This window comes from Leguminivora glycinivorella, chromosome 5 (genome assembly GCF_023078275.1).
Source record: "Leguminivora glycinivorella isolate SPB_JAAS2020 chromosome 5, LegGlyc_1.1, whole genome shotgun sequence".
NCBI lineage: Eukaryota > Metazoa > Arthropoda > Insecta > Lepidoptera > Tortricidae > Leguminivora > Leguminivora glycinivorella.
This window is the reverse complement of record NC_062975.1, coordinates 21,685,419-21,924,833: the sequence shown is the minus strand read 5'-3', so window position 1 is coordinate 21,924,833 and position 239,415 is coordinate 21,685,419. Positions and strand designations below refer to the sequence as shown.

Genomic DNA, 239,415 nt, shown 5'->3' with positions numbered 1-239,415 from the left:
TGATAATGATGATCAAGTATAGTCAAAAGATGATGCCGGGGTTCTGATACACTGGCCACCGTGGTCTATTAATCAATCCCTCATTAACCTAAGAAATTCTTATTAGAAACATCCATATTGTTGTTATTTTTTACACGACTGCCCAAAGAAAAAAAAGAGTGTAGGTATTGTTTAAAGTAGTTATTGGTCAGCATTGTAATGGTGACTGAAAAAATGTGACTGTGAAAATTTAGCAACAAAAATCTAGGTTTATTAAGTAAATATTTTGTGTGGAAAATGATAAAAACGATTTATTCATTGAAATTGGTTTTACTCATCCTTGGCTGAAAAAAGTCAATTAATTTACGACACGAGAATAAAGTTTGTATGAAAATATTAATTAATTTATAAAAATGTATTACTCAGCATTACAGTTAATCTAAGGCACAGTGAACTACAAAACAAATGAGAAATATAAAAAAGTATTAAGTACACACGAAAATACAAAAAAATAACATTTTAGCAAGGAAAAATTATTGTGCGTCTAGCGAAAAAGGGTATACTTAACTCAAATCAACTCGGTGAAAAAGGTCACAGAGGTGGGACTTGTGCCCTTTTTCACCGAGTCAATTTGAGTTTTACCCTTTTTCACTAGACCCACATAGTTCTTGATTGTTAATGTATATGACCTAAGTCTGTAATACCTGAGTCTGTGGTGATTTTAACAATACCAGTTAATCTAGTCAAATCAACGAGTTTTATTTCACATGATTATTATTCTTTATTGATCTTTCGAAAGTGAGTCTCGAACAATAAATGTATGATTTAAAAAAACATAATTGTTACAATAAAGACATTGTATTGACATGAAAATTCATTATTTATTTAATTTTACCCTAGTTATCGAAGTGTTTTTTAACAGCAGCCGAAAAGATAACGGTCCGTCAAGTGTAACTTGTTTTGTACCTACTATACTATGCTTATGACAACGTGACAAGGACATGAGTATATATATCTGACGTATCTGTGACTGTGAGAATATTTTTTTATTGAATGACTTCACGTTAAAAATCTACTTTTGAAATGAAATTAAATTAAAAAGTTTATTTCAGGTGTAATCCAATAAAAGTAACAAAAAACGATTCAATTTCTATGTTCGTTACATTAAATACAAAAATAAATTATATAAAATTTTACGAATATATATAAATTAATTTAAAGTCTTTGATTTATATTACTGTACAGTCCAAGTATTCAGTATACATGTGGACAAAGTGTCAAAAATATGTATCCACAACATTAACGTATAAGCAATATCAAAGTCGTGTAGATACACATATTATATGGCAGTCATAACTGTACTGTTATGGCACTGGGGGCCGATTTTGGAGTCTCATTCTCCCTTCGAATTCAGAAAATTGTCACTGAAAATAATAAGCAAGTCATCGTTTTCAACCGGTATTTTAGTGACAAAATCCCGCATGCGAGATTAAAAAATCGCCCCCTGTTCGTATCTATATCTAATACCTTGACTGTACTCAAGCAAAACTTGCATTTAAAATAAGTATATTTATAGTAATATAAATGGTGTACTTTATATCTCACAAAAAAAACGAATTAGTTTGTAAGAAGTACCTACCTACTAACAAATTATTGAAAAAAATTATACTTTATCCTAAACCTAATGGTTTAGGATAGGTACCTACATGATCATATTATTGCATAAACCGTGTCAGTACTTAAGTCTCTTTTTACACAGTTATCGATATTCAATAGCCTATTTTTTTTTTTCATATTTGTAATTGATTTGGGTGATCAAAATTAAATTAAAATTGTAACTTTCGTGAGCCATTGTAGTCAGCCCAAGATTTTGGCAATCATTTTATCAGCTTGACAGCCCGACCGATATTTTAAATAAACTTCGATAAAATTAGGTATGACGTTTATTTTATATATTTGCCAACTTGTTTTAGTCTGACTGTAATAAAATAGCAATTTTTATTTTTGTTATAATTTTTCAGTACTATTTTGAATAACTTTTTGTAACATAAGAACATAACGTATCAATAAAAAAATACTTAATACGTATAAGAGTACAAATACGACTTTTCAAAAAAAATAGCCCGATTTTACTTGCACAATGGTGGTAACATTAAAAAAAATGGCAATATTTTGAAGTCGTATGAAAAAGAACGGAACGTAACGTCAGTGTGTGATCTACAAAACCATCTATTTAATTAATTATCACCCAAAGCCACCTGGTTGACTTTTGGTAATATGAAGTTAACTGTTTAGTTTGTTTTATTTTTGTTTTAGTTAAATAACATCAGTAGTGAGATACATAAATATCAAACATTGTACTACTATATAATTCTGTAACAACAAAACAAAACTGAAGAATCTACTAGCTGTCTGCCGTCTGCAACCAGGTTTTCCATTTTTTATAATAGAATAGAATACATTTATTCTTTAATACACATACACACACACATATAAAATAAACATGTTATTTTAAGAAGACATAAACAAGAAGGATGTGCTACGAAAGAAAGGAAGAAAAAAGGAAGGTGTTTTTCTTTTCCAAAATACTAGGTCACAAAAAGGAAGAAAACAAAATTAAAGAAGTTTAGAGCTTTCCCGCTCTAAGTAATATGGAAATTATGTATTTCTTAATTAGGAGTTCCCTTTATGTCAACTATTGAAAGCTAATCTAATAAGACACCTTTACGACCTATAATTAGCCCAGTAACTATGCCTTATCACCTTCGTGCAGGCCACGCTCACGCGTTACGTTCCAGCTCCAGGCACGTAACGTGGTCCTAACAATGAGCCGCCGGGCTCTCAGGGGGCGGAGCGCGGGCGGCGAGGCCCCAGTCACGTGCAGACAAGCGTGGCCTGCCGCGGGCGCCGCACCGCACATTCCGTTGCCCGTGCCGTGCCATATTTTGATGCCGCCAGTCATGTGACTAAACCGGCCGGCATTCAGTCAGTCTTGTTCAAACGTTCTGCTGGACCGCTCGCTCGTGCCACTCGTACGTTTCGTACATTATACATGCAGATTAACGGAAAAACCTTACTCTACTACGGCGTTTGGTTACCGAAAATGGATTGCGAGGACCTCACTTAAACAATTTTGTGAAGTGTGTGTTATAAATTCAGGATTTACATGATTGTGCCCGTGTTGACATTGTGATCTTTTCTGTTACGAAGTAAATATGGAAACAAGGCATTATTGGGAGGAGAACGGGCATGCCGTCAAATACGAAAGGTATAGTAATATCTTATCAGAACGCATTTTCTGCAATTTCCAGGTCACCGGACTTACGGAAGAATTAAGGATACTAACAGGAATACCATTTTTATAAAATCTAATTGATTGATGACCTTGATTTAGGATAATATTATTTATGGGACTCATCATATGGGGATACCGCCACAGACCACCCCATGAGATAACGCATAAATAAACACGACACGACAGAGTTGACACATCAACCGCAGACAGCTGCAAATTATTTCCAAATTTTAAGTTTTTGACCATAATAGGTATATAACCTAATCTACCATATATCACCGTGAATATGTATATCTTAACCGGGTTCATCTTTCCGGAATAGATATCTCGTTAGATGCACCATCATTAATATTCATCATCATCATCAAGTCTTGGTGTATGAGATAGGCATCTAACTATCTACATCAGTAGGCCTAGCACATGACGGCCGCGAGAGTATGTCGCCGCGAGATAGATGACACGTCTTCTTCTAACTGCATTAATGACATAAGGACGGGTAGTCTATCTCGCGGCGACATACTCTCGCGGCAATCATGTGCTAACCCTGCAGGGTCTCTGTTTTTTGGGTCAGCAGACGCAGGTACTCGTAATCCATATATTTTTTTCGATATCACTATGTTTTAGGGAAATAAAGTGTAAACGTGAGTCAAGGGAAAATCCAAAGTAAATCTATGCTATTAAAGCAACCATAACATGGCATTAAACCGAAAGTTTTATCATAAGTTCCATGTCTACGGCAAGGTGTATCGTGATATTAAAGTTTATAGACGTGTTCAAGCTGGAAATTTCCACTTACCATACCAATACCACCTGCTCCTGTACCTGCTGTTCATTAATATACAAAACTTTGTTTAGTTTAAAATATGTATAGGTACATGACGTGTAAATAAAGAAAGGTCATTATTTACACTTTGAAGATTATATAACAAACACATGAACTTGAAGACAATCAGATGTTTTATGAGAACAAAAACATGATTTAGGAAAGCACAAACGCATGTGTTGTTGAAAAGAAAAGCAACAATACAATACCTCAATCAATGGTTATCAATAAAAAAAAAACAGAATTACTGAAGTAATTCAAAAGAAATACAAATGTAGGTACCTACAACCGAACGAGGAAGTAAAATAAGAGGTACTAATTACACATTTAAAGGAACGGATTACCAAGTAAGTCTTCCGAAGCATCACGTTTCCATTTTCCGATAAGCGGATCACGTGAACGGATCATTAGAGAAAGTGTAACTCTCTGCCACTTGTGATAGCCTGAAATTGTAAACAAAGTAATAAGAATATTACATAATTAGGTATTATTCGAGGTTTGTGAGAATTTGAAGAAACTAGGAAACAAGAACTAGGCAAATGTTTAGAAATTAAAAACTAGGAAATGTCATTATTATTTGAATTTCTTGTGATTTGGGGGAGTGTCAAATATTTAATTGCTTACAAAACCTATAAGGATTAGATCTGATGAGCTCTACTCCGAATTCCCAATTGTATGTTTATTAACACCTGCAAACAAAATATACGTCAAATACTACATCAATTTACTCGTGTATTATAGTCAGGGACCAAACGACCTCTTTTACAAAAAGTCGTCGACATCTCTTCTTAATACCTAAAACGGGTATGGATGTGTTCCTCGTTATCTCCAGATTACGAATTGACCTGTTTTAGTTTAAGGAGGGGGGACGGGTTGAGAAAAAGGGGGAGAAAGATGGCGGCCGACCATCATAGATATTTATTCACATCTCGAGTCCTATGGCACCAATCTGTTCGTGCAAGGTGTCGTTTGAAAGCTTATTAAACCTACTTTAATTGTTTTTAAATAACTATACTCATAAAAGTAACCGTTTACGAAATATTTGAAAATATGTGTTTTTTTATCGCGCATGAATTGCACAAGTACTAGAAAAAATGCGTCTAACTCAATAAACAATAACTTTACCGCAATTGATGTTATTATAAAATTTTCGCGTCTATTCATGCTCTTTTTAAAAATATAAGTTTCATTGGTATATGATAATATATAACCGTGTAATTACGAATTTGGTTTAGCAGGAGTCACTCTGCCCGGTCGCAGAAATGGGCGCTGACCGTAGTAAAGTATTCAATATTTTTGAGGTCCTATTTTACGGATCCATATGCGAGAGGTATCGTTTTAAAGCTAATTAAACCTACTATATTTTTTTATAAATAACTATAATCATAAAGGTAGCTGTTTAGAAAATATTTGAAAATATGTGTTTTATAGACCATGAGTCGCACAAGTACCTACTGGTAAAAAATGCTTCTTAATCAATAAACAACAACTTTTCCGGAATTGATGTTAGTATAAGATTTACGCGGAATTTCGTGCGCTTTCTAATAACATAAGTTTTATTGGTGTATGATATTATATAACCAAGTAATTACAAATATGGTTAAGTAGGGGCCACAGCGCCCGGCCACGTATGGATGCTGACCGTCGCCAAATTTTCTATATTTTTCAGATCCTATTTTATTTAACAGGAATCTTTTGAAAGCATATTATGTGTACTATTATTAGTTCTCAATAATTTTAGTTGTAACTGTAGTAAATAACAAAATATTTGAAAATATGCATTGGAACCGATGTGAGTAAAACATGCTTCTAGCTCAATGAATTATATTTTTTCCGCAATTGATATAATAACAAAATAAACGGCGAAATGTATGACCTTTTCAAATAATAAGTTTTGTCAGTATTGCATAAACAATTAATGTTAATTTATCCATCATACTCACTGCGCACCGTCATATACAATTATACATGGATGACCATTTTCGTTGCCGTGTTCATAATTTTTAAGATTGTATCTTGGTGCATGACCAATAAACAATAACTTTACCGCAAATAATGTTATGATAAGATTTACAGGACATTTCATATACTTTCTAAAAATATAAGTTTTATTGATGTATGATATTATACAACCAAGTAATTACGAATTTGGTTTAGCAGGTGTCACTGCACCCCCGTGACGTAAATAAGTGCTAACCGTCGCCTAATTTTACGTATTTCTCAGATCCTATTTTAGCGATCAATTTGTGAGAGGTATCATTTGAAAGCATATTATGCGTACTATCGTTGCTTTTTAATAATTTTAGTCGTAATTGTAGAAGTTAACAAAATATTTGACAATATGTGTATTTTTACTGTATATGAATAGCATTCGCACTGATACGAGTGAAACATGCTTCTAGCTCAATAAATTATATTTTTCCGCAATTGATATAATAACGAAATGAACCGCAAAATATATGGCCTTTACAAAAAATGAGTTTTGTTAGTTTTGCCTAAACAATTAATGTTAATTTGTCCACCATACCCACTGCGCACGGTCAATCGTCATATAAACGGATGTCCACCGCCGTTGCCTTAATTTTTTCATCATTTTACAGATTTTATTTTACTGATCAATTAAGTATATAAGTAAATTCGATACGTGATAGATTATATTTATTATGAATATACGATTAGTGAAATAAAATCTGAAAAAGGCAACGACGGTGGACATCCATTTATATGATGGTGCGCAGTAGGTGAGCTGAACAAATTCAAATTAATTGTTTATGCAATACAAACCAAACTTATGTTTTGTGTAAGTCATACATTTTCCGTTTATTTTGTTATTATTTCAATTGCGGAAAACTATAATTTATTGAGCTAGAAGCGTGTCTTATCAATGCCAATGCTATTCATGCACAGTAAAATACACATATTACTAATCAAATATTTTGTAAACTTCTACAGTTTCGACTTGAAATATTAGAAATAAAGATAGTACGCATAATATGCTTTCAAATGATACCTCTCACAAATTTATCAGTAAAATAGGATCTGAGTAACGTAGAAAATTTGGCGACGGTCAGTCAGCACCCAATATCGTGACAGGGCGCAGTGACCCCTGCTAAACCAAATTCGTAATTACTTGGTCATATATTATCATACACCAATAAAACTTATATTTTTAGAAAGCGCATGAAATTTCGCGTAAATTTTATAATAACATTAATTGCGGTAAAGTTATGGTTTATTAAGTTAGAAGCATTTTTTATCTGTATATGTGCAACTCGTGCTCGAAAAAAAAACACATGTTTTCAAATATTTTGTAAACAGCTACCTTTATAACTATAGTTATTCAAAAATAATTATAGCAGGTTTAATTTGCTTTCAAATGATACCTCTTACATATGGATCCGTAAAATAAGAACTTAAAAATATTGAATACTTTACTACGGTCAGCGCTCATTTTTATGCGACCGGCGGAGTGACCACTACGAAACAAAATTCGTAATTTAATGGTTATATTATCACTTACCAATAAAACTTATATTTTTAGAAAGCTCATGAATAGTCGCGTAAATTTTATAATTACATCAATTGCGGTAACGTTATTGTTTATTGACTTAGAAGCATTTTTTACCAGTACTTGTGCGATTCATGCTCGATAAAAAACACATATTTTCAAATATTATGTAAACAGCTACGTTTAATATTATAGTTATGTGTAAACAATTATAGTAGGTTTAATTATCTTTCAAATGATACCTCTCCTATATGGATCCGTAAAATAAGACCTCAAAAATATTGAATACTTTACTACGGTCAGCGCCCGTTTATGCGACCTGGAGGATAACCCCTGCCAAACAAAATTCTTAATTACATGGTTATATATTATCATATACCAATGAAACTTATATTTTTAGAAATAACATGAATGGACGCGAAAATTTTATAATAACATCAATTGCGGTAAAGTTATTGTTTATTGAGTTAGACGCATTTTTTACTAGTACTTGTGCAATTCATGTGCGATAAAAAAACACATATTTTCAAATATTTCCTAAACGGTTACTTTTGTGAGCATAGTTATTTGAAAACAATTAAAGTAGGTTTAATAAGCTTTCAAATGACACCTCGCACGAACAGATTGGTGCCATAGGATTCGAGATGTGAATAAATATCTATGATGGTCGGTCGCCATCTTTCCCCCCCTTTTTCTCGACCCGTCCCCCCCTCCTTAAACTAAAACAGGTCAATTCGTAATCTGGAGAGAACGAGGAACATATACATACCTGTTTTAGGTATTTAGAAGAGATGTCGACGAAAATCGTGAAGGAGACGACTTGTGGCCAAATTGGCTCTAGACTATTAGTCGATGAAATAGCCTATGAAAGAGTTACTCCCTAAAACTAAACTAAGACTTTCTAAATCACAAAATTGATTAAGGGATCCTGTAGAACCAAAGAACGATTCTAGACATCGGATAGTTTGCTCTCTTCTAAGTTTTATACCACGTATCGTCATATATAATCTGAAATATTGTCTGCATCCAGTTTCAATTTCTTCTTTTCATTCTCTTTCTCTCTCTCTCTCTCTCTCTCTCTCTCTCTCTCTCTCTCTCTCTCTCTCTGACTCCATTACTTTTGAGTTCTCTATTGACTCCCTTGGCGTTATCAGCTATCATTGGCATATCTGAGTCCCAAATAGGTTTGCCATCTCTATGTCCCTTCAGTTATATCATCTGCTTTCTTGTTTCCAGTTACTCCCTAATTGCCCAATTAAAATCCGTGTCACCGTGATATTCTTTACATGGCTATCAAGTTCAGCTCTTTACTTCGTATTTATATATACAGTAATAAATGGCAGATACCTTAGTCACCTCAGATTTGCTGATGACATCGTCCTACTCGCCTCTACAAGCAGAAAGCTAGAGAAAATGATAAACTCAATGAAAGCGAGAAAATTGGATTGAATATGAACGAGAGCAAAACAAAAATAATGACAAATAGCTTTAAAGAACCAATTAACCTGGGACTATACGTGGAACGCTACATATACCTCGGAAAAGAAGTTTCCTTTAGCAACGAAGATTCACAAGATGAAATAGAACGACGGATAGCTTTAAGCTGGAGAAAATACTGGTCGCTAAATGAAATACTTAAAGAAGATTACCCACTGCACATGAAAAAAATAGTGATGGATACCAATATTTTGCCGGCGTTAACATATGGATGCCAAACCTGTAGTCATTCGGTAAAAACAAAAGCCAGATTAACCACTACCCAACGAGCGATGGAAAGGAGCATGCTAAAACTAAAGAAAATACAAAAAGTGAGAAGTGAACGCATAAGAAACAAAACAAAAATCACGGATGCACTAAAATATGCACTAAAAATAAAATGGAAATGGGCCGGCCACGTAGCAAGGTACACAGATAAAAGATGGACGAAGGAAGTGACTCTATGGAAAGGCCCTGACGTAAAAAGAAAGGCAGGACGACCAAGAAAACGATGGAGTGACGACATTGCAGCTACCGCCGGCCCAACATGGATGAACAAGGCAAAAGACAGGGACGAATGGAACAAATTGGAGGAGGCCTTTACCCAATAAAATGGGGTTCCTAACAACAACAAAAATATATATATATATATATATATATATATATATATATTAACATAAAAATTAAGTTTAAACTAACAAACAAATATATTATTATTATGTATAAAACAATAGTTACCTTTAAAACTGAAGTAAAAAATATGAAATAAATGTTACTTGTATCATAGTGTAAGTAGTTGTTAAGGAAATAAAGTGGCTTTCTATCTATCTATCTATCTATACAGTAATAGATACAAATAAATAAGTAGTGTTTTTTCTGGTCCCAAACATTCATCAACACAAACTTTCATCATCAAAACGCAACGAATATAGCGACAGCTATTATTAGGATGTGATGACTTGACTACCTACATATAACATGTGCTGTTGTGTGACACCGACACGTGAGCCTGAAATAGCGCACGAGTCTTGAGCACTGTTACATTGTGTTTGCAATTCACTTTTATCATTAACGAGCGCATTATCGCTGCGTGACGCGCTAGTGTTTCAAATACCATTTAAAATGCTAACTAATCTTGAATTATTTCTAGTTTAAGCTTGGATTTAACTCTAAAGAATCAGTTTAATACCCGTTCAATGTCCCGTGATATGCAATTCGTAAAAGCGATTTTACATTACTGACAGCAAAACAGAGCTACGAGTTCAATCGATCTAATGCTCTATCTCGATCTAAAATCTCATGAGATATTGGAAACTTTAGAGAAAACCACAAGATGCTTGTTTTTAAACTTATTCTCTTTTTCACTGGTTCAGTGAAAAAGTATTGTGATTAATGAGGTACTTGTCCTGCATCAAAAGCAAAACCTGTCCCTACACCATGTGAAATTATTTTATAATTCAGCCCTTTCAAAGTGTCTACGTATACTTAGTAGAGGATTTAGCAATAATCTGTGCTAACCTTCGATAGCACGCGCGTCACGAGCTGAGTTCAATGCTATTGATGCAAGTACATCTGGTGCAGTGTGAATAGTGTACTATGAATCATGTGACGTGTACGCCTTAGTGGCCTGAGAAGATAATAATCTAATGGTCGTAGACTAATGAGATGGAAAGGCTACTGGTATATTTGCTACCAAGGTACCAAAAATATCTGAATATGCATTTTATCTCGTACAAAATAAAGGATTTGTGGAGCAATTTGTACACGTGTTGTTCGGATATATCTGGCGAGTGGCGACCAATAAATGGCATATGATATCAATGTCTGTATAAATATGATAATTGATTATTGTACTATTCAAGATGACGTGAAACGTGTGACGACGTGGAGACCGTCATCAACTCATCATACGTTAGCTTGATGAGAGTGGACATATAATACACATAAGATAGGTCCAAAAAATTAACGGCCTAATGCAAAGTGCACGAGCACAACAAAAAGTGCACTTTCTAAAGTAAAATTTCCTGAACTGCTTCTTTTTCTCGCCACGTGTAACCTTGCCAATTTGTACAAAAATATCACCTACACTGAAATAAATGTTTGCATAACAGCATTACAGCAAAAACATAATGTTGTTACATCTGGTAACAAGTCGGCTGTAACAGCAATTCAGTTTTAGAATAGAATAGAAATAAAGTATTCGCAAACACACACACACACACACACACACACACACAAATATACAAGCAAAAAGACACAAAAGCAGAATGTGACCACGAAATGGTCTAATCTCAGGCTATTGTTGGCGGCATCCAGCGCTAATCTTCGATTAGTTTTAGGATAAAAAATATTAAGTTCTAAAATAAATAAATAAATAATTAAATAAATAAATAAAATAAAATAAATATTATAGGACATTCTTACACAGATTGATTGAGGCCCACGGTAAGCTCAAGAAGGCTTGTGTTATGGGTACTCAGACAACGATATATATAATATATAAATACTTAAATAAATAGAAAACATCCATGACTCAGGAACAAATATCTGTGCTCATCACACAAATAAATGCCCTTACCGGGATTCGAACCACGGGACCACGGCGCAGCAGGCAGGTTCAATACTGACTGCGCCAGACCGGTCGTCAAACCGTAAAATTCTCGTAAAATTCTAACGGTCTTATAATTTTATTCCAGTTAATCCAATAACTATCCTCAAAGAAAGTTGTTTCGTAGAACACAATGCATAACAGTACACCTGCACATGTTGTAAACGATTACAAAACTGCGAAAATGTCAGCGTTGGCTTTCGCTGCACGAGGCCCACGAGGCGCGACTCATCACTTTCCTGAACTGTTGTCGGTGTCCTGTGTCTTAAGTCAGGTTTTTATTGGAGTAAGTGGGCTATAGACGGTATTCTGACAAGTATAAATATTTAAAGGATATTTTAATATCTAACTATGTCTTACTAGTAATAAAAAAATACCTGGGCACTATAAAGAAATACCTTTGCACTATTAAGTAATACTTAACGGAATGATGAGTTGGTTATTGAGTTTTCATTGTAAACAATTAAATTTTATATTTACAAATGCATGTCGTTGGGAATTCGCCCTTTATAATTTTGAATTTTAACACATTATTTTATTTACTCCTTGGATTCTTCTCGTTTATATATTATTATTATGGTTTGTAAGCACTAAAATTAGGAGTACCTATCGTTGATTGATTAATTATTTGAAACAATTATGTAATATCATTTGTTGCAATACAAATTAGTTCAGCTAAAAATAAATATAGCAGCTATAATTATCATTGGGTATCGGAAGTCAATAGCGAAAGCGGGCGTGATCGAAAATAGTAAGTACCTACCTACTGCGCAGATTTCGCAAGGACACGTTCACATCTGCCTTCTAGAATATTAGATTACTTACCTTTAGAAATGGTATATTACTAGCTTGTTTAAAAAAGTCTTAAAAAAAGGATATGTAATCGATGCAAATTAAAAGTGATAGTCTTAAAATACAGGGTGTTTGGAAACCGGATGCAAAGCCGAAAGTAGGAGATAGTCTAGGCCATGTAGAACATTTTTAGCCATACTTGTCTTAGACAAATGTTATTAGTTTTTTTTTAATTTAAATTTTAAGATTTGTCGGAGAAAACTGCAAAACTTCAGACTAAATCGATAATTAGTACTTTTTTTACTGCAGGTAGATTTTTTTTTGTTTTATTTCGTATTGTGCAATGTCTATCAAACACTAGAAAAGTGATTTCAAACATCTTTGTCTAAAGAAAACAAGTTGACAGCGATTTAAAATTTTAGTTACATGAAAATGTAAATGATTTAAGTGATTTCAAAGTACGATAAAAAAAAAATTAAAAATAACATTTGTCTAAGACAAGTATGGCTAAAAATGTTCTACATGACCTAGACTATCTCCTACTTTTGGCTTTGCATCCGGTTACCAAACATCCTGTATATTAAGAGCGCTTTCAAAAAATCTGCTTGCTCGCATTTCGACGCCGGCGGCGCTGGCGTGCGCCTGTGTGCAGACGCACACTATAACCAGAAGCATAACGATTGTAGCCTGCGGTACAGACATAGCGTGCGATCCTCTTCGAACAAACCTTACGTGCGGCTAGAGCGAAAGGGATAGCATTCATGGTCGGTACCGCCTCGCCGTCAGTGGCGTTGCGGACTAACCATTATTGATACTTGCGTAAAAACACCACCATATATATTACATATTTGCATACATGATTTCGTGCATAAATACTTGACCTTTTAGTTTAATTATTAAACTTATCACGGTTTTTTTTTATTAAAACGTGTGTAGCCTTGGAAGAAATAAATTAAAAAACTTTTATAATATAATAAATTGTGTATATAATATTGTCTTCTGTCACCGCGATAGTTACTCATGAAATAAATTTATGGAATCAGATTATATCGCGTATAATGAATATAATCCGTTTTCTTAGTTTTATTTTATTTTGTATATGATATGTTTTCTAGGTTCTTTTCGGTGAAGGAAAACATCGTGAGGAAACCGGACTTATTCCAATAAGGTCTAGTTTACCCTTTGGGTTGAAAGGTCAGATGGCAGTCGCTTTCGTAAAAACTAGTGCCTACGCCAAATCTTGGGATTAGTTGTCAAAGTGGACCGCAGGCTCCCATGAGCCGTGGCAAATGCCGGGATAACGCAAGGAAGATGATGATGTTTTCTAGGTACATATACAGAGTGGGGCCTGTAACAAAGGCGAAGAATTGAACTCTAGGCTATTCTCCTTAAGCCGTTTTCACACTATCCGATCCGATATCGGATGTCGGAAGCATTTCAATAGAAAAAATCCAAGATGGCGCCTGTAATGTATGGGATATCGGTCCGACATCCGATATCGGATCGGATAATGTGAAAACGCACTTATACTGATCAACATTTGTTCGGCGACTTTTAAAAATAACTTTTATTTTGATTTTTATCACCCTTGAAAGTTTTTTCTAAGAGGTAATGTATTGCGAATTCTGTTAAGTCTAAAGTGTGACAGACAACGTCAATGACAACAATAATGGCGTACATTGAAGCTAATATTTATTTTGTATGAAAAATTAAAAATTTAAAGACTTCATAATTTTTAAAAGTCACTGAATAAATGTTGATCAGTATAAGGAGAATAGCCTACAGTTCAATTCTTCGCCTTTGTTACAGGCCCCACTCTGTATATAATGGAACTAGATCATCGGTTTTCTTTAATTTTAAGTAGTTTTTTTTTTATATTTAAAATGTAAGAGTTTTGACTTTTGAATGATTCACGGTTATTTTCATTAGACTTATATTCACGGTCTATATCCCGGTCAATATAAGTTTAATATTTAAAATGTGTTTTTAGGGTTTCGTAGTCAACTAGGAACCCTTATAGTTTCGCCATGTCTGTCTGTCTGTCCCTCCGTCCGTCCGTCCGTCCGCGGATAATCTCAGTGACCGTTAGAACTAGAGAGCTGAAATTTGGTACCAATATGTATATCAGTCACGCCGACAAAGTGCAAAAATAAAAAGTGGAAAAAATGTTTTATTAGGGTACCCCCCTACACGTACCTAAAGTAGGGAGTGATTTTTTTTTCATTTCAACCCTAACGTATGATTTATTGTTGGATAGGTATTTAAAAATGAATTACTGAAATCGTTTTTTGATAATATTAATATTTTCGGGAATAATCGCTCCTAAAGAAAAAAAAAGTGTTAAAAATCACAAAAGTAGAACTTTATAAACTTTCTAGGAAAACTGTTTTGAACTTGATAGGTTCTGTAGTTTTTGAAAAATATGGAAAACTACGGAAGAGCCGAGCGGCTATTTACCAACGCGGCTTTAAAAACCGGCCGAGAGCGTGTCGGGCCACGCTCAGTGTAGGCACTGAGCGTGACCCGACATGCTCTCGGCCGGTTTTTAAATATTATGTTGTTTTAATTGCATGGAGCACAGGAAGGTCCACATCTATGTATTGGTTTTTTGTAAGGAAATACAACTCTACGCTACGCCTACCTGCTTTAGTTGACTGTTGACACACTGAGACAGTGGATGCGCCAGAGTATAAAAGAGTGATTACCATCTCTTGGCAAAGATCTTGTTGAGACGAATCAAACGAACCCAAACACGAAGTGGTTTCAAGACCTGGTCGTGGAATACTCTTGACTACCTTCCAGCTTCATCATCAGATCCTGGGTACCATCTCTTGTCAAAGATCTTGTTGAGACGAATCAAACGAGCCCAAACACAGAAGAGTTTCAAGACCTGGTTGTTGAATACTCTTGACTACCTTCCGGCTTCACCATCAGATCCTGGGTACCATCTCTTGTCAAAGATCTTGTTGAGACGAACCAAACGAGCCCAAACACGGAGTGGTTTCAAGACCTGGTTGATGAATTCTCTTGACTACCTTCCAGCTTCATCATCAGATCCTGGGTACCATCTCTTGTCAAAGATCTTGTTGAGACGAACCAAACGAGCCCAAACACGAAATGGTTTCAAGACCTGGTTGATGAGAACTCATGACTACCTTCCGGCTTCATCATCAGATCCTGGGTACCATCACCTCTTGTCAAAGATCTTGTTGAGGCAAATCAAACGAGCCCAAACACGAAATGGTTTCAAGACCTGGTTGATGAGAACTCATGACTACCTTCCGGCTTCATCATCAGATCCTGGGTACCATCACCTCTTGTCAAAGATCTTGTTGAGGCGAATCAAACGAGCCCAAACACGAAATGGTTTCAAGACCTGGTTGATGAGAACTCATGACTACCATCTGACTTCATCATCAGATCCTGGGTACCATCACCTCTTGTCAAAGATCTTGTTGAGGCGAATCAAACGAGCCCAAACACGAAATGGTTTCAAGACCTGGTTGATGAGAACTCATGACTACCATCTGACTTCATCATCAGATCCTGAGTACCATCTATTGTCAAAGATTTTGTTGAGACGAGTCAGTAACCTCAAATGATATTCAATAATAAATAATACTTACTAAAAATATTAGTCAAGTTAATTAGTTAGTTACCAAAGTCGTCAACCCAAGGATCAAAGTTTTCGGTCGCAGTATACATGCAACAGTACAGCCAAACACGCACACAAGTGCGGTTTTGGACACGGCGGGTGCCGCACACAATGACAAAATAACTTCGCGATCGTCGAGCCGCGTGCGGAGCGGACTAACATACGTCCTGCCTCTACAAGCTCTGCCGCGGTACTGACATCGCAAGCGCGCGTAACCGGTAATAAGGAGGCATTTTTAAAAAATCGTCAAAAATATTAAATTGCAATTAATAGAATACTTTTGCATAAAATCTGTTTGAGTAAGCGTTGCAGATTATTTTTATATTAAAACTATTTCAAAAACACGTAAGTTTTCGAAGAAATTGACACTTATTCTGAGGTGATTTCTGAAACAAATTGGATTCATCATATCCTCATTTACTCTATTCTAAAGCCTTATAACAAAGAAGTAGTCTCAGATGATTGTAGTACAGGATATATATAATACAAATTTACCACTTGAAGCATTCAAAACTATCCAAATTTTACAAATTAGACGGACTAAGTCAGCACTTTTCGCGGGTTTTCCTAAACATGCACCAGAAAAAAAATCATAATTAATTAAGTGAGTTAGTTTTTAAAAATCCAGTCTCACATCATGTAAGTTAAGAAGATGTCCTAATCGAATCCTGAACTTAATAAGTCTTTTAGATGACGGAAAGTGTAGCATTTTGCCGACTAAAACTATCAATTTTACATTATTACGACGTTTTCGTTGAATGCCCTCTTAATAAAAACCATCAGAAAAAATGTGTTATACAAAACCATCTAAATAAACAAAAATAACTAATAACTATCTCACTAAATATTAACAAAAAAAACTAAAGCTTTTCCCGCACCCAGCCATTATGCAGACAGACGAGGCGGGGGATGTCGTTTTTTTATAATTTTTATATAGTGTATTGTAGTGATTTTCACACTCGCGTTTGAAAAACGAGCAAGTGAAAGGATTCTATAGTTGAACCACGAGCGAAGCGAGTTCGAGAATAGAATCCTGAACTTGCGAGTTTTTTAACACACGAGAAGTAAAATACATTTGCACCCGAGTGTAACACAAAACTTTTCCCCTCACTATAGCGAGGAAACTAGGTACAACGCAAAAGACGCGTTTATCACTGCTTCCAGTAGTTCCACAGGTGGTAAATCATCTTTATTACTAGATTCACCTACTTTTATCAATTTTAAAGGAGTTAGTTTGACTTTTTTCAAGGTCAAATTACTTTACCCACTAGTAGATAAATGCGTTTTTACCCGCTGGTATTAAAGGACAAAACACGTGTTTCCAAGCTAGTGAGCGGAAATAGTTATTAAAATATCTTAATTTGGTCTGAGGTGACTGTGCACTATTAATATGTGTGGTGCCTGATGTGACTAGTCTTATATCTGAGTTGTGTATGTATTTATACATATTATAAATTAAAACAAGTTTATACGTATATAGGTAAATTATATTACTTGTTTATGCAACTATTTAAAATTTAAAAAAAATTACGGTCATCTAAATAAACGCGCGACGATATAAATAAACTATATGTAGATGGGTAGAATATATTTATTTAAAAATAGGTACTTGAATTGCAGGTACACAAACTATACTATTTGGTAAGCTTATTATATTGTGCCATTTTCTGTTTCCTCTAATTAAATAGTGCGCTATTACCTGCTATATATAACTTTCTGTGTAACTTTCTTTTTGCCGTTTCTATCTATATTTAAATTGTACATCTGCCTGTGATAAATAAAATCCATTCCCTCCCAGAACCATCGGTTTTGCAGGCCTGTCACTAGTCACCACCTAGCTACTAAGTACGCTAAACCGGTCGGCAAAACAAATAAATGTAAATAAAGCATTAATAGCAAATCTATACAAAGATTACACAATCGGCCAATTGAAAACCATCACTCGGTTTTTCACGTGACAACAACAGCATAACAACAAACTTCCAACAATTTTTCAAAGTCACTTTCATCAGATTTTCCGACCCTAAAATAGATCGCGAAGTGTGAACGGACGTTAACTTAACACGAGACCCGGCGCGGGGGGCGGCCTTGCACGCGCTCGGCCGCGCACGCCGCGCGAAACGTGACCGCACGCACACAACAGCGCTCACACACACACTCGCCCGCCTTATCTCTACACTTCTGCCGCTATATTCGTTGCATTTTTTTTTTAGTTTATCGGGTTTTGTTAAATTATTTAATGCTTGTCGTACGACCTAGGTTATCTTAGATAAGTTTCACAACGTTGTAAAAGTGACTTTGATGTTGTTGATGCATTCAGTGAAGCCATTGACCTGACCCCACATATGCGTGAACTGCACTGCAGCAACTTTATCAATACAAAGACTAAGTAAGTATTGATATATGTACTTTATAAGTACATATATCAATACAAAGTACAACATGCAATTCTTTGCTAACATTGTATTATAAGATTTTCCTTTAAATTTGCTGGCCAAGAAATTCAGTATTCGTGAACTTATTTCCTCAATTTTAATTTTTTTCTGCAAAAACCTACTAATTAATGTGGCACAAAACGTGTGTGGCCTTTGCTTTAACACCCGTGGGTTCACTGTTTTACAATCTGCGCCCAAAATTAACAATCATTTAATAATTAACGTGTAAAATAACAATAAACAGTATTATGTAATTTATGTAACACCTTTATGTACCATACTTTTTGCATTGTCGACAATATAAGTTATTGGTAGGTATATTAGAATAAAATATATTGATTTACATAATTCTTATTAATAATCAAAACATTATGACCAATATGTGACGTATACGCTGGTCATTAAATACGAACATCATACTGACCGATCGTTTCGTTTTAGGTTAACCTACCTACATTACGTTACGTTCCTACGTATTCTATTTTCTACACTGATAGTCAGATCTAGAAGTAGTTTTTTTTTATTTGTGCGTATTTTTAATGAGATAACCGCGATATGGCACTGATTTATTTATTTATTTATTTAAACTTTATTGCACAAATTATCAATAAAAAGTACAAATGGCGGACTTAACGCCTTAAGGCATTCTCTACCAGTCAACCATTGGGCAAAACAGAGATAGTTAGTTTGGTGCACAATATTATAAAGCCAGTATGAGATTGTAATGATTAAATACAAGTCGATACCTACTAATCCAATACTCCTAATTAGTTGTTTAAATAAAATTATTTTTTACTTCTTTCTTCTCAACAACTTCTCAAAGAAATAATAACTGTGGTAAAAATAACAAAAAAGGGATATTGGTGGTGTGTGTATAATAATTCTTTTTAATAAATAAATCACAGAAAACTAAATAAAATGAGGAAAACAAAAAAATAGGTATTGTATGTATATTTCGTTTGTATATAATATATGTTAATCATTTACTCGTTATAAATATGAATGCCTTACAGCAGCGGCTGATCCATACAAGCCAATTCCCACAGGCTTGCCTAAAATTGATTACTACTAAAGTACTTAATGTAAAGAAAGGTTTCTTTTTGCTCAGTGTTGCCTAGCAAAAATTTTCACCAGTCGCCACTGATGCCTTATCTATTAATTTGTCAGCTGGTCTCTTATTATCCATGTATCTGTGTTGATAAAAATGTACGTACATGTCTTTTATATTATACAGCTGGTGTCATTATAAAGTAAAAATATATCACTTTATTAATAAAACATTATGTTTCTATAATAAAAATTTAACATGTTCCATGTGTAGATTGCGTAACGTATTCTATCTATACAAATACATATTTAAATAAAATATGTTCTTCGCTGACAATGGAACTTGAACCTCAAATACGTCAAAATAAAGTCAATAAAACAATTTGTATTTACCAAGATGCAATGAACGATTATAATATGATATGAATATTAAAATAGCAACGAAGGAAAGGACAACACACTTCATTCAAACCATTTGGTTTTTAAGGGTATACTTACCTCAAAAAATGGAACCCTTATTATCACTTCGTCCGACAGTCCGTCTGTCGGTAATATTTGAATAGTCTGTAAATTAAAAAAAAGTATATATTTTTATTACACGTAAAGGAAAAAAACTAATCAATAACTTAAAAATAAATACAGAACCCTTGGTGAGCGAGTCATCAGACTTGCTCTAGTCAAGTTTTGTTATTTAAATGTCTACAAAAGAAGGTACATATATTATAATCTGGGTCGCCGTATTGATTTGTTTAATACACATTGAAAGTTTGAATGTTAAAATATACACAAGACGAGCATTTTTACAGAATATCCATCCCTCCACTGAATACCCCAGAGCATAGCTAAATTATTACGCAAGTACCCTAAAAATCGGGTAATTTGATTTCATAGTAGTTATGGCAACCCTATTAAAGAAGGTTTGAATTAACTTGAGTTTTTAGTCGCCTTAGACGCCTTTAACAAACTAAATAAAATCAAAATTTAATTCTTACTATAATTCTTCCAAACGTACTTAATACTCAGTCACTAATTCTTCCCACTTACTGGATTAGCAACTTTTTCTTTTAACTTAATCTTATCTTGCCTTGCTAAGTATCTTTCCTTGTACAATGTACATATCACCGACATGTCGCTGGCAATCTAATCTGATGACGCCAATAAAAAAACTTGAGGTCTCGTAGCCAGGCTATAGCCAGACCATAAAATCCCAAAAAATAAAACTGAATTTATTCCATGGCCATGAAAAAAAAATCCAAATTTATTAACTCTATGGTTATGATTTTTGATATGATATGTTCAGAACGTTCAGAATTGCGTCCGATAGCGGAAACGTCACAGATTATTTTTGAATCACGGAAAATGATTTTGTTATATAATACTTATCGTGATCCATATGTGGAGAAGATGTGGGGGTACTATATGTCATATGTCTATCCTACGTTCAGAAGAAGAAGAAGATATATCTACTTACATAGTAAGTATAACCGTTTTGAGGCTGTTCACTTTCTTCTGTTTCCCGTGTCATTTTCTTTTATATCTTATAATTTTTATATCGGGAACGATTAGAGATCTCGAGTTGAAAATTAAATTAAATTTTTAAATTAAACATTAAAATGATAATATTCAAGTCTACAAACTCTACAGTGCCTGGAAGCCAGTGGAAGCTGGAAAAGAAAATCATGGCTACTACAATATCAGAACATCTCACTGACGAAAGTAATGTTTTGGAGCTTTCATATTCGTATTCATATTCATTTATTTCGTAAATGCACAAATACATTACACGTCAAAAGTTACAGTTCATATATACAAATTTAAAATTTAGAATAATAATTAAATTTTAATTTTTCAAATTAAATTAAGAAATCATACAATTATAAAAATAATAAGAATAACATTTGGAAAGGTCCCACTTTGGGGCCTACCATATTTACCGGCGAGGTTTGCTGTACAAATGACCTGTCAAAACATGATCAAACGGTCTAAAATAGACGGAGATAATAGGAGAAGTTTTCTAAAAAGGGATAAAAATAGCATTAAAAACCTACAAAAACCTGACAACTTCGAAGTAGACTTATTGTTTGTATAACAGGCTATATTTATTTCGAGCGTTGTTTGTTTACAATCAGGTAAGTTGCGAGTTTCGAACAGGTTGCGAAACACCCAGCGTTGGCGTTGGCGTCCACGTGCATTGGCACGGGGCGCGCAACGCGGTGCGATGTGCGATGCGATGACGTAAGAGCACTGAGCTTTTCACAGGCTTTTGCGGAGTCTATTTTGCTGATTCTGGGGTGTTTTTACTTTATTGTTTCTCTCTAGGTTAACCCCCTCCCCTAAATGAATGGCACTAAGCGCTTCAACAAAGGTGGGGTAAGACACCTTGACCTTGAACTTGGGCACTGCTCTGCTCTGCATTTATTTACCGGCAACTTAATTTGCGATTCTAAAGTTTACGGACTGGAGGAATATTTTCAATACTAATACAGTCACGTTTACAGGAATAACGTGTTTGTATATATCTCTACCGTTCATTTACTTCGAAATGGTGAATAAGAGAATATTGTGTTTTTTAACTCAGCAGCAACGCAACACATCTCGTTTCTCGAATGTGAAATCCCTAGAATACCTACATGTTTTTATTGGGTTCAATTAAAGATGATAATATATATCGTTCTTAATAAATACAATCTCAATAGGTGTCTCAAGCGAGGAGTAAACATTAAACAACCACTTTGGGGCCTTTGGGGGCAATCGGGCTTCGAATGTTAAAAAAACTAGTCTAATCTGCGGGCCGATTTTTAAGTCTCACGCGTTCGAATTCAGAAAATTGTCACTGAAAATAATAAGCAAGTCACCGTTTTCAACCGGTATTTTAGTGACAAAATCCCATATACGAGATTCACAAATCGCCCTCCTGCGGGCCGATTTTTGAGTCTCACGCGTTCGAATTCAGAAAATTGTCACTGAAAATAATAGGCAAGTCACTGTTTTCAACCGGTATTTTAGTGACAGTGAGACTCAAAAATCGGCCCCCTGCTCAGAAAATTTCTCATTTACAATTTTATTTCATTGTGTTGTTAGGTAAATTATCTAGCTTAGAGACCATCGTTTGCTTACTTTACCCAAAAAAAGAATATAAAACCCGACATACGACCTAGTCTTCTATCTGTTTTGACCATGAACCAAAAATCCTGAATTGTTTGGGAAAATTCCATCGCATGGCAACCCTGGTCCCTACGCGGTGGCTTGGACCTTGGTCAATAAAAAGATAATAGAATCTACTAAATTCCAAACGATCATTATCAATCGGTTATCAGGGTGCGTAGCCGAATGGCACTAACGCTCACGAAACGCTCACGAAACGAAACGCTAGTAGATATCTATCTCTATCGCTCGTGCGTATTGGCGCGACAGAGCCGGACTAACTGGCGCGGCGTTTCGTTTTCGTTTGGCGTCGGAAAAATGCCATTTTGGCTACGCACGCTGGTTATTTGATTTATCATTATCAATTATTATATTGTAATGACGATGGCGCTGACATTGATTGATTTTGAGGATCTAGGTACTGTAAGACCAAACGGCATTGTTTGTTTTTCAATTTGGAACTCTCAATGAAACTATAATAATAATAATAATAAGCCCGCGGGGGCAGCTTGTGGCGAGCTGACGGTGAGTGGCGACACCGCGGACCCCTATCTCAGAGGGCACTTCCATCTAGCCCTCGCCTCTGCGCTTGCCTTAACCGGCCGGCCAGAGTGGATTCGCAAGAGCGGGACCTATGCTCCAGGTTGGAAGTGTAAAATGTCATAACGCCGGCGGCCTGCTGAATGGAACACCAGGAACCAAGCTACCGCAGACTCACCTCTCGACAACCTTTTAGCCACTCTCAAGTGTTGCTCTGTTGTCGCACCGTGCGTGCGGCCGTTTTGCAGGGCCCACTCAGTGAGTTGGCGAGTCACCGCCTGCCTTTTACAATTGTGAGACTAATTGTCACGGCAGGTGTCCGATAGTCTCCTCCCATAGCCCTTTAACCAGTTCATCCAACTTTCAAAACAATAACCCATGTCCTTAGCTCCCATCGCAGCACAAAAGTGCTGCACTGCAATAGTCTTTGCACCTGGCGGGAACCATCTCCGGTTGTATCATATTGTGCGCTCGGGGATGGAATCCGTCACGTGTATCCCTTGCCTTTAGATTAAAATGTCTAAAAGGGCCTCTGTGCTGTTGGCTTCGGCCCCACGCATGCCTCCCAAAGGTCCGGGACCCCATGGTCCCGAGATATGGAAAAGACAGACAAATAATAATAATAATAATAAAGCCATTTATTCCCACAAAAACATTATAAAACATGCAACAAAAACAAAAAAATAAAAAAATAATAATAACATTAAGAATTTACAATTTAAAGATCGGCAAAATAGAAATTTCTGAAATTATTCATTTTTAAGTAATTTAAAATAAACTAAATTATTTATCAATATTCTCTTAACTTAAAATTTACAACTTTCTCGTATCATGCACAATTTGAAAGTGAATAATAACTTAATTAAAATTTAAGCATATTATTTTTCTTTAAATGAATACAATTATCTAAATTATTAGAATTATATTATACATCGTTTTTGGGGACCCAATTTTGGGTAAAGGCCTCCTCCATACATGACCACGATTTTCTATTCTGAGCGAGTCTAGTCCAGGTACCACCGGCTCAATGAAACTATAGTAGGGTGAAATGAAATGATTTTTTTTATTCGTAACATACAGTTATAAGTCAGGAAATGTTAATTATTTATATTTGTTACAATTTGTATTGAATTTGCTAATTTATATGTCACATTAGCGGTAAATTGAAAAAATCTTAATAATTATAAAAATTATTTTCTTCGAGCCACGACATTAGCCTATTTTTAAAAATTTGGGCGGATGCCGCATTTCTCACTGTGCCTGGCAATCGATTGTACACGGAAGGCCCTACCCTACTTATGTAATATACGGATCTTTCCGTCATCGCAAGTTTGTGCGAGATTGAACTTATTAGCCTATCCTCATACTTATTACTACGTAAGCTGCATTGCTACTTAAGGTGCATTGGGATAATTTCGAAAGTCGTTTAATTTCGAAAGTAACATAAAAATCACCATTATTTCCGTCATATCAAGATTCCCCTTTCGAAATTACCCTTACTACCTATATCAGACAGAAATGTCAAAAATGTGTATACGGCGGCAGGAGGCTATTGTGGTGACCGGTGAAAAACTGTTCTCTTGGCTAGGATAAAATTATTAGAGATAAATGATAATACAACTCGACTCTAGACGTCGTCCCTTTTCTTACGCAAGCCACAGTTTAGATTACCTGCTTGATTTTTGAGAACCTTTAATAACTGACTTGAACAGAATTTACAGAATAAGTAGAGTGATATTAAGACGATACAGGAGGGGTCAATTCTCCATACAAACGCTCTCGACTATTTCCTCCCTGGTTTTTGAAGATAGACCAATTATTTTTTCAACACAGATTATTATTATTTTTATCTGTGTCGGACCGTTTTGATGTTTTTGATATTCTTATGTTTAAAGATTTTTGATGGGCTCTAATCAAAAATTTCCAAAAACGGCCTTTTTCATTATGGCGCAAAAAAAGGTGTGATACTCAAGGTTGGTAACAATTAGCCAAAAAAACTAAACGGTCCGACACAGATTAATTCATTGTTATTCTGATTCTTAAATTTCGTTCCGATTGATTAAGTTTTGAAGGAGAAAACAGTCGAGAGCGGAACCTCGATTTTACAGATTTTTTTGCGATATCTTTTAACTGAGTTGTTCTTAATGGACAATTTTTTTTCGATAAATCTAGTTAATAACACCTCCCATTTAACTAAAATTCCCAAATTGAAAGGCGGGCTCCTTTCCATTTTAGAATTTTCGCTCATGAAGCGTTTTAAATTTAAAACTACGTTTGATTTCATAGAATTACTGACGAAATTGCGACACTCCGTCATTGCAACGGCTAAAGGCTAAAGAACCGACAGGGCCGGAAGTTTCCGTTCACGTGACGTGACGCCTGCAACCTGCACGTGTCGGTGACGTCACGCCCTTTAATACGATCACAGCAGGTATAGTATGAATTTTCTGAGATGAACTTTTCGGTTTTGCCCTAATCTGTTAAACAAAGGCCTTTGTTTCTATTATTCGCCGCGGTTAGGTCCCGTTTCCACAGCACGTGCCAAAGTTTCAGTGTAGTTAAAAAGCAGCTATCATGATAGCAATAAGGTTCAAATTTATTAAACAGTTTGCAGTGTGCAGGTAACTTTTTTTGAAGATGACAAAACGTGTTATCTCCGAAAGGGCTTTTTATGGATTTGAACCTTATTTCTATCATGATAGTTGCTTTTTAACTACACTGAGACTTTGGCACGTGCTGTGGAAACGGGAGCTAACCGCGGCGAATAATAGAAACAAAGGCCTTTGTTTAACAGATTAGGGCAAAAGCGAAAAGTGCATCTCAGAAAATTCATACTATACACCATACAGTCAGTATGAGTACAGTCCATCACATATATATTATCTACTACTACTGCGTGTAATGTCTTACAAGGAAACTCGGACTGCCCGGAATAGGCTACTTGCCTCCTAGTCAAATCAGCTTCTTTTTTAGAACTGTCAAAACGAATTTGAACGACTTCGTAATGAAATATAATTGAGTGACGTCACGGTCAACTCAGTTACTTATATATTTCTACCTGACTTATTAAATAGAAATTGTATTTAAAAATAACTTCTGTCCATGTTTTTCTATTAATTATCTGATGCTTTATTTCGTGCACGGTATAATAGTATTTTATACAATCGTGATATAATACAAAGCTTTTCAGTCGAGTACCATGTTTAGGCCACGAAGCTTGCTATGTATCACTTGCGTTTTCTAAGCATATCGCGAACAGAACCAATCTTTTTTAACCCCCGACGCAAAAACGACGGGGTGTTATAAGTTTGACGTGTCTGTCTGTCTGTCTGTCTGTTTGTCTATCTGTGTGTGTGTGTGTCTGTCTGTGGCATCGTAGCTCCCGAACGGATGAACCGATTTAGATTTAGTTTTTTGTCTGAAAGCTGAGTTAGTCGGGAGTGTTCTTAGCAATGTTTCATGAAAATCTGTCTACTGTGTCGCAGTCGGGGGTTTTTTCAAAATTTTAATTTTGTAGTTAGGTTAGTTGCCAGACTGTTGGCTGCAAACTTGTTGTCTGGCGCCAGAACACTGCCGTAACATTCCCTCTGGCCGTCCGTCCGGCGTAGCCGGTTTCGCCTAGATATTCCGATTCGCCTCACGTGACAGTAGCACGTGCGAGACAGCGAAGTCTTCGACCTACGATATCGCTAGTGTATTAAGGTGTTTACCCAGTTATAGAGTGAAAGGAATGGCACTTTGGTACCAACAGACTCATTATTGCAGACATAACTTTTCCAGCAATTTCGATGCAGAATGGTAGAAATAAAGGAATTCATACATGTGATTTTTAGGAGATTATCAATTTAGACTCTTTTACTGTTTTTAATTCAGGCTTCGGACATAAGTAATGTTTATAAGTTATATATTCCCTTAACGCAACATTGCTGCACTGAAATGACTGAAAAAGTTACAATGTCTGCTAATTTAATAACTTTCAGAATTTAAATAAATCTGTTCGCAGTCATAATTTAATTACTAAGTAGGTATTCAATATAAAAAGACACGGTCATCTTTTTTTGGAACGGTCATAGAGGAATAAGTAAGGGAAGAGTTGTAACTCCATACATCAGTAAATGCAAGTTATTTGAAGTGACATCTAGCGACAATCACACGTCAATCATGCGTCAAATAGCGTAAATTATCAGTACCACTACTCGATAATAGATGCCACCAGCGCTGCGTTGCTAAAAATGTAATATCAAAACAGTTTATAACTTATATTTCAAGCAGAAGGAATTGAAAACAGAGCACTGATTACCCCTTTTGAAGCATTCTTTGATCCGCTACTTTTGATCCTGACTGTATATCAGTTATGTATATCTATGTGCACCAGTTGCGGGCGGCTGGTGAAAATTTCTCCTAGCAACACTGAGGTACTTTACTATTAGTAATCAATTTTAGGCAAGCCTGTGGGAATTGGCTTGTATGGACTATGGATCAGCCGCTGCTGATGTGCACTTATAAGGTAGGTACGATAGGATAGATAGGTTTATCTATTATAAGCAAAGAGGATCGAGTCGTATTATAGAGAGTTACTGTCAAAGTAAAATGTGTAATCACAGTGCCATCTCTCGACACAAGCTTAAAACTTTTGAACCTCAGTTTTGACAATTTGGCCCATATTGTTAGCTTGATATGTGTTAAAATGACAGGTTTTAATATTAGCGCCATCTAGCCGAGCGTTCCCCAAAGGTGTAACGCCATCTAGGCCACCGTACCTTTTTCTCTAGGGCTTTAAGGTAATTTTTTTTCTTAGACTTTATTCGTCTATACGGAGTTATATAAGTCTTTGATTATAAGTAAGTTATCAATTATCATCGAATGTGTGTTGATATTTACGTATTTATAACATGCCTAACTAAGAAAGGTCGCACCAGCTCATGATGTCACCACACGTGCCTCGCTCACGTGAGTTATTTGGGTTGTTAACATAAACACTAGTCGGGAGGATCCTTAGAGATACTTTTATGTAGTTAGTAAGCTATAAGCAGAGATCGGACGGATTTGCGACATTCTTAGTGACTTACGCCATTTTAATGACTTTTAGTATGAGATGACGCACAAAAATCAGATCTCTGGCTATAAGTGAAGTAAGTACACATTTAGCATCGCGGGCTCCCCGGCTATACCCACCCTCTGTAGAGAAAAATATTTAAGTCTACAATACAATACAAATTCACTCAGAAATGTACGGTCGACTACAAAGAGATGTATACACTCTTTCACCTTATTGCATTGTATTAAGGTGAAAAAATGGATACATCTCTTTGTAGTCGACTGTACATAGGAACACACATTACAATATTTTTTTATAAACCTACTATATAGGTACCTACTTAAAGTATTATACTTAAAGTAATAATTGAGCAGTTCTCAAAAAGTTTGTACATAGACGCCACGCCAGCAAATTTTAATTGATCCTATTTTGATAAGTCGACTTTCGTGAGATATATACAGGATAATTTTTATAATTAAGAAAATATAGATACTAGAGAACCTTAATGACGAAATAAAACTTACTAAAATCTCAATTCATCAAAAAAATCTTGGTAACAAAATAGGAATAATAAAAACAAAAAACTTTTTCCTTTATTTTTGTACAAACTTTTGAGAACTGCTGCATTATGATAGAAGTAGACCCAGAGCCCAGGCCCGCCAGACCTTCCTTAAATTCTCAAGGATGAAACTTTGGGACAATGTAGAGTTCATATCGGCGGTTAATGTGTGCATATTTTCTAGTTCGGCCCATCGGCCAATTTTTTGCTATCAAGTGATGAAGGTGAAAAAAAAAGTGCTTACTTTCCTTAAATTCTCAAGGCTGATTTTTATATATGTGTTAGAGCACGTTGTTAGAAATTGGTTATCATCAATGCCAGACCGTTTCCGCCGGCCATAACTTTTACCAGACGCGACAAAGTTGGCAAAAAACGACTCTAACTTACCTCATTTTCTCAAGCCTGATTTTGATATATGATACGCAGGGACCTGTAACTAGACCGTTTGTAAGCAGCCAGACCAATCGGATGGACCCAACCATCCGCCAACCCGACTTAAAGTTTCGATATGAGCATTAGTAGAATTGAAATATTCCGGGTCTCTAAAAGCTAAAAACTTGAATTTTCTACATTAAGCTACGTGTATATTGTATACTTGACGCAATAAGCGACTTTCAAAAATTTTACTTCTAAGGAAATAAAAAAATGAAAGTTTATATGTGGTGCAAGATTAATTTTAAGCTATGAATTTTATTTACACTGCGTAAGTACATGTGTATTTTATTATAAATATAACTTTTACCAGACGCGACAAAGTTGGCAAAAAACGACTCTAACTTACCTCATTTTCTCAAGTCTGATTTTGATACATGATACGCAGGGACCTGTAACTAGACCATTTGTAAGCAGCCAGACCAATCGGATGGACCCAACCATCCGCCAGACCGACTTAAAGTTTCGATATGAGCATTAGTAGAATTGAAATATTCCGGGTCTTTAAAAGCTAAAAACTTGAATTTTTTACATTAAGCTACGTGTATATTACTTGACGTAATAAACGACTTTCAAAAATGTTACTTCTAAGGAAATAAAAAAATGAAAGTTTATATGTGGTCCAAGATTAATTTTAAGCTATGAATTTTATTTACACTGCGTAAGTACATGTGTATTTTATTATAAATATAACTTTTACCAGACGCGACAAAGTTGGCAAAAAACGACTCTAACTTACCTCATTTTCTCAAGCCTGATTTTGATATATGATACGCAGGGACCTGTAACTAGACCATTTGTAAGCAGCCAGACCAATCGGATGGACCCAACCATCCGCCAGACCGACTTAAAGTTTCGATATGAGCATTAGTAGAATTGAAATATTCCGGGTCTATAAAAGCTAAAAACTTGAATTTTCTACATTAAGCTACGTGTATATTGTATATGTATACTTGACGTAATAAGCGACTTTCAAAAATTTTACTTCTAAGGAAATAAAAAAATTAAAGTTTATATGTGGTGCAAGACTAATTTTAAGCTATGAATTTTATTTACACTGCGTAACTACATGTGTATTTTATTATAAATAAAAGAAGAAAAGTAAATTAAACTTTTTTTTCGGTCGTCGAACAAGGTAGTTAATGTAGAAAATTCAAGTTTTTAGCTTTTATAGACCCGGAATATTTCAATTCTACTAATGCTCATTTCGAAACTTTAAGTCGGTCTGGCGGATGGTTGGGTCCATCCGATTGGTCTGGCTGCTTACAAACGGTCTGGTTACAGGTCCCTGCGTATCATATACCAAAATCAGGCTTGAGAAAATGAGGTAAGTTAGAGTTGTTTTTTGCCAACTTTGTCGCGTCTGGTAAAAGTTATATTTATAATAAAATACACATGTACTTACGCAGTGTAAATAAAATTCATAGCTTAAAATTAATCTTGCACCACATATAAACTTTCATTTTTTTATTTCCTTAGAAATAAAATTTTTGAAAGTCGCTTATTACGTCAAGTATACAATATACACGTAGCTTAATGTAGAAAATTAAAGTTTTTAGCTTTTATAGACCCGGAATATTTCAATTCTACTAATGCTCATATCGAAACTTTAAGTCGGTCTGGCGGATGGTTGGGTCCATCCGATTGGTCTGGCTGCTTACAAACGGTCTAGTTACAGGTCCCAGCGTATCATATATCAAAATCAGGCTTGAGAAAATGAGGTAAGTTAGAGTCGTTTTTTGCCAACTTTGTCGCGTCTGGTAAAAGTTATATTTATAATAAAATACACATGTACTTACGCAGTGTAAATAAAATTCATAGCTTAAAATTAATCTTGCACCACATATAAACTTTCATTTTTTTATTTCCTTAGAAATAAAATTTTTGAAAGTCGCTTATTACGTCAAGTATACAATATACACGTAGCTTAATGTAGAAAATTCAAGTTTTTAGCTTTTATAGACCTGGAATATTTCAATTCTACTAATGCTCATATCGAAACTTTAAGTCGGTCTGGCAGATGGTTGGGTCCATCCGATTGGTCTGGCTGCTTACAAACGGTCTAGTTATAGGTCCCTGCGTATCATATATCAAAATCAGGCTTGAGAAAATGAGGTAAGTTAGAGTCGTTGTTTGCCAACTTTGTCGCGTCTGGTAAAAGTTATGGCCGGCGGAAACGGTCTAGCATTGATGATAACCAATTTCTAACAACGTGCTCTAACACATATATAAAAATCAGCCTTGAGAATTTAAGGAAAGTAAGCACTTTTTTTTTTCACCTTCATCACTTGATAGCAAAAAATTGGCCGATGGGCCGAACTAGAAAATATGCACACATTAAACGCCGATGTGAACTCTACATTGTCCCAAAGTTTCATCCTTGAGAATTTGAGGAAGGTCTGGCGGGCCTGGGCTCTTGATCTAACTGGAGATCTGCCGTCCATAATTGGAGAAAAAACACCTAGTTTTAATTTGTTAACTATGAAGAAACCAATAGGAGTATCTATTCTGCAATACGCTTGAAATGTAAAAGAAGGATAGGACATTCAAGATTTAACACGCTTAGCGGTAGAATTTTTACATTTATCAGTGAAATATCAAAAACAGGCGAAATTTTTTCTTAAACTGTCCATGATTGGGTCCGTTACCTTATGTATATTTACAAATTATCTCTATCTCTCTCTATTAATCAATCTAAATTAAATCAGTATCTAATTATTATTTATTTTCCTTAGCGATTTGCGGGTTAAATTTGTAGGCGAGAGGGGATACAGGATACCGGCGTGATTATATGTAGGTATGTAGATTAACCATAGGATTGATAGGATAAATGTGTTAAACACGTGTTAAATCCCCTTTTTACCGCGAAGCCAATATCTTGTTCAAAATTTTCCTGTATGTTTACGGTAGTCGCCCAATCGGAAATCCTTGACTGACTTGTTTTTCTTTATATCACGTAAGTTAAGAGTCACACGAACCTAACAGTCACGTTTTTAACAATTTAAAAATCCGTATTATGTAACCCGTTATAAAAAAAAATGTATGAAACACGATTACAATATTATGGACATAAAAGCGTGTTCTTTTCAGATATTTTTGTGACTTGTTACTGGACCAAACTGACAATATTAGATAAGGTACAGCGGTGCAAATCTCGATTTGGGGGCAATTGTAACTAATCCTTCTTTCCATTATTACACTATAATTTCATTGATTGATTCGTAGCAGGGGCGGGCCGCTAGTGTTACAATAAATGTTCAATGTCATTGTCAACTTCCATGTTGGAGTTTTAAAATGAGATCGTAAATTGCGTAATTTCGTCTGTATGGTAGCTCTGAGTGGGTTTGGTTGACTCTTAAGACACGGTACTTAATTCAAAACAACCCAGCAACCGCCGGAAACGTGATAAAACACGTGACAGATACGTTACCAACGTTCTTTCAATAATCTGACGTGAGGTGATGAATTGATGAGATAGGGATTTGTTTAGCGATGGAATAATGTGTTTCCCAGGAACCCGGTCCCAAATACCATTTTATTTCGTTCGCAATGACGTGAGGTGATGAATTGATGAGATAGGGATTTGTTTAGCGATGGAATAATGTGTTTCCCAGGAACCCGGTCCCAAATACCATTTTATTTCGTTCGCAAAACCGTTATAAATTTCGTTCAGTGGGAACTGTTTCCACAAAGGGACCTATTGATTCGACAGGATCAGGATTTTCCCTGACACGTCAGGATTTTTGATCCCTTGTCAGGATTAGGTACGGGGTCCCGTGGTCGTGTTTTTGTCACTTGTCATATCATGCGTCACTTTCGCACTTACATACTTGTTAGAACGTGACAGACATGGTTTGACAGACATCTTAGCCCTTTTGAAATCTCAACTTATCACTAGAAGAGCAGAAATATTTTTTCATGTTTTTTAAACACATACATACATACAATCACGCCTGTTTCCCAGAGGGGTAGGCAGAGATCACGGATTTCCAGTTACTACGATCCTGACAAATCACTTTCGCTTCACACACTTTCATAACGTTTCTCATACACGCTCATCGGTTTCGAGTACTTCTGGCCTGGGGGCCGATTTTTGAGTCTCACTGTCACTAAAATACCGGTTGAAAACGGTGAATTGCCTATTATTTTCAGTGACAATTTTCTGAATTCGAACGCCGTGAGACTCAAAAATCGGCCCCCTGGCCTTTTTGCAATATTTCCCCGATTTGAACAAGAAAAGTTCGCCTAGGTCTTCCACTTCCAACTGACCCTTCCACTCTTTTGTCATATACTTTCTTCGCTACTCTCCTCTCATCCATCCTTTAAATCCTCCTTTTTTAAACACAAATAGTTTTATATGTGAAAGCATTTAAATCTTGAATGAAACTTGACTTTCACTTGGAGATGATGACCATGGAAACGTACTAGGGTTTTATTTTAAAGAAGTTAAGTATTTTGACTTCGTCAGGTTCACAGAGAAAGGTTGTACCACTTTATGTATTTGTACCTTCTTATGTATTTGTTCATTGACAACCACGTACAACGTTATAACTAGTGCGGAAAAAAGGAAGTTCGAAACGAGTGGCGATAAATTAAAACACGACCGAAGGGACGGTACGCACTTGTATCGTAATATACTACATATTATAACTATTACTTACATACTGTCACTTCGGATAGATATAACTAACACATTACGTGTATGTAGTTGAGAATATAGAATGAAGGCTAGGGCGGCCGTGACGCAGGTTAACACGTGGCACGTGGCGCGTCATTTGACGCTACCACGTGTAGTTCAGCAGTTCTCAAAAAGTTTGTACAAAAATTAAGGAAAAAGTAAAAATTGATTTTATTATTCCTATTTTGCTACCAAGATTTTTTTTGATGAATTGAGATTTTAATAAGTTTTATTTCGTCATTAAGGTTCTCTCGTATCTATATTTTTTAATTATAACAATTATCCTGTATATATCTCACGAAAGTCGACTTACTAAATGTTGGTAACAAAATAGGATCAATTAAAATTTGCTAACGTGGCTATGTACAAACTTTTTGAGAACTGCTTAGTTCGAGTCGCATTCTACAATTTGGTAAAGTTTAGAAGTGGTTTTGATGCGCATTTAATTTTTACTGGATCTTCTCTAACTAATTTTTAACCCCCGACGCAAAAACGACGGGGTGTTATAAGTTTGACATGTCTATCTGTTTGTCTGTGTGTCTGTCTGTTTGAGTGTGTGTATGTCTGTGCGCGTGTCTGTCTGTGTGTGTGTCTGTCTGTGGCATCGTAACTCCCGTGCGGAAAAGCGATTTATGATCCATTGAAATCGTACATTCAGCCTTGCATCAAATGAGGTAGTTCTAATTGGTGTTTCATATTGTTGTATATGCAATAGTTATGCGGCATCTAAGTTTTCCACCTCGAAAGCCAATGGGGTCATTATTAAATACACGAAAAACCTTAAAAAATTTCAGCATTTGTGATTTTTTTCAACAAAGTACCCATGGTACGGCAAAAGTCACTATACACAATTTAAAGTAGACAAAATTTGTAATCAAATTGTTCATAGCCACTTTTGCCGTTCAAAAAGTTTTTGGTGGTAAAATTTAACAAAAGTCAGAAAAAGTCATGAAATTTTACGGATTTTCATGAATTTAATTATGACCCCATGGGCTTTCGAGGTGGAAAACTTGGATTTGACATTACTATTTCATCTCTAATAATATATAATACAAATTAGAACTACCTCATTTGATGCAAGGCGACACCCCTTAATTGATACGATTTCAATGGATCATTAGATTTTTTTTTTTTTTGTTTGAAAGCTGAATTGTCGGGAGGGTTCTTAGCACGTTCTTAGCCATGTTTCATGAAAATCGGTCCACTATGTCGCAATCGGGTTTTTTTCAAAAAAAATTTGCCTCGTTAATCTTTTAACCCCTGAGACATATTTAAAATTACAGGCAAGAATCAACTTCAGTACAAAATTTGACGCAAAAACGAAGGGGTGTTATAAGTTTGACGTGTCTGTCTGTGTGTCTGTTTGTCTGTCTGTCTGTCTGTGTGTGTCTGTCTGTGGCATCGTAGCTCTCGAACGGATGAACCGATTTTGATTTAGTTTTTTTTGTTGCTATTTATCATAGCAATACGTAAGTGTCCTTAGTTCCTTACTCTCATACAAAAGCGACTCGATAGTTGATTATTTTCCTAACTAATAGGCTTTAATAACTAATGACATATTATAATTTTATATAATAATAAATAATAGGTACATAATTGGAGATACAAACCCTGATTGGTGCATGCATTCGAAATAATGTAGGCAAAACCAAACCAATTGCTTTTGTTGGGTAGGGGGACTTTGTATCTATACGAGTATACCTAAGTTATAAGCGCTGATGGCCTGGCGGTAAGTGCGTGCGACTTTCAATCCGGAGGTCGCGGGTTCGAACCCCGACTCGTACCAATGAGTTTTTTGGAACTTATGTGCGAAATGTCATTTAATATTTGCCAGTCGCTTTTCGGTGAAGGAAAACATCGTGAGGAAACCGGACTAATCCCAATAAGGCCTAGTTACCCTTCGGGTTGAATGGTCAGATGGCAGTCGCTTTCGTAAAACTAGTGCCTTCGCCAAATCTTGGGGTTAGTTGTCAAAGCGGACCCCAGGCTCCCATGAGCCGTGGCAAATGCCGGGATAACGCAAGGAGGATGATACCTAAGTTATATTGTAATATAACACATATTCTTTCTAGGTTTTCTGTAGACGCGTGTCTAAAACATGTGACATCTGTGAAACACATGTTTACTACCTACTACTGTACTAGCCATAAACAAACTATTTCAAAATTTACTTTTCTTATTCGTATCTTGTGTTTTCTCTACAACGTGACTCTTATACAAACGTTATACATACAGGGTGGTCCAAACCTTAACGTCAAGAATTTTTTTTAGATTCCTCACATCATTGGGCTATCAGATTATACCCCCATGTATATTAGCCGATTTTTTGTAGTTTTTGAGTTACGAATTTTTGATTTTTTTTCCTAAATAAAAAAGGTTGAGTCTTTTTAGTAGTTTCTTTTTGCATAATTGTCACTACAAACGATGGATTACAGGAAAAAAATAGTAAAAGTTCTAAAACAATTGTAAAACGAATCTCTGAATTTGTAAAAAGATAAATCAAAAGATACAGCCATTAACATGTGCTCACTCAGTTCTCACAAACTACCAACGAAAACAGTGAATATATTCATTTAACATATAATATTTATATACTAACATTTAGTAAAAAATAGGCCAACCTACCTCTATAAATATTAGATCACCTAGTGACGTATTAAATTTTTTACAAATAGTTTCTTATGCTCACTCAATCCACACACTTTTGAAAAGCCGAATTTTGATGAAAAACATAAGATTTAGACCGCTATTATATGTGTATAGTTTAGTAAAAGTGAAATGGGAATTTGTAAAATACAAAACGAACCACTAACGTGTCAGGTTTTTTATAATAAATTTTTGTAAGTGCTCACTCAGTCCACACGTTTTGAGAAAGTTAAAAATGTAAATATCTTACGATTTGTAGCACCTAAGACACTCGAAAGTACTTCAACATTTAGTAAAAATTTTTACTAAATATCCACCATCTAATATTTAATATTAGTTGTCTGGTTTTAAAGATATTCAGACATAACTTTTCTCATACAAATGTATCAAGTAGGGTGACCACACTATGTCGGCTCCTGATTTTCCCCACCTTCCCATTGTCATATTGAGATTGGGGAGTTTCGTTCGTTCAATTTTGATAATATTAAACTAATACCATATTAATTATCCACCTGCAAACTGTTTTTAGATTATGTTCTTGGCCTAGTGATGATGTGTATTGTGTAATTTTTATCGACGTCAGGATAATAACCATATCGACATGCATGCATTAAAAACGACATGAATGATAATTGGTAAGAAACAAAGAATATAATACTTCACTAGTAAGAAACCAGAACCTGGTAATCTAATCGCGCTAACAGATGAGCGTACCGGATTTGTAAGTGGGAGCGAGAAATAGTTATTCTTTTCTCGCTCCCACTTACAAATCCGGTAAACTATTATCAAAATTGAACGAAACTCCCCAATCTCAATATGACAATGGGAAGGTGGGGAAAATCAGGAGCCGACATAGTGTGGTCACCCTGCTTGATACATTTGTATGAGAAAAGTTATGTCTGAATATCTTTAAAACCAGACAACGAATATAAAATATTAGATGGTGGATATTTAGTAAAAATTTTTACTAAATGTTGAAGTACTTTCGAGTGTCTTAGGTGCTACAAATCGTAAGATATTTACATTTTTAACTTTCTCAAAACGTGTGGACTGAGTGAGCACTTACAAAAATTTATTATAAAAAAACCTGACACGTTAGTGGTTCGTTTTGTATTTTACAAATTCCCATTTCACTTTTACTAAACTATACACATATAATAGCGGTCTAAATCTTATGTTTTTCATCAAAATTCGGCTTTTCAAAAGTGTGTGGATTGAGTGAGCATAAGAAACTATTTGTAAAAAATTTAATACGTCACTAGGTGATCTAATATTTATAGAGGTAGGTTGGCCTATTTTTTACTAAATGTTAGTATATAAATATTATATGTTAAATGAATATATTCACTGTTTTCGTTGGTAGTTTGTGAGAACTGAGTGAGCACATGTTAATGGCTGTATCTTTTGATTTATCTTTTTACAAATTCAGAGATTCGTTTTACAATTGTTTTAGAACTTTTACTAAATGATCAGCATATTTTTTTTTATTTTCGGAAGGTGCTCACTCAATCCACACACACACGAAAAAAAATCAGCTTACTCAATTTGATGCAAGTTGGAAAAAATACTAACTTTACAACGCACGTTGTAAAATTACCGAAAATTGTATGTATGTAGTGTGTTTTGAACGCAAAACTTTGAAGTTGGTATTTTTTTTATTCAACTTGTATCAAAGTGATGACGCTGATTTTTTTTTCAGCAAATGCACCGTTTATAGTGATGATTTTACAAAAATAAACTAGTAAAAAACTCAACAGTTTTTTATTAGAAATTAATTTCTTCACTCAAGAATTTCTCAAGAAAGAAAATTTTAAAAATTGGTAACTCGAAAACTACAAACAATCAGCCAATTGTACATGGGGTATATTCTGATAGCCCATGATATGAGGAATCTAAAAAAAAACGTTTTGACGTCAAGGTTTGGACCACCCTGTATAAATGTATCTCAACAAAATAAATACATAACATAAGCGCAGGCAAACATGAACTGCTACGTACAGTACAGTGCACGTGTATCATGTATTATGTTATGACAAGTATAAATGTACACCGGTATATTTTTTCTTCGAGTCACGTGCATCATATTCATATATTTAGGGTTTCGTATAGAAAGGTTAAAAGTTATTTTTCCGTATTACTTCGCAAAGTGGAAAGTTGGAAACTAGTGCATTCTTGCCGTCGAAACTTTCACAGGGCCGAAATTTAAAAATCTACAATACATGGTCGAAGACAAAATTCGGAACTCGTGTCGGTTTAAAACACTCCCTTCGGTCGTGTTTTTATTTATCGCCAGTCTATTTTCCTCTTTCCGCACTTGTATCGTAAATATCGTAATGTACTATTTCAATGTTCACGGTTTAAAATAAAATGTAAAATGTAGATGTTATAAGTTATACTAGTGTTGGGTTGCAAAGAGTGAGGATTTACCCTAACATATCAGGATATTTGGTCCTTTGTCACGATCAGGATTTTTAAAGTACTTATAACTCGACTATTCACTATTTAGGAGAGAAGTATAACTTAGGTAAAGGAATCAAGGGAAATGTATGTACCTAACTAAGTCTGGCTACAGCGTGTTATGGCGAGTACATATGTAGGCATATTAATAAATCGAGCAATTTTAGAAAGAGCAGTTTTTCCCTCTTGTCGGAAAACCTAAAAAAAAAAACTTTTCGATTTTTGCTTGTCGTGAGTCGACGTGACGCTACTGAACAATCACATTTTTGCTCAGAACTTACTCTTGGCCGATTTTCACAAACACGATGAATGACAATCGGATCATTTATTCATCGAATCAATGAAACATTCAAAAGATGTCGTATGTAGGTTTTTGAATTGGTAAGTGGCTACCTGGCGCGTAAAACAAATACAGGTATAGTCCAGATAAAAAGAAAAGAACTACGTGAAAAACTATAGCTAAGATTTTCTAATAACTTAAAAGATATAAATAGCATAATTATTTTAAGGATTTGATAACCCGGGCGAGTGAGCTTTGCCGGTTTATTACTTAAGTGATAATAAAGTACTTAAAAAAAAAAAAAATCCAGCTTTGCGTCCCAAAAGGATTTAGCCTCCTCAGGCCATTGCCCGGTCGGCCACAGGGTAAATACGCCCCTGGGCCCCATTTAATAAACATTACAATTCAACAATTTTGTAAAAAAGTGACATATTTGTAAAGTTTTGCTACAAGTGCTGTTTAATAAAACCTACAAATAAGTAAGAAACCTACAATTAGAAAATGTACAATTGTAACCATTGTAAAAGCCGTTTAATAAACATTTAAATATGTAAAAAACGCCTGTAGTTTACAATGACAACATTGTACTCACAAATTTGTAATGGTAACTTACAATTTACATAAAATGTAAATTTTCAACAAGTTCTCTATCATTTGGGCCCCATTTAATAAACATTACAATTCAACAATTTTGTAAAAAAGTGACATATTTGTAAAGTTTTGCTACAAGTGCTGTTTAATAAAACCTACAAATAAGTAAGAAACCTACAATTAGAAAATGTACAATTGTAACCATTGTAAAAGCCGTTTAATAAACATTTAAATATGTAAAAAACGCCTGTAGTTTACAATGACAACATTGTACTCACAAATTTGTAATGGTAACTTACAATTTACATAAAATGTAAATTTTCAACAAGTTCTCTATCATTTGGTTTACCGTTTAACTGTTTAATATTAAGTATGGAAATCAACAAAAAAATTAAAATTGTATCTCTCATTTACGTAAATAAGGATATTTTGTTTGGTCTGTTTAGTGAAAAATTAATCGCACGAGATTAAAATAAAGAAGTGGATAGAGATTGCCGAGCAACTGAAATCCTTGAATATGTATAAAAAAAGGCTAGAATACTCCATATGCATCTGCTACCACATGATATTGAGAGCCACAGCTCATCCAGTGCAACGCACACAAAATCTGTTCAGTGTGTGAAAGAGCTGCATTTCTATTAGTCTCACTTTGAAGATAACCCCTATTTGGCCTATTGCCCTATTCTTAAAAGTAAATATTCGACGGTAGTTATGCTCACCCGAATTTTTCATTGAACGTAAATCCGTTACATCAAAGTAAAATGTATCCTTTTACGAAAAAATCGTCGATATTCATAATCGTCCCATTACTGTCACTATTAGTTGTTAGAACCATATTTTTTGATTATGCAGATCGTAAAGCACACTTCAAATCGAGTTTTGACACAGATTAATCTCCTGTCACGAATTGTACTACAATTTTCATACTATGTAAACTTGTAATTACAATTATGTGTTCAATAAAGCACATTTCCTTACAAAATTGTGGTACTTAAAAATCACCTGTCAAGTGAAAATGTTTATTGAACTAAATATGTAAAATTGTACTAAACTCCTACAATTATAAATTTTCCACTATGACAAATTTGTAACTTGTAATTTTTTTGAACAGAACCTAGAATTGTAAATTGTCGGTACAATTTAAGAGGCAATTTGTATTATTAAATGGGGCCCTGGGGCCTCCAAAATTTATCGGGGCCCCCTTTTCCATCGCAGTCCATCAGCAGGTTGCCAGGCCTGTGTCCTAAGTGCTTTTAGACCAAAAGGAAAATAGGAAAATCCGGCCCTGGTAAAGTGAACTCAGTCAACTCAACTACTTTTCTTTCCCACCTACTTACATAAACCGCTGATACGAGCATGACGTGACGTAGAGATATGACGACAAGCATGACTAACAACAGAATCGTAATAGCTCCTGTCAACACGTGAGACTAGATATCAGTCGTCATGAGATGGAACGTGACTTGGTGCATGCTTCTGTGGTGGAGTCACGGGGAATTTGAAACGGCAAAATCCTGACTACTTACTTGCATCCTGGCCATACTGGGTCATATTCCTGTAGAGTAAGACATGAAAGACACATTAAATTAAAATATATGGTGACACCATCTTATACAGAATCGACCTGTCATATTTCACTCAAGGTGAAGAATTGAACTGTAGGTTATTCTCACCAACATTTGTTCAGTGACTTTTAAAAATTATGAAGTCTTTAAATTTTTAATTTTTCATACAAAATAAATATTAGCTTCAATGTACGCCATTATTGTTGTCATTGACGTTGTCTGTCACACTTTAGACTTAACAGAATTCGCAATACATTACCTCTTAGAAAAAACTTTTAAGGGTAATAAAAATCAAAATACAAGTTATTTTTAAAAGTCGTCGAACAAATGTTGATCAGTATAAGGAGAATAGCCTACAGTTCAATTCTTCACCTTGGTTACAGGCCCCACTCTGTATAATACCTAATCTAATCGCAGCATTCCTAATTTCCCGGCGTAAACAAATGAAAGAAGGAAGGAAAGAAAATTTTTATATTTCTACTAGCTTTTTCCCGCGGCATCGCCCGCGTACTAAAAGTAATCTTATTCAAACGTTGAAGTTTGGAACCCCATTTCACCCCCTTGGGGGGTGAATTTTGAAAAATCCTTTCTTAGTGCTCCTCTATAGGTACCTTATAAGGAACCTACGTACCAAATTTGGAATATCTAGGACCAGTGGGTTCGGCTGTGCGTTGATATGTCAGTCAGTCAGTCGGTCAGTCAGTTTCTTCTTTTATATATTTAGAAGATTAGGTTTGTGTAGAATATGATAGTGATGGTATTAGGATTCTATTTGTATTTTTGAGTCGAGCAATGGTGAATCTACTTCATCGCAAACATCATACAATTATGACATTTGAATCAGGGTTTCCTGTTTTTGCAGTTAAAGACCACTTTCATTATTTAACATACAATCACGCCTGTATCCCATAATGAGGTAGGCAAAGTACATGAAACTACTAAAGTTTCAGTGCCACTTTTGGCAATTAAAGGGTTGAAAGAAAACGAAAATTGTGACTTGGCACTCTTGGCAGTGACAGGTTGCCAGCCTCTCGCCTACGCCACAATTTAACCCATACCCCATAGTCGACTTCTACGACACCCATGGGAAGAAAGGGGGTGGTGAAATTCTAAATCCGTCACCACACGGGGCTAAGGGTTTTAAAAATATATAAATGGGTTTACTCTTTGCCACAGACTAGACAAAGGCAAAGACGTGGCCTACGATGGAGAAGGCTCGCCCAGAAGATGCGTGTTCACCCTTGATTTGAGGGGCCGTAGACCCCAGTTAGTATTACCCTTATACCCCTACTTAGCTTATGAAATAAGTTATTTCCTAGAAACTTATATTTTTATTCTCTTGCAGCTACAACACAACCGAAGAGTTCCGGAACAGCGAGCACCTGGGCTTCGCAGTGCCGTCAGAGGACGAGGATTACCAGGCCGGCTTCCTGAAGAAGGGGAAGGTCGCCAGGGCAAGTTTATACATGCCCGCTTTTTTACTTGCCTTTACATTTACCCAGTACGGGCCGGTTGCATCAAACCGTCTGTCACCGTTAAAGCGTTCGTTAAATTTGACTGTATGGGAAGTTCCATAGATCTCTGCTGCGTGACGATGATTTGTCTGTCAAATGTGGTTGATGCAACTGGCCTTAAGACTGTGGACTGGGTATTTATGACGTTTGAATTCCACGTTCCGTTTTCCCTGTAGAACTAGCTAAGACGGACTATTATACTCCTACACCCCTAAAAATAGGATAGGATTCCTAGGGTGAAATAAAAAGGACCGTTCAATCTTTGCATGGTGACTTTTGAGGTCATAAATGTCTTAATGCTTGCAACTTTTACCATGGGACCAAAGCTGAAATCGCGAAAAAAATTGGGCTGTTTTTTTTTTATATAATGCTTAAGGTAGGTAAGACTTTTGCTTTGTAAATATAAATATTATAGGACATTCTTACACAGATTGTGTCCCACAAAAAGCTCAAAGAAGGCTACTGGTGCTTTTTACTCAGACAACTGATATATAAATATATAATACTTATATACATAGAAAACATCCATGACCACCTGCACAAATATCTGTGCTCATCACCAAATAAATGCCCTTACCGGGATTCGAACCCGGGACCGCGGCGTGGCAGGCAGGGTCACTACCGACTGCGCCAGACCGGTCGTCGGTGTTTTATAGAAATGAGCGGCATCATGAGATCATGACAGTTGAAATGTATGAAACAGCCAAATTTTTTTTTTTGCGATTTCAGCATAATAAACAAAGGCAAACGAGCAGACAGGTCGCCTGATGGTAAGCGAAATAGTATGCTTTAAGACGCTACAGGAGCGAAAATCTTAAAATGGAAAGGAGCCCCCCTTTCAATTTGGGAATTTTAGTTAAATATACTAGTGTAATTAACTAGATTTATCATAAAAAAAATTATCCATTAAACTTTTGAAAAACTCAGCTAAACACGATATCGCCATTCGTTTCGAACTTGACGAAATTACTTTAGGATACGCTACGATTTAAAGTAAAACATTTTAAAATTAAATTTGATTTTTCCGCGAACGATAGGAATTTACATAACATTTTTAAATAAGTAAACTTAAAAATGGAAAAATCCATTGGTCTCAGTTTTTTTTTTGGCTATATTCACAAATTTGAATCCAAAAGGGTATTTTTTTATGTTCCATAATCTATTAACACTTTTTTGGAAATTTTTGATGGGCTCTAGAGTCTTTAAAAATAAGAATAAGAATATAAAAAAATCAAAACGGTCCTACACAAATAAAAAAAAAATCTATATTGAAAAAATCATTGCTCTTTCTTCAAAAACCAGAGAGGAAATAGTCGAGAGCGTTTGAATGGATAACTCATTAGAAAGAGACCCTATGTCACTCTCCATCCCTTCAACTATTTCCGCTTAAAAAATCACGACAATGCGTCGCTCCGATTTGCCGTGAAGGAAGGACAAACAAACAGACACACACACTTTCCCATTTATAATATTAGTATGATTGACCCCTCCTGGGTACATAGCCGACTGGCACAAACGCTCACGAAACGAAACGCTCGTAGATATCTATCTCTATCGCTCTTACGTATTGGCGCGACAGAGCCAGACTACCTTTCGCGGCGTTTCGTTTTCTTTTCGCGTCCCAGAAATGCCATTCGGCTACGGCACCTGTATCGTCTTAAAAACATGAAAGAATCAAATGTAGTCCGAAACGCAATAGACAACACCAATGACATAAAAACCCGGTTGCAGTGTCAAACACCTCATAACAACATACATAAGTGTCGGATCCAGTCCGTTGCAATTCAGACTTTAGATCGTTCAAATGAGGTGTATTTTCCTAGCGGGTAGAGTAGGAGTTACGTGGCCGAGGCGCGGGCGGGGCTCGCAACGTGGAGGACGCACGTGGCTCGTCACGCGCCGGCCTAATGCCAATAAAATTATGCTGCATCTCGTATTACTGTACCTGGACACGAATTCGACTTGTTGGTGATCTTATCTTATCTTAAATCTGCGGGGGCCCTTACGGATACACTTCGACCCATCGGGATCTTTTGTGCAATTACCCCCTACGATCCTGAGATCCTTCAGCTATTCAGGAGCTTCTCGACCATCTCCACGTATCGGATGATGGGGCTCATGGGTAGCTCTCTGAAGTCGTAGCCTGCTCCAAAGTTCTTCATTCTTTGTCTGGCGATGGCGGCGACTTGTTGGTGATGGTGATATACTCGTAACGATTTTGTAGGTTTAGTTATCTTTTGTGTGACTTATATGATTGTATGTTATGTGCGTATCATCATCCTTCTTGGGTAAGCCCGGCATTCGCCACGGCTCGTGAGAGCCTAGGGTCCGCTTTGACAATAATCCCATATCATACAGGGTGTATTTCAGGGATGTAACGGATGTGGTTTTAACGGAACCGGAAGCGGAAGCGGAAGTTTTGAATTTAGTTTAACGGAAGCAGAAGCGGAACCGGAACCAGAAGCGGAAGTTATAGATGTTAAAACGAAATGAAAAAATACCACATAGGTATAACATAAACCAAAACTAATTAAATTACCTAGAACTTTTAGGTGTTTACTGTTCAGCCTGTAATCAGCAGTTTGTAATCAGCCTTTAGGCCCACGTAGGTTTTAAAAACGAAAAGAAAAGTTACCTGATATTTTATCTTAAGTATATCATTCATTACAATCCAAAAATTTAAATCACCTTGAACTTTAAGATTGTTTGTTGTTTAGGTAATCACTAAAAATCACATAAGAATCCTTTTAAACCTTTATTATGCCGTAAAAGGTTTTAGAAACGAAAAGAAAACTTACTCGTAGGTAGTATAATACAATCCAAAACTAACCAGTAAAAATTATATGTGTAATTGTTAGCACACAATTAAATTTTTAAATTAAATGGAGTGATTGTAAAAGAAGTAAACTGTATTTAATAAACAAATCTAAGGGGAGCTTCTAAGGGGATCGTAGATAAGCCCTGCACCACTGAATAGTTGTTCACTCGCTACTAACTAGGTGGACAGGACAAATATTGGCGCGCAATGGAATGAAGCGATTAATGTTTAGTATCGCAGCACGTGGCAAGCGGAGAGATGAGCGAATGATAGGTATAGACCTGTTGGTCTTTGATGTACGCCGCTCATGTCTCACCGTCGCGCTAGGTTCCGACATCCGTTATAACTTCCGTTTGAAAAATAACAGAACCGGAACAGAAGCGGATGTGTAAAACAAAACGGAAGTTCTGCAGTAACGGAAGCAGAAGCAGAACTCCGTTACATCCCTGGTGTATTTTATAGCGGGTAAATGAGAGTAATAAAAAAAAACAATTGTTTAGGGATTAGTGACGTGAGCAAAAAAATCATCTTAGGGCCACTTGCACTAACGAAAATGGAGGGTTAACCCGAGGCTTCACCCACCATTTTATATGGAATTTGACAGTTGACAGCACACAAACCCTGAGTTAAGTGGTTGGTGCAAGTGGGCCTTAGAAAATGTGTACTAATACCAAATCGCGTATCGGGTCGGGTACGCTTCCAGAGCCAAGCGCGGATCCAGCTTCGTGCCCAGGGGGGTCACGTGGTCTATTTGTATGGCCAACCTGGGCTCCAGGGGGGGGTCATGACCCCCATGACCCCCCCCTGGATCCGCGCATGTCCAGAGCACGCGGTAAATTGGTACGCGCTCTGTTATTAAAGTTATTATTCTCAATAATTGAGTTAAACATACATAATTCATTTCTGTAATTTTTACGCGAAGTGTCACATTTTTTTTTTTGCCTTTGTTTCAGAAAAATGTTAAAAAAACTTTTTTTACATGATTTTGATGTGAAAAATAATCCTTAATTCATGGGCTACCAAGCAAAAAAAAAAACCATCATCGTACTTAATGTACTACCTTTTTTTACAATTTGCATTCATAGGCCGAGAGGTAGAAATTTTTCGAAAACTGAATGACTACCGATCTTCGACCCCCAATTGACTGGGCTAAAAACATTGCAAATAACGTATAGAATAACCCCTTTGAAGGAATCGATCGAATTACCAGTCACCCTGCAGGAAGCATGGTCGCGCGATAGACGATAAAATATCAGGCCGTCCCTATCGCACTTACAAATAGTGCGATAGGGACGGCTGTAAGCGCGACCATTAATGTTTAATACTCGTACATATTTATAACAGCCCGGCGTGGGAGCACCATAACTTATCGTTAATTTTCCTTTTTAACCCCCGACGCAAAAACGACGGGGTGTTATAAGTTTGACGTGTCTGTCTGTCTGTTTGTCTGTCTGTATGTCTGTGGCATCGTAGCTCCAGAACGGATGAACCGATTTCGATTTAGTTTTTTTTGTTTGAAAGCTGAGTTAGTCGGGACTGTTCTTAGCCATGTTTCATGAAAATCGGTCCACTATGTCGCGTTTTAATTTTGTGGTTTGGTTATTCGTGACGGTATCGGTATTTATAAGCAAATACCTACAAAGCTATCTACTTTTTGTGAAATCAGTTAAAGCCGCCGCGTCAGCAATTTGTGCAAAATATGAGTTTTTCCATGAAAATGTCTGGAGCTGCATATTTTTTTTTTTTTTATTTTCTTTATTAAGGAAAACAAACAGCATTATATAATACATTGTAAATCGTACATTTAGGTGGATCATAAGCCAATGAAGTTTTCACTAATAGGTAACACTTATGTGTAAAAGTATGCACAAAGTTATAAATTTAAGCTAGTGTAACATAAGTTACTTTAGTACAAAACGTTACAAAATTATTATTTTTTGATACAAATGCATGCAAAAACTTAATTATAAAGTATTTCTAATCGTGTTTACATAACTAGTATACTTTTGATGAAAGATATCGGTATGGCTATACATAGTATTATGGGTGGAGCAGGCTCTTATAGTAAAACGATTTGTTGAGTAATTATTCCTACATGGCTTTACAGCAAAGGTATTTTTGGAGCGAGTACGCAGACCGGAGCATTTAAGAGATATGTTACTTAATAGATATGGAGAATCAACAATATTATTGATAATTTTATAAAGTAAGATCTGGTCACTGTGTTCTCTACGTTTCTGCAAGGGTACAATATCGTTGAATGTAACATTCTTAAATTTAGTTTTCAGACGATTTATGAATTTCTTTTGAATGCGTTCAATTGAGTTAATATAACAATGATATTGTGGGTTCCACGTCGTAGATACATATTCTAATTGAGACCGTACAAGTGTTTTATATAAAATTTTAAGAGTATTACAGTTTTTAAAATCACTTCCTTGTCTAAATATGAATCCCAACATTTTATAAGCTTTCGCGGTAATTTTCTGAATATGAGATGAGAATAGCAATTCCTGATCTAGTTGTATTCCCAGGTCCCTGATCTCAGTTACCTTTCTAAGTTTAGTGTTTAGTAAATTATAGTTATAAATAATAGGTTTACGTTTTCGAGAATAAGAAATAAAGGAACATTTATCAACATTCAAAACCAGCTTATTGTTAACACAATATTCTCCCAGGCGGTTCAAATCCTGTTGAAGTTCTAAGCAATCTTGTTCGTTCTTAAAGTTCTTTCTGGCCAAGGCTGCATTTTAATGCGCACCGCACGTGCACCTCGTGCCGCTATTCTAACAAGGTTTAAAGAAGTCGTTTAATAATATCATATCACAACTTTATAGTAAAAGGAAAGACTCCATAACTTTTTTTTTATAGCGGTGCTACACTGTATCGATTTTTTCACCACACCAGCAGGTAAAGGCTCTCTTTGCTATTCAAAAACGGATAGCAAAATTGTATTTTATCCACAAGAGTGCAAAGTAATTTCATATATTTTTTTACGTTTAAAATCGTGTTACGTTGCCTAGCAAGTTAAAGAAACTACCTGGTTATTTATTATATCTGAAGAATGAAGCGATGAAATATAATTTTAGCTATTTATGATGATTTTGAATCATAAATATTTAATAAATTGATAAATTTGATTCAGTTTGATGTTTAAATAATAGTCACCCCCTTATTCATAAACGTTCACTAAAGTTATCAAGCCGCTAAAGTTCGTTTGTCCCTTTCCGAGTTTTCCGACGTATTGGTGTGATAGAAAGGGACAAACGAACTTTATCGGCTTGATAACTTCTTATTCGTGTTGGTGTGGTGAAAAATTTTGTGTTTCACTCGGTGTCAAAGTTTGTTTAACCTTCGCTTCGTGCGTTTCCTCACAACGCTCAAGATTCCACTTCTCGGACCACTCGCTTCGCTCGCGGTTCAATATTGGAATTTCCGCTGGCTCGGGTATATCTGGTATAATCTGGGGACGATGTCTGTATGTTCATAGTGAATATTAGGTGTCAAGTTTTTTTATTTTAATTAATCGAGGCGTTTTTATATGAATGCTTAAAGGAATTTGCTTGTTAAAATTACCCGTCTACCCGTGGTGCCGTAGTAGATAGAAATAATTCACTACCCGTTTACACAAGTTCTCACAAGAAATAATTTGTTTAAAATACCTAATAAACTATTTCGGTCTATCTATAGGAGTTTTAATGATATACCCTGACCTAATTCGTCTACGTCCTTTAGTACAATGACCGTGTTCTCACAACGCTCGCACTCAGTTAAAAATTTTGATTATGTGCATTAAATAATTATAATCGCGATCGATATAGTTATTATTGTGTCGTTTTGTTCCTGCCAGACTGTCCCTGACACCTGACCTACCTCAATATTTACGTCGCCCGCCGCCATATAGAAATAGATAACTAGATTAACGAGCAAGGTCATGTGTGGTCGCACACAGCTAATTTGAGTGTTAATATCGTGAATAGTTTTGGTAGCCCTAACCTAGACCTCAGTGAAGGATCTAGACTTTGTTCAAGGGGGGACAAAAACAAAAATATGCCGAATTTGGCGCCCCTTGGATTCGATAAAGTTCAAATTTGGCGCCCCCTGGACTTGACGCCCCATGCCCTGGCTCGTCCCCTTTGCTTGACCTTGAGATCCGGCTTTGCCTGACCTACCTCAAACTGCTCTCGACACGTCTCAACTGTCTCAAGTACTAATTGTCCCATTCGTCACACTTTAGTGACGTGGTGTCACTGCGTAGTAGTTTCATACTCCTACTGTGAAAACTTGTACAATATGAATACCGAATTATTTTAGCTAGCTGCTGAAAAGTGCAGCGGAACGAAATGGTATTGTAAGTCGAGAGTTCTTTTCTTCGGTCAAACTCCAATTTTAGGTTAGGTATTTGACTTATTTGGGGTTCTAAAAAACCCTGACCATCGGCACTATCCCCAGCTCTCCCCGCGTTGCCTCTCGGTAGTATTTGTGAATTCGTAACCAGGCATACTCACTCATTGTTACTCAGATATGAGACAAAGAATCCTGACAATCTTGTCAACGGAAATCTTGACGTATAGCAACGTTGGCAACCTTCTCTACGGCTTGCAGGCGTTTGTTAGCCCTGCCTGCCCATCTGACCTACCTCACTCACACAAACTATTGTCCACGTGATTCTCAAGTATACTAATTGTCTGATTGTCTCATCCGCCACACTCGTCTTTCCACACCTATCGGTTCTTTGACAAAAACGCGAGCTTCGACTCGTATTATCAAGCTATTAAAGTTTAGTTTTGACAAATCTGCCGTCAACGGGAATGGAAATAGGTATCTATATGTGACGAGATGAACTGCGTAGTTTCCAACTCTGAGGCACGTGTTCAGTATGAATATTGAATACCAAAGTAGGTAATTTTAGCGCGCTATTTGCGGCTAAAACTGCAGCCGAGCTTGTTTTAGTGATGAGGTTATTTTTATCTGGATATGTTTTACAGCGAAGGGATTTTAGCAGTACATTTATGATAATGCATATGCACATTAGTCAGGGCCGGTCCGTTTTTCAGACCAATTCTATCCTTTCTCCAAGGATAGCATCACTACATCGTCCACGTACCTTTCGGAGCAGATTTTATTAAATAAGAGTCAATGGATTTGTTTTCATGACCCGCGGGGGTGACAATGAATTTGTTATTGTTACCCACAGAGAATCTCCTATAGAGTGGCAATCTTGTATATTTTGTTCGCGATACGAGTCACCAGTGTTTGGGGTGCGAGGAGCGGGCGGGGAATGTGTTAAGCGCGCTGTGATTGGCCGTTTCAAGGACGGCGGGCAGTCGCGCCAGATGAAAAGGGACAGAAGTATGACTGTCCCTCTACTGACGCGTAAGTGGCCAATGTAAGTTGACCTATGCCGGCTCTGAATAAATTATAAATATGACTTATTTGTGGAATGTAATGCCGTCTGTTTTTAAATTTGAGCTTCTTGTTACCTTTCCACACTACAGGTGGACATCTTTAAGGCATCAAAATACCCTTTTCCAATTTTTTAGTGCGAAAAACACGCGCTGCTTTCGGGTCTGTTACTTGGTCGATACTGATCGGGCACGGCGAGCGCCCGCGCTTATATCAGTGCAAATACTAGGAAGGCTGGCGACCGCGAGTCGTCTTGTAATGGATGTCTATAGGGGTTGGTCTGTGTTGTTACCATACTCGTAAATTGTTTGTTGTCTGATTATTTATGTGTTATATAATATATCTCAAATATGAAAGACTTCCTAATGACTGTATGGTATGCAAAAACGAAGTAATTAACTTTCGTTTTCGTAGCACGACAATGTTATATGCTGTCTAATATTGTTATATGCGAATGTTTTAGGTATATATATTACTAGAATTGAGGAATTACTAGAATTTGAAAATTGAGGAATGCTCTATACAATCTTTAACCCCCCATTTTAGAGAAGCTAGCAAGAGACAAAAAGTACCCCATGTCACTTTCCATCCCTTCAACTATATTTACTTAAAAAATCATGATAATTTGTCGCTCCGTTTTGACGTGAAGGACGGACAAACAAACAGACACACAAACTTTCCCATTTATAATATAAAATATTAGTATGGATAAATAATGAATCACCTCTATTCATTACTTAGTAGGTTCCAGGAGCGTAAGAAAGTCTAATATTCCTATTTTGTCCACAGCAAGATCCAATGTCCCACCGGATAATCGAGAAGCGTCGGCGGGACCGCATGAACAACTGCCTCGCCGACCTCTCCCGTCTCATCCCACCCGAGTATCTCAAGAAAGGCCGCGGCCGCGTCGAGAAGACCGAGATCATCGAGATGGCCATCCGCCACCTCAAGTTCCTGCAGGAGCGAGCCAATGGTTTGTACCATGGCCTTGCCTTGGGCTGCGATACGGTAATGTCCTTACTATGTCGGTGGAGTTGTTAGCCGCACGGGTTGCCAGTTTCGGTTTAAGGTATGAGGTAACTGAGGTGGCGAGCGCCGATGGGTTATTCAGGAGGGTTGTTTCGATTCGACATTTGCCACTTACACTGAGAGAAAATACAACCAGTTTTCATGTTCGTTCAACAAGTTTTTTGGTTAAAATAGCGCCTACGTGCTCTTTGGTTCAAACAACAAGCTACTTGTCATTTGAATCGGCAATATATTTGAATCAACAATACGATTTTATAAAAACAACCTGACACATATTGTTTTAAACATACGTTTGGCTGATTCAAACGGATAAACCGCAACAAGTCAAACTTGTTAAATTCACAATGCAAATTTCTCTCAGTGTAATGATAGTCTCTCTTAATGATAGACTCACTGATAGTCCAATATAAAGAACTAGTAAGTCGACGAGTGGGAAACCTCTGCGTCTCCCTATTAAAATCATTAAAAATATATATATGGCAGGACGGTAGGTATCTTTATGTTTGGGTTGTCATATGTTTCATCATATGTTAGGAACAGAGCATAGATGTTTTACAAGAGGTTCAATCGACAGTAATCGTTCAAATAACCCTTCTCAATAATTAACTTTACACCTATGTACCTAGTTACAGACCGGCGTAGGTCAGATAGGGTTAAATGTAGCCTGGCAATCATGATTTACATTTAATGTTTTACCGCGGATGACAGCTCCTTGCCCCTTATTTTTAAAGAACCCGCGATATCATAAATGTAGCCTTTAGAAGGGCCATGTATTCTGCTTCGATGGACGACAGAGAACATGTATAAACAACGAATTGACACAACACACATACTTCACATGGCATATCAAGGAAGATTAGATGAAATATATATGTATTAGGTAGATATACAGTATGTACAGATAGGTTAACTAGGTTTTTATACACCGACCGATTTAAAAGTTGTCCAGGGCTCACGACCTGCATAAATAAAGAACGTAATAAACGTGTCGTAAAATCGTGAAGTGGCAAAGGTGTTAATCTATATATATAAAAATGAAATGCGTTTGTTAGTTACCTATAAACTCGAGAACGGCTGGACCGATTTACGTAATTTTGGTATTGAAATGTTTGTATTAGACCGCAGAAGGTTTAGGCAGTGTAAAAACACGTAAATATTGTGATGATAATTAGAAAACAGTGATTCTTTTTTCCCATACAAATTGTTCCTACCTGACAACTTGACAATGACGTGACGTTAATGACAGGTGCGTTCCAAACTTACATTAATGACGGATGCGTTCCAAACGCATTGTGATTTTATTAATTTATCTTGGCAAAATAATGTGAAAATTAGTAATGGAATGGCAAAATAATGTGAAAATTAGTAATTATTCCGTTAAAGAAATAAGAAATAATACTAAATCGGAACGCACACGTCTGTTACAGCTATTTTAAGTAGTCTATGAAGTTGTCATTGTCAAATTGCTTGCCAGATTTATAAATTTTCTCTAATAGCTGTAACAGACGGTTAGATTTGGTTCGGGCCGGACCGGTCGGATTTGGTCCGCGTGCTCTACAGACGGCCGGATATGGTTCGGAGCGAATTAAATCCGCTGTCCGACTCGAACCAAATCTGACAGTTTGTTACAACTATTAATTTTATACTTCACAAAAGTAGTGATGAACCGGTACCATCGCAAATAAATAGTTACATTCGCTCCGTGCAAAACTTAGGCGAAGGAAACCGAAACGATCACAATCCTCAAGATCTCTACACACATGGCGATCGCTTGCTCGATTAGAGTGAGATAGAGCGATAGAGTGAGGCAATACATGTTTGTCCTTCTCTACCTATTGCTCCATATCACTCTAATCGTGCAACAAGTAGTTGATTAGGTGGATGTCACACTGGCTCCGATTCGCATCGCACAACCGGAGCCAGTGTATCATCCACCTTAATATGTAGCGGCCAGGTAATGCGGCTAAAAAATATTGCTTGAAATGAAATGAATGAGAATGAGCTGTCATAACAGAAAAAAAATCTGTTAAACTGTTATTGCCGTGATTTGAGTTTTGAGATAAAATAAAAATAGTATATTTTTGTAGTTGGAATAAACTAGCTTAAATGGTGTATTTTAAATGAATGGTAAAAAAACTCCAAATTGATTTCAAAAGTAATTTAAAGTATTACAGTTAGTAACTAAAACAACGCAATGACCACCGGATGATTGCCACAAGAGGAAAAAGGTAAGTCATCTTATCTCTTCAATAGGTATGTGCATAGCTGGGCACCGTTAATCAAATATTTAACTTCGATAATCGTTAATCCGTTACTAAAAAAGTTAACTTCGTTAATCGTTAATGCGATACATTTCAACAAATTTAACGTAAGTTAAAGTTAATCGATAATCCGTTAACGCGTGAAAAAAAAATATTTTTACTGTAGGTATATATTTAGTTGTATCAGTAATCCACTATAATGTATTATATTACTGTAAAAGCCCGAATTACAGCAAGCCTATTGAACTCTAGGCTACATGTGGAAGGCAGTGATTGCCTGAGCTACTGCCAAGAACTGTGTCAGGAGAGCTGCAAGATCACAGCAGGCGGAAGCCGGGTAGAAGCTAGGGAAGAGAATGTGGTCTTAAATTGGGTTCGAATTTGCTGCCCTGTCACTAGAACCACAGTATAATCTAGAACAGTTGCCATGGTAAAACTTAGGATTCATCGAATCAACGTTGGTAAAAGCGAACCCATGTGAACAACAATTCTTTAGGTAATATTTGGGCTTTTGGCGATCAAAATCGGTAAAAGCTGGGATTTACCGGTTAAATCCTAGGATTTTCCGTACTTCGGACTTTTACAGTAGCGTGTTTTTCGCGGCGCTGCCCTACTAAATTAACGATTAACGGACTCGGAGAAATTTAACGGAAGTTAACGAGTCCGTTAACATTTTTTAGAGTTAACAGTTAATCCGTTAATCGAAATGTTAACTTCGTTAATTAACGATTAACGGATTAACGAGTTAATGCCCAGCTATGGGTATGTGTATATTAAATAGGTACGCTATAATGTAATTAATGATGTAGCTACTTAATTGTGTCAAGTAAAAATGGTCACTTCTTTGCCTTGCCCCATGTTTTGCGCCTCCAAGTATAAGGCGATACGAAGTACGCCGGGCAGCTAGTATTATATAAATAAATGCGTATAACAAGCAAAACACGCGTTTGACCGCGTTTTCTAAAGGCCACGGCACTGAATAAATAATAATAGGTACCTTACCGGCTTCGAAGAAACACTAAAAATGCACTGCTATACTTCACTCAACTTTAGTAGGTCCTTTTTACCTGAACGTACATCATAATAATACGATTAAAAGGAGTAGTTATGCTATACATCTGTATCTTGTAGGTACTTTCAATCAATGAAAATGAACAGAGTGTAGGTTCTTAAGTACTAAAAATAATGCCGGGTCGTTCAAATAAGATGGGGAAATATCTCAGTTCCTACGATAATATTTAGGCCATAGCATAGCGAAAGCTTTGATAGTGGAAGAAAAATACGATGCTTAGGCAGGGTGTGTTTAATCCAATGCGTTGGCACCAGCGCATCAGTTCCATTTTGTCGCGGATTCTGTTCTAGCGGCCGAGAGAGCGGCGGGCGAGGAGTTCCGAGCTGGGTTCCAGGAGGCACTTGCTGAAGCAGCCAGGTTCCTGGTGGAGGTTCAAGGACACGGGCCAGCTGATGGGCTATGTGTGAAGCTAGCATCTCACCTGCAGAGACACATGGAGATGATTACTAAAGGTAAGCTCCATTCAGTTCTATATAGTTTAGTGAATCATTCCAGGAAGCTCTTGCTGAAGCAACCAGGTTCCTGGTAGAAGTTCAAGGGCTGCCGAGCTACGGGTCGCCTAATAGACTGTGTGTGCAGATCACCTCACATGTGGAGAGATTACACTTGACATGGAGAATATTAATCACTAAAGGTAAACTCGGTTCAGTTTGACTCCAAAGCGCCTGCGTTTAGAAGCCTTTCTAGGAGGCTCTCACAGAGGCAGCTGGTTTCCTGATGGAAGTTCAACTAATTCAAGGCTACGGACTAGTTGACGAACTGTCAACTGCGTGTGCATCTGTAGCTTGGTTACAGAGGCACGTGGAGCTGGAGATGAGTTCCTCTCTGAATCTGCCCTAACAGATAGTCAGACATCACGGCTAAGGGTTTCAGCACCGCTGCTTTCTGGGCGTCCACTGTTTACAGGAACCCTTAAGCAAGAAGAATGTGCGTCACTTGATGACTTGATTCCACCCTAATAATGTTTTTCCCTCTCCAGGCGAGGCCCCGCGCGAGAAGCGCCACCCCACCTCCTCCTCGGACACGGCCAGTTCTTCCAGCTCCTCGCACAGCCACGTGCCCCGCGAGGGCGTGATCGCGCGCCGCCTGGAGCCCCCCCAGCCCGAGACATATGACCAGCCGCAGCAGTACCCTATGGAGTGCGATAGAGGTATGACCTGGGGTTTAGAGAGCTGGTTTGGCTACTTGCTTCGTGCCGATCGGAAAAGATTATTTTTCGAGCTTCAGCATCAAGCATGGGGCAACTGACGTGCTTGTAGGAGGTAACCAAACCTATGGTCCCTCAAAGGGATAAGTTCGCCTTTGTACTTCACATCTCAATGTATGCTTTTTTTTTATGTGTTTTTGTACAATAAAGAGTTACTACCTATGGTAGTATCAGCGTCAGCCAAATAACATATGTTCTTGTCAATTTCCCACATTTCTTTCTAGACTTTTAGTTTTCCTAGAGTAATTTCATTCTGTTGATGGTGTTTCAGTAGATACTCGCAAATCTCGCAATAACCCAAATTAAATTTGATTCCAAATTGAAGAATCTCGTTTAAACTAAATGTATGTTTGTAGAGTTGGCCCTATCTTGTCACCAAGTCCTTTGATATAAAGTATAAGAGGAATTCCACAGAAGGGCTGATCTCTAAAGCAGTCCGCACACTCCGGGGTGAGACGGTGCCACGGACTATGCCGGATCGCTATCGCACCGGTAATTAGTTATAATACCTGGCTGTATGTTATGCTCTCAGATACACTTGTAAATTTTACTTAATGTACTAAAATAGATATACTAAAGAAGGAGCGCCATTCCACCGGTGTTCGAGCCGGGAATCGAACCTGGGTCTTCAGCTACACGGTTTAAAACTAGACCTACCGACCACAAATATAGCAAGTATACTAGTAGGCACCTTTGACCAACTCTATAGACGAGCAATGTATGCTTGCATCTCTTATAAATACGAATCTTTGCAATTTAACAAGGTTATTTGCTAGAAACATATGAGATTGTCGTCTCTCATTCTGTGGTAGAGTAAAACTTACAAATGTATCTCGGACCTATATGGGGAAGGCCGGTGAAAGAAAATTGTAGATGGCGCTAGAGATAGGGAGAACTTAAGGAAACCATATACAATCAGTAAACAGTTACCTTCCCCATAGCTTTAATCGTGTAAAGGGATCTAAAATTGAATCATATTCGTTAAATGCCTTATCTGAAATCCCGCAACACAAACTATTTAAAACATCATTGGTAATGTGTGTGTATTGTGTAATAAATTGTTTATACAGAATCCATGAATCTCCTAAAGGCTTAATAGATATGTCCTTAAGAACTTATTTGTATGTAGGTTTCAAAGACTTTAAAGAAATTGGAATCATCGATTTCTTATAGTTAAATCGTAGGAAATAATCACAACTTATGTACATGCAATATGGGTACTTGTCTACCAATCTCTATCTCCTTTTTTCCTGCTTTAGAAAACCCTTTTTTAAAGCATTTTTGTACTTGTTATAAAATCATGATGGCTACTGTTAAAAAATTAAATTGACACAATAGCCTTTCGTGTGATTATGTATGAAGCGGAACAGTCGCTCGCATTCTCGCATTGCTTGCAGTGGCTAGCGTGGTCCCCACTCCCGAGGAGCCGCCTCCGGAAGGCGAGCCCATGGCGCTGGATGGCCGACGCAAGAGGGAACCAACGCTGCGGGCCATCAGGAAGCCAGAACATGGGGAGGACTTCTTACATTCGTACAAGTTCAAGAATTCTATTGAGAGAAGGTTTTCGAGGTCACAGGATTGCGAGGTAAGATCCGAATGCTTGCTTATATCTATCATTGTAGCACATAGATCGCCTGTCATTTTACATGACATGACAGGCGCGGCGCGGCAAAATTAAATGGGGGTTGAAATATCACAAACACGAATATTCAATTCGTTAAATAACAGCGGAAAGCCTATTCTTGTCTATTCCCGATCATATAGCAAATTATGTTTTTTGCTTTTTTGGCACTGTGCCTCCACTGATCTAAGTGATCTAACAATGTGATCCTATTTCCAGGCAACAGACATGACGGTACGCGGCGCGCCGCACAAGAACTACGGGCACAAGCGGCGACGAGCCACCAAACCTGCCCCTTCGACAACCTCCACCTCCAACTCAGGGTCCACTGAGGATGCCCAGGACACCTCGCCTCAGGTACCAACTCCACTTGGATTCCTACCATTAATAGGAGCAACAACATCTTGTGTTTCTTAATAGTTATTAAGGCTGGTTTAGAATCACGCGGACCGACCGCGAGGAGCGATCTGCATCAGACTATATGTATTAAGTTCAGGGAGCGTTTTATGCGCGGACGACAACATCGTTCGCGTGACACTGGAACAAGCCTAAAAGCTCCGGACCGTCCAATGGTCAGCCCATAACCATATCAGCGTAGAGTGGCATAGACACATGGACAATTGGGGTTGCCCTTGCGTGCATACGTTATGTTATACACGCTAGATTGAGTTCGAGCCGAACTATCCATCAAGTCATTTTCTATAACGACTTATTGATGGTCACTTCCATAGAACACTGATCCTAGTGTGTGCCATTCTTATTTCATAGCTTGTATCCGTAACCTGTTATAGCAGTTAGTAAATGTAATATTCAGTTTATTCCCCGCAGGACACGTCGAGCGAGTCCCCTCACCACCACTACGAGAAGCCGCTGGCGCCACCAGCGCAGTACGTGCCTGTTTTCGCGCTCAACTCTCTCGGTAAATATTACATTATAACATTTATAACTTTCTTGATTGCAGTAAATAATTAAGGTATAAGCATGGTCTAAGAGATGGTATATTGCGTCAATAAAAATTCTGTAAAATTTGAATAGTTTAAGGGCGGTTTCAGACTAATGTACGTTGATTACCTACGGCCGGTGTGGCATTAGATACGTCCTTAGGTCCTTACATGTTTTTTATGAGCTTACAAGCGCTATAGCATTCCCTAAATAGTAGCCGGTCGCGCGTTTCATGTGTCATGTCATGTCATCAGTTGCTATATCAATCAGGTGACCCATGTGCGCACCTCATGCACAACCACTGCACTAGTTTAAAACTTGCACAAAAATCTTATCGTAGACACGCCGTCCCACGTGTCCACCATTGCCATCACAATTTTAACACCTACCTACATCATACCCATAGTTCAATTTATTTACATTGTAACATTGTATATTCTCCTTCCAGGCAAATACTATGTCCCACTGAGCGTGGACTACTCGTGCTTGTCCCGCCACCTCGGGCCGTACGACGTGCTGGACGCGCGCGCCGCGCACCTGGCCGCGCCGCTGCACCCCGTCACCATCCACGTCAACTTCCAGCCCTGCCTCAACTACCACGTCAAGCGCGAGCCGCACGAGCGCGACTGGCGCCCGGTGTGAACGACGCTTTAGGACTCGTGTGATCGCCCGGTGGCCGGTGTGGACGCGGCTTTAGGAGTGATTCGCCCGGTGGCAGCGTGAAGCCCGACCGGTGTGGACGCGGCTTTAGATGATGGGTTAGCGAAGTCGCATCCGCGCCCTCTGTGTTTTCTAAAGATTAAAAAACGAGGCCACGCCATTTAGAACATAATGTGAGCGGCGTCTGGTGTGAGTTGGACATAAAGCTTTTACTAGTGGATCGTCGGATGTAAAAAATTTATTAAGACGAGATCCTTCGCGGTAACTATTACCGGCTGCATGATCTTCGTTTAACAAAGTGGAAACTAAAATGGTGATTAAGTTATTTCTAAATATTGTTGTCTATATGAGCGAAAATACAACGCTACAAGCGACGACAACGTAGTGACAACAGAGTTACTATAATTCATACCTGACAAATAATCTGGCCTTATAGTCATGGTCAAATCAAATAACGCTATACAATGTTGATCACTCTAACACACATGAGTAAAATAAAATAAAGAAACCCAAAATATCACATATGAAATTAAATGAAACACGCTGGATCCACGGAATTCAACAATTTCAAACTTCATATCTGTGTAACGCTCCCTACGAGATTATTAAAAAGGTATTGTTTACTTAATAAAAAAATGCCTACCAATGTGCAGTGATTGGAAAATAAATGGACACGTAGACTATGTGCCAATCTATCTAGTGCAAAGACGATGTTAAGTTTAATCGGTAAAGGAATTAAGTCATTTAAGAAATATTATCTATTTTTATTCGGTTAGTTACAGTGACTTTGGGGACAAAGAGTTGAGACAAAGGGGATGGGAGTAGAGTGTAAGTATCGATGACAATAATCGATGTTCGGTTGGTGGAATATTAAAGTTTAAGTTTTGATGATTATCAGTGGCCGGTCCATACAGAGCGCGCAGCATCGCGAGGCAAAATATCAGTGTAGACGACAGTAGACGTGCAAAGAAACCGCCTTGGGTTGGTCAGTGTAGAGACGTGCCTCGCGACGTTCGCTGTGAGTGGACCCGCCTGTTGTAACAGAACCCTGTTTCACAAAGCTTGTACCTACCACTTCGCAACCAGTGTAACGTAAAATTTGCCTACTTACGTTGCTACTTACTTGGTATTTTTCCTACAACAGTTTTGACATAAGAAATACCTTGACAAGTCTGTATTAAACCTGTAAAAAAAAAATTGAAATATTTTTTATTCAGAATTTTAAAGCAACCTATAAAAAAAAATAGGCACCTTTTATGGGAGACGGTTGTCCCTGATTATTATCCATTAATATCATGTTAATATTTGTATTAAGAAGTGGTGAAACGGGTTTTAAATTAAATATTCTATTTTAACAGATTATAATAAATGCAAATACTATGTACCTTTTGTAGTAACTATAAAACGGTACGGTATCATTGTTAATCGCAATGTACTTATAAGAGACACTGACTGTACCTTCCAATGTTAAATATTTGGAAAATTTTATACGTAATCTTAGATATCAGATTTTTAAAATAAATATCTAAGTATCAATGTTAATATTTATTGATAATATTAACTCATTCCATAAACAGATATGCTATTTTGTTAACATTTTGGTATTATGTCTTATGTATTACAATTTGAAATATACAATAGTACATTACGATACATTAAATAATTTGAAATTAGAAAAAAAGTTCCGGAAAAAGTGTTAGCCAACGTGGGGGAGGGCAGCACCATCGTCGAAACCAAGCCATCTGGCAGCGGGCTTGAAGCGGTGGCGAGTGCCTCGAATGCACATACTAATGGTATTATGTTATTTAGAAATTGATAACGCCTGAAATTTTCCATTGGCAATATGCTCTGATCGGGGATCGGATACCGGTATTTTCTCAGCACTAAAATACCTGTATTTTTAATACGTTTTTTTGTCTATATTAAAAGAAAAAGAAAGAAAAATACATTCAAAATATTGGGTCATTTCATGTTTTTCTATACCGGTGTCAAGCCCTGCGCCTGCCCAATCTTTAAGTTTGAAAAGCTTTTAAAGGAGAATAAAACTTATTTAAATTGTATGTAAGTACATAAATTAAGAGCTTTCCTTTGTTTGCAAAATAATTGGTTCCATTGAATCGTATAAATGTATCGATCTAAAAGAATCAATTATAACATTGTAAACAAATTTAAATCCTCTATATACAAAAATAACCCTTTCAGGCGAGCGACGTCTACAGACGTCGACATATTTATAAGCATTAACTACACTTTAATTTCTCGCTTGAAATTCTTGAAAGGGATATGTAATTCACCCATAATGTAAATAGAAGTAAAGTTAATCATTCTAGTTCTTAGTTATGGCTGTGAACCAACGGTAGTAGTCAAAGAGCGTTATTTTATATACCAAAATCCTTTGTTGTAATCGGAAGTTAATAAATATTTACCTAATCTAGCTACATAATATACACCGTGGACCCGAAAAATCCGAAAGATTTTAACAGTGTATTCCAGGTGCCGTAGCCGAATGGCATTTCTGCGACGCGAAACGAAAACGAAACGCCGCGAAAGGTAGTCTGGCTCTGTCACGCCAATACGCAAGAGGGATAGAGATAGATATCTACAAGAGTTTCGTTTCGTGAGCGTTTATTCCATTCGGCTCGGAGACTATAATGTCATGTAAACTTTTCTAGATATCGCCTAGTTTCAGAGTTCTTACCAATTGAAAAAAAATCTTATTGTTACTCAGTACAAAAGGCCTTTTTAACGGCGTTGATGCCATTCTGGAGAATAGTCTCACTATCCTCATTGGCAGATGTCAGATGTTAGGTTTTTAGAATACAAACGTTAAAACTCATTTTAAGTGCCTAATAACATTTACTTTTTATGTGAAAATACATTGAATTTTTTTTTACAAAAGTCACAAAAGCCATAATTATGATATTTGTTTTTTGGTTTTACATAAAAATGCGTGGTTAAAATATTCCGGGTTATTCGGGCCCACGCTGTATAGCTTATCTATTACTATGTAATTTATTTTACACGTGCAAAAAGACGTCGGTTGACCTATATTATCTAATAAAGATATCCATGCATTGCATGTCAAAGATTCCAAAATGGAACCGCGAGAGAAGCGAGTAACACAGAACAGAACCATCATTAAATGTGTTTTAACTTTTATTCTCTTTTGTAGAATTGTAAGCAATGTGTTTAATCCGATTGCAACAACGAATTTGTTTTTATCTATATTTTAAGAATATTTCTTTATATGGATATTTTTATAATGTGTATGAGCATACCACAGACAACTACTGAACTAATTTTGGGGCCACCAAAGACATATCTAAAATTGGCTAGGGACTTTTTTTACAGATCGGATTGACTTCAAATTGTCTAAAAACACAGACTGAATTCAGATGTGTCTTTGGTGGCCCATAACCTACTGTTAACGCCATGTTTTTTTTATCTCCGAGAGCGCTCACTAGATGTCGCGGCAATGTTAGGTGGAGGACAAACCGCAGTTTAACTTTATTTGTGGGACATTATCAGTCCTTATTACTTATATGTATTCAGGTCTCTCATCGCAACGCATTGTACAGTCAACCAATTGGAACCCTAGGCCACTCTACAACCATGTCAAAATGACAAACAGTAAGAGATTTCTAATTTCTTACAATCTGATTTATAAAGTCACTGACATAGTTCTACAGTGGCCTAGGGTTCCAATTGGTTGACTGTACGTACAGGCTGGCAAAGAAGAGTAGAAAATAATAGGGTCGCCACCCTATGTAAACCGTTTTGCATGTAGCAACTATTGAGTCACCATAATATATGAAAAATGTAAGTGTTGCTATGATAAAATAAAAAAAAATGTGTTCCTCTTTTATGACAAGCTGTACGCACGCGTCATCTTGAACCTTAAAGGAATGTCTGAAGGTTAATATTGGGCTATAGCCGCGCGACACTTGACGTTTATGACGTCCAAAGGGTTAAACCCATGGAGAATAGAGGCAAGGAGGAAAATCTGTCGAAGTAGAACAGTCGCAAAAATGACCGGCTGAGGCCTTTTAATTGCAGTTACAAATCTCTCCGCTAGGAGCGCATGTCTCTCTCAATGCTCAGCGACGTAACATGACATTAGACGTTCCTTTCTGTAGGCTGATTTTTCTATTCTTCATGATTAAACCGTTTGTCTTTCAACTAAACATGTTCCGCAAGTGTCCGCTCTAAGACTGAGTTAATCGTACCAGATTAAATGTTCTAATTAGGAAATTCGTGTCAAATGTATTTTCGATGTTGAATTAATTGTAATTAGTTATATTTTTGTAAATACAGTTAATTATACGTTGATATTTTACGATAAGATCTGTGTTTTCTTGTGAGCCCAGCACCTTTCTGAACTGTAACAGCTGCTTTTGTACTCCTTCAGGCACTGGTCCCATCGCGAGCTAGTAAGCTATGAGCTATCGGCTATAAAAACGAACAAAAGATAAGCACCCCCGTGCAAATAAAAGAGACAGTGATTTTGATAGCTCACCGCTGGGCGAGTAACTATAAACATCGTGTGTAACAAAAGATGATCACTCCGGTGTAAAAAAAAAAAAAGACACGGCGATGTTTATAGTTACTCGCCCAGCGGTGAGCTATCAATATCGCCGTGTCTCTTATTTGCACGGGAGTGCTTATCTTGTTCGTTTTTATAGCCGATAGCTCATAGCTTACTAGCTCGCGGTGGGACCAGTGTCTCAGTAAGCATTTTTGATAGCGACGTTCCAGAGGTTAAAGCTTGTGGGCTTGATATCCCTCGGCATCTTCCGACACTAATATTTTTAGTCGAAAATTATTATTATTCTCGAAAATCTCGTGGAACCATACTTACCTTTACCTATTTTGCTCTTTGGGACAATCCCTTATTTTTGAATTGCCGTCATATTCTAATGACGCCAAAACTGTACGTTTGCGGAAATTAAGCAGCAGTTAAAGGAAAAAGGAAAGGCGACATTCAAACGAAGATTTTATGTAATTAATTATCATAACATCTTTTATTCTATATTATTATTTTAAATTTTACATGCTTAGTTCAAACATTAAGAAAGAAATAATAATATTTAACATCTGGATAATATACAGCTCTATTTTATGATCACTTAGTGAATAAAAAATTATATTAATATATTGCAAAATATTCCATTGTTAATCGCAACGTTACAGAAATAATACGGGCTGGGAGCATTGCGGTATGGCAAACAAGAGCTTTTCGTTTTACAATAACAAAATATAGCTTTTCACTTACATATTATCCGCTACTATGTACATAAACGCTCTACAGATGTGATTATCACAAACATTGTATCTAAAAACTCTACGTGTCAGTAGCCGTACCGTGAGTTTGACACGGATATTTGATTTCTACGCATCTCGTTAGTTTTATTATGTCAGTGTCAAGCTCGCGATAGGGGTACTGTGAATGCGACGGTCCCTTATAATACAACCTTACCGTCTCGCACAATACTGATTGAATCACTTTACAAGTGACAGTTCACGGTTTGGACGTGTGAAGGTGGTCGAGATTATTTGTTACTTCTGCTATTATAATTTGCAATATGTTTTTAAGTAAGGGTCCAGCCAAGTTGATAATTCTTAATAGAAGTATTTTATTTTTAGATTGATTATGCGTTTCAATGTGGGATTATCACCCATAGAATGCTCCATAGAATGTAGATTTGAATGTTAATTTCAAATAATTTCAACCACGCTGTAAAATAACCATTTTCATTTATATTCCACTAAAAAATTTGTTGGTTATTTGACTTCACAGTCCGTTACAATAAGCTGTAATCTAATAAACAACCAGATCGAAATATTTACAAGCTCATTTTCATCTAAGGACAATTTTACTAGCACTCGCTTATTTTGATTATTGATCTAAAATTGATTGTATCACAAAACATATACAAAAAAGCTATAATTCGTTATACAAAACAAAATATAAAGCATTAAAATCAAATGTTATTTATTAATCCATCATGAGAGCTGCTAAAATATTGTATATTCGGTACCTTTAGGTGAAATATTGCAACATAACGACTTAGATATTAATTATGCATTAAAATAGACTTGCAGTATTATATTAAGTAGCAAGTGAGACACTAGGCGATATGTGAAGGTGGGGTCTAAAATTATAACCCAGTGGGAAAATAAATAATCATAAAATTGAACAATTTCTACTGCATTTTCGTCGCCTACGAGTATTGCATAGGATCATGGCACACTGCATCCGACTCTCACGACGCTCCGAAGTTTGAGACAACGAGTATTATAGCGACATTTTCTGATGCAGTGTGCGATGTGCCTTATATTTGCCTTTATTGGGGGAAATAATGTTTAAAAATTCTTAAAACAGACAGGTGTAACGAGACAGAACAGGAAGATATAATCCATTTATTGGCACTCACCAATTGCAGTCAGGTTTCCAATAAATGAATTTATTTTAAACCCTAGAGTTTTAAGCGAAAATTAAATGTGTTTCTGCGTTCTAGGTTTGTGCACGAAATAGTGCAGTATCTTCAAAATTAATTAATAACCTTAAATTAAAGTTCGCACTGTTGAACTTTACTGATGTCTGCCCGTGCGCTTTCAGAGACACGCAGATCGATGGGATATGATCATGGGATAGTATAAGTACATACATTGCATGTAGCTATAAAACATATTATAAGTAGTTATAATAAACTTTTATTAAATGGACATATGTGATCCAAGTAAATACATAAAACAACGCTGTTATGACATAGTAAAACGTGATGAATAATGTAGTGTTCTAAATATAAACGAAATAACTAATATACCTAAATATAACACTGGAAGCGCACAGACTAGACAGCCATATAAATGCTGCATTTGTGAGAAATCATTGGCTATATATCCCCGCTTTTTTATTCTAAAAAAACTTCATTCAAAGCTTTATCGGCAAATTTCTGACGAATTCGGGACTATAGTTATCAGAACCACCCTGAATAGCACTGGCCGTATAAGAAATCCAATTAAAATTCGTAACTAGTCTGCCTATAAGGAACGCGGGTACTAGTCTAACATTCAGATTAGGAGGATACTAAATTCTTAGTTTATCGAACACGAAAAGCACACGTTTTGTCATTGAGCAACTGTGAGGGATGGAGTCACACAACTGGGCGCTTATACGTAGCTGCTACATTACACTAGGCGGCATGAACAACAACAATGCAATCATTTGCTTATAAAATCAGATGACAAAATTTACTTACGTCATTATAAAATACATTTTTTAAATCATAAAACGACTGAAGAACAATTTTATCTTATTGGAGGGTCATTCTATCAGAATATGTCAGCGATCGTGTGGAATTGCCACTCATTCTTCTTGTAAGAAAAAATTAGACCATGTTAGACAGCAGACATCTCTTTGTAGAAAGACCATGGAATCGACACAGGAAATTCGTACTTATACAGAGTTTAAAGTTGTTGAGTTTTTTTTCTAGATCTCAAAAGGATCTGTCCGCCGGTATAACAGCATATTTATTAAAAAAAACATTAATTAAGATTTAATACATTTGTAGCATGTTGTTCTTACCGCCCGTACCACTACGTAAACTTAACTAATTTGCAACCTCAACCTCGTTGGCTCGTCTATCGTACGTTATTAGGCCACAGGTATTATTCTAACTTCATAATACTATGTTACAATGAACTAAATCAACGGGTTCAGCTATTTATGGCGCGAGTTTTTGCTGGTTCAACTAAAAGAGTCCACAATAGGTGAAGTTACCCTTAAAATGCGTATTTCCCGACGGCAAAAAAAAATCCACGCTATTTTTTTTAAAGATTTAAAATTAGAGTAAGTGTAACTGTGTAATGTAATGATTAAATGCAACGATTTAGCCTATTAACGAATAAAATATTTTGCAAATGTATAAGTAAGTCACTGGGTTGTGTCGCACAACATTTACTCGTTGTCACCGCGATTATTGTATAGTGTTTCTATGAATGAATGCGGAGTCTTGCAGCCATAGTTTAGATTAGATTTTACATTGAAAGATATATATTATAGTATCTGAATAAGGGCCTATTTAGACGGCACGAGAACTCGCATACGAGTTTTACTACATTGCGGTATTTGATGGTTGTGCAAAGTATATTGTATGTATTGTATGTAACCTCAACAGCCCGCAATGTAACTAAAATCGCATGCGAGTTCGCACGCCGTCTAAATCTGGTCTAATAATAGAGTTTCGGTTTGCCAAGAAGCTGATCGTTTTGAGAAATGTTTCATTTGAAAACCTACCTCGTGGCAAATGCATAGAAAAATTTGATACAAGTTACATTGTAATCGAATATTCTCAAGTCTTGGTGACAAAGTAAGAGTTTTGAATGATTCACGGTTATTTTCATTAGACTTATATTGACCGGGATATAGACCGTGATTACCGTGTTTTCCGTGATCATGATGCATGCAACTGCGTCGAAATATCGGGAGCTCGACAAAAATCAAAAAGGTAATCACGGTCTATATCCCGGTCAATATAAGTTTGGTGACAAAGTGTCAAAATGAAACACAATGCAAGGAACAAAAACACAAATATCCGGCCTTTTTAAACGAGGCACATTGAAAATGTTACGATGCTGTTTTAAATGTTACATTTGTGTTTTTTAAAATGTTATGACAAAAACCCTGTAGGCAACAGGATTTCATGATGTTATATTATAGTATTTTCTCAAAAATAATCGTATTTGTCATGCTACTTCAGTCTAACTCAGTACTTTTTGTACTGAGACTGGCTGAAATTGCATAAAAACTACGTGTTTCGTGAAAATAAGATGGTGAAACTGCTCTCTGTGTTCTTAGTCTAAGCTACAGCTGCGTGACTTGTGTGGAATAGAAACATTGGCATAGTTTTGGTTATGTGCCATTCATTTATTTAAAGATATTACATACATTAATATTTTTTTTAATATAGCTTTTGTAGTTATTAGGCAAACTCGAATGGAACACACCAAAACTATGCCTGCTTCCAAATCTTTTTACACAACATGAAGTTTTTACCGATTATTCTATAGACCTACAAAATAATTTTAAAATCACGGCTTATGTTATTAAAATTGTATATCTATAATTGGCTATTTTAACACTCAATTAAATATATACAGAGTTCTCGCGATTGCACGGAGACAAAAACATCATGTTGTATAGACATGGTAATACGGGGGTTGCAGTAGTTTTTAAAAATAGATTGCTGAAATGAATAAAAAAATTGTGCTGTGACTTCACCGTCACTATAAGACGGTATTTTCAGGTTTTTCTCTATTAAAAATTATACAAATATTGCTATTTGATCAGCACGGTATTTTTCTCATTTCAGCACTATTTATTTCTCTTTAATTCGGGCACTATACGATCGCTTCGATGAGACGAATAACTTCTATTTACTAGCTATTGTTAAATCTTATTCACTGCGTGTATGCACCTTGTTTTGTGTACAATAAGGGCTAAATTCACTGATCCATATATGCCATACGATTCTCTGAATATGGCAGAAGTAAGGCGTTGCTTGGTTATAGGAGCAAATTCTTGCAGTACGGCTTATAATCGAGACAAGTGACCCGAAACGAATGTTATATTAATATAAATTTTCTACAAATTTTGTGCTAACTTTGGCAATATTTCTAAAATAAAATTGTAGTCTATATACTTTCTACAAATTAAATTCGTGTACACTCTGACAGACACAATAGAAAAACGTTTGATTACGTTTGACCCTTTCTCCAAGAAGGGTTTTTAAAATAAGTATGCTACGTTCACCCATATTAAGATTACACATGCCAACTATTTATTTCATAAATGGATTTAATAGTAAAATGAGAACGGGGAACGAGATACATAGAGAAAAGTAGTACGTGCGTCTAGAGATAAGTTTAGCCCATAGCATGCCCATAGGCATATAATTATATGCCCATAGGGTCGTTATCGACCCACTGCTGAAAACACGCTACTACTCATTAAAATAAGTAGGAGAATGAGGTTGTCACCACAAAAAATAGCGAATAAAATACATGTGTTGGGCACATATGGGTTAGCTAAGACTAGTCGATAATTTGGATAGCTACGTGATCCCTGCAAATTATTTGCTATCGTAAGCTAGGCCTATTAATTTTATGCCGCTGTAGATACCTACTCATGTCAACTATTTCGCCGTTTGCAACAATTTCCAACGATAACGTGGTGTGGGTCAGACTAGCTGCCTCGACTTTGTGTCGCGGGACCGAATACATACAACCATGCCTATGAGACCGTCACCAAAATATGACATGTCATCTAATTTGCATAAGAACAAAAATGTAAATTCAATTCTTTAGAATTCTACAACTTAATTCGGCCGGTTATTTATTTACTTACTAATATAATACACTAATTAGCCACATAGCCTTTTACCATACTGTAGACAATCATGATTCTTAACAACCGTCTGAATTGTAGTAAAACTATACAGTAAAAGTAAACATAGGGTGGCGCCACTTTAGCAAGGACCTTTAGAAAATCTGTCTCAATCTCAATAAGCCACCAGATGGCGCTACTATGCAATATTTTATCTAGTCGGTGCTTGTACAAATTAGTGTGACATGATCAGTTCAGTTTCAATGATGATCTCATTCTCATGGCTACTAAAGACTCGTCCTCGCACACGACACGAATGACTGCCTGAAAGTGCTACCTCAGCCGCCATACCTACGCAGTAACAAAGCGCTTACTTAAATTATAACACAGATTTAACCTCTAATAATGGCTAACACGAAGTCGGTATCCAAACTAACCGTTACACCGGAAACGCCTACCCTAACGAGACCTACACTTAGGAGGAGCCCGCATAGCTCTATACACGCTAAAAAAGTAAAACAAATAATAAAAACAACTATAATTTACTTAAACATTATGCGTACAAAAATCCTAGCAATCCTTCTATAGACGGTCCTTCTATTAAATAAATATATCCGACATACATAAACGTTATACATACATAAAAAAAATATACCATTATACATATGTACCACTACATCCTATCTTAATTCATCTCGTATGTACAATATTTACAAAGGGAAATAAAACAATTTGTACTTGCAGAAAAACCGTGAAAAAAACACTGAAGTGAAACGGAAATATACAGTTGGTTACAAAAGGTACATTAACTATAACTTAGCTATACAGCGGCGCCCCGCGCCGTGAGATTTACAAAAATATTCTTACGGCTCTACTCTATCTGTCGCAGCGCCGCGCCGGCAGCACTGCCGCGCCCTCTGCAACAACATAACCAACACTTTAATATAGATCAATAATAAATATCAACTATGTTTCGACTGTCTCTGTTGATAGAGCATTAGATTAAAAGTCACGAGTCTCAGAATGGACTACGACGGACAGACGTCCAATTTGGAGCTCATTTAAAAGGCAGTTCTGTTTGAAAATGAAAACATCATTAAGGAAGCTCCACAAGCCGTATAAACTTAAGCCTATCAATATCAAACTGCGTGCAGTTAGACTAAGCAGATGATAGTAGTTCTATGCACTGCCTTGGAGCGGTGTTAGGGTGTTACAACTACTACAGGTTTGCTACAGGTTTGGTACCTGTGGGCCCTCCCGTGTCGTAAATGTCGACTGCGGGACATTGGTCCAATGAGAAGGCACACTGACATTTTATCCCGCCAGGCGGCGCCTGTGTAAGTGCATAGCCATTTCTTTTTCAATGGCCTCTAACATCAATAATATGATGGGTTAAGCAGCATCCATTAGATTGCGGCACTTCCAACAACTTCTAGAGGCATGTATGTCACTGTCATTCTATAATAATAATAAACCCGCGGGGGCAGCTTGTGGCGAGCTGACGGTGAGTGGCGACACCGCGGACCCCTATTCCTGAGGGCACTTCCATCTAGCCCTCGCCTCTGCGCTTGCCTTAACCGGCCGGCCAGAGTGGATTCGCAAGAGCGGGACCTATGCTCCAGGTTGGAAGTGTAAAATGTCATAACGCCGGCGGCCTGCTGAACGGATCACCGGGATCTGGCTACCGCAGTCTCACCTCTCGACAACCTTTCAGCCACTCTTCAAGTGTTGCTCTGTTGTCGCACCGTGCGTGCGGCCGTTTTGCAGGGCCCACTCAATGAGTTGGCGAGTCACCGCCTGTCTTTTACAATCCTGAGACTAGTTGTCATGGCAGGTGTCCGATAGTTTCCCCCCATAGATCATTACCCAGTCCATCCAACTTGCACAACAATAGCCTATGACCTTAGTCCCCATCGCAGCACAAAAGTGCTGCACTGAAATAGTCTTTACACCTGGCGGGGACCATCTCCGGATGTATCATATTGTGCGCTCGTGGATGGTATCCGCCACGTGCACAGACCAACCCCTATAGACATCTATTACAAGACGACTCGCGGTGGCCAGCCTTCCTAGTATTTGCACTGATATAAGCGCGGGCGCTCGCCGTGCCCGATCAGTATCGACCAAGTAACAGACCCGAAAGCAGCGCGTGTTTTTCGCACAAAAAAATTGGAAAAGGGTATTTTGATGCCTTAAAGATGTCCACCTGTAGTGTGAAATGGTGTGGAAAGGTAACAAGAAGCTCAAATTTAAAAACAGACGGCATTACATTCCACAAATAAGTCATATTTATAATTTATTCAGAGCCGGCATAGGTCAACTTACATTGGCCACTTACGCGTCAGTAGAGGGACAGTCATACTTCTGTCCCTTTTCATCTGGCGCGACTGCCCGCCGTCCTTGAAACGGCCAATCACAGCGCGCTTAACACATTCCCCGCCCGCTCCTCGCACCCCAAACACTGGTGACTCGTATCGCGAACCAAATATACAAGACTGCCACTCTATAGGAGGTTCTCTGTGGCCACGTGTATCCCTTGCCTTTAGATTAAGTGTCTAAAAGGGCCTCTGTGCTGTTGGCTTCGGCCCCACACACGCCTCCCAAAAGTCCGGGACCCCATGGTCCCGAGAACTGGAAAGGACATACAAATAATAATAATAATTCTATAGACGGTCCTTTATCATATGCGAGAGAGAAAAACAATATCGTGTAATAGGGTGGTGCAATCTGTCATAACCTTTACAGTGTACATCCTCATTGTGATGCGGGCGATAGGCTAGCAAAGCAACCTGTCACTGCACTATTCTGTTTTTTTTTCAACCCCTTAACTGCGAATAAGAGTGGAACTCAAACTAAGAGCAATTTCATGTAGTCTGTCTGCTCCTTTTGGGATTACAGGCGTGAATTTATGTATGTAACATGTATGTAAGTTACCTGTGACGGGTTCGTGTCGCTCATCCTCAGGTAGGGCGAGGCCGAATTCGCGCCGTAGCCGCGAACTTAGGTTTTCCCGCTGTCGTTCCGACGCTGTGGGCTGTGCGTCGAACACTCCTGCGCATACAAAAATAACTTCTTGTTTTAAATATTCTATGTTAACTACTTATTTCAATCTATAATGTAATGAATGAATTGGAAGTAGTGATGTTCTTTGACAATTTCAAGTGTTTTCACATAATGTTTTTAATGTATGTACTTGAAATGTGTGAATAATTATTTTGGCCAGTAATGTAACAGTTAATATACATGTTTTAGTACTTTTGCTTTATTGTCGATTTCGATTCAACGTGTGTCTCATTAATTAATTCTTTATTGTGCTATTTTGTTTATGATTTACCCTACCCGTAAATAAATCTGCACATTTGTAATACTAGTACAGTTGAAATGTCAAGAACATCCCCACCTCCAGTTTAGATAATGATCGCTACCTGTAAGCGCCCCGCTGTCCGAAGGTGCGACTAGTGAAAAGAAATTCAAGAGTTTAATTATTATGAAGATGAAAGAAAATACGCTTTCCGCATGGATTTTCATACAATGGCCTGCCCCTGTTGCTATCTCTATTACATACGCGTATTATGAGCGTGACAACATCATAATTATGCGTGTACAATAAAGACAGCAAAAGGCGGGTCACTGTACGAAAGTCTTTGATGAATGCGTATTTTCCTCTTAACTTATATTTCAAATACAGCATATTTTTTTCGACCCATAGCCACATTCTGTGAGGTGATGGTTTAGGGATAAAAAAAATAAACTGCATGTTAGACACACACTCAAATCTAACAGTTAGTGGCAGAAAATCCTACTTTGAATTGTGTAGTTTTAGGGCTGGTTTTTCAATCACCAGATAAATAATATCTGTCAGATAAATGTTAGCTGTGACAATAGTCATTTATACGTGTGATGAAAGGGATAGTGATAACTTTATCTGGTAGATATATTTATCTGGCGAAGTAAAAACTGGCCCTTACTGTACTTTTCAATATAAAATTTCTTCTACGTCACATACGTTCGATAATTTTAGATTAAAGATAATATAATTTAATAATCGATTTTTGCCGCGATACATAATGCAGTAAAGCGAAGCAGGCATAGACAAATTTAAAAATATGTTTGTTTAACATACACACGTATTCACAAGAAGGCGATGATCTCACCGCTTACGTGCAAGTGCACTAAGAGTACTAAGACTCTTATTGACCAATCATATATCTTGTGTTCTTATAATAAAGATTGTGTCTCAGTGTACAGTCGCCATCAGGCAGCAGATGTGTTCACCATCTCTATTCTGAAGGCGTTAGTAGAGTGCACGTTCTGGCCCCGTAGCCGAATTACATTTCTACGACACAAAACGAAAACGAAACGTCGCGAAAGGTAGTCTGGCTCTGTCTCGCCAATACGCAAGAGCGATAGGGATAAGATATCTACGAGCGTTTCGTTTCGTGAGCATTTGTGCATTCGGCTACACACGCAGATATCTTTGAGTACCTCGGACGCTCGCTCTTATAAATCTGATTGCGCCTGTACAGTACAGACAATGCGCTTAACCGATAAGTTCTGATGTTAAGTGAATCTCAGGTCATAGCAGGAGGGATTATAGTCGTTCAATTATACAAGGTGCGAGCGAGGAACCTGCATAACTTGAACCACGCGTTTCTGAGGCAAAAAAAAGAAAAAATGTTATATGAATTTTAAAAAAAAAATTTTTTTTTGGACGTATTTTCCAAAAAAAAAATCCATAAAGTTTTTTTTTTGTTATACAAGGACAAAGTATTTTCACATAAAAAAACGAGCAAGTGAAAGGATTTTATCCATAAAGTTGGAATCAATTAAAATGCAGTGTAACCTTTTCCCCTCACTATAGCGAGGAAACTACAACGCAAAAAATTTTATCACTGCTTCCAGTAGTTCCACAGGTGGTAAATCATCTTTAACTAGATTCACCTTTTTATCAATTTTAAAGCAGTTAATTTGACTTTTTCTCAAATTACTTTACCCACTAGTGGATAAAATGCGTTTTTACATTTTGAGCTATGAGGGGAAAAATGAGTTCCTTCATTTATTTTTCTTAAAACCAAATTATTTGGAAGTTTTTCTTGTCACATTTTGACATCTATCAACGACTACTGTGAGACTATGCTCCACAATTGCGCATCAGCGCCGTTAAGAAACCTTTTCTACTGAGTAACAATACGGAAATGTTTTTTTTAAATTGGCAATAACTCTGAAACTAGACGAAATCTAGAAAAGTTTATATGACATTTTAGTCTTAAAATGTGACCAAGAATATGCCGTTAAAGTTATATAGGTTCCTCGCGAGCACCTTGTAAAGTTGGGTTGCATTGCACGACGCACGTGTACAGAATAAAATGAATGCTGCCGTCTACTAAATGCAAATCGTAGGCAATTAAGGTGGCAGCTACCTACCCGCTTTATGTTGTCATACTATGGATTATATTTAGTAGATTCAGTATGGATCACGCTAAACATATTTAGGCGCTCTTTTACTTGTAAACATAACTCGTTTTTATTGTCTAGAAAAATATTAGCTTAAAAGGGGAAGGGGTGTAGTCAAAATTATGTAATCAAAAAGTTTGCTCTATAAAAATGTAAACTCTTTATTTGAGTCTTTTACCATCTACTTATTCGTGGCGAGTTCTAGTCTAGGGTGTTAGAGATCTGCAATTTATGCAGTGTCTATGAACCGCAAAAGGTTAAGAATGGAATGAAGCTGTTGCCTAATATCATTTTCGAACAATATTTGCGTTATTTTGTAAAATGTGTTACTGTTTTTTATGTTTTGTTTTTATAAAGCACTTGTTTATAAATATGAAGGTACCTAATTAAAACGTATATCAGTATAGAAAGGCGTAAATGAGATATTTCATTTGTTGTTTCATAAATGAAACAATAATTCGCGCTTATAATTTTGTATTATTTCGCACAAAGCGTATGCCAAAGTTTTCAACTTTTCGCTTCGCAATAAAGTTCGTAAGTTTGCCCGTGCGAAGATTGAGGCCATCGACTCATCGCAAACAGTGCACCGCGTGAATTGGGTCAGACGTTCGTCAGTCGCATCTGACGGTTCGCTACACAAAATCAATACGAGACGTCGCTACTACATAGTTAGGTCTAGCTTTGAAGGGACGAATGAATACACAATAGGAATGAAACAAAATTACATGTTAAACTATGGAGACCGGAATTATATCCTGCAATAAAGTTATGTGTATTCACTAGTCAGTTGTATGGATGACAAAATACCCTTTGACATTGTATTGAAATGCATTAAAACCAAAAATTTTGTTGTTCTTAAGCACTTAACAGATGTTACACTGTGGTTTGCGCGAAAGTGAAACTTTACATTTATTATAGCTTATCATTGATCAAAAATAATGATTACTAACTTAAAATGTTAATGTTAATAAGTTTCTTTATATTTACTAGCGGTATTCTATAATAATATTCCATTAAAGTACGGCACTTGTCGCGTGTAAATATGTAGATAGTAAAACCGATGTCTCGGGAACAAATAATCTGTGCTCATAACATAAATAAGTGCCCTTACCGGAATTCGAACCCAGGATGGCGGCTTAGGACAAGGTCACTACCCGCTAGGTCAGACCGATTGTAAATCCCCTTTTGATTGACCTAAAGCGGCTATAGCTTTACGTGTACCCATAGAGCTCTACTACGCAACATAATATTGAAATCGCGTTCTCAAGGTCCCAAGGGGCACGGCGAATCGTGTGCGCATATTGTTGTACGGACAATGTAAACTGTATTGTGACGAAGTAAGAGTCATATTAAATAAATAAGAGTTTTGTTGTAGTGGTTTTAGTACCCACACTTTTGCAGTTTTGAGTCTAAATACACTAGTAAGTGACTTCATGATTTGTCGAGTGTTTCTGATAATTAAGTTAACTTAAATCTTAAGTAAGCTTTGAAATATGAACTGGTCGTGAGGTAAAATCTTAGCCCGACTGCGCAATCTGATTTTGCTTGATATAAGGACGATCATCGCTTTTAAGTTCCGGACACTATTTGTTATAATGAATGCAAGTACATAAACACGATATAAGGATCCCAAAACATGCTTTATACCAACTTGTTCTAAAACCAACCAGAAAAACCCAGATTTAAAATTGTTCATATTAAGAAAGGAGCTGAATAGTCCGTTGCTTCTGGAAAGTTATGTATGAAAATGTTGGCATAATTAATGGAAGATTTTTTTTGATTGGGATATGTACATTACAGGCCGAAGATATTTTTCATCAACCCTCCCCATCCCTCCCCCCTCTGCGTCACCCCTCTTCCCCCCCTTAAATAGCCGAAAATGCGGTTTTTCGCGATTTCTGACAAAACCGTTGTAGATACAGAAAAAGCGTGTAGGAAAAAGTAATCCTTGATAAATTTACTACAAATCGTTCATTGACACTTTGGTTCTAGCACTTATAGGTTTCGCGTGATCCATCACGAAAGTTGGTCCTTTACTGCAATTTTCTTTAGTGAATGTTAAGTTTTCTCCCAAATTGCTTACGAAATCTGTTTGATATTACTAAAATATTATAAACTGAAAATGAATTTCAGGGGGAAAAATCACTACCATGGGTGGGACTTGAACTCACGGCTACTGGATTGATACTCCAGGGCTCTACCAACAGCTACCAAAAGCTCATCCCCAGTCATAGATACACTATATAGATCAATGGTACTCCTAGCGACTACTACCGTGAAAATATTACGTCTTAAATAGTTACTGGAATTCCAAGACATATTGGAAATTCCACCCATGGTAGTGATTTTTCCCCCTTAATTTTATTTTAGTCATGAGTTACAATATTTTAGTTATATCAAACAAATTTCGACGATTTCGTATGCATTTTGGGCGAAAACTTAACATTCACTAAAGAAGATTGCAGCAAAGGACCAACTTTCGTGACGGATCACGCGTAAACTATAAGTGCTAGAACCAAAGTGTTAATGAATGATTTGTAGTAAATTTATTAAGGATTACTTCGTTCCTACGCGCTTTTTCTGTATCTTCAACAGTTTTGTCAGAAATCGAGAAAAACCGCATTTTCGGCACTTTAAGGGAGGGTAGAGGGGTGACGCAGAGGAGGGAGGAGTGGGGAGGGTTGATGAAAAATAACTTTGGTCTATAATGTACATATTTCAATTTAAAAAAACCTTCCATTAATTATGCCGTAATTTTAGCTAATTTCCCCCTGCTAGAAGGAAAGTTGGTGTCAATAGGTTGGCAGGAACTGCCCAACCAGAGTGCGATTTTGCTGTGAAGACCACCTGAGTGTAAGATACCGTGTCTTGTTTACCAACCTTAAAATGCAGTTACACGCTGGCAATAATATCATAAAAAAGAAAGCCTTAAATATCTGACACGGTGGCATTTTATAAAATGTGTATTTTTTGGATAGACCAATAGGAAAAATATGGTAAAATACATTTTTTTTTATAATTTGCAATGTCCTATAATAAAATATAATTGATTTATTTTATTGTGTTGTTTTATTTTACTTGTGTGTGTCATGTGTGTCGAGTTACTGTCAAGTTACTATCAAATTCAGTCGGCTATGGCTTTCCATATTCTTCTATGGCCCTCCATACTGTTAAAGCATGATTAACAGCACTATAGTAGATTGTGTTACGAGGGAGCAAAATTGCATATTTATAGCGAGGATATAAATTGAATTGTGAACAAAGTGAAGTATTCTATATGTAATTGAATACTGAGTGTAGTGACTGGGATTCGAAAAGAAAGGGTTATTTTCTTCCCTGCACTGCGAGGAGGGTGCAAAGAGGCACTTTTCCTCTTTGCTATTAGGGACCAAAGTGATACTTTTCCCTTCAAGGACACATTTTTTTTACATGGTTACATAACATACCATTTTTTATGTTCATATAACATATCATTATATATAAATTTCCTAAAAGTTGATGTTAATATGTGTAGCAAATTTAATTCCACCTTGTGTCTTAACACTTGAATCCCTCACTACGCTCAGGATTAAATTTAAGAATACCTTGCTACACTCAAGATATATATCTCATTTTTCTCCCTTGTTGCACAATCTACTATTGCTACCATTTGACACTTTTTTTTTCATATCATATAAGCAAAATACTAAAATATGAATCAGGTCTGTTGTAAAAATATTATGCACTTAATCAACACAATTTTTTTATACATAATATTAAAATATGTTACAACATAAAATGTTCTCATAGCAATATTATATAGGTATTAAGATTTATAAGATTGTAAGTATTAAGATTTTTAGTTATTAAGAACTATATTTGCAGTGCCCTTACAGGGTTCATAGCTGTGCTATACCTACTGAAATGTACCAACTTATGTACCTATGACAGCAATAAAGAATTACTGATTACTGATTATTACTTATGTGCAAACACTTTCCGTGGCGTTAATATTTTATACAGGCCAGACAAAGTTATTGAACAGAAAAGTGTCACTTAATTCCCTCCTAACAGGGCCGAAAAGTACCCTTTCTGAATGGGTGATGTGAAAAGCAGTAGGCGTCACACCGCAAACTCATTTCCTTTTTGAGCACTAACTACTTAAAGCAGACAATAAACCAACAATCTAAAGTTATTTGTTTAGGGCACAGGTCCTTCTCTAGTTCTCATCTGTAGGCAGGTGCGCTTATGAATCACTACTAGGAGTTAGCCTGTTTTCACATTACCCGATCCAATATCGTATGTCGGAAGGATTTCAATGGAAAAAATCCAAGACGACGCCTGTAATGTATGGGATATCGGTCCAACATCTGGTATTAGATCGAATAATGTGAAAACGTACTTATGGGTGCTAAAATGAGTAATAATGTTAATATAGATCAAGACAAATTTATGTTTATTACACTCTAATAACATGTAGTTGCACTTTTCAAAATTAATGGGATACACATTCTCTGTCCAAAATATCTCTGCATCTTTCATCAATTTCTTCTTCACAGGCATTGTGTTTGTCGCTGTTCCACATTTTGGCAAATTGTAATCAGGTCCGGGGTTCAACGCAAAGGCCGTCGGCAGCAAGCAGGGCAAGCACACGTCTTCGTTAATGCAAGTAGAATCAGGTCCAGGGTTTAAAATCAAAGGTCGTCGTTTTAAGCCAGTAAAATCACGGTCCGGGGTTCGAGAGCGAAGGTAGTCGTAGAAGGAGGCAAAATCAGAGGCCAGGGAGAGAAAATGAGTCGAAAACAGTAATAAATAGTTCACCAGATATGGTTATGAATTCTCCGAGAAAAATGTCAAGCTGACAATCAACTGTCAGTGTCTGTGGCCAGCACAGATTCAAAATGGAATTTTTTTAAAGACTAAGACAAATCTCATAACTGCCGAAGTGGGTCGTACGCGCAGTCGAGCAACACGTTTTTATTTTTATAAAATGTATGGTGCCACCAAAAAATCTGTAACTTTTTTCTGTAAATAGAAATGCTTATTCCTATCACCAGAAAAAATATCAGGCGATTTTAAAATTTTCAGACATCCCCCATTGTTTATGATTTAGCCTTTCTAACCGGGACTAAATATTGAGCCTGAAAATACTAATAATGTAGCCTTACGAGTAGATCAAACCGATCAAATTATAGTAATTAATTTTATTGTACTGTCTGATAACTCTTATTCGGGTCTTTTTGAATCTGAATATGTCGCCTTGAAGAAGTCGTCATGTATGGGTTTAATATAAAAATATTAAAAATGATTAATAAAAATAATGTCAAACAAAACAGCTTATATATTGGTATTTTAGGGGACCGATTTTTGAATCTCGAACGCATGAATTCGCCGTTCGAAAGTCGTAGCATTACGTCGTTTTCCACAGACTTCGAACGGCGAATTCATGCGTTCGACATTCATAAATCGGTCCCCAGGCACAGTATAATAAAGAGTACTATCGTACAGTATGGCCACTCCCGCTCCCCGCTGAAAGTGCCGCCCACCCCCTCTCGGTTACCTGACAGTTACCGCCTGTCAAAAACGCGAACAGTCGACCTGTCATATCTCACTCATACAAGCATGGTACGCGTTCACCTACACGAGCTTAGACTGTGTGCTAGGAACGCGCCTCTTTCATATATTTAATGGCCAGTGTCCGAGGTGTGCCCCAGGTCTGTTCTTTAAGTATCCCCTTCTAAGTGAAAAAAGCGCTTATCGACTAGCACCTTATAAAAATCAGTTTAATATAAATCATAATACTGGATGGCAATAAGTCCACATAAATTTCCGTTGCGATAAGAGCCGCCATCGCCAGCGAGTTGCACAATCTCGGTGTTGTTGCTGCTCGCTTCCTCTGCCGTATGCGCGAGTAGAAAAGCGTTTAATAATGGTATTTTATAGAAGGTCAACCAAATGGTGAAAATAATAAAAAAACGCGCGGAATTAAATCTTTCTATGGGAATTAAACACTAGGCCCTAAATTTTCAATTTCCACCAACGTCAAAGTTTTGAAAGGAACTCGCTTCATGAAGAATATTGGTCTTTTTTAGTATTTTGTTGATTCCGATTAGGTTGGCTCGGTGTTCTTTTCCATTGAATGTGTGCTTGTAGAATATTGCATATAGAATCTGTCTTCTGATCCAAATATACGAAATTAAAGTAGATGTGTTCGATTTCTTAAACACAAAACTTCACAAAATATTAATAAAATAATAACGTTTACATAAACACAAGTGTCACGAAACGTGCACATCACATGCGTAAACAACTCGTGATGTCACTTTAACTATGTCAACATTGGCTCATTCATTTCATTCGTTCATTCAGTATGTGACACTTTCCTGCACGCCTGTACATCCTTACAAAAGTGCATTTACAAAGGAAGCTGGTCGATAAAACATGAGGTTACTCACAAAAGGACTGAACTCAGTCATTTAGTTAATAAATTTAACTCTAGGGAGCAAAGATGAATTTAAATTGAAAAGTAGCAATTTAACTTTTCAACGACATTACAGTGACGAAGTCTAAAATGAAAATAAGCACCATTACACAGGAATAGAGTTGAAACTGGTTTATTTTAGTACATTTAAATGCGGCATGCGTTTATCTAATTGAAAGAATTAGTCTCGGAGCGTGAACGCGGTCAATAGGAGCTTAATTGGTACGTTCCGTTGTTTACTGTCAACAACTAGCACTTGCACGAATGAGTGATTCGTGTAATTTTATGTGCAAACAACATGAACAAACGGAGGAACGCTACTGTTCAGCAGGGATAGCATATGATTGGTGCGACAATATAACGCCACGACATATAGACGGTCAACCAACTCTTTTATGAAACGCGTTTTATGAAGGCGATCGGCCGGTGAGCCTAACATTTTTCAAATTTGCCGCCTTAGGTACCGGCCACATCAGAGCGTCGCGTGTCTCGGGGCGCGCAACGGACGTCCGCGCCACGCCACCTGAGTGTAATTCAAAAAGCGTCTCCTCATTACATTTTGTATAGGAAGGACGTAAGGCGCGCCACGCCGCCGCCACGCCACCTGGGGCGCGTCTTACGTCCTTCCTATACAAAATGTACTGAGGAGACGTTTTTTGAATTACACTCAGGTGGCGTGGCGCGGACGTCCGTTGCGCGCCCCGAGACACGCGACGCTCTGGTGTGGCCGGTCACTCTGTATCCATACCAAAAAGGTACAAAAGGAACTTTTATGGTTCGCCAATGGCCAGACGGGAGCCGGAAAACCTTGAGAAACGCATTATGGTTGGCATGGTGGATGGAGGACGGGGGAGTGGCCATCCACCAACCCGCTGGGTGGACAGCGCTCAAGAAGGCCTGCCAGGGATTGACACAGGCGCCCATTATTAGGACTGCAGAAGACCGTGATCAATGGAGAGCTTTGGTGCGCAATATAACGACCTCATGTGGTCGCGACCCTCAGCCATGAGGAACCGAGGAAGAAATGGTTCGACTCTGTCCTGTCTGTCTGTCACATTTTTAATGACAAGATTTGGTTGTTTAATGCTAAGATTTGGTTGACCGTCTATCACACATGTTAAAGACAGGTAGTCTACGTCGCGACCAGATAATCTCGCGTTGTGCTAGGCCTGTTGGACTGCAAAAAACGAGAGACAGCAGAAACTGGTATTTGCAACGTCAGTTAATCTCGCACGGGTAGCGAATTATAATTGAATAGGCACCTTAGAGTTCAAGGTCATTGTTATGACTTTGAAATGTTTACTTGCAGTTTTTTAACGCTGTTAATTTATATTTTATATTGTTAACAATTTATATAAAATTCACGAGTCTTTTTATATAAAATTCTTGTGAAAATCTCTTGTCGCCTAAATTGAAATCACCATAATTGAATTGAATTGGTTATTTTAGTAATGCCTCTTTTGGGTATCGAATCGTACAAGTAAAAGAGCGTCTAATAGCTTTTGATATCAGAATAATTGTTGTATACTTAGGTACTTTATGTATGGACATTTCAGAAAAATCCTACGGATGTGAATACTTCTCAAACAGCCGTACTCAAGCTCACCAAACTTTTCAGGTAGCCCGCATTCAAAAAAGGTTGAGTAAGTAAGTATAGCTGTTCAAGAACCTCAAACATTCTAATGAACACAAGTTAAATTATAATCTATTGAAAATATTTCAACTTGTGCTGTCTTAAAGTAGTCACACTACTATGTATATAAATTAAAACCGAAATGAAGAGGGCGCTACGAGTCCTTGTATAGATTACTCATATGAGAGATAATTTCGACCTCGACAGCTGTGACCTGGGTGGCCGAGCGGATTAAGAGGCAGCTCCCGCGATAGGAGAGTACGCTGGTTCGATTCCAGCCTCAGGCACCAGAGGACTCGGTCACTTTTTCTTTCATATATGTAATTTATTTCGGTTTTAACCTCAAACATTCTTAGGCCGATATTAGACTATCATAGAACTATGATCATAGACAACATGCCGTCCTTTTTCTTCACGTCTAAAGAATATCTTCGATCATAGGTCTGTACGCCTGCCTTTTTCTTCGACGTGAAGAAAAAGGCAGGCATACAGACCTATGATCAAAGATATTGTTTACATAAATGGCACTAACCTTTGGGCAAATGCGTATTAGTGAGTTCCCGATGCAGCCTCTGCTCCAAGTCGTCGACGGCGGCGGCGGCGGCGGCGTCGAGGCGCTGCGGGGACAGCGAGCCGGCGCCCGACGACTCGGACGACCACTCGGGCCCCGCCGGCTCGCCCTCGGCGTGCGCCTCCTCGGGCAGCGGCCCGCGGTGCCGCTTGCGGTATTCGGTGATAGAGAGCTGGGGAGATGAGGACTCTTAGTTTTTACGTTTGGACAGTTGCATTACGTTGACTGGTTTTTAACCCCCGACGCAAAAACGACGGGTTGTTATAAGTTTGACGTGTCTGTCTGTCTGTGGCATCGTAGCTCCCGAACGGATGAACCGATTTAGTTTTTTTTTTGTCTGAAAGCTGAGTTAGTCGGGAGTGTTCTTAGCCATGTTTCATGAAAATCGGTCTACTATGTCGCTGTCGGGAGTATTTCAAAATTTTAATTTTGTGGTTAGGTTATATCGTAACTCTTTAGAAATTCGTGTGAAATTGCGAACTTTTAAGGCGCTGGTGAGATGGGTCAGATAAGAGCAGAAATATTTGAAATATAAGTCCATTTTCACATCCGATCCGATACCGGACGTCGGAAGGATTTCAATGGAAAAAATCCAAGATGGCGCCTGTGTAATGTATGGGATATCGGTCCGACATCCGATATGTGAAAACGCACTAACAGTGAATTAAGACGATAATTTGTATTCTCAAGACAGCTGCTCGACGCCTCGACAGATGCATAAAATTAAAATCTCTTATAAACACAATGTAATGTCAGTTAAATTATATACAGTCAACCGCAATAATATACAAGACCGCAAAAAAACATTTTACACGATCTTTTAGATAGAGCCATAAGTGTCACATTTGTGGCCTCCAAATACGAAAATATTCTTGCAGTCAATAAAACTATTTTCGTCAGAAAAAAAACTAAACTATACGACGGTTGGACTGTTGGTCGTACAGTTGGACTACTTGTATTTTGGAAATCACAGGTTGTTTACAATTTGTTTGGTGATTTTTTTTCTGACACAGATACCAGTGACTTTCCAAAAAGGGCCAAAGAGTTACGACACTGAATTCCGCAAAAGCCTTTCTCTTATTTTCTGTTATTTTATTAAACAAGTAGTACTAAGGCTTCATCCGCATTAAAACTGACCCCACCAACTCACGTGGCTGCCGGCTTCCGCAACGCTCACGGAATAAACATCTGCAGGTCAACGAACCCATTAGAGAAAGTGCTTCGTACGGCACATGTTTATCTATGTCAAGGCAATCGCAACTTAATGAATCATTAATTGTCACAATTTGCGTTAAAAATGGAATAACTGTAAGTACACTTACGAAATGATAAGTAGATATGAGTTGTTGACACGTTTTTATCTGTGACCTTGAACTGAATGTTGAAATGAGATAGACTTAAACGTCTTAATAAAATTGCGTGATAATGAGAATGCAAATGTGATTATATAATGTAATGCAGTTGTAAAAGAATAACAAGTTTTTGCAGGTACGTTTTTAAATTCAAGGACATAACTTGGTACCTGATTGATGATGAATAATGTGACGCAATGGAAAAATTGATAAAAAAGTTTTATGACAATTTGAAATAACTAAAAATACGTCTGCAAAAATTCGTGCCCATGTCAATTCTTGGGATTAGTTGCCAAAGCGGCCTTCAGGCCTTCTTCCTTATTAGTTGTGAGAACACGCTGGTATAACGCAGGGGAGAAGATTTAGTCGTGCGTGACTTACCTTCCTTCTCACAGGTTTGGGTTTGTCCTGCGGCGGCGGGTTGAGGCGCGGGTCGCTGGCGCGCGCGCCGAAGGGCTTGGCCGGGCCCGGCAGCCCGTGCGGCGTCGTCGCGCCCGGCAGCCCGCTCGAGCCCTGCAGCACGCCCGACAGCAACACACTGTTATTCGAGTCCATATTGCTCACGCGCGTCAGGATCTCCTGCACGCTCTTCAGTTCGTCCACACCCGTAATACTATCTTTGTCGAATATACTATTGTCTAAACTTGTAGTCCTATCTATTGCACTTTTTATTATCGACGGCACCGGGTCCGCGGCCGGCGCGTCGTAGGGTTGCGAGAAGTTGCTGAAGATCCCCGAGAACAGGCCGGTCGAGCTGAACCTCGACGAGAAGGGGAGCGGGCTCTCCAGAACTGAGGGTTTGTCTTTCGGCGGTAAAGTCTTTTCTTCCGGTTTGCTCGAGGGGGACGCGGGCACCCGCACCGGCTCCATCGGTTCCTCCGGCAGAGGGATAGCCTCTAGAGAGGGGATGTCGTCCGGCAACGGGATGGACTCCACTTCGGAGTGCACCTCGCCGTTGACTTCGGACGACTTTGAGTCTGTGTCGTTGGATAACGCTTCTTTCTCCTCCTTTTCGATCATCTGCTTGACGCGGGCTTTGAGCGGCCGCCGCGGCTCCTCGGGCAGAGGAATGGTCTCGAGCGGCGGTATCACAGATAGCGGACCCTGGTCCTCAGGCAGGGGGATGTTCTCGGGCGCCGGCAGAGCCATCGAGTCCCCGATCGTGAAGGAATCGTGCATGACTCCGTTGATCACCAGTTTGGAGTTCTTCATGTTCCCCGTAAATTGCTTCTTAATAGGCCGCATAGGCTCCTCCGGTAGCGGTATCGCTTCTAGAGGAGGGATCGGGCCCGGATCGTCGGGCAGGGGTATGTTTTCAGGCGCCGGTAACGCCGAATTGCTGATATCGTCGTGAATATCGCCATTGATTTCTGGCGATTTAGAACTCTCCTTTTCTGTGCGCAATTGAATACTGATTTGGTCATCCACCATGTTGAGATCGAAGTTCAGGTTGACCTTCTTCCGTTTTTCTTTGGGAGGTTTCTTGTTCCTGCTCTTGAGGATGAGAATGTTTTCCGTGTGGAAGGAGTGGATCTTCTTCTGTATGTCGTCCATCTCGTCGCGCTGCGGGGAGGAGTTCCCGCTGGTGTCCGCGGAGCGGGAGCTGTTCTGTTTGTCGTTGAGCAGGTCCACGCCCTTGATATCACAGTTGGCGGGCTCGCCGCTCTCCAGCTTGGGCTGGGGGGTGAGGGTGGTGTCGATGTCCATGGGGACGGCCTTGTCGTAGTGGGGGTCGTCGGGCTCGACGTTGTTGTTGTTGGCGAGGTCGGGCTTGGCGGCGGCCGGCGCGGGCAGCTCGTCCTCGGGCGTGGGCACGCCGATGATGCGGCGGATGTGCTCGGAGGTGGTGTGCGCCATGTTGACGTTGAGCACGTCGTGGTCGGGGTGGCACTGGTCGTCGGAGCCCTGCCCGCTGTCCGAGCGCGTGCGGTCGCGCCCGTACACGCCCTCCATGATGCCGCGCACGTTGTACTGCCGGACCAAACCCCCGTCGTCCTTCACGGGCGAATCCTCTGACGTTAAATTGGGTGACGCCTCATCGTGACACTGCAGAAAAGAATAAAAATAAGAATCTAATCTGAGACGATATAAGGTTTAGATGGAGCGATACTTACAGGCACAATATTATTTGGTTCGCAGGATAGCGATTCTCTCGCTAACCGTCGCTTCTTCAATGGCGTCACTATTTCGTTGGGCGGAGATTCTGCAACAAATGCATCTAAATTTAAACAATAAAGCGACTCTTTACAATCACCTTAAATAATTCAAGAATAATGTCAATATGCACCCGCATTGGGAGAGTCGCTTTCCTCGCTGATGGCCTGTCGCAGCCACCGTTTCTTAGCACTATGCTGGGGTATCACAGTAGGCGTCGTTTCCACGACTTCAGTCGGAGGGGTGCTCCGAGTGATTCTTCTAGCCTTCTTTGGGGGTCGGCTTCGATCCCGGCCGGGGGTCCTCGGTGGGGATGTGGTTTCTCCTCGTGGAAGTCTGGGGCCCCGCTTAAATCGCCTATCATCGTCGAGGCGACTCTGACGAGGCTTTCTAGGGATGTGGCGGACATGAGAGGCGGTCTGTAAGGAGATCTGTAGGGCGACGGTGTTCGCTCGGGCGACCGACCGATCCATTCCGTGGCCATGGTTTTCTTAGTCTTAGGCAGTTTGAAGGCGGATTCTACTGAACCGACGGCGGCTTCTACTAATAAACATGCTGAGCTTAGGCCGAGATCCTGCAACAAAAAAAAACCTTTTTAGAATACATTCATTGTAAGTATGATTTTTAGCAAGGTAGTTATGCCATAGATAAAAAATCAGACGCTTCGTCTTCATCTACAAGTGTATGGTGCGACTTACCTCGTTGATCCCATCGTTGTTCCTGTCAGACTCGTTGTTGTGAGGCGCGCTGTCCCTACGTGTCGCTCGTGGCGGCGTTCGTGGCTCGTCTCCTGACGTCACCATGTCGCTGTCGGCAGAGTTCAGCCGACGACGGTTGGATTGGGAAGTGGTTCGGGCTCGGCCTTTGCGTCTACGAAAAAATATATTCCAGTAAGACAGGTGAAAATCTCAATAATAACCACATTATTATATATAATCTAGACAGAGAACTCAATCCTTTCATTTAGCCCGTGTAAAAACAATATAATATTTAAAAGAATTGAGGGAACGGAATTTAAGATGTTATCATGAACTTTATGTATTTACATTAAAATATTTCGAAGGTGGTACTGATACTACTGATAAACTCCGCAATTGATAAGTTTCTGTCAACAATGCAATTTCGTATGAATTTTTCGTTCTCATTTACTCAGGAAAATTCAAAATAACCTCTTTTCTTAAGACAAACAAAACCGCGTTTGCGTTTGCGAAATTGCGTTTTTTTTTTATCAGAGTTCCTATAGCCATCTTCTGCCTTAACCTTTCGAAACCCATACTTCAAATAGGAACTCTCAATTTTGAATTATGCCAAAAATACATATTTTTAAATTAAAGGAAAAATGGAAAAATTCACACCTCCGGCAGGACTCGAACCTGCGACCTTTGGCCTTGCCGGGGCCATAAATAATATAAATAATAAATATGTCCCTCGACTGTGGGATTTGGGTGAAATTGTGGCGTAGGCGAGAGGCTGGCAACCTGTCACTGCAATGTCACAATTTTTCGTTTTTCGTTTTCTTTCAACCCCTTAATTGCCAAGAGTGGCACTGAGACTTTAGTAGTTTCATGTGCTCTGCCTACCCCTTTATGGGATACAGGCGTGATTGTATGTATGTATGTATGTATGTAATAAATATGTAATATCGCTCGCAGACGTTTCTGCATGATAAAAAAAACAAATTTATTCCAAAAATAGTTAAGGTGTCATTTAAATTTTTTTCTACTCCCGTGTTGTTATTCGTCATTTACCGTGTCGTGCATAGATCGTTAAAATCCTACATGAAAGATGCCCGCCCCCGGCCGGCGCCCCGCGCACCCACACATACGATATAGCTCTTACAGCATTGTTAGGATGCCTTTAAGGGATATAGCGGGCCGCGGGGCGCCGGCCGGGGGCGGGCGGCGGCGCGGGGAGTGCGAGCGACAGGGCCTGTTGCATAAAATACTATTAAGCTGGCTCCCTGGGAAGCCGGCGGGTCTCGAAAGGTTAAATCATCAGATCAGCCACATCACCATAATATTGTGTTGTCAGATTTACAGTGGTGTTTTCATACCTAAGCTCAATCGAAAATTGAGAAATAAGTCAAGATTTGATCGACATTAACTAAGGACAAGGAAGGAACAGGGAAAGTAAAATAAAAGCTTATAAAATAAATCGTAACTTACTTCTTCCTTTTCTTGGAGCTGCACTGGAAGTCATCATCATCATCCTTGTCCACTGCGTTGGGGTGAGGGTCTGACTCTCTTCGCTTTTGCCGCTCTTTCACCTCCTGCTTTCGCTGTTCCGCTTTCTCCATGCGCTCGAACGCTTTCATAATAGCTTCCATTTTACGCTCCTCGCGAGTCTAAAATGAAATAAAGTGTTATTAAGAGAAAACCTAAACTTTAAAAATGACAACTTTAGTAAAGCGTATGAAAATTTGACAGTTGATAAGTTTTAATAGATATTAGAATAATTGATGTGACAGGTAACCAAAATGTTAAGATTTTGATAAATAACTGATTTTGTCAAAAATAACTTACCATTTTCTTCTTATCTTTCTCCTTGTTGGTTGGCAGTTTGTCCTGCGAATCATCAGTTTTATCATCCAAAGAATCCTGGTTTGTGCAAGTGTTTCTACTGGACCTGGACGATCGGTCGTGGCACGCGGACTTGGCAGTATATTCCCGAGTAGCTGGTCTTTCATCGTCAAAAATTAAGCCATCTCGTCTAGTTCTACGCTCCCTTTCTTCCACTTTGGGAGACTCTTTCTTTGGACTCTCTTCTTTAACTTCTTTTGGTTCTTCTTTAATCTCCTCTTTAACTTCTTCCTTCAGCACCTCTGGTTTTGGAACAGGTTTTTCTTCATCAGATTCCGGTTCTACCTTAGTTTCTTCCTTTTTAGGCTTCACTTCCTCTTTGATTGGTTCTGGTTCTATTTTAACAGGTTCCTCTTCAGGTTGAGGCTCCGGTTCAGGGATAACAGGTTCTGCCGGTTTCTCCTCAACCTCCATTTTCACATAATCCGGCTCATCTATTTCTGGTTTCATTTCCTCTTTGGCAGTTAAATCCATTTCAGGTTTTATGTCTTCTGGGGTCTCAGTTTTCACTGGTTGGTCGAAGTTGAGAGCCATTATGGCACTTTTTACTGGAGACATGGGAGAGTATTCGTATTTGACAGGGTGATTTCTTCTCCACCTTGATGGGTGTTACCGGACACGGGTATTCTTTAGCCGGGGAAGCTAGGACAGGTGCCAGCGGCGGTGACGCAGGGGATGATGAGCTGGAACACCGGTTCCTGCTTCTCTTTTCTCTTGGAGGATAATCAATGCTTTTCCTCGAAAGTAGAGAGGAATTTAAACCGTTGACCTTGCAGTGTTTGGGGTTGCCGCAGGCGCATGGCTGTTTGCTGCCGTTAGTGTCGTGTCCGACTGTTATTTCAGTATTCGAGGGTATCGTCCCAATAGTGTATAAGTAGACGTGTAGCGCCCCTTTGATTATGCAGTGCTGGAGTTCGGCGTTGGGTTTGCAAGATCTCCTCACGAACCGGGCCTCGTTGCCATAAGTTCTCGTATCAATACAGATCTGAATGTTATCTTTCGGCAGTCTGTAGAAGAATACGAAAGGCCCAGGTTTCTGGCTGCCCGCCCGCGCAGAGTTCTGCAGCTGCGGCCTGTGCTGATTCGACAGCATATACTTCCCTCTGAGTTCAATAACTGGAGTATTTTCTTTTAAGTCCTTAGTGGCAATAAGGATTTTGCCACCGGCGTGTGGCACAGTAGTACACAAATGCGCCGTGATAGCAGAAGACATGTTTGGCGTATTGCCTAATTTACTGCTATATTTCATTATTTTGGCCCTCAGTTCAGGGCTGTAATGGTTCGTCATCGCCTGCTCGAATGATTCGCCCCAGTGCGATTGGCTGGATACGCTCGAGCCGTACTTGTTTCGGTTCATCATCATCTCTTTCTTGCGCTTCACCCTCTTTTCTGTGAGTTTTCTCTTGGTGCCTTTTCTGACAACTTCGGCCTTCTTGGGGCGCTTGGGGCCGCGTTTGGGCAAAGTGAGGGTCGGCTGCGGCATCGGGGGCAGCGGCGGTAGAGTCGGTACGGTCGGGGTGGCCGAATTATAAGTGGTCACACAAGACCCGCTAGTGTCAGTGTAGGTGGTGACGGTCAGGAGCCGCTTGCGTCGCGCTCCAGGAAGCCTGGTACTCTCCGAAGAGTCGGTATCGGAGGCGCCGAGCGCGCTGAGTTCCTCCCGCTTGCGGAGCTGAATCGCCCTCGCGTGCCGGCGGTCCACGGCGCGAGGCTGGCACAGCTCGCACATGTAGGCGTCGGGGATGTCGTTGCGGTCGATGCCCATGCAGTCGACGTGCTGCCACTCGCCGCAGCGGTCGCAGCAGATCATGTAGCCGTCGTCGTGCGTGAAGTCGCACACGCAGCGAGTCTTGCCCTCCTCCTCGCCCTCGGGGGCGGTCTCGGTGTCGCTGCCGCCGGCGGGCGGGCGGCGCTCGCCGTCCAGGGAGGAGATGACGGAGGCGGCGTCGTCGTCGTGGAGCGGCGGGGGCTTGTACGTCAGAGCGCTCAGCGGCATCGGCGGAGCGACGGGGACGGGCGCCGCGGGTGGCGCCGGCGGCTCGTAGGGCGCGGTGGCCATGATGACGGGCTCGTGCCGCTTGAGCGGGCTCGGGGGCGTGGGCGCCGGCGCCGGCGGCGGCGACACGACCGCAGGCGGCAGCGGGAGCGGGAGCGGCGGCGGCGCGTACAGCGGGACCGGCGCGGGCGCGGGCGGCGGCGCGGGCGCGGGCTGCTTGAGCACGGGCGCGGCGTACGTGTGGTCCAGCATCACGAGCGCCAGCTCGTGGAACGTGTACCGCTGCAGCTCCTCCGATAGGTTCGGCCGCTCCTCGCTGCCGATTATGTCGTCGGCCGTTAGGCGCGTCGACTTGTCGCCGCTGAAACGGAAAATAGACATTAGTTTCAGAACTACGTTTGGGAAACGCACTATACTATTGCTTCTGTCGACCTTGAACTGAAATCCTACAATATAAATTTAAAATAATTGAGATCGGCATGTTCATATCCGCCGATGCGATGCACGTTGCGTAACAGAATGAAATAAATGTATCCTTTTTCTGATTTACGATGTATGATGATTTCAGTCGAGGAAATAAGGAGTGGGCACTTACAACACGATCCTCCTTTGATTTATCAGCTTCGGCTCCATAGGTTCCTCCGCGGGTTGAGGAGGCGGTATCAGCGGTGAACTTGCACTGGGATGCAGCATCAGCTTAGGCTGCGCTAGGGATTGCAGTATCTGTGCGGTCAGCTGCTGGTTGGCGGACACTTGAGACACGGTAGAGAGCTGATTGTCTGTCGGAGTATATGTCTGTACGTATCTCAAGTTGGGCGTGGCACCCGACTGCACGTAATGGGGTCCGCGCGGCATACTCGTGCTTATAGGCGCCGTCGATATAAGCACAGGCCCGCACGGCGATTGGAGAACCAACCTCTCTCCTTTAGAAGGCAGCTTTTGAATCTGATGATGACTTTTATGTGTCGGACTACCCACTTTTTGGATGATCTTGGAAGTGTTTGAGTCCACTACACCATAAATCGGCTGCTGGTTCTTATATGTAGCCACACTGGCGACAGGCCAAGCCTTTGTCTCTGATTTATGTGCGGTGCCTGCCTGCTGTATTATCTTGATTGCTCTCGATTGATTCTTCTGTCCCGAGAGCTGTCCAGAACTTTTCGCCTGTTTCAAAGTATTTACAGATTTTCTGCCCGAGTGAACTGACATCTTGTTAGGGCCCGACACGACCCGCGATAGTATATGGCACTGCGTGTTGCCCGAGGAGGCCGCGACCACGGCGTTTAAATTAGCACCATTGTTCACTTTGCCCAGAGATTTCAAATTCGAGCTTTTGGTAAAAGTGTGACTGTAAGACACGTTTTTGATAGGGCTGCTGATTACTGCAGGTGACAATGTGGAGCAGCCAATTAGAGACTGGCTTTTAGGAGGCTTTGAGCATAGTACTGAATTATTTAAATGCTTTTGTGACATCACATTAGTGCTCAACTTGTAAACATGATTCTGTGTGCCGTACACTGGTGAGGAGAGCTCCTTGCTCTGGGTTATATACTGTGATGAATAACTTGTGTTCTTTGGGATTGATATGTTGCTTAAAATTTGCACTTTTGATGATTTGGGTCGGCTTGCATAGTTAGTTTCTGTTACTATGTTTGTCCGTCTTCCCAATTGAGTTGTATCATTGACATAGCTTTCACTGGTTATAATGATCTGTGATAGTCCAGATTGTGATCTCTCTTCTTCACTTTTGCTGTCGGTAGGTGCAGCGCTAGTGAGAATGGTGGGCAGCCATAGAGTTTGATTGCCCACATCTTGTGATACATTTTGAATAGCTGTAATGTTGCTTACAGTGGCATCTACATTTATAGTGAAGTTCTGTGGCAGTTTTGCGACATTCTGAACAATTGCAGTGTTCAGTGGAGCCTGGATGAGAGTGGCACTTGTGTTTTCATAGTTGCCATCACCAGAGTCATCTCCTTCTTGAATAATAGGGTAAGCGATGCGTCCAACATTATCAAGACCTTCCTCAATCCTTACAAGTCCGGATAGTGCATCCACAGACATCTCAGTGTCCCGTCTCTTGTCAGTAATGTGGTACTCTACTTCTTTATCATTATTACTGCGAGCAGACTGGATAATACTTTCAGGGTGAGTAGAATCAGGTTCAGGGTCACCATCGGTGGGGGAAAGGGGCAGAGCCCTTAAAACTGGAGTTCTAATGCTTGGTACACTCATATTATCTGCTAATTTATGTTCCATAACATGTTCATACACATTTTCACTGGAGGTGGCCGGCCGGTAATCCTGTAACAAAGTTACACCAAATTAAACATGTTGTACATTTGAACACACATTCATATTCTCACATTATAGTTGTAACAATGTCAGCTGTAAAATAACTTAGCATATTTAATGAAGTGAATGCAATTATAGCCACAGTAAAATTTCAGGAACATTTTAGGAGCTGATATTAACAATTATTTACTCAGTGTCAGGGAACTGAGTGAACAAATCAATTTACAGTCAACATAAGTATTACAAAATTTAACAGTGTTCATATTAAATTCTGTTTATTTTAAGGATGTGGTGATAAAAATGTGAGCCTGTTCATTATCATTTAAACCTTATTACTACACTTACCCAATTCATAATACATAACATAAATAACACTAAGACTATCAATCCTAATAGGTTATTAAAAATGCACCTTGGTTTCAAAATCTTTATTAAACACAACACTCAAAGTGAAAAAAAAAAACAGTTGCTGAACTGATAAAATCTTTATTGAAAATAGCTTCACTTGTTTTAGTAAGGTACCTACACATCTTATGTAATTAAAAATTACGTCTGTAAATGGTCTTCATTGCAAGAATGAAACCAGGATGATATTTTGAGCTTGTCTTGATCAAGAAGAGTAAGGAATATCATGCCAATAAGAATATGTGGTTATGTGGTTGAGTAGCATGGTTAGCAGAGGCAGGGCATTGGTGTCGTGAAGAGGGATGTGTAGGGGTTCGGGACTTACTTGCCGGGCAGCAGGATCAAAGTCTGGAGAAGCTGACATGCTGTAAATATTATCATCTTGGGTCAAGCCCGAGATGACGCCGAGGAGACCACTGCGGCCTCCGACCTTATTTCATGTGACTGCAATCGAAAATTGACTCTTTACCCAAAAATCTTCACAGTTCACACGATAACACGCGATGCACATCGTAATTTTCTCGCTCAAATATTTTTAGTCTACAAATAGGATAATGTGACAGTCGAGGTCATTGTCCAAAATGTGATGAAACTCTGTTTATTTCATGCCCTACGAGAATATATAAATAATAAATACAAAATAAAGCATATAAAACGCAAGAATATTGGTAAAAAAGGTTAAAATAAGTAGATAGGTTAATCCACTGCCGCCATTATTGTGGCACGAAAACTGAAATGTCTCACTGATAAACATCAAAAGAAGTAAACACTAACCTAATAACGCTGAATGTGAAAGAAATAAAGTATTGAATTGATCAATTGGGTGGAAATAATGCATAATTAGAAGTCTCAAGTAACTAGTAGAAACAAAGAGCCTACAAATATAAGTACATACGCAAATGAGGTTTGTATATTTATATAAAATGGATATTAATAATATTGACTCAACCAAACATAAAACCTATACTGTAACCCTTTTATGACATAAACACACGGATATTATAGCGTGAAAGTGAGTATCGCATAAGATAGGAACTTAGAAATCCAGATGTAAACACTTGTACAGCAAATACTCAATAAAATCAGTACTAACCTGCGCGTGAACGTAACAATAAGTCCTACAGTGTAGCGAAACAATTTCCGTCAAATAACTGCATAGCACTTATAAAATTTGCCTCAAAGTCCGAAACTACGATCAAAACATTCACGAGAGTCGAAGATGGCGGCCATTGCATTTTCTTGATGCAAAACAACGGGGTTTCACGAAACATGTCGAAGTTCTGAGCACTTCCGGTTCAAATAATACCTTTTTTTATATATGATATTTTAAAATATTATACCGGCAATAAAGACAATAATCAAACAATATTTTTCATTATAGTATTCGTAATTTATAAAATTAATGACTAAAAAATGTATTCAGTAAGAAGAATTCATAAAAAAGTATTCTCATTAAGTACAAAATATTCTGGAATAAGTCTCTAAAGTGTGTTTATGGTTGCTTGTCTCTGGTAACTAGTTGAGTATAGACAACATAATGTTTAACTTTTTTTTTTCGAAGAGCCAAGGATGCGTTCAGAAATAAGCTGTCCTAGCCCATCCAATAACAATAGACAATTCAATACATCCAATTCACTTTATGCCTTATTAGGGCTAGAACGCACAAGCAACTTTGTCTTGCATTGAATTTTGATTGAATTACCCCAAAATTACACGGCAATTTATGTCTCTGTTGCCGTCTCGTAGCCGTGGTTTGAAAGATACGCACGATGCACGAGAGCGACATCAATGCAACTTTTTCTTTAAAATTGTATGCAATCATCACACAGAGAACCTCCTATAGAGTGCCAATATTGTAAATTTTGTGCAAGCTACAAATCACTAGTGCTTGGGGCGCGAGGAGCGGGAGGGAGTGTGTTTAGCGCGCTGCGATTGGTCGTTTCAAGGACGGCAGGCAGTCGCGCCAGATGAAAAGGGAGTCGCGTAAATAGCCAGTGTAAGTTGACCTCGGCGCTCTGAATAAATTTTAAATATGACTTATTTGTGGAATGTAATACCGTCTGTTTTTAAATTTGACCTTCTTGTTACCTTTCCATACCATTTCACACTACAGGTTGACATCTTTAAGCCGAAAAAGGGTATTTTGATGTCTTAAAGATTGAAAAAGGGTATTTTGATAATTTTTTTATTGCGAAAAACACAAGCTGCTTTCGGGTCGGTTACTTGGTCGTTATCGTTACTGATCGGGCACGGCTTATATCATGGCAAATACAACTAAAGCTAGGAACACACTACGCGGACGTCCGTCGTAAATCGACCGCGGACGGGAATCTGGACAATGGAAATACACATAACCGTGCAAACTATCGGTCGACGGACGCGGACGTGGCCTTGAGCGCACGGACGTCCGATCGAAATCTGGCTCTCTGGATGTTTTGTTCCGTGCACACTGATAGGTCGCGGTCGCGGTCGTTTTACGACGGACGTCCGCGTAGTATGTTCCTAGCTTAAGGCTGGTGACCGCGAGTCGTCTTGTAATGGATGTCTATAGGGGTTGGTCTGTGAATCATCAATATGAATTTCAAATTCACAGTTGCAGTCTGTGCTGCTGTTGTCTTTAAAAACCGAAGACGCTACTAAAACAGGAATATCGGTGCATTCATTATAGACTGATAGGCTGATCTGATACTAAAAAAAAATCATATGGCCGCTGTACACATATGGCCAGCGGTTCCACCAACCCCCTTGGCCAAGCGTGTAGAGGGCTACTTGGCCGTAAGTTGGCAGTTGGCGCTTGCGCTTGCCGGCCAACCGATTGGTGTCGGTTTTTTGTCCACACATCAAAGGATCTTGGCGCCAATGGCCAACTGCGTTTACACGTTGGCGCTTCATTCAGTTGGTCGTCAGCCGTCAGAGAGGACAGTAGTGAAATATTTACGAAAATAATAAGTTTATCTATGCCAATAATAGTGTAGATTTTAGGAAATAAAATAACCTTGCAAATGTTTAATGTATTTCCTAAAAAAGATAAATATTCTTATCAGAATATTCAAAAAATTGTTAATATTTCAAATAATTTAATTTTACTACGGGGTTATTATTTTTTAATAAAATTTTTCTGACAACGTCTATGACCTAGAATTTTCTAGACTTTTCCATTCCACGTCCATCTTTCATGAAGAGCCAATGGCAAGTAATTGGTTCGCCAATGTGTAAACAGCGGCTCTTATCTTGGCCAAGGGGTTTCACAAAGGGTTGGTGGAACCGTTGGCCATATGTGTACAGCGGCCATAAGGTTGACTAGTAGAGAATGCCTCAGACAGGGCATTTGGCTTTTGTGCAATTAAGTTTAAATAAATAAATGAAGAGTATTACTAGTGGAGTATTTATTAAGATACACGTGAACTGTTTTCTTTAAATGTTTATAAAGTTAAGTGAAATGTTATTGTGATTTTCATGTGTGTTAAATACAACAACTGCGGCAATATAGAGGTAATATAATATATAAGTAATTCTTGCATTTAAAAATCTCATTGTTTCATCTATACTACTGTAATGTTTGACGTTGTCACGTCAAACTACCGTCCGTAAACCATGAGCGTCAGGACCCCTGGACCACTACAGATATTTGATGTTTAGTACATACTAAAATTTAGTACCTATTTGATACTATTTGGTACCTGAGTACATATATTTGGTACCTCCACTGATATCGAAAAATCGAGCAAATAAAGTGGCCAGACATTCTGACATCAGGATGTCTGGACCATTTTTGGTTTACATAGTTCTAGTCAACACTACTAATTGATATCTTAGTCAATATTTACTACCTATTTGGTACCTGTCAATATATTTTTTTCAAATTTTTTTGGCGTACCAGAAAAAAGTTATGACGGAATTTAAAGTTGTGAGCCCGGCCGTGCCGTTGAAGTATGTAGCGTCAGTCAAAAGAATAGAGGCAAATCCGCCTGCCCTCCTGCGCGTCAACTTAAAAAGGAATTTATTTTTAGGCACTCGCACATCATCTCTACTGACTAGTGGCATTAATATAGTCGAAATATAAAAGTAATTAGTGTAATTACACTAGTTTTCAACTTTAAATTCCATCATAACTTTTTTCTGGTACGCCAAAAAAATTTGAAAAAAATATATTGACAGGTACCAAATAGGTTGTAAATATTGACTAAGATATGAATTAGTAGTGTTGTCTAGAACTATGTAAACCAAAAATGGTCCAGACATCCTGACGTCAGAATGTCTGGCCACTTTATTCGCTCGATTTTTCGATATCAGTGGAGGTACCAAATATATGTACTCAGGTACCAAATAGTATCAAATAGGTACTAAATTTTAGTATGTACTAAACATCAAATATCTGTAGTGGTCCAGGGGTCCTGACGCTCACCGTAAACCGACTTTACAGAAAACCAATTGAAGCTAAAATCGTTTATGGTTAGAAAACAATAGAATATAGAAGAAACAAAAATGGAGTAATTGGAGTAAAATATGTAGCCAATAAAAATATTTTTTCTTTTTTACAATAATTAGAAAATAAACGATACAGTGAAAGTTAAACTTGAGTTTTTCATATGGAAGCTATAGAAATTGTGGTTTCCAACATGAAATGGTCCTTCAAGCCGGATTCCTAATTATAGTTTTTTAAGTTACTTCACTAGGAAGTTTATTACTAATCGTTTTTTTTTTACCCTGACCTACACTCTCGGCGGTCGGCCGACAACTTGCTGACTGGAAATTTATTTTTTCAGTAAAGACGGCGTTTTTTTTCACACTTGTTTCGCATCTCCTTTTCCGCACTGTAATGTAATAGTATGTCGTCTCGGGCTTCGCGCTTTGATTTCATAGTAGCCCAAAGACCCATGGTTTGAGAGACAAAATAGTTGTAGCAACAAATATTGCCCGTGCGTACATACCCTTATGCAACAGGATTTACCACAATGTCGCACAGGATTTACCACAAGGTACTACTAGTTTAGTCCCAAATTCAGTAGAGCAGTAAAAACAATGACTCGAAGAGCATAAGTTTCAATGTCAATGTCAAAAAATCACTACTCATCAAAAAATCCAAAATAAAATAACATAAATAACCAAAATTGTAAATGTGACATGAAATTGTTGATTTCCTCTTTCTCTTTATTTTAAAATTCCCTTTGTAAAATTATATGAAATACTTATTATTTGGTCAAATCTAATGACTTCACTTTCATAATAGCTGCACCTAAAGTCGAGGCAATGGATCAAGATTCCAAAAAACCAATATGTTTGATAATTTTAGGTTAGGAAGTTAGGAAATTGTGCTTTTGTGTTGATGTTTTGTTGAATATTTCGTAATGTTCCTCTGTCCTACTGATGTTTTTAGGTATGGCTGGAGCTGGGAAGACTTCGTTTACCAAACGTGTCGCGGGTCATGTCGTGGATGGCGCCAGACCGTATATAATCAACTTAGATCCTGCGTGCCGTGAAGTGCCGTATCCAGCAAATATTGGTAATAATTATTTATTGATAATACAAATCTTTTTAATTAAACCAGCCTTTGATGTGAAAATGTTTTGTAGTCTTAAAGTGTTAATTAATGCATACTGGGAAACAAAGGGTAACAACTTTCAAAAAATTACATTGCACATTTAAAATTCTTTCATAGACCAGAAGCTAAAATGTGCAGTTATAAAAAAAATCTATGTTGCAGACATAAGAGACACAGTGAACTATAAAGAAGTTATGAAGCAATATGGCCTCGGTCCGAACGGAGGCATTGTTACATCGTTAAATCTGTTCTCCACTAAGTTTGGTCAGGTCGTGGAACTCATTGAAAAGGCCGGACAGAAACATAAGTACTGTGTCATTGACACACCTGGTAAGAAATATTTTGCATAATTACTTTTTGAACAAGAAAGTAGAATAATAATTATGGCTAGTCAATGTTTTTTCTTGTATGATTTCTTTTATTTATGAAGAGTTAGTTTACAAATATATAATGTATCATAGGACTTTTTCAACTTGGTCTAACAAAATATGAGAAAATGTCTAGAAGTGGTAATAATTGTGACGGTGAAGGCTCGTTTTCAAAAAAATTGCCAAAAATATATAATAGAAATTTATAATCACTGAGGCATAAGAGCAATTTAAGTAAACATTGCAGATTATTTTTGTACAAAAATAACTTCGATGTGATGTAGATTTTCAAAGAAATTGTCAGTCAATTTTAGGTAAATTCTGAAAAAAATTGAATACTGTTACCCACTGCTGGGGTGCTCAAATCATATTCCTCCATTGACTCCGGTTGGGCAGCTTTTAGGTAACCTCCTCCCATCTCTCACACGGCTCACACCCTGAGCTCTTTTTAGGGAATGTAAACCGGTTATAATCGGTTATAACCGGTTATTTGACAAATTTTCATAACCGATTATTAGGAAACTGCATGCTTCAGTAATAAACCAGTCATCGGCCCGAACGGTTGTTTTACTAAATACCTCACTGGCGACGATGATGAGTTACGGTTATTATTTTGTGTCTGAAATTCAATAAATTTGATCTTTTAGTGACTAGAAAATACTGCCTTTTTGCCTGTGACTACCATTTTTGTCATTTGTGTACACAACATAACAAAAATATAACATATTTTTTCCCTTAGCTTTATTTGACGTTCATATGCGCATTGTAATATGCCTACTTGAAAAATAAATATTTCATTTTCATTTTCATTTCATTTTCATTTTCATTTTCACTTACTTGTGAATGATTCTGATTGAATATCATATCATGGAAAATGTCTTATTATCACTTTTACTAATTTGTTGGTTTTTGTCTCTAATAAATAAAAATTCATTATCTAATACTTTACCTTAAATTATTGTATTTTTCAATTATTTGATTGAAAATTTACCACTTTTCGTTGAAAATTTACCACTTTTCGTTGAAAATTTACCACTTTTCGTTGAAAATAACCGTAACCGGTTATAACCGGTTACTTTTCGAGCATAACCGAAACCATAACCAGTTATGAAATTTGGTTGGTTATTGCATTCCCTAGCTCTTTCTCGACAGTCCAGTTCTTCATTAGCAGTTTCTAAAAACTATTCCGCTTACAGGTCAAATAGAAGTATTCACATGGTCAGCATCCGGCACCATAATCACAGAGACACTGGCTGCGTCATGTCCTACCGTAGTTGTGTATGTCATGGACACCGTCCGCAGTGTGTCACCGGTCACATTCATGTCCAACATGTTATATGCCTGCTCTATACTCTATAAGGCTAGACTGCCGTTCATTGTGGTCATGAATAAGGTTTGTAATGTTTGTATTAGAAACTATTGTCTTAACTAAGGATAATTTTAATCTTATACCTTTAAACGAGCAATTCTTGTATATTAATTTATTTATATATATATATATATATAAATAAATATAATATATATAATATATATATATATATATATATATATTATATAGTATACCAACGATCTCGGAAACCACTCTAAAGATTTTGCATGTGGCAACACGCCAGAGACAGTCTGAAAAATTCATAATTTGAAAAAAGATTTGTATGCAAACTGTCAGTTCAAACTAAGAGATCTGACAGTTTGAACTGACAGGTTGCATACATGAATACATATGAATTTTTCAGACTGTCTGTGGCGTGCCTAAGGCAAAGATAGATCTGTCAGTTCGGACTGACAGTTTGCATACAAATATTTTTTCAGATTATGAATTTTTCAGACTGTCTCTGGCGTGTTGCCACATGCAAAACGGTTTCTATGAGAACTGTTCAGTGTTGCAATGATAAAAAAAAATCGTTCCGTTTCTACTCTTTTTGCCAAGCTGTACTACGACTTAAGCTAGGAACATATTACGCGGACGTCCGCGGTCGCGCGACCGCGGACGCGGATCTATACAATACACTACACCCTAACCGTGCAAACACTGCAAACTATCGGTCGTCGGTCGTGGACGTGGCCTTGAGCGCACGGACGTCCGATCGAAATCTGGCTCGCTGGATGTTTTGGTCAGTCGAAGCCACGTCCCGCAGACCGTGCACACTCGCGCGACCGCGGACGTCCGCGTAGTATGTTCCTAGCTTTATGCATAAAATGTTTGGAAGATTTTTACAAGGGCAAGTAAAATAAAAGTCTACTCATTTATTACAGACGGATGTAGTAGACAACGCATACGCAGTAGACTGGATGCGAGACTTCGAGTCGTTCCAAGACGCGTTGGACGCGGAGGGAGACACCGAGGGCGGCGCCACGTACGTCGGCAACCTCTCGCGCTCTATGGCGCTCGCCTAGACACCTTCTATAAGGACCTCAAGTGTTGTGGCGTCAGTGCGCATACTGGAGCGGTGAGTAAAAAAAAATGCATGAAGTCCCTCGCGCGAAAGAAGTGAGACTTCGTAATGTATTGTTTTTCAAAATTCGAGTTGGCAACACTGAGCGTTAAACATTTAACGCGTTAAACTTTAATTGATAAAAATCTTTATAATAACTATTTGAGATAACAAACAGGTTATATCATGTGTTTCATGCACACTATGTTCCCAATTTAGCTAGATATTACTTTCATGATTTCATCAAGAACGATTTAATGCTGGACTGACAAAGCCTATATGGATGGGCCTTTTAGGCGTAAAACTAGATGGCGCTATTCGCATCGCAGCCTGGAAGTGGCAAAAATCATATTTGCCCCAAATATGTTTGCGGGTTTTTATTTTTTATAAGAACAAATGACATATTGCTTTATTTTAAAATTATCGTCAATGCACATTAAAAAAAAATAATTGTAGGCATCATCAGTGTAGTTATGATAGTATTTAATAGGTGGCGTTAAAAAATCGAGGTATGATTCTTAGTATGAAGTATGTAAATCCTACATAAATAATTCTTGCTTTCATATACCATTCTCCACATTCACACCACAGGTAAAAAATATTAGTGATAATTTATAACTGAATATTAATTTTTTCAGGGCCTTGAAGAATTTTTCACACTCGTAGACAAAGCAGCAGAAGAATATGAGACGTAAGTAAATTTTATAATACCTAATGGCATGCTCTAGATAAATTTAAACGGGTTACCAGATCTAACTGAGGATGTTAGACGCGTAAGCTGAAGACCTGGGTTCGATTCCCAGCTCGGCTACCAGTGAACTTTGTCAGTTTCTTTGGTTTAGGAATTTTACATACATACACACACCGGTGTCCTTAAAGGGGTAGGCAGAGCACATGGAACTACTCAAGTTTCAATGTCACTCTTGGCAATTAACCCTTAAATGCATGACCTTGATAAAGATTCATTTAAATTTGAATTTTGACATGCTGTCAATAGAGTCAGAAATGCATGATGCATTTATATGTACATCACTATGCATTTAAGGGTTAAGGGCTGAAAAAAACGAAATTTATGTATATATTTTTGGAATTTTATGATATTTATTTTAGTTTATACTTTTTACCTTATTAATCTTTTGAATCTCTTACAGTGAATACAAAGCCGATTGGTTAAAAATGCGAGCTGAGAAACTGGAAGAACAGAAAAAGAAAGAAGAGGAATTATTAAAAGGCCCAAGTATGTGTTTAATATAATGATTTTCGATTTTTTTAAACCCCCGACGCAAAAACGACTGGGTGTTATAAGTTTGACGTGTCTGTCTGTTTGTCTGTCTGTCTGTGTGTGTGTGTCTGTCTGTGGCATCGCTCCCGAACGGATGGACCGATTTAGATTTAGTTTTTTTTTGTCTGAAAGCTGAGTTAGTCGGGAGTGTTTTTAGCCATGTTTCGTGAAGATCGGTCTACTATGTCGCGGGTTTTTTCAAAATTTTAATTTTGTGGTTAGGTTATTGTGTATGATTTTGTACGAAAATGAACACAAGGTATGTGTCGCCGGCACCGAACGCGTTAATTAGTTTAGGGTTAAAGAAAGAATATGTAATGTACTCATGTTACGTACTCAAATGTCAGCGAGTTTAGTAAAACGTCCCATTTTGTCGATTGCTATACGGCCACTGTGTCAGTTTATTCATATAACCAATCGCGTCTTTATGGTTAGCGACAAAGGGACGCTTCATTAAACACTATCACAAATAGGCTACTTGCCTCCTAGTCAAATCAGCTTCTTTTTAAGAACTGTCAAAACGAATTTGAACGACTTGCTAATATGGAATTAGTATGAAATCGAATTGAGCGACGCCACGGTCAATTCAGTTACTTTATATATTTCTACCTGAATTATTAAATAGAAATTGGATTTAAAAATAACTTCTGTCAATGTTTTTCTTATAATTATCTGATACTTTATTCCTGCATAGTATAAAATATTTTATTTTAAGAACAGTCATGTTCCCTATTTCCTTCCGAAACACGTTCTGTACTCGAATTTCCTAATTTCATTATGGAAGCTCGTTGTCAAGCGCCAAATTACCATTACTTGCCATCTTCCATTTGCATAGCTCTTAAATTATGATGGTGTTACATATCATATTTCAGACAGTTCAGACGCCGTGATAGAAAAACGCAGTCTGATCGACGAGGTGCCAATAGGAAGAGAGATGAGCGACATATACCTCTCGCATCCCGGAGACGAGAGCTCCAGCGATGATGAGGGCACGGAGAATCAGCCAGAAATAGGTACAGTCAACCAATTGGAACCCTAGGCCACTCTACAATCATGTCAAAATAACAAGCAGTAAGAGATTTCTTACGATCAATATAACGTCACTATGACCAAATAGGATCGAGTATTATAGAGAGTTACTGTTAAAGTAAAATGTGTAATCACAGTGCATAGACTGCCATCTCTCGAAACAAGCTTAAAACATTTGAACCTTAGTTTTGACAATTTGGCCCATATTGTTAGCTTCATATGTGTTAAAATGTCAAATATTAATATTAGCGCCATCTAGCCGAGCGTACCCCAAAGGTGTAACGCCATCTAGGCCACCGTACCTTTTTCTCTAGAGCTTTGAGGTACGTTTTTTTCTTAGACTTTATCCGTCTATACGGAGTTTCATATGTCTTTGCTATGACCAAAGACCTATGTAACTCCGTATAAACGGATAAAGTCTAAGAAAAAAACGTATCTCAGTACCATACTCAACTTTTTTTTTGGATTAGAAAATTTTTATGTGGTTTCCATTCAGAATCGCGAGCTCTTTCAATCCTAATAGGAGAAAAAAAGTGTCCCAAGTTTTTTTCCCATTCCGTTACCATTGTTTCATACATTTTGTATGGCGATAACGGAATGGAAGGTACGAAAAATGTACGAAAATCGTGGGACATATTTTTCTCCTATCAGGGGGCTGATTTTTGAATCTCACGGCGTTCGAATTCAGAAAATTGTCACTGAAAATAGTAGGCAATTTCGGTGACAATTTTCTGAATTCGAACGCCGTGAGATTCAAAAATCGGCCCCCTGGATCGAAAGACCTCGCGATTCTGAGTATGAATCGCGTAGTTCATTTTAGATACCCCTTGAATTTCATGAGTGTCTAAACGGCCTCTACGTGTTGATTTCGACTCCGCGCACGCCTCCCAAAGGTCCGGACCGGAACACCCATTGGTTTCCCATGATGGGAAAGACATATTAATAATAGATGTTTATTTTTGCAGATGACAAACCAGAGGATGTGGCCATGTTCCAGGAATTCCTAAGAAAACACGTGAAGCCGAACAATACTGAGAATAAATCGTAGTATGTAAGCTAACTTGTGATCTGTACATATATGTCGCTAAGTTAGGTTAAGGTTTTTATATTAAATACAATAAGTGATAAAGTAAGCATCTTTCAGTAAATACCTGAACCTTATTAGGCGAGACGACTAAAAAAAAACTAATTAGTCCGTCAGTTAGATGATCAAAGAACTGTAGACACGTTTTTTTCTTTTTTCTCGTAAACGAAAAATGACGACGGTACAGTGCGTTGAAGTTTCGCGTGACGTCACGCCTAGGTACAATTTTGACTTAGAAGTGACGTCACAAGCCCCCACTCCGGAAGTTTGATGCTCTATATCTTTGTATTTTTTAATTAATTAGAACAAGCGAAATATATGTGTTCAGTATTATTGGATGATCTAACTGACGGACTAAACAGAATGCCATTTTTTTATGTAGTCGTCATCCCTTTTGTGGGGAGATTAACCAAATCCTATACGTTAGGGTCTCCCCAAATCTATCGACGCGGAATCGGCTTTCGCTGACCAAAAATCGCTCGTTAGTATGAGCATGTTGCGTACGGATGCGTTCAGCGACGACGATGCGTAAGCCTTCATACTGTGCGTTTTCACATTATCCGATCCAATATCGGATGTAGGTCCGATATCCCATACCGCCGTCGCCATCTATGATTTTTGCCTTTGAAATCCTTCCGCCGATATTGGATCGGATAATGTGAAAACGCACTAACGAGCGATTTTTGGTCGACGAAGCGCATTGATAGGTTTGGGAAACCCTTAAAGTCCTGGTGTTTGAAAAATACTAAAGGATCTCGGAAACCGGAGAAACGTTGACATCGTTGACCTTCGAAAATAAATAAAAACAAAAAAGCAAAATAAAATAAATTCGTATATTTGAACTAAGAGTATGCTATCATCACATAATATTTTGGTGTTAAATTACTTTGTTAAGCTTGCTCATGCGTTTTAACCTTTTGAACGCTGAAAGTCAAACCAAAAAGGTCACTGAGACGCAAGGTCACAGGCGCAAGCGAGCTAATGTAAACACATAGTAGTTGTCTTAGGGCCACTTGCATCAACGAAAATAGTGGGTTAACCCTCCATTTTCGTTGGTGCAAGTGTCCTTATGGACCTATGGGCACCAAAAAGTTGGGGCGTATTTACACGGTGCGCACCATGTATAAATAGGCCCTTAGATTTCGGTGTTCAAAAGGTTATTCATATGTGAGTGTGTTTAGTAAAACGTCCCGCATTGTCGGTTACCATTAAGGCGAGATTTACTTGTATCATTATATGAATAAACTGACAAAGCGGATTTATAGCCATCGACAAAGCGGGACGTTTTCCTGTGCACACACATACTACATATGTATATGTAGCACTATTTGGTAGACTCGTCACAATTTTTCTACACAATATTATATAACACAACATAATTTAAGTACATTAAAAATAAGTCGACATACATTGCTGGGAAATTTAAATTAAAGCTAATATAAATATGTCACAAAAATAAAACTTACGTACGTGAACCTGACAGAGAATTACAAAATCTTACATCAACACGAGAGCAATGTAAACAAGTATAACAAATATAGGTATGTGTGTTAAATAAATACTGTCGCATAGGAGTCAGGTTACTAAATTCCTATGAAATATGTATAATTATGTGAAAGTACAGCCTAGCCAAAGTGAAAAACATATTTATTTAGATCGTTTACCACGCCGTGTTCTTCTAGGCAAAGTAGCGAATGGCAAAAGAGATGTTGGGAGACCATTGCTTCGCTTCAACGACTGTGCCAAGAGGACATGGCAGCCTTTAAACTCGACTACCAAAACTGGGAGAAGCTTGCGGAGAAGCGGACGGAGTGGCGAAAGTGCGTTGGAGATGGTCGCAAGTTCGTCGAGGAGACCTGGTTTGCGGCACTTGCTGACAAAGGGGAAAGAAGACACCATAGCGGAACGTCGCAATCGGTTGCAAGCTTCCCTTGTCAGCTGTGTGGCAAAATATGTCGCTCTCGCATAGGTCTCTTTAGTCATCGAAAGCGATGTCTCTCTGATAATGCACCATAAATCGTCTGAAATAGCTAAGGCCAGTAGTAGAGGTAGATAGTAATTTTGTGCTATTATAGCATAAATTTGTCAACTTGGGCGGCATCATAAATGACCCGACATACACTTGAAGGTTCAAAACTGGCAATCGTATTGCAAATTGGCTATATTACAAAAAAAAAATAGAATATCAGTAATATAACAAATCAAAATTGTCACAACCTACAACTGTTCTAAAAACTTATGTGTCGTTCTAAAATAAACGTTATTACCACCACATATATCGTAACTACTTTTAAAAAATCTCGTATCTCTCGTTGTTCCTTAAAGTTAAAACGCAGTAAGTCTATATGCATTCCATACATACTTACTACAATTTTCTTTTCATTGACAGACGAAGATACAAGTTTTTTTTAAAGTAGTGACGATATGTTATTCGTATAAATATAGGAACAATTTCCGTCCTTACGGTAAGTGACAACATTATTATAATTATTTATTTTAAGTGACAATATGGTACCTTTTACTTGAGAACTAAGAAAAATTATCAGTTAAGCGTAGTATAAAATTAAATGTATAGAAAATAATGGATAAAAATTAAATTACATAAAACTTTGAAGAGTTGCTGATTGACGGATAGTTTTTCAGATATTCGAATTTCTTTCTATTAGCATAATAATATTGATACTGTCAAAGTAAAATATCAAATTTATTTTCCATACCAAAAAATGGCATGTATAAAAAATATAACACATTTAATACATTTAGTACAATAAACTGCAGGTAATAGTATATCCTGCAAGGTGTTAAAGTATTGCTGACTGTACTTAGGTAGTGTGACTTCTTGAAGAAATATAAAGAAGAATTTTTTTTTGCCTAGTTTAATATTTATTGTACCAAATTTTTATTTAAGTGTTATTAATAAAGGTTATTAAACATAAAAAAAAAGAAATTAATTTGGTTGTAAGGCACTTGTCCCACCAAAGATTGCGAGTAAGCGATGAACTATCGGAGATAGCAAGGAACAGAAGATAGTCGCTCCCGTGTAAATAAAAAAATAGATTAATACACTACACCATACATAGATGGCGCCACAAAAAAATGCCTTGTTGCCATCGATTATTTGTAGATTGGGGTTAAGTGTCACTTTCGAGCCATAAATTTATGTCGAAAGTGACACTTAACGCCATCTACAAAATCGAAAGCTACAAGACATTTTTTTTGTGGCGCCATCTATGTGTGGTGTTGTGTATGCGCGTTTAATGCATGGGATGGCATGATCTTATATTTAATCTATGATAAAAGAGAGCGAGCGATCGCTCGGCGACGAACTACATATAACTCGTTCGTGCTATCATCGTGTCTCTTCTGGTGGCACCAGTGCCTAAATAACGTCAGTCAATCAGAAACTATGCTATAGATGTATTGCGAAAAGTATTTTTCCTTCGTATTTTTCCGGAAACATTCGTATTTGTCATGCTAGTTCAGACAATGTCAGTACATCTTGTACACGTTCGTACGTTTCCGTAACAATACGAAGGCAAATCTTTTCGCATTACATCTGTACTAGTAGAGGTATCTTCATTGTGTATATAGCCTCTTTCGGTACTATAAATAAATAAGCTAAATGAGAGGTACAGACTACGTAGTGGGGGGTAGTAATTTCATCTATACTCCAATTGCTAATTCGAGTCCAAAAAAACTACTACGATGTTGCCACTGCAATAAAATTTTGTAAAATAGTATTTTTTTTATAAAAACACAGAAGATAAATTATTTATTATTTATTTCAAACTTTGATTTATATATTTAATAGCCATTATGTACATAAATACTAGGTCGCTCGATTTTTTTTCTTTTTTTCCGTGATTTTTAGTTGTAAAGTTGGTAAGTTGGTATTGCGCTTGTATCACTTCAGGTATCAATAACATGAAAAGTATTTTGACAGTGACATAAGTGACATTGAAAGCTGTGACATTGACGTATCTGTCGTAGTTTTTTTGGACTCGAATTAGCAATTGGAGTATAGCAGTGCGCGTCGTGGTGTACATGTATTTAGTTGATTCATTATAATTTAACAACAGAAATTTAACAAAATAAAACATCTACAAATTCCACGACTAACTAAAACAATACATAAAACACAGATGCACATTGCTTATAGATTAATTACATACATCTAGGTCATACATATGTCAGTAAATAAATATAAGGTAAGTATTAAAATATCAACACTTGGTTCATCAACATAGCAATCTTTTGATTTTTTCGAGAAAGCTGCCTGATGTGGATCCAAAAACATGAATTTATTATACTATTTAATTTAGATACTAATTAAAATTAGGTCTAATTGTTTTAAACATCATTTTAGAATAATAAAATCTCGGATACTGGTGATCATATATGAAAGAGGCGCGTTCCTAGCACACATTCTAAGCTCGAGTAGGTGAACGCGTACCATGCTTGTATGAGTGAGATATGACAGGTCGACTGTTCGCGTTTTTGGCAGGCGGTAACTGTGAGGTAACCGAGAGGGGGTGGGCGGCACTTTCAGCGGGGAGCGGGAGTGGCCAAACTGTACGATAGTACTCTTTATTATACTGTGATAGTATTATACACGAGGCACATTACCGATAATACCGATACAATCGATTAATTTAAATAAATAATTTAGATCCAGAAAATTTGTTTAAATACAGAACTATTTAATTTTATCGGTTTAATATTTTAATTCTATTGGTTTCAAATCAATTCGTTTGGTCAGATTCGTGAATGGTTTAAATTTCATTGGTTATGATCAGGAATCAACATCAATTTGACGTTTGGTCAAAATTGTTTTATTGTAAATTATTAATCAAGGTCATATTTTAGAACTATTTGAACTGGTGAATTCTCTTTTCTACGGTTGTAATGTGTTAATTACTATTTAAGTAAATTTATTTATAAAAACAAATCAAATAATTTTATTCACGTTTCACATTTCATAGGTATTAATTATGATTAAATGGACTACTCGTTGAAGTAATTTGTACACGATTAAAATGATTGACGACTAATGATTAATAATTTACCTATTTGGGATCACCCTATACGGAGCGTGACGTCAGATTAATGTCATCGGCATGAAAAGTACGCTCCTGGTTATGATTAATTGATTATCCTCGTGGAGTAGTGGACCTATGCACTAGGGTTACGTATATGCAGTACTTGAAGTGCACCAGTGGATGTATTTACGTGTGTCAAGGTCATAACTATATCTTCTCACGTGTTCCGTTGTGTTTGTCTTGCGCGTCGGGTCGAACCCGACCTACACTTGGGTCACGTATATGCTTTCCGGGATGTATATTGTATATTTTGAACATAACTATAGCTTCTCACGAGTCCCGTTGAGTCCGTTGTGCGCGTCGGGTTGAACCCGACCTATACACTTAGGTGACGTATATGCTTTCCAGGATGTATATGTAGTTCTGAACATAACTATAGCTTCTCACGAGTCCCGTTGAGTCCGTTGTGCGCGTCGGGTTGAACCCGACCTATACACTTAGATTACGTATATGCTTTCGGGGATGTATATGTAGTTCTGAACATAAACTATAGCTTCTCACGAGTCCCGTTGAGTCCGTTGTGCGCGTCGGGTTGAACCCGACCTATACACTTAGGTTACGTATATGCTTTCGGGGATGTATATGTAGTAACTACATAACTATAACTTCTCACGAGTCCCGTTGAGTCCGTTGTGCGCGTCGGGTTGAACCCGACCTATACACTTAGGTTACGTATATGCTTTCGGGGATGTATATGTAGTTCTGAACATAACTATAGCTTCTCACGAGTCCCGTTGAGTCCGTTGTGCGCGTCGGGTTGAACCCGACCTATACACTTAGGTTAAGTATATGCTTTCGGGGATATATATGTAGTTCTGAACATAACTATAGCTTCTCACGAGTCCCGTTGAGTCCGTTGTGCGCGTCGGGTTGAACCCGACCTATACACTTAGATGACGTATATGCTTTCCAGGATGTATATGTAGTTCTGAACATAACTATAGCTTGTCACGAGTCCCGTTGAGTCCGTTGTGCGCGTCGGGTTGAACCCGACTTATACACTTAGGTTACGTATATGCTTTCGCGGATGTATATGTAGTTCTGAACATAACTATAGCTTGTCACAAGTCCCGTTGAGTCCGTTGTGCGCGTCGGGTGGGACCCGACCGTCGCGCTCTCGAGCGCCGTCGGAGAGCTGCCAGGCGGGTCGGTAGCCCGAGTCGAGCGCTAGAGCCGGGTTCGGCCACGTGTTCAGCGTGCTGCCTATTGACGTGTATCTGTGAATACAATAGGAATACGTTTAAAATTAGTTGTATGAAGAAACTAATTTAACCCCTTTAATCTTAAAAATCGAACTAAGATGTCATATATTAAAGAAAAAATGACGGACACCACCAGTGGCGAAGGCCGGATTCGAACCGGCGTCTTTAGCAATCCGGGCTAACGCCATGAACCCCTAGGCCACCCCATCACAGCGAAAGCCGTTGAAATTTCTTTTCTATGTGCCATCTTTGTAAGACTAGGCGTCTTTGACCAACTCCAAGGGCAAGCAGTAGATGCTTGCACCTCCTATACGAAACCTTTCCTTTTTCCCTTTAATCTTGTGATTATTATTTCATGTTACCACCACGCTAGTTCTAAGTGTGTGTCTGTTTTAACATACAATCATAACATACAATCACGCCTGTATCCCATAAAGGGGTAGGCAGAGTAGGCACTCTTGGCAAGTAAGGGGTTGAAAGAAAACGAAACTGTGACATTGCAGTGACAGGTTGCCAGCCTCTCGCCTACGCCACAATTTAACCCATATCCCATAGTCGCCTTCTACGACACCCACGGGAAGAAAGGGGGTGGTGAAATTCTTAACCCGTCACCACACAGGTCTGTTTTAAGCCTGTTAATATTAATTTAGGGAATAAATAAATAAAGAAAAATCATACTTAAACGTTTGATACAATTCGCCAGTTTTCATCTGTTTTATATAGTACGCATACTATACATACCCTTGGTCATAGAGACTGCAGTACGGGACCTGTCGCGCCAGGATATAGCTCCAGATCTGATGGTATGACCAGTTCAGAAGCGGCGATACCCGCATTATTTGCGGCCAGTTTGCATCAGTTTTCTGCAACACAGATTATATTTCCTAGCGTCCATGAACCATATCGAAGCGCCCAAGGTAATCAAAAAATCAGAAAACGCGCTTTAAGGTCTGAACAATAGAGATGTTGAAATATGCGTGAGCACCTCTAGCGCTTCGATATATTATCTAATGGACATTGTACGATACGAGTACCATCGTCCATGCATTTAACCAAGACTCGGAACCGGTTTATTTTTTACCGGTTAAAACCGGTTTATTTCGATTTTACTCCAAACTTTGTAAAGAACGCGAACGTTATGAGAAATTTATTTTAAACGATATAAACCGGTTTATTCGACGAGCGGCGAAACGCACCGGCGCCGTTCCCTAATACCTACGTTCATGCAGCGACTTTTTTGTTTGATCAGAACAGTATTACCTATCCATGCTGCGGAATAAACCGGTTTATTTTGTTCTAAACCGGTTAATCGAACGAAACCTTTATGAAAGCGTTCCCCTAAAAACCGGTTTAAAAATAGCGGTTTTTCGAGCGAAAACGAAATTTAAAGGTTTTGCCGCAAGTATATGATAACGGTTTGAAAATTTAACCGGTATCCGAGCCCTGCATTTAACTAAGGATTCGTAGGGAGGCCGGAGGTAAACACTATTAGTACTAATACAGACACATAACTCACATAAGGGCCGGATATGGACAGTTAAAAAGTGGTTGCTGTTTGTACTAAACGTTTCTGTAATATAATATTCGAAAAATGACTCGCAAGAAATCGGATGACGGAGATCGGATTTAGTGCTTAAAGTACCATACAAATAGTTCTATGGCTATGACGGACCTTCTTTTCACGGATTCGGATCAGACGTAGTTCGAAACCGCTCTAGCCTTTAACTGAGAGCAATATGGTGGAGATGCTGGGATCTATTTTTTACCAAATAGAAAATGGTGGAGTTGGTGGGATGAAAATTTCGTCAGTCGTTAATTCCTCTAAAACTCTATTTCCGTCGCTTTTACTTTCTTTGAATTGATTATAAGTGAAAAAGTGGTTAGTAGTCATCAAAAAAACATGTAACTCAGTATAGACAGATAAAGTCTAAGAAAAAAAAAACGTTTTGAGAGCCATAAAGAAAAAGGTACGGTGGCCGTGTTTGACGCTAGATGACACTACAAATAACTCGAATTTACTGATCAAATTGCCCAGTTACCTGCATAAATTGTAAATCGTGGCTGTACGGGTCTGTCCGCCTCGTGCCCATGAGGCAGGCCTTTATCCTACTGTCCTCGTCCACGATCCTTTGCAGGGTGCTCTTCAACTCGCCTTCGGTCACCTCTAGCGAGATCCCGTAGTGGAGCTCCACTTGTTTCACGAACGCTTCTAGCTCTCTGAACGGACTGGAAAAAACAGAAAACAATTCATAAATTCTCGAAAATGTAGTTACGATACAAGTGCGGAAAAGAGGAAATACGGAACGAATTAAACACGACCAAGGAAGTGTTATGTTATGTCTCAACTGGATGAGACTAGCCCAGGGCCGGGAGAAGTGGCGTACTAGAAGCACATCCTCGGACACTAGCGATCAAATATATGAAAGAGGCGCGTTCCTAGCACACATTCGAAGCTCGTGTAGGTGAACGCGTACTATGCTTGTGTGAGTGAGATATGACAGGTCTACTGGTCGCGTTTTTGACTGGCGGTAATGTGAGGTAACCGAGAGGGTGTGGGCGGCACTTTCAGCGGGGAGCGGGAGAGGCCATACTGTACGATAGTACTCTTTATTATACTGTGGTAGAAGAGAGGCCTATACTCAGCAGTGGGCGATAAAGGGCTGATATGATGATGCGTTATGACTCTTTGAACTTTCGAAACAGGCACACCAGTAGGCCTAGCACATGATGGCCGCGAGAGTATGTCGCGGCGAGATAGATCACACGTCTTCTTCTAACTGTATAAATGACATAAGGACGGGTAGTCTATCTCGCGGCGACATACTCCCGCGGCAATCGTGTGCTAACCATGCAGTAATATATAAATGCGCACAAGTGCGGTAAAGTAGTACCAACATCGTACTTGAAATATAATTTGAAGGTATCAAACACCTGCTTTTACATTATTTTACACGCGCAAACGTTTTTATCTATACCGACTTAATCGGGTGTATCTAATTCAATTACACACGCACGTTTTCGGCATTTACTTTTATAAAAATGGCTTACCTACTTAAATTATAATAAACTTGCCGCAAACTATACAATAATGCCGGTTAGTTCTTTACATACATCCATACTTAATATTATAAATGGGAAAGTGTGTGTCTGTTTGTTTGTCCGTCGCTCCGGAGCGACGAATTGACGTGATTTTTTAAGTGGAGATAGTTGAAGGGATGGAGAGTGACATAATCTACCTACTCTTTGTCTCTTTCTAACGCGAGCGAAGCCGCGGACAAATGCACATATAAAAAAAAAGTCATTTATTGTCGCAAATAATTTTAAGGTACAATTACTTAAGTATTTATTTCTATCATGCAACTAAGAGTAAGCTACGCTATGATACAGTACAATCATGTCTATGTTCTGATATTAGCTATGATCACAACTTTGAGGACTAAAATAACTAAGTAACTACCAACAGTTAAATACTAGGTGCGACAATAGGCTCGAGACTCAGCTTGTGCCGCGAGTCTAGTGACTGCACAGCGCTGTTTTTCAGCCCGTACCTATTTCTTTGAGTGTATGAAAAAAGAATTGCTAGCTATCAGGGGTAATGACTTCTAACCCCTCATATAACACCTCAAGGTTCTTTACTATAGTAAATTTATCTAAAAATATGGTATTTATTAAAAAATCCCTTAATTTCCAGGTTTCACCCCCTTCCCCTTTTACAGATGTATAGTGCGAAAAGATTTGCCTTCGTATTGTTACGGAAACGTACGAAAGTGACATTGACTGAACTAGCATGACAAATACGAATGTTTCGGAAAAATACGAAGGAAACCCTTTTCGCAATAACATCTCTACGAGTATCATCGAGCCGTCAACAAGCGTGTCGTCATTGGTGTAGTAGTTTTCTACAAATAATCTCAAAACTAGGGATGTACCGACTAGTCGCCGACTAGTCGGGAAAGCTGACTATCCGGCCACATTTGTAGTCGGCGATTAGTCGGCGACTAGTCGGCAAAAAGGGCCGATTAGTCGGCACTTCATTAGTGATAGAAAAACAGTACAAAATTAAATTATCAGCTGAAAATTATGGTTGTATTATGTAGCTATTAGTAATTCCTTTTTTTCTCAAAACAACAAATATCTGTTATCACCACAGAAATAAATTTCCTACCTAGGATTATCGACTTCATAGGTAGGATCACTACCCACTAAGCCAAGCCGGTTGTTAAAAATTAAAATTTTGAAAAAACCCCCGACCGCGACATAGTGAACCGATTTTCATGAAACATGGCTAAGAACACTCCCGACTAACTCAGCTTTCAAACAAAAAAAACTAAATCGAAATCGGTTCACCCGTTCGGGAGCTACGGTGCCACAGACAGACACACACACAGACAGACAAACAGACAGACAGACAGACAGACAGACAGACAGACAGACAGACAGACACGTCAAACTTATAACACCCCGTCGTTTTTGCGTCGGGGGTTAAAAATGGAAAATGTATATAAATATTGTCATGAACCTTTGCACATCTGTAAAAAATCATGAAAAGCGCGAACGAAGGACCAAAAATGACATTCAAAATGTGAATTTATCGAAAATTATGTTCTGGCTATCTAATCGGCCACCCAAGCGCCGACTAGTCGGTAGTCGGCCTAGTCGGCCAAATCAATAGTCGGTACGTCCCTACTCAAAACCTTATTAGTTACTCAAATTAAAAAAAAAAAAACAGTTTTCTACGAGAAAAAATAAACCCATTTCATAACCGGGTACGCTAAGAAGAAAATATTAATCTTCGTAGAAAACTGCATAAAATAATGGTTTACTACGAGGAAAAAAGACAAGAAATATTATTTTTCCTGATACAAACCAAACACCTGGACAACAAGTCCTCATGCACCTTAAGGTTTTTTTTTTTAAATTATAAACTGGCCTGTGATTGACCTTAGTCGCACCTGATGGAAAGTTCTTTATCACAGATGTGTATTATATATCCTCGTCCTGCCCAATGTGATTTATAAAGGACATATTCCATTTTTAGAAATTATGAATACAATAAGCCTGGATGGGCAAAAAATATCTATTTTTTCTTATGTTTTACCTAAATCGTGGTACACAGGAAAAATTACCCTATTTATTCAATAATTTGGTTTAAATTTAGATGTCTCAAGCTGTATATGGTGAGCAGGACGAGAATACAGTCATTGACGGTTATATTATATCCAACCGTACAGTCTTAGAAATTTTTTGTGAAAGTCTATTCTAAGACTGTACTTAGAAATTTTTTGTAAAAGTCTATTCATACCCTATTTAATAAAATCTGGAGATTCTTGAGGCACGGCACGGCAGTGCCCTCGCCAAGACGAGCCAAGCTAAACATAAGGTAATAATCCTACCTGTTAGTCCTTATGTACAGCACTTTAAGATTCTTTATCACAGATGTGTCTTTGTATATGTCGGTCAAAACATTGATGGCTATGTCCAGTAGTACGGTGCAGTCTTTGCCGCCGTTGAAGGAGAGAAATACTTCGTCGGTTTTGTATTGTTTGAAGCATTTTCGTAGAACCTGCGGAAAAAATATATCAATCAGAGTAAGAGATACAATTAATGCTTTTATGCCCACGAATTATCAGTTTTCATGTCAGTATTTTATTTTTCCTTTATTTATCTTTTTTCTTATGCTAGGTTTTTTACAATATGAGTATAAAAGTAAAATAAAAAAACACTTACAAAACAATATAAAAACATATAAACATATTATAAAAAACCTAACCTAGGGTGCCGCCAGCAGCGGGGCAGGGCCCAAGCTGCCGGTGGTTAGGGCTGCAGAGAGAGGAACCGTCGAACTATCCGCGCTGTGTCCAAGATCACCGCCTTCTGCATCTGGCCCTTGATCCAGCCACCTAGCGAGAGTCTCTTAAGATGTTGGTCGAGACTCTTCGCTATGAGACCGTTCGCTGAAACGACTATCGGAACAATGATCGTTGATTCAACATCCCACATGGCGGTTATCTCGTGAGCCAAGTCTAGGTACTTTCAGTATTTTATGTCTTTCCCATCACGGAACAATGGTATTCCGGACCTTTGGGAGGCGTGCGCGGGGCCGAAGCCAACACGTAGAGGCCCTTTCGACACTTTAATGAAATGTAAGGGGTACACCGAGCGGATGTTGCCCTTGCCCGTATCATGGGACACACGCAGAGGCAACACCCGCCAGAGTGTAAGGACTATTTAAGAGTTAATGGAATCTAAAATGAACTGGTTTATTTTGATGAAAGTGATGGACTAAATACTGGGCTATGAATAAAAAACCGGTCGCCTGCCTAATAAAACGGTATCCAATTTTATTTCCGGCAGACGGTGACTCGTCCCCACAAGATGGGCCCCCACAAAAAGCGACATCCAAGATGGCTCAAGGGCAACACCGGTGTGAGAACTCAAGGGTGTCGAGAGGTGTACACCGCTTTCTGCCCAGCGGCTGTGAAGCCACTGCACCAACTCGCGTCTTATGCAAATTTTCTCAGTATTTTATTATTATTATTAGTTAGTGCATAGCTTAATTCGTTTATCTACATCCATATCATAAGTTCTCTATGATATGCTTAGGAGCGATAAGAAAATTACCTAATATATTAAGCAATTTGTATCTGCTAAACCTGAACCTGTGACTAGATGGGAAGACGAAATAAAAAATATCGCCGTTTAATACTGGATGCAAATAGCCCCTTCACGTGCGAAGACGGGGTTCTTGCTAGATATTATAAACTGACACTGAATAAGAAACAAAAGGCTATTTTATTTTATTTATATGTGTTTTTTTATTATTTATAGTATTTTACAATGTTATGCTGTCCCGATACTAAGCTATCATCATTATTGCGGTTAATGCACATTGCACTGCACAGACACATATTACTCATATTAGAAAAGGCATTAGGTTAGACTTTTCGATCGTATTGTGCAATAATTCTCATATTATATTGTAGGTACAATAATTACGTAAAACTACTATACAGTGGACTTCTGTCTCAAAGATTACCTAATCCTTAGTACTTATGACATCACATCACACTTTGTGATAAATTGATACCCGATTATGTACCTATAAATAAAAATCTTATGATGTGCGTTAGGTTCAATTTGGCTAATTTTGATCTTAAAATATTAGTAGAAGTCTATAAGGTGAGAAAATATAATAATAAGAAATAAATAAATAAAGGCGTAGAGATGTGACGACCCCATCGCCCATTGGTTTTACCAATGCAATCAGTCAACGCAGGGCAGCTTGTGGCGAGCTGTTGGGGAGTAACTCCCCAAGCGACCCCACGTACCCGAGTGCTCCTGGGGAGTTCTGATACCCGTAAGGCGGGTGGGTGGGACAGTACTCTCTACCTCTGGCTTGCCTTGGCTGGCCGTCCAGAGTGGAGTCGTTAGGGCTACATGCCCCAGGGGTGGAAGTGAAAATTTGCATAAGACGCGAGTTGGTGCAGTGGCTTCACAGCCACTGGGCAGAAAGCGGTGTACACCTCTCGACACCCTTGAGTTCTCACACCGGTGTTGCCCTTGAGCTATTTTGGATGTCGCTTTTTGTGGGGGCCCATCTTGTGGGGACGAGTCACCGTCTGCCGGAAATAAAATTGGATACCGTTTTATTAGGTAGGCGTCCGGTTTTTTATCCATAGCCCAGTATTTAGTCCATCACTTTCATCAAAATAGACCAGTTCATTTTAGATTCCATTAACTCTCAAATAGTCCTTACACCCTGGCGGGTGTTGCCTCTGCGTGTGTCCCACGATACGGGCAAGGGCAACATCCGCTCGGTGTACCCCTTACATTTCATTAAAGTGTCGAAAGGGCCTCTACGTGTTGGCTTCGGCCCCGCGCACGCCTCCCAAAGGTCCGGAATACCATTGTTCCGTAATGGGAAAGACATAGAAATAAATAAATACTATAGGACATTCCAAATAAATACATATGAAGTCTATCTAAGTAATTAATTAGCCATTAAAAAAATATAGGGGGCTTTACATACGTGCCGACTGCAACTGATACAGGGCCTAAGCAATATTGAATTTTTGGTGCGTTTTGATACTTAAAATTTTTTTTCGTTTTTTTGTTGATTGATACATACAAACTGGACCGGAAGAAGAATCGATAAGACTACAGTTTGTTACAAATTATTTAAAAAAAAATATGATAGGCTGTATAAGGGACACAGCCGTGATGGTTAACGTGAAACGTTGTGTGGACCACTACTATTGAGGAGGGTGCAGTAACTAACTATATTGCGAAGTGCGAAGGCCGAGCTCCGCGCGGGGTCGAAGGGCCGAAGCGGCCCTGAGAGGCTCCCAAGCACGCAGAACAATAACAAAAGTGTCTAAAAAAGCGACGCGAAGCTTCGAAACCCAGCGAGCTCCGCGTAGGGCCGAAGGCCCAGAACGTCCCTGAAAGGTCCTCGGGGTTACTCGGGTAACGGGTCCCACGGACCGACGGTTTCGACGGCAAAACCAAAAAAGTTGTATGTAATAGGCGTCGAGTCAAGAGGCCTTTTAAGAGGGACAGGGCAGCCTCTGCAGATGCGCTTGAATTTCTATTGTACATTTGTAGTTACATATGACAAACATTAAAAACTACATACCTAATTAGTTGCGAAAGGGATGGAAAAGTAAGCATTTCAAAGTCCTGGCCCCGTAGCCGAATGGCATTTCTGCAACGCGAAACGAAAACGAAACGCCGCAAAAGTTAGTCTGGCTCTGTCGCGCCTATACGCAAGAGCGATAGAGATAGATATCTACTAGCGTTTCGTTTCGTGAGCGTTTGTGCCATTCGGCTACGCACCCTGGCTGGATACACAGACAAGTATCTATTAGTTAAGTAATGCTCAATATTAGGGGATTCCCAGGAACATAACCTGAAGGTTACCTTGCATTCATGTGCGCACCTTTTCTGGCTGTCACATGGCACCAATGAAACTAACTCCCTAAACAAGCCTAAAAAAAGCTTGATCTGCATTTAGGTAATTTGAACAAAATTTTCTTCTCATAATAATTGCAAATACGACGAGTTTAGACGCCATTTTTAGTTAAATAAAATATGAAATAATAATTAAGAAAATCTGATATTTGAAAAGAAGTAGCCCGCCGAGTTTCTTACGGGTCCCATAGTGAATACCCCCCTCTAAATGAGGTGGGAACTGAAATCTTCTAGAGGCTGAGGCGTAGGGTTAGACACCTACATCGCAAGCCTTACTAACCTTCACCGCTTATTTATTTACTAGCTAAACTGTTAATCCCACTTCACAAAACTGCAGCTTTCAGAGGGAGTTTTAAATTTGCCGCCAGTAAGGTCTGGAATGACCTACCACCCCCATTGCGAGAACCGTTACCATTTTTAAAATACAAGCAATTAGTTCGAACACATTTCTTAAATATCCAAAGTAATTTGTAAACTCCAATTCTTTATTTATTTACTTATTTGCCTATTCATTTATTCCTTAGTACCTTTTTCCGGTTTTATTTATCTATTTATATATTTATCTTCTCTATGTAATGTCAAGACACACAATTAAGTACGCTATTACTCACACCTTACACCACATAACTACACGTACAAACCCCACGTACCCTAAAAAGCACAGAAAACGCTACTTTACACACGCTAGCAACGACCGTCCCCACTCCGTCCGGGACCAGTCTGAAAACCAGCGCAGAGCCGTTGGCGCTGCACACGCTGAGACTGGGACCCTTTGCCTCATCATAACATAATATTATAATAGGTTAACCAATAACCATAGTTCTTAGGTTAAGTTAATAAGTTTAAGTTTGTTTTGTTTTGTTTGTTATCCTACTTTGTCTGTTATTCTTACCTTTAAACTGTATAATGTAATGTTGTGTATACTTAGTATTAAGATGTGGCAATAAAGATTTTTTATTATTATTATTTATAAATGGGAAAGTGTGTCTGTTTGTTTGTCCGTCTTTCACGGCAAAACGGAGCGACGAATTGACGTGATTTTTTAAGTGGAGATAGTTGAAGGGATGGAAAGTAACATAGGCTACATTTTGTCTCTTTCTAACGCGAGCGAAGCCGCGGGCAAAAGCTAGTAAATAAATAAGCGGTGAAGGTTAGTAAGGCTTGCGATGTAGGTGTCTAACCCTACGCCTCAGCCTCTAGAAGCAGAAACGTCTGCTAACGATTCTAAACATTTTTATATTAAAGGAAAAAATGGACGTTTCTGCTTGTTAAAAATAAATTTAGGTAAGTAATTGTTATATTGACAATCCATACTAATATTATAAATGGGAAAGTGTGTGAATCTGTTTGTTCGTCTTCATAACGGAGCGTCGAATTGACGTTATTTTTTAGGTGGAGATATATAGTTGAAGGGATGGAGAGTGACATTATAGGCTTCTTTTTGTCTCATTCTAACGCAAGCGAAGCCGCGGGCAAAAGCTCTAATATGTTAACAACCCTCACTATTATATCAGCTCGGGTGTAAAGGGGTAAAACGGGCTATTGCTGTAATATGTTAGACAAATGCTTGTGACGGACCATAGTAGTCCCGTAGGGGAATCCACCTAACTTACCAGTTACGTATGAAATCCCCGCACTATAATGTCGCGTCTTTTCTTACCAGTTCTTATACGTTATTTACTAGAGAGAAATGGCATAATATTTATTTATTATATCTGTTTTATTACTGAGATGATTTTCTTTTATTTTCTATTGACATTGTTCTTCATGGATAATATTGATTAGTTCTATTTATTAATGGGATTATTGCCAGTTCACAAAAGAAGTTGCCTATATAAACGGATTGACGGGTCTACTAAGACCATTTGCTTAGGGTTTATGTTGAGATTTAGTGTTCAGTACTGACTTGTAGTTTTTGTAAAATGAAGCACGAATCCGAACAAAATTTTACTAGCAACAGCTACGAGTATATTGACTACGCACAACGTTTTGAGCGAATTCATCCAAAAGTGTTCATAGCTACAGTTTTAACCAGCATTGTTTGGCTCAGGCGGGAATCGACATTAACGCAAATGATCAAAGGAGTTGCGGTTATCTTTTTTATCAAGACACTTGCAGAAATAATCAATTTCTATACTTTTACATGGATGATGGAATTAATTATGAACTGTGGACCTATCGTCGGGGTTGTCATTTTCCAACCAGAAATACGAAGAATTTTACAATGTTTAGGAAGAAAAATACACTTGAAAAAGCAAAGAGACGTGAACGCGGATGTTCTATTATCTTTGGAAAAAGCACTGCGATATTTGTCAAATCAAGAAATTGGCGCGCTTATAACAATCGAGAGGTTGATGAGTTTACAAGATTATATTGAAACTGGAATACCCTTGGATGCTGATGTGACCGGGGAGCTTCTAATGAATCTTTTTACACCGAACACAGCACTACACGACGGTGCAGTAATTATTCGAAAAGGGAAAATTGCCGCCGCGAGTACCTACCTTCCTGCATCACACAGAACTTTGCCGACCAATTTCGGTACGAGACATAGGGCAGCATTAGGTATAAGTGAAATTAGTGATTCTTTAACGTTAGTTGTGTCCGAAGAAACTGGAGACATTAGTGTGGCTTATTCTAGTAGGCTGATGACCAATTTAACTGTTGAGAATTGTTTGCAAATTTTAGAATGTGAAATGTCGTCGATGTGAAGTTTTAGGGATCGTGCATGGACTGTAGGGGGCAGCACATTAGCCCTCCGTTCATTGGCAGACGAAAAAGTAGGTACAGTCACGGACTTTAATTGTTGATCCACTTCTAGCTCATTTTATACTGGACACTTCTTAGCTTAACTATGAGATTTCCAGTATAAAATGAGCTAGAAGTGGATCAACAATTAAAGTCCGTGACTGTACAATCAACCAATTCGAATCCTATAACTCTAGAACCCTGTCGTATTGACACCGTGTTTTATTTGCTATAGAAGTCAGTTTGACTTTTACTGTGAAAGGGTTCTAGTAGTCTAGGATTCATATTGGTTGACTGTACCTAAATGTTAAATTTATGATTCCAATACTGTGTGATGTATTAAATAATTTTTAAATATTATAAATGGGAAAGTGTGTGTGTCTGTTTGTTTGTCCCTCTTTCACGGCAAAACGGAGCGACGAATTGACGTGATTTTTTTAGTGGAGATAGTTGAAGGGATGGAGAGTGACATAGGCTATTTCTTCTCTCATTCTAACCCCCCTTTTACTAAAAATTAGGGGTGGTCGTTTGTATGGAGCACTCCGCAGTTTTCGAATTTAACGCGAGCGAAGCTGCGGGCAAAAGCTAGTCTAATGATATGATAACAGCACAGCAGATAACCAGATAACACAAATAACAACAAATCCCTGACCTTCGAAACGATTTTTCTGCATGTCAGTGTAGGTAAGGCTATAGGTATCTGCTAATAAATGCCCCTTCTACGCCCATTGGGTCGTTTTTGACCCCCTGATTCCCCTGAATCCTGAATAAGTCGCTCCTACTCTATTGAGAATGAGCCTATATTAGAATCATATTATGGGCTATATGCTATATCAGCTATATGTATGTATATCTTTTTTTTTTTTTGGCCGGCCCAGGTGAAAATATCGGTATACTCATGGGTCGACACGTTCGTTTTTCGTCACGTTCCTAAATTAGTCGGTAACTGACTTAAGACTACGATAAAACACGAAAAACATAAATTTAACAGCGAACATGCCTAAAGAAGATTATGACGAGTAAAGAACGAGACGGATTAAGGTAAAGATGAACAACGAAATTGACCATTTAAGTTGAGAAAGACAATCGACGATCGTGACGAATAAAGAATGGCTGACGAAAGCAGAATCGGACAAATAGGCTAGTTTCCTACTAGTCAAATCAGCTTCTTTTTAAGAACTGTCAAAACGATTTGCTAATATGGAATTAATATGAAATACTGAAGAGTGACATCACGGTCAATTCATTTACTTAATATCTTTCTCTTTGACTTATTAAATAGAAATTATGTTTATACATAACCACTGTCCATATTTTTCTTCTAATGATGTGGTGCTTTATTTCGTGCACTGCATAAAATATTTTAATTTAAGTATAGGAAACTAGCCTATTTAGGAAGGTGAGGAAAAACGAACGTGCCGACCCAAGAGTATACCAAAACTTTGAGTAGACATTATATTTTAGATTTTGTATTATTTGTGAGTGTTTAGTAAACGTCTCAATTTGTGGTTCACTATTATCTTACAGAAACTTTTTTCGCATAATATATACACCGTGTTTCACTTAACACTAAAAACCTGAAAACAGTTTGTTCAGAATCGAGAGTAGAATCGATTGAGCTATATCTTGATGGGGGTAATATTTTTATTTAAATTAGTATTATTAGCTATTTTTTACGTGCCCATTCTATTGTACTCGTAATACAACATTGTGTATATCGCATTGCTAGAGGTTGTTTACCTTTTTCAGTATTTAGGGGTATTAATACTGGCTGGTTACTTGGACGATTATTTTTTCCGCTACTAGTTTGACGTTGTTTGTCAGTAATCTTAATGTTTATCATAAGTCATAACAAATTGAACTCGTACCTAATTATAGTATGAATTTTTTGAAACGAACGTTTCTAAACAAAGGTATTGTTCCTTTTGTGTTGAGCGGGAGCTTCTGTATTTGCACGCGCTAAGACAACAAGAAGCAACTGTATCCTGATAATTGTAAGGTTCAAATCTGTACAGCAGCAAATTTGAGATAGATTATTTTGGAAATGTGAAGCGATAGACCACACCGCTATAGGTGCGAAAATACAGCGCTTCTAATACTTTGATACTTGATGGTGTAAGTATAGTACATATAGTTATAATAATCATCGGTAATATGTCAGTCTGTATAATAAAAATAACACGTTTAAACAGCGAAACTGCCAGATTAAAAGGTTGATAAGCACCTGGCACCTTAAGGTGTCATCGCAAAGGGACAATAAACACTGATAAGGTTTTTCAATCTGACCGCCATTGTTATGTTTTGTTATAAATACGGTTTACGGTTTGTTTAGTTATTTATGTTATTTTATTTATCAAGACTTGTACCTAATATTTATGTAATTACTATTTATATATTGCTATATACAATTGTTGATTGTTAACAAAATCATTAATAAAAAATAACAGTGATAATATACGTGTTTCATTACTTACAGCACCACCACCAAGTATCAAAGTATTAGAAACGCTGTATTTTCGCACCTATAGCGGTGTGGTCTATCGCTTCACATTTCCAAAATAATCTATCTCAAATTTGCTGCTGTACAGATTTGAACCTTACAATTATCAGGATACAGTTGCTTCTTGTTGTCTTAGCGCGTGCAAATACAGAAGCTCCCGCTCAACACAAAAGGAACAATACCTTTGTTTAGAAACGTTCGTTTCATAAAATTCATACTATACAACCTTGTCATTTTGAATATTGGGTTTAAATTTGCTTACTGCGATTACCTGTCCAATTTGAAGTGACCTTAGCTCTTAGCTGTCTATTGGTAAACCTTATGTCGTTGCAGTAACGTACACAAATAAATAGTCTTATGGTTTATGATGGTAGTTAGCAATTATTTTATTGAGTGTAGAGCTAAAAGTCAAGTAGAGCTGTACAGAAAATTAAAAATTCAATTAAAAAAAAAGTAACGATCAGATTAAAAGATGAATTCTCTAGATGAGTTTAAAAAAATAAAAATCAGTTGGGGTGTCTGAGGTTTTGAGTGATACCGGAAACACGTTGTATATATATATATATATATGATTTGCGTAATAGTTCTTGGCAGAAGTCACGTTCGGCAGAAATAAATACCTTACGCAGATTTGGCATAAATCATTTCGCAGATTTTTATAATACCGAATCGTACGTTGGCATAATGTTAATGGGCATTCTAGTCGAATGGTACTTTCGCAGATAATATTTGTGCATAATATTTAGACGGCATAAAGTTGCAATTTGCTTTTTGATAGCGAGTCAGACGTGATGGGCTATGCAAGATACCTAACACTCCTCCTCGCTTCGCTCGTCGTCGTACCTAACGGGGGCTCTAGACAGTATTTCCTTTTCGATAGCTTGTCATAATTCTGCTCCTGTAATAGTATGCCATACGATTGTTATGGTACATAAAATTATGCTAAATCAAAGTCTTCCCAAGTAATGTTCTGTGAAACAATATTCTGCCAAATGTGTCGTATGCTCGGTAGTAATAATGCGAACTAAGTTTTCTGCAAAATTACCATTCAACCGAATGTTTTTCTGCGAAACATGTTATGCGAAGTGTGTTTCTGGTCAAAATTATTATGCCAGATAAGGGTAACCCACTGAAACTATGTTATCTTTCCAGCGTGTCAAAGGATGTCCTGCTTTCCGTGTGCCCTCTGCCTCTGCTCGTCTGGTGAACCAGTGCAAGACACGTTGACTTCATCGGTTGTCGTTTAGTCTTGCGACGCGCCCGGCCCATTTCTTTTTCACTTTCGCAGTCATTTCTAGTGCGTCGATGATTTTTGTTTTAGATCTTATATCGCTGCTTCTGATGCGGTCATTTAGTTTGTAACCTAGCATACTGCGGTCCATAGCTCTTTGAAAACTCCTCACCTTTTTTCGGCAGGATGCTGTTGGGGCCCATGTCTGACAACCAACAGTTGGTAGCTTTTGGGCTGTAAATACACTAAACTCAAAACACACGGGCGGTGATCGTATGAAAATGAGATGTTGATGACTTGTACGGCTTGTACCCCTTGGCCTTGGGTTACCCTCATCTGGCAAAATCATTTTGTCCAGAAACACACTTCGCATAAGGTGTTTCGCAGAAAAACATTCGTACGAATTTAGGTACGACGACGAGCGAAGCGTGGAGGAGTGTTAGGCTATCAATTCAATTCAATTCAATCATTTATTCATAAATAATAATTTACACGTCACATCATCATATTACAATTTGCATTTCTATTATAGTTCATATTGGTAAAAATAATAATAGTAGGTACTTAATAATATTTTACATGCATGTTTTTTTTTTAAGTTAAATTTCGAGTATGAATGTTCTGTCTATTCGTTGTAATAGGTTAGTAGGTTCAGCTATTATTTACTTTTTTACTTGCCCAAGTAATCGTGCAAAGCATAGTACGCTTCGGAGATTAAGAGGGATTTTAATTTTGACACGAACAAGCTGTTACTTTTAGCGGTCTTGATGTCCTCGGGCACTTTATTATATATTTTAGGACCGATAAAGTTGAGGCACTTTTTAGCCTTAGCCAATCGGGTTCGAGGCGCACGGAGCTCCTGGCCGCGTCTGAGGGGATACTTGGGTTCAACAGCGTCCGCCTGGAACTGTTCCAAGTTACATCTTACCTGTTTGGCTACCTCCAGAATATAGAGGGAAGGTAGGGTTAGGATTTTGTAACCTATGAACAGCTCCTTGGCCGGATGATCCCATTTGACCCCGGCTACTACACGGATTGCACGCTTCTGTAACCGAAAGACCCTTTCACGGTCAGCGGCGTCCCCCCATAGATGCACACCGTAAGCTAGTATGGAGTGGAAGTACCCAAAGTAGGCCTTTCTGACGTTGTCGGTGTGCAGGCTTGGTCGCAGTCTAGTGAGCGCGAAGCAGGCAGCAGCAAGGCGGTCACACAGCGCGTCGATGTGCGGTCCCCCCACGTTAGGCCCGAGTCGATAGTGAGCCCTAGATACTTGACTTGGTCCACTTGCGGCACCGGTAGGCCATTGCAGGTGATATTGAGCGTGTGCTCTCTCGTTCCACGCAGGCCGAAGTGGACAATATTGGTTTTCTCAATATTCAGGGCCATGCCGTTCGCTGCGAACCACGCCGCAACCTGGTCCATCACTCTACTTAGTTTGAGTTTAAGCTGGTCGTAGTTGTCTGCTGCGACAATCACACAACCGTCATCAGCAAAAAGAACGAACTCCGCTTCGTTGGATGCCTCTGTGAGGTCATTCATTAAGATGAGAAATAGCATCAAAAAGCAAGTTTGCAACTTTATGCCGTCTAAATATTATCTGCGGAAGTACTATTCGACTATAAGACTATTATGCTCATTAACAGTTGCTGGAAACCACTGGCCCCGCCTGGCTCAAAATAGAAACGACTGGCACGAGATGGAGGAGGCCTTCATCGAGAAATGGATGATCCCCAATTAAAATTAGGTTTAAGTTTACTTATATTTTAAGTTTTGAATAATATATACATTTTTATTTGATAATTTGTAATGTGCATTCTTTTTGGGGACTAAAGGCTATTTTTATTTTATTTATAAGTACCTACGTGCGACTTTCGTTCCGGAGATCGCGGATTCGAACCCAGGCTCGCACCAATGAGTTTTTCGGAATTTACGTGCGAAATGTCATTTGATATTTGCCAGTCGGTTTTCGGCGAAGGAAAACATCGTGAGTCGTGAGGAAACCGAACTAATTCCAATAAGGTCTAGTTTACCCTTCGGGTTGGAAGGTCAGATGGCAGTCGCTTTCGTAAAAACTAGTGCCTACGCCAAACCTTAGGATTAGTTGTAAAAGCGGACTCCAGGGTCCCATGAGCCGTGGCATATTCCGGGATAACGCAAGGAGGATGATGATGATTTAAGGAAATAAACTTGAATACCTTACCACAAAATTAAAATTTTGAAAAAACACCCGTCCGCGACATAGTAGACCGATTTTCATGAAACATGGCTCAGAACACTCCCGACTAACTCGACTTTCAGACAAAAAAAAAACTAAATCTAAATCGGTTCATCCGTTCGGGAGCTAACGATGCCACAGACAGACACACACACACAGACAAGACACGTCAAACTTTTTTGCGTCGGGGGTTATAAAGATACACACCTGTTCGGACTCCTCCAAGACGTCAGCAAAGTCCGGGAGCTCCACACACACGTGTTCGCCTTTCTGCGGCATCTTGGCTACACTGAAAACATGACCATACCGCTCAGTAAAACCATCATTTTATAGTGCGACGTTTTCAATCTAAAGGTACCACACCGTTGGTCGTCGATAAGATTGATTTCATAGTGATGGGAATACTGCCTTATTGACAACCTGTAATACCTTCCTTTTCACTGAAAACGCCACATACTATATGCACAATGCTGCATTCTGCTGTACAACTATGAAGCTTAGGTAGCTAGAAACTTTAAGTATAATGTCCATTGAAGATTATGTCAGAACAGGTACGACTATATTGCTTTGTTTGCATTGTATAGAAAATCGTTAATGGCAATCAATATGATTAATAACAAAATGAGACATTTCCTCTATCTACTTATGGTAAAGCCTGACCAGAGATATGACCATGCGCCACGTTGCGGAATTTCATTAGAACTACTTCATTCTATACTGAACTTTCACCGCATACATCAGAGGGATCTTGACAAGTCATATACATATTTCTGTGAGCCTAGCACATGATTGCCGCGAGATAGATGTGTCTTTTTCTAACTGTATTGAGAGTAGATAGACTACCCGTCCTTATGTCAATAAGGACGGGTAGTCTATCTCGCGGCAATCATGTGCTAGGCCTACAGTACCTACTGATAATGTACGCTATTTGACGCGGTTTTAAGTGGTACTTTTAATTGAAACTGTCACAAAAGAGACGTATGTTTTGTTTTTAATGTTTAACCAGCTGATAAGTATGGTAATTAGAATTGACAGACAACAAAGTATACTTAATGAAAACAAAAACTGAAGGCTCTCTAAAAGAAACAATCACGAAAATAGAATGAAACATAATTGTAAAAATGATATGCTTAGGACTAGCAAGCCACTGAAGCCACCCCATGGGTAGTTTTAAAGATATTAATAGTCGTTTTAAAGACTAATTTATACTACATAGTCTTGTAGTAAAAATATGTATGTTCAGTCTTTATATACAGTTCAGTATAAAATAAAGGGATGTAAAGTCGCCGTCAATAGAATTTGTGAACAATGTAAACAAACCTTGTAGTCAAAACGTTTTTATTTCCATTCAAACTCATCATTTAATCAGTTCATACCTTTAAAATAATAAAATGATGCTAGAGAATATTGATATTTTATATAATGGTTTGTGTACACTGGTTTGTGACAATTTTTGACAGCGATTTTATTCAGAAGCATGTTGTTTTTCTATTTAATTTATGTCTTTATTTTTTGTTATATATACATAGGAAAAAAATGGTTTACTTAAAACCTTGTGTAACATAAGCTCATAAATATTTAGCTTACATTGTTATGGAAATAAACAATAATTGAATAAAACAAATATTGCAATAAAACATTTATTCAAATATTCTTATGTGTTAATAAAACAATAAAATGTTTTTTCTTACAAAACATGATAAACTTAACATCCATTAACACAAGCTTTTTTAATGCACTATTCATTATGCACACAAAGCTTTTTCTTTGGCGGTTCACTGACACAGTCCTTTACATTAAATAAAACTTTCTTGCCGAGTCGAAATGTAACTCTAATCATCTCCTTCTTTGGTGATACATTCCGCACATCATAAATGTCTATTATGTCATCGGTAATGTCACAACCTATGTTCTCAATGACCATAGTCTTTGCTGCAGAAATGGCATCACCTGGGGCAAAACAATATACATAAACAATTATTTCAAAGTCCAATTTTGCAGCAAGACTTTGATCTTCAATTAAACCATTGAAATATTTCAAAAACTCCACAGCAATGGCTGGCAAATTCATTGTTACATGTAACTTTGCTCCCTTTTCTAACTTCTCCTTACCTAAACAGCAATCTGTAATGTATTCTTTGAAATTATTTAAAATAAAATCCTTCCCGTCCATATTAAATGACTTAAAAAGACTCGTGTTAAGTTTATTCAGCTTGGCATTTTGGTTTAACCATTTAAAGGAGTCCGGGTTTAAATCATTAGCAAATACTTTGCACTTCTTCTTTACCCCGGTATGGCAAATGGGCCTACGCCACAAAAAACATCAAACAACACATCTCCCGGCCTTAAAAAACCAAGGATCCTCTCATGTTCTTGTCCAAGACGCGAATTCCAATAAACTTTAGAAAAGTTAAACAGAAAGTTGCACTGGTTTTCTTTAACAGTCACAATGAAATCTTCTTCCCCAGCTATGACTTCCATACTGAAGTTACGGTAGGTGTTGTCAATGATGCTGCTCTTGTTCACCACAGTCCGGCAACTCTTGATCTTGTCCACAAACACCTGACCTATTAGTGAACGGTACTCCAATAGATGATCCTTCAAGTTTAGATGAATGATGTGCCCGACTTGAGTGAAACCGCTGACTATATCTTCGTTTTCTGGCAGCACAGCCTTGAAGATTGTTCCATATGACCAGTTCTCATAAGACAGCTGAACATCTTTCAACTCAAAGTTAGTTTCAGTGATTCCAACTTCTAAAAGTCCCTGGCGATGACTTTCAGATATGTCGGTATACAAATTGATTTTATCAGGGTTAAAGTAGATGCATTTTAGCTTGTTATCACTGTCATTCTGAACAGGTTTAAAGTTCTCTAACTTAAGGAAGTAATCCTTGCAATTTGGTGTGATTTTTGACAACTTCTCTGCTGGAACTTTCAATACGGGCGTTTGGATCTTACGAGTGAATTTTTCACGTTCTAATATTTTCATAGCACGGACGCCAAGCGGCATCAATACAGTTGACGCGGTGGACATTGTTCTATAATAAACTACTAAAAGAGTGTGGGCAAAAGTCATGCCATTCGAAATCAAAACGAAGTCTACTCCATACTAACCTATATTTTCGAGGTCAGAGTGCATTTGTTCCAAACTTCAGGTAAAGGCAGGTGTTTACGTTTTTCTAATACTTTTCAGTTATAAAAATGATTGCTGATTAAATCCACCGTGGAATTTGTAGACTCGTAGAAAGTTTCAATTTTATGATGCAAAATATTGCATGTCAATTTGACTTTGACTTTTGTTTTTTTTTTTATTATTGTACGTTTCGTTCCACGCTTTTCTTAAAGAGCATTGAATCACTATGGGTGTCTGTATAGCGCAAAGCAAGAATCTTATATACATACTGGATGTTGCACGCCGAACATTACTTTGAAGCCAGAAAATTTGACCTTGAATTACGTCACGCCGGTCTTGCATCTCTTTCTTTAGGGTGTCCATGATTAAGCATACATTAGGGATATCCCGCGGAATTTGACGTATTACGTTTATACGACTGATTGATTTTGTAATTTATTAAATTCAAATCCGATCAACCGTTTTATCACGAACGTGAACATCCATCCTCACAAACTCAAGTAAAAGGTAAAAAATTACTAATTTGTCCATAATTTGTCAGTCGTCAATAAGGTCCATTTCTATGCCACTCTGCAGTTACTCGACCTTACTGATGTCCGGCAAAAGGTTACCTTTTCCTAAGAACACTACAAATACGATACAGTTTTTACCAGTGGTAAACTAGGTACTGGTTTTTTCCTCACCTCCAAACCTAGGGGTGGTAACACTGGTAACCACTGGGAAATAGTTATGTTATACAAGGGGGCAAAGTTGTATTTTAACGGCGAGTGTGGAATGGAAATACGAGCTAGCGAATGGATTCTAGGGTTGAACCGTTCAAGAATAGAATCCTGAGCGTGGCGAGTGTTGCAACATGAGGCTTATACAACTTATCGTTTACCAAAGAGGATCGAGTATTATAGAAAATTACTGTCAAAGTAAAATGTGTAATCACAGTGCATAGACTGCCGACATCTCTCGACACAGGCTTAAAACCTTTGAACCTAAACTAATCCCAGTAGCTATCAACCCCCGGTGTGGTAATTAACAATGTGGGGAAAATCCCAGTAGTTAGGACAGGTAAAAACTTGGTGGTAACTAGTGGGAATAGCCACAAAAATATAAGGGAAGTATTTGTCAATGGGGAAATAATGAAATACTAGGACGTTTTAAAACAGTATCTTTATTTTTAAGCGCCGCCCCAAATCTCAAGGGAGGTGGTTCTCAATTCGTACGTATTTCAATTCTCTTCGCATGTATATATGTATCTCAATTTAATGTTTATGCCACGACGACCGGTCTGGCTCAGTCGGTAGTGACCCTGCCTGCTAAGCCGCGGTCCTGGGTTTGAATCCCGGTAAGGGCATTTATTTGTGTGATGAGCACTGATATTCGTTCCTGAGTCATGGATGTTTTCTATGTATATAAGTATGTATTTATCTATTTAAGTATGTATATCGTCGCTTAGCACCCATAGTACAAGCTTTGCTTAGTTTGGGGCTAAGTTGATCTGTGTAAGGTGTCCCCAATATTTATTTATTTATTTATTTATATCTCCGTCGTTACTGGACCGATTTTTAAAATTTCTTTCTGTGTCATAATCTTCAGGCTTAAAGTGCAAATCTGCAAATTGTCGAACGCTCTGAAACATTTCCTTTTATCGGTACAATCGACAGCCAACGCTGCCTCCTTCCTTCATCTTTTGGAACACTGAAAAGTTTGATATTATTCATGTTAATTGTAAAGACATAAACAATAAAGTTGGTATTATTATACTGTGATATGAACTATGAACATAGAAACTGTACCAAGTTGATAGATTTAGCTCCATTCAATAAGAGTAAATACCATGTAAGAAAAAAGATTGGTCACCCTAGTCGTAAAACCACACATAGCATTATTTTTCTTTTAAGGTCATATTTATCGTTCTAAACCTATTCGTGGGAATTTTGATATATTTTGAGACAATGAAAACAATATAATGATAAGAACTAACCAAGATTACAAGCAAAATAGCAGAAAATTTATTGCCAGTGAGGTTTATGAACATTTTGGTAAAATAAGTGCTTACTTGTGAAATTTTACGTCGGATTTCGGTTTCCATTTACTTCCACAATGGTTCACTATGCAATACATAGCGCAGAACTTAAGTAAATCGTCGAAAAACGTTTATTTCGCAAAATAAATCTCTGAATCGGTGTATGAATTTTGACAATTCTGACATATCGGGCATATTTTTTATTATTAGTGTTCCCATAGTACGCAGGAGGTAAATACCGGAGAAATAAGGTTTTTGATTGAGTTTTTTTTTCGTATAATACAAAGAAAAGTAAGTCAATTTGATTGAAGAATGTTTTATACGTTTTTTTTTAATAACTTATCTGGCAATACATCACAGTGTTGGAATGAGATAGAACATAGGAGTAAAGGTGAATGAACCTGGCTTCAACTCATTGGCCGGCACGCACTATCCAGAGATATATATAAAATTCTTGGCGCAAAGTATAGCGTATGATCATCGACCTACAATAGGGACTGAGCTCACACTTTTTTTGCCATACTAAATTGAACCTTATCACCTGCGCATAAAGGCGTTCTTGACAGACTAGCAAAAGTGTGTCCACATGAGAGGGTCAAAGTTGGGGCTGGTGTCCCTCTCGCACGTGTGACCAGTGTTAAAAAATTACTATAGTAGTAGTATTTTTACCTGTATGATAACTAAGTTTATAAACTTCTTAAATTATTTTCGTATTATATAGAGGCAAGGGTATTAATACCTTGTAACGAATTGGTAAGTCATTATTATGAAGCCATAAAACCAAAAAATTGCGCAATTATTAAAAACCTTTAATTGGGTATTAGTAGATTTGGTAGTAACTTTGAATATTGACTGGTATCCCCAAATGATGACAGTGATGACGTCATTCAAATGATTTCGATAGTGGTAATAAGTGCGAGAGGGACACCAGCCCCAACTTTAACCTCTCATGTGGACACACTTTTTGGCCTAACAACTCATTCTGGTTTAATTATAATTCTGTGCGTATGATAGGTACAGTCTGGCAAAAAAGAGTAGAATTTTAACACACTTTCTTAATTTCTACTCTTTTTTTGCCAAGCCTATAGTAACTATATAGTTTCAGTATTCAGTACTCTATATTTTGCATTTCAACAGTCACACAGTCGCATTAATGGCCTTAAATAATATAACTAGCTACTGTCCGCGGCTTCGCTCGCGTTAAATTCGAAAATTGCGGAATGCTCCATACAAATTTCCACCCCCCATCTTATGGAAGGTTAGAAAGAGACAAAAAGTAGACATTATGTCACTCTCCATCCTTTTAACTATCTGCACTTAAAAAAAGTCATTTGTCGCTCTGCTTTACCGTGAAAGACGGACAAACTAGCCTTAGTTAGCCTGTGCCTACAGTTCCCATCGCGAGCTAGTAAGCTATGAGCTATCGGCTATAAAAACGAACAAAAGATAAGCACTCCCGTGCAAATAAAAGAGACACGGCGATTTTGATAGCTCACCGCTGGGCGAGTTACTATAAACATCGCCGTGTCTCTTTTATTTGCACGGGAGCGACTATCTTTTGTTCGTTTTGATAGCCGATAGCTCATAGCAAGGACGATTACAACTCATAGCTTAGTAGCTCGCAGTGGGACCAGTGCCTAACAAACATAACACACTTCCTCCTCATTTGTAGTATGTCTAAAAATGGCGCGAAATTAAAATTTTCAATCGGAATTAAATCTTTTAATCAATTTTGTGTTATGGCTCGAGTCTCGACGACGATTCCGCCCTTTAAGGTTTAGAAAAGCACGCGTTTTATGAAGACAATTGGTCGGTGAGACCTACATTTTTCATTTGCCGCCTTTTTTAGTCCCAATATTTGGTTAACCGTCCATACACCCTGTTTTTATTGAATTCCGTTAACTTTAAAGGAAGGTTCTTTAGATCAAATACAATTAATTTCTCACAGAAACTATAGCGTTTTAACTCTTACGGTTATCGAGTTATTAAAAAAATAAAAATAATTACTTACTGAACAGGTGTGTGACAGCCTTTACCAATTCCTAATGTTATTTGTTTTGACATGTGCCGTCAATCACTTGACACCAACTTGAATGTTATTGTTAAGGGTCTTCACACTAATAAATTCATTTATTATGTATGAAAATGATGGATAGTTTTTTTTTGCGAATTTAACTAAAAGTAATATACAGGGAGGTTACTGATAATTAGAGATGGGCTGAATATGGACTTTGCCGAATACGAATATTCGGCCGAACATTCGGTTCAGCTCTTACCGAACCGAACATTCGGCCGAATATTCGGTTACGCCATATTTTTAAAGTGAATGTTAAGATTAAAACTATGAAATGATTGATAATTGTCATACATATGTGAAGGTTCACCATTATCCTACTCTAAATATTATCTACACAACAAGAGCTACTCGCAGGTACACTTATCTGATTGATCTTTCACGATGTGCTCTCTTCGACCACCTCGACCCAAGTGAATGAGCCGGTCGTGTCTCTCTCCCGTCTTGCCATCGTCCCCACCACTTATTGAACCTACCGCCGTGTTGCCAGTAGTATAATATTATTTTACCAATAACCCGTGTATTTTTAGGGTAACGTAATAATGTTGCCACACTTCAAATGTATTTTACTGCTATCATAAGTTACACTGGTCAAAAAGAGAAATAAAAAAACAAAGTGTGATGTAAAGCTGCATTTTTGGTATGTTATTTGGGGTCCTTGGGGGAATGTAGGACTATATTTTGCAAGCAAAAAAATGGTGTGCTAACTTCGTAATTTAAAAAAAAAAGTAAAAAAATCAGACTTTTTTTGGTTTTTGCCGTTTTATTAAAAAACTATGCATTTTTGGTAAAAAGTTTCTTTGTAATGTTGAAAGCGCATTAAATTACAAACAGTTTGACATCTTTCTTATCAATGTCCGTCAAATAGTTTTTGAGATATGAAGCGTCAAAAAAAGAGCATTTTCCCCTTTCTATGAAAATATTCGTTTTGCTAATATTTTGAGACAGATATTAGCAAAACAACTCAGGCTATTACATACATTGTAAAATAAAAATGTAGAAAATTTCACTAGCTTACATTTAAGACCAGAGTGCCAGTTATTTAAAAAAATAGGATTATATCATAAGTCTAGTATAACTGGATCAGAAATAATCAGTGGATGGTAATGGCCAAATAGGATAGTTTACATATATTTACAGGAGGCGTAGCGGAGAACGAATTATTATTATTTGGGGGCTGTTCAAGTATTACTCAGACACATATTTGCGTATATCAAATCAACATTTATTTCGTAGGTTAAGTTTACGGTAAGAAAGACCTCAGGATCGCCGCTTGGCGGAAAAAAATATTTACGAGTAGAAAACCCTCATTAATTGAATCAGATTGTTCCGCAATTGTTCTTGTACGGACTGGTTTTTAAAGCTTATCACTGAGGGTAAATAACATCGATGCAATCTCACAAGCGTTGTCGTGGACGTGCCCGAATCATAGTATTCTCCGTTTAACGAAATATCAGTACATAGTATGTGTTGTATTGCACGCGCAGGTCTCTCACCGCCGCGCAGGTGTAGTCGGACCATAACTCGACAGTATACACGCTTGTACAAAAACTGAGGAACAGCTGTCTTTTTACGCTGTCACTACATTTGGCGAATCTTCTAGCCAACATGCTTGCCCTTACTGCGGTGGCTTGCCTCTGCCTTTCTATGTCCTCCTGGTCGTTTAAACTGAACAACAAGATGTGGCCAAGATATTTGACTTTGTGTACTCTCCGCAATTGAACTCCATCAAACAAAAGAGGTGGTACATGTGTGGGAATATGTGCTGCCTCCATGAGCATAAATTCAGACTTGTCCGGATTGTATCTCATGTTATGCTGGCTGGCGTATCTCTCGCATTCTGCAAGTAACTTACGCATAGCTCCCACAGATGGTGCTAGTAGGACCATATCGTCTGCGTATGCGATGTGATTTATCATTTGCCCATTGATGGAGCAGCCAACCTCGGTACTGGTCAAAGCCTGCGACAGCCCATCCATGTACACGCTGAAGAGAGCCGGAAACATATTGCCTCCTTGTCTCACGCCACAGTTTAGCCCGCTGGCTGTGGACAGAGTTGACTTCCATCTTACTACGTTCTTCTGCTGGGAATACCACTTTTCCAGTATCTTAATAATTGGCGTGGGCGCTTTCTGTTCCCGTAGTTTATTCCACAGCAATTGGTGGTCAAATACAACTCAAGTGGACTTTCTATCACTACAGGAGTTGTGCCATCAAGATGCAGAACCAGGACCCTCAAAAAGGAAAAAGTAAAATGTAACTAATTCTGTTTTATTTTTCTAATTTACTAAACTTCAAAATTTTACTGTATTTTATTTCTTCATTAGCAATAGTCAAATCGATGCAAAGTTAGCTTAGACAATTTTTTTAGATAAACGGATCAAAGAAAGTAAGATCGAATAGATAGCACTTTCAACCTAAAACTTTTAGCGTAAACTATTTTACCTTAACCAATCTACCAGACTCTTGGCTTCTCTATTTATAGATTTTTTTTTGTTTACCGAAGTAACTATTCGTCTTACTGATCTTTGTTTGCACTAAAACTAAAGCAAAATAAATTTTATACAATGTTATATTGCAATATATATCATATCATGAAGTATTTTGCAGATATTTGTCTAAAAATATTGGCAAAACGCTACATTTTATAAATGCGTCAAAAATTAACCTTTTTTGACGCTTCATATCTCGAAAACTATTTGACGGACATTGATAAAAAAGATGTCAAACTGTTTGAAATTTAATGCGCTTTCAACATTACACAGCAACTTTTGACCAAAAACACATAGTTTTTTAATAAAAAAATAAAAACCAAAAAAAGTCCGATTTTTTTACTTTTTTTTTTAAATTACGAAGTTAGCACACCTTTTTTTTGCTTGCAAAATATAGTCTTACATTCCCCCAAGGACTCCAAATAACATACCAAAAATCCAGCTTTACATCACACTTTGTTTTTTTAGCCGATTTTCATGTAAGATTTGACCGGTGTAAGTGTAATTTTAAATAAATCATGACATTCGGCCATCCAGCTTCGTGCATGACTCCGGCGCACGAACCTAAACAAGAAAAGCTAGATCCGTTTTATATATTTTGACAGTCTTGTTTTTCGTAAGGCCGTTTTGTGGAAGTTGTAACAGAAAATATACAACTGGTACATAAACATTTCCGGAAAACGTCTTAAATAAAATGATGATAATATAATCTACCTCAAAAGACTATCATGACATTCGGTCTGTTGCATGTATATTTCTGTTCATAATAATGACTTGGTATTTATTCTATCTTGTGTCCGATTTCATCATTCTCATCTAGTTATAAATTCAGGTCAGATATTTCACCTACTTGTCAGCATTCTTTTATTTTGTTGCATGCTTACGTAAAACCTATAAGCATTAGTCAGTAAAAAAAATCTTATTCTGTTTAAAATCAAGCGGAAATAATATTCTTATATAATTTATAATTGTAAATTTTTGTTTGTTTTCCTAAAACTCGTTTTAGCATCACTTAAATGTACGTTACATATACCTAATGTCATTGCTAATGTCACAGAGAAAAATCGCTTGCCCTCGACCATTACGTGTCTTTCTCACATTACACCTTTATTAAACATTTAATTATTTTCTGTTTAACCAATTATATTATGTTGAGTAGAATGATTCTAATCCAATCATTTATACTCAACATTCCCGGAACGATAAGTTCTAAAACCTATGACGTTAAACTACGTATGATTCCCTTTCAAGCTTCAACCTAAGTACTGTTTAAATTTTTCACATCTACAATAATTTGCTGTGTATCCATATCGTAAGGTAATTTTTGATATTATACTTATGATTTATATCAGAAAGAAAAAAACGAAACACTTTTTTTTTTACTTGAAGGTACATTTGGCTACTTGTGCTTGTACTCATCTGCTCGTACTACAATATCTCAAGACAATTATAAATAATAAATCATAATAGATTATAAATAATAAATCAATATCAGACCATTTATTACGAAAATTTCGATCTTGAATAATAGTGATTTCTCTGATTTTCACTCAATATTAATACATTTACCAAATATGCATAGCTATACTAACATAATCCACATTAAGAATAATCGAAAAGTCGCTTGTTAAAGACTTTTAATTAAACATGATGATACTTAAGTCAGGTCTACTACTGGGACTTAACTATTAGGAAATTGATTTTAACTTTTATTAATCAATTTTGTTGCAACTTTTTCAAAATGTCAACTAGATATTTTCATTAGAAAATTCTCGTGTAGGTTGTTAATGAAACATTCCCTTTAAGATTTAGGATGTTTTACGCGCATTCTCAACGGTTGACGATCGCTTCATTTGATGTCAAAGTTACACCTCAGTTCTTATTACCAACTCATCAAATGTCATAGAAATTGATCCCATAACTTAGCAAAACATGTACTAAGGACAACATTCACTATTTTGGAAACTTTTTTTTTTTTCGGTGTATGTTTAACAATGGATCATTACGTTCATCATTACGGTTTGTTTTCTTCATATTTTGCATTGATCCATTTTACTAATTACAAAACAACTACTATTATTCGATTCGACCAATATTCATGAATCTTTACAGAAAAAAAAAATGAGACTCATCTCTGGCTTCACACCATGTTCTGTCAAATCTATATCTAATAGGTTTACAAACGCAACTTAAGTCGATCCTCATGTAAGTTGTAAATTAATTAACATTCTTGTCTCAACCAGCTGTAAATTATACTCATACTATCTATATAGTATAACTATCAAATAAAAATAAAGTATTCTGGAAGCTTGTTGCTATAGACAAGATTATGCATTTAATGCCATCTCTTGACACAGGGTTCAAACTTTTAGGACCGCGATTGACAAATTAGCCCTTACCTCTTATTTAACTGTTAGGTGCATATGCAATGTGTTAATCGCCATTAACTCATTAGACTGAATCGCCGTCTACACGAGCTAAATTAGGTAATTTGATTTTCAGAGGTAAGCTGGTTTTATTTATTTTTGACACTATTCATCATCAATTATCAAAAGATTCGCACCATTAGAAGTTACGTTTTGCAATGTATTTTTATTTTTCTGCATTTCAATTAGTTTAGAAATAACGCATTGATATTTCAAAACTATACAAACTTGAACACTTTTACAATACGAGTAATTATTTACACATTTACATTAACAGTTATTTTACGCTTAAATTAATTATCGTATTGTTTCTATTATTATCTCTATATCTATCTTCAACAGCGCGACTCGGCCAATAAAATAATTTCTGATTTCTCTAAAATTGAACATCACGTTGAATATACATCAGTTAATTACGGACATACATAACTTCTAACTTATTCTAAATAAATATCGTACGATTTTTAATAAAGTTCTATTAACAATCATTATTAATCTGTTTCCTTTTTTTATACGCTAATATAGATTACTACTATATATTATTGCGAGCAGTGTCATAATTATCGTTTAAACTTAGGTGATCACTTTTTGTGTTATATTTTTATGCGTTCATTTTCCATCATTAATTAAGCAAACACCAAGTACTTCAATATATCTTTTACCATTGTATGACTCTAGTTACTTGTTTTATTCGCAGGTATAGGAAATAATATTTCTAGAAATGTCATCTGGCTTAGTAATTTTTTTTTTTTTAAACCAGAAACGTTCACTAACGACTCTTCAAGTTTTTATTTTGAAGGGAGAAAAAAAAAACGGAAAAATTACGCTTCCGGCGGGACTCGTACCCGCATCAACTAGTTATGCTTCATACAATCGATCATTATGCTTCATGGTTTCTACACAAACGAATATAATTATGTGCCAATTTACCTATGTACTGAATGTACTTATCGTTTCGCCCTCCGTGTCTTCTTTTTTTGACTCAACAATATACCTTTTCAAAATGAAAACTATGTCTGTAATTTTATTTATATTTAACACGAATCATGACATTATATGGAAATCGTTTTCACAGAATATGTGCCTAATTATCTTGCTTTTTCAATAATGCCAAACTAATTTATTTATGCTCCAATGAAAAAAAAACCATAGCTAACAATTGGATGGGTATTTTTTTTTTTTTTACAGAGGGCTTCATCAGCTACACAAAAGATCTGCGTTAAATATCTAGTTAAAATATGACGTCATATCAACTGTTATCATTTTCATTAGTGTATTTAAATTACTTCAGGATTTACACTTTGTGTACCAGAGCCACATATTAATGTGATGCTACGTTTCTTGATCATGTATCTTCAAGACTTACTCAGTCTTAAATTAACTATATTGTACGAAGACAAATATTATAGTTATTCAACTTTCAGTAACTAAGATTTGTGTAGAATATGCATCCAAAATAGCAATTACTCATTTTTTTTTAAAATCTAGATTCTGATATATAAGGGCTTTACGTTCAGTCTCAATTCAATCACATTTTTGATGCCTATTGAACTATACTATTATGTTTCAAAAAAAAAGTATTCAGTCAAAATAATTTTAATTTTATTTTGACTCCCAGGAAATTACGTAATTTCTTTGAAATCTAACCGGAAAACATACATAATTGGTCCTAACAAATTACATCAAAACGTTAAAAAGTACTTCGTACCGTTAACAATTATTATTCTTTCCATATCTCGGGTCCATGGAATATAATTTTGACTTGCATGACAATAATAATACTTTGTATTTAATTGCATATACATACTGCCCATACTGGGTAACTTCTGATACCTTACTACGTAATATTGTCACTTGGCATATTAAATCAATATTTCTATCATATGTTTCCATTTTAATTAAAACTTGTTACTTATGTCAACTTTAAGCTGCTCTGATGTAGGTACTAATTATCCTTTTTATTTTTTTCAATTAATAACAATAAATCATTAAAATTCCGTTATACGACCGTTCCGATCCCCGTTCCGATCCGATCCGTTCCGTTACGATCTCATATTAAAAGACTTAACAACCTTTCTCTCTTAACATTTGACTTCATTCAGAACTAATACCCAATTTAACTTATCTGCGTAAACATAGCTAACTAACTCAAAAAAAAATATAGAAGTAGAATCATACCATGCAGCTTTAAAATTTGGTCACATTGCGTACCTACTACTATAGATACAATTTATCATGTGCTTGTCGCTAATGTATTTGCTTTTGGACAAGTGCAAGTGCCTATTAAAGGATCATTAGGTAACGTTTCAGGATGATTATATCAAACTTAATCCATGTTTCACTATGAAACGCATTTATATATTAGTTACATTATTCGGTCCAATAAAAATCTAAGTAGTTCGTTATGCTTCTCCAAAGTAGTTCAAAATTTAGGTTTCGAATTGCAACAAGGCATTGCTTAAAAAAAAAAACATCATTTTAACTCCTCTGTCAATCGCAAATTCCTACGGATTAGGAAATATTGGATGTAGGCGTACTCTGCTCCATTCGATTAATATTCTATATCCCTTTGTGCGAATTGCCACACATCTTACATCTACAAAGGTAAAATACAATACAATACACTTTATTGCACACCTCACATAGTTAATCACTTCACTATACTTTCAGTGAGATACTTGATTTGAACATTCATTAGAATTTTACATTCATTAAAGGCAACAAGGCACCTACGAGTCCTACGACCCAGAATCGTTGTCCAACTTTGCTTTCATAGAATTTGGAAGTGATCAAGATTGATTTCTATTTAACTTGTAACTTGAATGTATTCTTACATTTCTTACGTGTTGCGTACTAGTACATTTTTTGAACAACACAGCTACAGGATACATAAATACCAACGAAGTATTATAAAAAGAATAATACTATCTAACTATCTAACAGTGACACACAACAAATACACATCATTTTACTACGATCGTGAACTCCAGCGTCATCAAAAATCTGAGTAACTAAACTTACTTCTCGTTAACTCATAACTGCATCGAAAAAATCGAAAGCTAGGTGGACTAGGTAGTTTCATTGTCTATTAACACATTGACATCTATGTATACGATACGTGACAGTATCATCGCTATACTGGTAAACCCGTATGCTTCTCAACCTTAGTTTGGTACATATGTACGTTCAAATTCAACTTTTGACCGTAAAATTATTTGTCGTTTTCAAATAATTTTGAGCAAAACACCTTTTCAAGAGAACAAATGTTCGCTACAAAGTTACTTTATTCTCATTCTTTACATAGTTACATACGAAGCTCATACTTTGTGATTTCGGTTAATCCTCATCGTTGGAATCTAAAATAAATCCAATTTTGATAGCAAAACTACACAATATCACACACACAGAAAACCAAACACTTTTGGCCATCGTGCTAATTGTTGTGAACTATTACTTTCAATATCAACTAACTTGACTCGTGTATATATATATATATAAATACTCCCGGTGTCTGTTATCACCTGACAGTTCTGGCAACTACTAAAATTCTTCACTTTATTTATCACTCGCATATTCGTACTGAATATCTCTGTTAATCAATGGCGTATAACTTCACTTTGCGCGCACTTTGGCGTAAAACGTCCTTATGCATGTGCAAGTCAATAAAAATATCATTAGAGACGTTTTACTCCCTCGTAATTTCGGTATTTAATTATATATACTTTTACGTTCGATTAAATCATCAAATAAAAAATGTAAGCACTCGTCACTTAATTTTCGTAACATTCTAAACGTTCTCACAGGATCAAATGAGACGTACGCTCATGTCAACAAAATCAGAAAATCAGACGTACACTCACGTCATTTAGTTTTCAATTTTCTTGACGTTTGCTTACGTCACTTAATTCTTAACGTCCATGACGTACGTTTACGTCACTTGCTTTTTAACATCCATGACGTACGCTCACGTCAACAACAAGTTTAGGACGTACGCTCACGTCACTTGATTCTCAACATCCATGACGTACGCTCACGTCAACAATAATCAAGTTTAAGACGTCCGCTCACGTCACTTGATATTCAACATCCACAACGTACGCTCACGTCAACAAAAATCAAGTTTAAGACGTACGCTCACGTCACTTGATTCTCAACATCCACGACGTACGCTCACGTCAACAAAAATCAAGTTTAAGACATACGCTCACGTCACTTGATATTCAACATCCACGACGTACGCTCACGTCAACAATAATCAAGTTTGAAACGTACGCTCACGTCACTTGATATTCAACATCCACGACGTACGCTCGCGTCAACAAAAGTCAAGTTTAAGACGTACGCTCACGTCACTTGATATTCAAAATCCACGACGTACGCTCACGTCAACAATAATCAAGTTTAAGACGTACGCTCACGTCAACAATAATCAAGTATAAGACGTACGCTCACGTCACTTGATATTCAACATCCACGACGTACGCTCACGTCGACAATAATCAAGTTTAAGACGTACGCTCACGTCAACAATAATCAAGTATAAGACGTACGCTCACGTCACTTGATATTCAACATCCACGACGTACGCTCACGTCAACAATAATCAAGTTTAAGACGCACGTCCATGTCACTTGATTCTCAACTTCCTTAACATAACTACTCATATCACACAATTAAATTCAGTGAATAGACAATCAATCAATCAATCAATCGTTTATTGCTAACCATGGTACATTTGCAGATGTTACAATACTAAAGAGGTCACATGGCACCCCGGTAGGGTATGACAAATTGAGATACGTACAAAAATGTAACTACAAAAACATCGTCATCCCCAAAACCAGTCGATGCTAGTTTCCACATTTTCTATTATTTCATGAATCACACTTTAATTTCTACCTTTTTCAATGTAATCAAATCATTTCATTACCAAGATAAAAAAAAACATATTATATTCCCTTGTATTCAATCCAAGAATATGCATATATACATACATACATACAATACATACAATCACGCCTGTATCCCATGAAGGGGTAGGCAGAGCACATGAAACTACTCAAGTTTCAGTGCCACTCTTGGCAAATAAGGGGTCGATAGAAAACGAAAGTGTGACATTGCAGTGACAGGTTGTCAGCCTCTCGCCTACGCCACACTTTAGCCCATATCCCACAGTCGCCTTCTACGACACTCACGGGAAGAAAGGGGGTGGTGAAATTCTTAACCCGTCACCACACGGAATTATGCATATATAAAGTTAAATAAACCTCAGTTTAACGAACAACGCTTTTTTTTTTCATCGCATCATTCACAGCACTCACATTTCTCAACAATATCTAAATATATAAATATGTGGTAGCTACCAAAAATGTGTAATAATAAAATTGTGCAATTTTCTAATACGAGAATGTCAACGAAAACTCACATCTCTGTTCCATGACTAATACACAGAATAAACCCTTTTTTTTTACTTAACATGTACACTTATAGTCTGTCAACCGGATTATGACTAAAGTATGGTATCCCTATGAAACGACCAAAAAGCAACAATTACGTCAAACAGCCGCAGACGCAATAATTATAACCTCAAATTTACACATTGCTGCAACTTTGTTATGCATGCCACGGTATTCATTTTAGTCAAACTTGACTAACAAAGAAACACAACCGTTTGTCTATTTTTCAATAACCAACCAAGATTTTCTATCAAAATCGCAATTACTATTAATTCTTCTAAAAAATATTAATGTCACAAATTTATAAACTATTTATTATCTTTAGCTCATGGTAATAATAAGCCATGATATACAACCGTAATTAAATATTACACAAAATTTTCTATTAACGCAGGCGAATTTACCACAAGAAGTTTGTCGCGCGTCGTCAGTCACATGTTAGGCAACCAATGCAACCTGTGTGCGCTCGCGACTTTTAATGAAATCACAACATGAATACTGCAAAAACCCTTTAAGTTTGCAAAATTCACTGAGAAATTATTTAAATTCTCACTAGAACGTTAACTGGAATAATCATTTAAAACTTTATCTTCATGCTACACTGTCATCCGAGTTTAAATTTTTCATAATCCAAAATGTGTTAATCTACAATTAACCAAACAAAAAAAAATTGTAATGACTTTTACAACCGTTAATCAATTATTCGCTTACTAAAACCAACAGGGACTGCACATTACAATAAAATTAAATCTTAAACACAAAATAATACGACGTACTAGTAAATAACTACATTATTCACTTTGGAGTTTAAAACTACCTGCAAGTTTATCACGCACTTAATTTTTTAAATAGGTACTTATAAATATGGCTTGTAAGTACAATCTCCAGAAAACTTACATCTTGTTATTCACCATAAACTCATTGAATGAAGTACGTTATTGTTAATGTCAAAATAAATCTCAATTTTCTATTGTGGGTAAGTGGTACGTTAACACTTCTGAAATGTGAAGGTTCACCATTATCCTACTCTAAATATTATCTACACAACAAGAGCTACTCGCAGGTACACTTATCTGATTGATCTTTCACGATGTGCTCTCTTCGACCACCTCGACCCAAGTGAATGAGCCGGTCGTGTCTCTCTCCCGTCTTGCCATCGTCCCCACCACTTATTGAACCTACCGCCGTGTTGCCAGTAGTATAATATTATTTTACCAATAACCCGTGTATTTTTAGGGTAACGTAATAATGTTGCCACACTTCAAATGTATTTTACTGCTATCATAAGTGTAATTTTAAATAAATCATGACACATACTACAAGTATGTTCTTATGATTTAGTGGATAACTAAAATTTTGTTAAAACAACTCTGAACTCTTCTCAACTCTTAAACTACGGTTTTTTTTAACTTTTTTACAAAATTGTTTATATTTTGACGCATTTTTAGTAGTTCCTTTGAAAGCTACTAAAATGGGAGCTTATTATGCAATGGAATACTTAAGATCTTCATTAGTTATTTACTTTGTTTATTCGGTAAATATTCGGCAATGTAACCGAACTATTCGGCCGAATACGAACATTGAAAATCTTGCCGAATATGCCGAATACCGAATATTTACCGAATATTCGGCCCATCTCTACTGATAATGAACCTTAGCTACGTGTCGAATTTCACGGAAAACAAAAAAACCGGCCAAGAGCGTGTCGGGCCACCACGCTCAGTGTAGGGTTCCGTAGTTTTCCGTATTTTTCTCAAAAACTACTGAACATATCAAGTTCAAAACAATTTTCCTAGAAAGTCTGTATCAAGTTCTACTTTTGTGATTTTTTAATAATTTTTAAACATATGGTTCAAAAGTTAGAGGGGGGGACGCACTTTTTTTTCCTTTAGGAGCGATTATTTCCGAAAATATTAATATTATCAAAAAACCCCTTATTCATATTTAAATACCTATCCAACAATATATCACACGTTGGGGTTTGAATGAAAAAATATATCAGCCCCCACTTTACATGTAGGGGACCGTACCCTAATAAAATATTTTTTCCATTTTTTATTTTTGCACTTTGTTGGCGTGATTGATATACATATTGGTACCAAATTTCAGCTTTCTAGTTCTAACGGTTACTGAGATTATCCGCGGACGAACGGACGGACGGACGGACGGACGGACGGACAGACAGACAGACAGACATGGCGAAACTATAAGGGTTCCTAGTTGACTACGGAACCCTAAATAACACGGTGTATAATACTAAATAATACCCACTAGAGTCATACTAGAGTAAGGTAGTACAAAACATGTCTTACTCTTACCCATCACGGAACAATGCTGTTCCGGACCTTTGGGAGGCGTGCGCGGGGCCGGAGCCAACGCGTAGAGGCCCTTTTGACACTTTAAGGAAATGTAAGGGGTACATCGAGTACAAAACATTAATATTAATTAGATCAAATACTTACCTATCTTAATACTAGTTCGACTGATCGAAGCACCACCACAAGTTTCACTGCAGGCTACGTTCCTACGTTTGTAGCGTAAATAATGTAATGCCAGCAATTTCCTCGTTGCGCTCCGCCGAATACAGGCAGGTACCTTCAAATTAGGTAAATTGACTGTTGCAATTGCTTATCTACGGCGTTCTACAATACTAAAACGGTAGGAATAAACACCTTAGATATATCGAATGTTTCGTAACCATACTAAATATCCATACTAATATTATAAATGGGAAAGTGTATGTGTCTGTTTGTTTTTCCGTCTTTCACGCCAAAACGTAACGACGAAGTGACGTGATTTTTTAAATAGAAGTAGATGAAGGGATGGAGAGTGACACAGGCTACTTTTTGTCTCTTTCTCACCACCCACTTCCCTTAAATGGGGGGGGGGGGGGGGGGGGGTTTGTATGGAGCATTCCGCAATTTTCACATTTAACGCGAGCGAAGCCGCGGACAGAAGCTAGAATATTATAATCATTTTCTGTTATAACACTCAAGCTGTGCTAACTCATTTGTTCTAGCGCGGGTACTGGCCTGCTAGTAAAATTAAAATCATTGTGATCCAGGGCCCGTAACTTTCATGCCGATGACATTCAATTTGACGTCACGTTGCATATAGGATGATTCAAATAGTTTTATTGTAATCATTATTCATTAATCAATTTAATCATGTACAAATGACTTCAAAAGAAAGCTATTCATGCGTGGAATAATTAATACCTACTTGATATGTGAAACGAAAAGGAAACAATTTGTTTTGTTTAAATAATTTATTGAAATATGGTAACAGAACTATTTAATAAAATGTATGTATGAAAATTAAACAAATAATTTAATTTATTTTTCACGTATCAAGTAAGTATTAATTAATTATTTCACGTATGAATAGATTACTTTTGAAGTCATGATTAAAATTATTGATGAATAATGATTAATTATTAAATAAAACTCTTGAATCATTCTATATGCAACGTGACGTCAAATTTATGTCATCGGCATGAAAGTTACGGGCCCTGGTGATCACAAATCTCAAAGTCAAGCAAAATACGTAAGAATTTAATAACAGCGTAAACCAAAAGAATGAAATATAAAATACAGAGTGCAATTGCAGAAGAACCACTAACGCAGAGGCCTCTGACAGCAAGCTGACACGCAGAACCCAGTAGCCAGGTTAGAGTATATTCTCTCCTAAAAAATATTAATTTTATACATTTTTAAATTAATGGAAAAATGGAAAAATTCACACCTCCGGCAGGACTCGAACCTGCGACCTTTGGCCTTGCCGGGGCCATCACGCTACCAACTGCGCCACGGAGGCCTGTTGGATGTGTGCAAATCTATCCATGCCTTCCCTCAACTCTCAACCGCCCCAGGGTGGCGCCATAGCAAACATCTGCCCGTAAGAATAGATCTTGACAGATCTTGATCTTATCTTATTCCTTTAATTTAAAAATATGTAATTTCGCTCGCAGACGTTTCTGCATGATAAAAACAAATTTATTAATTTTTTCTACTCCCGAACTGTTATTCGTCATTTACAGGGTCGTGCATAGATCTTTAAAACCCTACATAAAAGTCTATTCCCAAAGCCAGCGTCTGCCGGCTTTCGGCGCATGCGCGCAGTATCGAAAAAACTGAAAACGCATTGTTTGGCTCTGTAACCATGGCAACGCATTGTTATAACGATACCGCGTTCGTGTGCGGGAAGGCTTTGGGGCCGCTGAGCTGACAGTGCAAACCTTTGCGTCAAATTAAGGAAACAGTGTGAATTTCACGAAAGTTATTCAAGAAAACAGTAAAAAACTAAGTGCATGGTCGTAGAAAAAGTATTGTATGCAACGGTGTTTAACTGAGTCAAAAAATACTCGTGGCGTCTTAATAACAATTTTCGGCTTCGCCTCAAATTGTTACCCACGCCACTCGTCTTTTTTGACCCCCTTTAAACGCCTGTTGCATAAAATACTATTATAGTTCATCTTTTCTGGCTTTATGCAAGGACGATATAATGCCGAGACAGACAAAGCCCATACAAAAAAGCGTACCCTTGAAATGCATGGGCCTTTTAAGCTTAAAACTAGATGGCGCTGTTCCGCAGCCTGGAAGTGGCCAAAATCGTATTTTCCCCAAATATTTTTGCGCGTTTTTATTTTATATAAGACTAAATGACATAAAAAAATTGTATTTATTTTAATATCATGGTACCACGTCAATACACATTTTGAAAAAAGAAAGTAGGCATCATCAGTGTAGTTATGATAGTATTTAATAGATGGTGCTAAAAAAAGATTGTCAATCCCATATAATATAAATCATCTTTGTCTACGGGGAACAATTTTGTCAAAGTCCCGCAAAGCAACGAACCATTATTTTCACTTTGCAGCTGTGAACTTTGAACTGCCCCTGAGTGCAATACAAATATTTAGGATTAGGGTCCTCGTACTACAGAGGGGGCGTTCATTAATCACGTCATACGTGTATAAGGGGAGGGGAATATGCAAAAGTCACCAACTATCACACAATGGGGGACGTGGGTTGAGGAACATATCACGTGTAGTTTTTTAATAGACGCTCCCAGAGTTGCTTTAAACAATATCAGAGGGTTTATTTTACACCTTAATAAGTTTTATGGAAACGAAAAGAGCACTACCAAGTACAGCCTGGAAAAACCGGCCAAGAGCGTGTCGGGCCACGCTCAGTGTAGGGTTCCGTAGTTTTCCGTATTTTTCTCAAAAACTACTAAACCTATCAAGTTCAAAACAATTTTCCTAGAAATTCTTTATAAAGTTCTACTTTTGTGAATTTTTTCATATTTTTTAAACATATGGTTCAAAAGTTAGAGGGGGGGGGACGCACTTTTTTTCCTTTAGGAGCGATTATTTCCGAAAATATTAATATTATCAAAAAAACGATCTTAGTAAACCCTTATTCATTTTTAAAAACCTATCCAACAATATATCACACGTTGGGGTTGGAATGAAAAAAAATATCAGCCCCCACTTTACATGTAGGGGGGGTACCCTAATAAAACATTTTTTTCCATTTTTTATTTTTGCACTTTGTTGGTGTGATTGATATACATATTGGTACCAAATATCAGCTTTCTAGTGCTAACGGTTACTGAGATTATCCGCGGACGGACGGACGGACGGACGGACAGACAGACATGGCGAAACTATAAGGGTTCCTAGTTGACTACGGAACCCTAAAAAAGAGCAGAATTTGTGAGGAAACGGAACGACACAACGATGTTGCCACTTTTTAATTTCTAATCCCTTTTTTGAGCTTTTTTGACAAGATCACTCTGCATGACTTAAGGCTACCAGGGGTCCTTTAATATCTACAAATCTATGAGGCCACCATATCTATTTTAACTGCTATTTCACATCGTCGTATAGCCTCTCAATAATTTTGATTAATGAAATAGTTACACAAAAATAAACTATTTAACGATAACCCAAAACCCAACATCATCTGTATTCGTAATTTTCGCCTGCGTGTTGACATTTACTATCGGCTGAACATTGAATTGTTTTTAAAAATATATTTTCATGTGCCTGTAAATAATGGACTTTCAGCGAGGAATGGGGTTGCCATATGTGTAAATCAGAAGTCCTGAATTAAGGCCGAATACAGCTCCAGGACTTCCGGTACGGGCGCCATCTTAGCGGTATTGTGTCGTGAATAATTTCTCCTTCTTTTGCTCATTAATGTTGTTTAAAGTGTAATATCGATAGCTTATTATGCAGTAAACTAATGTTATAGTGAGAAGCTGATGAAGAATTAATCTCGAAACGCGTTTTGCCCCTTTTTTGTCGTCAATGGCCGATAGTCCACGTGCCTTTGTAAAATCTAGCTATCAATTTACAAGTGCCAACTACCGAACACTGTCGTACTTACCGTACCAAAATCTTAAAACAATTAGCTTATATCACCTTGACACTGGCAAAATAGTCCCACCAATGGGACTGAGGCCATTTATTTTTAAAAATCTAAGGCCGAATACAAAACGGACAAATAGAAGACTTATATTGACCGGGATATAGACCCTGATTACCTGATTATCTTTTAAATGTTTGTCGAGCTCCTGATATTTCGATGCATGTATCATGATATTCATGATCACGGAAAGTTGAAGATGGCGGGTGGATCTCAAAGTTGTGTTGACAGCGCGCGGTTAGAGATGGGCGGCGGGAAAATACCCGGGGTAGATATCGGGTATTTACCGGGTATTTACCCAATCTACCCGATATTTACCTTTTCTACCCTAATGGGTGGGTATAAATAAATATTGTAATAAAATGGGTCATAAATTGAATTTAATCGTGAAAAAATGTTTTCTTGGTATTGTATAATATATTTATATTTTATTAATATAGTTCTATAAACATTTATCGAAGTATTCGTGTTGAATAAGGAATTTGTTAAATATCATTGACATGCTTGTGTGTTTGTTACCTCCTCCTCCTAAATGGCTGAACCGATGGGGATGAAATTTTGTGTGCTTATTATAGTTCCTCTCAAGTAACAATTTCTGGTCCTATAGTGGTCGAGGACACCAAATTAAATCACACTAAATGGTCCTATAAATAGTCTATATTGGTACTGTAGAGCCGATTTGGCGCAATTATGCAGCCATTTAGTGATATAATAGGCCTATAGCAGTATCATCCGTGACGTTTAAGGTCGTTTATGGTGATGTAATGATGACTATTGTGCTAATTTGTTGACATAGAGGACACAGTAACGCAATAGGCTACTAGACTCGTATCGAATTTAGCACATCAAAGTATTGTTTTCTGTAGTATTTGACTTAAGAAATCAATATTTATAGCTTGCGGGCATTAAAAGTGCGTGATGACTGCGTATTTTTATTTAAAGATGTGTGTATGTTTTTTTTAAATTATGGACTCCGAAAACGGTGTTGGCCAATGGAGTGACGTCACATAATTCAGATCAACTATGGAAATTAGAGGTAGTAATCTGATCTCCGTAGAAGCAACCTCTATTGTATTAAAATTCATAGTCGTTGACGGGTGTGACAGTGTGAAATATTTTTTCTAAATATACTGACATCATGTCATAGATATTCTATAGATTAATATGGCTGATGTAGTTTTTGCCTGATCACGTAAAAGTAAACTTTAAATAATTTTTTTGCGGGTTTTTAAGTCTTAATAAAATATGGTACTATTTTTTTTCGTTTAATTAAACGGTAATTAATAATATAAAACATACTTTGAAAAAGGGTCAAGTAGCCTATTATAGTATCAATTTATGCTATAGTAGCATTTGAGATTCCGTTATACGGGTTATTTTGTTCTATAATAGCAGTTGCCGTCCCTTTTAATGCGAAATTTATAAAATAATTTAATGTGTGTAATATATAACAAAAACTGTTCTAAACGAGGAACTTAATGAAAAGTGGCGTGTGAACTTGTGAAGTTTAGTGTCAATTATCATAATTTGGATTTCGTATACTTCCATCATTACTGCAAAAAGGTATGCGATGGAAATTTTACCGTTAAAAGAATATTAGTTTAATGGAGTATTTTAAATGCGCCCTCGATTTATACATGTTTTGAATAAAATAAATAAATATAATTTAATACAATAAAATTATTGGCACCATAGTTTCTACTATGGATCCAAGAAGTAAAACATACGCTTTTATAGTTCGACTATATCACTTATCATACGCATTCACTGCCATAAGCCCGCCATCGTGGATTCAATTAGGGTTGCATGAGAATTTAACTATAATCCAGTTTAACTTATAAGTTCTTTATATAGAAAACAATACTTGTTTTCAATGTTTTACTATAGAAAGATCTTTTAAACAGTATTAATAAATGTTGTTTTCTTTTTAGTATGACAAATCTAAACTACTATTAGTCGCTATGTGTATTTTTAAAGTTAAAGTTTAAGGTCAAAATTATCATTTAAAAGTAATCGTTTTCTACTCTTATATATATGATTTGGTTTATAAAACATATAGTAAACTCAGCTATAACGCTATTATGTTTTAAAAGAGATACCGAAACCATTATTCAACAGTTCTGTGATATAAAAGAGTCATTGTGGCGTATACGCCATACGGCGATGAGATATAAAAGGCATTAGAAAACGACTATTAACGCTTTTCAAAGCTATATAAACGAATCCTGAAAACTTCATTATACAGCAAAATAGCTCTATAATGGTATTCATATCACTACTACAGTGTTAAATACTATAGCAGTGTTTTCCAAAGCCACTATATCCCAAAATAGTGGTATAGTTAGGTTTTAAATCTGTTAAAACACAACTACTAAAAATACTATAAGCGGCTTGTTGGGAACCTTAATAGCGCAAATTGATAGCATAACAGTGATTCCTAACACTATTATACAATAATATTGTTCTTTAGTAGGTTATTTGATCCTGTTATAGACCAGGCCTATAGCGGCTCTATAAAATGGTGATATAAACGTTTACATCACTTCCTAATAACACCTTTTAGCTGTATAACACAACAACTATAGCGGTTTGTCGGGAACCTTAATAGCGCAAATTGATTGCATAACAGTGATTTCTAACACCATTATACAATAATATTGTTCTATAATGGTCATATTTGATCCTGTTATAGACCAGCACGGGTAGCATGGTCGCGCAATAGACGATAAAATGTCAGGCCGTCCCTATCGCACTATTAGTAAGTGCGATAGGGACGGCCAGATGTTTTATCATTTATCGCGCGACCATAATTGCCTGCCAGGCCTATAACGGCTCTATAAAATGGTGATATAAACGTTTACATCACTTCCTAATAACACCTTTTAGCTGTATAACGTAACAACTATAGCGGCTTATCGGGAACCTTAATAGCGCAAATTGATTGCATAGCAGTGATTCCTAACACTATTATACAATAATATAGACCTATAGTAGTCATATTTGATCCTGTTATAGACCAGGCCTATAGCGGCTCTATAAAATGGTGATATAAACGTTTACATCACTTCCTAATAACACCTTTAGCGGTATAAGCTTATAGAGCTAAAAGGTGTTACTGGAGGCTTTTATACGACAGGCGGGCACGCCGAAAACCTTTATACGACATCTATAGTAGCTTTTAGCGTCGAAAACCAAAATTATAGCACTAAAATGTTACTTGGGAGCTGTTTGTTTGGTAAAGCCTACTATCTAGCCGAAGTCCAGTATCTAGCCGAAGTCACATAGAAGGCATTATTACAGTCCGAATTCAAAGCAAGTGTTAATTAAAATCACACGTGGACGTGGCGCTTGTTTAGCTAAGTACAAACTAAAGTATAAGTATGCCATAAATAAAAATAAAAAAAATTAACTGACCGGTCAAGTGACTAATTGCACCCTTTCAATACGGATGCACCTACCTGGCGTTTTGCAAAGCTGTGACCTCATTGGCTAATGAATTTGCATTTGTCTGTCCACCGTGTTTAAGTTAAGTAAGTTATTTGAATACTTAGTGGGCCTAAAACATCTGGGGAATACAACTTTTTAATTGAATGTGGTAAATTACACATGATATATTGGAATATTTGGAATTTCTGTTAACATTTTAATATTAGTTAGTCAAATATATATATTCATTTTAGTAGGAAAATATATTTCAGTCATGTAAATTAAGAATATTCTTTAATTTCATATATTATTTTTTATACCCGCTCATTTGGGTAGATACGGGTAAATACCGGGTAGATTGGGTAGATATGGGTATTTTCCCGGTATTTACCCGTCAGCGCCCATCTCTACGCGCGGTACACCTACCCTCATTCGCCGGCTGCGTTCGCTTTCAACGTTAGTACCACGGGTTGCATTCACATTCACGCTCTTTGACCTGTCCAAGTTGCAAAAAATTAAATGCCCTCTTCCGTGGAAATGGCCAAACTATACCAATTGCCAAGACCAATTATCAAAACGGAATGATTCCGTAAAATCCTGATACACGGCAACATTAGTTTCGAATGAATTACACGAAATTGCCAAATTGGCGCCCGAATTGCGCTGCGCAAATAGAAGAGGTACAAATATTTGTTTTTATCCATAAATTAGCGGGACAAATTGATTTCTGGCGCTGAAAAACTGGATTATACTGGAAACTGGACAGTTTTCGTTTAGGGACGTTATTTTACTTGTCAGTAACAAGCACAATTGTGTTAACGGGACAAAGTAACGACACCAATTGATATTTTTGGTATCACACTGATGCTTCTATTTTAAAGGTATATTCTTCTTTTATACATATTCTTTGTTTTACACTCAGACTCAAAAAGAGGCGCCATTAAAAAAAAAATCTCTCTGTAGCTATGGTAAAAGTGCACAAAATAAATTTGAGATTTTCGTTAAACTATTTTATAAAAAAATCCTTACCTCTCTTATACACCGTGTTTTTTTTTGTTTTCCGTTAAATTCGACACGTAGCTAGGTTCATTATCAGGAATGACCCTGTATATCACTTTTAGTTGAATTCGCAAAAATAATTTTTTCCTCGTTTTCATACATAATAAATGAATTTATTAGTGTGAGAGACCCTTAAGAATTAATGAAAGATAGTGTCAAGTGATTGACGGCACATGTCAAATAAATAACATTAGGAATTGGTAAAGGCTGTCACACACGTGTTCATCAATTATATAATTTTTTTTTAATAACTCGAAAACCGTAAAAGTTAAGACGCTTGTATCCTTGAGGAATTGATTGTATTTCGTAAACACCATCTGTGGCCCGTTTCTCGAAAGGTACAAGCCTTGTATTACAAGTGTGTTGCCATGACAACCCATACGATTTGACAGTTCGCGCACTTGTAATACAAGGCTTGTACCTTTCGAGAAACGGGCCCCAAGGTGTTATTATTTATCTAAGTCTTTACATTTCTTCACCTTAACTCGTAGCAATAAGGTGAAAAAATGTACACATATTTATGAACTCGACTGTACAATCAACAAAGCAGTTTGCATATAAAGAAGGTTCTTGAAACTTTTTAAGGGTCAACAAACATCAGCAGTAGAAATAAAAATACTGCGTTTACAAATTCAAGCTTCTACGAAAATAAGCAATATCAAAGCTCCTACTCGTCCTTAATAAATATTTCTTCTTACTGTATCGAGTTAGCTACTAAATCACCTTTATTAAATTACGCTTCATTCGAACACTCACACAGTGTAAAGCAAATTAAATTTGGAACGCCCGGACACTGACGAAGGTCGAGGATTTCTTTTAAAAAATATGTTACCCCGGATTCTTGCGTGTTGGCCACTGTGATTGTGACAGACGAATAAATTATAAAGACCGTTCTAGACCATTGCGGTTTCGATTGTGGAAGCTCTTTTATTCCATTACATCTAGTTCGAAATTTGATTTGATTTGTCCTTTTAAAAGCAAGTTAGCAATGTTAGCATAATAATGCCTTATCGCTCAAATTTCTTTTCACATAGTCTGAATCTTTTGGTTTAATTTACATACTTCACATCTATTATCATAGTTTCATAGGTACCGTTTTGATGGATATGCAACTAGATATGTAAATAGGAGCACATTACTTCAGAATACATACATACATACATATAATCACGCCTATATCCAATAAAGGGGTAGGCAGAGCACATGAACTACTATGTTTCAGTGCCACTCTTGGCAAAAAGGGGTTGAAAGAAATCCAAATTGTGACATTGCAGTGACAGGTTGACCCATATCCCACAGTCGACTTCTACGACACCCACGGGAAGAAAGGGGATGGTGAAATTCTTAACCCGTCACCACACGGGGCCAGACTTCACTTACTTTATTTCTTTTTCACTTTACTTACTTCAGAATTAGAATTTATTGGTTTCAGTTGTACGTACATAACATAGTCATAACACCAATCGCTTAGCGGCGAAACAGGTACATTTTATGGTTCGACGCTTTTACACATAAATTACAATGTTAAAAATTCCTCTTCATTTTCTGAAGAAACTATCAAAAGTAGTATTAAAACTTAACTCTGTGTAAACAACTCATCAAAAGTCGGAAGTCTCTATACCACTGAACTTTATGACAAGAATAGCAGTTTTTACGAGTGACTCGTCTTTGTGGTAAAACGGTCACTTCAGAGTTAATGCATTGGAGCAGGAATGTTTCGAGTCAAACCTTCAGGATTTTTTGGGGTTTGGATTATTACTTGGGAAAAAGTATTAGGCACTGGTCCCATCGCAAGCTAGTAAGCTATGAGCTATCGGCTACAAAAACGAACAAAAGAAAAGCACTCCCGTGCAAATAAAAGATACACGGCGATTTTGATAGCTCACCGCTGGGCGAGTAACTATAAACATCGCCGTGTCTCTTTTATTTACACGGGAGTGATTATCTTTTGTTCATTTTTATAGCCGATAGCTCATAGCTTACTAGCTCGCGGTGGGACCAGTGCCTTACACATACAATATGCCTGAGAACAAATTAATATGTGTATTTTCCAAGCAATAAACCATAAACCGCTTATCGATAGCGACATATCTATATGGTAAGCGACAAAGTAGGGCCTTCGACTAACTTAGACCACAGAATATATAATGGTACAAGCTTAGACACATATGCGAGGGCTTAGCGATCAACCAATCAACATGTCAAAACATTTTCTTGTATCGTAATAGTCCACAAGTATTAGCAATTATACTTATGTGACGTTATCTGGGTAAAGGGACTTTATTGTCGATGGCGCTTACGACGTTATGAGCAATGTTCGTATACAAATACGACGCCGCGGGACGTAATTAAGCGCCATGGACAATAAGGTCCCTTTACCCAGATAACGTCACATATAATATTATTATTATTATTCAGAGCCTACTGTGTCCCACTGCTGGGCAGAGGCCTCCCCCCCTCTTTTTCCAATCTTCTCTGTCTAGTGCTATTTCTGGCCAGCCAATATATTACAGTAGCACAAACTATAGTCTGACCAAAGAGTAGGAAATTAAAAACTGGCAACATCGTAGTGTCGTCCCGTTTTCTCACACTTATTTTAAAAAATAAAAAAAATAAAAATAAAATAAAAATTAATTTCTCTCCTTTTTGGTCAGACTGTAAGTAGGTAATTTAGAAAAAATTGATAACATTTAAAATTATAGCTTTGTTTACTAAATTGAATTACCGGAAAAGACATTTGCACGTGGGAAGAAGGAAGAGATTTGACGAAGAAGCTCAAAATAACTGCGTATAGTTCCGGACTTTCGTTCCGGATTCCAGACCCTTGTTCCGGACGGAACTTCATCTCCTGTAAGTACGTGGTTCCTACTACAGTAACATAACTTTAATAGTTTAATTAGTACGTCCACGTGGATAAGTGATAAAGTTGGAAGCATAATACCTACGCCGGCTGAACGGGAAGGGACGACTACTGAATTGATTCATTTTTAAGGTCTTCCAGTGTGGCTGCCAGCTGACATCCAGGGAGCCGATTGATTCTACACCACACGGTTTTCTTTTGTTTTCCGTTAAATTCGTCGTTAGGTTCGTTAACAGGAACCAGCCTGTATATCACTTTTAGTTAAATTCGCAAATAGTATTTTATACAATCGTGATATAATACAAAGCTTTTCAGTCGAGTAGGTACCATGTCTAGGCCACGAAGCTTGCTGAGTGGCCTAATAGTACGGTACGAGAGTGAAAAACTTAATTATATCACTATACAATACTTTTTCTATGAGTCATCATCTTCATCATCAATGGACGAAAAATATCATTATTCAAGTTAATCGTTTACCGTTGTATCGACATCGAATTACTTGGCAACCAATTGTTTGTAATAACCGTCTGTGATTGGTTGGTCGATAACGCGATAGATAAAAAATGTGTTTCAGATGCAGAAAAATTTGCCAGGTATCGCAAATTAGTATAGAACTTCTATTTTTGAACTTTTTTCAGTTAACTAAAGTGAACTACTTATAATGAAATATTATAGTTGACTAAGTGTCAAACTGTCAAAGACTATCCAACACTGAAAAGTCAGCACCACGTCAGCACTTATAGTTTAGTCTGTGGTGTCCTAATTGACAGATTAAAGTCGACAAGTAGAAAAACAATTTTTTTCATCGTTTTCATACATAATAAATGAATTAATTAGTGTGAGTGACCCTTAAGAATAATATTCAAGTTAATGTCAAGTGATTGACGGCACATGTCAAAACAAATAACATTGGGAAGTGGTAAAGGCACACACGTGTTCAGTAATTATTTTTATTTTTTTAATAACTCGATAACCGTAAGAGTTAAGACGCTATTTTTTTAGAGAAATTAATTGTATTTAGTCTAAAGAACCATCCCTTAAAGTTAACGGAATTCAATAAAAACAGAGTGTAGAAACTTGTTCCTGGTTTACATTTTACTCTAATGTTAAAAATAAAATACCGTTTTATATTTAAGAATTCTAAATGGTTCACGGTTACTTTATATTGACGATATTACGTAGACCGTGATTTATCTTTGGATTTATATCGAGCTCCCGATATTTGGACGAGATAGAGAGGGGACGAGTTATCCGTGATCATGATGAGTTTCTTAATTATTCTTTTCATAATTTATTTAAATATTCATTAAACTTCGAGAACCCGTAGTACCACACACCGGCAGTATCACGTATAACATTAAAATGCACATTGTCTTTGGCCCAAACTCGGAGTTGCCTCAAACTCAGCGGCTGTCAAAAACTTTCGGCATATTAATTCTGAACGATAAACTTCCAGCTCGAGTTATTATTAAAGTTATAGCTGTATTATTGCTGCACTTTTTGGACTACGAGAAAGGCGTACGCAAGGGGTCAATATGTAGGTTGGTGAAAATTTCTGCTAGGCAACACTGAGCAAAAAGAAACCTACCTTAAGTAACATTTAGGTACTTTACTAGTAATAAATTTTAGGCAAACCGGCGGGAATCAGCTTGTATGGACCAGCCGCTGCTGATGTCTATGTCTATGTCCATCATGCAAGAGTGTCCAAAACGAGAATTTGTTGGTGAGCCTCTAGATCTTCACTCACCTGATGTGGGTGAAAAACTTAGACATAAGTAGTATTTCCATGGTACTATTGTAATCATAGTATTTCCATGAGCGTATTTGTACATGGCATACGAATAAATTAAACCAGAATATTTATCAACACTTACAATCACTACCCTTGCTACTCAAAACAGAATTTCAACGATTTAAATGATGGCAACTCCCAACACGGTTGAGAGCATTAAAACAAAAAAACAACAGTTTGTAACACCGTCTCCCTTCGAAGCGACAAATCCCCCGCATTTACGTTCAAATGTGTTTACAACAAAACTTGCCCGATAGAGGGCGTATATGTCACAGATGTCATATATACCATAGATCAAGCAAACGTATCTACTTAGCGTGTCAAATGAACTCAGTGAAATCCACTGAGTTGTCCGTTTTTACTCGCAGCTTGCAGCTTTCGGGCGTCAATTTTTGTAAGTTGAAGTCAACCAAAACATAAAAAATGCCTCGTTACGTGATATTCAATTGCAACAACACAAAAATTATGAACAATCAATAGCCTGAGACATATTTAAAATTACAGGCAAGAATCAACTTCAGTACAAAATTTGACACGCTCGGCCCCTATACAAATATATGAATTTGTTTCTTCTATCTAAATTAAGTTCTGTGGTATATGTAATCAATAAGTTTAACCTACTCTTTATTGAATATACAGGGTGTCCCAAAAAGGACACGCCACAGTGACACTGGAGGTAGACCAGCCCAAGAGGGTTCCTACCAGCAGCGGCTGATCCATACAAGCCGATTCCCACCGGCTTTCCTAAAATTGATTACTAGTAAAGTACCTACTGTTAAGGTAGGTTCCTTTTTGCTCAGTGTTGCCTAGCAGAAATTTTCACCAGCCGCCACTGGTTCCTGCCAACTTTACCTGAAAATTTTGTAGAGCCATAATAAGAGGGTGTCACATAGATATGTACAAGTTGTACAACATCATCCATGCGCGCGGAATCCTGAGAGTTTTTTTTTTATCGATCTATAGTCTAGAATCTAGTTGTCAAAGCGGACCCCAGGCTCCCATGAGCCGTGGCAAATGCCGGGATAACGCGAGGAGGATGATGATGAGTCTAGAATCTATAGCTCAAAATTCAAATTTCTGTAGGTACCTACCTAGTTCCTCAAAAATGTCCTCAAGATTGCAATTTTTTATTATAAACAGAAAAGGATCTAGGGGATGTAATCTACATACGAATGTGTTAACAAAAACCGCCTCAGGGAATAATAGGTCGGGTCCGCTTACTTCAGCCCTTATTTACATAAATGTGACGTTCCGCATAAAAAGGACCTGTCTGGGGGCATCCCTTGCGAAAATAGGTCTCTTAATGTTACATGTTAACACACATTTATTTTAACAGTACTCCTAGGTATAGTTATAAAGTTTTCAAATAGATAGATAGATAGATAAATAAAATCTTTATTTGAATGCTGCAATAACACACAATTACAAATGCAACACAGAACAACAAAAAGAGAAGAAAAAAAACATACAATTGACTTAAAGTTACGTACCTACACAACATAAAAAAATGCTTACCAACACTGTGTGCATTGCAGCAAAAACAAAAGGGTTCCGACTCAGCTATACGCTTCACCCTTTCGAGTGAGGCACTGATATTCTGCCGGCACCCAGATCACGTTACAGTTAAATAAATAAAGAAATGTGTATAAATGAAGAAATAGGTTAAGCTAATTTTAAAGTAAGGTGAGAAAACAATTTATGATTATAAATATAATTATATACATTGCTGTGAAATAGGTATTTTAGACATAAAATGGAGTCTTCATATATGTGCGAAAAATAAAAGTGCCAGATGTAGAGTTAAACCCTTTTGCCATCGTATTTTCTCGGGAACGTTCGTATTTTGTGCCAATAAAAAACTCATGGCAGCTATTCGCTACATGCGCGACTGGTGCTGCCCTCATTTTGTCGGTACTTTCTTCCATATTAAATTGTATGGTGTCAAATTAGTTCCAACGGCCGCCGCTAGCATTAATGTTGGACATGCCCACTTGTACTTGGGCATTTTCAGAAATTGGGACCCAAAATTAGTTACAGTACCTAGTTATCAAAAAGTTAACTCGCTGTCAGTTTTGTGACGACAATTAAGCATAAAATGTAGATTATCGCTTATTAAAATTTCATGTTTAATTGTCGTCACAAAACTGACAGCGAGTTAACTCTTTGTTAACAACTGTTACCTACTAATTTTGGGTCCCAATTTTTGAAAATGCCCATTTGAGACAATCAGCGCCATTCTGTCACGCAATAAATAATAATAAATAAATAAAATTCGTTTATTTCAGATCCATCATTGACCCATCGTAAATACAAAAATTAAAATTAAAAGCAATACTCAAAGCCAGGGGACCCCGTTTCGTCCATGTTCACGTCAGTACCGTGATGCAACCTCACTACTTGTCGAAGTCGCTTCTGACTTCTGATTGTCGAGAACGACACCGCAATCGAAAAACTATCTCTCGGGTGGCGCGGTCGACAGGACCACAGATGAGGGAATAAGACAGATATGGCCTAATTTTACGTGTGAATCAGTGGTGCCCGCGGCTGTCGCGAGTTATTAACACTCGTTGACAAAATCCCTCTTACCTCCCTTGTTGCACAATGTACTATTCTTGCCCTAGGGCCCAGTAGTGACTGCAGCTACTTTATATATTGCTGCTCTACGCGGTACGCCCACCTAATACTTGATGGACTCAAATTATCTGTTATAAATTGAAATTACATAGGTATGTCCATTGTCCCATGAAATCAATGTCGCCCATGGGGATCAAATCATCCAAATTATTTAATATGATGGCAATGGCACTTTGGATCATTTGCCTAACCACAGTTGTAAACACGCTTTTCACAGCCTCGCCAGTGCAGTTATTTTAAACGTAACCCTTGCAGAAGCGGGGCTATTAAAATCTTTGCAGACCTATAGTGGCCGGACTCTACATCCGGGTTTTTTTGGATCGAAAAACAAAGGTGTTTCATTAATGAGGACGCACACTGACATTGATGATTATTATGATCATTTTATCCCGCCAGGCGGCGCCTGTGCAAGTGTCTTAGTCATGTCACTGTCATTTATATGTGTGAGAGAGAGAAAAATATCTTATTCTCGCTCTGAAATTCTTTATCTGTGCAGCGGCGTAGCGTCTGTGATTGCCGCCCGGGGCCGATCACCAACTTTGCCGATATGCCGCCCCTCTTATGATCAACATGTCTAGATTATTTGGTCATTATAAGTGCGAGTTGTGCTATCGTTGTAAGGGCTTCGTACACCACAAGAAGGGCTTAAGCGCCTCGTTTTTTGAACTCACTTAAATCATTTTTGAGAATAATCGATATTCTGAACAATTTCTAAAAAAACGAAACGGAAATTAATTTAGGGAGATTTCAAGAGATTTGGTAACTCCTTTTAGCGGCAGACTGAAATTTGAGTTTTTTTCTTTTAAGTCCGACTTACGCTGACTGTATATTTATAATCTTCCTTCCTGCTTTCCTGTGTAATCAGCGCCGGCCCGTAATACATTGGATCAGGGTAGAGCGAGTTTGAGTTTCGGCGCCCTTAGGAAGAAGTTTCACGAAGTAGGAAAATAAATCGCGAGCGAAGCGAGCGCGAATTTTTTTTCATAGTAATGCCGTAATTTGAATATTAACACAATACAGAATATATGGATTTCATCATACTTCAGAGTACGAAAGGGAAAAATGGTTGAACAGGTTGAACTTTCGTAGTCGCACCCTAGTATAGTACAAAATGGAGCACTATGGTGGCCAAGTCAGGAAAGCAGATTCGGAATTTGTCCTAACTAAAAGAGAAGATAATTATAAATGGTAAGCGCGAGCGAAGCGAGCGCGATTTTTTTTCCTATTGACCTGATTTATTAAGACAACTCGCCAGCGGGGAATCCGCAAACTTTCAAGCTTTTATCGTCTGCAGAGCTGCAGTCTTTGACATATTTTGGGGTATTTTGACTTCACAGGGCTCCTATGTTTGGGAACATACTTTTAGGCCTTACATTTCGCCATCACTAAGTGATCTGAGTGCTTTGAAGTTCGCTCACCATCTGCTGTGACTCACAAACCTTGGCTTTATGAGGAACGCTTTGGACTATCGGGTAGACTCATGTTTTTGTATTTGGATAGCGACGTTACTTTGCCGTTCGCCGCACAACAATGTGGTTCGTCAAGGACTAGAATCCTCCTTTTACGGCGCCCTAGCAACCGCGCTTTATGAATGGCAATATTTTTGTATGGATTTTTTCACATTCTCGATTTTGGCGCCCCCTTACCATATGGCGCCTAGAGCCTGTGTGTAATCCATACATTGAAGGCTATCTCGTGTATTTTTTTGTGCATTTTTTACCTAGTTTCTTAAATTACTTACGAAAAATTATTTGAGAAAATATTTTTGAAATACTTATAAAAAACTCTTTCATTTGATATGTAACACAATATAGTTTAAAAAACTTTAATTTTCATTTTTGCCAACAAAAAGTGACCCCTACAATTAAATTTTCTTAATTTAAATTGCTTATCCGTCTTTGGGTCACAGGACATATTGTGCCAAATTTCAAGTTGATCGGTTCAGTAGTTTTGGAGAAAATTGGCTGTGACAGACGGACAGACAGACGCACGAGTGATCCTATAGGGATCCGTTTTTCCTTTTTGAGGTACTTAATCCAAACATTCCAAACCAATAGCTTTTGTCTTTTGTTCCTACTAAAGAAGACGGTCAACCAGATCTTGGTACTAAAAAAAACGGCAAATTTGTAAAATAGAGGGCTCCGCGGCTAGTTAATTTCTTGAAACGCGTGCCTTCCTAACGTCCTTGACGTTGGCGGAATCATCGACGAACTATATCCTGACACTTCAAAAAAATATTGAAAATATAGGGGTGAAGGTTAAATTCCCATAGAAAATTTAAATTTCGCGCCTTTTTAGGGTTCCTTACTAAAAAGGTCCTTTTATTTGTGCCCTTATGGTGCGACTCTGTCTGTCTGTCTGTCTGTCTGTCACATTATTTAAATATCTCGAGAACTACTTATGCTATCGCTTTGAAATGTGCAATACTTATGAACATCGTGCATTCGGCGCCAGCACAAAACAGAGAATTGGCACGTTTCTCAGCTCAAGTTGAAAACTGTTGGTCTCATAATTTAAAATTTTATTTATTAGATGGGTTCCGTAACAAAAAGGTACAAAGGAACACTTATGGTGCGACTCTGTCTCTATGTATGTAAAAAAATTTAATTGCCGATTTTGCCGCCCCCTGTCATGTGCCGCCCGGGGCCATGGCCCCCCCGGCCCCCCCCTCGCTACGCCACTGTATCTGTGCAATGGACTAATGAGGTGGCGCCATCTGTCATAACCTTTGAGTGTGCCTCCTCATTAAACAATTTGTCGTCACTCGTCACTTGATGGAGCGGGGCCGGCAAAGCTATATTGGTTGCAAAGTAATCTAAATACGCCTCTGTTATACCTAGATATATTTCTGGCACGAACGTCAAGTTGTAAGTACTTGACAAAATAAAAACATCGACAGCCCTATCGATAAAATAGCCTTGTAATAGTTGTAATGTAAGGCTATTTTATCGATATAAACTTTTTAACAAAAAATAAAACCGCCTTCAAAAATAAGCGCGTAACAAAACACGGAGAAACTAAAAAGCCAAAAATAATAAACCTTTGAATTCAGATTTCTTATCGTATTGCAATAATCTAAACATCCAAATTATAAACAAATCAATTATTTTTGAAGTCGGTACCAGACCTGTTTGCCCCTCCCAACCATGCGCAGGCTGGCCCCGCCTTCAAAAATAATTGATTTGTTTATGTTATTTTGGATTATTGTTAATTTGGATGTTTAGATTATTGCAATACGATAAGAAATCTGAATTCAAAGGTTTATTATTTTTGGCTTTTTAGTTTCTCCGTGTTTTGTAACGCGCTTATTTTTGAAGGCGGTTTTATTTTTTGTTAAAAAGTTTATTTATTTGTTGATTTTAGTGGTTCCTAGTGATATTATATGTATCAGTCTGAATATATGTACAGTAGTGAAAGAATTATCCTTCAACTCCTAACCATTGAGGAGTTGACCTTCCATCATCAGCTCAGCCACATAAAATTACTACCGTCAGGCGTAAATACTGGTGTACCTTTGAAAAATACACTAAAAACCTTACATGTGCCTATAACATTTGAAGAGTTCCCTCGATTTCTCCAAGATCCCATCATCAGACCCTGACTTGGTCCCAATGGGACTCGGGGTTATACCCGTTCGATCAAAAAAAAAATTTTGAAAATCGATCCACGATTCTCGGAGATATCGAGTAACATACATACAAAAAAAATAAATAAATAAAAAAAAAACATTCAGTCGAATTGAGAACCTCCTCCTTATTTGAAGTCGGTTAAAAAGGGCTGTCGATGTTTTCACATGATCACAAAATGATCACAATTTTCTATTTATTTTTAAACATGTGACATTTGTTTATAATAATTAATGACATATTATAATGTAAGTAAAATATTTTAGTACAATATTATAATTCTACACGACAATATTATTTATTTTAGGTAATCAATACATATAAATATACACAACAAAAAAAAATTGACGCTATAACTAAATAAAAAAATCTCACCTAGAGAACCGAACTCTGGAAGTGAACCCAGGATGCTGGCGGCGTTGCCCCTTTGCACCGCTAGACTTAATTTTTGGGTAAAGAAAGACCCTGCCCTGTAGTCCCCCGAGACACCTATTAGTCTGACCGACACTTCTTTTATTTATAAAACGTTTAGTGTCGGTCGACCACGGGCCCAGCGTCTCGATGGCAAGCGCCGCAAATTCGTATAGCGATTTGTTAAAAACTCATATTTGCGCTGTTTCAACAACTGGGCCTGTTCTGCGGCAGTCCAGGGCTTCCGGGCCGATGCTTCAACGTGGGACGGTGCTAGCGTATCGACGCAGTGTAATAATAATGTAATGTAAGTTATCGATGAACTTAATATCGGAAGGAAGTCACTACCGTCACTTCGTTCGTGTTAGAAAAATATCTAGGTATAGTTATAAAAAAAAACGTTTTCCAAAGTAAAGGTCCGACAAAGCCATTTAATTCCCTTCCACTATGTAATCTAGCACTAGTCCCCATTACTAGTGTCCCGAAGTCGGGGGCTATCGTGCACCAAATTGAAACCTCTGCAGCCTTTATTAGGCCATCGACGGTCCTGCCGACTGGATGCTTGTCGCGTACGAACTAGGGCTGGCTAAATCTAAGCAATATAGATGAAAAAAGTGAAAAAAAAAAATTGTAGATAAATACATCCTATACTCTGTTAGGATTTTTGGGACAGAGTGGGTATGCATTTAAACAAGATGTGTGCATGGAACTCGCCTCTTCTGCACTGCACCGATAGCATGGTCGTCCCTAGCGAACTTACAAATAGTGCGATAGGGACGGCCTGATGTTTTATCATTTGTCGCGCGACCATGCTTGGCTATCTGATAAGAGAAGGGAAAATTGGCCCTACTGTTCCTAGAAACTGTACTCATTCCAGAGTTTCCCTTGGTTCTTAGGACACACTAGGATCTAAAGTGTTCAACCACGACCACTCATCGTCTAACCGTCTTTATGTACCTAGATGTCTACATAAAATACCAGCATGGTTAGCACATGATTCACATGATTGCCGTAGAATATGTCGCCGCGAGATAGATCACACGTCTTCTTCTAATTGTGTTAATGACACAAGGACGGCGGGTAGTCTATTTCGCGGCGACATTTACTTATATTTACTCTCGCGGCAATCATGTGCTAATGCTAACCCTGCTGGGCCTATAGCAGTAAAATACTAGGGGCGATAAATAAGACTATCGCCCCGGCAGGGTTAGCCCATTTTGTACAGTTAAAACGTACTCACTAAAAACGCACACTTCGTACCTATCTAATGGCAATCGGCCGCCCGTACTCCTAGCGAGGGCCGATTGACCCTCACCAAGGACACTCAAAAAAAAGTACTCACTAGCTCACTGCAGCTAGCCCTAGCTCATTGAACCGAAACTCGTTACCAGTGCTGTGACGAGTCTGGACTCTTGAGATCCGCGCCGCCTGACACCTGTCTAATTTAAACCACATGCGACATGTTTGAGGACTATTAAATGAATCTCGAATTAAATAATAATAAACGAGTCACTCCACCTACACCCTGGCAAGAAGTGTAGAGTATAAATAAAACTATTTTTCATCACACCCGCACTTTAAAACTGTGCTGAAAATTCGCGACGCTGGCGGAGCGTACTCGAGTTATAGAAAAAAAAAAACACATCGTTCTCCCGTGTGCGCTGCGACCATTTTGCGACCGTTTGTCGACCGTTTGGTGACCGTTTGGCGACTGTTTTTTATATGGAATATTACCGTCTTAATCCATATTTTAACAACTTTATTGGTTTTCTAGGCATTATTTTTATTATTTGAGTATAGTATATGCACCGGAGCACTAAAACTTCACCAATCAATATACATAACACGCAAACACCGAGTAGTCAATAATTTATTACTGGTTAAACTGAGGTAAATTGATGGCGCGTTGATAAATTTAGACTTATTTTATGAAATCACTCGAGCAATTTAATTGGCCATGGTAATTAGCCCACATTATATTACAAATGCAAACAATATTTATCTGTAACAAATTCTTACGCCATTACATTTTAATGTCAAATGATTTTATTTCTTTTTTACTTTGACGTCTCTGACAGTCGCCATTTGAAAAGAATGAAATGAACGAATGATTTTGGGAAAGTAGTCGCCAAACGGTAACAATGTGTGCACGCGTAGTGCACACTTCTGTCACTTTTGTGACCATTTGTGCCTGTTACCAATCGTCCCCATTTGGGTCGCCGCGACAAACGTCGACCGTACTGCGACTAAGCATTGAGACCCGAAGACCTGTGTGTACACAAAATTTTGCGTAAATTATGGTTATATGGGGCGACATGTTTGAGGACTATTAAATCGACATGTTTGAGGACTATTAAATGAATCTCCAGTCTCCACCTACACCCTGGCAAGAAAGAGTATAAATAAAACTATTTTTCATCACACCCGCACTTTAAATGTGCTATTGCACGCTGGCGGAGCGTGAGTTATAGAAAAATCGTTCTCCCAAGGGAATAATGAAATTTCTTGTACCAACTTTTTTACATCTATTTACATAATTTTTAAATTGCGAGTGTGATGAAAAACATTGTGTGTAACTCGGGGAGTATGAATATTACTAACTCGAGTCTTTAAATCGCTCCGGCAAGCCGTCGCAATTTAACTTACTCTCGTTAGTAATATTCAACTTTCTCCCCTTGTTGCACAATGTACTATTTTACCATAGCAAAACTTACCTACTGTTCTCATACAAAAGTGAATAGTTCCCCCATGCAAAACGGTCTACGCTGGCGCCCCTCTAATCTTTTTTGCCATGTAAGAGGCAGCCCTAGCCCCTTGAACCGAAACTCGTTACCAGTGCTGTGACGAGTCTGAACTCTTGAGATCCGCGCCGCCCGACACCTGTCCAATTTGCGTCATACGCCGAGCATTAGCTGAATATGACGATGCCGGCGAAATCTGATAGCTTTCGGGGGGCTATAGAATCGGGGGCTTATTTTACTATTTTACTTGATATCTGTACATAAATATGTACTTATACAACCTGTTTTTATTGAAGTCCGTTAACTTTAAGGGAAGGTTCTTTAGATCAAATACAAATTAATACCAGATTCCAAATTGGTCATTAATTTTGAAATCAGCACCCCTGAAAACATATTTGATAATGTCTGGGACCATTGCTAAGAAATGTTACTAAACTATTTCACGTACCTAATATCCTATTACCTTTACTTAATAACCAAGTTTCAAAAACAAATATGTAAGTAGTTGGATTTATATGAGCTTGATATGAGCCTGTAATATCGTGACTAAATTGGACCTGAAAAGAAAAGGTTATGAACCCCATCTACGGGACATATCGTCTTGCCTTATAAATGGAAAAATGCTTATATGTTTAAAATTTCAAAGTTATTTTATTAATTGTCTAGCACATTCTGCCCTGTCATTACGTAAAATAACAATGATTATGGTTTTGGAACCTAGTCTCATATGAAATTACGGGACAACAAACACTAGACGGTCTTCCCGTACTCACCGCGGGGGGACGGTCAACCCGCCGAGCCTTAAAAAATGTGATTTTTATCACTTAAAATTACCATATTTCGCCAAAATATTATAAAAGCTTTATAAAATATAATATTTGCTATCCCATAGGACCATGCGCATTACGCCAGACTACATTAATTATCGAGTTTTATCCACTCAAACTTTATTTCAAATAAACTATGCCGGTCTTGCCAGCACTGACATTAGTAAACTAGATAGTTATAGAATTATTTGATGTGGTATAGTGTAAATAGTAGTTAGAAGAATATCTTAATGGTTCTGCTGGGAGGAAGCTCTGTAGCAGAACAGAACCACTTTGAAATTGGCTTTACACAAAAACTAAGCATATAGAATTTTTCCCCTCACTAGCTCGGAAACACATGTTTTGTCCTTTATTACCAGCGGGTAAAAACGCATTTTATCCACTAGTGGGTAAAGTAATTTGACCTTGAATAACGTCAAATTAACTGCTTTAAAATTGATAAAAGTAGGTGAGGAAGCAGTGATAAACGCATTTTTTGCGTTGTAGTTTCCTCGCTGTAAATGGTCCTAGCATTTTATAGATATTTTCTGATATGTAACATGTTTATGGAAGACGATGTGGTATACCTTTTGTAAATTCTACTTGATATGCTGTATAACTATAACTACTCGTACAGTCAAGTTCATAAATATCTTTACACATAGAAATATTACATAAAGAATGATAGTTTCCATACAACTCATCGGACAATGAAGCCAAAACACTATCGATGTGTGCGTGGAACGCTCCTGTTTTACGCTCACTCCACGCACACATGCATATAAAAAATGTTGCCAGCGAAAAACGTTTTCCCTCGAAGTTGGGATTTTTACAAAGTCGTTGTACTTGGTCATAGTAATTAATTACTTATAAGTTTAGTGTGTGTTCCATGGAAATTGCTGTAAGTAAGATTATTTAAGTTTTTTTTCGTGCATTTGTTGAAAATGGTTGAAATGTATAAGCCAATAAATTTAATCAGTCTTTTATTTTAAAAATACCTATACATATTAAGTACTTAAGAAGCACAAAGTCTTTTATATGAGACATTTTTTGCGCCTGCTGTCACTGTATCTTATACATTTAAATAAATTACTCCATTGTTTTCTACACCAAATTTATAAGAGTGTTTTTTAATTATGCATTTAATTAGGAAGTGTTTGTTACAGTCTGTATTGTTTAAAATTTTCTAATTCAGTTTTGGGAAGGTTGCATGTTAAAAAACCTAAAGATTTGAGAGATTTGGAACTATCGGTTCATTTTGAGATTTGGAACTTTGGGTTAGTTTTTTAGCTGTCAATGCTGTCGAACGTATTAGGTTCGTTATTCGTGTATGCATTCGTTCGTGTTAACTAAGTAATCAAATTTAATTATACGAGTACTTATTTTGTTACTTTATTATTGAGATTGTATTTATTGTGTATTTGGTGACGTGCGGTGGACTGTGAGTACTGCAATGGACCAGAAAGAGGTAGATCAAGTGTTTCGCAAAAAATACCGTAACAAACCTCTAAATGTAAATGTAGGTAGATAAACGGCAACGCACATGTGACACCCATTGAGTTACAGGCGTCCATAGGTTACGGTAACCGCTTTCCATCAGGCGGACCGTATGCTTGTTTTGCCACCGACTTAGTATAAAGAAAAATATAGCGCTGGACGGACACAAGTACAGTAAGTGCGTTTTCACATTATCCGATCCGAATCGGATATATGACCGATATCCCATACAATACAGGCGCTAGCTTTTTTCTATTGAAATCCTTCCGACATCCGATATCGGATCTGATAATGTGAAAACGGACTTACCCTGCATATACATTGCAAGTTAAATAAAAGCTTGTAGAAAGGTACTTTAGTAAGGAACGGACCACGGCGTAATTTCCGCAAGCCGTTTTTACTAATGTACTTGTCTTGCTCATTACAATGGAGCGAGCATATATACACGACTATGCTTAGTAGGCTTCCACATAAAATCGTTCTTGTTTTGCCGGATTGTCTCAATCCATTTCGTAGACAGAAGCGGATCAGTCGGAAATCTAAAACGAGCATCATGCTAAAAATTCCTAGCTATAATTTGAACTTTGATAAAACAATAAAATTTCTGACTTTGAGAAAATTAAAAAAAGATAAATTATTCATTTTAAAATGTATTTTTTCTTTAAATATACAAAGAACCTAACATTGTTAATACTTATATTTAAACATCATTTGGCGAAACTACAATTCATTGGGCTGGCAACATTTATAAGAAATGGCGGACGGCGAAAATTTAAATTTTAGTATTTACAATTTCGTAAAAATATCACATTAAACTCTGTACTTACGCGTGGAATGTAATGTCGGGAGGTTTATTATTATTATTTGTTGTGTTAGAACATCCATTCACTGCACAACCTACCATATTTCTAGCGAATTTAATTTTTTTTCAGGAGATGTTTTTAGAACGATTTGAAATTGAGTACACTGCGCGGGCCGTCCGGATACAAATACACAAGTGCGAAAAAAATTCGCACTTGGCATGGCTGCAGTAGGATGTTCTGGGTATTACTGACTGTCACTTTGACACAAAAGTCGTCATGGTTGTCATCAAATAAGTTTTTGGAGGTGCTGATTTCAAAGGAATCTGACATTGCTGACTGTCACTTCGACGCAAAAGTCGTAATAGGTGTCGTCAGTTAGGTTTTCGGGGGTACTGATTCCAAAATTAATGACTAAGTAATTTGAAATCTGACATTGCTGACTGTCACTTTGACACAAAAGTCGTCTGGTGTGTCGTCAAATAAGTTTGCGGGGGTGCTGATTCCTAAATTAATGATCAATTTAGAATTTATTCATATTCATATTCATATTTTTTATTGGTAAAAGTAAATTACATGTCAGTGGTTACATTAAATTTCATTGTGTCAAATACACACAGTTTGACATAGTTAATTGACTGTCACATTGACTTAAAAGTTTTCATGGGTGTCATCAAACAGTTTTTTGGCTGTAATGGCCCGATAACCTGTTTGACCACACCCATGACCACTTTTGTGTCATGTAACTATGACGTAGTCAGCTCAGCGTAGATATATAAACACAAAAGTTATAGTCAATAGACGGTCTTTCCGGGTAGACGGTCTTCACCACACTGACCTTATATCACTCTGTTTATTCTGAATACACGAATGTACGACATGTCTAACTAAATTAGACTGAACAACGCCTCCATGCAAATGCTTGATACATAGTTTTCTTTAAAGTTTGACATGTCGTCACTGTCGTCAGTGGACTCTGGAAGCCGTCAAATATGATGTCGTGTCCCTTTTCCGACCAGGCAGGCAATTATGGTCGCGCGATAAATGATAAAACATCTGGCCGTCCCTATCGCACTTACTAATAGTGCGATAGGGAAGGCTGATATTTTATCGTCTATCGCGCGACCATGCTACCCGTGCAGGTTTACCATATTGTACAGAATATTCGGTAATAACAGACACCTCGCCTCTCCATAAGCAATTACGAGGGCGAACTTACGTACAAATTAAAGCAAGACATGCAAATCTCACGCTAAACCGGTGTATTCGATAGAGTCTAGCATGGTGACTAATATTACTTTAAATACTTACATAAATATTACATACAGAAACTCTAGGTCCATGGGGTCCCAGCGCGAACAAGTTGTTCACAGAAATCGCGAAGCGTCTGGTTGAGGTAACTGGTGGCCGAAGAGTTGGCGATTTCCTCGCACAACGTATCAGCATTGCGGTACAGCGAGGAAATGTCGCCAGTATCCTTGGTACAATGCCTCAAGGGCCTATTTTAGACATTAGCTAGCTTTTAAGTTTAGTCTTAGTTTCTTATATGATTATGTAAATATGTTCATGTAAATAAAGTATCTCAATAAATATTACATTCGGCACCCAAATTTTAATGATAATGTTTTTATGTACCGCTTACTACTGACCCTTCTAAATCTTTAAGAAAATTAATATAACACTAGGCCAAAAGTTATAAATAAAAACTGTAGTATTTCTTGTTAGCTGTGGCTACATTCATGAAATTGCATCTTCATCGTCACCTAATAATGTCCTTCTCTCCTTTGTATGTCTAAGCACTGATCAGTGAATATTAGAAATTTTAATGTATTGTTTTAAATGTCAAGGTCACTTTTTCAATATTATAAATTGACAGGCAGCATACGAAGGGTTAAAGAAAGACGTTTTTTCGATGGAAGTGTGCAGTCTACATTATTATCTGTCTCTGAAGTCGGCCACTTAGTTTACACCATTGCAAGAGATGGCGCTGATGTATTGTTTTAGTATCTATTATAGGATTTTAACCAAATTTTAACATACCTACGCCCAATTGACTGCTATAGTGCTAATTTCGGCTTAGTCTGCCCGCTTCCAGTGGTTTTTGTATTGTCCTTAGTGCGTTTTCACAGTATCCGCTCCGATATCAGATGTCGGAAGCATTTTAATGGAAAAAAATCCAAGACGGCGCCTGTAATGTATGGGATATCGGTCCTACATCCCATATCGGATCGGATAATGTGAAAACGCACTTAGGCTATGAGAATGCCAAGCACTTTTTGACCCCAGGATAAAACTCCATGTTTTTGCTTAAAATTGTCGCTTCCTGATTTTTTAAGCATGCTAGCCCCACTTTCAGTAATCTGCCTTCCAAATATCTATCTCAACCCCCAAAGATATCCACAATCAGGGATCCAACAACAAATCTTGAGTTTTAGCAATTACCATGTAAATTTGAGAAGTTGGCGAAATAATTTAAACCGGATTCAACAAACAATTTATATGTTAATTCTGGAGGTGTGGGCCGGAGTGAATTAGTCGACTTGCGAGATCGCAGGGCAGCCATTCGGGGCTATCATGCTTGAAATTATGTCACTTATCAACGTGGATAAGACACTGTCACTCTCACACTGACATACTTGCCAAAACGTGACGAATGCTTTATCTAGGTAGATAAAAGTGATAAAATTGCAAGCATCATAGGCCTGCAGCTACTTTATACGGGAAGATTTAAGTATATCGAGAACCTTCAGCGGCGGCATATTAAACGTTATTGTATGAGATACGTGACAATTAACTTAGATGTCAAGGGATGATAAGAACTCTTGTAAGTATAGAAAGTAAATACTTTCAAAAAGTAGTAAATTGTAATTGGGTAAATCAACTTTTTCTTGCTTTTTGCAATAATTGCCCTCGTTTATTACTACTTCTAAGGTACTTTTGTGAGTTTTAACTTGCCCATCGTGGATAAAGATCCTTATTTTACATAGCAGATCAGGCAGAAATTAAAAAAATCGAGTTGACCATTTTCAATTTTCTATAGTTAGGCTAATTTATTCTCAGCATTGTAAACAAGTGCGGTCGGACTCGCCCACCGAGGGTTCCGTACAAACTTTCTTTCAAACTACCTAGTAAAAATAATCTCATATTTTCATATAACTCTAATGACTTGACTAGAAGACAAAAGTATAGGCACTGATGAGTATTATTGTGTATAGCGCCATCTCCCGGTCAATTTGCTAACTAATTTGCGCGACCTGGTTTTTCAGGGATAATTCTTTATAATGTTAACCGATTTAAACAGTTTTTACTTTATTGGACAGAAGATGGTTTACGTAACATCTCGTATTAATTTGAAGTACGATATACATCCGCAAGGGTGGGTAAATTGAAAGTAAAAATCTGAAAAGTTTTTTGTGAATTAAAAAAAAAGTATTCAAAATACAAACACGATTATATTTTTCCTGTAATATTTACTATAAAACCAATGTTTACTAAAATTTTCATAATTTTTCGTTGGTAAACTTTGGAGATAAGGGGGGGAACGGTATTTTTTTTTACATTTTCCTTCAAAATTCTTTTTTTTTCCACAACAAAAAAATTATAAAAAATAGCTTATTTACGTTCAATTTGAGCTCTTTCCAACGATACCCCACTTGACCTAGTAACTTGAAATTTACAGTTTGCCCCCCTTTCATTTTGGCCATTTTCTACAATTAAAATTAATATATTTAAAAAAATTATACTTTCTATTTGTAGAGGTTTACAATGTTCATAACTATTCCAAATTTCAAGTTGATAGCATTAGTAGTTCTCGAGATATTTAGGAATGTGACAGACGGACAGAGTCGCACCATAAGGGTTCCTGTTGTACCTTTTTGGTACGGAACCCTAAAAACAATCCATTTTTGGGGTTCCGTACCTCAAAAAGGAAAAACGGAACCCTTATTAATAAAACAAATAATTATGTGACCCAGTGGAAGAGACACTAATTTCATACAAAAGTGAGGGAAAGCTATGTCCACTGGGTCACTGCTTGAAACCAAGTTATAAAATATCAAATCCTGAAAAAAAAAACATGTATTGCATAGCTTGTATATTTGTATTTAAAGTAATAAGTATGATTTAATTACACCAAAGCCAACAGTATACTTAATTAAGAACAAATTCTAGAATTAGGTACCTACTCAACACCTGTCAATCTACATATACAGTCGAGGTCATAAATGTGTGTACATTTCTTCACCATAAATGGTTGCAATAAGATGAAAAAATGTACACATAATTATGAACTCGACTGTACAACTCCCTGTGTGTGTTAGTTAGTTTTTAGCAAAGGACGTGTGTTCAGATAATATATATATCTGCATAATAATATCATTATAAGCACCCTAAGTGCGTTTTCACATTATCCGATCCGATATCGGATGTCGGGAGGATTTCAAAGGAAAAAATCAAAGATGGCGGCTTAAATATATGGGATATCGGTCCTACATCCGATATCGGATCGGATAAAACGCACTAAGTGCCTCAATGTATCGAAGTAAAGCGACTGTATTAGGTGCATCACTTCCTTCGTCAACCAGGAGGTAGGGATGCCCCCCTGGTCCGCAGGACTTCATAAGGATTGAATGAGGAATATTCCAGGGTGATAGTCTGAGTCCTTTATGGTTCTGCCAGTAGCTCTGATTCCCCTCAGCACCCTGCTTAATACACACTTACACAGCTATATCTTAAGCCCGCGCAAATAGTTTGAAAGCGCCGTGCCCCTCAGTGTGTCCTCCGGACCCACTTGCTGTAATCCGGCAGATTTGGATTTGGGCATGCGTGGCGTCTTACGAACGTGACCTTGCTCAGACGTCTGAATGTAGCTAAAACAATATATCTAATAGGGATATTACGGTGTTTGCCGCCAGAGTGCAGCACTATCACACACACTAAAACCATAGCCTTAAATGACATTGCTACAAGCGGTTTGTAAAGTGTAATAAAGTGTATAAAGAGGACTAAGTGCAAATCACGTTTGACGTTTCACTGCTCTATCACACCATAGATTAAATAAATATAAGAAGATCATACGATTAAGATGCGACCGCTTAAGAACGCGCATACACTACACCACACATAGATGGCGCCACAAAAAAAATGTCACTTTTGACATAAATTTATGGCTTGAAAGTGACACTTAACGCCAATCTACAAAATAATCGATAGCAACAAGGCATTTATTTTTTAGGCATGTCACTGTCATTCATATGTGTGAGAGAGAAAAACCATATCATCTTCTCGGTCTCACGTATGGACTAATAGGGTGGCGCCATCTGTCATAACCTTTGATTGTGTCTCCTCATTTCACCATAGCTTACTACAAAATAACAATTACAAAACTTTCACAAGCTCTTCTAAAGCCCGATGTTATATACCTATAAATATGTATAATTATCTATTCTATGTATGAAATCACTCCTAAGCTAGTATAGTAAGGCGGCGGAATTGAAAAAAGTCGTCTAGTTTTGAAGTTGATGTGACTGGAGAGTATACTGCTGACAAGTGGTATCGTTGTGATCGGTAGACTTTACTGAGTACGAAATAATGACTTGTCGCATTCTCAGACTGTGGGGGGGTTAACTATGACGTCACAAAGATCGCGGTCCCGGGTTTCAATTTTTTGCCAATTTGTCTAGAACCCCTTATCCAATTTTGAAAAATGAGGTGTCGATTGAAAGCGTATAACATGCTGATTAAGATTTCTTATATGTGAAAAGTATAGTTTTGTTAGTTATTTTTTAATTAACAATAATGCAAAAAATACTTTTTTTTTTACTCTCTTTTTTGATTTTTGTGACTCAAAAAGGCAATGAAAACGGCCACTTAGCTAAAAAATATGTTATATAAATCATTTAACTATATTATTAAGCTATCTGTTGCTTTTTAAATTTCTACGATCGGATAATAAATAAGCAAACTACAACCACATACCTGTAGGCGGGGAGTACCGCTTGACACGCGTTCCCATACATTCGGCGTCTACCAAATTACACCTCGCGCAAAATTCGTTTCAAGCAGATATACCTCTAATCTTATTCATCGTAACCTATCAATATTGGTATCATTTGAAAGTACAATTAAAGTACTTTAAGAAACAATGTCAATCATTTTCTTAAAATCCATTATCGCCAGTCTGCGGTGGTTACAAAGGAAAAAAGTGGGTAAGCAATTTGACTGGTTTCCTAGGTTTGATACCCTAGATGAGTTTAAAAGGGGAGGTAAAGGTGACATATGGGTTGTTCTCTGGCCTAAAAGCTATTACAGAGGGTCAGGGGAGAAAAAAACTAGGGTTTAAGTTTCGTTTTAAGTTATTTTTTCTTTTATTTGTTGATTTTATTGTGTTTAGTTTTTTTGTAATTTTATCAAGGATACACGTTGATTTCTTTTGCTGAAACTTCCCTTTTTTATGAGAAATGTTATGAATTTTATGGCATTTTCCGATAGAGACTAAAATTAACTTTCAAATAAGGCCACATAGTCATACTGATACTTATATAATATTAAGGGTAATACCAAGTAATACCGTTTGAACTCAAACGACTTAGAGGTGCGGTTTTTTGACCCAGTAGGTATTAAAAAGTAATCGTAAAATCAAAACGATTGGGCTTCGGTCGTTATACATATTAAATCACTAAAATGAAGTTACCTATAATGTTTTAGTAATTATAATCCTCACTTTTAGCCACTTTTCTCAAAACATAATTATTCAACAGAAGTCAAGATAACATTAAGAGCATATTTATTATTAATAATGCGATAGAAATATGAAATAGTTGTTGAGGTACACTTGTTAAGTACATGCAGCTCCTGCAAATACACTCAGTGTCAAAAAAATCACACATCTCAATCGTTTGCGTTGAAGCAGTAGTGACCCACATATTAGAGAGCAGGGCACGCAGGCCGCCTCGTAAGACTATGTGTGGCACTGAGGAACCAGTGAAGTCAGGTCTATGGATTGCTACACTGCTGTCCCGCTTGCACTAGGTACTTCGCCGGGGCTATTACCCTTAATATTATATAAGTAAAAGTATGACTATGTGGCCTTATTTAAAAGTTAATTTTAGTCTCTATCGGAAAATGCCATAAAATTCATAACATTTCTCATAAAAAAGGGAATTTTTAGCAAAAGAAACCAACGTGTATCCTTGATAAAATTCCAAAAAAATTAAACACAATAAAATCAACAAATAAAAGAAAAAATAACTCAAAACTAAACTTTAAGCCTAGTTTTTTCTCCCCTGACCCTCTGTGTAGCTTTTAGGCCAGAGAACAACCCATATGTCACCTTTACCTCCCCTTTTAAACTCGTCTAGGGTATCAAACCTAGGAAACCAGTCAAATTGCATACCTACTTTTTTCCTTTGTAACCACCACAGACTGGCGATTATTGATTTTAAGAAAATGATTGACATTGTTTCTTAAAGTACTTTAATTTTACTTTCAAATGATACCAATATTGATAGGTTACGATGAATAAGATTAGAGGTATATCTGCTTGAAACGAATTTTGCGCGAGGTGTAATTTGGTAGACGCCGAATGTATGGGAACGCGTGTCAAGCGGTACTCCCCGCCTACAGGTATGTGGTTGTAGTTTGCTTATTTATTATCCGATCGTAGAAATTTAAAAAACAACAGATAGCTTAATAATGTAGTTAAATGATTTATATAACATATTTTTTAGCTAAGTGGCCGTTTTCATTGCCTTTTTGAGTCACAAAAATCAAAAAAGAGAGTAAAAAAAAAGTATTTTTTGCATTATTTTTAATTAAAAAATAACTAACAAAACTATACTTTTCACATATAAGAAATCTTAATCAGCATGTTATATGCTTTCAATCGACACCTCATTTTTCAAAAATGGATTAGGGGTTCTAGATAAATTGGCAAAAAATTGAAACCCGGGACCGCGATCTTTGTGACGTCATAGTTAACCCCCCCACAGTCTGAGAATGCGACAAGTCATTATTTCGTACTCAGTAAAGTCTACCGATCACAACGATACCACTTGTCAGCAGTATACTCTCCAGTCACATCAACTTTTTCCGAGACCCTCTCGCCGCTCTACTAGTAAGCTATCTCATCAATCTCAACATAGTGATCAAGCCCCTTCAAGCAAGCTTTCTAAAGGAAGTAGAAAAAGGTGGGTCGTTATTAAAATTACCAAGTAAACAACAGAAGCGAGTCTTTATTGATCAAAATTAATTCTATCAATTCGTCGTTAATAATTTCATTATGAAATCCCTCCTAAACCAGTCTGAGAGACGGCCCCTAAGGTCCGACCTAATTGCATAAATATGTTTTGAATTTTAAATGCCTGTTAAGACTTTTCGGAGGTAAATTTTATTATTCTTTCATTATCAACTTTGGCCATTAGTTTCCTCTGGGGAGGATTGAAGGGACGTCATTATAATAGAGACTTACGTGTCATACTCAATTAGGTCTAATTTTATTGTTAATATATGTAGGCCTAGCACATGATGGCCGCGAGAGTATGTCGCCGCGAGATAGATGTCACCTCTTCTTCTAACTGATGTATTAATGACATAAGGACGGGTACTAGGCCTACTGGGCGACCGAGCTTCGCTCGGGTCTATTTTATTATATCACGTCTTTAGATAAAAAAAGTCTTATTATTACAAAAAAAAAACATTTTTTCTTTGCGGGCTTCGAAACTCTGACACCTGCGATGTGCCTGCGAACTTTAGACGTCTTTCGTCGCGACATCTATTGACAAGAAGCAATGTTTTTTTTTCTATTTTGCATCTACTATTCGTATATTGTATTTTTTGTGATTCTCCAATTATTGACCTAAGTAAGTTATAAGTTTAGGCACAGTTTGAAACCAATTTGCTTACGTATTGTCTATGCCACATATTTTTAATGAAATTTTGAATCACAGTGGACTTACATGCAGAAAACTAATGCTACTGATCTATACGTGACATTTACTATGTGATCAAAGTGGGGAAAGTAAATAATAGCTAGCAATATGCACTATGTTGTTTTATGTGGTTGCATATAATGTACATAGTATAGCTGATATCGGGCGTCTGCTCCTACTTTGTTTCCTTCAGTAGGGTGAAGAAACTGTAGCTGGTTTTTAGGATCTGAAACAACATTATATGTATATTATATTCATGCTTTATAAACTTGCTGCTGTTGCACGGGAAGCATGGTCGCGCGATAGACGATAATAGTTATTTGTTATACAAGGGGGCAAAGTTGTATTTTAACGCCGAGTGTGGAATTGAAAAACGAGCAAGTGAAAGGATTCTATAGTTGAACCACGAGCGAAGCGAGTGGTTCAAGAATAGAATCCTGAACTTGCGAGTTTTTTAACACACGAGAAGTAAAATACATTTGCACCCGAGTGTAACACAAAACTTTTCCCCTCACTACAGCGAGGAAACTACAACGCAAAAAAATGCGTTTATCACTGCTTCCAGTAGTTCCCCAGGTGGTAAATCATCCTTATTACTAGATTCACCTACTTTTATCAATTTTAAAGCAGTTAATTTGACTTTATTCAAGGTCAAATTACTTTACCCACTAGTGGATAAAATGCGTTTTTACCCGCTGGTATTAAAGGACAAAACACGTGTTTCCGAGCTATTGAGGGGAAAAATATCAGGTCGTCCCTATCGCGCTTACAAATCGTGCGATAGGGGTTTTATCATTTATCGCTCGACCATATCTAGGTACTTGCCTGCGGACACATAACATAACCTAACCACAAATTAAAAAAAAAAATTAAAAGTCGTTTTTGCGTCAGGGGTTAGAAATGTCTGTACTACTACTACCTGCAATAGTACATTACGATACGAGTGCGTAAAAAAGGAAGTTCGAACTTCGAAACGAGTGGCGATAAATTAAGACACGACGTTGACGACGAGGACACGAGTTACGAATTTCCTTTTCGCACGTGTATCGTACGACGTTTTTCAGTACAGATGAGCCTCCGAAGTTTCGACCTGGCATATATATAATGAACCACTTCTCGCACTAGTGCGTAAAAAAAACACCATCTGTACTGAAATAGTACATTGTGCAACAAAAGGAGGAAGTTGAATATTACTAACGAGAGTAAGTTAAATCGCGACGGCTTGCCGGAGCGATTTAAAGACTCGAGTTAGTAATATTCATACTCCCCGAGTTACACACAATGTTTTTCATCACATTTGAGAGAAAAATACAGAGGAAACAGTTATAAGGCAAAACCTTCAACCGGCGGCGTTGCGACCAGTAGTGTATCTTGATTTACATCAGATTATTCATATTAAATCCATTGTTTTTGATAACAAACACTTTTTGAACGAAAACAAACTCGAAAATACTGAGTACCTATAAATTAAATGCAATGTTCAAAAAAGCAGATAAATCATATGATTATGAACTAAAATTTCACTTATTTTTCATTCAGTTAAATATTTTTATCTGTTGTACTTTCCGTTGCTAGGCAACGGTGGGTGCCTCGCGTACGCACGCGGTCAAGCGCGAGTAGAGAGCATGTTGTCAGATTTATTTGTTTATTTGTTTGTTTATTTTACAATTAGTACTAACAGTAAAACCTTACGTACTAATCGGTGCTATAGGTACTACTTATGTCTATCATGCATACAGATTATAAATTATAACTATTTATCTCAGTTAAATTTACGAAATAAATGCAAAACACACTGAGATAATTGTAAAACATAAATAAAATGCATTTTTCATACCGTATAATATTTTTTATAGCTTAATAGACAAATTTTGGTTGTGCAATAAAAATCCTTGGCAGATTGAAACATCCTTTGCCTGAAGTATTGTACGGATTGTATTCATTTTTAAAACTAAATCCATTATTCCCTTGGGAATAAAATAGTACATTATGCTTCAGTACACGTAGACGTAATGATACCTTTAAACAGCAAATGTGATGAAAAGGTATTTTCTAGTCATCATCATCCTCCTTGCATTATCCCGGCATTTGCCACGACTCATGGGAGCCTGGGGTCCGCTTTGACAACTAATCCCAAGATTTGGCTTAGGCACTAGTTTTTACGAAAGCGACTGCCATCTGACCTTTTCACGTTTCACGTTTTCCTTCACCGAAAAGCGACTGGCAAATATCAAATGACATTTCGCACATGGTATTTTCTAGAATTTCTAGTACATATTTAAAAAAAACTTACTTGAATAAATGTGTTTAAGGACATTTCATTACAAGGCCCGGCCCTGAAACAAAGTCGCTTGGACATGGTGTGCTGCAGCAGAGCTACTTCCTTTTGTATTTTCGCATCCGCGGTAATCCATTTGCTCTCGAATATACCGGAGCTAACTGTTAAACTCTGTAATTATTAAAGGTTTTATTTAAAAAAAAACCGGCCAAGTGCGAGTCAGACTCGCCCACCTAGGGTTCCGTAATTCCGTATCCTTAAAAACTTTCAATAGTTAAAATAATCTCATGTTTCTCATAATAATTATCTTTAATTTAAAGCAAATTTAAAGCAAAGACATATGTCACTCCGTATAGACAGCTGAAGTCTAAGAAAAAAACGTACCCGAGAACCATAAAGAAAAACGTACGGTGGCCTAGATAGCGTTACACCTTTGGGGTTCGCTCGGCTAGATGGCGCTAATATTAATGTTTGACGTTTTAACACATATCAAGCTAAGAATATGGGCCAAATTGTCAAAACTGAGGTCCAAAAGGTTTAAGCCTGTGTTGAGAGATGGCAGTCTATGCACTGTGATTACACATTTTACTTTGACAGTAACTCTCTATAATACTCGATCCTCTTTGATTTAAAGACTTCACTAGAAGTATAGGTACAGCGCCATCTCTCGGTGAATTCGTTAACTAATTTGAGTGACGTAAAGTAATTATGTTGGTTTTTCAGGGATTTTTTTTATGATGTTACGATTTCGACCATTTTTAATTTATTGAAAGAGATTTTTTTACGTAATACTCGTACCTATCAATTTGAAGTAGGTACCTACAATATACATCTGCAAAATTTATTAAATTGAAAGTTGAAATCTGAAAAGTTTTTTTTTAATAAAAAAAGTTTTCAAATTACAAACACAATTGTATTTTCCTGTAATATTTAGCACAAAAACAATGCTTCGTAAAATTTTCATTATTTTTCGTTGATAAACTCCTGAGATAAGGGGGGCGGGACGGTATTTTTACCGATAGACAGACAGACGGACAGAGCGGCACCATAAGGGATCCTTTTGTACCTTTTTGGTACGGAACCCTAAAAACGATTACAGCTTGGCAAAAAAGAGTTCCTATAAATGGAACTAATTCTTATTATCATAGCAACAAAAGTGACTCAATCATACAATCCAATTTATAAGTTCATTAGAAATACAGTGATAAATCTTTAATAACTTAATCATAACAATAGTGCAGTGTAATCAGTGACTTATTATAAAATTAAAGACTTGGCTTAAAGGTCTCGTAACCAGGCCATATAATGCCAAAAAAAAAGTGACTCAATAGTTCCAAAACAATTGTCATAGACGGTGGCGCCCCCATTATTTTGTACTCTTTTTTGCCAAGCTATTTTGTTCTTCATAAAGAACATTCGGTTATTGACTGTACTGTATTTAATAAATTAATGGGCCATTTTTTTTTTCAAAGTTGTGTGGCCCACTTTTTTTTAGGGTTCCGTAGTCAACTAGGAACCCTTATAGTTTCGCCATGTCTGTCTGTCTGTCCGTCCGTCCGTCCGCCGTCCGTCCGTCCGTCCGTCCGTCCGCGGATAATCTCAGTGACCGTTAGCACTAGAAAGCTGAAATTTGGTACCAATATATATATCAATCACGCCGATAAAGTGCAAAAATAAAAAGTGGGAAAAAATGTTTAATTAGGGTACCCCCCCTACACGTAAAGTGGGGAGTGTTTTTTTTTTCATTGCAATCCTAACGTGTGATACATTGTTGGATAGGTATTTAAAAATGAATAAGGGTTTACTAAAATCGTTTTTTGATAATATTCATATTTTTGGAAATAATCGCTCCTAAACTCCTATAAACGACTTACCATTCAGCATAACAGAAGGGGAAATCATTCTGTTTGCTGATGACACGACAGTAGTCGTAAAGGCACATACATATGAGGAACTAAACCGGAAAGTCAACATAGTATGCGGCCAGCTGCAGACGTGGTTTTCGGCAAACGGTTTGATACTCAACCTTAGCAAATCCAACGTAATGCTGTTCAGTGGTAGGTGCGTCACGGGCGCGAGTATTCAGTGTCCAATACCAATGAACGATAAGTGTAGGTTTTTAGGTTTTACACTTGACCCTAACTTAAATTGGAAACACCACGTGGACTCGCTGTGTGGCAGGCTTGGTAGTGCAGTGTTTGCACTACGTAAGCTCAAGCCGTTGATTTCCCGTGATGCCTTAAGGCAGGTGTACTTCTCACATTTCCACTCGCTTATGGCTTATGGTGTGATTCTGTGGGGAAACTCGACTGATGCTGAGAGAGTGTTAGGCATGCAAAAACGGGCGCTGAGAGCTATGCTTGGCCTCAATCAGAGGCAGTCCTGCAGAACCTTGTTTTCAGAACACCAAATAATGACACACTACTCTCAGTATCTTTATGAGGTAATAATGTATACGCGAAGAAACCTGGGACAGTTTAGGCGAGTGGAAGTGAAGGGAAAGTGCCTTCGAAGCACGGGAAAATTTCGTACAGTGCCGCGTCGCACAGCACTACAAGCAAAAAACGCACGAGTCATAGGGCCCACCTATTATGAGCACCTACCCGCTGACATAAAAAATGAAAAAAATGAGGAAAGGTTCGGACGAAGACTGAAGAACCTTCTGTTGGAAAAGGAACTATACTCAGTAAAAGAATACATGCAAATAATAAAATAAATTATGGACGATTTTTCTTAGACATTAATTATTTTCTATTATAATTTTAATATTGACATTGATATGTACTAATTATAGTACTACAACTTTACTCTTACATTTCTGTAATTTATTTTTTATTATTTCTCATTATTCTATATTGTATTATTGACATTGGTTATTTTTGATTTGTACTATGTAGTACTAAACCTGTATTTATTTTATTTTTACCAATATGACATTTTAATATTTTTTTGTTCACACTACTTTTTTCCATTTTTATTTGTAATTTTAATTTTATTATTTCTTTTGTAACGATCGTTATACGAATAGTAATATAAGCTGAAATGTAAATTTTAATTGTGTGAAATTTGTATAAACGAGATAAATAAACTAAACTAAACTAAACTAAACTAAACTAAAGGAAAAAAAAGTGTGTCCCCCCCTCTAACTCTTTTTTTTTAATTTATTGCTAAGTAAAAACAAAACACTTAAATCTTACAATAACTTCGCCAAACTGCGGAACAGTTTGTTGGCGAATGAAAAAACACCCGGACTTATAGGTATGTACTTACTACTAGCTTAAATCTAACTTAATTGCTATACACAGGCACCATGATAACGGGTCACCTTGCACGAATATTCCTTACAATGTGACCCATCAACACTGCCCCCGAGTGCATAGTTGCATACGAAGTAGGTATATAACTAATGATATGCTTTCAACATTTGATTTTTAATTTTTTGAACCATATGCTTAAAAAATATGAAAAAATCACAAAATTAGAACTTTATAAAGACTTTCTAGGAAAATTGTTTTGACCTTGATAGGTTCAGTAGTTTTTGAGAAAAATACGGAAAACTACGGAACCCTACACTGAGCGTGGCCCGACACGCTCTTGGCCGGTTTTTTGGATTTTGAATTTTTTATCTGATTTCCACTCAGCATCGCGAGCTCTTTCAATCCTAATAGGAGAAAAGAGTGTCCCAAGGTTTTTTCCCATTCCGTTACCATTTTTACATACATTTTTAACCGTCGCCTCATATCTCAAGAAGGACGGTTATCAAGTCGTCTGTATGTTTTTTTTTTTTTTTTTTTTATGTTTGGTCCTCGATATCTCCGTCGTTACTGGACCGATTTTGAAATTTTTTTTTGATTGAATGTATATGCATACAGATTGGTCCCATTTTTCTCAGAACCCAGTTCTGATGATGGGATCCTGGAGAAATCGAGGGAACTCCTCAAATCTGAAAGGCATACATATGGTTATTTTTGTGTTTTTAAAGGAACAGCATGCATTTAGGTACGGAACAGTGACATTTGGTGCAGATGATGATGATGATGGCCAGAACGGAACTCTTCAAATCTGAACGGCACGCTTATAGTGACTTTGGTATTTTTATACGAACAGCATGCACTTTCGTCCAGAACAGTGACATTTGGTGCAGTGGAATTTCTGATGATGGTCAGAACCGAACTCCTCAAATCTGAACGGCACGCTTATAGTGACTTTGGTATTTTTATAAGAACAGCATGCACTTTCATCCAGAACAGTGACATTTGGTGCAGTGGAACTGCTGATGATGGCCAGAACCAAACTCCTCAAATCTGAACGGCACGCTTATAGTGACTTTGCCATTTTTATAAGAACAGCATGCACTTTCGTCCAGAACAGTGACATTTGGTGCAGTGGAATTTCTGATGATGGTCAGAACCGAACTCCTCAAATCTGAACGGCACGCTTATAGTGACTGTGGTATTTTTATAAGAACAGCATGCACTTTCGTCCAGAACAGTGACATTTGGTGCAGTGGAACTGCTGATGATGGCCAGAACCAAACTCCTCAAACCTGAACGGCACACTCATAGTGACTTTGGTATTTTTGTAAGAAAAGCATGCATTTAAGTTCAGAACAGTGACATTTATTTAGTTATGTTTGTTAAGCATAAGTTTTGAAGTCAAAGTTTGTCAAGCTTGATTTCTTATAATATAATAGGATTCATGAGGAATTGAGGAAACTCCTCAAACCTTAACGTTATACGTATATTCATTTGTGTTGCCATCTAATAATTAAAGCATTAAAAGCAGTTTAAAAAAATACTTACACATTTCTACATAATCCAACATTCGCAAGTAGCTTTCACCAGAACCCGAAAGGCGACGGTTTTTTTTTCTTAAAAATTATGTATGGCGGTAACGGAATGGAAGGTCTGAAAAATGTATTGAAATCTTGGGACTTTTTTTTCTCCTATCAGGATCGAAAGACCTCGCGATACTGAGTATGAATCGCGTAAAAAATACCCATGTTACAAAAAAATGGGGTGGACAACTTTGAAAAAAAAATGGCCCTAATACTTCATGAATGACACTAAGGTTGCTAAATATAAAAGCTAGCTCAATCTATTTTATTTATTATTACCTAACCTCCACTGTCACTTGGTTGCTGAACCAATAAAACATCAAAAGTTGTGTTAAAATACCAAGCACGAACACCATGGCTCCCATCATCACAGGTAAATCGCCTGACGCCTGCAATGGCAAAGAATTAAATTATCATTACCTTTCGATTTAAATTAAGAGCGAACAGATTAAAAATGATAAAATACTGACTCATTCAATAGGTAGTACACATTACAAAATCTACCAGGCAGGCAATTATGGTCGCGCGATAAATGATAAAACATCTGGCCGTCCCTATCGCACTTACTAATAGTGCCTGACCTGATATTTTATCGTCTATCGCGTGACCATGCTACCCGTGCAGAGCCACAAAAAATGTGACGTCATCAAACAAGCTCAATGATATATGCAACTGAGGATCTTAGAGCGGGCAGTGATTTAGTTCTGTGGCGGGCAGCTTTCTTGCCTGACGCCTAACGCCGTGTCTTGCGTGGGCGACGGTCGCGCGACCGTTGCCATCGTGTCTCATACTTCCATATCGACACAGATATCGATAAGGTTTGACTTCGTATGCGTCGCATCGCCGTTGCGCGACCGCGCGACCATCGCCCACGCAAGCCACGGCGTTAAAGTAGAAATTAATCCGATCAAAAACTATGCCTTGGTTGTTGACTTCAACGAAAAAATAAGTGAAATCTAAATGGGTGCCAAGTTCAATGGTCCGTCCTGCGGGCCGATTTTTAAGTCTCACGCGTTCGAATTCAGAAAATTGTCACTGAAAAGATTAGGCAAGTCACCGTTTTCAACTGGTATTTAAGGTATTTTAGTGACAGTGAGACTCAAAAGGGGCCAATTTTTGAATCTCGGCCATTCGATCTCGTGAAAATCGTTTAACAATATCTCCACTACTAGCGATTTAAATTCTACTAACAGAAACGAAAACAAGTGGTCATTAGGGTCATTACCACTAGTTTTAAAATTACGAGCCGTCCTTTTTCAAAAATAGCGCTCGTCGTTTTCAACAGACTTTCGAACGGCGAATTCGTGCGTTCAAAATTCAAAAACCGATCGCCAGAAATTTATTTATAACAACATAAAATATCATTTTCACCTTACTAGCTCGCAAAGAACTTTTTTATTCTTTAAATGAAATGAAATATTTATTTTCCAAGTAGGCATAATACAATGCGCTTATGAACGTCAAATAAAGCTACGCCGGCTCTAACCCTACGCCTCAGCCTCGAGAAGATTTCAGTCCCCCTTCAGTTGGAGGGGGGTATCCACTATGGGATCGGCAAGAAACTCGGCGGGCCACTTCTTTTCAAAACATTACATTTTATAATTAACATGCATTAAAAAACAAGATACAATTTAATAAGCAAAAGTATTCATCAAAAAAAAAATATTAACAGACTAGGTAACTACTCTATGGAAATTTAAAAACAGATAGCAAAATCGAATTTTATCCACAAGAGTGCAAAGAATATTTGAAATCCGAACGTGTTATTAGTTACTTTTTAAATATAATTTCTTGTAAAGGCATGTCCCAGACAGGACAATTTTCTCCCTGTGCTTAAATTGTCTTAACAAATCATGTGATGCGAACGTAAAAATAATTTCATATCGAATTGTATCCGACTAAAAACATTAAATTCAAACAATTTTATAACATGATTTCACCATAAGACACTTGAAATCGTGCAAGAAACTGTATTTTTGACTCTTCCATTGTACTTATTCAGAACGCACCTTAAGTAACATTGCAATCTCAAAACGCGTGAAACGGAACGCACCCGCAATGTTCCAGTTGTTTTTATTGCGTGTTTCCTCGCTTTAGTGAGGTGAAAAGTTATGTGTTACACACGGGATGCAAAGTTATTTTAACTCGTGTGTATTGCAACACTCTCGCTACGCTCAGGATTCTATTTTTGAATTACTCGCTTCGCTCATGATTCTATTTTCGAACCATAGAGTCCATTCGCTAGCTCGTAGTTCAACCCTAGAATCTATTCGCTAGTTCGTGTTTGCAATTCCACACTTGGTTAAAATACAACTTTGCTCCCTTGTATACCAATAGTTATTTGTTATACAAGGGGGCAAAGTTGTATTTTAACGCTGAGTGTGGAATTGAAAAACGAGCATGTGAAAGGATTCTATAGTTGAACTACGAGCGAAGCGAGTGGTTCGAGAATAGAATCCTGACCTAGCGAGTTTTTTAACACACGAGAAGTAATAGTTATTTGTTATACAAGGGGGCAAAGTTGTATTTTAACGCCGATCGAGTGTGGAATTGAAAAACGAGCAAGTGAAAGGATTCTATAGTTGAGAATAGAATCCTGAACTTGCGAGTTTTTTAACACACGAGAAGTAAAATACATTTGCACCCGAGTGTAACACAAAACTTTTCCCCTCACTATAGCGAGGAAACTACAACGCAAAAAATGCGTTTATCACTGCTTCCAGTAGTTCCACAGGTGGTAAATCATCTTTATTGCTAGATTCACCTACTTTTATCAATTTTAAAGCAGTTAATTTGACTTTATTCAAGGTCAAACTACTTTACCCACTAGTGGATAAAATGCGTTTTTACCCGCTGGTATTAAAGGACAAAACACGTGTTTCCGAGCTAGTGAGGGGAAAAATACATTTGCACCCGAGTGTAACACAAAACTTTTCCCCTCACAATAGCGAGGAAACTACAACACAAAAAATGCGTTTATCACTGCTTCCAGTAGTTTCACAGGTGGTAAATCATCTTTATTACTAGATTCATCTACTTTTATCAATTTTGAAGCAGTTTATTTGACTTTATTCAAGGTCAATTTACTTTACCCACTAGTGGATAAAATGCGTTTTTACCCGCTGATATTAAAGGACAAAACACGTGTTTCCGACCTAGTGAGGGGAAAATAACTATTCTTCTTATTACTTAGGATGATATATTATATTTTTCCCCTCACTAGCTCGGAAACACGTGTTTTGTCCTTTAATACCAGCGGGTAAAAACGCATTTTATCCACTAGTGGGTAAAGTAATTTGACCTTGAATAAAGTCAAATTAACTGGTTTAAAATTGATAAAAGTAGGTGAATCTAGTAATAAAGATGATTTACCACCTGTGGAACTACTGGAAGCAGTGATAAACGCATTTTTTGCGTTGTTGTTTCCTCGCTGTAGTGAGGGGAAAAGTTTTGTGTTACACTCGGGTGCAAATGTATTTTACTTCTCGTGTGTTAAAAAACTCGCAAGTTCAGGATTCTATTCTCGAACCACTCGCTTCGCTCGTGGTTCAACTATATCCTTTCACTTGCTCGTTTTTCAATTCCACACTCGGCGTTAAAATACAACTTTGCCCCCTTGTATAACAAATAACTATTGTAGCCTAAGGTCTGACTTGGCGAGTTCTCATATACGAATTATTATGTTCGATGGCTAGTTTCTACCAGCAAACCAAACTTGCGAGGGTTTTTATTTTTTATAAGAACAAATGAGATGCTTCTTTATTTTAATATCATGATATTACGTCAATACCTAGACATTTAAAAGAAAAATTGTAGGCATCATCAGTGTAGTTATGATAGTATTTAATAGAAGGCGCTAAAAAATTCAGGCACGATTCTTAGTATGAAGATTGTAAATCTATATAAATCATCCTTGATTATAGTAAAAATATAGGAACTTACATTTGAGATTTGTATGATACAGGATCCTATGTTGATAGATACAACAATAAGGTATATGAACATCACGTGTGATATTAACTTTTGGAATAGTTTCTGGTGCCTGCAAATACGATGGAGAAAAGTTACTGGACTTTGTAACTTTATTTACTAAAGAAAAGCTACTGAAGCAAAGTATTAGGTACTTTCATTTTAGCCTTTAGCACAAAAGGACAGCACATTAAAAGCAAAACGCAAGCAAAAGTAGCTATAGCAATATTTCATTAATATTTTATCCTAGAACAGAAACTATTTATGTAGACTTGCTTAGGCTTTGAAATTCACACAGTATGTATTGTAAAGCCTAGGAATGACCATGCTTAATAAAATGGTATCTTACTCAATTAGAGACGTGTGGAAACGATGACACGCTACAATATTCTCGTGGCTGCGTTCTTTGCTCTCTGGGTCTATAATTCTGGTACAATAGACACGGGAAATCTTGAGCTGACCAGCGAAAAATATAAACGTAGATATTACCAGCGAGTCCCAAGAGATGACGTAAGAACTCATTATATTGCCTATAATTGTCTGAATAAACATGGAATAATAGTATCCTGGTGGAACATCTTGGTTAAAAGGAAGGTAAAAGTGGAAAAGCGGTACGTAAATATCTGTACCATTTTCCACGATTTGATGTTTCTGGTACGGCTCTGTGAACAAACTTATGTTGCAACAGATAGCCATTAACCAAAACGGGTAAAGTACTCTTCTGCTTCTCCTAATGTACTCGTTCATGACGTTGATAACTTCCTCATCTTCATCAGAAAGCTGTTTGAGTTCTGTGCGTGACATATAGTCAATCATTTTCTGCCATAGGTGATGGTACTTTCGAAAAAAGATGCTCTTAGGTGTGCCCATGTGAAAAGGCGCAGTTTGTAGAATGAAGAGGAGATCATCGAGATTTAAACCAATCACACATTTTAAATAATGACTGAAGAACAAGGTCATGACAATGTAAAATACCAACTGTTTGAAACGGGTGAATTTTAATTCCATGTTAGGGTGCCAGTTTCCCGTGAGGTTAATGAAGCGAAGATATGGACCCGCTGACGGGTTTTCAGGATCTTCGAGACACCTCAGCATGTTTTGAAGCGAAAAGCGCGATGGTTTTTGGTTTTTAACTCGTTTATATCCCTCTATGGTCATTTTTTGGATAGTCTCCAAATATAAGTCTTATGCTGTCTGAATCTAACGAATAAATGAACCGTCCGATCGAATGTTTTTAAAATTGGCGTGAGAATTCTAGTGGTGAATTGCAGCAGCCATGAATGTTTGATGGCGAATATTTCAGGCATGTGATTTGTGTTACGTGTAATAACAGTGCTAGACTTCCCTGATTGGATTGATATTTGAATATTTAATTGCTATCATTTTCTTTCCCTCCTACGGAGATTATTAATCTATCCAGTTAAAAACGACGATTATTATTATAACATTGAACAAAATGTGTTATAAATCGTTAGATTTAATTAACTGTCTGTAGGAAAATCATGTCTCAATTATGTATTTGAAAGTATTTACACCAGTAAATTTATCTAGTCATTCGGTATTTAGAAATGAGTGACCGAATTATCTTATGGCCGCTGTACACAATACACATATGGCCAACGGTTCCACCAACCCTTTGTGAAACCCCTTGGCCAAGATAAGAGCCGCTGTTTACACATTGGCGAACCAATCACTTGGCATTGGCTCTTCATGAAAGATGGACGTGGAATGGAAAAGTCTAGGAAATTCTAGGTCATAAACGTTGACAGAAAAATTTGATTAAAAAATAATAACCCCGTAGTAAAATTAAATTATTTGAAATATTAACAATTTTTTGAATATTATGATAAGAACATTTATCTTTTTTTAGGAAATACATTAAAAATTTGCAAGGTTATTTTATTTCCTAAAATCTACACTATTTATTGACATAGATAAACTTATTATTTTCGTAAATATTTCACTACTGTCCTCTCTGACGGCTGACGACCAACTGAATGAAGCGCCAACGTGTAAACGCAGTTGGCCATTGGCGCCAAGATCCTTTGATGTGTGGACAAAAAACCGACACCAATCGGTTGGCCGGCAAGCGCAAGCGCCAACTGCCAACTTACGGCCAAGTAGCCCTCTACACGCTTGGCCAAGGGGGTTGGTGAAACCGTTGGCCATATGTGTACAGGGGCCATAATGCTACGAGGTTTGGTTTATGGCGACTTTCGAACGGCGAATTCATGCGTTCGAGATTCAAAAATCGGTCCCCAGGCGTTAAAATTATAATTTATCTAGTAGGCACGAGTGCAAACTTCCTTTGCCAGAAATAGGTACCTATACTCCTATAGAAAGACCAATAAAACCCTGCCAAAGTTGGGAGGAAGTGCCGTTGAATGCTAAGACTCTTGTTACACCCTGATAAAATCAGTGGCGGAAATTAAGAGGAAATTGTATTTGTTTCTTATTACAGCGACGTTCGCGCAATAAGGAAATTAATTTTGATTTAGTTTGGAGGACAAACGGTTTAGTGCGTTTTATTATTCATTGTGCACTATTTGAGCTTTTAATATCCTTAAAATATAGAAATCTTTAGCGACCACCTTCCATACCTATGTCTAGAGGTAAATAAAATAATTTTAATATAGAATAATTGCTCACACTTTTGTTGTTTCACCTTCAAAATATAAATTGCACATTTTAAAACACCATTCATTTAGGTTTTTTATAAGCTGAAAAACGAGTAAATATATTACTGTGCAATTGTCATAGTAAGTAATTATGAACGAAGACCTTAGGTACTAGTTTGTATAGTTCTAATCAAGAACCATGGTTCTAATGATTTGTTTACCTACTAACAAAATACAACCTTTGATGTTTACAAAAAAAATGTCGATCGTCACGCGATGAACAAGTCATTTATTTGGTACCTACTAGCATTTCGCACTCAAATTCGCATTCACCTGAAGCTAAAGGCCCATTTAGACGGTACGAGAACTCGCATACGAGTTTTATTACATTGCGGTATTTGATGTATGTGCAAAATTGTATGCAACCTCAACAGCCCGCAATGTAACTAAAATCGCATGCGAGTTCGCACGCCGTCTAAATCAGGCCTAAGGCTTTTGATGTCTCGATAAGACCAGTGATACCTACATAAGTATCAATGATACCCCTGAAATGTATGGGCCCTTTAGGGATACAACTAGATGGCGCTGTTTCGCAGCCTGGAAGTGGCAAAAATCATATTTTTCCCAAATATTTTCGCGTGTTATTATTTTTTATAAGAACAAAAATGCCATAATATTTCTTTATTTTCATATTATGATATCACGTCAATACTCACCCATTGTGAAAATAATAAATTTGTAGGCATCATCAGTGTAGTTATGATAGTATTTAATAGGTGGCGCTAAAAAATTAGGTATGATTAGTATGAAGATTGTCAATCTTATGTAGGTAAATCATCCTTGATAAATGTACACTTTTTCATCACAATGACTCGAAAACTGGTACAGTTTACAAAAACAAAAACCGGCTAGTCTAGAGTCGGACTCGCCCACCGAGGGTTCCGTACAAACTTACAATAAGTAGTTGAATCAGCATGTTATTCACTAAATCCCTCAAGACTCAATTTCCCACATAACAAGTAGGTAATATAATAGCAGCGTTTTACCTTACAATAAAACGCATATTAAGCGAAGTACCTTATTTGAAGCCTATTTTATTATATTTGAGAGAGCAATCCTGTTAACAGATGACGTAGCGGTTCAAATATTAGCTGACAGTAGTCGCCATTATCCCCACCACCAGTTTTACCTTTCCAGTTTTATCCCCTCACCACCGGGCGGTAGCGCCTGCGGGCGCCGTTTGCCTCATTGGTTCTCAAATTATAACCAAGACAAAGTTGCAATAAGTGTACAATTTACTAAAAAGGTTGCAATAATTATTTTTATTATGTACATTTTAAATAAAAACAGGGACATACCAGTATACATTGGAGTGTATAGGTGTTGGATTTTGCAACCTGAATGGTGAAGGTGATAAAATACATTAGTGAGTTAAACCTACCCTCCATGGGTGTAATAAAAGTAAAGTGGTTTATTGCAACGGTGTACTTATATTGCCACTGGCGGCCTAAAAACTATAGGCTTCAAATAAGGTACTTCGCTTAATATGCGTTTTATTGTAAGGTAAAACGCTGCTATTAAGCTTCCTACCGTTATTTGAAGCCTATTTTATTATATTTGAGACCTGTCTGTGACCGCCTGGTGGCCAGCATAACGCCAATGTGATTAATTCCTCATCATTAGTGAAACTGGTGGAAACAACTAGTGCACTTAATAATCTGCGTGTGTGGGTGAATCATTTCAATTCAACCAACTAAGTGGAATCTGCAGTGATACATGTTACTATTTTTGTGAATACTGTATTTTTAATAAATCAATGTGAATCAAGCTAAAAGATTAAATCTTATTTCTAAAAGCGAGTTCATATGTTTATTTCATTTCACCCATCAATTCATAATTTTCGGTATTGTCTGTTTCTATTAATTTCAGGATCCTTTATCATTATGCATCGATCTACTTCGCAAAAAGAAAGTGAAATCTTGTTGAGGCATTACAAGCCACAATCCTATTTGTCTTTATCACAGCAAAGCATATATGTTAGATCTAAAGATCTCAGTATAACTAAGGCATAATAATGTTTAGGTTACGTTACAGACACAAAATTATCTTCATGGCTTATTCCTTTGTATTAATATTTATTTGAAAGTTCTTATAGTCTTTATGAGGAATCAAGTGCACTTATACAACATTTTACAAAAACAACGGGAACTCCCTTGAAGATATATAAATCGACTACAATATTTCCTTACTTTGTTGTTAGCATATAATGGCTAAACAATGTCAAGTGTGTACGTACAAATTTGAACAAAGGTGATCATTGCGTGATGTCACAGTATGTACATGCATTGTATTTCCAGGCCGATTTAAGTTGGCATATACGAATAAAGACGAATTTCTTGTGCCCACCTAAAGGTGAATAATAGTAGTATACAGAGCGCAGCTATTTAGTCAATAAATTATCTTTTAATTTATAAGATTTTCGTTTCAGTCCATTTTTAATATGTACCACCCTATAAGTGGTTTCATTTTGTTGTACATTATAAGTATTTGCAATTAGTTAGGTTGATATGGTAAGCAGCAAGCAGCACTACCTTTGCTAATAAGTTGTAGTATAGCTAGAAAAACACTGGTTTTCACTTATCATTGTAATATATATAAGTACCAACTATATCTGCTATGATACACATTATGGTAAGATATATAAATAACTTGGACTGTAGGCCTAACTGAAGTTTTAGTTATATTTGAAAAAAAAGACTAAAAATAGTTCCAAAATAGATTTTAGCATTGATTTGACCCCATAAATTAGTTATGTCACAGGCGCATAGCTCTAATATTAGTACATTTTATGTATTTTAGACGAGTAGCCAAGCAAGACACTAAATAATTCATAACTTATTTTTGTCAAAAACTAGGGAAGAATGTAGGCAGACTCGGCGATCAGTTCTTGTTGAACATTGGTAGTATTCCTGCAGCAATAACCTTCGCGGTTATTTGCCTGAATGAAGCTCCCAGAATAATTAGTGTTTGATACTAAAAATCTTAAAGAGCCGTCTTTTAGCGTTAGGAGCAGATTCAAGCTGATTAAGAGGTACATGTTGTATGTACATTCTTCTAACGTCACATTTAGGATTACGGTGCATCCCTTTTCTCGAAAAGAACTTTGGCCTCCTTCTTACCCAGAGAGCGGGTTTCTGTGGGATGTTAGACAAGTTGTCTAGGAAATCTAGAAGGTTCTTGATTTGGAATCGATATCAATCATTTGATTTAAAAGCTTTGTATGGCATGGCTTATTGTCGTTCGGACAGGTACCGTACAGATAAATTTTATTCATCTCTGATCATATCATACCCTATGTGGGTCATAGGTATTTACATACGGTAAACATCCAAATTGTTCTTATATATATTATACGTGGAAGGTTAAAGAATTCCAACGTTATATTCACATACAGCGGGGTACAACCTTATATATTATTATGTCCACAGAAGGAAGTGAAGTGTCTAACTCATAGGAAATTAATAAAGGGTTAAAGATCTGAGTCTTGGATGACGTAAATTTGATAGTCAACACAAATTGTCAGGTTTTTGCAAGCCAATTACTCAGTTCCAGTATAGATTACCACAATCTTAGATATAGGAACAATTTGGTTATTTACCACTTTTACCAGGCAAGCTGGATTACGAAGAGTACACCCACTAATCCAACCTTTGCTTTAATAAGGAACTAGGCTCATCCCGTTCCACGTGACTTGTATTCAAAATCATTGATTTGGTGCTGGCACAGAATATATAAAAGTGCAAGTGGTGCTGGTTTCAGCGCTAGTGCGAGCTTCACGCTGCTAGCGGAGCCGGCAATACATATGTGGTTGAAAAGAGCCATTGACCGGTAAGTTCGCTTAGCTAGTCGCTGGCGGCTGAATAGGTTAGGTTAGGTTAGATATTTCATGAATATGATGATTTGTATTTGAAATGTATATTTACTTAATAGCATGCGTTTTCGTGGTAGTAGCCCGATACGCAATAATACCTACACAGTATATGACTTGTGGTTGCTTTGCGGAAGCATATATTTATGTTATTGTAATATGGCCAGACGCTTAATTAACCACTTTGCGGGTCTTCCTGCGCAGGGGCTATGCTAATATTCTGTCATTCCAATTTAAGTATATGTACTGCCGAAGCAAATACTACTTGCATAATCAAAGCACTTGTTTAGCGATATGTAACAGGCTAATACATATGTTTTATCATATCTTGCTTACCTACTTAAACCCTGCAAAAACAGTTTAAGAATGCTGTTTACATTAATTTAAGAATATCCGGTTCCTGATAGTTCTAGCAGAGAGCTGAGTTGTAAGTTTAACACGCCCTGCGGAGGCTATAGCCGTGACGGCCAAAATCTCTTCAGAGATTATGTTTTGTTGCTGAATATTCACAATATATTCATAATATTCACATGCCTTACGCAGGCAAATTATGAATATTATGGAATGGCAGATAAAATTTTATAAAAAGGCAAGTTCTATGATCACGCTACATTGCGCAGGCCAGGACGGGCTTGCTATATTATTGGTAATTCATTACACTAGATAGATAGTCTTCTTTTATTTCGTCTGCTAGTGTAGCAGTCAAATAACAAAAAATAACAAACAAAGGCCTTGCGCAGGCTTATTATTTGTTGGGTAAGTAGAAATACTTACACGTCTTGCGCAGACGGAAGTACGAGTAATACATAGGCTTGGCGGAAACTTTCCTATTTACACGGATTTCCCGCTAACATTTGCCCAGCCTCGCAAATCGTCTCAATGGATATCCCAAGCAACAATGTTATTATAATGATGTCTCTTTACGCCTTGCGCAAGCGGAAATTATTAGAGTAGGTATTCGAATAAAAAACAATTTTCGGGTCTTTTCTTTGTAACGCTAAATCTAGGATATGAGCCGATACGACTACTACATAGTCAACACATCTGCTTGCGCAGCAGAATAATAATAAATTTATTGCACAACAACTTGTGTACTTAAATCAGCAGACAGATCACTTACTATTTATTTATATATCCTAATTGGATAGAAGCAAAAGATCAATAGTGACTCTCCTGTATGTGGTAATTTACAACAGAGTAGGTACCTACTTTAAATAATAATGGTTATTCTGGTAAATCTCAGACCTCACACTATAGACATAGGGTGAAATAGCCATTTTTTAGACATAGAAAAGCATGCATATCACATTACAATTTTATATCACATACAGGGGTTTCACTCAAAATCTTTTACTTTAGCTAGAGTAGCAAACTTCCAGTAAGTCTATTATTATTATTATTATTAGTACCGGAAATTTATTCAACGCTTACACTTAGAACGATACTGTGCATCAATAGTAGGCACTCTTTAATTAAGAATGAAGAAAATAACATAATAGTAATAATAAATGCTGGAGTTTGCTTTTGTCCTTTAGGACGGGTACCGGACGACCGGACCCCAATAGGGAATCCAATATGACACTAGGAGACCGGACCCCAATAGGGAATCCAATATGACACTAGAACCTTTACAAGTTGATACAACAAGGTTTTAAACGTGTCCTAGGTTTTATCTACTTAATCGTTAATGAATTGCATCTTAGCTTCTTGCGAGACCATCAAAATTTTGAAAGCAATCACTGTTACACGCCATAGCCTGCATAGTAATAATACTGGGGATATGCACGGAAAATATCAGGTCATAAATATATTCTTAAAAATTTAAGCGTCCCTCACAAAATAGTAATCAAGTATCCTAATAGAATGCACTTTATCCTTGCGCAGGCTTGTGCAAAAAGTTTAATTACTTAGCAACCGCTCAAACAGACATTTCTGCAAAATATGCTCATTCAGGAATGAGACCGCGACCACTTAACAACTTATAAATTATGACGACAAAGATGCGTCTTTCTTTTTATAATTAACGAACAATTTATGAAATCGTGGTCTAATTTAAACTGTCTCAATTCTCAATGACCTGATCCGTGCTTATGGCGAACCGATTCACTGCAAATAAAGTAAAACAAATGCTCGTCGCTTACTTACCGCGACGCCTTCGCTGCGCTCGAAATGTCAGCTTATCTAAAAATATTGCGACGGACAAGGAATGTCCGTCACGTTTTATTATTTATAATCGAACGGTAACGCCGCGTCTTGCGTGAGCGACGAACCCGCGACGGCGACGCGATGCGATGCGATGCGACGAAATCAAACCTTCTATCTCTATGGACTTGTCTTAGGTGGGCGACGGAACGCGACGGCGATGCGACGCGACGAACTAGCGATGAACATGCGAATGTTAAGCGACGCGATGCGACGCGATGCGATCAAACCGCTGTGTTCATATGGGAGCGTCTTGCGTAAGCGACGGCCCGCGACGGCCCGCGACGGCGATGCGACGCGATGCGATGGCGATGGGCGCGCGATCAAGCTATTTGATTTTTAGAAGCAAATTCAATACGTAGAGAGGTCGGACTAGAGAAATAACGATTGATTACTAGTCTCACATTTCATTCTTTATATTTTCTTATAATAAAAATTCAAAATATTCAAATTAACATAAGTTGACCAAAGGAGTAATGTGCCTAAAAAGTAAGGAAATTACAACTTTTGTAACTTGTATTGACAGCCTTTGATTATGTGCACGGTGATACGAGATTGTCTGTGTAAAATATTAAAATTTAACCCTTAATTGGACAGTGTTCGCTGTGGCGAACATACATTTCAAAAAAATCTACTGGTCACATTTTCATCTTTGTTTATATTTCTTTCGACTCAAATTGTAGCTTTGTATTATTTTAATTGGTAGAAAATTAATTCATTGCTGTCACAATATTCGTATGTCAGCAGTGCACGCAAAATCGCGGCAAGACGGCAACCGCGAAGTATCATCAAGTTATTTATGACATTATATTAGATTTTTATGGTGTCAAATTAATAAAAACGACATCTATCGGTTACCAATGAGGTAATTAATCGTACTAAAGAGTTTCTAGTTTAGTGTAAGTCTTAATTTAGTGACAGTGACACTTAAAAAGTCATGTTCGTGGTACCGAACACTGCCATCTTCACAGTGAAATAGTAGGTTTGATGCATGTTCGGTGTGGCGAACACCGCCAGCTACGCAGTGTTTGAATTCCAGGGTTGCATGTTCGGTGTGACGAACATTGCCAAATTATCGGTGGACCTTATACCAAAATATTTATTTCACAAAAGAGCACAAAAGTAAATTAAATTACATTAATATGATGTCTAAATAAAAAAAAATTATAGCTAACTCTAACCTAATTACGCACATCCCGATGCAGAAGTACCTACCACTGTTCTTGCCGCGTTACCGAGTTGAAGCGCGATGGATGTGCATAATGAAGGTCCTACAGCGAGGATTCAGACCCCTTTCGAGTCTTCCCACTTCCCCAAAAATACTTTCTAAGAGTAGATTCATCCATCATCATTGAATTCATCCAAGTAAAAAATTCTCAATACTCTCATCAGAGGTTCGCTTCACTCAAAGTGTAGTTAGGCATGCACTTTTTGCCCTCGTTACCTCAGTTTTAATTCGCGTTTTTTGGCATTCATACTGCTCAGGTAAATGCTCGTCATCCTGAAAGACTGCTTGAGTCCATCCAACCACAAAGAAGGGTGATCGCACAAACCCTACACACTGTCGGCCCATTGAGGCCCAGATGAGAGAACCTCTCTTCTCTCCAAGGCAATGAAGTAAGTGGTTAATAACCAGCTCTTGGCGTACCTAAAGAACACCAGATTATAGTGACCGGCAATACGGCTTTCGCCATGGTCGTGGCGCTGGTGTTCTTTTAGTATACTTATAGTTGGGCCACCGCCATTGAGAACAAGGGAGAGGCACTGGCAGTTAGCCTAGATATCGCTACCTAAGGTTTTTGATAGAGTTTATCATAAGACGCATCTCCCCAAGCTACCCTCGTACGGGCTCCCAGAAAGGCTTTGCACGTGGGTCACGAGCTTTCTACCTGGGCGAAGCATTTCAGTTTTCATCGATGATCAATAATCAGAAATCCGGCCCATTAACGGAGGTGTACCCCAAGGATCTATGCTATCACCGACCATGTTCATCCTTCATATCAATGATAAGCTAGAAACTAGCAATATCTATTGCTATGCGGATGACAGCACAGATAATAGCCAGTACACAGGTCGTGCAAATGCCTATCGTGAGCAGGTTTTGGAAAGCAGAATGCAACTTGTGTCTCAAATCGATGCCTCTCTTGAGCAGGTATCCGAGTGGAGTAAACATAATCTCGTCTAGTTGAACCCCAGTAAGAAGTTTTGCACATTTTCCGCATATAAAACCCCATTTGACATAACATAGCGCCTAAATTCCAGGACATTCCCCTTACCGTCTCCAAGAGTACCGGGATATTCGGTGTCAACATTACGAAGGAGGTCTAGTTTCGGGGTCACAAAGTACAAAAAGGGCACACAAAGTGTAGACAATACTTTTATGTTCATTTTCTACGAAAAATTTGTATGTTTCTTAACATTTATATAGCAAATTATTTCACACTTTTAATTCTTGATTAGCTGGCAGTGTTCGCCACACCGAACATAATTTTCCTGAAAAACTGAAAGATTATGATTTTTTTCATTATTTTTTCGGGGCTCTTTATGACCCATAAAAATAGTATTCAACAAAAAAAAACGGTATTTTTAATGTTTCTATGTCTGCCAAATTAAGGGTTAAGTGTGAACTAAAAATATGAAACACTAGTGCGATGACCTTACGATATATGTACTAGCACTTGACTTTGGTGAATAGGATCACAAAATTAACTAGTTATTACAACGGGCTCGTAGCCTAGCGGTTTCGACGTCTAGACGCCGCGCCAGCGGTGTGAGTTCGAACCTCGGCTGAGGCGTGCTTTTGCAGTTTTATTTTTGTTTCTTTTATTTTTTATTAATTGATTGTTTACTTTTTTCTTTCTGTAAGAATCTTCATTCTTATTTTTATTTTATTTTTAATAACTCCGGCTTTTATACTAACAAGGAAAGGTACCCATACAAAAAAAATATAATTAGACTACTCTTTAAGGGGCGTTCATTGTAATTCCTGCGATTCCTGCATTTATTGAGATATAATCCTAAACCAGAACTTCTTGTTGCCATATTAAAAAAAAATACATATTAGACATACATTTGTGTCGATAGATATTTTTCAGTACAGATGGTGTTTTTTACGCACTAGTGCGAGAAGTGGTTCATTATATGCCAGGACGAAACTTTGGAGGCTCATCTGTACTGAAAAACGTCGTACGATACACGTGCGAAAAGGAAATTCGTAACTCGTGTCGATTTAAAACACTCCCTTCGGTCGTGTTTTAATTTATCGCCACTCGTTTCGAACTTCCTTTTTTACGCACTTGTATCGTAATGTACTATTTTAAAGCACATAAAATTCGAATAAAATACACTGCTGACACGGGCCCGCTCACTGCTCAGGGTGGCTAGCCGAATGGCACAATCGCTCACGAAACGCTCACGAAACGAAGCGCTAGTAGATATCTATCTCTATCGCGCTTGCGGATTGGCGCGACAGAGCCAGCGGCGTATCGCTTTCGTTTGGCGTCGGAGAAATGCCATTCGGCTACGGGGCCAGTTCAGTCTGCGCTGCGCCCAGCGCTCATAGACAGTGGACCTACGTTCGATAGTCCGGCCACAGATCAAATAATACTAGTACAGATACCTAATCCCATACTAAAAATGGGCGCCGTCCTAAGTATTCTAGACCTGTAGGCTAAATTTAATCCACACTCAAAGAGCTAGATGGCGCCAGTAGCCACGCGTGGCCAACAAAACTCTTATCAGTATCCTACGTCGAAATAGTCATCAAACTGCAACATCTTGCGACATCTGTTATAGCTTTCACGCACTAAACCTATAACGTCACATGGACGTTTAAAGTCGAACATTACTAGATGGCGTTGCCGTGCGGCTTGTATGTGTGCTCGCCGCGTACGTATAATATACTCGCTCTGTCCGCAACACATGCAAGCGGAATTGAATGAACGAGATCCGCGGCGCCCCACCCCGCGCCCCACGCCCCGCGCGCCGCGACCACGGCGCCGGCGACCTTGAGTTGAAAGGCCCCAGCCCCCGACCAAAGGATGCATTGATTTGTTAAAATTTAAAGCACTCTAAAGCAGGCGCGTAGTTAATTAGAAATATGGAAATGAATATTATTATGTAAGAAATACATAAGTATAATAGCTAAGAATGTACATGTAGTAAACATAATGAACAAAATGTAAAGTACGTATTTGATAAAACATTTTCGAGAGTAATATTTTTATTCATAAAATTGTGCAAACACTGCAAACTTAATTTAAACTTCGAAACTATTTATTTTCTGAAACATGGTATGAAATGTTGTCATTACGTCCTTTTAAGTTAAAATATGCTTCCCGGTACCACAACATAGTGTAATTTAAAAATACAGATATAAAATTAATACTTCGCAAATAAATTACGACTATAAACACATAAAATTATTAAAACACCAAGACCAGACAATTTAAGCCTGGCGTCCACTAGGCGCGCCGATCGAGCCTTGGTAACCCTTAGGCCGTTTTTACATTATCGTTTTTACATAAAAAAACCGGCCAAGTGCGAGTCGGACTCGCCCACCGAGGGTTCCGTACAAACTTTCTTTCAAACTACCTAGTAAAAATAATCTCATATTTTCATATAACTCTAATGACTTGACTAGAAGACAAAAGTATAGGCACTAATGAGTATTATAGTGTATAGCGCCATCTCCCGGTCAATTTGATAACTAATTTGCGCGACCTGGTTTTTCAGGGATAATTCTTTATAATGTTAAACGATTTAAACAGTTTTTACTTTATTGGACAGAAGATGGTTTACGTAACATCTCGTATTAATTTGAAGTACGATATACATCCGCAAGGGTGGGTAAATTGAAAGTAAAAATTTGAAAAGTTTTTTGTGAATTAAAAAAAAAGTATTCAAAATACAAACACGATTATATTTTTCCTGTAATATATAGCATAAAACCAATGTTTACTAAAATTTTCATAATTTTTCGTTGGTAAACTTCGGAGATAAGGGGGGGGGGACGGTATTTTTTTTACATTTTCCTTCAAAATTCTTTTTTTTTCCACAACAAAAAAATTATAAAAAATAGTTTATTTACGTTCAATTTGAGCTCTTTCCAACGATACCCCACTTGACCTAGTAACTTGAAATTTACAGTTTGCCCCCCTTTCATTTTGGCCATTTTTTACAATTAAAATTAATATATTTAAAAAAATTATACTTTCTATTTGTAGAGGTTTACAATGTTCACAACTATTCCAAATTTCAAGTTGATAGCATTAGTAGTTCTCGAGATATTTAGGAATGTGACAGACGGACAGACAGACGGACAGAGTCGCACCGATTTTAAAATGCTGTTGCGCTTCGCGCGACGCAAGTGCGGCGTCGCGTCGAGGTCTAGGCCCACTCCGCCGCAAATCGGCGACCGAGCGCGCATTCGTGTGCGTTCGGAAATCCTAGCCAGTCGGCAATCGTCGCGTCTCATACTTCCATATCGATAAGGTTTGATTTCGCATGCATCGCATCGGTCGTGCATATAGCAAATGTCGGAAGGATTTCAAAGGCAAAAATCAAAGATGGCGGCTTCAATGTATGGGATATCGGTCCTACATCCGATATCGGATCGGATAATGTGAAAACGCACTAACGGTTAATGCTTAGGCCGTTTTCACATTATCCGATCCGATATCGGGTGTCAGATCGACATCCTACATCCGATAAACGCTTCCGATAGTGTCGGATGTACAGTCAACCAATTGGAACCCTAGGCCACTCTACAACCATGTCAAAATGACAAGCAGTAAGAGGTTTCTTACAATCAGATTTATAACGTTACTATGACATAGTTCTACAGTGGCCTAGGGTTCCAATTGGTTGACTGTAGGTCCGATAAAAAGCATTGTTCCAAATCAATGAAGTATGATTTTGTATCAAAAAGTATTTAAAAAATGTTTTATATTTAATAATTATAAGCACTATATTCCAAATATTATATTGTAAAATTAAAATAACGGCATAAAAAATACTCAAGAGTGTCAGGCAAAATAAATAATTTTACATTCAATTGTATCTACTAAAAGATGATAAAACTAGTATCCACAATTCGGACCGATGCATTACAAACTTTTTTTTTTTTCAATGGAAATTGTTCAACTAATTTGAATTTCGATCATTGGCAGCTGTTTAATAGAAATAGACGACATTTTTGTCACGCACACTACTACAAACGTATACCTACATTATTAACGTACACAAACAAATATTATCGGCTGACAGCTGAATATTCTACGAACACGCGAGCGGGAGCGAGGCTGCGCGATTTTGGTGACGCAATCATAGACTAAAAAGTTAACCGCGCAGATGTGCCATTTTCATTGTTCCTACTAATGTGTTTCACCTCTAATAGATTTGCGAAATATATTTATTTCAATTTGGAAAATTATTAGGTAACTACTTACTACTTTATGAATTATGTTACTATAATATAAAAAAAAAAGTTAATTTGTTTATTGATTGTTAACAGTTATTGAGTAAAATTGTATTTTTAGCACGCTCACTTTTTGCTGTTTTCTTTGGCCTGGTCATGAAAAAAGAGAACAATGGATACCTACGCTTTGTCCAAAAAAACTGACCGCACTATATATATATTATTATATATAAGTATATATTTGTATTTTAAAGAAGAAGATAAATCTTCAAGAAAAGAGCGTACATCCATCTTAAAGGCCGGCAACGCACCTCCAACACCCCTGGTGTTTCGGGTGTCCATGGGCGGCAGTGATCGCTTACTTTGTATTTTTTAAGTTGTAAATAAATAAATAAATAATTTTGACAGGCGGAATATAATAATGTGTCACATCTGATGGTGGACTTACTACTCTACGCGTAAATTACCGCTTCGCGCACTCCGCGCATTTGTCAGCTTGTGCAGAGTTTCCGTCTGGCAACGTCGCCTATAGTACGTAGTACATATATCTCAATGAACGGAACGCACACAATCGCACCGTTTCGTTGGCAGTATACTGTAGATAGTGACAGCTCCATCTAGTGACAATATGCAATAAAATTTAGGTAGCTCGATACTGTCGCGCGCAGGTTGTTCACGTTGTTGCGTCATAGTCAGTAGCAATATATTACGTGATATTATTTCTTTGAAAATTTCTAAAATAATGCATTAAATTTGTGTTGTCATCGATGTTTGTATTTAATTTATAATGTACTTAATTTATGACGCTTCAAATACCTTTAAATCTATTTGATAAAAAAATAATAATCGTCAATCGTGACACTTAGCGCCATTTATGATTTCTATTTGGAAATAATTTTGCACTGTTCCGGATGAGACCCCATGCCGCGGGCAAAAGCTAGTAGAACATAAAAGAAAAAAGTAAATAAAAATGCAAAAAGATTGCGTGAGCCGAGATTCGAACTCACGACACTCATGGCGCAAACGATTCCACCTAGAAGTCAAACCCGCTAGACCATTTGCACATTGTGAAAGACGGCGAATCTTGTGATTCTAATCACCAAAATGCTAGTGCCGAAGTTTCGCGCGATGGATACGCGATGACCTTGAGCCATCGCCGTCGCATCGCGTCGCGTCGCGTCGCGTCGCCCGTCGCTCACGCAAGACGGAGCGTAAAACCGTTAAAATATGAAATATTTTGTAAAATATTACATATTTTTTACTTACAAAAAATTCTAAGAATCTCAGAAATTCTAAGAATTTTTTGTAGTGAACCGTACGCTCCGAAGAACAGAACGCCAATGAGGCAAACGGCGCCCGCAGGCGCTACCGCCCGGTGGTGAGGGGATAAAACTGGAAAGGTAAAACTGGTGGTGGGGATAATGGCGACTACTGTCAGCTAATATTTGAACCGCTACGTCATCTGTTAACAGGATTGCTCTCTCAAATATAATAAAATAGGCTTCAAATAACGGTAGGAAGCTTAATATTACCGATACCGATTACGATAAAACCAGGGAGAATAGAGGTACCTTTAATCTCCATAGATAAAACTATAAACTGACGCAAGTGAAAAGCGCCATCTATCAGTATAGACTCGCGTCAATTTATATTTTGGTCCAATTTTGGTCTATATGCAAGGTGTTTTTTCGTCTGTGGATATAATTGAAAGTACAATAAAGCTAGGAACATACTACGCGGACGTCCGTCGTAAATCTATATAATATAAAGCTACAACCCGACTGACATTTTTCCAAAAATGGGCAGAAGGGGGATTTGAAGGTGGCAGTGTTTGGTGTGGTCGTATAGAGTTTGGTCCTGCGACCCCGGATAGATCAGACGGTCGGTCTACCGGTTCCGGGTAAAAAAATGTTGGACGGCCTGGCCAAACGGCTGGAGTTAGCCAGGGAGTGTTCGACCAAATGTCATAGAGGACCCTGGGCAGTTTTTGACGCCGCCATTTTTTTTTCAAAATGGCCGACTTTTTTTTTTGACGATTTTTCAAGTTTGTCGTGGAGAGCTCAAATTTTGGTCATAGAATCTCCAAGTGGCCTCGATTCGAATGAAATAAAAAAAAATTGAAAAGTGCTACAAGTGTGGGAAAACTGGCCACTTTTATTTTGTATGGCAACTTTTAAACCGTAAGAGATAGCCGGGGGGTGCTCGACCAAATGTCATACAAGTATCCGAGTAGAAAAAAGTTGCATTAAAAAAAATTCAAAATGGCTGACTTTTTTTTTTGAAAAATTTCAAAATGGGCCTAGCGCGCTGAGATTTGGCACACGGGTGGAAGGTCACCCCAAAATTTATATTCAAAAAGAAAATTTTGAAAAATTCAAAATGGCGGCCTTTGAGGGCCAATTGAAATTTGAAATGAGGTTTTTCTTTTAATTACCATAGCTCCGTAACGGTATAAAGAAGTGAAAAGTGCTGAAACAAATGTTATACAGTCACCCGAGGTCCATCGAATGGCATTAAAAAAAAATCAAAATGGCCGACTTTTTTTTTTGAAAAATTTCAAAATGGTCCGAGCGCGCTGAAATTTTGCACACGGGTAGACAGCCACCCCAAGATTAGTATACAAAAAGAAAATTTTGAAAAATTCAAAATGGCGCCCTTTGAAGGCCAATTGAAATTTGTATGGAGGTCTTTTTTTTTAATCCCCATAGCTCCGTAACGGTAGGGAAAAGGTTAAAAGTGCTTGAACTAATGTTGTACAGTTATCTGAGGTCCATCGAATGGCATTTACAAAATTTCAAAATGGCCGACTTTGAAATTTTTTTTTTTATTTTCGGTCCGAGCGCGTTCAAATTTGGCACGGGGTAAGAACGGGGGCCAAAAATAGAAATGAGAAAAAAAAATTTGGAAAAGTCAAAAACGGTGGCGAGAGGGGACAAAGTCAAATTTCCCTACCAGTTTGTATGGAGGTTTTTTTTTTAATCCCCATAGCTCCGTAACGGTAGGAAAAAGGTTAAAAGTGCTTGAACTAATGTTGTACAGTTATCTGAGGTCCATCGAATGGCATTTACAAAATTTCAAAATGGCCGATTTTGAAATTTTTTTTTTTTATTTTCGGTCCGAGCGCGTTCAAATTTGGCACGGGGTAAGAACGGGGGCCAAAAATAGAAATGAGAAAAAAAAATTTTTGGAAAAGTCAAAAACGGCGGCGAGAGGGGACAAAGTCAAATTTCCCTACCAGCCTGAGGGAGCGTTCTACAGCCCGACGGTCATTGCTCCGGTCCAAGTTCCGAGCTGCGTACAGACAGTGCTCCCAAGCAAGAAAATATAAGTAAAAGTGTCAAAAATATAAGTAAAGTGCCGCGGAGGCCCGACGCGGAGCTTCGAAACCAAGCGAAGGCCGAAGGCCGAGCTCCGCGTAGGGCCGAAGGCCCGGAGCGTCCCTGAGAGGGGCGCCATCTTCCCTACAACCCCCGCAGTAACTATGCGGAGGGCCGAAGGCCCGGAGCGTGTCTGAGAGGCTCCCATCAAGCACGCGAAGGCCGCAGGCCGAGCTGCGAGCAGAGAATGCTCCCAAGCAGAACAATAATGAAAGTGTCTAAAAAGCGAAGGAGCTTCGAAACCAAGCGAAGGCCGAAGGCCGAGCTCCGCGTAGGGTCGAAGGCCCGGAGCGTCCCTGGAAGGGGCGCCAACTTCCCTACAATCCCCAGTAACTACGCGGAGGGCCGAAGGCCCGGAGCGTGTCTGAGAGACTCCCAAGCACGCGAAGGCCGCAGGCCGAGCTGCGGGCAGAGTGCTCCCAAGCACGCGAAGGCCGCAGGCCGAGCTGCGTACAGACTGTGCTCCCAAGCAGAACAATAATTAAAAGTGTCATAATAAGCGTAGCGGCGGGCCGAAGGCCCGACGCGGAGCTTCGAAACCCAGCGAAGGCCGAAGGCCGAGCTCCGCGTAGGGCCGAAGGCCCGGAGCGTCCCTGATCGGCTCGCCAGCGGTCCGGGAAGTTGGAGCTTAAACACGACCCAATAGTAAAAGTGTCTTAGAGAAGCGAAACGATGGGCCGGAGGCCGCAGGCCGCAGACCTCTAAACTGAGTACAAGTGCGACAACTCAAAGTTCTGCAGCAAAACCTAACCCTACCAATACCAATAAAAATGAGGAAATACATTTAAAAAAAGACTCCTCTACATTTCGTTCCTAACATACATTTTTTCTTCCAAAACATGCAAAGTTTATGGAACAAGACTCACATATTACAGGCATTTACAGAAGAAAAAGAAAAACAATTTCAAATATTGTGCATCTCGGAAACTTGGTTAAACAAAGAAAAAGAAGAACTTTTGGAAATAGCCGGCTACACCATCAGCTCATCATACTCTCGCTCCCAATATGTAGGTGGAGGCGTGCTAATAGCCTCAAAAAATGGACTTGAATGCCGTGATCGCCCTGATATAACATCAATGTCTTTAGAAAAAATCATAGAAATAAGTGCGGTTGAGCTCCCGCAAATAAACTTTTTAGTGTTAAATATATATTTGCCAAATAGTAAGAGAGAACCGGAAATATATTTTTCATGCCTCACAAATATTTTACAATTAATTAATCTTAAAGATAGCAATAAAAACATTATACTAGGAGGAGACTTTAATATAGACTTTCTCACAGAAAATAGCGAAAAAAATAGACTGTCAAATTTAATGTTATCTTTCAACCTCCATCAAAGAGTAAGAGAGCCAACTCGTGTCACACAAACTTGTTCAAAATGCATTGATTTAATATTTACCAACTTTAACGTCAAAGATTCTACAATAGGAGTCCATGATTTCGGTTTTTCAGACCACAGAGCTATCTTGCTCACAATACCAATTACAACCCCAAATATGCAAAACTTAACTGTTTTTAAAAGACTATAATCAAAATAACATAGGGAAGTTCAGAAATGAAATTGAAGCGGTAAACTGGAATGAATTACTTTCATACACTCGCGATGTGAATCAAAATTATAATACATTTCAAACCACTTTAGAATCAGCTCTTAATAAATGTATTCCCAAAAAGAATGTCAAAATTAAACCAAAACTTAAAAAGACCCATTTAACTCCGGGGCTGAAAACTTCATGCCATAATAAAAGATTGTTAAAACTCCTTGTATCCCAAACTAAAAGTAAGGTACTGCGATCTTACTATAGGCAATATTGTAAAATATTAAAAAAAGCAATTAAAACGTCAAATAGGCTAAACAATAAACATAAACTAAATAAGTCAAGTAACAAATCTAGAACAATGTGGCAAATAATTAACACTGAACTTAACAAAAACCGCGCGAAAAATAAAAATAATTTTCAGATCAAAAGTTCAGATAAAAGTATTATACAAGATCCTATACAAATAGCCGATACCTTTAATAATTATTTTACTGACATTGGAAATTCTCACTTACCAACCAGTAGTACGATGCCCTTAACCAATCCAATCAATAAATCGTTCTTCCTTAGTCCAGTAGAGCCCAAAGAAATAAACTCAATATTAAAAAATCTTAAAAATAAAACGTCATTTGGAGTAGATGAGATTCCCCAAACTTTGATTAAAACTTGTGCCGATATATTAACTTACCCCTAACTTGGCTAATAAATCAATCCTTCTCCGAAGGAACTTTTCCAGAAGCACTCAAAATCTCTCTTGTAAAACCAATTTATAAGAAAGGTGATAAGCAAGATATAAATAATTATAGGCCTATAGCGTTACTTCCTAATGCGGCAAAAATATTTGAAACGGCAATGGTTAAGCGACTCTACTCATTCTACGAAAAATTCAAAATTCTACACGAAAACCAAGACGGATTTCGACCAAACCGTTCTACATCTTTAGCTATCTACAAATACGTGCAAGAAATCATAAATGCAATAAACGACAAAAAATACGCTGTCGGGCTTCTGCTCGATATGAGCAAAGCGTACGATAGAGTTCGCTATGATATTCTATTAGATAAATTATATAGCACTGGAATCAGAGGAATAGCACACAAGTGGTTTGCATCCTACCTCAGTAATCGCTCTCAGATTACTGAAATAGAACATACAAACTATGCGACAGGTCAAATAGAATATTTCAGATCAGATAGAGTAAATCTTAGAGGTTCAATTCCCCAAGGTAGCGTCCTCGGATGTATTTTATTTTTAATCTATATCAATGACCTACCAAACGCAATAGAACATCATAGCGCTCTTTTTGCAGATGACGTTTCGGTGCTTTTTTCATGTTCTAATGAACTAGAAGCTGAAAATAAGTTAAAATCATCAATGAAAAATATCGAGAAATGGCTAGACCTTCATAATCTTCAACTAAATTTAGAAAAAACTAAAATAATTCAATTTAAGCCCTATCAAAAACAACCACTATCCATTACGTTTAATTATAATGATAAAACTTTAGAATCAGTAAACACAGCTACAGTATTGGGCATCGACCTCGACACTAGCATGAACTGGAAACCTCACATTGAGAGATTAGCAAAAAAGCTTTCCTCCTTTAAATTTGCCCTAGAACACCTCAAACGAACGACCGACTTCCAAACAGCTCTTTCTGTCTACTATGCTTATGCCTACTCTAGAATGTCATACGGTATCGTACTGTGGGGAAATAGCTGCGAGACAGAAAAAATTTTCATTCTCCAAAAGAGGTGTATCCGAATACTCTCAAACATAGCTCAGATGGAGTCATGCAGGCACCACTTCTGGGAACTTCAAACGTTGACCCTCACTTCCATGTACATTTTGGAATCATGTAAATTTGTAAGAAATCAAATGAATTTATTTACTCCGACCACATCAAAAATGAAAAGAAATAATCGCGACTTAAACAAACTGAAATTGCCCCTCTCAACATTAAAAATAGTTACGTCAAGCCCCCGTATATGGTTATAAAAATTTACAATCACCTACCAAATTCGATCAGAAGTATAGAAAAACTGCCACTCTTTAAAAAACGCTTAAAAGTATATTTAATTCAAAAATGTTACTATAATTTAAACGAGTATTTTGAAGACACAAACGAGGAGTGAAAATGTTGATGGCTCTCTCCCTTACATTAAAAATAATGTATGTGCATGTTAGTTTTAAGTATATTGCTGTGCCCTTGCAGGGTGTCACATGTATACCGCACTATCTATTGTACCACCTAATTATGTAATGTGATTAATGCAATAAAATAATTTGAATTGAATTGAATTGAACCCCCATAGTAACTACGCGGAGGGCCGAAGGCCCGGAGCGTGTCTGACAGGCTCCCAATCACGCGAGGCCGTAGGCCGAGCTGCGGGCAGAGAGTGCTCCCAGGCACGCAAAGGCTAAAGCAAACAAGCAAAGCAATAAAACAAATAAGCAAAGCAAAAAAACAAACAAGCAAAGCAAAAAAACAAAAAGCAACAAGAAAGACCGCGGGGCCCTCGGGCCCCGCGCACCTTTAAAAAACTAGTCTATATAATATTCTATATAATATAAAGCTACAACCCGACTGACATTTTTCCAAAAATAGGCAGAAGGGGGATTTGAAGGTGGCAGTGTTTGGTGTGGTCGTATAGAGTTTGGTCCTGCGACCCCGGATAGATCAGACCGTCGGTCTACCGGTTCCGGGTAAAAAAATGTTGGACGGCCTGGCCAAACGGCTGGAGTTAGCCGGGGAGTGTTCGACCAAATGTCATAGAGGACCCTGGGCAGTTTTTGACGCTGCCATTTTTTTTTTCAAAATGGCCGACTTTTTTTTTTGTCAATTTTTCAAATTTATCATAGAGAGCTCAAATTTTGGTCGTAGAATCTCCAAGCGGCCTCGATTCGAATGAAATAAAAAAAAATTGAAAAGTGCTACAAATGTGAGAAACCTGGCCACTTTTATTTTGTATGGCAACTTTTAAACCGTAAGAGATAGCCGGGGGGTGCTCGACCAAATGTCATACAGGTATCCGAGTAGAAAAAGTTGCATTAAAAAAAAATTCAAAATGGCCGACTTTTTTTTTGAAAAATTTCAAAATGGGCCTAGCGCGCTAAGATTTGGCACACGGGTGGAAGGTCACCCCAAGATTTATATTCAAAAAGAAAATTTTGAAAAATTCAAAATGGCGGCCTTTGAGGGCCAATTGAAATTTGAATGGAGGTTTTTCTTTTAATTACCATAGCTCCGTAACGGTACCAAGAAGTGAAAAGTGCTCAAACAAATGTTATACAGTCACCCGAGGTCCATCGAATGGCATTAAAAAAAAATCAAAATGGCCGACTTTTTTTTTTGAAAAATTTCAAAATGGTCCGAGCGCGCTGAAATTTTGCACACGGGTAGACAGCCACCCCAAGATTAGTATACAAAAAGAAAATTTTGAAAAATTCAAAATGGCGCCCTTTGAAGGCCAATTGAAATTTGTATGGAGGTCCTTTTTTTAAATCCCCATAGCTCCGTAACGGTAGGGAAAAGGTTAATAGTGCTTGAACTAATGTTGTACAGTTATCTGAGGTCCATCGAATGGCATTTACAAAATTTCAAAATGGCCGACTTTGAAATTTTTTTTCTTTATTTTCGGTCCGAGCGCGTTTAAATTTGGCACGTGGTAAGAACGGGGGCCAAAAATAGAAATGAGAAAAAAAAAATTTGGAAAAGTCAAAAACGGTGGCGAGAGGGGACAAATTCAAATTTCCCTACCAGTTTGTATGGAGGTTTTTTTTTAAATCCCCATAGCTCCGTAACGGTAGGAAAAAGGTTAATAGTGCTTAAACTAATGTTGTACAGTTATCTGAGGTCCATCGAATGGCATTTACAAAATTTCAAAATGGCCGACTTTGAAATTTTTTTTTTTTTTATTTTCGGTCCGAGCGCGTTCAAATTTGGCACGCGGTAAGAGCGGGGGCCACAAATAGAAATGAGAAAAAAATTTTTTGGAAAAGTCAAAAACGGCGGCGAGAGGGGACAAAGTCAAATTTCCCTACCAGCCGGAGGGAGCGTTCTACAGCCCGACGGTCATTGCTCCGGTCCAAGTTCCGAGCTGCGTACAGACAGTGCTCCCAAGCAAGAATATATAAGTAAAAGTGTCTAAAAGCGACGCGGCGGGCCGGAGGCCGCAGGCCGGAGGTCCAACTTCCCTACAAATCCTACAATCCCCACAGTAACTACGCGGAGGGCCGAAGGCCCGGAGCGTGTCTGACAGGCTCCCAAGTACGCGAAGGCCGCAGGCCGAGCTGCGGGCAGAGTGCTCCCAAGCACGCGAAGGCCGCAGGCCGAGCTGCGTGCAGACTGTGCTCCCAAGAAAACAATAACAAAAAGTATCTAAATAAGCGAAGCGGCGGGCCAAAGGCCCGACGCGGAGCTTCGAAACCCAGCGAAGGCCGAAGGCCGAGCTCCGCGTAGGGCCGAAGGCCCGGAGCGTCCCTGATCGGCTCGCCGGCGGACCGGGAAGTTGGAGCTTAAACACGACCCAATAGTAAACGTGTCTTAGAGAAGCGAAACGACGGGCCGGAGGCCGCAGGCCGTAGGCCCGTCGTGAGCTTCTCAAGACACTTTTACTATTGGGTCGTGTTTAAGCTCCAACTTCCCTACAACCCTCACAGTAACTACGCGGAGGGCCGAAGGCCCGGAGCGTGCCTGAGAGGCTTCCAAGCACGCGAAGGCCGCAGGCCGAGCTGCGGGCAGAATGCTTCCAAGCACGCGAAGGCCGCAGGCCGAGCTGCGTACAGACTGTGCTCCCAAGCAAAACAATAACAAAAAGTATCTTAACAAGCGAAGCGGCGGGCCGAAGGCCCGACGCGGAGCTTCGAAACCCAGCGAAGGCCGAAGGCCGAGCTCCGCGTAGGGCCGAAGGCCCGGAGCGTCCCTGATCGGCTCGCCGGCGGACCGGGAAGTTGGAGCTTAAACACGACCCAATAGTAAAAGTGTCTTAGAGAAGCGAAACGACGGGCCGGAGGCCGCAGGCCGCAGGCCCGTCGTGAGCTTCTCAAGACACTTTTACTATTGGGTCGTGTTTAAGCTCCAACTTCCCTACAACCCCCACAGTAACTACGCGGAGGGCTGAAGGCCCGGAGCGTGTCTGACAGGCTCCCAAGCACGCGAGGCCGCAGGCCGAGCTGCGGGCAGAGAGTGCTCCCAAGCAATTAATCAAACAAGCAAAGCAAAAAAACAAAAAAGCATAGCTCAAAAACAAAAAGCATAAGCATAGCTCTAAAACAAAAAGCATAAGCATAGCTCAAAAACAAAAAGCAAAACAAAAAAAGAACACCGCGGGGCCCTCGGGCCCCGCGCACCTTTAAAAAACTAGTCTATATAATATAAAGCTACAACCCGACTGACATTTTTCAAAAAATAGGCAGAAGGGGGATTTGAAGGTGGCAGTGTTTGGTGTGGTCGTATAGAGTTTGGTCCTGCGACCCCGGATAGATCAGACCGTCGGTCTACCGGTTCCGGGTAAAAAAATGTCGGACGGCCTGGCCAAACGGCTCGAGTTAGCCGGGGAGTGTTCGACCAAATGTCATAGAGGACCCTGGGCAGTTTTTGACGCCGCCATTTTTTTTTCAAAATGGCCGACTTTTTTTTTTTGACGATTTTTCAAGTTTGTCGTAGAGAGCTCAAATTTTGGTCATAGAATCTCCAAGTGGCCTCGATTCGAATGAAATAAAAAAAAATTGAAAAGTGCTACAAATGTGGGAAAACTGGCCACTTTTATTTTGTATGGCAACTTTTAAACCGTAAGAGATAGCCGGGGGGTGCTCGACCAAATGTCATACAGGTATCCGAGTAGAAAAAAGTTGCATTAAAAAAAAATCAAAATGGCCGACTTTTTTTTTTGAAAATTTTCAAAATGGTCCTAGCGCGCTGAGATTTGGCACACGGGTGGAAGGTCGCCCCAAGATTTATATTCAAAAAGAAAATTTTGAAAAATTCAAAATGGCGGCCTTTGAGGGCCAATTGAAATTTGCATGGAGGTTTTATTCTTAATCGCCATGGCTCCGTAACGGTACAAGGAAGTGAAAAGTGCTCAAACAAATGTTATACAGTCACCCGAGGTCCATCGAATGGCATTAAAAAAAAATCAAAATGGCCGACTTTTTTTTTTGAAAAATTTCAAAATGGTCCGAGCGCGCTGAAATTTTGCACACGGGTGGACAGCCACCCTAAGATTAGTATACAAAAAGAAAATTTTGAAAAATTCAAAATGGCGCCCTTTGAAGGCCAATTGAAATTTGTATGGAGGTCTTTTTTTTTTAATCCCCATAGCTCCGTAACGGTAGGGAAAAGGTTAAAAGTGCTTGAACTAATGTTGTACAGTTCTCTTAGGTCCATCGAATGGCATTTACAAAATTTCAAAATGGCCGACTTTGAAATTTTTTTTTTATTTTTGGTCCGAGCGCGTTCAAATTTGGCATGTAGTAAGAACGGAGGCCAAAAATAGAAATGAGAAAAAAAAATTTGGAAAAGTCAAAAACGGTGGCAAGAGGGGACAAAGTCAAATTTCCCTACCAGTTTGTATGGAGGTTTTTTTTAAATTCCCATAGCTCCGTAACGGTAGGAAAAAGGTTAAAAGTGCTTGAACTAATGTTGTACAGTTATCTGAGGTCCATCGAATGGCATTTACAAAATTTCAAAATGGCCGTTTTTGTTTTTTTTTTTTTTTTTTTTTTCGGTCCGAGCGCGTTCAAATTTGGCACGTGGTAAGAACGGGGGCCAAAAATAGAAATGAGAAAAAAAATTTTTTGGAAAAGTCAAAAACGGCGGCGAGAGGGGACAAAGTCAAATTTCCCTACCAGCCTGAGGGAGCTTTCCACAGCCCAACGGTCATTGCTCCGGTCCGAGGTCCGAGTTGCGTACAGACAGTGCTCCCAAGCAAAAAAATATAAGTAAAAGTGTCTAAAAATATAAGTAAAGTGCCGCGGAGGCCCGACGCGAAGCTTCGAAACCAAGCGAAGGCCGAAGGCCAAGCTCCGCGTAGGGCCGAAGGCCCGGAGCGTCCCTGAGAGGGGCGCCAACTTCCCTACAACCCCCACAGTAACTATGCGGAGGGCTGAAGGCCCGGAGCGTGTCTGAGAGGCTCCCATCAAGCACGCGAAGGCCGCAGGCCGAGCTGCGGGCAGAGAATGCTCCCAAGCAGAACAATAATGAAAGTGTCTAAAAAGCGACGCGGCGGGCCGGAGGCCCGACGCGGAGCTTCGAAACCAAGCGAAGGCCGAAGGCCGAGCTCCGCGTAGGGTCGAAGGCCCGGAGCGTCCCTGGGAGGGGCGCCAACTTCCCTACAACCCCCAGTAACTACGCGGAGGGCCGAAGGCCCGGAGCGTGTCTGAGAGACTCCCAAGCACGCGAAGGCCGCAGGCCGAGCTGCGGGCAGAGTGCTCCCAAGCACGCGAAGGCCGCAGGCCGAGCTGCGTACAGACTGTGCTCCCAAGCAGAACAATAATTAAAAGTGTCATAATAAGCGTAGCGGCGGGCCGAAGGCCCGACGCGGAGCTTCGAAACCCAGCGAAGGCCGAAGGCCGAGCTCCGCGTAGGGCCGAAGGCCCGGAGCGTCCCTGATCGGCTCGCCGGCGGTCCGGGAAGTTGGAGCTTAAACACGACCCAATAGTAAAAGTGTCTTAGAGAAGCGAAACGATGGGCCGGAGGCCGCAGGCCGTAGGCCCGTCGTGAGCTTCTCAAGACACTTTTACTATTGGGTCGTGTTTAAGCTCCAACTTCCCCACAACCCCCATAGTAACTACGCGGAGGGCCGAAGGCCCGGAGCCTGTCTGAGAGGCTCCCAAGCACGCGAAGGCCGCAGGCCGAGCTGCGGGCAGAGTGCTCCCAAGCACGCGAAGGCCGTAGGCCGAGCTGCGTACAGACTGTGCTCCCAAGCAGAACAATAAATTAAAAGTGTCATAATAAGCGTAGCGGCGGGCCGAAGGCCCGACGCGGAGCTTCGAAACTCAGCGAAGGCCGAAGGCCGAGCTCCGCGTAGGGCCGAAGGCCCGGAGCGTTCCTGATCGACTCGCCGGCGGTCCTGGAAGTTTGAGTTTAAACACGACCCAATAGTAAAAGTTTTACTATTACAAAAAAAACTTTTACTATTGGGTCGTGTTTAAGCACCAACTTCCCTACAACCCCCACAGTAACTACGCGTAGGGCCGAAGGCCCGGAGCGTGTCTGACAGGCTCCCAATCACGCGAGGCCGTAGGCCGAGCTGCGGGCAGAGAGTGCTCCCAGGCACGCAAAGGCTAAAGCAAACAAGCAAAGCAATAAAACAAATAAGCAAAGCAAAAAAACGAACAAGCAAAGCAAAAAAACAAAAAGCAACAAGAAAGACCGCGGGGCCCTCGGGCCCCGCGCACCTTTAAAAAACTAGTTCTATATAATATAAAGCTACAACCCGACTGACATTTTTCCAAAAATAGGCAGAAGGGGGATTTGAAGGTGGCAGTGTTTGGTGTGGTCGTATAGAGTTTGGTCCTGCGACCCCGGATAGATCAGACCGTCGGTCTACCGGTTCCGGGTAAAAAAATGTTGGACGGCCTGGCCAAACGGCTGGAGTTAGCCGGGGAGTGTTCGACCAAATGTCATAGAGGACCCTGGGCAGTTTTTGACGCTGCCATTTTTTTTTTCAAAATGGCCGACTTTTTTTTTTGTCAATTTTTCAAATTTATCATAGAGAGCTCAAATTTTGGTCGTAGAATCTCCAAGCGGCCTCGATTCGAATGAAATAAAAAAAAATTGAAAAGTGCTACAAATGTGAGAAACCTGGCCACTTTTATTTTGTATGGCAACTTTTAAACCGTAAGAGATAGCCGGGGGGTGCTCGACCAAATGTCATACAGGTATCCGAGTAGAAAAAAGTTGCATTAAAAAAAATTCAAAATGGCCGACTTTTTTTTTGAAAAATTTCAAAATGGGCCTAGCGCGCTAAGATTTGGCACACGGGTGGAAGGTCACCCCAAGATTTATATTCAAAAAGAAAATTTTGAAAAATTCAAAATGGCGGCCTTTGAGGGCCAATTGAAATTTGAATGGAGGTTTTTCTTTTAATTACCATAGCTCCGTAACGGTACCAAGAAGTGAAAAGTGCTCAAACAAATGTTATACAGTCACCCGAGGTCCATCGAATGGCATTAAAAAAAAATCAAAATGGCCGACTTTTTTTTTTGAAAAATTTCAAAATGGTCCGAGCGCGCTGAAATTTTGCACACGGGTAGACAGCCACCCCAAGATTAGTATACAAAAAGAAAATTTTGAAAAATTCAAAATGGCGCCCTTTGAAGGCCAATTGAAATTTGTATGGAGGTCCTTTTTTTAAATCCCCATAGCTCCGTAACGGTAGGGAAAAGGTTAATAGTGCTTGAACTAATGTTGTACAGTTATCTGAGGTCCATCGAATGGCATTTACAAAATTTCAAAATGGCCGACTTTGAAATTTTTTTTCTTTATTTTCGGTCCGAGCGCGTTTAAATTTGGCACGTGGTAAGAACGGGGGCCAAAAATAGAAATGAGAAAAAAAAAATTTGGAAAAGTCAAAAACGGTGGCGAGAGGGGACAAATTCAAATTTCCCTACCAGTTTGTATGGAGGTTTTTTTTTAAATCCCCATAGCTCCGTAACGGTAGGAAAAAGGTTAATAGTGCTTAAACTAATGTTGTACAGTTATCTGAGGTCCATCGAATGGCATTTACAAAATTTCAAAATGGCCGACTTTGAAATTTTTTTTTTTTATTTTCGGTCCGAGCGCGTTCAAATTTGGCACGCGGTAAGAGCGGGGGCCACAAATAGAAATGAGAAAAAAAATTTTTTGGAAAAGTCAAAAACGGCGGCGAGAGGGGACAAAGTCAAATTTCCCTACCAGCCGGAGGGAGCGTTCTACAGCCCGACGGTCATTGCTCCGGTCCAAGTTCCGAGCTGCGTACAGACAGTGCTCCCAAGCAAGAATATATAAGTAAAAGTGTCTAAAAAGCGACGCGGCGGGCCGGAGGCCGCAGGCCGGAGGTCCAACTTCCCTACAAATCCTACAATCCCCACAGTAACTACGCGGAGGGCCGAAGGCCCGGAGCGTGTCTGACAGGCTCCCAAGTACGCGAAGGCCGCAGGCCGAGCTGCGGGCAGAGTGCTCCCAAGCACGCGAAGGCCGCAGGCCGAGCTGCGTGCAGACTGTGCTCCCAAGAAAACAATAACAAAAAGTATCTAAATAAGCGAAGCGGCGGGCCAAAGGCCCGACGCGGAGCTTCGAAACCCAGCGAAGGCCGAAGGCCGAGCTCCGCGTAGGGCCGAAGGCCCGGAGCGTCCCTGATCGGCTCGCCGGCGGACCGGGAAGTTGGAGCTTAAACACGACCCAATAGTAAACGTGTCTTAGAGAAGCGAAACGACGGGCCGGAGGCCGCAGGCCGTAGGCCCGTCGTGAGCTTCTCAAGACACTTTTACTATTGGGTCGTGTTTAAGCTCCAACTTCCCTACAACCCTCACAGTAACTACGCGGAGGGCCGAAGGCCCGGAGCGTGCCTGAGAGGCTTCCAAGCACGCGAAGGCCGCAGGCCGAGCTGCGGGCAGAATGCTTCCAAGCACGCGAAGGCCGCAGGCCGAGCTGCGTACAGACTGTGCTCCCAAGCAAAACAATAACAAAAAGTATCTTAACAAGCGAAGCGGCGGGCCGAAGGCCCGACGCGGAGCTTCGAAACCCAGCGAAGGCCGAAGGCCGAGCTCCGCGTAGGGCCGAAGGCCCGGAGCGTCCCTGATCGGCTCGCCGGCGGACCGGGAAGTTGGAGCTTAAACACGACCCAATAGTAAAAGTGTCTTAGAGAAGCGAAACGACGGGCCGGAGGCCGCAGGCCGCAGGCCCGTCGTGAGCTTCTCAAGACACTTTTACTATTGGGTCGTGTTTAAGCTCCAACTTCCCTACAACCCCCACAGTAACTACGCGGAGGGCTGAAGGCCCGGAGCGTGTCTGACAGGCTCCCAAGCACGCGAGGCCGCAGGCCGAGCTGCGGGCAGAGAGTGCTCCCAAGCAATTAATCAAACAAGCAAAGCAAAAAAAAGCAAAAAGCATAGCTCAAAAACAAAAAGCATAAGCATAGCTCTAAAACAAAAAGCATAAGCATAGCTCAAAAACAAAAAGCAAAACAAAAAAAGAACACCGCGGGGCCCTCGGGCCCCGCGCACCTTTAAAAAACTAGTCTATATAATATAAAGCTACAACCCGACTGACATTTTTCCAAAAATAGGCAGAAGGGGGATTTGAAGGTGGCAGTGTTTGGTGTGGTCGTATAGAGTTTGGTCCTGCGACCCCGGATAGATCAGACCGTCGGTCTACCGGTTCCGGTAAAAAAATGTTGGACGGCCTGGCCAAACGGCTGGAGTTAGCCGGGGAGTGTTCGACCAAATGTCATAGAGGACCCTGGGCAGTTTTTGACGCCGCCATTTTTTTTTTCAAAATGGCCGACTTTTTTTTTTGTCAATTTTTCAAATTTATCATAGAGAGCTCAAATTTTGGTCGTAGAATCTCCAAGCGGCCTCGATTCGAATGAAATAAAAAAAAATTGAAAAATGCTACAAATGTGAGAAACCTGGCCACTTTTATTTTGTATGGCAACTTTTAAACCGTAAGAGATAGCCGGGGGGTGCTCGACCAAATGTCATACAGGTATCCGAGTAGAAAAAAGTTGCATTAAAAAAAATCAAAATGGCCGACTTTTTTTTTTTTGAAAAATTTCAAAATGGGCCTAGCGCGCTAAGATTTGGCACACGGGTGGAAGGTCACCCCAAGATTTATATTCAAAAAGAAAATTTTGAAAAATTCAAAATGGCGGCCTTTGAGGGCCAATTGAAATTTGAATGGAGGTTTTTCTTTTAATTACCATAGCTCCGTAACGGTACCAAGAAGTGAAAAGTGCTCAAACAAATGTTATACAGTCACCCGAGGTCCATCGAATGGCATTAAAAAAAAATCAAAATGGCCGACTTTTTTTTTTTGAAAAATTTCAAAATGGTCCGAGCGCGCTGAAATTTTGCACACGGGTAGACAGCCACCCCAAGATTAGTATACAAAAAGAAAATTTTGAAAAATTCAAAATGGCGCCCTTTGAAGGCCAATTGAAATTTGTATGGAGGTCCTTTTTTTAAATCCCCATAGCTCCGTAACGGTAGGGAAAAGGTTAATAGTGCTTGAACTAATGTTGTACAGTTATCTGAGGTCCATCGAATGGCATTTACAAAATTTCAAAATGGCCGACTTTGAAATTTTTTTTTTATTTTCGGTCCGAGCGCGTTCAAATTTGGCACGTGGTAAGAACGGGGGCCAAAAATAGAAATGAGAAAAAAAAATTTGGAAAAGTCAAAAACGGTGGCGAGAGGGGACAAATTCAAATTTCCCTACCAGTTTGTATGGAGGTTTTTTTTTAAATCCCCATAGCTCCGTAACGGTAGGAAAAAGGTTAATAGTGCTTAAACTAATGTTGTACAGTTATCTGAGGTCCATCGAATGGCATTTACAAAATTTCAAAATGGCCGACTTTGAAATTTTTTTTTTTTTTCGGTCCGAGCGCGTTCAAATTTGGCACGCGGTAAGAGCGGGGGCCACAAATAGAAATGAGAAAAAAATTTTTTGGAAAAGTCAAAAACGGCGGCGAGAGGGGACAAAGTCAAATTTCCCTACCAGCCGGAGGGAGCGTTCTACAGCCCGACGGTCATTGCTCCGGTCCAAGTTCCGAGCTGCGTACAGACAGTGCTCCCAAGCAAGAATATATAAGTAAAAGTGTCTAAAAAGCGACGCGGCGGGCCGGAGGCCGCAGGCCGGAGGTCCAACTTCCCTACAAATCCTACAATCCCCACAGTAACTACGCGGAGGGCCGAAGGCCCGGAGCGTGTCTGACAGGCTCCCAAGTACGCGAAGGCCGCAGGCCGAGCTGCGGGCAGAGTGCTCCCAAGCACGCGAAGGCCGCAGGCCGAGCTGCGTGCAGACTGTGCTCCCAAGAAAACAATAACAAAAAGTATCTAAATAAGCGAAGCGGCGGGCCAAAGGCCCGACGCGGAGCTTCGAAACCCAGCGAAGGCCGAAGGCCGAGCTCCGCGTAGGGCCGAAGGCCCGGAGCGTCCCTGATCGGCTCGCCGGCGGACCGGGAAGTTGGAGCTTAAACACGACCCAATAGTAAACGTGTCTTAGAGAAGCGAAACGACGGGCCGGAGGCCGCAGGCCGTAGGCCCGTCGTGAGCTTCTCAAGACACTTTTACTATTGGGTCGTGTTTAAGCTCCAACTTCCCTACAACCCTCACAGTAACTACGCGGAGGGCCGAAGGCCCGGAGCGTGCCTGAGAGGCTTCCAAGCACGCGAAGGCCGCAGGCCGAGCTGCGGGCAGAATGCTTCCAAGCACGCGAAGGCCGCAGGCCGAGCTGCGTACAGACTGTGCTCCCAAGCAAAACAATAACAAAAAGTATCTTAACAAGCGAAGCGGCGGGCCGAAGGCCCGACGCGGAGCTTCGAAACCCAGCGAAGGCCGAAGGCCGAGCTCCGCGTAGGGCCGAAGGCCCGGAGCGTCCCTGATCGGCTCGCCGGCGGACCGGGAAGTTGGAGCTTAAACACGACCCAATAGTAAAAGTGTCTTAGAGAAGCGAAACGACGGGCCGGAGGCCGCAGGCCGCAGGCCCGTCGTGAGCTTCTCAAGACACTTTTACTATTGGGTCGTGTTTAAGCTCCAACTTCCCTACAACCCCCACAGTAACTACGCGGAGGGCCGAAGGCCCGGAGCGTGTCTGACAGGCTCCCAAGCACGCGAGGCCGCAGGCCGAGCTGCGGGCAGAGAGTGCTCCCAAGCAATTAATCAAACAAGCAAAGCAAAAAAACAAAAAAGCATAGCTCAAAAACAAAAAGCATAAGCATAGCTCTAAAACAAAAAGCATAAGCATAGCTCAAAAACAAAAAGCAAAACAAAAAAAGAACACCGCGGGGCCCTCGGGCCCCGCGCACCTTTAAAAAACTAGTCTATATAATATAAAGCTACAACCCGACTGACATTTTTCCAAAAATAGGCAGAAGGGGGATTTGAAGGTGGCAGTGTTTGGTGTGGTCGTATAGAGTTTGGTCCTGCGACCCCGGATAGATCAGACCGTCGGTCTACCGGTTCCGGGTAAAAAAATGTTGGACGGCCTGGCCAAACGGCTGGAGTTAGCCGGGGAGTGTTCAACCAAATGTCATAGAGGACTCTGGGCAGTTTTTGACGCCACCATTTTTTTTTCAAAATGGCCGACTTTTTTTTTTGACGATTTTTCAAGTTTGTCGTAGAGAGCTCAAATTTTGGTCATAGAATCTCCAAGTGGCCTCGATTCGAATGAAATAAAAAAAAATTGAAAAGTGCTACAAATGTGGGAAAACTGGCCACTTTTATTTTGTATGGCAACTTTTAAACCGTAAGAGATAGCCGGGGGGTGCTCGACCAAATGTCATACAGGTATCCGAGTAGAAAAAAGTTGCATTAAAAAAAAATCAAAATGGCCGACTTTTTTTTTTTGAAAATTTTCAAAATGGTCCTAGCGCGCTGAGATTTGGCACACGGGTGGACGGTCGCGCTAAGATTAGTATTCAAAAAGAAAATTTTGAAAAATTCAAAATGGCGGCCTTTGAGGGCCAATTGAAATTTGAATGGAGGTTTTTCTTTTAATTACCATAGCTCCGTAACGGTACAAAGAAGTGAAAAGTGCTCAAACAAATGTTATACAGTCACCCGAGGTCCATCGAATGGCATTAAAAAAAAATCAAAATGGCCGACTTTTTTTTTTTGAAAAATTTCAAAATGGTCCGAGCGCGCTGAAATTTTGCACACGGGTAGACAGCCACCCCAAGATTAGTATACAAAAAGAAAATTTTGAAAAATTCAAAATGGCTCCCTTTGAAGGCCAATTGAAATTTGTATGGAGGTCCTTTTTTTAAATCCCCATAGCTCCGTAACGGTAGGGAAAAGGTTAATAGTGATTGAACTAATGTTGTACAGTTATCTGAGGTCCATCGAATGGCATTTACAAAATTTCAAAATGGCCGACTATGAAAATTTTTTTTTTTTATTTTCGGTCCGAGCGCGTTCAAATTTGGCACGTGGTAAGAACGGGGGCCAAAAATAGAAATGAGAGAAAAAAAATTTGGAAAAGTCAAAAACGGTGGCGAGAGGGGACAAAGTCAAATTTCCCTACCAGTTTGTATGGAGGTTTTTTTTTAAATCCCCATAGCTCCGTAACGGTAGGAAAAAGGTTAATAGTGCTTAAACTAATGTTGTACAGTTATCTGAGGTCCATCGAATGGCATTTACAAAATTTCAAAATGGCCGACTTTGAAATTTTTTTTTTTTTTTTCGGTCCGAGCGCGTTCAAATTTGGCACGTGGTAAGAGCGGGGGCCAAAAATAGAAATGAGAAAAAAAATTTTTTGGAAAAGTCAAAAACGGCGGCGAGAGGGGACAAAGTCAAATTTCCCTACCAGCCGGAGGGAGCGTTCTACAGCCCGACGGTCATTGCTCCGGTCCAAGTTCCGAGCTGCGTACAGACAGTGCTCCCAAGCAAGAATATATAAGTAAAAGTGTCTAAAAAGCGACGCGGCGGGCCGGAGGCCGCAGGCCGAAGGTCCAACTTCCCTACAAATCCTACAATTCCCACAGTAACTACGCGGAGGGCCGAAGGCCCGGAGCGTGTCTGACAGGCTCCCAAGTACGCGAAGGCCGCAGGCCGAGCTGCGGGCAGAGTGCTCCCAAGCACGCGAAGGCCGCAGGCCGAGCTGCGTGCAGACTGTGCTCCCAAGAAAACAATAACAAAAAGTATCTAAATAAGCGAAGCGGCGGGCCAAAGGCCCGACGCGGAGCTTCGAAACCCAGCGAAGGCCGAAGGCCGAGCTCCGCGTAGGGCCGAAGGCCCGGAGCGTCCCTGATCGGCTCGCCGGCGGATCGGGAAGTTGGAGTTTAAACACGACCCAATAGTAAAAGTGTCTTAGAGAAGCGAAACGACGGGCCGGAGGCCGCAGGCCGCAGGCCCGTCGTGAGCTTCTCAAGACACTTTTACTATTGGGTCGTGTTTAAGCTCCAACTTACCTACAACTCTCACAGTAACTACGCGGAGGGCCGAAGGCCCGGAGCGTGCCTGAGAGGCTTCCAAGCACGCGAAGGCCGCAGGCCGAGCTGCGGGCAGAGTGTTCCCAAGCACGCGAAGGCCGCAGGCCGAGCTGCGTACAGACTGTGCTTCCAAGCAGAACGATAATCAAAGTGTCTAAAAAGCGACGCGGCGGGCCGAAGGCCCGACGCGGAGCTTCGAAACGAAACCCAGCGAAGGCCGAAGGCCGAGCTCCGCGTAGGGCCGAAGGCCCGGAGCGTCCCTGATCGGCTCGCCGGCGGTCCGGGAAGTTGGAGCTTAAACACGACCCAATAGTAAAAGTGTCTTAGAGAAGCGAAACGACGGGCCGGAGGCCGCAGGCCGTAGTTTTTAAAAAACTAGTCTATATAATATAAAGCTACAACCCGACTGACATTTTTCCAAAAATAGGCAGAAGGGGGATTTGAAGGTGGCAGTGTTTGGTGTGGTCGTATAGAGTTTGGTCCTGCGACCCCGGATAGATCAGACCGTCGGTCTACCGGTTCCGGGTAAAAAAATGTTGGACGGCCTGGCCAAACGGCTGGAGTTAGCCGGGGAGTGTTCGACCAAATGTCATAAAGGACCCTGGGCAGTTTTTGACGCCGCCATTTTTTTTTCAAAATGGCCGACTTTTTTTTTTGACGATTTTTCAAGTTTGTCGTAGAGATCTCAAATTTTGGTCATAGAATCTCCAAGTGGCCTCGATTCGAATGAAATAGAAAAAAATTTAAAAATGCTACAAATGTGGGAAAACTGGCCACTTTTATTTTGTATGGCAACTTTTAAACCGTAAGAGATAGCCGGGGGGTGCTCGACCAAATGTCATACAGGTATCCGAGTAAAAAAAAGTTGCATTAAAAAAAAATCAAAATGGCCGACTTTTTTTTTTTAAATTTTCAAAATGGTCCTAGCGCGCTGAGATTTGGCACACGGGTGGATGGTCGCGCCAAGATTAGTATTCAAAAAGAAAATTTTGAAAAATTCAAAATGGCGGCCTTTGAGGGCCAATTGAAATTTGAATGGAGGTTTTTCTTTTAATTACCATAGCTCCGTAACGGTACAAAGAAGTGAAAAGTGCTCAAACAAATGTTATACAGTCACCCGAGGTCCATCGAATGGCATTAAAAAAAAATCAAAATGGCCGACTTTTTTTTTGAAAAATTTCAAAATGGTCCGAGCGTGCTGAAATTTTGCACACGGGTAGACAGCCACCCCAAGATTAGTATACAAAAAGAAAATTTTGAAAAATTCAAAATGGCGCCCTTTGAAGGCCAATTGAAATTTGTATGGAGGTCCTTTTTTTAAATCCCCATAGCTCCGTAACGGTAGGGAAAAGGTTAATAGTGCTTGAACTAATGTTGTACAGTTATCTGAGGTCCATCGAATGGCATTTACAAAATTTCAAAATGGCCGACTTTGAAAATTTTTTTTTTATTTTCGGTCCGAGCGCGTTCAAATTTGGCACGTGGTAAGAACGGGAGCCAAAAATAGAAATGAGAAAAAAAAAATTTGGAAAAGTCAAAAACGGTGGCGAGAGGGGACAAAGTCAAATTTCCCTACCAGTTTGTATGGAGGTTTTTTTTTAAATCCCCATAGCTCCGTTACTGTAGGAAAAAGGTTAATAGTGCTTAAACTAATGTTGTACAGTTATCTGAGGTCCATCGAATGGCATTTACAAAATTTCAAAATGGCTGACTTTGAAATTTTTTTTTTTTATTTTCGGTCCGAGCGCGTTCAAATTTGGCACGTGGTAAGAGCGGGGGCCAAAAATAGAAATGAGAAAAAAAAATTTTTGGAAAAGTCAAAAACGGCGGCGAGAGGGGACAAAGTCAAATTTCCCTACCAGCCGGAGGGAGCGTTCTACAGCCCGACGGTCATTGCTCCGGTCCAAGTTCCGAGCTGCGTACAGACAGTGCTCCCAAGCAAGAAAATATAAGTAAAAGTGTCTAAAAAGCGACGCGGCGGGCCGGAGGCCGCAGGCCGGAGGTTCAACTTCCCTACAAATCCTACAATCCCCACAGTAACTACGCGGAGGGCCGAAGGCCCGGAGCGTGTCTGACAGGCTCCCAAGTACGCGAAGGCCGCAGGCCGAGCTGCGGGCAGAGTGCTCCCAAGCACGCGAAGGCCGCAGGCCGAGCTGCGTGCAGACTGTGCTCCCAAGGAAACAATAACAAAAAGTATCTAAATAAGCGAAGCGGCGTGCCAAAGGCCCGACGCGGAGCTTCGAAACCCAGCGAAGGCCGAAGGCCGAGCTCCGCGTAGGGCCGAAGGCCCGGAGCGTCCCTGATCGGCTCGCCGGCGGACCGGGAAGTTGGAGTTTAAACACGACCCAATAGTAAAAGTGTCTTAGAGAAGCGAAACGACGGGCCGGAGGCCGCAGGCCGCAGGCTCGTCGTGAGCTTCTCAAGACACTTTTAATATTGGGTCGTGTTTAAGCTCCAACTTACCTACAAATCTCACAGTAACTACGCGGAGCGTGCCTGAGAGGCTTCCAAGCACGCGAAGGCCGCAGGCCGAGCTGCGGGCAGAGTGCTCCCAAGCACGCGAAGGCCGCAGGCCGAGCTGCGTACAGACTGTGCTCCCAAGCAGAACGATAATCAAAGTGGCTAAAAAGCGACGCGGCGGGCCGAAGGCCCGACGCGGAGCTTCGAAACGAAACCCAGCGAAGGCCGAAGGCCGAGCTCCGCGTAGGGCCGAAGGCCCGGAGCGTCCCTGATCGGCTCTCTGGCGGACCGGGAAGTTGGAGCTTAAACACGACCCAATAGTAAAAGTGTCTTAGAGAAGCGAAACGACGGGCCAGAGGCCGCAGGCCGTAGGCCCGTCGTGAGCTTCTCAAGACACTTTTACTATTGGGTCGTGTTTAAGCTCCAACTTCCCTACAACCCCCACAGTAACTACGCGGAGGGCCGAAGGCCCGGAGCGTGTCTGACAGGCTCCCAAGCACGCGAGGCCGCAGGCCGAGCTGCGGGCAGAGAGTGCTCCCAAGCACGCGAAGGCCGCAGGCCGAGCTGCGTGCAGACTGTGCTCCCAAGGAAACAATAACAAAAAGTATCTAAATAAGCGAAGCGGCGTGCCAAAGGCCCGACGCGGAGCTTCGAAACTCAGCGAAGGCCGAAGGCCGAGCTCCGCGTAGGGCCGAAGGCCCGGAGCGTCCCTGATCGGCTCGCCGGCGGACCGGGAAGTTGGAGTTTAAACACGACCCAATAGTAAAAGTGTCTTAGAGAAGCGAAACGACGGGCCGGAGGCCGCAGGCCGCAGGCTCGTCGTGAGCTTCTCAAGACACTTTTAATATTGGGTCGTGTTTAAGCTCCAACTTACCTACAAATCTCACAGTAACTACGCGGAGCGTGCCTGAGAGGCTTCCAAGCACGCGAAGGCCGCAGGCCGAGCTGCGGGCAGAGTGCTCCCAAGCACGCGAAGGCCGCAGGCCGAGCTGCGTACAGACTGTGCTCCCAAGCAGAACGATAATCAAAGTGGCTAAAAAGCGACGCGGCGGGCCGAAGGCCCGACGCGGAGCTTCGAAACGAAACCCAGCGAAGGCCGAAGGCCGAGCTCCGCGTAGGGCCGAAGGCCCGTAGCGTCCCTGATCGGCTCTCTGGCGGACCGGGAAGTTGGAGCTTAAACACGACCCAATAGTAAAAGTGTCTTAGAGAAGCGAAACGACGGGCCAGAGGCCGCAGGCCGTAGGCCCGTCGTGAGCTTCTCAAGACACTTTTACTATTGGGTCGTGTTTAAGCTCCAACTTCCCTACAACCCCCACAGTAACTACGCGAAGGGCCGAAGGCCCGGAGCGTGTCTGACAGGCTCCCAAGCACGCGAGGCCGCAGGCCGAGCTGCGGGCAGAGAGTGCTCCCAAGCACGCAAAGGCTAAAGCAAAAAAGCAAACAAGCAAAGCAATAAATCAAACAAGCAAAGGACAAAAACAAAAAAGCATAGCTCAAAACCAAAAACAAAAAGCAAAAGCATAAGCAAAGCACAAAAGCAAAACAAAAAAAGAACACCGCGGGGCCCTCGGGCCCCGCGCACCTTTAAAAAACTAGTCGTATTACATATAACCGTGCAAACTATCGGTCGACGGACGTGGACGTGGCCTTGAGCGCATGGACGTCCGATCGAAATCTGGCTCGTTGGATGTTTTGTTCCGTGCATGCACACTGATCGGTCGCGGTAGCTTTAAGTCCTTTAAGAAACAATGTCAGCCATTTTCTTAAAATCAATAATCGCCAGTCTACGGTGGTTACAAAGAAAAAACCGGCCAAGAGCGTGTCGGGCCACGCTCAGTGTAGGGTTCCGTAGTTTTCCGTATTTTTCTCAAAAACTACTGAACCTATCAAGTTCAAAATAATTTTCCTAGAAAGTCTTTATAAAGTTCTACTTTTCTGATTTTTTTCATATTTTTTAAACATGTGGTTCAAAAGTTAGAGGGGGGGGCACGCACTTTTTTTTTCTTTAGGAGCGATTATTTCCGAAAATATTAATATTATCAAAAAATGATCTTAGTGAACCCTTATTAATTTTTAAATACCTATCCAACAATATATCACACGTCGGGGTTGGAATGAAAAAAAATATCAGCCCCCACTTTACATGTAGGGGGGGTACCCTAATAAAACATTTTTTTCCATTTTTTATTTTTGCACTTTGTTGGCGTGATTGATATACATATTGGTACCAAATTTCAGCTTTCTAGTGCTAACAGTTACTGAGATTATCCGCGGACGGACGGACGGACGGACGGACGGACGGACGGACGGACGGACAGACAGACATGGCAAAACTATAAGGGTTCCTAGTTGACTACGGAACCCTAAAAAGCGGGGATGCAAATTGACTGGTTCCCTAGGTTTGATGCCCTAGACGAGTTTAAAAGGGGAGGTAAAGGTGACATATGGGTTGTTCTCTGGCCTGAAAGCTACACAGAGGGCCAGGGGAGGAAAAACTAGGGTTTAAGCATTGAGGTATAATGTACTAGAGAGGACACGGCGAACAAAAAGTTTGCGCCACGAACATAAGTCCAGTGGACTTATGTTGCCTCAGTCAGTCTCTGCGCGTGGTGGGAGGAGGTTGTCTCTGACTGCACACAAATAAAATGAAAAAATGCCTTCCTGTGCTATAAGATACTGTTGAAGCCATACGAGAAAATCTAATGAAAGTGACGGTGTCACATTTCATCGGTTAGTAGACAAGCTATTTTGATCTAACTTAATTTAAGTAATTATTATAATGAAGGGACGGGCTCCTTAAACGCGATGCTATGGCCGCCATTTTGACAACTGGAATCATAGATGAATCGCGCAGACATGACATGTAGGTAATAAAGTATATTATTTGTGATCATAATTCTGTTTTCAATATATAATATAAAAATATTTATTTCAATTTATAGTTTTGAATATTACACGGTTCTAATACGAATTTTAGTCGATAATATTATACAATAAGCATGATTTTGAATTATTTCTGATTTATTCTCATTATTGACGAAAAATAGTGACACCAAAACTGAAATAGTATTATAGTATTTAATGCAACCGATGTTTAAGGGAGGTAAAACAAGGTGAATGGCGCGATTATTATTCTGAGCGACAGAAACTTACAAAATTAATTTTATTCAAAGGAAATTACAATTTATGAAAAAAACAATTACTTATTTTTATTTCACTGAGTAGAAATTAAATATAACACAATGTATAATAGTGCTAAAAGTAAACTACGTAGTATTTCACACACAAAGTATAAAACAAAGGTCTACACTAAAAGTGTCGCGTCTAGGTGGTCAAGTCTTACTCTATGACACGGTTCGCTTCACGCGCATGCGCCTCGCGCTGCCGCCGCTGCCGGTCGGCGCACAGAATATGTTCGAGTTGTCATTTCTAGTACGTAGTACATAGTAGTTCAATGGGTTTAAGTTTAGTTTTAAGTTATTTTTTCTTTTATTAAATTTGTTGATTTTATTGTGTTTAATTTTTTTGTAATTTTATCAAGAATACACGCTGGTTTCTTTTTGTGAAAATGCCCTTTTTTATGAGAAATCTTAATGTTATTATGTTCACGTTATCACTTTCAATAGTTTCAATATCCAGCATCCACTATCACTGCACGTTCACTGTTTATACGCCGAAAGTTGCAACTCAAGTAAATGAAGTAAACAAAACAAACAACCTACCTTCACCTTCATTGCCGGCCGCGGCCGGCCGGCTAACCGAAACAGAAATATAAATGAACTACGTGTGAAAAAGAGACAGCGAAAGGCGGTTCGTGCGTCGGCGAAAACGCTCGGCTCCGGCGTTCGCTACAGTCGCTATACCTACTCCCGCGCGGCTCGGAACGAAATAATATTGGTTTTAGGAACGCTAAAATTCTGTTCGTTCATTTAAACGTTACTGTAAGGAACCGTTCTTTGAGGGAACGAAATAAGA

The 239,415-nt window shown here is 38.5% G+C and overlaps 8 protein-coding genes across 15 annotated transcripts; 2 read left to right on the top strand and 6 right to left on the bottom strand.

Annotated features, from left to right (window-relative positions):
- Window positions 1-2,805: 2,805 nt before the first annotated feature.
- On the top strand, window positions 2,806-61,684 carry LOC125226126 (transcription factor cwo). Of its 5 annotated transcripts, none has more exons than XM_048130006.1 (10): window positions 2,806-3,247; window positions 42,894-43,002; window positions 52,076-52,259; window positions 55,939-56,100; window positions 56,628-56,798; window positions 57,270-57,347; window positions 58,253-58,440; window positions 58,696-58,833; window positions 59,291-59,395; window positions 59,867-60,032. In XM_048130006.1, the coding sequence occupies exons 1-10, from the start codon at window positions 3,195-3,197 to the stop codon at window positions 59,885-59,887; spliced, it is 1,209 nt and encodes a 402-aa protein (XP_047985963.1). In that variant the 5' UTR covers window positions 2,806-3,194; the 3' UTR covers window positions 59,888-60,032. The 5 variants fall into 5 exon arrangements, with proteins under 5 accessions (XP_047985963.1, XP_047985960.1, XP_047985959.1 ...); XM_048130003.1 differs by having other exon boundaries at window positions 2,810-3,247; window positions 42,894-42,993; window positions 59,305-59,395; window positions 59,867-61,684; XM_048130002.1 differs by having other exon boundaries at window positions 2,810-3,247; window positions 59,305-59,395; window positions 59,867-61,684.
- A 7,077-nt stretch (window positions 61,685-68,761) lies between these two features.
- On the bottom strand, window positions 68,762-88,929 carry LOC125226668 (cell surface glycoprotein 1-like). Of its 2 annotated transcripts, XM_048130725.1 has the most exons (8): window positions 88,788-88,929; window positions 88,223-88,663; window positions 88,050-88,153; window positions 86,317-87,981; window positions 84,545-84,755; window positions 73,891-73,920; window positions 73,400-73,516; window positions 68,762-71,382 (listed from the first exon to the last, which is right to left on the bottom strand). In XM_048130725.1, exons 2-8 carry the CDS (start codon window positions 88,560-88,562, stop codon window positions 71,342-71,344), a joined length of 2,508 nt encoding a protein of 835 aa, XP_047986682.1. In that variant the 5' UTR covers window positions 88,563-88,663; window positions 88,788-88,929; the 3' UTR covers window positions 68,762-71,341. The 2 variants fall into 2 exon arrangements, with proteins under 2 accessions (XP_047986682.1, XP_047986683.1); XM_048130726.1 differs by lacking the exon at window positions 73,891-73,920.
- On the bottom strand, window positions 88,764-91,142 carry LOC125225972 (uncharacterized protein PF3D7_1120000-like). Its single transcript, XM_048129786.1, has 3 exons — window positions 90,612-91,142; window positions 90,255-90,433; window positions 88,764-88,959 (listed from the first exon to the last, which is right to left on the bottom strand). The coding sequence occupies exons 1-3, from the start codon at window positions 91,140-91,142 to the stop codon at window positions 88,764-88,766; spliced, it is 906 nt and encodes a 301-aa protein (XP_047985743.1).
- On the top strand, window positions 88,876-107,146 carry LOC125226669 (GPN-loop GTPase 1). Its single transcript, XM_048130727.1, is given in 10 exon segments — window positions 88,876-88,979; window positions 100,742-100,867; window positions 101,069-101,236; window positions 102,471-102,667; window positions 103,528-103,660; window positions 103,663-103,721; window positions 104,345-104,397; window positions 104,858-104,943; window positions 105,861-106,001; window positions 106,983-107,146. Coding segments are annotated over 9 exon segments (1,044 nt in total). The 5' UTR covers window positions 88,876-88,979; window positions 100,742-100,743; the 3' UTR covers window positions 107,066-107,146.
- Window positions 91,033-96,646, bottom strand: LOC125226667. Of its 3 annotated transcripts, XM_048130721.1 has the most exons (4): window positions 96,458-96,646; window positions 95,690-95,808; window positions 93,260-94,968; window positions 91,033-93,025 (listed from the first exon to the last, which is right to left on the bottom strand). In XM_048130721.1, exons 2-4 carry the CDS (start codon window positions 95,726-95,728, stop codon window positions 91,168-91,170), a joined length of 3,606 nt encoding a protein of 1,201 aa, XP_047986678.1. In that variant the 5' UTR covers window positions 95,729-95,808; window positions 96,458-96,646; the 3' UTR covers window positions 91,033-91,167. The 3 variants fall into 3 exon arrangements, with proteins under 3 accessions (XP_047986678.1, XP_047986681.1, XP_047986680.1); XM_048130724.1 differs by lacking the exon at window positions 95,690-95,808 and having other exon boundaries at window positions 96,458-96,645; XM_048130723.1 differs by lacking the exon at window positions 96,458-96,646 and having other exon boundaries at window positions 95,690-96,450.
- A 5,094-nt stretch (window positions 107,147-112,240) lies between the features above and the next one.
- Window positions 112,241-134,350, bottom strand: LOC125226624 (FAD synthase-like). Its single transcript, XM_048130658.1, has 6 exons — window positions 134,183-134,350; window positions 131,274-131,355; window positions 118,796-118,965; window positions 115,442-115,628; window positions 114,144-114,265; window positions 112,241-113,417 (listed from the first exon to the last, which is right to left on the bottom strand). The coding sequence occupies exons 2-6, from the start codon at window positions 131,343-131,345 to the stop codon at window positions 113,252-113,254; spliced, it is 717 nt and encodes a 238-aa protein (XP_047986615.1). The 5' UTR covers window positions 131,346-131,355; window positions 134,183-134,350; the 3' UTR covers window positions 112,241-113,251.
- LOC125226623 (tRNA (guanine(37)-N1)-methyltransferase) lies at window positions 133,209-134,185 on the bottom strand. The gene has a single exon (XM_048130657.1). It carries the CDS (start codon window positions 134,142-134,144, stop codon window positions 133,350-133,352), a length of 795 nt encoding a protein of 264 aa, XP_047986614.1. The 5' UTR covers window positions 134,145-134,185; the 3' UTR covers window positions 133,209-133,349.
- A 51,060-nt stretch (window positions 134,351-185,410) lies between the features above and the next one.
- Window positions 185,411-197,921, bottom strand: LOC125226384 (odorant receptor 49b-like). The gene is made up of 5 exons (XM_048130355.1): window positions 197,113-197,921; window positions 196,737-196,836; window positions 193,079-193,183; window positions 187,973-188,128; window positions 185,411-185,905 (listed from the first exon to the last, which is right to left on the bottom strand). Exons 1-5 carry the CDS (start codon window positions 197,919-197,921, stop codon window positions 185,855-185,857), a joined length of 1,221 nt encoding a protein of 406 aa, XP_047986312.1. The 3' UTR covers window positions 185,411-185,854.
- Between the last annotated feature and the right edge of the window lie 41,494 nt (window positions 197,922-239,415).

Bases quoted from the DNA above. Each gene is read 5' to 3' on its own strand.
- LOC125226126 (XM_048130002.1), top strand. From the start codon at position 3,195: ATGGAAACAAGGCATTATTGGGAGGAGAACGGGCATGCCGTCAAATAC. The intron at 56,101-56,627 runs GTAAGCTCCATT...TTCCCTCTCCAG, and splicing joins CATGGAGATGATTACTAAAG to GCGAGGCCCCGCGCGAGAAG. The intron at 58,441-58,695 runs GTAAGATCCGAA...TCCTATTTCCAG, and splicing joins CGAGGTCACAGGATTGCGAG to GCAACAGACATGACGGTACG.
- LOC125226668 (XM_048130725.1), bottom strand. From the start codon at position 88,562: ATGGATCGGTCGGTCGCCCGAGCGAACACCGTCGCCCTACAGATCTCC. The intron at 73,517-73,890 runs GTAGCGATCATT...TTGTATGCGCAG, and splicing joins GGACAGCGGGGCGCTTACAG to GAGTGTTCGACGCACAGCCC. The intron at 71,383-73,399 runs GTAACTTACATA...ATGTTGTTGCAG, and splicing joins GCGACACGAACCCGTCACAG to AGGGCGCGGCAGTGCTGCCG.
- LOC125225972 (XM_048129786.1), bottom strand. From the start codon at position 91,142: ATGGATTTAACTGCCAAAGAGGAAATGAAACCAGAAATAGATGAGCCG. The intron at 90,434-90,611 runs GTAAGTTATTTT...ATTTCATTTTAG, and splicing joins AGAAAGATAAGAAGAAAATG to ACTCGCGAGGAGCGTAAAAT. The intron at 88,960-90,254 runs GTAAGTTACGAT...ATTTTTTCGTAG, and splicing joins AGCTCCAAGAAAAGGAAGAA to ACGCAAAGGCCGAGCCCGAA.
- LOC125226667 (XM_048130721.1), bottom strand. From the start codon at position 95,728: ATGTCAGCTTCTCCAGACTTTGATCCTGCTGCCCGGCAA. The intron at 94,969-95,689 runs GTAAGTCCCGAA...ACTTTGTTACAG, and splicing joins TTGATCCTGCTGCCCGGCAA to GATTACCGGCCGGCCACCTC. The intron at 93,026-93,259 runs GTAAGTGCCCAC...TTTCCGTTTCAG, and splicing joins AATCAAAGGAGGATCGTGTT to CGGCGACAAGTCGACGCGCC.
- LOC125226624 (XM_048130658.1), bottom strand. From the start codon at position 131,345: ATGCCGCAGAAAGGCGAACACGTGTGTGTGGAGCTCCCGGACTTTGCT. The intron at 118,966-131,273 runs GTGTGTATCTTT...TTTTTTCCGCAG, and splicing joins TCTTGGAGGAGTCCGAACAG to GTTCTACGAAAATGCTTCAA. The intron at 114,266-115,441 runs GTAACTGGGCAA...TCTGTGTTGCAG, and splicing joins ACGATTTACAATTTATGCAG to AAAACTGATGCAAACTGGCC.
- LOC125226623 (XM_048130657.1), bottom strand. From the start codon at position 134,144: ATGACTTTTGCCCACACTCTTTTAGTAGTTTATTATAGAACAATGTCC.
- LOC125226384 (XM_048130355.1), bottom strand. From the start codon at position 197,921: ATGACCATAGAGGGATATAAACGAGTTAAAAACCAAAAACCATCGCGC. The intron at 196,837-197,112 runs GTAAGATACCAT...TCGTATTTGCAG, and splicing joins TTCCACACGTCTCTAATTGA to GCACCAGAAACTATTCCAAA. The intron at 185,906-187,972 runs GTAAGTTTTTTT...ATGTTGTTTCAG, and splicing joins CCTTAAACACATTTATTCAA to ATCCTAAAAACCAGCTACAG.